Below are 288,358 nucleotides of genomic sequence, written 5' to 3' on the forward strand. Positions count from 1 at the left end.
TATATAAATACACTCTATGCATTACTTAAAATATTTTACAGTATGTATAATTTATAATTAGTTTTTATTATTTTGTTTCATTTTGCTTTCTCCATTGATTTCTATGAGGAGATGTTAATGCGGTTGCGATATTTCTTTAGCGCCCATCGGGTTTCGCTAGAGCACAAACTTTTTATTTTCATCTTGTAATATGAGCACAAGTCGACAGGCGTTAAAAGCCTTTGTCTAGCTAATTAATGCGGGAGCTCTAAATTGCGCTCCACTATTAATCTAGCCCATTGTATCTTATTTGTATAGCTCTGTTTAGTAGCCAGTACAAATGCACATACACAACATACACACACACACTGACATACACAACACGCGCACACACACTGACCTACACAACACACAAATGCACATACGCACAATACATGAGTTTACACACACTGGCACATATATGCCTGAGCAAGCACACTGGCATAAACATACCCACACACACAGATATTCACATAAGTACAGGTAAACCTAACACACCCCAGTATACATACACTCAGACAAGCTTACACATTTTTTTATACACACGTGTAGAAAAGCACATACACGTTGGCAAATCATACACAGATATATAAATAATTATATATAAATATATACTCTCAGACGTGTATTTGCACACACCAGACAGCTATATGCACACACTCCTTCAGGGATATATATATACAGGTGTGCAGGACAATAGGTGAAACACAAACAGACTGGAATAAACTCTTGGGCGAATGTACAATGTAATAGCAATGGCTGCTGCAGATCTGCCTACGCAAACATAAAAACGCTAATGAGTTCTTTATCGCAAATAATAAAACGCAGCAGAGGAGAGAGCAAAACAATCTTTTGTGCATAAAAAAGCAGAAAGTGAATATAATAATGACACAGAAGCTCTGGACAAAACGCAGTTCCACTTCTAGTTAAAGTTCTTTGGTTGTAAATGGAACTGGCTGGGTAGTTGATCAATTGTTTTTTTAATGATTATATATTTATGTATTTCCACAAATGTGTTGTGTTCCCTTTTATTGCCTCTGATATAATCACGTACAGATGCAAATGCACCAACGTATTTAAGATATGCTCACTGATGTATACCGTATTTATATGCAGACACTCCCCCATACATATATACAAGCACACGTACACATGTATATAAATACACACACCTGCAGGCGCACACGGATATATACACGTACTTACATACGTACACATGTATATAAATAAACACACCTGCAGGCGCATATGGATACATACGCATGTATATAAATAAACACACCTGCAGGCGCACACGGATATATAGACGTACTTACATACGTACACATGTATATAAATAAACACACCTGCAGGCGCATATGGATACATACGCATGTATATAAATACACACACCTGCAGGCGCACACGGATATATACACGTACTTACATACGTACACATGTATATAAATAAACACACCTGCAGGCGCACATGTATATAAATACACACACCTGCAGGCGCACACGGATATATACACGTACTTACATACGTACACATGTATATAAATACACACACCTGCAGGCGCACATGTATATAAATACACACACCTGCAGGCGCACACGGATACATACGCATGTATATAAATACACACACCTGCAGGCACACACAGAGATATACATGTACTTACACACAAACGTACACATGTATATAAATACACACACCTGCAGGCACACACAGAGATATACATGTACTTACACACAAACGTACACATGTATATAAATACACACACCTGCAGGCACACACAGAGATATACATGTACTTACACACAAACGTACACATGTATATAAATACACACACCTGCAGGCACACACAGAGATATACATGTACTTACACACAAACGTACACATGTATATAAATACACACACCTGCAGGCGCATATGGATACATACGCATGTATATAAATTCACACACCTGCAGGCGCACACGGATACATACGCATGTATATAAATACACACACCTGCAGGCGCACACGGATACATACGCATGTATATAAATACACACACCTGCAGGCATACACAGATATATACATGTACTTACACACATACATGTGTATATAAATATACACACCGGCAAGTGTACACAGATATATACATGTAATCACATATGTTCAAGTGTATATACACACACCTGCAGGCGTATACACGGATATAAATATGTACACGTGTATTTAAATACACACACCTGTAAGTAAGTGTACACAGATATATACATCTACTTACACAGACGTACACGTGTATATAAATACACACCTCTGCACGCGTACACAGCTATGTACTCACATACGTTCACATGTATATAAAAATACACACACACGTATACGTGTATATAAATACACACACCTGCAGGCATACAGATATATACATGTACTTGCACACGCACACACACACGTACGTACACGTGTATATACACACCCCTGCAGGCGTACACAGATATATACATGTACTTACACACACACACGTACGTACACGTGTATATACACACCCCTGCAGGCGTACACAGATATATACATGTACTTACACACGTACGTACACGTGTATATACACACCCCTGCAGGCGTACACAGATATATACATGTACTTACACACGTACGTACACGTGTATATACACACCCCTGCAGGCGTACACAGATATATACATGTACTTACACACGTACGTACACGTGTATATACACACCCCTGCAGGCGTACACAGATATATACATGTACTGACACACACGTACGTACACGTGTATATACACACCCCTGCAGGCGTACACAGATATATACATGTACTGACACACACGTACGTACACGTGTATATACACACCCCTGCAGGCGTACACAGATATATACATGTACTTACACACACATACGTACACTTGTATATACAGACCTCTGCAGGCGTACACAGATATATACATGTACTGACACACACACACACGTACGTACACATGTATATACACACCCCTGCAGGCGTACACAGATATATACATGTACTGACACACACGTACGTACACTTGTATATACACACCCCTGCAGGCGTACACAGATATATACATGTACTGACACACACGTACGTACACGTGTATATACACACCCCTGCAGGCGTACACAGATATATACATGTAGACACACACGTACGTACACATGTATATACACACCCCTGCAGGCGTACACAGATATATACATGTACTGACACACACGTACGTACACATGTATATACACACCCCTGCAGGCGTACACAGATATATACATGTACTGACACACACGTACGTACACTTGTATATACAGACCTCTGCAGGCGTACACAGATATATACATCTACTTACACAGACGTACACGTGTATATAAATACACACCTCTGCACGCGTACACAGCTATGTACTCACATACGTTCACATGTATATAAAAATACACACACACGTATACGTGTATATAAATACACACACCTGCAGGCATACAGATATATACATGTACTTGCACACGCACACACACACGTACGTACACGTGTATATACACACCCCTGCAGGCGTACACAGATATATACATGTACTTACACACACACACGTACGTACACGTGTATATACACACCCCTGCAGGCGTACACAGATATATACATGTACTTACACACGTACGTACACGTGTATATACACACCCCTGCAGGCGTACACAGATATATACATGTACTTACACACGTACGTACACGTGTATATACACACCCCTGCAGGCGTACACAGATATATACATGTACTTACACACGTACGTACACGTGTATATACACACCCCTGCAGGCGTACACAGATATATACATGTACTGACACACACGTACGTACACGTGTATATACACACCCCTGCAGGCGTACACAGATATATACATGTACTGACACACACGTACGTACACGTGTATATACACACCCCTGCAGGCGTACACAGATATATACATGTACTTACACACACATACGTACACTTGTATATACAGACCTCTGCAGGCGTACACAGATATATACATGTACTGACACACACACACACGTACGTACACATGTATATACACACCCCTGCAGGCGTACACAGATATATACATGTACTGACACACACGTACGTACACTTGTATATACACACCCCTGCAGGCGTACACAGATATATACATGTACTGACACACACGTACGTACACGTGTATATACACACCCCTGCAGGCGTACACAGATATATACATGTAGACACACACGTACGTACACATGTATATACACACCCCTGCAGGCGTACACAGATATATACATGTACTGACACACACGTACGTACACATGTATATACACACCCCTGCAGGCGTACACAGATATATACATGTACTGACACACACGTACGTACACTTGTATATACAGACCTCTGCAGGCGTACACAGATATATACATGTACTGACACACACACACACGTACGTACACATGTATATACACATCCCTGCAGGCGTACACAGATATATACATGTACTGACACACACGTACGTACACGTGTATATACACACCCCTGCAGGCGTACACAGATATATACATGTACTGACACACACGTACGTACACGTGTATATACACACCCCTGCAGGCGTACACAGATATATACATGTACTTACACACACACACGTACGTACACGTGTATATACACACCCCTGCAGGCGTACACAGATATATACATGTACTGACACACACACACACGTACGTACACGTGTATATACACATCCCTGCAGGCGTACACAGATATATACATGTACTGACACACACGTACGTACACGTGTATATACACACCCCTGCAGGCGTACACAGATATATACATGTACTGACACACACGTACGTACACGTGTATATACACACCCCTGCAGGCGTACACAGATATATACATGTACTGACACACACACACACGTACGTACACGTGTATATACACACCCCTGCAGGCGTACACAGATATATACATGTACTGACACACACACACATACGTACACGTGTATATACACACCCCTGCAGGCGTACACAGATATATACATGTACTTACATACTTAAACACGTACGTACACGTGTATATACACACCCCTGCAGGTGTACACAGATATATACATGTACTGACACACACACACCCCTGCAGGCGTACACAGATATATACATGTACTTACATACTTACACACGTACGTACACGTGTATATACACACCCCTGCAGGCGTACACAGATATATACATGTACTTACATACTTACACACGTACGTACACGTGTATATACACACCCCTGCAGGCGTACACAGATATATACATGTACTGACACACACACACACGTACGTACACGTGTATATACACACCCCTGCAGGCGTACACAGATATATACATGTACTTACACACGTACGTACACGTGTATATACACACCCCTGCAGGCGTACACAGATATATACATGTACTTACATACTTACACACATTTGTGCAGGGTTTTCAGAGCCGATGTTACTCACACCAAGATGCACATTTAGTGACACATGACAAAAATATATAAAGTCTAACAGTTGCCAGTTTAGACAGAGGATGGGTCTCTCTCTGTCATTCGTGTCACAGGTTATCTCTGTGAAAAGGCTTAGTTTCACTTCCACCCCCATCACTCTCTCTTTCACATTGGGGGTCTTCTCTCTGTGAGCTGATGATCAGTATAGGAAGCTCCAGTGCCGATCCTGACTTGCTGTGATGGGATACGGTTGTCAAGAGACCAATGGGATTCTAGCAAACAGCTGTAGGCTTTACAGAGATTTATCGGTTTCTTTCTTCAAATGACTGAAAAAAATAAATAATTGTTAGCAGATACAAAGAATGGTAAAGCCAGGGTCAGAGGTCACCAGTATATAAGAAGCCCGGGTCAGATGTCACTAATGTATATAAAGCCAGCCTCGGGGGGTCAAGAAGTGTCAGTAAATATACAGCCAATGTCAGAGATTGTCAAACATATCTGATTGCTTGGAGGACACCAATGTATACATAACCTGGGTCAGAGGTCACCAATAATATAAAACAAAAGGTCAGATGTCATACATTTACATCCATGATGAGAGATTAAACTGGGGCTGTCACCTGTAGTAATCCTCCTGGCCGGGGAGGGTGACACCTTGCAGGGGGTGGTGTGTTTGCAGCCAGTGCTGCTGTTCCAGTGCCAGACGCTGTAATTCAGCTGACTGTGCATGCATTGCCTGCAGCTGGTGGGCAGCGGATAGCGGAGCAGAGAGTGTGGAAGGGAGATCCCTGTACGGGGAACCTACAGCAGAGAGAGAGAGAGAGAGAGTTACCAGCTAGACCCTACTATAATATCCACTAATCGTATTGCCTCATAAACCCCTCCATGTATCTCCTACTGTCCCAAATAGTCCTCTCTATAACTACTCCTACTGCACCATATAACCCTCTCTATAACTCCTCCTATTGCACCATATAACCCTCTCTATAACTCCTCCTATTGCACCATATAACCCTCCCTATAACTCCTCCTATTGCACTTATAATACTCCCTATAACTCCTCCTATTGCACCGTATAACCCTCTCTATAACTCCTCATATTGTACCGTATAACCCTCCCTATAACTCCTCATATTGCACCATATAACCCTCCCTATAACTCCTCCTATTGTACCGTATAACCCTCCCTATAACTGCTCATATTGCACCATATAACCCTCCCTATAACTCCTCCTATTGCACCATATAACCCTCCCTATAACTCCTCCTATTGCACTTATAATACTCCCTATAACTCCTCCTATTGCACCGTATAACCCTCTCTATAACTCCTCATATTGTACCGTATAACCCTCCCTATAACTCCTCCTATTGCACCGTATAACCCTCCCTATAACTCCTCCTATTGTACCGTATAACCCTCCCTATAACTGCTCCTATTGCACCATATAACCCTCCCTATAACTCCTCCTATTGCACCATATAACCCTCCCTATAACTCCTCCTATTGCACCATATAACCCTCCCTATAACTCCTCCTATTGCACCATATAACCCTCCCTATAACTCCTCCTATTGCACCATATAACCCTCCCTATAACTCCTCCTATTGTACCGTATCACCCTCCCTATAACTCCTCCTATTGCACCATATAACCCTCCCTATAACTCCTCCTATTGTACCGTATCACCCTCCCTATAACTCCTCCTATTGTACCATATAACCCTCCCTATAACTCCTCCTATTGTACCATATAACCCTCCCTATAACTCCTCCTATTGTACCATATAACCCTCCCTATAACCCCTCCTATTGTACCATATACCCCTCCCTATAACTCCTCCTATTGTACCATATAACCCTCCCTATAACTCCTCCTATTGCACTATATAACCCTCCCTATAACTCCTCTTATTGCACCATATAACCCTCCCTATAACTCCTCCTATTGTACCATATAACCCTCCCTATAACTCCTCATATTGCACCATATAACCTTCCCTATAACTCCTCCTATTGCACCATATAACCCTCCCTACACTCCTCCTATTGTACCATATAACCCTCCCTATAACTCCTCATATTGCACCATATAACCTTCCCTATAACTCCTCCTATTGCACCATATAACCCTCCCTACACTCCTCCTATTGCACTATATAACCCTCCCTATAACTCCTCTTATTGCACCGTATAACCCTCCCTATAACTCCTCCTATTGTACCATATAACCCTCCCTATAACTCCTCCTATTGTACCATATAACCCTCCCTATAACCCCTCCTATTGTACCATATACCCCTCCCTATAATTCCTCCTATTGCACCGTATCACCCTCCCTATAACTCCTCCTATTGTACCATATAACCCTCCCTATAACTCCTCCTATTGTACCATATAACTCTCCCTATAACTCCTCATATTGCACCATATAACCCTCCCTATAACTCCTCCTATTGCACCATATAACCCTCCCTATAACTCCTCCTATTGCACCATATAACCCTCCCTATAACTCCTCCTACTGCACCATATAACCCTCCCTATAACTCCTCCTATTGCACCGTATAACCCTCCCTATAACTCCTCCTATTGTACCATATAACTCTCCCTATAACTCCTCATATTGCACCATATAACCTTCCCTATAACTCCTCCTATTGCACCGTATAACCCTCCCTATAACTCCCCCTATTGCACCATATAACCCTCCCTACAACTCCCCCTATTGCACCATATAACCCCCCTATAACTCCTCATATTGCACTGTATACCCCTCCCTATAACTCCTCATATTGCACCATATAACCCTCCCTATAACTCCTCCTATTGCACCGTATAACCCTCCCTATAACTCCTCCTATTGTACCATATAACCCTCCCTATAACTCCTCATATTGCACCATATAACTCTCCCTATAACTCCTCATATTGCACCATATAACTCTCCCTATAACTCCTCATATTGCACCATATAACTCTCCCTATAACTCCTCATATTGCACCATATAACCTTCCCTATAACTCCTCCTATTGTACCATATAACCCTCCCTATAACTCCTCCTGTTGTACCGTATAACCCTCCCTATAACTCCTCCTGTTGTACCGTATAACCCTCCCTATAACTCCTCCTGTTGTACCATATAACCCTCCCTATAACTCCTCCTATTGTACCATATAACCCTCCCTATAACTCCTCCTATTGCACCATATAACCCTCCCTATAACTCCTCCTATTGCACCATATAACCCTCCCTATAACTCCTCCTATTGTACCATATAACCCTCCCTATAACTTCTCCTATTTCACCGTATAACCCTCTCTATAACTCCTCCTATTGCACCGTATAACCCTCCCTATAACTCCTCCTATTGCACCATATAACCCTCCCTATAACTCCTATGGCACCATATACCCCTCCCTATAACTCATCCTATGGCACCATATACCCCTCCCTATAACTCATCCTATTGCACCGTATAACCCTCCCTATAACTCCTCCTATTGCACCATATAACCCTCCCTATAACTCCTCCTATTGTACCATATAACCCTCCCTATAACTCCTCCTATTGTACCGTATAACCCTCCCTATAACTCCTCCTATTGCACCATATAACCCTCCCTATAACTCCTCCTATTGCACCATATAACCCTCCTTATAACTCCTCTTATTGCACTATATAACTCTCCCTATAACTCCTCCTATTGCACCATATAACCCTCCCTATAACTCCTCCTATTGCACCATATAACCCTCCCTATAACTCCTCCTATTGCACCATATAACCCTCCCTATAACTCCTCCTATTGCACCATATAACCCTCCCTATAACTCCTCCTATTGCACCATATAACCCTCCCTATAACTCCTCCTATTGTACCATATAACCCTCCCTATAACTCCTATTGCACCATATAACCCTCCCTATAACTCATCCTATGGCACCATATACCCCTCCCTATAACTCATCCTATTGCACTATATAACCCTCTCTATAACTCCTATTGCACCATATACCCCTCCCTATAACTCCTCCTATTACACCATATAACCCTCCCTATAACTCCTCCTATTACACCATATAACCCTCCCTATAACTCCTCCTATTACACCATATAACCCTCCCTATAACTCCTCCTATTGCACCATATAACCCTCCCTATAACTCCTCCTATTGTACCGTATAACCCTCCCTATAACTCCTCTTATTGTACCGTATAACCCTCCCTATAACTCCTCCTATTGTACCATATAACCCTCCCTATAACTCCTCCTATTGTACCATATAACCCACCCTATAACTCCTCTTATTGTGCCATATAACCCTCCCTATAACTCCTATGGCACCATATACCCCTCCCTATAACTCATCCTATGGCACCATATACCCCTCCCTATAACTCCTCCTATTACACCATATAACCCTCCCTATAACTCCTCCTATTGTACCATATAACCCTCCCTATAACTCCTCCTATTGCACCGTATAACCCTCCCTATAACTCCTCCTATTGTACCATATAACCCTCCCTATAACTCCTCCTATGGCACCGTATAACCCTCCCTATAACTCCTCCTATGGCACCATATACCCCTCCCTATAACACCTCCTATTGCACCGTATAATAACAAGTGACAACCACAAGTTATCTATTTGGTTCTACAGTTTGTATTAGCTAATGGTTTAGTATCAGCCATGACTGAACACCCCTAGTGTACGAACCCCAATTGTGCGCAGAGGATCTTCCAGCAGCAGACCTAGTTTCTGGGATATACAACGAATTAAAAATTCACACATCTTCAGAAATACATTATGAAATTAAGTCTTATTGAACTGTATCTTTAGTGCTGAGATATATCACAGCGCTCAGCACTTCAGGGGCACTAACAAATGTAACTGCTACCGTTTCTTACCAAATATCTGCTGGCGGAGCACATCGTTGTCATGCAGAGGGTGAGGGATTAGTGGGTTTTGTAGAGCAGCTGCAGGATAAGGGATCCGTGTGAGATGGGACCCTGATGTTAGTGGATCCATGAGGGGGTGCACAGCAGCAGAAGCTAAGGAATAACAGGATAGTCATTAGAGAGTGGTCATCTACACAATATGTTCCCTTATTTATCGTTCCACACTCACCTGCATGGATGGCATCTTGCTGGTGTAGGTGCAGGTGAGAGTGGATGTGTGAGTGTTGGTGATGATGGGGAGTCACATTTAGCATTTGGAGTCTGGTCAAGGGGTCTCCACTCAATGCTGCCACCCGCTCAGCGTGCTGCCTCTCTGCTGCTAGGCGTTCTGCGTAGGAAAGTTCTCCCCGACTCCCTCCAGCCGGCCCTGTCCCAGCTGGAGTGCCACCAGGTCCTCCAGCAGCTGTGCTTAATGCCAACCTCTCTCTTTCCAAGGCGTGACTATGAGCATGCTGCCCATGGTGATAGGGAAATGCAGGATGAAGGCCCATCTGGGGTGGAACCCCTGCAGCTTGGGGAGGAGGCTGTGGAGGAGGTGGATGATGAGGAGGGGGCGGTAAAGGTAGGGACGACGGATGCAGGGGATCAAGTTCCCCTGGCTTTACTTCATAACCAGGTTTTAACCTCTCCCGGAGCTCTCTCTCCGCTCGGGATGGGTCACTGGCAAACACAGCAGGCAAGTTGTAGGCAAGAAGGGGATCGCCTAGTGGGAGGTAGAAGGGGTGGTTTGTGGGGTGACCAGGAGGCTGTACAGCTCGTCCAGCAGGTGAAAGTACATGAGGACGAGCATACTCACTCAGGGTGCGAAGGGCAGGAGTGTCAGGTCCTAAATAGGGGGGAACGGCAGCAACAGCCCCAGGAGGTTCAAAGTGTGGTGGGCGTGTGGGGGCAGAGGTTGGAGAGGGCAAGGCCAGCGAGGGGTGGTGAGGAGGGGGCTGAGGGCAAAGCTGGGGGCAGTCATGAGAGCGGGAGTCCAGCTTCTGAAATAAAAAAAAAGACAGCAATTAGGAAAGGAATTGAGACTGCACCGTTAAGAGGAAGTCAGAGATGCAGAAATAGAACAGACATTAGAATACATAGCATGGCTACTACTCATTAAGGGACAGATTACAAGTGGAGCAGTAACAGTTACGCTTTAGCGAAAAAGGGGTTTATTGCGGTTGTTTATGTGCATCGAGTTTATCACTCGTATTGCAAGTTGAAAGTAAACGCAAAAGGGAGAGTGCAATTTACGCTAGATCGATTACCACGTCCTCAGAGCACTCGTTAACTGTTTCACAAAAAACAAAAAAGTATCACAAAACACATCAAAAATACATTACACAATACAGTTACACTCATAACACCATCTAATAAATATACATTACACAGTACAGTTACACTCATAATAACACCATCTAATAAATATACATTACACAATACAGTTACACTCATAATAACACCATCTAATAAATATACATTACACAGTACAGATACACACACATAACACCATCTAATAAATATACATTACACAGTACAGTTACACTCATAATAACACCATCTAATAAATATACATTACACAATACAGTTACACTCATAATAACACCATCTAATAAATATACATTACACAGTACAGATACATACATAATAACACCATCTAATAAATATACATTACACAGTACAGTTACACACATAATAACACTGTCTAATATATATACATTACACAGTACAGTTACACACATAATAACACCATCTAATAAATATACATTACACAATACAGTTACACTCATAATAACACCATCTAATAAATATACATTACACAGTACAGATACACACATAACACCATCTAATAAATATACATTACACAGTACAGTTACACACATAATAACACTGTCTAATAAATATACATTACACAGTACAGTTACACACATAATAACACTATCTAATAATATACATTACACAGTACAGTTACACACATAATAACACTATCTAATAAATATACATTACACAGTACAGTTACACACATAACACCATCTAATAAATATACATTACACAGTACAGTTACACACATAACACTATCTAATAAATATACATTACACAATACAGTTACTTATAATAACACTATCTAATAAATATACATTACACAGTACAATTACTCATAATAACACTATCTAATAAATATACATTACACAGTACACTTACTCATAATAACACTATCTAATAAATATACATTACACAGTATAGTTACACTCATAATAACACCATCTAATAAATATACATTACACAGTACAGTTACACTCATAATAACACCATCTAATAAATATACATTACACAGTATAGTTACACTCATAACACCGTCTAATAAAAATACATTACACTGTACAGTTACACACATAACACCATCTAATAAATATACATTACACAGTACAGTTACACTTATAACACCATTTAATATACATTACACAGTACAGTTACACTCATAATAACACCATCTAATAAATATACATTACACAGTACAGTTACACACATAATAACACCATCTAATAAATATACATGACACAGTACAGTTACACTTATAATAACACCATCTAATAAATATACGTTACACAGTACAGTTACAAACATAACACCATCTAATAAATATACATTACACAGTACAGTTACACCTATAACACCATTTAATAAATATACATTACACAGTACAGTTACACTCATAATAACACCATCTAATAAATATACATTACACAGTACAGATACACACAACACCATCTAATAAATATACATTACACAGTACAGTTACACACATAACACTGTCTAATAAAAATACATTACACTGTACAGTTACACACATAATAACACCATCTAATAAATATACATTACACAGTACAGTTACTCATAATAACACCATCTAATAAATATACATTACATAGTACAGTTACACACAACACCATCTAATAAATATACATTACATAGTACAGTTACACACATAATAACACCATCTAATAAATATACATTACACAGTACAGTTACACTCATAATAACACCATCTAATAAATATACATTACACAGTACAGATACACACATAACACCATCTAATAAATATACATTACACAGTACAGTTACACACATAACACTGTCTAATAAAAATACATTACACTGTACAGTTACACACATAATAACACCATCTAATAAATATACATTACACAGTACAGTTACACACATAACACTGTCTAATAAATATACATTACACAGTACAGTTACATACATAATAACACTATCTAATAAATATACATTACAGTTACACACATAATAACACCATCTAATAAATATACATTACATAGTACAGTTACACACATAACACCATCTAATAAATATACATTACACAGTACAGTTACACACATAACACAAGATAATAAAAAACATAATTTATGCTTGCCTGGTAAATTTGTTTCTCTTGTGGTGTATCCAGTCCACAGATCATCCATTACTTGTGGGATATTCTCATTCCCAACAGGAAGTTGCAAGAGGACACCCACAGCAGAGCTGTCTATATAGCTCCTCCCCTAACTGCCATATCCAGTCATTCGACCGAAAACACGCAGAGAAAGGAGAAACCATAGGGTGCAGTGGTGACTGTAGTTTACAAATAAAAAATACCTGCCTTAAAATGACAGGGCGGGCCGTGGACTGGATACACCACAAGAGAAACAAATTTATCAGGCAAGCATAAATTATGTTTTCTCTTGCAAGGTGTATCCAGTCCACGGATCATCCATTACTTGTGGGATACCAATACCAAAGCTAAAGTACACGGATGAAGGGAGGGACAAGGCAGGTACTTAAACGGAAGGTACCACTGCCTGCAAAACCTTTCTCCCAAAAATAGCCTCCAAAGAAGCAAAAGTATCAAATTTGTAGAATTTTGAAAAAGTATGAAGCGAAGACCAAGTCGCCGCCTTGCAATCTGTTCAACAGAAGCCTCATTCTTAAAGGCCCATGTGGAAGCCACAGCTCTAGTAGAATGAGCTGTAATCCTTTCTGGAGGCTGCTGGCCAACAGTCTCATAGGCTAAGGGGATTATGCTTCTTAGCCAAAAAGAAAGAGAGGTTGCCGAAGCCTTTTGACTTCTCCTCTGTCCAGAGTAGACAACAAACAAAGCAGATGTTTGACGAAAATCTTTAGTAGCTTGTAAGTAAAATTTTAAAGCACGAACCACGTCCAGATTGTGTAATAGGCGTTCCTGCTTTGAAGAAGGATTAGGACACAAAGACGGAACAACAATCTCTTGATTGATATTCTTATTAGATACCACCTTAGGTAAAAACCCAGGTTTGGTACGCAGAACTACCTTATCTGCATGGAAGATCAGATAAGGAGAATCACATTGTAAGGCAGATAACTTGGAAACTCTACGAGCCGAGGAAATAGCTACCAAAAAAAGAACTTTCCAAGATAAAAAGTTTGATATCTATGGAATGAAGAGGTTCAAACGGAACCCCCTGAAGAACTTTAAGAACCAAATTTAAGCTCCAAGGTGGAGCAACAGGTTTAAACACAGGCTTGATTCTAACTAAAGCCTGACAAAATGCCTGAACGTCTGGAACATCTGCCAGACGCTTGTGCAAAAGAATAGACAGAGCAGAAATCTGTCCCTTTAAGGAACTAGCTGACAATCCTTTCTCCAATCCTTCTTGGAGAAAAGATAATATCCTGGGAATCCTGACCTTACTCCATGAGTAGCCCTTGGATTCACACCAATAAAGATATTTACGCCATATCTTATGATAGATTTTCCTGGTGACAGGCTTTCGTGCCTGAATTAAGGTATCAATGACTGAATCGGAGAAACCACGCTTTGATAAAATCAAGCGTTCAATCTCCAGGCAGTCAGCCTCAGAGAAATTAGATTTGGATGGTTGAAAGGACCTTGAAGTAGAAGGTCCTGTCTCAGCGGCAGAGTCCATGGTGGAAAGGATGACATGTCCACCAGATCTGCATACCAAGTCCTGCGTGGCCACGCAGGCGCTATAAAGATCACCAATGCTCTCTCCTGCTTGATTTTGGCAATCAGACGAGGGAGCAGAGGAAACGGTGGAAACACATAAGCCAGGTTGAAGGACCAAGGTGCTGCTAGAGCATCTATCAGCGTTGCCTTGAGGTCCCTGGACCTGGATCCGTAACAAGAAAGCTTGGCGTTCTGGCAAGACGCCATGAGATCCAGTTCTGGTTTGCCCCAACGATGAACCAATTGTGCAAACACCTCTGGATGGAGTTCCCACTCCCCCGGATGAAAAGTCTGTCGACTTAGAAAATCCACCTCCCAGTTCTCTACACCTGGGATATGGATAGCTGATAGGTGGCAAGAGTGAATCTCTGCCCAGCAAATTATCTTTGAGACTTCTAACATGGCTAGGGAACTCCTTGTTCCCCCTTGATGGTTTATGTAAGCCACAGTCGTGATGTTGTCCGACTGAAATCTGATGAACCACATTGTCGCTAGCTGAGGCCAAGCCTGAAGAGCATTGAATATTGCTCTTAGTTCCAGAATGTTTATTGGAAGGAGTGACTCCTCCTGAGTCCACGATCCCTGAGCCTTCAGGGAGTTCCAGACTGCAACCCAACCTAGAAGGCTGGCATCTGTCGTTACAATTGTCCAATCTGGCCTGCGAAAGGTCATACCTTTGGACAGATGGACCCGAGATAGCCACCAGAGAAGAGAATCCCTGGTCTCTTGATCCAGATTTAGTAGAGGGGACAAATCTGTGTAATCCCCATTCCACTGACTGAGCATTGCAGATGTAGGCGTGCAAACGGCACTATGTCCATTGCCGCTACCATTAAGCCGATTACTTCCATGCACTGAGCCGCCGAAGGGCGAGGAATGGAATAAAGAACACGGCAGGAATTTAGAAGTTTTGATAACCTGGACTCCTTCAGGTAAATTTTAATTTCTACAGAATCTATCAGAGTCCCTAGGAAGGAAACTCTTGTGAGTGGGGGATAGAGAAATCTTTTCCTCGTTAACCTTCCACCCATGCGACCTCAGAAATGCCAACACTATGTCCGTATGAGACTTGGCAATTTGGAAGTTTGACGCCTGAATCAGGATGTCATCTAAATAAGGGGCCACTGCTATGCCCCGCGGCCTTAAGACCGCCAGAAGCGACCCCAGAACCTTCGTAAAAATTCTTGGGGATGTAGCTAACCCAAAGGGAAGAGCTACAAACTGGTAATGCCTGTCTAGGAAGGCAAACCTGAGAAACTGATGATGATCTTTGTGTATCGGAATGTGAAGATAAGCATCCTTTAAATCCACTGTAGTCATGTATTGACCCTCCTGGATCATAGGTAGGATGGTACGAATAGTCTCCATCTTGAATGATGGAACTCTGAGGAATTTGTTTAAGATCTTTAGATCCAAAATTGGTCTGAAGGTTCCCTCTTTTTTGGGAACCACAAACAGATTTGAGTAAAATCCCTGTCCCTCCTTTGGAACTGGATGGATCACTCTCATAACTAGTAGGTCTTGTACACAGTGTAAGAATGCCTCTCTCTTTATCTGGTTTGCAGATAATTGTGAAAGGTGAAATCTCCCTTTTGGGGGGGAGGCCTTGAAGTCCAGAAGATATCCCAGGGATATAATTTCCAACGCCCAGGGATCCTGGACATCTCTTGCCCACGCCTGGGCGAAGAGCGAAAGTCTACCCCCTACTAGATCCGTTACCGTATAGGGGGCCGTTCCTTCATGCTGTCTTAGAGGCAGCAGCAGGCTTTTTGGCCTGCTTACCCTTGTTCCAGGTCTGGTTAGGTCTCCAGACCGTCTTGGATTGAGCAAAAGTTCCCTCTTGTTTTGCATTAGAGGAAGTTGATGCCGCACTTGCCTTGAAGTTTCGAAAGGCACGAAAATTAGACTGTTTGGCCCTTGATTTGGACCTATCCTGAGGAAGGGCATGACCTTTTCCTCCAGTGATATCAGCAATAATCTCCTTCAAACCAGGCCCGAATAGGGTCTGCCCCTTGAAGGGAATGTTAAGCAGCTTAGACTTTGAAGTAACGTCAGCTGACCATGATTTAAGCCATAGCGCTCTGCGCGCCTGGATAGCAAAACCAGAATTCTTAGCCGTTAGTTTAGTCAAATGAACAATGGCGTCAGAAACAAAAGAATTGGCTAGCTTAAGTGCTCTAAGCTTGTCAAGTATGTCATCCAATGGAGTCGCTACCTGTAAAGCCTCTTCCAGAGACTCAAACCAGAACGCAGCAGCAGCAGTGACAGGAGCAATGCATGCAAGGGGCTGTAGGATAAAACCTTGTTGAATAAACATTTTCTTAAGGTAACCCTCTAACTTTTTATCCATTGGATCTAAGAAAGCACAACTGTCCTCGACAGGGATAGTAGTACGCTATGCTAGAGTAGAAACTGCTCCCTCCACCTTAGGAACTGTCTGCCATAAGTCCCGTGTGGTGGCGTCTATTGGAAACATTTTTCTAAAAATAGGAGGGGGAGAGAACGGCACACCTGGTCTATCCCATTCCTTAGTAATAATTTCTGTAAACCTTTTAGGTATTGGAAAAACATCAGTGCACACCGGCACTGCATAGTATTTATCCAGTCTACACAATTTCTCTGGCACTGCAATTGTATTACAGTCATTCAGAGCAGCTAAAACCTCCCTGAGTAACACGCGGAGGTGTTCAAGCTTAAATTTAAATGTAGAGATATCAGAATCAGGTTGCATCATCTTCCCTGAGTCAGAAACATCACCCACAGAAAGAAACTCTCCTTCTTCAGCTTCTGCATATTGTGAGGCAGTATCAGACATAGACGAAATACAGAGCATACTGACGCTTTAAGAGCTAACTACAGAGCTATCTCGCTTTCCTCTAAATTCAGGTAGTCTGGCTAATACCGCTGACAGTGTATTATCCATGACTGCTGCCATGTCTTGTAAAGTAAACGCTATGGGCGCCCTAGATGTACTTGGCGCCATTTGAGCGTGAGTCCCTTGAGCGGGAGTCAAAGGATGTGACACGTGGGGAGAGTTAGTCGGCATAACTTCCCCCTCGTCAGATTCCTCTGGTGATAAATTTTTTAAAGACAGAATATGATCCTTATTGCTTAAAGTGAAATCAGTACATTTGGTACACATTCTAAGAGGGGGTTCCACAATGGCTTTTAAACATAATGAACAAGGAGTTTCCTCTATGTCAGACATGTTTGTACAGACTAGCAATGAGACTAGCAAGCTTGGAAAACACTTTAAATCAAGTTAACAAGCAAATATAAGAAACGGTGCTGTGCCTTTAAGAGAAACAAATTTTGTCAGAATTTGAAAAACAGTGAAAAAAGGCAGTAAATCAAACGAAATTTTTATAGTGTGTATAATAAGCTAACAGAGCATTGCACCCACTTGCAAATGGATGATTAACCCCTTAGTTCAAAAAACGGATAAAAAAAACGATATAATCGTTTTTTTAACAGTCACACCAAACTGCCACAGCCTTGCTGTGGGCCTACCTTCCCCAACAAACGATTTTGGAAAGCCTAAGAGCCCTTTAGAGATGTCCTATAGCATTCAGGGGACTTCTGGAGGAAGCTGGATGTCTCAGTCTGTAAAATTTACTGCGCAAAAAAAGCGCTAAATTAGGCCCCTCCCACTCATAGTAACACAGTGGAAAGCCTCAGGAAACTGTTTCTAGGCAAATTTAAGCCAGCCATGTGGAAAAAACTAGGCCCCAATAAAGTTTTATCACCAAAGTATATATAAAAACGTTTAAACATGCCAGCAAACGTTTTATATTGTAAATATAAAAGAGTATTACCTCAGAAAGTAAGCATGATACCAGTCGCTATTAAATCACTGTATTGCGGCTTACCTTACATAAATTTGGTATCAGCAGCATTTTCTAGCATTCACATCTTCTAGAAAAATCTTAACTGCACATACCTCATAGCAGGATAACCTGCACGCCATTCCCCCGCTGAAGTTACTTCTCTCTTCAGTCATGTGTGAGAACAGCAATGGATCTTAGTTACAACCTGCTAAGATCATAGAAATCACAGGCAGATTCTTCTATTTTTCTGCCTGTAACAAAATAGTACAACTCCGGTACCATTTAAAAATAATAAACTTTTGATTGAAGCAAAATAACAGCCACATTCACCACTTCTCTCTTACTACCTCCATGTTTGTTGAGAGTTGCAAGAGAATGACTGGATATGGCAGTTAGGGGAGGAGCTATATAGACAGCTCTGCTGTGGGTGTCCTCTTGCAACTTCCTGTTGGGAATGAGAATATCCCACAAGTAATGGATGATCCGTGGACTGGATACACCTTACAAGAGAAATACATTACACAGTACAGTTACACTTATAACACCATTTAATAAATATACATTACACGGTACAGTTACACTCATAATAACACTGTCTAATAAAAATACATTACACTGTACAGTTACACACATAACAACACCATCTAATAAAGATACATTACACAGTACAGTTACACTCATAATAGAACTAATAAATATACATTACACAGTACAGTTACACACATAACAACACTGTAGCGGAGAGCAATATTAAAATACTCCCAATAACTGGACGAAACACAGTTTGGGAGTCATTAACTCACAACCCAGCCAGTTTTCAGGTTTAAAACAGAATGACATTTATTAAAAGGCTATGCCTAGTATTTATGTAGGTCTGACCCCCCAGATGGGGGGTTGAAAGAATGTTGTACATTAGATGGAGGGCCCACACCCTTGGACAGACCACAATAGAATCACATACTTTACTTAGGCAGATAACTTAAACACAAAACACATTTGGCTTGTCTTATCACCTAGGCGTTTGCTCTCTGAGGGTGATTAAACAATGGACTGTTTATCACTAACTTTAATGACAGTACACAATAGCTTCTTAAAGTTGAACAGTTAACTCCTTCAGTACTGGCAGAAGGGTCTGTCACACAGCCTATAGACAACCTTTCTTACATTATAGTCCAGAAGTGGCTAGGTTTGCCACAATGCTCCCCCAGAACCAAGCCGGCATACACAGTCTGATCCCAACGGATCGGCTTGGGGATGTCCGGGGAAGTACTCACAGATCACTTTTCAAGTTCAGTTTGTCTGGACAACCCGTCGGCGTTACCGTTTTGTTTCCCTGGGCGGTAATGGATGGTAAAGTCGAAGGGCTGCAGCGCCAAACTCCAGCGCAGCAGCCTGGCATTGTCCCCGGCCACACGGTTCAGCCACACCAACGGGTTGTGATCTGTGAGTAAGGAAAAAGGTTGTCCATACAGGTACGGCTGCAACTTTTTGAGGGCCCACACCACGACCAGGCATTCTTTTTCGATGGTGGCGTAGCTTACTTCACGGGGCAACAACTTTCGGCTCAAGTAAGCTACGGGGTGTTCTCTGCCATCTGCTCCAACTTGGCTCAGCACTGCCCCCACTCCAAACATCGAAGCGTCTGTGTGAACAAGAAATCTTTTAGTTGGATCGGGTGCAGCAAGTACAGGCGCATTAGTTAGAGCCGTCTTTAGTTGTTGGAATGCCTGCTCACACTCTGGGGCCCAAGTAACCTGTCGGGGAAGGTTCTTACGTGTCAAGTCAGTCAGGGGTTTGGCTAGGGCACTATAATTGGGCACAAACTTTCTGTAGTACCCCGCCGTACCTAGAAATGCCAGTACTTGGGTCTTGGTCCTACGGGTGGGCCACTTGGCAACAGCTTCAATTTTGGCCGGTTCGGGTTTCTGGTGCCCGCTCCCCACCCGGTGACCTAAATAGTGCACCTCTGCCATCCCGATATGGCATTTACTAGGTTTAAGGGTCAGCCCTGCCTCCCCTATACGGTCAATAACCGCTCCTATATGCTGTAGGTGTTCTGCCCAGTTCTGGCTATATATGGCAATATCGTCCAGGTATGCACAGGCATACTCCTGGAACCCGTCCAGTAGCCGATCTACCATCCTTTGAAAGGTCGCCGGAGCGTTCTTCATCCCGAAAGGCATGACCCGAAATTGGTACAGGCCAAACGGGGTGACAAACGCCGACTTGGGGATGGCATCATCGACTAGCGGAATTTGCCAGTATCCCTTGCATAAGTCTATGGTCGTAAGATACTGCCCCCTAGCCATTTTATCAAGCAACTCGTCTATCCGGGGCATCGGATAGGCATCAGACACCGTTTTGTCATTTAGCCTCCGGTAGTCGACGCAGAAGCGTGTGGTGCCGTCTTTCTTGGGTACCAACACTACCGGCGATGCCCAGGGGCTGTCTGAAGGTTCGATAACCCCTAGTTGCAACATCTTGTCAATTTCTGCCTTCATATGTGCCTTGACTGCTTCAGGGACACGATACGGGGTCTGCCGCATAGGTAGCTGTCCTGGGGTTTCAACTCGGTGAGTGGCCAGCGGAGTGTACCCAGGTAAATGGGAGAAGATAGCCCCTTTAGCTACTATCAACTCCTGTACTTGGGCACGCTCCGAAGGGCTTAGCCGCTCCCCCAGCTGAACGCCCCTGGAGGGCTCTATCTGGTCCTCTGATTCTAATAGGTCAGGTAGAGGCAGATTCTCCTGATCCTCAGAGGCCGAGGCGCATATTGCCGCCACGTCCTCTATCCTCTCATGGTAGGGTTTGAGCATGTTCACATGAAGAATGCGTCGCTTCCCTACCCCTGAGCAGGGGCCAATCACATAGGTAGTGTCGCATCGCTGCTCTACTACCCGGTATGGGCCTTGCCAGACGGCCTGCAGCTTGTCGGTGCGTACAGGTTTTAAAGTTAAAACTTTCTGCCCCACTTGAAAGCTGCGGTCCCTGGCTCCCCTATCGTACCAGCGGCGCTGGCGTGTTGAGCCGCTTGGAGGTTGGTGCGTACAGCCTGGGTTAATGCCTCCAGTCGGTCCCTGAACTCCAGCACGTAAGATACAATGGGGTTACCATCGGGGCTACTCTCTCCCTCCCAATGCTCCCTAATGAGCTTTAATGGCCCCCGCACCCTTCTCCCAAATAGCAATTCGAAGGGGGAAAAACCCGTCGACTCTTGGGGTACCTCCCTATATGCGAAAAGCAGATGGGGTAGGTAGCGCTCCCAGTCGCCAAATGTACGGAGCATCTGTTTTAGCGTCCCATTAAATCTCTCACATAACCCATTGGACTGGGGATGGTAGGCTGAGTTAATTATGGGTCTAACACCACATACCCTCCAAAGTTGTTGGGTCACCTCTGCGGTAAACTGGGTGCCCCTATCTGATATTATCTCCTGGGGGAACCCTAACCGGGAAAATATTTTTATTAAGGCTTCAGCTACCGTCTCTGCATGGATGTTGGAGAGAGCAATGGCCTCGGGGTACCTAGTGGCGTAGTCCACTACGGTTAAAATGTACCTCTTCCCGGAGGGACTGGGCTTGGGTAGAGGCCCTACGATATCTACTGCTACCCTGCTAAAGGGTTCCTCAATAATGGGTAACGGGCATAATTTAGCCTTATGGCGGTCACCTCGTTTGCCTACTCGTTGGCACACGTCACAGGAGGTGCAATATTGCCGTACATCTTTAGAGATCCCAGGCCAGAAAAAGGCGTGGGTCAATCTGTAGCGGGTGCGTGTCATTCCCAGGTGGCCTGACAGGGGAATGTCATGAGCTATCCTGAGCAGCTCCTGCCTATATTTCTGGGGAACTACCAGTTGCTTAGTGGTCACGGTGACTGCTCTGCCTACCCCCCGTTCGGCTATGCGGTACAATAACCCTTTCTCCCAGATGTACCGTTCCCCTTCTAACCCAGCCTGATCGGTGTTCCCTTTATCCCGGTATACCTGCAGCGTGGGGTCAGCTTTCACCTCTGCCTCAAATTGGGTGGGGGTATCCCAGGTCATACGTGTCAAGGGGGTGTCATGGTCTCTTACCTGAGCCTCGTTGTGAGCTGGTGGGGCCGTAGTGCGTGCCTGCTGCCGGGTGGTTACTGGGTGGACCTCCTGATGTGGAGCCTGAGGTACAAAAGCAGAGGTCATCTGACCCAGGTCATTCCCTAGTACAACATCCGCTGGTAGGTTTTGCATTAAGTCCACCTCTACCATGCCCTCCCCCGCACCCCAATCCAAATGAATCTTAGCAATGGGCAATCGGTATACTGCTCCCCCTGCCACTCGTACTGCCATGGATCCGCCAGTGTGTGCTGTATCTGGCACCAAATGGGGAGCTATCAGGGTTAAAGTAGCTCCCGAATCCAGAACTCCCTGGACCTCCTTCCCCTCCACGGTCACCAGCTGACGGTGATGTTGCCGGTTATCGGTGGCCCGGACCGACATCACCTCATGCAGAATTCCCAGGGGTTCCCCGGCTGGGGTGCTCAACACCTCATGAGCGGCTGGCTCCATTTGGTAATGGTGAGCAGCCGCCCTTGGGGCCAGGTTCTGTCTGACCTGGTTCCAAGTTTGTCTGCTCCGATTTTGGGTGCACTCACGTGCCATATGTCCCCACTGCTTGCAGGTGTGGCATTGTATATTCGCCCGTCCATTGTATCGTGAAGGGGGTGGTGGATTCCCTGGGGCTGGGCGAAACGGTGCCGCTGTGGGGTTGTTAGGCTGTAGAGGACTGGTTTGTCCCGTGGGTCGAGCGTACGTCTTAGGTAGTAGTTCATGGTGCCTCCTGGCATCAAAATGCTGGTCTGCTAATCTGGCTGCTTCGGTTAAGGTGAGGGGTTTTCGATCTCTCACCCATTCTTGGGCTTCTGGGGACAAGCCGTTAAAGAATTGCTCCAACAGCATCAGTTGTCGCAATTCTTCCATGGTGGTAGCTTGGCTGGCCTGTATCCACCCCTGAGATGCTTGATCCAGCTTGTGGGCCCACTCTGCATGGGAATCTCTTTCTGGCTTGCGCAGGCCTCTAAACTTGCGCCGGTATGCCTCTGGGGTAATGGCATATCTTTTGGAAGTATTGGTATCCTACAGCGCTGCGTTTGGTGACCTCTTGCTCCTGTCTAATGTGGGTTCCCCAAGTGCCCACTGAGTTAGTAGAATATGAAAGAATAAATAGATAGGAGCGCCAAAAAATAGGCAGGGTCTTATGTGATTGATAATTGCAGTTTTGATGCTAGACCCTGGATTAGGGTAGCATATATTGGGTGTTTTAGAAAAAGTTCTTATGTGGAATCATGTGTTATAAGGATAGATTTAGAAGTTAGGTATGATGTATTTAACAAAGAATATTTATTACAATTTGCACAAAATATCATACAATAAAAACAACCGGGTATAATTCGCAGAGTATTATATGGTTAAAACAATTAAGTACATGGATCAATGTTAATAAAACCCTATGACATATAAATGTGTCCTAAAAATTGATTAAAAACGAATATGGCTGTCTGGATGTAGAGTATTGTGAGTCTCACATATACAGTATGATGATATATTTATAGGTCTTGAGGAATTTCCAGAGTATCCTCATCTTCTTTTTCCACCATTTTTTACCATTTCTTATTGTATTTTTTCTATACATCTATCACACTTTTACACATTTTGTATATTTTTTAAATTTTTTTACACTTTTGGATATTTTTACACTTTTGGATCTCCAACATTTTTTAGGACTTCTAATGCTTTTTTAGGATTACAAACAAAGGATCTCAAAAGGATCATTATACCAATGGACTGAAATTCAGGAATCTCCACACCTCCAACAATGACTTTTTAATAACGTTCCAATCACACCAACTAGTTTGAGTACACACCTGTTGTTCACAAAAGTTTTTTTCATCACTTTTTTCCAATATTTTTATATAATAACCTTTTTGGCGATTTGTTTGCGATTTTGTTTTTGATATACACATATATGTTTTTGTGGATCACATCCGATTTTATTCACATGCTAATTATAATTGTTTTTGTAGATCTCTTTTTTGGAGACTGTTTTTTTTATACAATTTTTTTTTTTCACAACGTTCACATCTTCTTGGTATACTAGTATCATTGCACTTTCTTCATCACAATTGTTGTGCTTACGACACGAGGGAGGTCACTCATACGACCTCATCATCATACTGTATATGTGAGACTCACAATACTCTACATCCAGACAGCCATATTCGTTTTTAATCAATTTTTAGGACACATTTATATGTAATAGGGTTTTATTAACATGGATCCATGTACTTAATTGTTTTAACCATATAATACTCTGCGAATTATACCCGGTTGTTTTTATTGTATGATATTTTGTGCAAATTGTAATAAATATTCTTTGTTAAATACATCATACCTAACTTCTAAATCTATCCTTATAACACATGATTCCACATAAGAACTTTTTCTAAAACACCCAATATATGCTACCCTAATCCAGGGTCTAGCATCAAAACTGCAATTATCAATCGCATAAGACCCTGCCTATTTTTGACGCTCCTATCTATTTATTCTTTCATAATGGCATATCTTTCCAAGATCGCTCTCTTCACTTTAGCGTAATCCTTGCTGTCCTCCCTGGGTACAGTGCGATATGCTTCCGCTGCCCTACCGGCTAGCTTGCCTGCTAGCACCGGCACCCATATGGACTGCTCCAAATCATGTAACTCGCACAGTCTCTCAAAATCCTGTAAATACCCATCGATCTCATCCTTCTCCTCACAAAACATTTTAAAGGCATGGTATGGGATTTTGGGTCTTACTGGGTTACTGAGTGCTTCCGAAATGGATTCTGCTCGGGAGGATGCATTCCGCGGACTGTGTGCCATCACGTACTCCTGCACATCTGCCATTACCACGGATAGCATGTCCCGTGGTATAGGTTGGGGTAAAAATTCCAGCCTGGTCCTCATTTCCCTCTGGTATAGGGTCTCCTCCATGGCTGCTGGAGGCGTAGCGCTGCGAGCTCTGTCTCCCTCCATCAGCTCGGCAATTAATATAGCCTTGGGTTTGCTGCTGGCTATCTTTCCCCTGGCTTCTAGCAGTTCCTTTAACGTTTGTCTCTTTAGCTTAGAATAATCCGTCTCCATTCACTTCGGTAGTCGTTCTTTCGCTGTATTCTGCTTGCCATTCCCTTTTCTTATTCGGCAGTTACAATTGCACGAATTGCGCTTTTCGGCTGTAAGGTCGGATCCCAACGCTTGCCACCAATTGTAGCGGAGAGCAATATTAAAATACTCCCAATAACCGGACGAAACACAGTGTGGGAGTCAATAACTCACAACCCAGCCAGTTTTCAGGTTTAAAACAGAATGACATTTATTAAAAGGCTATGCCTAGTATTTATGCAGGTCTGACCCCCCAGATGGGGGGTTGAAAGAATGTTGTACATTAGATGGAGGGCCCACACCCTTGGACAGACCACAATAGAATCACATACTTTACTTAGGCAGATAACTTAAACACAAAACACATTTGGCTTGTCTTATCACCTAGGCGTCTGCTCTCTGAGGGTGATTAAACAATGGACTGTTTATCACTAACATTAATGACAGTACACAATAGCTTCTTAAAGTTGAACACAGTTAACTCCTTCAGTACTGGCAGAAGGGTCTGTCACACAGCCTATAGACAACCTTTCTTACATTATAGTCCAGAAGTGGCTAGGTTTGCCACAAACACCATCTAATAAATATACATTACACAGTAGTTACACTCATAATAACACCATCTAATAAATATACATTACACAGTACAGTTACACTCACAATAACACCATCTAATAAAGATACATTACACAGTACAGTTACATTCATAATAACACCATCTAATAAAGATACATTACATAGTACAGTTACACTCATAATAACACTGTCTAATAAATATACATTACACAGTAGAGTTACACACATTACACCATCTAATAAATATACATTACACAGTACAGTAACACACATAATAACACCATCTAATAAATATACATTACACAGTACAGTTACACACATAATAACACTATCTAATAAATATACATTACACAGTACAGTTACATTCATAATAACACCATCTAATAAATATAAATTACACAGTACAGTTACACTCACAATAACACCATCTAATAAAAATGCATTACACAGTACAATTACACACATAATAACACCATCTAATAAATATACATTACACAGTACAATTACACACATAATAACACCATCTAATAAATATACATTACACAGTACAGTTGCACACATAATAACACCATCTAATAAATATACATTACACAGTACAGTTACACACATAACACCATCTAATAAAGATACATTACATAGTACAGTTACACTCATAATAACACTAATAAATATACATTACACAGTACAGTTACACACATAACACTATCTAATAAATATACATTACACAGTACAGTTACACTCATAATAATACTCTCTAATAAATATACATTACACAGTGCAGTTACACACAACACTACTATCTAATAAATATACATTACACAGTACAGTTACACACATTAACACTGTCTAATAACAATACATTACACAGTACAGTTACTCATAATAACACCATCTAATAAATATACATTACACAGTACAGTTACACACATAATAACACTATCTAATAAATATACATTACACAGTACAGTTACGCATATAATAACACTGTCTAATAAATATACGTTACACAGTACAGTTACACTCATAATAACAGCATCTAATAAATATGCATTACACAGTACAGTTACACTCATAACACTGTCTAATAAATATACATTACACAGTACAGTTACACTCATAATAACACCGTCTAATAAATATACATTACACAGTACAGTTACACTCATAATAACACCATCTAATAAATAGACATTACACAGTACAGATACACACATAATAACACCATCTAATAAATATACATTACACAGTACAGATACACACATAACACCATCTAATAAATATACATTACACAGTACAGTTACACACATAACACCGTCTAATAAATATACATTACACAGTACAGTTACACACATAATAACACTATCTAATAAATATACATTACACAGTACAGTTACACACATAATAACACCATCTAATAAAGATACATTACATAGTACAGTTACATTCATAATAACACCATCTAATAAATATACATTACACAGTACAGTTACACACATAACACCGTCTAATAAATATACATTACACAGTACAGTTACACTCATAATAACACCGTCTAATAAATATACATTACACAGTACAGTTACACACATAACACCATCTAATAAATATACATTACACAGTACAGATACACACACATAACACCATCTAATAAATATACATTACACAGTACAGTTACACACATAACACTGTCTAATAAATATACATTACACAGTACAGTTACACTCATAATAACACCGTCTAATAAATATACATTACACAGTACAGATACACACATAACACCATCTAATAAATATACATTACATAGTACAGTTACACACATAACACCATCTAATAAATATACATTACACAGTACAGTTACACACATAACACTGTCTAATAAATATACATTACACAGTACAGTTACACTCATAACGCTGTCTAATAAATATACATTACACAGTACAGTTACACACATAACACCGACTAATAAATATACATTACACAGTACAGTTACACTCATAATAACACTGTCTAATAAATATATATTACATAGTACAGTTACACTCATAAGACTGTCTAATAAATATACATTACACAGTACAGTTACACTCATAATAACACCGTCTAATAAATATACATTACACAGTACAGATACACACATAACACCATCTAATAAATATACATTACATAGTACAGTTACACACATAACACCATCTAATAAATATACATTACACAGTACAGTTACACACATAACACCGTCTAATAAATATACATTACACAGTACAGTTACACTCATAACACTGTCTAATAAATATACATTACACAGTACAGTTACACTCATAATAACACTGTCTAATAAATATACATTACATAGTACAGTTACACACATAATAACACTATCTAATAAATATACATTACACAGTACAGTTACACACATAATAACACCATCTAATAAAGATACATTACATAGTACAGTTACATTCATAATAACACCATCTAATAAATATACATTACACAGTACAGTTACACACATAACACCGTCTAATAAATATACATTACACAGTACAGTTACACACATAACACAGTCTAATAAATATACATTACACAGTACAGTTACACTCATAATAACACCGTCTAATAAATATACATTACACAGTACAGTTACACACATAACACCATCTAATAAATATACATTACACAGTACAGATACACACATAATAACACCATCTAATAAATATACATTACACAGTACAGATACACACACATAACACCATCTAATAAATATACATTACACAGTACAGATACACACATAATAACACCATCTAATAAATATACATTACACAGTACAGTTACACACATAACACTGTCTAATAAATATACATTACACAGTACAGTTACACTCATAATAACACCGTCTAATAAATATACATTACACAGTACAGATACACACATAACACCATCTAATAAATATACATTACATAGTACAGTTACACACATAACACCATCTAATAAATATACATTACACAGTACAGTTACACACATAACACTGTCTAATAAATATACATTACACAGTACAGTTACACTCATAACGCTGTCTAATAAATATACATTACACAGTACAGTTACACACATAACACCGACTAATAAATATACATTACACAGTACAGTTACACTCATAATAACACTGTCTAATAAATATATATTACATAGTACAGTTACACTCATAAGACTGTCTAATAAATATACATTACACAGTACAGTTACACTCATAATAACACCGTCTAATAAATATACATTACATAGTACAGTTACACACATAACACCATCTAATAAATATACATTACACAGTACAGTTACACACATAACACCGTCTAATAAATATACATTACACAGTACAGTTACACTAATAACACTGTCTAATAAATATACATTACACAGTACAGTTACACTCATAATAACACTGTCTAATAAATATACATTACACAGTACAGTTACACTCATAATAACACTGTCTAATAAATATACATTACACAGTACAGTTACTCATAATAACACTGTCTAATAAATATACATTACACAGTACAGTTACTCATAATAACACTGTCTAATAAATATACATTACACAGTACAGTTACATACATAACACCATCTAATAAAAAACAATAAAAACAATATTGCCCAAAAACGTTATAAGGGCTAACAAATATGAGGTCTCAGGTGTTGATACAAACAAATACATGTCAATGTGTGTATGTATGTACAGTATATATGTTTATATGTGTGTACAGATGTGTATTTATGTATTTACAGATATATATATACACAAATACATATTTCAAAAGACAGCAAACATACAAAGGTTATCAACAGTTCATAGGGTAGGAGGATTGCTTTAAAACGACATCAATTAGCAGGGAGCACATATCTAAGCCACCTAAGCCTTATTAGGGTGAAAATGAATTAAATGCAAACTGATTATAAAAAATAAATATATATCTGCACTATGTAGTATTATTTCTTCTACAGCTCACACAGTGTTATTCCTTATGAAAGAGAGGAACAATAAAATCACTTATACATTACATAGTACAGTTACACACATAACACCATCTAATAAATATACATTACACAGTACAGTTACACACATAACACTGTCTAATAAATATACATTACACAGTACAGTTACACTCATAACGCTGTCTAATAAATATACATTACACAGTACAGTTACACACATAACACCGACTAATAAATATACATTACACAGTACAGTTACACTCATAATAACACTGTCTAATAAATATACATTACACAGTACAGTTACACTCATAATAACACCATCTAATAAATAGACATTACACAGTACAGTTACACATATAATAACACTATCTAATAAATATACATTACACAGTACAGTTACACACATAATAACACCATCTAATAAAGATACATTACATAGTACAGTTAGATTCATAATAACACCATCTAATAAATATACATTACACAGTACAGTTACACACATAACACCGTCTAATAAATATACATTACACAGTACAGTTACACACATAACACCGTCTAATAAATATACATTACACAGTACAGTTACACTCATAATAACACCGTCTAATAAATATACATTACACAGTACAGATACACATATAACACCATCTAATAAATATACATTACATAGTACAGTTACACACATAACACCATCTAATAAATATACATTACACAGTACAGTTACACACATAACACCGTCTAATAAATATACATTACACAGTACAGTTACACTCATAACACTGTCTAATAAATATACATTACACAGTACAGTTACACTCATAATAACACTGTCTAATAAATATACATTACATAGTACAGTTACACACATAATAACACTATCTAATAAATATACATTACACAGTACAGTTACACACATAATAACACCATCTAATAAAGATACATTACATAGTACAGTTACATTCATAATAACACCATCTAATAAATATACATTACACAGTACAGTTACACACATAACACCGTCTAATAAATATACATTACACAGTACAGTTACACACATAACACAGTCTAATAAATATACATTACACAGTACAGTTACACTCATAATAACACAGTCTAATAAATATACATTACACAGTACAGTTACACACATAACACCATCTAATAAATATACATTACACAGTACAGATACACACATAATAACACCATCTAATAAATATACATTACACAGTACAGATACACACACATAACACCATCTAATAAATATACATTACACAGTACAGATACACACATAATAACACCATCTAATAAATATACATTACACAGTACAGTTACACACATAACACTGTCTAATAAATATACATTACACAGTACAGTTACACTCATAATAACACCGTCTAATAAATATACATTACACAGTACAGATACACACATAACACCATCTAATAAATATACATTACATAGTACAGTTACACACATAACACCATCTAATAAATATACATTACACAGTACAGTTACACACATAACGCTGTCTAATAAATATACATTACACAGTACAGTTACACACATAACGCTGTCTAATAAATATACATTACACAGTACAGTTACACTCATAACACTGACTAATAAATATACATTACACAGTACAGTTACACTCATAATAACACTGTCTAATAAATATATATTACATAGTACAGTTACACTCATAAGACTGTCTAATAAATATACATTACACAGTACAGTTACACTCATAATAACACCGTCTAATAAATATACATTACACAGTACAGATACACACATAACACCATCTAATAAATATACATTACATAGTACAGTTACACACATAACACCATCTAATAAATATACATTACACAGTACAGTTACACACATAACACCGTCTAATAAATATACATTACACAGTACAGTTACACTCATAACACTGTCTAATAAATATACATTACACAGTACAGTTACACTCATAATAACACTGTCTAATAAATATACATTACATAGTACAGTTACACTCATAATAACACTGTCTAATAAATATACATTACACAGTACAGTTACTCATAATAACACTGTCTAATAAATATACATTACACAGTACAGTTACATACATAACACCATCTAATAAAAAACAATAAAAACAATATTGCCCAAAAACGTTATAAGGGCTAACAAATATGAGGTCTCAGGTGTTGATACAAACAAATACATGTCAATGTGTGTATGTATGTACAGTATATATGTTTATATGTGTGTACAGATGTGTTTATATGTGTATTTATGTATTTACAGATATATATATACACAAATACATATTTCAAAAGACAGCAAACATACAAAGGTTATCAACAGTTCATAGGGTAGGAGGATTGCTTTAAAACGACATCAATTAGCAGGGAGCACATATCTAAGCCACCTAAGCCTTATTAGGGTGAAAATGAATTAAATGCAAACTGATTATAAAAAATAAATATATATCTGCACTATGTAGTATTATTTCTTCTACAGCTCACACAGTGTTATTCCTTATGAAAGAGAGGAACAATAAAATCACTGCCCCTTATTAGGGAAGAAAAGGAGATGAAGAACTTTTATTACGTTTTTAGCAAAAAGAGGAAATCAGGCAGAAATGCCTCAATCACTTTATTAAGAACAGATATACACCCATATTATATAGAGCAATTTAAAGATCCAGAAGGCTTCTCTGTGAAATAGCCCATCTGTTCTATCGCCTCCTCTCACAGGACGACGTACCTGCTCTATAACCTGCCATTTGAAACTAGTCAAATCTTGTTTATGTACATAGATAAAGTGTCTGACCAATCCATTCTCTAGGTTTTTGAGATGTTCCCTAATTCTATATATATAAAAAATTTGGTTTAGCACACCTTACAAAAAGTTTATATACACATCTTTGGGAGTGCTGCCAATATATACACAAACAAAAAGGTATTGGCGCACATCCATTTTCAAAAGCACAACATATTTTTTCAACTGCTGCAAAAAAATGCCTGCAAAAAACATCAAGAGACAACTATTCTTTTTAAATAAAATTGGGATCTTAGTCACACAATATGGCCATATTCTGCTTAGCCAGTCACCAACTTACAAGGTGCCCCAATATAGACTGGTCCTAACACTACAGTCCTGACCATCTCCCATTGGTTAAAGTCCCCCACACAAGCTCAGGTGTGCTCATGACGGTGTACAAGTTTTATATCACTGTTTTATTTAAACTAATTGTACCCATGGACAGTGCTGCGGAATATGTTAACGCTTCATAAAGTTTAATAATAATATATATGGGCAAAGCTTCGACTACTGCAACTCCACCCTCTCTGGTCTCCCCACCTGCCGCCTAGCTCCTTTACAATCCATAATGAATGCCTCTCCCAGGCTCATCTCCCTTACATGTCGCTCTTCATCTGCCGCACCTCTCTGCCAATTCCTTCACTGGCTTCCTCTTGCCTCCAGGCTTTAACACAAAATTCTCACTCTGACACACAAAGCCCTCAACTGCCCTGCTCCCCCCTACATTTCAGACCTTGTCTCCAGATACTCTCCCACCTGTCCCGTTCACTCTGCTCATGACCTCCTACTCTCCTCCTCTCTTGTTACCTCCTCACATTCTCATTTACAGGACTTCTTCAGACTGACTCCCATCTTATAGAACTCTCTGCCTCACTCCACAAGAATCTCCCCTAGTTTTGAAAGCTTCAAGCTCTCCCTAAAGACTGTACTATTCAGGGATGCATGTAAGCCTATGAGCCCAGCTGTTTGTAGATGATCCTCATAAGAGCCGACTACAACAGCGCAACTCTCGGCAGGGCCCTCTACCCATTTGGGGCGCGATCCGATATAGATCGCAGTTTGCGGCGCAAGCGAGGGAACCGGCGTCACCCGCAGTTTCAGCTCGCAACTCGAGCTATCCCATATAAGTCGCCGTCAGATGCTAACGTGCCGTAAGTCTGACAAACCAGCGATGTCCAGAAATCTGCGCAAGTACAAATTTCTGGCGTCGCCAGTGACTTGCGCCACGTTAGAAACTGGCGGCGCCTATAAAACCTGACTAAAGTCTAAAACACCCGCACTGTCTAACACGCCTCCCTAACATAGCCCGACAAGTCTAACACGCCTCCCTAACATAGCCCGCACTGTCTAACACGCCTCCGTAACAAAGCCCGACACGTCTAACCCTCTATCCGCTATCCCCCCTCACTAGCCTAACAATAAAAAAGCTATTAACCCCTAAACCGCCGCTCCCGTACCCCGCCTCCAGCTATATTATATCTATAACCCCCTAAAGTGAGCCCCTAACACCGCCGCCATCTCTATTAAAATGATTAACCCCTAATTTAATCTACCTACCCCGCCGCCAGCTATATTATCTATATTAACCCTAAGTATATTATAGTTAATATAGTTATTACATTATATATATTAACTATATTAACCCTAATTATATTATGGTTAATATAGTTACTATAGTATTTATATTAACTATATTAACTCTATCTAACCCTAACACCCCTAACTAAATTTATATTAAATTAATCTAATTCATTTATAAACTAAAATATTCCTATTTAAATCTAAATACTTACCTATAAAATAAACCCTAAGATAGCTACAATATAATTAATAATTACATTATAGCTATGTTAGGGTTAATATTTATTTTACAGGTAAATTGTGAATTATTTTAACTAGGTATAATAGATATTAAATAGTTATTAACTATTTAATATCTACCTAGTTAAAATAATTACCCAATTACCTGTAAAATAAATCCTAACCTAAGTTATAAATACACCTACACTATCAATAAATTTAATAAACTACAAACATCTATCTAAAAATACAATTAAATTAACTAAACTAAATTACAAAAAAAAAACCACTAAATGACAAAAAATAAAAAAAAGATTACAAGATTTTTAAGCTAATTACACCTATTCTAAGCCCCCTAATAAAATAATAAACCCCCAAAATAAAAAAAATTCCCTGCCCTATTCTAAATTAAACAAATTTCAAAGCTCTTTACCTTACCAGCCCTTAAAAGGGCCTTTTGTGGGGCATGCCCCAAAGAATTCAGCTCTTTTGCATACAACAAATACAATCCCCCCCCCCATTACAACCCACCACCCACATACCCCTATTCTAAAACCACCCAAACCCCCCTTAAAAAAGCCTAACACTACCCCCCTGAAGATCTCCCTACCTTGTCTTCACCACACCGGGCCGAACTCCTGATCCGATCCGGGCGATGTCTTCCTCCAAGCGGCAAAGAAGAATTCTTCCTCCGGCGATGTCTTCCTCCAAGCGGCAAAGAAGAATTCTTCCTCCGGCGACGTCTTCCTCCAAGCGGCAGCAAAGTCTTCATTCTTCCGGCGGCATCTTCAATCTTCTTTCTTCGCTCCGCCGCTGCGGAGCATCCATCCCGGCCGACTGCTGTACTACGAATGAGGTACCTTTAAATGACGTCATCCAAGATGGCGTCCGCCGAATTCCGATTGGCTGATAGGATTCTATCAGCCAATCGGAATTAAGTTAGAAAAATCTGATTGGCTGATTGAATCAGCCAATCAGATTCAAGTTCAATCCGATTGGCTGAACCAATCAGCCAATCAGATTGAGCTCGCATTCTATTGGCTGTTCCGATCAGCCAATCGGATTGAACTTGAATCTGATTGGCTGATTCAATCAGCCAATCAGATTTTTCTAACTTAATTCCGATTGGCTGATAGAATCCTATCAGCCAATCGGAATTCGGCGGACGCCATCTTGGATGACGTCATTTAAAGGTACCTCATTCGTAGTACAGCAGTCGGCCGGGATGGATGCTCCGCAGCGGCGGAGCGAAGAAAGAAGATTGAAGATGCCGCCGGAAGAATGAAGACTTTGCTGCCGCTTGGAGGAAGACGTCGCCGGAGGAAGAATTCTTCTTTGCCGCTTGGAGGAAGACATCGCCGGAGGAAGAATTCTTCTTTGCCGCTTGGAGGAAGACATCGCCCGGATCGGATCAGGAGTTCGGCCCGGTGTGGTGAAGACAAGGTAGGGAGATCTTCAGGGGGGTAGTGTTAGGCTTTTTTAAGGGGGGTTTGGGTGGTTTTAGAATAGGGGTATGTGGGTGGTGGGTTGTAATGGGGGGGGGGGATTGTATTTGTTGTATGCAAAAGAGCTGAATTCTTTGGGGCATGCCCCACAAAAGGCCCTTTTAAGGGCTGGTAAGGTAAAGAGCTTTGAAATTTGTTTAATTTAGAATAGGGCAGGGAATTTTTTTTATTTTGGGGGTTTATTATTTTATTAGGGGGCTTAGAATAGGTGTAATTAGCTTAAAAATCTTGTAATCTTTTTTTTATTTTTTGTCATTTAGTGTTTTTTTTTTTTTTGTAATTTAGTTTAGTTAATTTAATTGTATTTTTAGATAGATGTTTGTAGTTTATTAAATTTATTGATAGTGTAGGTGTATTTATAACTTAGGTTAGGATTTATTTTACAGGTAATTGGGTAATTATTTTAACTAGATTTACCTGTAAAATAAATATTAACCCTAACATAGCTACAATGTAATTATTAATTATATTGTAGCTATCTTAGGGTTTATTTTATAGGTAAGTATTTAGATTTAAATAGGAATATTTTAGTTTATAAATGAATTAGATTAATTTAATATGAATTTAGTTAGGGGTGTTAGGGTTAGATAGAGTTAATATAGTTAATATAAATACTATAGTAACTATATTAACCATAATATAATTAGGGTTAATATAGTTAATATATATAATGTAATACCTATATTAACTATAATATACTTAGGGTTAATATAGATAATATAGCTGGCGGCGGGGTAGGTAGATTAAATTAGGGGTTAATCATTTTAATAGAGATGGCGGCGGTGTAAGGGGCTTACATTAGGGGTTAATAATATTAATATAGCTGGCGGCGGTATAGGGGGATTAGATTAGGGGTTAATAATTTTTATATAGGTGGCGGCGGTGTAAGGGGTCAGATTAGGGGATAGATAAGGTAGATGGCGGCGGTTTTAGGGGCTCACAGTAGGGGGTTAGTTTATGTAGATGGCGGCGGGGTCCGGGAGCGGCGGTTTAGGGGTTAATAACTTTATTAGGGATTTCGGGGGGGGGGGATCGCGGTTGACAGGTAGATAGACATTGCGCATGCGTTAGGTTTATTTTAGCAGATCGCGGTTGACAGGGAGATAGACATTGCGCATGCGTTAGGTGTTAGGTTTATTTTAGCAGCCAGTTTAGGAAGTTACGGGTCTCCAATAGTCAGCGTAAGGCTTCTTACGGCTGCTTTTTGTGGCGAGGTGAAAATGGAGTAAGTTTTCTCCATTTTTGCCACGTAAGTCCTTACGCTGCATATTGGATACCAAACTGCGCGGGTTTGGTATACCTGCCTATAGCCCAAAAAACTACGGGCGACGGCAGAAATATACGCGCGTAACTTCTAGGTTACGCCGTATATGTGATACCAAACCCGCGCAAATATTGGCGTGGCCGGCTTTTGCGGGCGACGATTTATATCGGATCGACCCCTTGATCCCTATAAATGTTACCTTGTATACCGTATATATATATAACATAATTTATGTAAGAACTTACCTGATAAATTCATTTCTTTCATATTAACAAGAGTCCATGAGCTAGTGACGTATGGGATATACATTCCTACCAGGAGGGGCAAAGTTTCCCAAACCTTAAAATGCCTATAAATACACCCCTCACCACACCCACAAATCAGTTTAACGCATAGCCAAGAAGTGGGGTGATAAGAAAAAAAGTGCGAAGCATATAAAATAAGGAATTGGAATAATTGTGCTTTATACAAAAAAATCATAACCACCACAGAAAAGGGTGGGCCTCATGGACTCTTGTTAATATGAAAGAAATGAATTTATCAGGTAAGTTCTTACATAAATTATGTTTTCTTTCATGTAATTAACAAGAGTCCATGAGCTAGTGACGTATGGGATAATGACTACCCAAGATGTGGATCTTTCCACACAAGAGTCACTAGAGAGGGAGGGATAAAATAAAGACAGCCAATTCCTGCTGAAAATAATCCACACCCAAAATAAAGTTTAACAAAAAAACATAAGCAGAAGAATTAAAACTGAAACCGCTGCCTGAAGAACTTTTCTACCAAAAACTGCTTCAGAAGAAGAAAATACATCAAAATGGTAGAATTTAGTAAAAGTATGCAAAGAGGACCAAGTTGCTGCTTTGCAGATCTGGTCAACCGAAGCTTCATTCCTAAACGCCCAGGAAGTAGATACTGACCTAGTAGAATGAGCTGTAATTCTTTGAGGCGGAATTTTACCCGACTCAACATAGGCAAGATGAATTAAAGATTTCAACCAAGATGCCAAAGAAATGGCAGAAGCTTTCTGGCCTTTCCTAGAACCGGAAAAGATAACAAATAGACTAGAAGTCTTACGGAAAGATTTCGTAGCTTCAACATAATATTTCAAAGCTCTAACAACATCCAAAGAATGCAATGATTTCTCCTTAGAATTCTTAGGATTAGGACATAATGAAGGAACCACAATTTCTCTACTAATGTTGTTGGAATTCACAACCTTAGGTAAAAATTCAAAAGAAGTTCGCAACACCGCCTTATCCTGATGAAAAATCAGAAAAGGAGACTCACACGAAAGAGCAGATAATTCAGAAACTCTTCTAGCAGAAGAAATGGCCAAAAGGAACAAAACTTTCCAAGAAAGTAATTTAATGTCCAATGAATGCATAGGTTCAAACGGAGGAGCTTGAAGAGCTCCCAGAACCAAATTCAAACTCCAAGGAGGAGAAATTGACTTAATGACAGGTTTTATACGAACCAAGGCTTGTACAAAACAATGAATATCAGGAAGAATAGCAATCTTTCTGTGAAAAAGAACAGAAAGAGCGGAGATTTGTCCTTTCAAAGAACTTGTGGACAAACCCTTATCTAAACCATCCTGAAGAAACTGTAAAATTCTCGGTATTCTAAAAGAATGCCAAGAAAAATGATGAGAAAGACACCAAGAAATATAAGTCTTCCAGACTCTATAATATATCTCACGAGATACAGATTTACGAGCCTGTAACATAGTATTAATCACGGAGTCAGAGAAACCTCTATGACCAAGAATCAAGCGTTCAATCTCCATACCTTTAAATTTAAGGATTTCAGATCCGGATGGAAAAAAGGACCTTGTGACAGAAGGTCTGGTCTTAACGGAAGAGTCCATGGCTGGCAAGATGCCATCCGGACAAGATCCGCATACCAAAACCTGTGAGGCCATGCCGGAGCTATTAGCAGAACAAACGAGCATTCCCTCAGAATCTTGGAGATTACTCTTGGAAGAAGAACTAGAGGCGGAAAGATATAGGCAGGATGATACTTCCAAGGAAGTGATAATGCATCCACTACCTCCGCCTGAGGATCCCGGGATCTGGACAGATACCTGGGAAGTTTCTTGTTTAGATGAGAGGCCATCAGATCTATCTCTGGGAGCCCCCACAATTGAACAATCTGAAGAAATACCTCTGGGTGAAGAGACCATTCGCCCGGATGCAACGTTTGGCGACTGAGATAATCCGCTTCCCAATTGTCTACACCTGGGATATGAACCGCAGAGATTAGACAGGAGCTGGATTCTGCCCAAACCAAAATTCGAGATACTTCTTTCATAGCCAGAGGACTGTGAGTCCCTCCTTGATGATTGATGTATGCCACAGTTGTGACATTGTCTGTCTGAAAACAAATGAACGATTCTCTCTCCAGAAGAGGCCAAAACTGAAGAGCTCTGAAAACTGCACGGAGTTCCAAGATATTGATCGGTAATCTCACCTCCTGAGATTCCCAAACTCCTTGTGCCGTCAGAGATCCCCACACAGCTCCCCAACCTGTGAGACTTGCATCTGTTGAAATTACAGTCCAGGTCGGAAGAACAAAAGAAGCCCCCTGAATTAAACGATGGTGATCTGTCCACCACGTTAGAGAGTGCCGAACAATCGGTTTTAAAGATATTAATTGATATATCTTCGTGTAATCCCTGCACCATTGGTTCAGCATACAGAGCTGAAGAGGTCGCATGTGAAAACGAGCAAAGGGGATCGCGTCCGATGCAGCAGTCATAAGACCTAGAATTTCCATGCATAAGGCTACCGAAGGGAATGATTGAGACTGAAGGTTTCGACAGGCTGTAATCAATTTTAGACGTCTCTTGTCTGTTAAAGACAAAGTCATGGACACTGAATCTATCTGGAAACCCAGAAAGGTTACTCTTGTTTGAGGAATCAAAGAACTTTTTGGTAAATTGATCCTCCAACCATGATCTTGAAGAAACAACACAAGTCGATTCGTATGAGACTCTGCTAAATGTAAAGACGGAGCAAGTACCAAGATATCGTCCAAATAAGGAAATACCACAATACCCTGTTCTCTGATTACAGACAGAAGGGCACCGAGAATCTTTGTGAAAATTCTTGGAGCTGTAGCAAGGCCAAACGGTAGAGCCACAAATTGGTAATGCTTGTCTAGAAAAGAGAATCTCAGGAACTGATAATGATCTGGATGAATCGGAATATGCAGATATGCATCCTGTAAATCTATTGTGGACATATAATTCCCTTGCTGAACAAAAGGCAATATAGTCCTTACAGTTACCATCTTGAACGTTGGTATCCTTACATAACGATTCAATAATTTTAGATCCAGAACTGGTCTGAAGGAATTCTCCTTCTTTGGCACAATGAAGAGATTTGAATAAAACCCCATCCCCTGTTCCGGAACTGGAACTGGCATAATTACTCCAGCCAACTCTAGATCTGAAACACAATTCAGAAATGCTTGAGCTTTCACTGGATTTACTGGGACATGGGAAAGAAAAAATCTCTTTGCAGGAGGTCTCATCTTGAAACCAATTCTGTACCCTTCTGAAATAATGTTCTGAATCCAAAGATTGTGAACAGAATTGATCCAAATTTCTTTGAAAAAACGTAACCTGCCCCCTACCAGCTGAACTGGAATGAGGGCCGTACCTTCATGTGAACTTAGAAGCAGGCTTTGCCTTTCTAGCAGGCTTGGATTTATTCCAGACTGGAGATGGTTTCCAAACTGAAACTGCTCCTGAGGATGAAGGATCAGGCTTTTGTTCTTTGTTGAAACGAAAGGAACGAAAACGATTGTTAGCCCTGTTTTTACCTTTAGACTTTTTATCCTGTGGTAAAAAAGTTCCTTTCCCACCAGTAACAGTTGAAATAATAGAATCCAACTGAGAACCAAATAATTTGTTTCCCTGGAAAGAAATGGAAAGTAGAGTTGATTTAGAAACCATATCAGCATTCCAAGTCTTAAGCCATAAAGCTCTTCTGGCTAAGATAGCCAGAGACATAAATCTAACATCAACTCTAATAATATCAAAAATGGCATCACAGATGAAATTATTAGCATGCTGGAGAAGAATAATAATATCATGAGAATCACGATTTGTTACTTGTTGCGCTAGAGTTTCCAACCAAAAAGTTGAAGCTGCAGCAACATCAGCCAATGATATAGCAGGTCTAAGAAGATTACCTGAACATAGATAAGCTTTTCTTAGAAAAGATTCAATTTTTCTATCTAAAGGATCCTTAAACGAGGTACCATCTGACGTAGGAATGGTAGTACGTTTAGCAAGGGTAGAAATAGCCCCATCAACTTTAGGGATTTTGTCCCAAAATTCTAACCTGTCAGGCGGAACAGGATATAATTGCTTAAAACGTTTAGAAGGAGTAAATGAATTACCCAATTTATCCCATTCCTTAGCAATTACTGCAGAAATAGCATTAGGAACAGGAAAGACTTCTGGAATAACCGCAGGAGCTTTAAAAACCTTATCCAAACGTATAGAATTAGTATCAAGAGGACTAGAATCCTCTATTTCTAAAGCAATTAGTACTTCTTTAAGTAAAGAGCGAATAAATTCCATCTTAAATAAATATGAAGATTTATCAGCATCAATCTCTGAGACAGAATCCTCTGAACCAGAAGAGTCAAAAGAATCAGAATGATGGTGTTCATTTAAAAATTCATCTGTAGAGAGAGAAGATTTAAAAGACTTTTTACGTTTACTAGAAGGAGAAATAACAGACAAAGCCTTCTTTATGGATTCAGAAACAAAATCTCTTATGTTATCAGGAACATTCTGCACCTTAGATGTTGAGGGAACTGCAACAGGCAATGGTACATCACTAAAGGAAATATTATCTGCTTTAACAAGTTTGTCATGACAATTATTACAAACAACAGCTGGAGGAATAGCTACCAAAAGTTTACAGCAGATACACTTAGCTTTGGTAGATCCAGCAGGCAGTGGTTTTCCTGTAGTATCTTCTGGCTCAGATGCAACGTGAGACATCTTGCAATATGTAAGAGAAAAAACAACATATAAAGCAAAATAGATCAAATTCCTTATAAGACAGTTTCAGGAATGGGAAAAAAATGCCAAACATCAAGCTTCTAGCAACCAGAAGCAAATGAAAAATGAGACTGAAATAATGTGGAGACAAAAGCGACGCCCATATTTTTTGGCGCCAAATAAGACGCCCACATTATTTGGCGCCTAAATGCTTTTGGCGCCAAAAATGACGCCACATCCGGAACGCCGACATTTTTGGCGCAAAATAACGTCAAAAATGACGCAACTTCCGGCGACACGTATGACGCCGGAAACGGAAAAGAATTTTTGCGCCAAAAAAGTCCGCGCCAAGAATGACGCAATAAAATGAAGCATTTTCAGCCCCCGCGAGCCTAACAGCCCACAGGGAAAAAAGTCAAATTTTTGAGGTAAGAAAAAATATGATAATTTAAAGCATAATCCCAAATATGAAACTGACTGTCTGGAAATAAGGAAAGTTGAACATTCTGAGTCAAGGCAAATAAATGTTTGAATACATATATTTAGAACTTTATAAATAAAGTGCCCAACCATAGCTTAGAGTGTCACAGAAAATAAGACTTACTTACCCCAGGACACTCATCTACATGTTTGTAGAAAGCCAAACCAGTACTGAAACGAGAATCAGTAGAGGAAATGGTAAATATAAGAGTATATCGTCGATCTGAAAAGGGAGGTAAGAGATGAATCTCTACGACCGATAACAGAGAACCTTATGAAATAGACCCCGTAGAAGGAGATCACTGCATTCAATAGGCAATACTCTCCTCACATCCCTCTGACATTCACTGCACGCTGAGAGGAAAACCGGGCTCCAACTTGCTGCGGAGCGCATATCAACGTAGAATCTAGCACAAACTTACTTCACCACCTCCCTTGGAGGCAAAGTTTGTAAAACTGATTTGTGGGTGTGGTGAGGGGTGTATTTATAGGCATTTTAAGGTTTGGGAAACTTTGCCCCTCCTGGTAGGAATGTATATCCCATACGTCACTAGCTCATGGACTCTTGTTAATTACATGAAAGAAATATATATATATATATATACACATATATATATACACATATATACACATACAGTATATACTAGTCCTAAAGCCCGTGTACACGGTCCATTTTTTGCAGTACAGCGGTTCAACCCCTTGCTCGCTCTCTCCCCCCTCTCTTTTGCGCTCTCTCTCCCCCTCTTCTGCTCTCTATCTCCCCCCTCTTTTCCTCCCTATTTTTTGTGCTCTCTCCCCCATCTCTTTTGTGCTATCCTTCCTCTCTTTTGCTCTCGCTCTCTCTCCCTCTCTTTTGCTCTCTCTCTCCCCCCTTTCTTTTGTTCTCTCCCCCCTCTCTTTTGTTCTCTCCCCCTCTCTTTTGCTATCTCTCTCTCTTTTGCTCTCTATCCACCCTCTTTTGCTCTCTCTCTCTCTCTCCCCCCCCTCTCTTTTGCCCTCACTCCCCCCTCTTTTGCCCTCACTCCCCCCTCTTTTGCTCTCTCTCCCCCCTCTCATTTGCTCTCTTTCCCCCTCTCATTTGCTCTCTCTCTCCCCCCCTTTCTTTTGCTCTTTTTCTCCCCCTCTCTTTTGCTCTCTCTCTCTCCCCTCTCTTATGCTCTCTCTCCCTTCTCTTTCCCCACCCTCTCTTTTTCGCTCTCTCTCTACCTCTCTTTTGCTTTATCTCTCTCTCCCTTTCTTTTGCTCTCCCCCCTCTCTTTTGCTCTCTCTATCCCCCCTCTCTTTTGCTCTCTCCCATCTCTTTTACTCTCTCTCCCCCCTCTTTTGTGCTCTCTTTCTCTCACCCTCTCTTTTGCTCTCTCTCTCACCTCTCTTTCCCCTCTCTCTTTTGCACTCTCTCTCCCCTGTCTTTTGTGCTCTCCCCCTCTCTTTTGCTCGCTCTCTCCCCCCCTCTTTTGCTCTCTCTGCCCTTTCTACCCCCTCTCTTATGCTCTCTCTCCTCTTTTTCTCTCCCTCTCTCTCCCCTCTCTTTCCCCCCTCTTTTGCTCTCTCTCTCCTCCCCCCTCTTTTGCGCTCTCACCCCTTTCTCCCCCCTCTCTTATGCTCTCTCTCACTCTCTTTTTCTCTCCCCTCTCTTTTTCTCTCCCTCTCTCTCCCCTCTCTTTTGCACTCTCTCTCCCCTGTCTTTTGTGCTCTCCCCCTCTCTTTTGCTCTCTCTCTCCCCCCATCTCTTTTGCTCGCTCTCTACTCCCTCTCTCCCCCCCTCTTTTGCGCTCTCCCCTATCTTTTGCTCTCTCTCCCCTCTCTTTTTTTCTCTCTCCCCTTTCTCCCCCCTCTCTTTTGCTGTCTCTCTCTCTCTTTTGCTCCCTCCCCCTATCTCTTTTGCTCTCCCTCTATCCCCCCTCTTTTGCTCCCTCTATCCTACCCTTTTTTGAGCTCTCTCTCTATGCCCCCTCTTTTTTTGAGCATCACGTCTGACCCCGCCCATGTCCCGCATGCCCCCGCCCACTTCACACCCGGACACGCCCAGCCCCACCCACGTAACACCCGGCCGGCCCCGCCTCCATCACACACGGTCGTCCCAGATGTCATGCCAGCCAGGTCAGTCTTCTCGAAGGCCAGGTGTGTTTGTCCTCAAGCAGTTTCTACTGCGCATGACAGCTTCTGACAAACACACTTGGCCTTTTATAGAATAGGATATATATATATATATATATATATACACATACATACACACACACACATATATACAGGGCTCAGTGGAAGTTAGTGAGTGAATGTCTACAAATATTATCTAAAAGGATATTATATATCTATGAAAGGGCAAGAATATGTTATTCCTCTAGGGACACCATTTGTGCTTAGACTTCTGAGAGGGTAAACAGGGACAGAGAGAGACTGTAGAGGAAAAGTGAAAGTGGAGAAAAGGAGTGTAAAGAGAAGCTATGGCCTGAGAAAGAAGAAAGAGGTAAAAAGAGAGATTGAAAAGAGAAGGGAGTGGAGAAAGATAGATGAGAGATGATAGTTATAAACAAAATGTATGCTTACCTGAAAAATGTATTTATTTCTTGACATGGTGAGTCCACGGATCATCTATTATTACTATTGGGAATATCACTCCTGCCCAGCAGGAGGAGGCAAAGAGCACCACAGCAAAGCTGTTAAATATCACCTCCCTTCCCTCCAACCCCAGTCATTCGACCAAAGTAAAAGGTGCAGAGGTGCCTGAGGTTTATAATACAATACACTGTCTAAATAAACAGGGTGGCCGTTGACTCATTGTGTCAAAAAATAAATAAATTTATCAGGTTAGCATAAATTTTGTTTTCTTTCTAATGACACGGATCATCTACTATTGGGAATCAATACCCAAGCTAGAGGACACAGATGATAAGGGAGGGACAAGACAGGGAACCTAAACAAAATGGCACCACTGCTTGAAGAACCTTTCTCCCAAAAGAAGCCTCAGCCAAGGCAAAAGTATCAAATTTATAGAAATTTGAAAAAGTGTGTAGAGAAGACCAAGTTGCAGCCTTGCAAATCTGTTCCACAGAAGCTTCATTTTTGAATGCCCAGGAAGAGGAAACAGCCCTCATGGAAAGAGCCATGACCCTCTCAGGAGGCTGCTGTCCAGCAGTTTCATAGGCCAAATGAATTATGCTCTTCAGCCACAAAGAAAGAGAAGTAGCCATAGCTTTCTGACCCTTGCGTTTCCCAGAGAAAACAACAATTGAAGCAGAAGACTTGCCAAAATCCTTAGTCGCCTGTAAATAGTATTTCAACGCACGCACCACATCTAGGTTGTGCAGCAGACGCTCTTTATGATAAGAGGGGTTAGGACACAAAGAAGGAGCAACAATTTCTTGATTAATGTTCCTATCCGAAACCACTTTAGGGAGGAACCCTAACTTAGTACACAGAACTACCTTATCTGAATGAAAAATAAGGTAAGGGGATTCACACTAATGCCGAGAGCTCTGAGACTCTACGAGCAGAAGAAATAATATCTAAGTAATGTATAGGCTCAAATGGAGCCTGCTGAAGAACTCCTTTTGTGTGCTATGTGCTTTGGGTCATTGTCATGTTGGAAGGTAAACCTTCTTCCCATTGACAACTTCCTGGCAGAGGGCAGCAGATTTTCCTCAATAATTTGACGGTATTTTTCTATCCTGACAAGTGCTTGAGTGCCTGCTGCAGAGAAACACCCCATAACAGGATATTACCACCTCCATGCTTTACTGTAGGTATGGTGTTATTTGGATGGTGCGTTGTATTGGATTTCCTCCAGACATATTGTTTGTTGTTGAGGCCAAATAATTCAATTTTGGTCTCATCTGACCATAACACCTTTTTCCATGTGGCATCAGAATCTCCTAGGTGTGTTATGGCAAAGCTCAGTCGGCCTTTCTTGAGGAGTGGCTTTTGTCTTGCAACCCTCCTATACAAGCCACATTTGTGGAGAATTTGTTATATTGTTGTCACATGCACACAATGACCACTCTTTGTCATAAATTCCTGCAAGTGCTTCAGAGTTGTTGTGGGCCTCTTGGTAACCTCTCTGACCAGTTTCCTCCTGGCTCTTTCATCCAGTTTGGAGTGACGTCCTGATCCAGAGAGGTTCTGTGTTGTACCACATACCTTCCACTTCTTAATAATAGACTTCACTGTGCTTGTAGGCATTGATAAAGCCTTTGATATTTTCTTGTATCCATCTCCTGACTTGTGCCTGTCCACAACATTATCCCAAAGATCTTTTGACAGTGCCTTGCCACCCATAGTTGATTGTTCGCTTCAGTTGCACTACCAGGGACTGAGATGCTCCAAGAAAGCTCTTTTCATGCTAAGCTAATCAATATGCCGATCACAGTTAAAGGTCAAATGGCTTTGTGTGTGCAGTTGAGGTGATTACCTACACCTGATTAAGTTTACAAGTAATTTTAGGAGGGGTTATCCTTTTTCCAACTCAGTGATTCTGCTTTTGAATTGTCTTTATTTTTGCCTGACATGTTGGCGTTATATCTTAAATTTGGGTGTTATAAGTTGCACTGAGTAATTACTATGGATAAATAAAAACTGTTTGTCTTTATTTCAGGCTGCAAAACAAAAAATTTGATTATTTTCAAGGGGGGGGGGGTGATTCTTTTTAATACCCACTGTATCCCTCCCACTTACCTCTCTCTCCAGTAATATGAAAAGCCAAGGAAAGAAGTAAGAAAGATAGTAAAGTTATGTAACTAAAACTGCTGCCAAATTTGAAACACGAGCGGGTTCGTGGACTCTCACCACCAAGAAAGAAATTAATTTATCAGGTAAGCATAACTGTTTTCTTTCTAAGGTGGTAAGAGTCCACAAAATTCCTTACTTGTGATAACAAATACCCAAACTGTGGAGTCCATGAAGGGAAACAAGTGGGAAAGAAAGGAAGACAGGCACCTATTTACTAGGAAACAGCGCCTAAAAAAACTGACTTCTAAAAATCTGTTCCCGAGGAAAACACATCCTCAATTGGAAACATGCAAGCAGCAATCATCTAAAGTCTTGAAAAGGATCTCAACGCATGCCTCAATCTTGAGAACAAAGGAAAAAACACAAGACATTTCAGGAGTACATAAAAGGCAAAAACCCATACCGTTGCAAAGATCCTTCGAAAATTAGAATCAGCAAAACAAACCCTGCCCCAACCTTCAGATCTACCATACTCTCCCCGTAGAAAATGTTGAGATAATACTTGAGGAGGGGAATGCACTTTCCTGGGTAAACTGTACGCTAGGCAGGAAACCAGACAAAGACTACTTACTCCATAGAGAAGAAGAGAAATATCAAATACTGGAGAACACGGAAGAGAGACAAAAATTCACAAACTCTCCCATCCGAAGAAAAAGTGGCGAAGTATAGACTAAATAGTCAAACTAACTTCATGACAAAATAGAAAATGCAGAATGCAATCAGAGAGTAGTGCCAAGACAACCCAACATGCATCCTGGAGCCAAGTACTGGAAAGGAACCCAAAAGACCTGTGGTGTGTCATATCAAACTCGTTCGAGAATCACCCAAACGCCAATCAAAGCTGTAAGTTTGTGAAATCTCTAGGTATAGACTGATTACTCCTATAATCTGCATACAGATAATGATCCGGAAACAAGATCTCTGCTAGACAGCGAAGATAGGAAAACTTTGTGCCAAAACACAGTGAAACAACGTGAGAAGATGACTGGGTTGAGAAGAAGGCAAGTCCGAAGCATTTGAATACTACACGAATATCCTAAATAATATTAGAAACCTCACATCATGAGGCGACCAAAAACTTCCCGATACCTTTGAGTACTCCAGATCAACTCCCATGTCGACTGGCTGTCACAAACAGACCCACTGGCTCTATACATAGAAACACAGTAATAGAGATATAAACTAATGAAATAGGCAATAGACTATAGAACCAGCCCATGGATGCCAAACTATCCCAATTCCCAAAGGAAACACCCTTGGAACTAAAGAATAACAAATCCTGTAAAATGTGACCAGAAGGACATACAACATAAGAAACAGGAAGCTGTGGCCAGGAGCAAACTCGCATCCTTTAGTTTGCAAGGTAGCCGACATATCCACTGAACCACAACAGCCCAACAGATCTAGACACGAGCCAGATGCCGTGTATAGGTAAACTATAAAATAAACAGGAGCTAGAAATAAAAAGGACTCCTACAATGAAATAGGGCTATTACCCCCATAACTTCCGAATCCCGCACACACTGAAGGAATGACGCTCTCTACGCAAAATAGGAGAAACACTCTAAAGGCTGCCCAGATAAAAACTGAATCTGATCCTTGAAAACTAATTCCCAGAACCGTGGGAAATGTATCAAGTCCTTCCTTTTCAATTAAGTGTAAAGATAGACTTTTATATTGCTTAATACATATGTCAGAAACTGCATCTTCCGGGGATATCTGACCCTAAAAACGCTAAGATATCAAACTTCCTTAGGAAAGAAGTACTGATCGCTCAATAGGAAGACATCTAGAGAGAGAAAGGACGATAAACTTAGATATCTGAAATTGGAAATAACCAGAAGGCAAAACATGTATCTGAAAAAGGAATGACAGAAGATCTACCCTCTAAAGGGATAATCCAGCAGATAAAATCCTGACCGTCATAGATACATTAGGAAAGTGAAAGAAAAAAACAAACCTAAAGCATGGAAATTGTATGGAGGAAAGAACCACAACAGAACAGGAAGTGAAATAAGGAAGTATCCTCTAATAATCACTCGCCATAAGAACTATACACAGCTATATACAACAAAGTACAAGGAGAGTGAGACTGTAGAATACCATGGCACCGTACTGACGTATTCTTATACCAACAGAGCATAGTAATTAATAACAGTAGTACCAGACATGGAAGTTGCTGCAGATAATTGCACAAATAAAAGTATAGAATTGCACAGCAATAAACGGTAGTGAACAAGATATGGAAAATACGGAGATATTCACAACAAATAAGTAAAACAAAATTTATGCTTACCTGATAAATTTATTTCTCTTGTGGTGTATCCAGTCCACGGATTCATCCATTACTTGTGGGATATTCTCCTTCCCAACAGGAAGTTGCAAGAGGATCACCCACAGCAGAGCAGCTATATAGCTCCTCCCCTAACTGCCACCTCCCAGTCATTCGACCGAAGACAAGCAAGAGAAAGGAGAAACTATAGGGTGCAGTGGTGACTGTAGTTTAAAAATTTAAAAAAACACCTGCCTTAAAATGACAGGGCGGGCCGTGGACTGGATACACCACAAGAGAAATAAATTTATCAGGTAAGCATAAATTTTGTTTTCTCTTGTAAGGTGTATCCAGTCCACGGATTCATCCATTACTTGTGGGATACCAATACCAAAGCTATAGGACACGGATGAAGGGAGGGACAAGGCAGGCGCTTAAACGGAAGGCACCACTGCCTGTAAGACCTTTCTCCCAAAAATAGCCTCTGAAGAAGCAAAAGTATCAAATTTGTAGAATTTAGAAAAAGTATGAAGCGAAGACCAAGTCGCCGCCTTACAAATCTGTTCAACAGAAGCCTCATTTTTAAAGGCCCATGTGGAAGCCACCGTTCTAGTGGAATGAGCTGTAATTCTTACAGGAGGCTGCTGGCCAGCAGTCTCATAAGCTAAGCAGATTATACTTCTTAACCAAAAAGAAAGAGAAGTTGCTGAAGCCTTTTGGCCTCTCCTCTGTCCAGAGTAGACAACAAACAATGCAGATGTTTGACGAAAATCTTTAGTAGCTTGTAAATAAAACTTTAAAGCACGAACCACGTCAAGATTGTGTAATAGACGTTCCTTCTTTGAAGAAGGATTAGGACACAGTGACGGAACAACAATCTCTTGATTGATATTCTTATTGGATACCACCTTAGGAAGAAACCCAGGTTTGGTACGCAAAACTACCTTATCTGCATGGAAGATAAGATAAGGGGAATCACACTGCAAGGCAGATAACTCTGAAACTCTTCTAGCCGAAGAGATAGCTACCAGAAACAGAACTTTCCAAGATAAAAGCTTGATATCTATGGAATGCAGAGGTTCAAACGGAACCCCTTGAAGAACCTTAAGAACTAAATTTAAACTCCATGGCGGAGCAACAGGTTTAAACACAGGCTTGATTCTAACTAAAGCCTGACAAAACGCCTGAACGTCTGGAACATCCGCCAGACGCTCGTGCAAAAGAATAGACAGAGCAGAAATCTGTCCCTTTAAGGAACTAGCTGACAATCCCTTCTCCAATCCTACTTGGAGAAAAGACAATATCCTGGGAATCCTGATTTAACTCCATGAGTAACCCTTGGATTCACACCAATGAAGATATTTACACCATATCTTATGATAGATTTTCCTGGTGACAGGCTTTCGAGCCTGAATTAAGGTATCAATGACCGACTCGGAAAAACCACGTTTTGACAAAATCAAGCGTTCAATCTCCAAGCAGTCAGACGCAGAGAAACAGAATTTATGCTTACCTGATAAATTACTTTCTCCAACGGTGTGTCCGGTCCACAGCGTCATCCATAACTTGTGGGAATATTCTCTTCCCCAACAGGAAATGGCAAAGAGCACAGCAAAAGCTGTCCATATAGTCCCTCCTAGGCTCCGCCCACCCCAGTCATTCGACCGACGGACAGGAGAAAAAAAGGAGAAACCATAGGGTGCCGTGGTGACTGTAGTTAAAGAAAGAAATTTATCAAACCTGATTAAAAAACCAGGGCGGGCCGTGGACCGGACACACCGTTGGAGAAAGTAATTTATCAGGTAAGCATAAATTCTGTTTTCTCCAACATTGGTGTGTCCGGTCCACGGCGTCATCCATAACTTGTGGGAACCAATACCAAAGCTTTAGGACAATCAGGTTACCTAAACAGAAGGCACCACGGCTTGCAAAACCTTTCTCCCAAAAATAGCCTCCGAAGAAGCAAAAGTATCAAATTTGTAGAATTTGGCAAAAGTGTGCAGGGAAGACCAAGTCGCTGCCTTACATATCTGATCAACAGAAGCCTCGTTCTTGAAGGCCCATGTGGAAGCCACAGCCCTAGTAGAGTGAGCTGTGATTCGTTCGGGAGGCTGCCGTCCGGCAGTCTCGTAAGCCAATCGGATGATGCTTTTCAGCCAAAAAGAAAGAGAGGTAGCAGTAGCTTTTTGACCTCTCCTCTTCCCAGAATAAACGACAAACAGAGAAGACGTTTGTCTGAAATCCTTTGTTGCTTCTAAATAGAACTTTAAAGCACGTACTACATCTAAATTATGTAACAAACGTTCCTTCTTTGAAACTGGATTCGGACACAAAGAAGGCACAACTATTTCCTGGTTAATATTCTTGTTGGAAACAACCTTTGGAAGGAAACCAGGTTTAGTACGCAAAACAACCTTATCTGAATGGAACACCAGATAGGGCGGATTACACTGCAGAGCAGATAACTCAGAAACTCTTCTAGCAGAAGAAATAGCAACCAAAAACAAAACTTTCCAAGATAACATTTTGATATCTATGGAATGTAGAGGTTCAAACGGAACCCCTTGAAGAACTGAAAGAACTAAATTCAGACTCCAGGGAGGAGTCAAAGGTCTGTAAACAGGCTTGATCCTGACCAAAGCCTGAACAAAAGCTTGAACATCTGGCACAGCTGCCAGTCGTTTGTGTAACAAGACAGATAAAGCAGAAATCTGTCCTTTTAGAGAACTCGCTGATAATCCCTTATCCAAACCTTCTTGGAGAAAGGAAAGGATCCTAGGAATTTTAAACTTACTCCATGAGAATCCCTTGGATTCACACCAACAGATATATCTTTTCCATATTTTATGGTAAATCTTTCTAGTTACAGGTTTTCTGGCTTGTACCAGAGTATCTATCACAGAATCCGAAAACCCACGCTTAGATAAAATCAAGCGTTCAATTTCCAAGCCGTCAGCTGGAGAGAAACTAGATTTGGATATTCGAATGGACCCTGTACTAGAAGATCCTGTCTCAAAGGTAGCTTCCATGGTGGAGCCGATGACATATTCACCAGGTCTGCATACCAAGTCCTGCGTGGCCACGCAGGAGCTATCAAAATCACTGAGGCCCTCTCCTGTTTGATCCTGGCTACCAGCCTGGGAATGAGAGGAAACGGTGGAAACACATAAGCTAGGTTGAAGGTCCAAGGCGCTACTAATGCATCCACTAGAGTCGCCTTGGGATCCCTGGATCTGGACCCGTAGCAAGGAACCTTGAAGTTCTGACGAGACGCCATCAGATCCGTGTCCGGAATGCCCCATAATTGGGTCAACTGGGCAAAAATCTCCAGGTGGAGTTCCCACTCCCCCGGATGGAATGTCTGACGACTCAGGTAATCCGCCTCCCAGTTTTCCACTCCTGGGATGTGGATCGCAGATAGGTGGCAGGAGTGATCCTCCGCCCATTTTATGATTTTGGTCACTTCTCTCATCGCCAGGGAACTCCATGTTCCCCCCTGATGGTTGATGTAAGCAACAGTCATGTTATCTGATTGGAATCTTATGAATCTGGCCTTTGCTAGTTGAGGCCAAGCCCTGAGAGTATTGAATATCGCTCTCAATTCCAGAATGTTTATCGGGAGAAGAGACTCTTCCCGAGACCATAGACCCTGAGCTTTCAGGGAGTCCCAGACCGCGCCCCAGCCCACTAGACTGGCGTCGGTCGTGACGATGACCCACTCTGGTCTGCGGAAGCTCATTCCCTGGGACAGATGATTCTGGGTTAGCCACCAACGTAGTGAGTCTCTGGTCTTCTGATCTACTTGAATCACTGGAGACAAGTCTGTATAGTCCCCATTCCACTGTTTCAGCATGCACAGTTGTAATGGTCTTAGATGAATTTGCGCAAAAGGAACTATGTCCATTGCTGCAACCATCAACCTTACTACTTCCATGCACTGAGCTATGGAAGGTCGTGGAACAGAGTGAAGAACTTGACAAGCGTTTAGAAGTTTTGACTTTCTGACATCTGTCAGGAAAATCTTCATTTCTAAAGAATCTATTATTGTCCCCAAGAAAGGAGCTCTTGTCGACGGAGACAGGGAACTTTTTTCTATGTTCACCTTCCACCCGTGAGATCTGAGAAAGGCCAGAACGATGTCTGTGTGAGCCTTTGCCTTTGAAAGAGACGACGCTTGTATCAGAATGTTGTCCAAGTAAGGTGCCACTGCAATGCCCCTTGGTCTTAGAACAGCTAGAAGGGACCCAAGCACCTTTGTAAAAATCCTTGGAGCAGTGGCTAGCCCGAATGGGAGAGCCACAAACTGGTAATGTTTGTCCAGAAAGGCGAACCTTAGGAACTGATGATGATCTTTGTGGATAGGAATATGTATTTACGCATCCTTTAGATCCACGGTAGTCATAAATTGACCCTCCTGGATTGTAGGTAAAATCGTTCGAATAGTTTCCATTTTGAACGATGGCACTCTGAGAAATTTGTTTAGAATCTTTAAATCCAGAATTGGTCTGAAGGTTCCCTCTTTTTTGGGAACTACAAACAGATTTGAATAAAACCCCAGTCCTTGTTCCACAGTTGGAACTGGGTGTATCACTCCCATTTTTAACAGGTCTTCTACACAATGTAAGAATGCCTGTCTTTTTATTTGGTTTAAAGATAAGTGAGACATGTGGAACCTTCCCCTTGGGGGTAGTTCCTTGAATTCCAGAAGATAACCCTGAGAAACTATTTCTAGTGCCCAGGGATCCTGAACATCTCTTGCCCAAGCCTGGGCGAAGAGAGAGAGTCTGCCCCCTACTAGATCCGGTCCCGGATCGTGGGCTACTCCTTCATGCTGTTTTGGTAGCAGCAGCAGGCTTCTTGGCCTGCTTACCCTTGTTCCAGCCTTGCATCGGTTTCCAAGCTGGTTTGGTTTGCGAAGCATTACCCTCTTGTCTAGAGGCTGCAGAGTTGGAGGCCGGTCCGTTCCTGAAATTGCAAAAGGAACGAAAATTAGACTTATTCTTGGCCTTGAAAGGCCTATCTTGTGGGAGGGCATGGCCCTTACCCCCAGTGATGTCTGAGATAATCTCTTTCAATTCTGGCCCAAAAAGGGTTTTACCCTTGAAAGGGATATTAAGCAATTTTGTCTTGGAAGATACATCCGCTGACCAAGACTTTAGCCAGAGCGCTCTGCGCCACAATTGCAAACCCTGAATTTTTCGCCGCTAATCTAGCTAACTGCAAAGCGGCATCTAAAATAAAGGAATTAGCTAACTTAAGTGCGTGAATTCTGTCCATAACCTCCTCATACGGAGTCTCTCTACTGAGCGACTTTTCTAGTTCCTCGAACCAGAACCACGCTGCTGTAGTGACAGGAATAATGCACGAAATAGGTTGCAGGAGGTAACCTTGCTGTACAAAAATCTTTTTAAGCAAACCCTCCAATTTTTTATCCATAGGATCTTTGAAAGCACAATTATCCTCGATAGGAATAGTAGTGCGCTTGGCTAGTGTAGAAACTGCCCCCTCGACCTTAGGGACTGTCTGCCATAAGTCCTTTCTGGGGTCGACCATAGGAAATAATTTCTTAAATATAGGAGGGGGGACAAAAGGTATGCCGGGCTTCTCCCACTCCTTATTCACTATGTCCGCCACCCGCTTGGGTATAGGAAAAGCGTTGGGGTGCACCGGAACCTCTAGGAACTTGTCCATCTTGCACAATTTTTCTGGAATGACCAGGTTGTCACAATCATCCAGAGTAGATAGCACCTCCTTAAGCAGTGCGCGGAGATGCTCTAATTTAAATTTAAATGTCACAACATCAGGTTCTGCCTGTTGAGAAATTCTACCTGAATCAGAAATTTCCCCATCTGACAAAACCTCCCTCATGGCCACTTCAGATTGGTGTGAGGGTATGACAGAGCAATTATCATCAGCGCCCTCCTGCTCTACAGTGTTTAAAACAGAGCAATCGCGCTTTCTCTGAAATGCAGGCATCTTGGATAAAATATTTGCTATGGAGTTATCCATTACTGCCGTCAATTGTTGCATAGTAACAAGCATTGGCGCGCTAGAAGTACTAGGGGTCTCCTGCGTGGGCAAAACTGGTGTAGACACAGAAGGAGATGATGTAGAACTATGTCTACTCCCTTCATCTGATGAATCATCTTGGGCAACTTTACTATCTGTGGCAGTACTGTCCTTACTTTGTTTGGACGCTATGGCACAATTATCACACATATTTGAAGGGGGAGACACATTGGCTTCCATACATACAGAACATAGTCTATCTGAAGGCACAGACATGTTAAACAGGCTTAAACTTGTCAATAAAGTACAAAAACCGTTTTAAAACAAAACCGTTACTGTCTCTTTAAATTTTAAACAGGGCACACTTTTTTACTGAATATGTGAAAAACTAAGAAGGAATTGTTCAATTTTAACCAAATTTTCACCACAGTATCTTAAAGCATTCAAAGCATTGCACCCCAAATGTCAGACCTTTAACCCTTAAAATGAGGAAACCGGAGCCGTTTACAGTTTTAACCCCTCTACAGTCCCAGCTCCAGCCTTTGCTGCGACTTTACCAAACCCAGGGGGGTATACGATACCAAATGAAGCCTTCTAGGAACTTTTCCAACTACTTCCAGACCCACACACATGCAGCTGCATCTACTGCTCTCAAAAGTAACTGTGCAGTAATGGCGCGAAAATGAGGCTCTGCCTACTACAGAGAAGGCCCTTCCTGACTGGGAAGGTGTCTAAACCAGTGCCTGACGTAAAAAAACGTTCCCCAAAGTTATAAAGTGTGAATTTCAACATCAAACTGTATAAAATGCCCAAATAAAGCAATCGATCTAGCCCATAAAAGTGTCTACCAGTTTTATAGCCCATATTAAGCCCTTTATTCTGTTTGAGACTAAGAAAATGGCTTACCAGTCCCCATGAGGGGAAAATGACAGCCTTCCAGCATTACACAGTCTTGTTAGAAATATGGCTAGTCATACCTTAAAGGGACAGTCTAGGCCAAAATAAACTTTCATGATTCAGATAGAGCATGTAATTTTAAACAATTTTCCAATTTACTTTTATCACCAATTTTGCTTTGTTCTCTTGGTATTCTTAGTTGAAAGCTTAACCTAGGAGGTTCATATGCTAATTTCTTAGACCTGGAAGCCCACCTCTTTCAGATTGCATTTTAACAGTTTTTCACCACTAGAGGGTGTTAGTTCACGTATTTCATATAGATAACACTGTGCTCGTGCACGAGAAGTTATCTGGGAGCAGGCACTGATTGGCTAGACTGCAAGTCTGTCAAAAGAACTGAAGAAAGGGGCAGTTTGCAGAGGCTTAGATACAAGATAATCACAGAGGTTAAACGTACATTATTATAACTGTGTTAGTTATGCAAAACTGGGGAATGGGTAATAAAGGGATTATCTATCTTTTAAAACAATAAAAATTCTGGTGTAGACTGTCCCTTTAAGCAGAAAAGTCTGCCAACTGTTTCCCCCAACTGAAGTTATCTCATCTCAACAGTCCTGTGTGGGAACAGAAAACGATTTTAGTTACTGCTGCTAAAATCATACTCCTCTCACAAACAGAAATCTTCATCCTTTTCTGGTTCAGAGTAAATAGTACATACCAGCACTATTTTAAAATAACAAACTCTTGATAGTAGAATAAAAAACTACAACTAAACACCACATACTCTTCACCATCTCCGTGGAGATGCTGCTTGTTCAGCGGCAAAGAGAATGACTAGGGTGGGCGGAGCCTAGGAGGGACTATATGGACAGCTTTTGCTGTGCTCTTTGCCATTTCCTGTTGGGGAAGAGAATATTCCCACAAGTTATGGATGACGCCGTGGACCGGACACACCAATGTTGGAGAAATTAGATTTGGATGTTTGAAGGGACCTTGAAGTAGAAGGTCCTGCCTCAGCGGCAGAGTCCAAGGTGGAAAGAATGACATGTCCACCAGATCTGCGTGGCCACGCAGGAGCTATCAAAGTCACCAAAGCTCTCTCCTGCTTGATCTTGGCAATCAGACGAGGGAGCAGAGGAAACGGTGGAAACACATAAACCAGGTTGAAAGACCAAGCGCTGCTAGAGCATCTATCAGCGCTGCCTTGGGATCCCTGGACCTGAAACCATAACAAGGAAGCTTGGCGTTCTGACGAGACGCCATGAGATCCAGTTCTGGTTTGCCCCAAAGTTGAATCAACTGTGCAAACACCTCCGGATGGAGTTCCCACTCCCCCGGATGAAAAGTCTGTCGACTTAGAAAATCCGCCTCCCAGTTCTCTACTCCTGGGATATGGATAGCTGATAGATAGCAAGAGTGAACCTCTGCCCATAGAATTATTTTTGAAACCTCCACCATTGCTAGGGAACTCCTTGTTCCCCCTTGAAGGTTGATGTAAGCTACAGTCGTGAAATTGCTAGCTAGCTGAGGCCAAGCCTGAAGAGCATTGAATATCGCTCTTAGTTCCAGAATGTTTATCGGAAGGAGTGTCTCCTCCTGAGTCCACAAGCCCTGAGCCTTCAGGGAGTTCCAGACTGCACCCCAGCCCAGAAGGCTGGCATCTGTCGTTACTATTGTCCAATCTGGCCTGCGGAAGGTCATACCCTTGGACAGATGGACCCGAGATAACCACCAGAGAAGAGAATCCCTGGTCTCTTGATCCAGATTTAGTAGAGGGGACAAATCTGTGTAATCCCCATTTCACTGACTGAGCATGCAGAGTTGCAGCGGTCTGAGATGTAGGCGGGCAAACGGCACTATGTCCATTGCCGCTACCATTAAGCCGATTACTTCCATACACTGAGCCACTGAAGGGCGAGAAGTAGAATAAAGAACACGGCAGGAATTTAGAAGTTTTGACAACCTCGCCTCTGTCAGGTAAATCTTAATTTCTACAGAATCCTAGGATGGAAACTCTTGTGAGAGGGGATAGAGAACTTTTTTCTTCATTCACTTTCCACCCATGCGACCTCAGAAATGCCAGAACAATGTCTGTGTGAGACCTGGCAACTTGAAAAGTCGACGCCTGTATCAGAATGTCGTCTGAGTAAGGGGCTACTGCTATAGCCCGCGGCCTTAGGACCGCTAGAAGGGACCCTAGAACCTTTGCAAAGATTCTTGGTGCCGTGGCCAACCCGAAGGGAAGAGCCACAAACTGGTAGTGCCTGTATTGACCCTCCTGGATCATAGGAAGGATGGTTCGAATAGTCTCCATCTTGAAGGATAGGACTCTGAGAAATTTGTTTAAGATCTTGAGATCTAAGATTGGTCTGAATGCTCCCTCTTTCTTGGGAACAACAAACAGATTTGAATAAAAGCCCTGTCCCTGTTCCTCCTGCGGAACTGGGTGGATCACTCCCATAACTAGGAGGTCTTGAACACAATGTAAGAATGCTTCTCTCTTTACTGGTTTGCAGATAAAAGTGAGAGAGGAAATCTCCCTTTTGGGGGAGAGGTTTTGAATTCCAGAAGATAACCCTTGGACACAATTTCCAATGCCCAGGGATCCTGGACATCTCTTGCCCAAGCCTGGGCGAAGAGAGAGAGAGAGTCTGCCCCCTACTAGATCCGTTTCCGGATTGGGGGCTGCTCCTTCATGCTGTCTTAGAGGCAGCAGCAGGCTTCTTGGCCTGTTTCCCCTTGTTCCAAGCCTGGTTAGGTCTCCAGACCGGCTTAGACTGGGCAAAAGTTCCCTCTTGTTTTGTGTTAGAGGAAGTTGAAGCTGCGCCACTTTTGAAGTTTCGAAAGGGCCGAAAACTAGACTGTTTGGTCCTTAATTTGTTGGACCTGTCTTGAGGAAGGGCGTGACCTTTTCCTCCAGTGATGTCAGAAATGATCTCCTTCAGTCCAGGCCCGAATAGGATCTGTCCTTTGAAGGGAATGTTGAGAAGTTTAGACTTTGAAGTCACGTCAGCTGACCAGGATTTAAGCCATAGCGCCCTACGCGCCTGAATAGCAAAACCTGAATTTTTAGCCGTTAGCTTGGTTAAATTAACAACGGCGTCAGAAACAAATGAATTGGCTAGCTTAAGGGCCCTAAGCTCGTCAATAATATCTTCCAACGGGGTTTCAACCTGTAGAGCCTCCTCTAGGCACTCAAACAGAAAGCTGCGGCAGCAGTGACTGGGGCAATGCATGCAAGAGGCTGGAGAATAAAACCTTGTTGAATAAAAATTTTCTTAAGGTAACCCTCTAATTTTTTATCCATTGGATCTAGAAAAGCACAACTGTCCTCGACAGGGATAGTGGTACGCTTAGCTAGAGTAGAAACTGCTCCCTCCACCTTAGGGACCGTCTGCCATAAGTCCCGTGTAGCAGCGTCTATAGGAAACATCTTTTTAAAAACAGGAGGGGGGAGAGAACGGTACACCTGGTCTATCCCATTCCTTAGTAATAATTTCAGAAAACCTTTTAGGGATTGGAAAAACATCAGTGTAATTAGGTACTGCATAGTATTAATCCAATCTACATAATGTCTCTGGGACTACAATAGTGTCACAGTCGTCCAGAGTTGCTAAAACCTCCCTGAGCAATACGCGGAGGTGTTCAAGCTTAAATTTAAATGTAGACATATCAGAATCAGATTGAAGTATCTTCCCTGAATCAGAAAAATCACCCACAGATTGAAGCTCCCCTGCTTCAGCTTCATTATATTGTGAGGGTTTATCAGAGATAGCTACTAAAGCGTCAGAGAGCTCTGTATTTATTCTAGTCCCAGAGCTGTCTCGCTTTCCTTGCAAACCTGGCAGTTTAGATAATACCTCTGTAAGGGTATGATTCATAACTGCCGCCATGTCTTGCAAAGTATACGCAATGGGCGCGCTAGATGTACTTGGCGTCCCCTGAGCGGGATTTATAGGATCTGACACGTGGGGAGAGTTAGACGGCATAACTTCCTCCTTGTCAATTTCTTCTGGTGATACATTTTTTAAAGCCAGAATATGGTCTTTGTAATCTATAGTAAAATCAGTGCATTTGGTACACATTCTAAGAGGGGGTTCCACAATGGCTTCTAAACATAATGAACAATGAGTTTCCTCTATGTCAGACATGTTTAAACAGACTAGCAATGAGACCAGCAAGCTTAGAAAACACTTTAATAACTGTGAACAAGCAAAAAATAAAAACGGTACTGTGCCTTTAAGAGAAAAAAACAATCACAGAAACTGCTAAAACAGTGAAAAAAGCAGTAAATCTTACGAAATTTTTACAGTGTGTATAATAGGCTGAAAGAGCATTGCACCCACTTGCAAATGGATGATTAACCCCTTAGTTTCAAAACCGGATCAAAAAACGATATATAAACGTTTTTAAACAGTCACAACAAACTGCCACAGCTCTACTGTTGCCCTACCTGCCCATACAACAACTTTGGAAAGCACAAAAACACCTTAGAGAGGTCCTATATGTTCAGGGGACTCCTTCAGGGAAGCTGGATGTCTCAAGCTGCAAAAACTAATGGAAAATAGGCCCCTCCCAACCTGTACTCACAGTGAGAGGGCCTTAAAAAACTATCCCTAGGCAAAATCTAGTCAGCCATGTGGAAAAACTGGGCCCCAGAATAAAGTTTTATCACCAATATGAAATAAACGTTTATACACCTCAAGCAAACGTTATATCTATTCAGTAATGTATGTGAGTAAATAATAAAAATATTACCCTTTACAGCAAGCATGATACCAGTCGTTATTAAATCACTGTAATCAGGCTAACCTTAAATAAATCCGGTATTGTCAGCATTTTCTAGCCTATCATCTCTCTAGAAAAATTTAAAACTGCACATACCTCATAGCAGGAGACCCTGCACGCTATTCCCACAGCTGAAGTTACCCATCTCTTCAGTTATGTGTGAGAACAGCAATGGATCTTAGTTACAACCTGCTAAGATCATCAAAGACCACAGGCAGACTCTTCTTCAACTTTCTGCCTGAAGCCAAAATAGTACAACTCCGGTACCATTTGAAAATAACAAACTTTTGATTGAAGATAAACTACATTAATGCACCACATCTCTCTAGCTGCTTCCCTTGTCGAGAGCTGCAAGAGAATGACTGCGATGTGGCAGTTAGGGGAGGAGCTATATAGACAGCTCTGCTGTGGGTGATCCTCTTGCAGCTTCCTGTTGGGAAGGAGAATATCCCACAAGTAATGGATGAATCCGTGGACTGGATACACCTTACAAGAGAAAACTATTGCACAGCAATAACGACAGTAGGGCCACGATATGAAATACTGTAGAAGCCACCTACCAGTATTGCACAGCAAAGCAATAAATAACATCATACACAAAAAAGAAAATATGGTAGAATCCACTCCAAGTACCGTATAATATTGAACAACAAGAAATAGCAGCATTACGCTAGAGCAAATATGGAAAAGACGCATCTGCCCAAATGCATAATAATGCAGGGCAAAACTACAAGCCCAATACAAAAACATAAATAAATACTGCAATATATACGCACATATAAATGTGTTATTGCACAACATATCGTACAAGTATAACAAAAACTGTAGTATACACTCACTAATATTGTATGGCAATAGCAACACTGATACACAGTATGGAAATACTATAATATCTACTCACCTAAGTATAATATAGCAGACATAGGGCACACCCAGACATAGGGCGCTCTGAAAAAAAAATAAAAATGAGCATCTACTATGAAGATAGCATAAAAGATGTAGAGTAGTGTATAGATGAAACTACAGGGCCCTCTATGTGCTAAGGGAGAGTAAATAAGTACTGGAACCCCGTAACTATTGTCCTGTATATCTGCTCTCACTGAGGAAAACCCCCTGAGCCCAGCTCAGAATAATGAAAGAAAAAGTCCTACTCACCTTGTGCAAAGTGAGGATCGACTAAGAAACCGAGTGGCATAGGTATAGAAAATTCCTACCCCATTGCAGCCTCCTGCACCCAGCATTCATCGTATAGCAATCCAATAGCAGCGCTAAACTGCCGGCCGCTGTTAATACGTCACAGTAGTGGTGCATCCTCCTTGCACTGATCCTGTATACTTCTATCTAGGAAAGAGGCCCGAAAAATCATAGCCCAATCCACAGGTCAATGTCCTGCGCTCTGTCTCTCTTCTTCCTGGCTCCTGTGCAGATTATAGTCCTAAATATAAACTAAGAAGGCTGCAGCATAATCTATTAGCCACATTTGAGATGCTGGAACACTGTGTGCTAAACTGCTAGAACAGTCACAGAACTACCTAACAAGAGTAGCTATTGGTGCTGTACCGATAAACCAGGCTACAAACAAGTGTAGCCATTGATAGTATGAGGGCTGAGAGACATACATGGGCACTTACCCAACTACTGTCCCTTCCACTGTTCTCACCTCTATGGAGATCCTAGGAGACAGTATGTCACTCATCCTGTGCTGTAACTAACAGTAAAGGATATTGTGAGGGAGAACTCTTAATGGACAAAACAGGAGGAGGCTAAAGAATTATCCCAGTGACACAACTCCAACAAGAAGATGTATCTTGCAAAGCCAGTACTCTTCTAAAACCCTCTCTTTCAAGGAACTATCCATTGAGGGAAATTCTGGGATTAATATCTCTGCTGTAATGCTTGATTAGGCAAAGAACTAGTGGGAGAGAGAGGGAAGTGGGAGGGAAATTTAAATCTATGTTGTAGGGCAGGGGTGTCCAATAGGTAGATCGTGATCTACCAGTAGATCCCGAAGGCGCTGCTGGTAGATAACAGTTGATGTGATCAAAATTATGTGGTCAAGTTACGCAATCTCAACAATGTGGCGGGAGTAGAGTATGGTTGCTAGGGATACCACTTTATCTACCGCAGTATGTGAAGGGGCAGCTCATTAAACAGTCTAATGGTCGGACATGAAAAGTGCTACAGGATTGGATCTTGAGGGACATCAATTTCAACCAATCAATGTAGATTATTTTTGAACACCACCACCATTGGCCTATCAAAAGCATGGTTGAGTGAGTACTCTGCCAATGGATATGGCGGTATAGTATAGTTAGGAGGGTAAACATCAATAGACAGAAAAAGTAAAGGTGGAGGCTATTGTGCTATGCTAAAGGAACAAGCCTGATTGACGTCTGGCAAATGAACATGTTGACCCGGTAAGAAATTGTCTGCATGGCGCACTATTGAAATTTATTTGTGTAAGCCTCACTAGGTCATATCAGGCCAAGCCCGCGGCACAATAATTTGAATGCAGCGTTTTGTAACATGGCACAAGGGGTTGCTCCTGTTAACCTGAATTAAAGTCAGTGCTATTTTTGTCGTCAGGATTAATCTGTTGTATCTTTATGCTTTAGCACATCCATGTGTTGCTAAATCATGCAACCGTAAAGGGATATGAAACACACATTTTATTTTTTCTAATTTACTCCTATTATCATTTTTTCTTAATTCTCTTGATATCTTTATTTGAAAAAGCAGGACTGTAAGCATAGGAGCCGGCCCAATTTTAGTGGGTAGATCTCGTTGAGCAGGTCATTTCAAAAGTAGATCCCAACACAAAAAAAATGTGGGCACCCCTGTTGTAGGGTGTCTGTCTCCTACTGGTGGCCAGGAAGTGAATTCCCACAATTAAGGAATTTCGTGGACTATCACCACCTTAGAAAGAAATTAATATTTTCATGTAGGGTTAGCGCACTTAAGAATATACAATCGGGTTTGCGCGTGAGTAGGGTGTTAGGTCCCCCCCCCTTTTTTTGCTCCAGTGGCTTCTATGTGGGAATATGACAATGCGTTTGCAATATTCTAAGTTTGGCTTTTTGCGTACATCGTGTTAGCGCACACACTAAAACTTTTTTACTTTCAACTTGTAATACGAGCAATACCAGACACGCAAAAAAAAGCTAACTTCTAGTGAAGTTAGCGCACGAGCAAGAGCGTTAAATACTGCTTTACTTGTAATCTGGCTTTTAGTCGCCCAGGGCATTTCCTCTGGCGTATTTTAAGCTCATTGGTATTCTGACTTTTAAGAATGTGCTTGTTGTGAGTGAGCTCGTCTCAGGTGCAGTAATAAAGAGGTCCAGACCAGATATTTATCAAACAAGGGCTCACCTCAGGAGAGGTAATCTTTATTACACTGTTGCAACAGTGTCCCAGCACAAAACACAGCAACGCAAGACTAACACATTTTCATATACATGCATTGTTATACTATTACAGTAACTTACAAAGCAGAGAGCTAATTGGCTGATAATGATTGGCCAATAAATCTCACGTGATTAGTGGTTGCTAAAAAAACAGGTTCTCTATGTTAGAATTAGTAAGATATGCTTTCTTGGAATTTGGCCAGATACTAATTGGGTCGGAAAAATAATACTAGACAAAGAGGCCTTGATTTTAAGACATTTAGAAAACAATCTATGAGAAAAAGCCAAAACAAAGGTATCTGTTTGTGTAACTTATTAGGTTAGAAGCAAGTTGTTAGAAAAATGCAGATACGTAGGTTATTAGGTTATAAGTGAATTGCTGGAAAATACAGGAGTAATATATCTGCAGTTTCAGAGAAGAGTTCAGTAAAAGAAAAGGAAAAGTTTTGTTAAACAAATAAAATAATGAAAATAGAATAAGCAGATCATAACAGCTTGAATGTGGTTTGTGCCCTTGCTGTTTATCCGGTCTCCTGTTCTCACTGTAGCCCTGATATTCAAAACCTCTCTGCTCGGGTGAGATATTCTAAAATGATTCTCCAGCACTGCAAGATCCCTAGTGAAATTCTTAACAGGCAGATTTTGCTTTACCTTCTTCTTTCTGTATGTGAAGGAGAGACAAGTCCAGTGCAGTATAGCTCTGCATGACATGAAAGTTCTGCTGCATTTACACTTTGTGCTTTGCATTTTATATCACTTTACACTTTAGATTAAATTTTATTGCATTTAAACTTTGCACTTTCTATTTTGTATTTTATTTTGTATACAGCAGTGTATTTAAGATTGTGAATTATACTAATTCTAATTATGCTTTCGCAGTTTCTGTGTAACTTTAACAAATTGGTCTCATACTTTGTATATTTATGTGTATCTTTTACCAATTAGATTGTACTTTACATTTCTTATTTAAATTAAAACTGAAAAACGGTCAGCTTCAGTTTCCCAGAGAGTGTCATTATTTTCTGGGCCAGATAATCAAACACTCTTTAGCTTGGAGAAATATTACAGAGCAGACTTCACAGGGGCAGAACTCACTGAATTTTCTAAGAAAAGGGGAAGAACCTGGAAATCCCAGAGAGATGAGAGATGCCTTCCATAGAAAGTAATGAAGCTCTCTGGGATACAACATTTCACATAGGAGAGAAGAGAAGGTAACTGGAGATCCCCTGGGGTTGATATAAAGGCTCCGTTTGCATCAATTCCAAATTAAAATTAAATGTTTTCACTATAATTTAACTTGCTTATGTCTATATTTTAGTATTTATTATTTTTCTTTTTGTTAAAATAAGCGTATTGTGAATGTTGAGCAAACTTCACCTGAATACAGCTGGTGAGAGAAATCAGTGAGACCAGCTTGTTTAAAATGCTTAGAAAATTTCACAAGACTTGTGCGAGAGCTTTAGACATACCCTGGGAACTCCCCTGTTAAGCCCAGGGAAGTGCCCTCTCCCTCCCACTTTCTGAAACTGTCAGTTTACAATAGAGAAAATACAAAGTGCATTCTAATTTGTAAAAGATAGACAGAAATATGCATAGTATGATCCCAATTTGTTAAAGAAACACAGAAACTTTCAAAACAAAATCAGATTTTGTAAAATAACTGCTAGAGCTAAATCTAAAAGGACCCAATTTAAAGTGTAAAGTGATAAAAAAAAGCACAGAGTGTAACAAAAGTCTCATATCACTCAGTATTGCACTGGGGTCGTCTCTGCTTCATATACAGAAATGAGAGAGATCTCGCTGTGCTGGAGAGTTCTGCCCTTTTTCTTCTGAAGATTAAGCGAGTTCAGCCTCTGTGACGTCTGAACTGCAATTTCTCTCCTAGCTGGAGAACCTTTGAATAACAGGGCCTCTGTGATTTTCTCTTCCATGTCTGCCCTTGGGGCTCCTCACTAATGGCCATGTAGTATTTCCCCTCTGTTTTACTACTAAACTCCACCTCATGATGACCTTGCCAGAATTGTATATGTCAGATCCTGTTGTATCTATAGACACAATGTCTGCATGTCAGATCCTGTTGTATCTATAGACACAATGTCTGCATGTCAGATCCTGTTGTATCTATAGACACAATGTCTGCATGTCAGATCCTGTTGTATCTATAGACACAATGTCTGCATGTCAGATCCTGTTGTATCTATAGACACAATGTCTGCATGTCAGATCCTGTTGTATCTATAGACACAATGTCTGCATGCCAGATCCTGTTGTATCTATAGACACAATGTCTGCATGCCAGATCCTGTTGTATCTATAGACACAATGTCTGCATGCCAGATCCTGTTGTATCTATAGACACAATGTCTGCATGTCAGATCCTGTTGTATCTATAGACACAATGTCTGCATGTCAGATCCTGTTGTATCTATAGACACAATGTCTGCATGTCAGATCCTGTTGTATCTATAGACACAATGTCTGCATGTCAGATCCTGTTGTATCTATAGACACAATGTCTGCATGTCAGATCCTGTTGTATCTATAGACACAATGTCTGCATGTCAGATCCTGTTGTATCTATAGACACAATGTCTGCATGCCAGATCCTGTTGTATCTATAGACACAATGTCTGCATGCCAGATCCTGTTGTATCTATAGACACAATGTCTGCATGCCAGATCCTGTTGTATCTATAGACACAATGTCTGCATGTCAGATCCTGTTGTATCTATAGACACAATGTCTGCATGCCAGATCCTGTTGTATCTATAGACACAATGTCTGCATGTCAGATCCTGTTGTATCTATAGACACAATGTCTGCATGTCAGATCCTGTTGTATCTATAGACACAATGTCTGCATGCCAGATCCTGTTGTATCTATAGACACAATGTCTGCATGCCAGATCCTGTTGTATCTATAGACACAATGTCTGCATGCCAGATCCTGTTGTATCTATAGACACAATGTCTGCATGCCAGATCCTGTTGTATCTATAGACACAATGTCTGCATGCCAGATCCTGTTGTATCTATAGACACAATGTCTGCATGTCAGATCCTGTTGTATCTATAGACACAATGTCTGCATGTCAGATCCTGTTGTATCTATAGACACAATGTCTGCATGTCAGATCCTGTTGTATCTATAGACACAATGTCTGCATGTCAGATCCTGTTGTATCTATAGACACAATGTCTGCATGTCAGATCCTGTTGTATCTATAGACACAATGTCTGCATGTCAGATCCTGTTGTATCTATAGACACAATGTCTGCATGTCAGATCCTGTTGTATCTATAGACACAATGTCTGCATGCCAGATCCTGTTGTATCTATAGACACAATGTCTGCATGCCAGATCCTGTTGTATCTATAGACACAATGTCTGCATGCCAGATCCTGTTGTATCTATAGACACAATGTCTGCATGTCAGATCCTGTTGTATCTATAGACACAATGTCTGCATGTCAGATCCTGTTGTATCTATAGACACAATGTCTGCATGTCAGATCCTGTTGTATCTATAGACACAATGTCTGCATGCCAGATCCTGTTGTATCCATAGACACAATGGCCTCTAGTTATCAATGTCTGTCGTGTGGATCAGGTCCGACAGACATCGCTGAATACGGCGAGCAATACGCTCGCCATATTCAGCATTGCACCAGCAGCTTACAAGAGCTGCTGGTGCAACGCCGCCCCCTGCAGACTCGTGGCCAATCGGCCGCCAGCAGGGGGGTGTCAATCAACCCGCTCGTACTCGATTGGGTTGAATTGTGGCGATGTCTTTGTGACTGCTGCTTCATAACTGCTGTTTCTGGCGAGCCTGCAGGCTCGCCAGAAACACGGGGCATCAAGCTCCATTCGGAGCTTGATAAATATGCCCCAATGTCTACATGCCAGATCCTGTTGTACCCATAGATACAATATCTACATGCCAGAGCTCTGACATATCACATATATACACTGTATGGCCACAAGTACATGGACACCTGACCATCACACCTAAATGAGCTTGTTGGACATCCAATTCCAAAACCATGGGCATTTATATGGAGTTGGCTCCCCCTTTGCAACTTTAACAGCCACCACTCTTCCGGGAGGGATTTCATCAAGATTTTGGAGTGTGTTATTGGGACTTTGTGCTCATTCAGCCAAAAAAAAAAAATTTCAATGAGTTTAAGGTTGGGGCACTTTACAGGTCACTCAAGTTCCTCCACACCAACCCATGAAAAACAGCCCCAGACCATTATCACTCCTCCACCAAACTTTAAAGTAGGCACTATGCATTTCGGTAGGTAGTGTTCTCTTGGCATAAGCCACACCCAGATTCTTCCATCAGATTGCCAGATAGTGATTATCACTTCAGAGAACATGTTTTCACTGCTCCAGAGTATAGTGGCGGTTTTCCACCACTTCAGCAGACATTTGGCATTGCAACCACTTCATGAAGTTCCCGACGCCCAATTCTTGTGCTGATGTTGCTTCCAGCTTCATTCTTGGAGCAATTACAATTGACTGTGGCAGATCTTGTAAAACAGAAATTTCACAAACTGGCAAAAGGTGGCATCCTACATTTAAAGTCACTGAGCTCTTCAGTACAGCCCATTGTACTGACATTGTTTGTCTATGGAGATTTCATGGCTATGTGCTAAATTGTGTGCAAATTTTAGCAATAGGTGTAGCTAAAACATCTGAACTCATTAATTGATAGGAGTGTCCACATACTTTTAGCCAAATAGTGTATCCATATCACACCATCCTGACGTACTCACATGATCTATCTACATGCCAGAGCCCTGACGTACCCACATGATCTATCTACATGCCAGCGCTGACGTACACACAGATCTATCTACATGCCAGAGCCCTGACGTACCCACAGATCTATCTACATGCTAGAGCCCTGACGTACCCACATGATCTATCTACATGCCAGAGCCCTGACGTACCCACAGATCTATCTACATGCCAGAGCCCTGACATACCCACATGATCTATCTACATGCCAGCGCTCTGACGTACACACAGATCTATCTACATGCCAGAGCCCTGACGTACCCACATGATCTATCTACATGCCAGCGCTCTGACGTACACACAGATCTATCTACATGCCAGAGCCCTGACGTACCCACATGATCTATCTACATGCCAGAGCCCTGACATACCCACAGATCTATCTACATGCCAGCACCCTGACGTACCCACATGATCTATCTACATGCCAGAGCCCTGACATACCCACAGATCTATCTACATGCCAGCACCCTGACGTACCCACAGATATATCTACATGCCAGAGCCCTGACGTACACACAGATCTATCTACATGCCAGCACCCTGACGTACGTACCCACAGATATATCTACATGCCAGAGCCCTGACGTACACACAGATCTATCTACATGCCAGCACCCTGACGTACGTACCCACAGATATATCTACATGCTAGAGCCCTGACGTACCCACAGATACATCTACATGCCAGAGCCCTGACGTACACACAGATCTATCTACATGCCAGCGCTCTGACGTACCCACAGATATATCTACATGCCAGAGCCCTGACGTAACCATAGATATATCTACATGCCAGAGCCCTGACGTACCCACAGATATATCTACATGCCAGAGCCCTGACGTACCCACAGATATATCTACATGCCAGAGCCCTGACGTACCCACAGATATATCTACATGCCAGAGCCCTGACGTAACCACAGATATATCTACATGCCAGAGCCCTGACGTACCCACAGATATATCTACATGCCAGAGCCCTGACGTACCCACAGATATAGCTACATGCCAGAGCCCTGACATAGATAGCAGGTGTCCCTAGAGTTTTATTCTATTGCCCCCCCCCCCCGTAACTCATCTAATTCTGGTTACCTCAGTGAGGTCTTCACGTGTCAGGTCCTAATAACAGATTTGATTGATCCCCTGAGTGAAGGTAGAGGGAACACTTTCCTTACCGTGCTTCTCTCCAGCTCACGCTCCCTCTCACGCTCTCTCTCACGCACTTCCCGTGCTCGCTGCTCACTCTCTCTCCGAGCTCTCTCCAGCTGCTCAGTGCGCTTTTTAGAAAGTTTGGAGCCTTCCAGGGGCACAAAATACAGGTCAGTTCGACAGCAAGAGTTGTACCCCCGGTCTAGATGCTTATTAAACCTAGAAGACAGCAATAAGGTCAAGATTAAATATATAAAGTAACTTGCTTGTTTTCACAATCTTCCTAAAAAAAACATGCTACCCTGGATTAGTCTATGGAGTATGTCAGTGTATGTGTCATTGTAAGTGTGAGCCTGCGTGTATGCGAGTGTGTGTCAGTGTATGTTATTGTGTGTGTCAGTGTATGTGTGTGTCAGTGTCATTGTGTGCATTTGTATCTGTGCCTTTGTGCGCGTCAGTACGTGTGCCTTTGTGCGCGTCAGTACGTGTGCCTTTGTGCGCGTCAGTACGTGTGCCTTTGTGCGCGTCAGTACGTGTGCCTTTGTGCGCGTCAGTACGTGTGCCTTTGTGCGCGTCAGTACGTGTGCCTTTGTGCGCGTCAGTACGTGTGCCTTTGTGCGCGTCAGTATGTGTGAGTATGTGTGCCTTTGTGCGCGTCAGTATGTGTGAGTATGTGTGCCTTTGTGCGCGTCTGTATGTGTGCCTTTGTGCGCGTCAGTACGTGTGCCTTTGTGCGCGTCAGTATGTGTGCGTTTGTGCGCGTCAGTATGTGTGCGTTTGTGCGCGTCAGTACGTGTGCGTTTGTGCGAGTCAGTACGTGTGCGTTTGTGCGAGTCAGTACGTGTGCGTTTGTGCGCGTCAGTACGTGTGCGTTTGTGCGCGTCTGTATGTGTGCCTTTGTGCGCGTCAGTATGTGTGCCTTTGTGCGCGTCAGTATGTGTGCCTTTGTGCGCGTCAGTACGTGTGCGTTTGTGCGCGTCAGTACGTGTGCGTTTGTGCGCGTCAGTATGTGTGCCTTTGTGCACGTCAGTATGTGTGCGTTCACGTTGAAAGACAATGGAATCCAGCCTCTAATCAAAAGTAATAACATTTCTTTATTGCTTCCACATCATGTGCTAAAAAGCAGACATTAAATGTCAGAAGTTTTATATTGTGATAAGGGAAACGTTCTCCACAACCCCCAAATTCCCATTCTGAGTGTAGGTATCCTCAGCAAAAGCCCAGTGATTGTCACCAATAAATTTACATCTATACAATTATTAGAAGAAAATCTGCTACAAAACTCCAACAGGTTCAACCTGGTACAGACTTTTTTTTACAGAGAAATAAGTGTGGCTCTCATTGTGTATACTGGGATTGGCTCTCATTGGCTCTCATTGTGTATACTGGGATTGGCTCTCATTGTGTATACTGGGATTGGCTCTCATTGTGTATACTGGGATTGGCTCTCATTGGCTCTCATTGTGTATACTGGGATTGGCTCTCATTGTGTATACTGGGATTGGCTCTCATTGGCTCTCATTGTGTATACTGGGATTGGCTCTCATTGGCTCTCATTGTGTATACTGGGATTGGCTCTCATTGTGTATACTGGGATTGGCTCTCATTGTGTATACTGGGATTGGCTCTCATTGTGTATACTGGGATTGGCTCTCATTGGCTCTCATTGTGTATACTGGGATTGGCTCTCATTGGCTCTCATTGTGTATACTGGGATTGGCTCTCATTGGCTCTCATTGTGTATACTGGGATTGGCTCTCATTGGCTCTCATTGTGTATACTGGGATTGGCTCTCATTGGCTCTCATTGTGTATACTGGGATTGGCTCTCATTGTGTATACTGGGATTGGCTCTCATTGTGTATACTGGGATTGGCTCTCATTGGCTCTCATTGTGTATACTGGGATTGGCTCTCATTGTGTATACTGGGATTGGCTCTCATTGTGTATACTGGGATTGGCTCTCATTGGCTCTCATTGTGTATACTGGGATTGGCTCTCATTGGCTCTCATTGTGTATACTGGGATTGGCTCTCATTGTGTATACTGGGATTGGCTCTCATTGTGTATACTGGGATTGGCTCTCATTGGCTCTCATTGTGTATACTGGGATTGGCTCTCATTGTGTATACTGGGATTGGCTCTCATTGGCTCTCATTGTGTATACTGGGATTGGCTCTCATTGTGTATACTGGGATTGGCTCTCATTGTGTATACTGGGATTGGCTCTCATTGGCTCTCATTGTGTATACTGGGATTGGCTCTCATTGTGTATACTGGGATTGGCTCTCATTGTGTATACTGGGATTGGCTCTCATTGGCTCTCATTGTGTATACTGGGATTGGCTCTCATTGTGTATACTGGGATTGGCTCTCATTGTGTATACTGGGATTGGCTCTCATTGGCTCTCATTGTGTATACTGGGATTGGCTCTCATTGGCTCTCATTGTGTATACTGGGATTGGCTCTCATTGGCTCTCATTGTGTATACTGGGATTGGCTCTCATTGGCTCTCATTGTGTATACTGGGATTGGCTCTCATTGTGTATACTGGGATTGGCTCTCATTGGCTCTCATTGTGTATACTGGGATTGGCTCTCATTGTGTATACTGGGATTGGCTCTCATTGTGTATACTGGGATTGGCTCTCATTGTGTATACTGGGATTGGCTCTCATTGTGTATACTGGGATTGGCTCTCATTGGCTCTCATTGTGTATACTGGGATTGGCTCTCATTGGCTCTCATTGTGTATACTGGGATTGGCTCTCATTGGCTCTCATTGTGTATACTGGGATTGGCTCTCATTGTGTATACTGGGATTGGCTCTCATTGGCTCTCATTGTGTATACTGGGATTGGCTCTCATTGGCTCTCATTGTGTATACTGGGATTGGCTCTCATTGTGTATACTGGGATTGGCTCTCATTGTGTATACTGGGATTGGCTCTCATTGTGTATACTGGGATTGGCTCTCATTGGCTCTCATTGTGTATACTGGGATTGGCTCTCATTGTGTATACTGGGATTGGCTCTCATTGTGTATACTGGGATTGGCTCTCATTGTGTATACTGGGATTGGCTCTCATTGTGTATACTGGGATTGGCTCTCATTGTGTATACTGGGATTGGCTCTCATTGTGTATACTGGGATTGGCTCTCATTGGCTCTCATTGTGTATACTGGGATTGGCTCTCATTGTGTATACTGGGATTGGCTCTCATTGGCTCTCATTGTGTATACTGGGATTGGCTCTCATTGTGTATACTGGGATTGGCTCTCATTGTGTATACTGGGATTGGCTCTCATTGGCTCTCATTGTGTATACTGGGATTGGCTCTCATTGGCTCTCATTGTGTATACTGGGATTGGCTCTCATTGTGTATACTGGGATTGGCTCTCATTGGCTCTCATTGTGTATACTGGGATTGGCTCTCATTGGCTCTCATTGTGTATACTGGGATTGGCTCTCATTGTGTATACTGGGATTGGCAGTCCCTGATGAATCCGTGCCCCAGGCGGATGGGTTTTGTCTCCATGGACATTTTAATTTGTTTGCACAGGTGTGCGTGTCACTGCGCATTTGCGTCAGTATATATGTGTGTGTTTGTGCACGAGTATGTGTCACTATGTGTGTGTTTGTGCACGAGTATGTGTCACTATGTGTGTGTTTGTGCACGAGTTTGTGTCACTATGTGTGTGTTTGTGCACGAGTATGTGTCACTATGTGTGTGTTTGTGCACGAGTATGTGTCACTATGTGTGTGCTTGTATTTCCTCTAATTGTGCCCATGATATCTGATTGTGCCCCTAGTTACAGTGCATCTCCTGTCAGACTGCACCAGATACTACACGACAGTGCCTCTAGTTACAGTGCATCTCCTGTCAGACTGTACCAGATACTACACGACAGTGCCTCTAGTTACAGTGCATCTCCTGTCAGACTACACCAGATACTACACGACAGTGCCCCTAGTTACAGTGCATCTCCTGTCAGACTGTACCAGATACTACACGACAGTGCCCCTAGTTACAGTGCATCTCCTGTCAGATTGCACCAGATACTACACGACACTGCCTCTAGTTACAGTGCATCACCTGTCAGACTGTACCAGATACTACACGACAGTGCCTCTAGTTACAGTGCATCACCTGTCAGACTGTACCAGATACTACACGACAGTGCCTCTAGTTACAGTGCATCTCCTGTCAGACTGCACCAGATACTACACGACAGTGCATCTCCTGTCAGACTGTACCAGATACTACACGACAGTGCCCCTAGTTACAGTGCATCTCCTGTCAGACTGTACCAGATACTACACGACAGTGCCCCTAGTTACAGTGCATCTCCTGTCAGACTGCACCAGATACTACACGACAGTGCCCCTAGTTACAGTGCATCTCCTGTCAGACTGCACCAGATACTACACGACAGTGCCCCTAGTTACAGTGCATCTCCTGTCAGACTGCACCAGATACTACACGACAGTGCCTCTAGTTACAGTGCATCTCCTGTCAGACTGCACCAGATACTACACGACAGTGCCTCTAGTTACAGTGCATCTCCTGTCAGATTGCACCAGATACTACACGACACTGCCCCTAGTTACAGTGCATCTCCTGTCAGACTGCACCAGATACTACACGACAGTGCCTCTAGTTACAGTGCATCTCCTGTCAGACTGCACCAGATACTACACGACAGTGCCTCTAGTTACAGTGCATCTCCTGTCAGATTGCACCAGATACTACACGACAGTGCCCCTAGTTACAGTGCATCTCCTGTCAGACTGCACCAGATACTACACGACAGTGCCCCTAGTTACAGTGCATCTCCTGTCAGATTGCACCAGATACTACACAACAGTGCCCCCTAGTTACAGTGCATCTCCTGTCAGATTGCACCAGATACTACACGACAGTGCCCCTAGTTACAGTGCATCTCCTGTCAGATTGCACCAGATACTACACGACAGTGCCTCTAGTTACAGTGCATCTCCTGTCAGATTGCACCAGATACTACACGACAGTGCCCCTAGTTACAGTGCATCTCCTGTCAGATTGCACCAGATACTACACGACAGTGCCCCTAGTTACAGTGCATCTCCTGTCAGATTGCACCAGATACTACACGACAGTGCCCCTAGTTACAGTGCATCTCCTGTCAGACTGCACCAGATACTACACGACAGTGCCCCTAGTTACAGTGCATCTCCTGTCAGATTGCACCAGATACTACACGACAGTGCCTCTAGTTACAGTGCATCTCCTGTCAGACTGCACCAGATACTACACGACAGTGCCCCTAGTTACAGTGCATCTCCTGTCAGACTGCACCAGATACTACACGACAGTGCCTCTAGTTACAGTGCATCTCCTGTCAGACTGTACCAGATACTACACGACAGTGCCCCTAGTTACAGTGCATCTCCTGTCAGACTGTACCAGATACTACACGACAGTGCCCCTAGTTACAGTGCATCTCCTGTCAGATTGCACCAGATACTACACGACAGTGCCCCTAGTTACAGTGCATCTCCTGTCAGACTGTACCAGATACTACACGACAGTGCCCCTAGTTACAGTGCATCTCCTGTCAGACTGCACCAGATACTACACGACAGTGCCCCTAGTTACAGTGCATCTCCTGTCAGACTGCACCAGATACTACACGACAGTGCCCCTAGTTACAGTGCATCTCCTGTCAGATTGTACCAGATACTACACGACAGTGCCTCTAGTTACAGTGCATCTCCTGTCAGACTGTACCAGATACTACACGACAGTGCCCCTAGTTACAGTGCATCTCCTGTCAGATTGCACCAGATACTACACGACAGTGCCCCTAGTTACAGTGCATCTCCTGTCAGATTGCTACCAGATACTACACGACAGTGCCCCTAGTTACAGTGCATCTCCTGTCAGATTGCGCCAGATACTACACGACAGTGCCCCTAGTTACAGTGCATCTCCTGTCAGATTGCACCAGATACTACACGACAGTGCCCCTAGTTACAGTGCATCTCCTGTCAGATACTACACGACAGTGCCCCTAGTTACAGTGCATCTCCTGTCAGATTGCACCAGATACTACACGACAGTGCCCCTAGTTACAGTGCATCTCCTGTCAGACTGCACCAGATACTACACGACAGTGCCCCTAGTTACAGTGCATCTCCTGTCAGACTGCACCAGATACTACACGACAGTGCCTCTAGTTACAGTGCATCTCCTGTCAGACTGTACCAGATACTACACGACAGTGCCTCTAGTTACAGTGCATCTCCTGTCAGACTGCACCAGATACTACACGACAGTGCCCCTAGTTACAGTGCATCTCCTGTCAGACTGCACCAGATACTACACGACAGTGCCCCTAGTTACAGTGCATCTCCTGTCAGATGCACCAGATACTACACGACAGTGCCCCTAGTTACAGTGCATCTCCTGTCAGATTGCACCAGATACTACACGACAGTGCCCCTAGTTACAGTGCATCTCCTGTCAGATTGCACCAGATACTACACGACAGTGCCCCTAGTTACAGTGCATCTCCTGTCAGATTGCACCAGATACTACACGACAGTGCCCCTAGTTACAGTGCATCTCCTGTCAGATTGCACCAGATACTACACGACAGTGCCCCTAGTTACAGTGCATCTCCTGTCAGATTGCACCAGATACTACACGACAGTGCCCCTAGTTACAGTGCATCTCCTGTCAGATTGCACCAGATACTACACGACAGTGCCCCTAGTTACAGTGCATCTCCTGTCAGACTGCACCAGATACTACACGACAGTGCCCCTAGTTACAGTGCATCTCCTGTCAGATTGCACCAGATACTACACGACAGTGCCCCTAGTTACAGTGCATCTCCTGTCAGACTGTACCAGATACTACACGACAGTGCCTCTAGTTACAGTGCATCTCCTGTCAGACTGTACCAGATACTACACGACAGTGCCTCTAGTTACAGTGCATCTCCTGTCAGACTGTACCAGATACTACACGACAGTGCCCCTAGTTACAGTGCATCTCCTGTCAGACTGTACCAGATACTACACGACAGTGCCCCTAGTTACAGTGCATCTCCTGTCAGACTGTACCAGATACTACACGACAGTGCCTCTAGTTACAGTGCATCTCCTGTCAGACTGTACCAGATACTACACGACAGTGCATCTCCTGTCAGACTGTACCAGATACTACACGACAGTGCCCCTAGTTACAGTGCATCTCCTGTCAGACTGTACCAGATACTACACGACAGTGCCTCTAGTTACAGTGCATCTCCTGTCAGACTGTACCAGATACTACACGACAGTGCCCCTAGTTACAGTGCATCTCCTGTCAGACTGTACCAGATACTACACGACAGTGCCCCTAGTTACAGTGCATCTCCTGTCAGACTGTACCAGATACTACACGACAGTGCCCCTAGTTACAGTGCATCTCCTGTCAGATTGCACCAGATACTACACGACAGTGCCCCTAGTTACAGTGCATCTCCTGTCAGACTGCACCAGATACTACACGACAGTGCCTCTAGTTACAGTGCATCTCCTGTCAGATTGCACCAGATACTACACGACCCATAACCCCCCATCTTACTTTGTTTTTGTAGACAATAAATTTATATCCTACAGTTCTCTCAGAACTATTTTATGTACAATTCCTACATCTTCTCTACCACTTAAAACCATTTTACCTGGCAGACTGGCTGGCATGACTCGGAGTGTCCACTATTTTTGGTGGAGGCGAGGGGCTGCTGGTGGGTGGTACAGGGCTTCCTCCGTCTGCTTCACATTCTTCTGGTGGCTCTTGTTTGATTTGCACTGTTGTTGGAACAGGAGGTGGAGGTCCAGGTTGGGTGGCGGGAGCTGGAGTCTCTTTAAACCCTTGACTTACATGTGGTGGTGGGGTAGACACGGGGAAAGGGCCTGACTTATATGGAGGAGGGGGTACAGATTTATAGGGTGAAGTAGGAGGAGCGGCTCCTTTGCACCCCTGAAATGGGTAGTTGGTATAATTCTGTGATCCAGCAGGGTAGTGACATGCATTAGAGGTTGAATGTGGCTGATACACAGGGTGCGTTGATTGTGAATTCTGGGTATCCATCTGAGAGTGGTATCCCAAATTCCCACTTGCAGAAGATGAAGGTGGCATGAGATGGGCATTGTTTGTGGGTGCAGGTGATTGTCTTGATGTATTGCTTCCAACTGCTGCAGTTATCTGAGTGTTGTTTTGAGGGGGTTGGTTTGTAGACAGAAGCCCACCGGAGAGAATGTGAGGTGGGTGATGACCAGACTGTGACGTGCTCCCTACAGGCAGGTTAGACTGTGGGGTTGGAGAGCGGCCTCTGCTGGGCAGGGCATGTGTGTGGTGAGCATTATTTGGAGGTTGAATAGGAGACTGTCCTCTGCCTCCTGATGTCACTCCGTTTGGGTGCAGAATGCTGCTCTGTGATACTGGAGATTGAATCCCACCTGCAGCAGGCAGTGGATGAGGTGGGAGGTTATTGAGAGGGGACTGAACTCCGTTGTTGCTATGGTGAGAGGATGAGAAGCTTCCCGCAGGATTTTGTCCCCCACCCACTTGTCCATTCTGAGGTGCAGGCGGTGGGTATGTAGGACCCCCTCCACTACGCCCATAATTATGCCCACTTTGCCCCCAAGAGGGATGGGAACCAGGCTGTGGCTGACCATACTTGCTTTGTGGAGGATATTGATGGGAGTAACCAGGTGGGTACTGTCCTGGGTATGGAGGAAATCTGAGATTTGCAGGAGTCAGAGACATTCCAGGCTTCTCCGCTACCTGAGAGGGCAGACCCGGGGAGGCATTGAGTGGACGAAGGGCAGGAGGAGGGGGCAGGTTGTGCGACACATGAGGATATGTAGAAGAGGAGCTAGCAGAGGCTGGAGCAGAGGCAGTTGGGGAGCCCAAGGATCGAGGAGAACCAAGCCCCACAATAGGTGTTGTAGGTGGAGGCTTGGCTGGCGCTGTCTGGACAGGTCCACTTTTGTTTATCCCTCCACTGCTAGGATACAGCTGTGGAAGGTGTGAAGCCTGGTAGGGCCGAGACGTCTGGGACTCACTGGAGGGGGCTGTCTGTGGAGCCTGAGACGGAGGTGCTATGATGGAGGTCTCCACAACTGGGGAAGAAGGAGGTTGAGGTGTTGAGCTCCGGTATAGGGATGGGAAAGATTTGGGGGAGGGAGCAGAGGAGGCGTCACTTTCACTGTCACCACTGTGCAGGCTTGGAGATGTGCTGCGGTTGTCCTGGTCAATGTCACGCGGGTCACTCCCCCCATCCTCGTTCCCACTCTGACCATCCAGGCTTTCCTCATCTGGAGGAGGCCGAGGAACCTCAGGAGACTAGAAAGGAAATTTAATAAGACATTTAAAGCATTTCAGAGACGTTAAAGGGAAAGGTTATATGAGGAATAGGGAGAATGTAGGACCTGATATTCAAAACGTCAGACCTCAGGTAAGATGATCTAAAGCAGTCTCGGCAGTACAGCGAGACCCTTAAGCATTTCTCAAGATAAAATTTGTGTTTCTAAATTTTTTTATGTTGCTATATAGTGATCTTTTTGTGAAACAGAGACTACTACATTACAATAGAAGGTCTAAAATAAATCCATAAGATTTTGTGTCATTTGTCTCCATGCCAGCAAGGTTTTGTATATCGTGCCCAGGGTGCGCTGTGCTCCAGAGAGAGGGTTATATGGAGAAATAGGAGGAGTTATAGGGAGGGTTATATGGTGCAATAGGAGGAATTATAGGGAGGGTTATATGGTACAATAGGAGGAGTTATAGGGAGGGTTATATGGTACAATAGGAGGAGTTATAGGGAGGGTTATATGGTGCAATAGGAGGAATTATAGGGAGGGTTATATGGTGCAATAGGAGGAGTAATAGGGAGGGTTATATGGGGCAATAGGAGGAGTTCCAGGGAGGGTTATACAGTGCAATAAGAGGAGTTATAAGGAGGGTTATACGGTGCAATAAGAGGAGTTATAAGGAGGGTTATACGGTGCAATAAGAGGAGTTATAAGGAGGGTTATACGGTGCAATAAGAGGAGTTATAGGGAGGGTTATACAGTGCAATAAGAGGAGTTATAGGGAGGGTTATATGGTGCAGTAGGAGGAGTTATAGGGAGGGTTATATGGTGCAATAGGATGAGTTATAGGGAGGGTTATATGGTGCAGTAGGAGGAGTTATAGGGAGGGTTATATGGTGCAGTAGGATGAGTTATAGGGAGGGTTATGTGGTGCAATAGGATGAGTTATAGGGAGGGTTATATGGTGCAGTAGGATGAGTTATAGGGAGGGTTATGTGGTGCAATAGGATGAGTTATAGGGAGGGTTATACGGTGCAATAAGAGGAGTTATAGGGAGGGTTATATGGTGCAGTAGGAGGAGTTATAGGGAGGGTTATATGGTGCAGTAGGATGAGTTATAGGGAGGGTTATGTGGTGCAATAGGATGAGTTATAGGGAGGGTTATACGGTGCAATAAGAGGAGTTATAGGGAGGGTTATATGGTGCAGTAGGAGGAGTTATAGGGAGGGTTATGTGGTACAATAGGAGGAGTTATAGGGAGGGTTATATGGTGCAGTAGGAGGAGTTATAGGGAGGGTTATGTGGTGCAATAGGATGAGTTATAGGGAGGGTTATATGGTGCAATAGGAGGGGTTATAGGGAGGGTTATATGGTACAATAGGAGGAGTTATAGGGGTTATATGGTGCAATAGGAGGAGTTATAGGGAGGGTTATATGGTGCAATAGGAAGAGTTATAGGGAGGGTTATATGGTGCAATAGGAGGAGTTATAGGGAGGGTTATATGGTGCAATAGGAGGAGTTATAGGGAGGGTTATATGGTACAATAGGAGGAGTTATAGGGAGGGTTATATGGTACAATAGGAGGAGTTATAGGGAGGGTTATACGGTGTAATAGGAGGAGTTATAGGGAGGGTTATACGGTGCAATAGGAGGAGTTATAGGGAGGGTTATATGGTGCAATAGGAGGAGTTATAGGGAGGGTTATATGGTGTAATAGGAGGAGTTATAGGGAGGGTTATACGGTGCAATAGGAGGAGTTATAGGGAGGGTTATACGGTGCAATAGGAGGAGTTATAGGGAGGGTTATATGGTGCAATAGGAGGAGTTATAGGGAGGGTTATATGGTACAATAGGAGGAGTTATAGGGAGGGTTATATGGTGCAATAGGAGGAGTTATAGGGAGGGTTATATGGTGCAATAGGAGGAGTTATAGGGAGGGTTATATGGTACAATAGGAGGAGTTATAGGGAGGGTTATATGGTGCAATAGGAGGAGTTATAGGGAGGGTTATATGGTGTAATAGGAGGAGTTATAGGGAGGGTTATATGGTGCAGTAGGAGGAGTTATAGGGAGGGTTATATGGCACAATAAGAGGAGTTATAGGGAGGGTTATATGGTGCAATAGGAGGAGTTATAGGGAGGGTTATATGGTGCAATAGGAGGAGTTATAGGGAGGGTTATATGGTACAATAGGAGGAGTTATAGGGAGGGTTATATGGTGCAATAGGAGGAGTTATAGGGAGGGTTATATGGTGTAATAGGAGGAGTTATAGGGAGGGTTATACGGTGCAATAGGAGGAGTTATAGGGAGGGTTATATGGTACAATAGGAGGAGTTATAGGGAGGGTTATATGGTGTAATAGGAGGAGTTATAGGGAGGGTTATACGGTGCAATAGGAGGAGTTATAGGGAGGGTTATATGGTACAATAGGAGGAGTTATAGGGAGGGTTATATGGTACAATAGGAGGAGTTATAGGGAGGGTTATACGGTACAATAGGAGGAGTTATAGGGAGGGTTATACGGTGCAAAAGGAGGAGTTATAGGGAGGGTTATACGGTGCAATAGGAGGAGTTATAGGGAGGGTTATATGGTGCAATAGGAGGAGTTATAGGGAGCAGTTATATGGTGCAATAGGAGGAGTTATAGGGAGGGTTATATGGTGCAATAGGAGGAGTTATAGGGAGGGTTATACGGTGCAATAGGAGGAGTTATAGGGAGGGTTATACGGTACAATAGGAGGAGTTATAGGGAGGGTTATATGGTGCAATAGGAGGAGTTATAGGGAGGGTTATATGGTGCAATAGGAGGAGTTATAGGATGGGTTATAAGAAAGAATAAAACTAAATTATAAAATAATGATTCCTTCACCTCCATCTTTGTTTTTTTCTGCGTTTTTGCTGCTTCGCTCTCGCTCTCTGAGGAATCCTTCACACGCTCTCTTTTACTGTTCTTGGGAACAGAATCGTCCAGCCGACCCTTCTGAAGCAGACAACACAGTAACAATGAAGCATTAGTCTACTGTGAGCGCTTTACAATCATCTATCTGTAGCTTCAGCTTTCATTTGTAGCAAAAACAATCCCAGTTCCTCACTCTCTATGGCGTCTGCCTCCTACACACACTCGCTGCCTCCTACACACACTTGCTGCCTCCTACACACACTCGCTGCCTCCTACACACACTCGCTGCCTCCTACACACACTCGCTGCCTCCTACACACACTCGCTGCCTCCTACACACACTCGCTGCCTCCTACACACACTCGCTGCCTCCTGAGATGACTATTTTGTCCCCTATTGCCCTGTGTCTCATCAGTCTCTCCCGCTCTGCCTCCTTCACACACTCGCTGCCTCCTACACACACTCGCTGCCTCCTACACACACTCGCTGCCTCCTACACACACTCGCTGCCTCCTACACACACTCGCTGCCTCCTGAGATTACTATTTTGTCCCCTATTACCCTGTGTCTCATCAGTCTCTCCCGCTCTGCCTCCTACACACACTTGCTGCCTCCTGAGATTACTATTTTGTCCCCTATTGCCCTGTGTCTCATCAGTCTCTCCCGCTCTGCCTCCTACACACACTTGCTGCCTCCTACACACACTTGCTGCCTCCTGAGATTACTATTTTGTCCCCTATTACCCTGTGTCTCATCAGTCTCTCCCGCTCTGCCTCCTACACACACTTGCTGCCTCCTGAGATTACTATTTTGTCCCCTATTGCCCTGTGTCTCATCAGTCTCTCCCGCTCTGCCTCCTACACACACTTGCTGCCTCCTACACACACTTGCTGCCTCCTGAGATTACTATTTTGTCCCCTATTACCCTGTGTCTCATCAGTCTCTCCCGCTCTGCCTCCTACACACACTTGCTGTCTCCTGAGATTACTATTTTGTCCCCTTTGCCCTGTGTCTCATCAGTCTCTCCCGCTCTGCCTCCTACACACACTTGCTGCCTCCTACACACACTTGCTGCCTCCTACACACACTCGCTGCCTCCTACACACACTTGCTGCCTCCTGAGATTACTATTTTGTCCCCTATTACCCTGTGTCTCATCAGTCTCTCCCGCTCTGCCTCCTACACACACTTGCTGCCTCCTGAGATTACTATTTTGTCCCCTATTGCCCTGTGTCTCATCAGTCTCTCCCGCTCTGCCTCCTACACACACTCGCTGCCTCCTACACACACTCGCTGCCTCCTACACACACTCGCTGCCTCCTACACACACTCGCTGCCTCCTACACACACTCGCTGCCTCCTGAGATTACTATTTTGTCCCCTATTGCCCTGTGTCTCATCAGTCTCTTCCGCTCTGCCTCCTACACACACTTGCTGCCTCCTGAGATTACTATTTTGTCCCCTATTGCCCTGTGTCTCATCAGTCTCTCCCGCTCTGCCTCCTACACACACTTGTTGCCTCCTGAGATTACTATTTTGTCCCCTATTACCCTGTGTCTCATCAGTCTCTCCCGCTCTGCCTCCTACACACACTTGCTGCCTCCTGAGATTACTATTTTGTCCCCAATTACCCTGTGTCTCATCAGTCTCTCCCGCTCTGCCTCCTACACACACTTGCTGCCTCCTGAGATTACTATTTTGTCCCCAATTACCCTGTGTCTCATCAGTCTCTCCCGCTCTGCCTCCTACACACACTTGCTGCCTCCTACACACACTTGCTGCCTCCTGAGATTACTATTTTGTCCCCTATTGCCCTGTGTCTCATCAGTCTCTCCCGCTCTGCCTCCTACACACACTTGCTGCCTCCTGAGATTACTATTTTGTCCCCTATTGCCCTGTGTCTCATCAGTCTCTCCCGCTCTGTCTTCTACACACACTCGCTGCCTCCTACACACACTCGCTGCCTCCTACACACACTCGCTGCCTCCTACACACACTTGCTGCCTCCTGAGATTACTATTTTGTCCCCTATTGCCCTGTGTCTCATCAGTCTCTTCCGCTCTGCCTCCTACACACACTTGCTTCCTCCTGAGATTACTATTTTGTCCCCTATTACCCTGTGTCTCATCAGTCTCTCCCGCTCTGCCTCCTACACACACTTGCTGCCTCCTGAGATTACTATTTTGTCCCCTATTACCCTGTGTCTCACCAGTCTCTCCCGCTCTGCCTCCTACACACACTTGTTGCCTCCTGAGATTACTATTTTGTCCCCTATTGCCCTGTGTCTCATCAGTCTCTCCCGCTCTGCCTCCTACACACACTTGCTGCCTCCTGAGATTACTATTTTGTCCCCTATTACCCTGTGTCTCATCAGTCTCTCCCGCTCTGCCTCCTACACACACTTGCTGCCTCCTACACACACTTGCTGCCTCCTGAGATTACTATTTTGTCCCCTATTACCCTGTGTCTCATCAGTCTCTCCCGCTCTGCCTCCTACACACACTCGCTGCCTCCTACACACACTCGCTGCCTCCTACACACACTCGCTGCCTCCTACACACACTCGCTGCCTCCTACACACACTTGCTGCCTCCTGAGATTACTATTTTGTCCCCTATTACCCTGTGTCTCATCAGTCTCTCCTGCTCTGCCTCCACAGTCTCACCTTGCAGCTTGGCCGTCCCTTCTCGCTCTTACTGTCACTGCTGGATGTGCTGATAGCCCCAGGTGATGCTCGCCCTCTAGCCCTCCTCTCCTCTCGGGGGCCAGAACTCTCCTTTTTCCTCCCGCTCCTCATTGACATCTTCCGAGAAAAAAGAAGGAAAATAGTGAGGAAGGAAGGAAAGACATAAAAACTTCAAGATAAAAATAATCTAAAGTGTGGCAGTGTGCATGTCACAGACTGGCTGTTTGTGAGTATAAGTCTGAGTCTGAGCCTGCGTATGACTATGAGCAGGGAGCCCGAGCCTGCGTATGACTATGAGCAGGGAGCCCGAGCCTGCGTATGACTATGAGCAGGGAGCCCGAGCCTGCGTATGACTATGAGCAGGGAGCCCGAGCCTGCGTATGACTATGAAAACAAAAAGAAAGGGCGCGCTTGTGACAAGCTACGGAGTTGAGGTTGCAATAACATCAGGTGTACAATTATATACAAATGCAATGGAAACAATATTGAACAGGAAATAAAACAAATGGTTTATTAAAACACTACAATATAAAAAAAACACCAGTGGTAAAATTATAAGCGAATGCTAAATGGCCATATATCTAAAAGGAGAGATCCAAATGCTAGGTCTATATATGGATCAAACTTTGCAAAAAAGGTTTAGTCCAAAGTGATGAGGACAGTTATTAGTTAGTAAAACAATCTTCATAAAAACAGCGACAGATACTAAATCTTGCGTCTTGTATCTTAGTGGGTGTGGGTATGAAAGGATAAGTGGATCGCTGTGATTCAGTAGGAATGTGCTAATATTCAGAGGAGCTCCTCGATTACAAAACCAGAATATGAAACCTCTAGATGCTGGCTTCTCCGCTTCCTCTCAGCTACAAATTTTACACGTCTAGACCCTCCGGTTTACTCTTACGGCTTGGCGTTTCTCTTAGATCATCCCGCTGTTAGTTCCAGGTCAGGTGGTAATTTTTCAGCCAATCGGGAAGCTGGATTACCGGGAATAGCCAGTGGGAACTTTAAACTTGAGCGATACAATGATGCCAACAAATCACACTGTTAACGTATCCACTAAATTAGACTTCAAAAGTCTTACAGAGCGCTCTGTGATCTTGTGTCTTCATACAAAAGAGACTTAGAAACAATCAATCAACGCGCTTCAGCTGGTACAGCCTTTTTTCAAGATGTCTCTAAGGAGCCCATTCACCCATCTTTTATGTAGATTTACTTCATTGATTGTCCTCCCACTTTTGGAGATTCTGAGAATTTAAAGGTGCAGATCTGGTCCAATCTTGAGTTGAACATTTTATTTTTTTATTTTTTTTTAAATATTTTTTTTTTATTGAGACATTGAGTGGAATCAACACAATAGAGAGTATGTCCAGGCACGGAACAAAAACAACAGAGAAACTAATACATTTCACATATGGAATCTATACAAGGATTAAAACATCGGTGTGCTAATGTAGTATGTGTTATAATAGTATCTAGTCCATAGTAGTTCAATATTAATATAAAAGTAAGAATCAGTGACATGGAGTATATCCAGGTCAATAACAGAAGGATAACAGTTAACATAGACTGTGATGCTACCTTTATAACCTTGAGTATAAGATGCAGAACAGTATATGTAAAAGATGCGTGACTGAAACATATAGAGATGAAACCTCAATTATTTTTTTTCTAAAACAGGTAACAAGTGGTCCCTACTCCAAGATAAGGGATATTACATAAGCTGAAAATAGGGGGAGATAGGGAGCTGGCTTTTGTCAGGCCTCCCGTAGGCCTGAGTGTATGGGGGGGTAGGAAATACAGCGGGCAAGAGCTGCTCATAATGAAGTGGAAAAGGGGGGGGCGGAGCCAGTTAAAATGTTATGAAAGTACAGACTACAGGGCTATTTAAAATGGAATGGGATTGGATCACAGGGCTTTTGGGTACACTCCTATTGGGATTATTCTTAATCTACGTCTCAAGTAAAATGAAACTAGGGCATGTGAAAGAAAGGGTAGCTTCCTAGAAAGGATATAGACAGGGGGGGACATTTATATATATATGTACGAAAGGGAAGGGATTACTACATGAACCCCTCTCCTGGGGAGGTGCCAACTATAGGCGATGCGGGTAAAAGGAGTAGGGATATGACCCGCAGGTAATAAATGCCGGCGGGAAAGGAAGGAGAGGGGTCATATGAAGGTGGTGAATGACAGAGAGCAACGGCCAGAGAAAGCTATGTGTCCCTCACATACAAGCTTAAAGGGAGCTATATATAGAGTGGGATCAGAATTGAAAAAATTTCCCTTAAGGTAGTTTAAGTCATAATAGCAAGCTGCACATGTAAAACCACAGTGTAAGTAAAGGGCATAAGGAACCACCAGCTGCAAAATAACCCACCCTCAACATGTAATAAATGACATTTATGAAGAGGTATTGTAAAGTCTCTAACCACTATACAGTGGGGTAATTTAAGAGAGATAAGGGAGTCGCTTGCATGGGCATTTCTAACCTTCTCATGTTGCAACACGTAAAGGGAAAGGCTTGGACATAAAGGGTAGCCCCACGGGGTATACGCTAGGATAATACTGGCTTGTATCTGTTGAGTTGTACTAGGTCTAAATATGGCAGAGAAAAAAATGTGAGAGTGCAAACCATATACATTAGCTGCTTACAATATCCACATAAGAGAGAAAACACGCTGCAGTTATAACAGGATTGTACAGTTATGACACAATATGGCTGTAGCTTTAGTGGTGTACATATGTAAGTTGCTATTGAAAAAGGCGGTCCATACCAATGTACACACAAGGAGACCTTATCCAAGTTATAAACAGTCATATAAATACAACCTATAAACGCATGGTTAATACAACCTCCTCCACAATATACAGCAGTATTATTCATATAGACAGCTGGTATCTGTGCGTCTCTAATAGGGTGTCATTAACTTAGCAAATGTATATACAGCTTAGGAGTTCAGTCATTTTATGCAGATTGCAGTCTATTATTTAACTTTCTCTGTAGAGCTATCTTTGGTCACACGATGCATAGAGTCCCTCTAGTAACCTGGTATTAACAGAGGTTATGGAGAGATTGGGGCTAAGTATCTTCAAACATAAACTGAGGAACGATCATATGATAATGACATTGTTACTAAAATAACATTAGGGGGATATGAAACGGTTAGGTATAGTGGGTATTTCATGTCTCCAATAACATAAAACAGGTTATCCTGCTCTTCCTGTGGGTTAGTACCTCTCCAGGGTATCAGATATATTGAGAACCTAAAAGAAAACAATAGCAAGATATATCTGAATAACCCATATGAGCTATTATTTAATCTAACTATATGGAAAACCTCCTATGGTGAAAAATAGAGCACAAAAATCTAAGTAAACTTGAAGGTAAACTTTCATAATATTCTCCTATGGCAAGTTAAGATACCAACCAATACATGGAAAGACGCTAAAGGTCCTCCTATCTAGTAATAACACAATATAAAGTGACCCCACACCATTACTTTAAAGGTGGCTTTTGTATAGTATCAGTATATGTGTATCTCTAAGTGTATAGCCCTGAAAGGGTAACTCAAAACAGATTATAAACTAGGTAAGGGTACATCAATAGGTCTTTAGAACACAAATGTGTGATTCCAGTCTAACCACATAGTAGTAATCATCAAGCTCTGTAGTGTGGATACATAGATAAAACAGGTATATCATAACCAACTCTGGAACTTTAAAATAAATATGCTACTGAAGAGTAGGGGTGTGTTAACATTATACGCAGCACATATTAGGGTTAACTAAAACAGATTTTATGATGGGAGGTTCCCTTGTAGCCACTTGTCATTAGCTAAAGATGCCTTACATTAGGACCATTATATAAGTGATACCTCACAGAAAGGAGTGTGAAAAATGACATAGTAATATGGGGTGAGTAGCGTTTATCTGGTATAAATGGAGGAGTTATTGCGAGCCCCAGAGTATGGGACGGTATCAGTAATATGTCTGTAGCCCTGAAGTGATTACCAGCATACATAGTAAGGGAAAAGTTTTATACCCTCTCAACAAAGAAGAGGTGATAAAAAGTATTAAACGTGCTGTAAACGAAGAAAAACGGCAAACATGGTGTAGTATACTTATGAAAAGTTCAGGAGAGCTCTGCAGGGTGTCAAGGATATATGCACAGGCTGCGTTATCAAACCGTTTGGTTTTCATGTACGACAGGGTCTCTGCTATATGAAAAGATAAGTCTCTACCGTTGCTGACAGTCGGTGATCAGCCCAAGAGTGGCTATCTCTGACTTAGCCGACACCTGTCTTGTAGTTCAGCAGGGGACTTGGGTGTGCTTTGAGGATGATGTTCCAAGAGTCCCATAATCCAGCTGATAGTAGAGAGTACTGGACATCGATCATTCTATCTTTAAGAAGTCTCCAAATAGCCGGCAACGGACGGGTCTCAGTCGCATCTCTCTGCTGGTATATGGGAAAGTGGATCACAGTCTCTCCCCACTGTGCTCCCGCCATCGTGTAAGTGGAGTCTTCTGATTCTTCCTGCGGGAGAGCCTCCTGTTGCACAAGCCAGTCCACACCAGTCATAGTTAGCACTGCGGATTCAGGAGGTGGTATAGAAGAAAGTAGAGCACCATCTTGGAGACTGCAAGTGCCGCGAATTTCGGTGAAACAACGTGAAAGCTGGGTGTAGTGGTAATCCAGTTTGTCACCTAATCCTTTTAGAGCTAGAAGTAGTGCAGCCTCCATTTCCCCTCAACAGTCGCTTGTAGCAGTTGGTAGTAATAAAAAGCGGTATAGTGCTTTTGTATGTACCGCGCTGCTTGTATTCTGAGGATCCAGGTGCTTCAGCTCTTAGTTACGGGGAGTGTAGGCCTTAAGTGGAGGTGTTGGTTTCGGGTATTCATACAGCCACTCTGGTTTCTCTATATGTGTTCATGGGACTTAATTATGACCAGAGGAGGATTTTAGGTCATCTTATTCAGTATTCCTGTCGCTTTTCTTAGATTTCTATCACAGAGCTCCCATGCTATGCTGCCATGCTCGTTGACGGTTGAGTTGAACATTTTAATACAGATATGATCATTTTTATACTAAACATGATTTATGAAAATGGTTACATTTAATACTGAACTGATCAAAAACTTCTAGGGGGTCAATATATAACATATAAGTAAATATCGTAATACTAACTAGTATAAATAATAAAGATTACAAAATGAAAGTGACACAAAGGTCCTATTTAGGACATGGTTAAAAGATGTAGATCCTAATATAATGTCATTATGTGTTGATTCTACTTATTTTAAAGTATTAACAGGTGACCTCTTTATACGGTGTCATTTAAAAATATGTGATTCATACTATATGGTGTGAGACAAAACATTCAGAGAAAAAACAATTTATGTAAGAACTTACCTGATAAATTCATTTCTTTCATATTGGCAAGAGTCCATGAGCTAGTGACGTATGGGATATACAATCCTACCAGGAGGGGCAAAGTTTCCCAAACCTCAAATGCCTATAAATACACCCCTCACCACACCCACAATTCAGTTTAACAAATAGCCAAGTAGTGAGGTGATAAAATAAGAAGTAAAAAAAGCATAACAAAAGAGGAACTGGAAATATAATTGTGCTTTTATACAAAAATCATAACCACCATAAAAAGGGTGGGCCTCATGGACTCTTGCCAATATGAAAAAAATGAATTTATCAGGTAAGTTCTTAAATAAATTATGTTTTCTTTCATGTAATTGGCAAGAGTCCATGAGCTAGTGACGTATGGGATAGAAAAACCCAAGATGTGGAACTCCACGCAAGAGTCACTAGAGAGGGAGGGATAAAATAAAAACAGTTTATTTCCGCTGAAAAATTAAATCATACAAAAAATAAGTCTCTCTTATAAATTTCAAGAAAAAAACTTAAATCATAAGCAGAAGAATCAAACTGAGACAGCTGCCTGAAAAACTTTTCTACCAAAGACTGCTTTAGAAGAAGCAAATATATTAAAATGGTAAAATTTAGTAAATGTATGCAAAGAAGACCAAGTTGCTGCTTTGCAAATCTGATCAACCGAAGCTTCATTTTTAAAAGCTCAAGAAGTGGCGACTGATTTAGTAGAAAGAGCTGTAATTCTCTGAGGCAGAGACTGTCCCGCCTCCAAATAAGCCTTGTGAATCCAAAGCGCTAACCAAGATGCCAAAGAAATGGCAGAGGCTTTCTGACCTTTCCTATGACCAGAAAAAAACAACAGACAGACTAGAAGTCTTTCTGAAATATTTAGTAGCTTCGACATAATATTTCAAAGCTCTTACAACACCCAAAGAATGTAAAATTCTTTCAAGAGTATTCTTAGGATTAGGACACAAAGAAGGAACAACAATTTCCCTACTAATGTTGTTAGAATTCAAAACTTTAGGAAAAAATTTAAACGAAGTCCGTAAAACAGCTTTATCCTGATGGAAAATCAGAAAAGGAGACTCGCAAGAGAAAGCAGACAATTAAGAAACTCTTCTAGCTGAAGAGATAGCCAAAAGGAACAATACTTTCCAAGAAAGTAGTCTAATATCCAAAGAATGCAAAGGGTCAAACGGAGGAGCATGCAAAGCCTTAAAAAACAAATTAAGACTCCAAGGAGGAGAGATTGATTTAATGACAGGCTTGATACGAACCAAAGCCTGAACAAAACAGTGAATGTCAGGAAGATTAGCAATCTTTCTATGAAATAAAACAGAAAGAGCAGAGATTTGTTCCTTCAAAGTACTTGCAGACAAACCTTTATCCAAACCATCATGAAGAAACTGTATAATTCTAGACATTGTAAAAGAATGCCAAAAGAATTTATGAGAAGAACACCATAAAATATAGGTTTTCTAAACCGGATAATACATGTTCCTTAAAACAGACTTATAGGCCTGCAACATAGTGATAAAAACTGAGTCAGAGAAACCTCTATGACTAAATACTAAACAATTTCCAAACCTTCAAATTAGTAATTTGAAATCCTGATGGCAACTGGACATCCGAACAAGATCCACATACCAAACCTGAGAGGCCATGCTGCTGATGCTATCAGAAACACGTGAGACTGTTCCAATATGATCTTGGAGATCACCTTTGGAAGAAAAACAGAGGCAGAAAGATGTAGCCAGGATGTAAAACCAAGACACTGCTAATGCATTCATCATTTCCACATGAGGATCCCTGGACCTGAAAAGGTACCTGGGAAATTGAGAGAACACATCTGTATAGAGATACCACTCTCCCGAATGTAAAGACTGAGGCTGAGATAATCCACCTCCCAAATGTCTAAACCTGAGATATAAATCGTAGAAATTAGACAGGAGATGAAATCCACCTAAGAACGTAATCAAGATACTTCTTAATTGCTAAGGAACTGCAAGTCCCAATTTGATGATTGACATATGCCACAGTTGTGATAGTCTGAAAGCAAAATGAAAAGTTCTCTCTTAAAAGAAGCCAAGCCTGAAAGAGCTCTGACATAGCACAGAGTTTCAAAATATCGATTGAAAACCTCGTCTCTTGAAGTTTCCAAACCCCTAGTGCTAACAGACACCCTCAGACAGCTCCCTAACCAGCAAGACTTGCATCCATTAAGAATACAGTCCAGGAAGGACGAAGAAAAGGAGGCCCCTTGAATAAAACGTTGATAGTCTAATCACCAAATCAGAGAGAGTTGAGTGTTGGGATTTAAGAATATCAACTGTGATATCTGAAAACAATCCCAGCACCATTGATTCAGTATGCAAAGCACGCCCGATGCTGCAGTTATGAGACCTAAAATTTCCATGCACATAGCCACTGAAAGGAATGTTCTAGACTGTAAGTTAGACAGGCTAACACCAAACAAATGACTCTTGTCCGATAAAGACAAAGTCATGAACACTGAATCCATCTAAAAACACAAAACAGAAGTGACCCTTGTCTGAGGAATCACAAAACTCTTAGGTAAATTAAATCCTCTAACCATGTCTTGAAGAAACAAAACTAGTCGATTTATGAGAGATTCCAATAAAAGAAAAGATTAAGCTAATATCAAGATACCATCCAAATAAGGAAACACCACAATACCCTACTGTCTTATTACAGAAAGAAGGACACCCAGAACCTTTGAAAATATTCATAAAGCTGTTGCTAAACCAAATGGAAAAGCGACAAATTGGTAAAGCTTATCTAAAAATAGAATCTCAGAAACCACAAGTGGTCTGAATGAAATAAAATATGAGGATAAACATCCTATTAAAATGGAGAGGACATGAAATGACCTTGATGAACAAAAAGGCATTCGCCAACTTGAAAGTTGAGACTCTAACAAAGCAATATAAGTCTTCAGATCCAAAATTGGACTGAATAAACCTTCCTTCTTTGGGACAAAGAATAGAATTGAATAGAAACCCCATTCCTGTTCCTGCTAAAGAACTGGTAAAATCACTCCTGAAAAAAAATCACAGAGTGTACTGAGAAAGAAAGATTCTTCCCATCGAAGGTCTTATTCCAAAACATCTATTCAAACCCTAAGAATAATATAGATTTTGGACTGAATTCATCCAAAAACAATTTAATCTGCCCCCACCAAAAGGACTGGTTTAGAACCACACCTTGATGCAGTCTAATAACTAGTAATTATATAGCGTTTTTCTCCCAGAAAGATAAAAAAAAACGCTTCTTCAGTGCTTACACTCAGAGTTAACAAAATTAGCAGCTGATAAAAACAGTTATTACCCATATAAATGGTACACAATAAATTGACCTCAAAAGGCCAAAGGGCTGTATTAACCCTGCCAGGAAATGAATCTATGACCCTTGGATCTAGAACAAGCGTTTGTAGTCAGGACATTCACCAACTGATCTACATCACCGGACTAAAAGTGGGGCAGAAAAAAACCCCTCTAAACCTCCAGAAATAGTGGAGATAATAGAAATCAAACAAATTATTATCCTAACAAGATAGAGATGATAAAATATATTTGAAATCATAATAATAAATATAGTAAACATAATTAAATGAATACATCTAAAGTAAATAAACAGTTATATACTTAAGAATCTGAAACTGCTTATGCTAACTGTTCAACAAAGGATGGGAGAACAGTAATGTCAGCCACAGATAAAGCTGAGCTAAAAATATAAACAGTACGTGAATATGCTCTACTAAGGTTATATTCAAATTCTAAAGAATCCTGAAAACAAGTACAAATTTCATAGAAATAGTAGTACAGTCCCAAGAGGGAATCAGAATAACCATTCTCTAGGATATAAAATAGATAGTATATTGAACAGGAAAAGACCTCAAGAGCAAAAATCTTAAAATCCAGATTTGAAAAAGATTACGAGTTTTGAGCGCTATAGGGAAATTAACGAACGCAACAAAAGTTACGTTATTTAGTTTTCTATAGCGTTGCCATTACAAGTTTAAAAAACCCCGGCTTGTGTGGGCGATATGGCTGCGTTGAGCTCCATACCGCACACCAAAGCAGCAGTGTTTTGACGTACTCGTGCACGCTTTCCCCATAGACATCAATGGGGAGAGCCGGCGAAAAAAAGGCTAACACCTGCGATCGGGAAACAAAAGCTCTGTAATGTAGCCCCATTGATGTCTATGGGGAAAATAAAACTAACGTATAACCCTAACACCCTGACATAAACCCTGAGTCTAAACACCCCTAATCTGCTGCCCCTGACATCGCCGACGCCTGCCTACAGTTATTAAACCCTAATCTGCCGCTCTCGATATCACCGCTACCTAAATAAAACTATTATCCCCTAAACCGCCAGCCCCCCACATCGTAACAACCTAAATTAAACTATATTAACCCCTAACCCTAACACCCACTAACTTTAACATAATGAAATTAGATCTAAATTAAAGTTACTATTATTAACTAAATATTACCTAGTTAAAACTAAATACTTACCTGTAAAATAAAACCTAGGCTAGCTACAATATAACTGATATATAGTAGCTAGCTTAGGTTTTATTTTTATTTCACAGGTAAGTTTGTATTTATTTTAACTAGGTAGAATAGTTACTAAATAGTTATTAACTATTTACTAACTACCTAGTTAAAATAAATACAAAACTTACCTGTGAAATAAAACCTAACCTGTCATACAATAAAACCTAACATTACAAAAATAAAAAACACTAAAATTACAGAAAATAAAAAAAATCTACCATTACAAAAAATAACAAACAAAATTATCCAAAACAATAAAGATTTTTCCTATTCTAATACCCTTTTTTAAAAAAACCAAAAAACAACAACAAACACCCCAAAATAAAAAAACCCTACTCTAGAATAAACTACCAAGGGCCCTTAAAAGGGCCTTTTGTAGGGCATTGCCCTAAGTTAAACAGCTCTTTTACTCCCAAAAAATACAAACACCCCCTAACACTATACAAACCCCCACCCCCCAAACTACTAGGGGCCCTTAAAAGGGCCTTCTGTAGGGCATTGCCCTGAGATAAAAAGCTATTTTACTAAAAAAAAATAACTATACATTACACAAAATAATCAAAAATAAAAAAAAAATATTCCTATTCTAATACCCATAAAAAAACACCCCAAAATAAAAAACCTAATCTAGAATAAAATACCAATGGCCCTTAAAAAGGGCCTTTTGTAGGGCATTGCCCTAAAGATATTAGTGGGGTTTTTTTAAATGAAATTACTAAGACCCACTAACATTACAACCCCCCCAACCCAAAACCTAAGCTACCCATTGCCCTGAAAAGGGCATTTGTATGGGCATTGCCCTTAAAAGGGCATTTAGCTCTTTTCCTGCCCAGACCCTAAACTAAAACACACCCAATAAACCCTTAAAAAAGCCTAACACTAACCCCCTGACGATCGCTTGAACGATCTTCATCCCGGCTAAGTCTTCATCCAGATGGCCTCTTCAATCTTCATCCCTGCGGTAACGTCCTGATCCAAGCGGCGAGAAGTCTTCATCCAGGCGGCATCTTCTATCTTGATCCCGGAGGCGCGGAGTGGGTCCATCCTAAAGACATCCGGCGCGGAGCATCCTCTAATTCGAATTAGCCAAAACATTGAGAACTGTTTAAATCCTATTGGCTGATATGAATAGCCAATAGGATTTAGGCAGCTCTCATTCTATTGGCTCATTCGAATTAGCCAAAAGAATGAGAGCTGCTTAAATCCTATTGGCTGGTTTGAATAGCCAATAGGATTTTAGCAGCCCTAATTCCTATTGGCAGATTAAAATTTTCAGCCAATAGGAATGCAAGGGACGCCATCTTGAATCGCGTCCCTTGCATTGAAGATGTAGTGTACGGCGTCGACCGTATGAAGAGGATGCTCCGCGACTGATATCTTCACGATGGACCTGCTCTGCACCACTGGGATCAAGATAGAAGATGCCGCCTGGATAAAGATTGAAGAGGCCCCCTGGATGAAGACTTCTCGCCGCTTGGATCAGGACGTCGCCGCCGGGATAAAGTTGAAGAGGCCATCTGGATGAAGACTTCGCCGGGATGAAGATCGTTCAAGCGGGACTTCAAAAACTGTAAGTGGATCATCAGGGGGTTAAGTGTTAGGCTTTTTAAGGGTTTATTGGGTGTTTTTTTTTTTTAGTTTAGGGTCTGGGCAATAAAAGAGCTAAATGCCCTTTTAAGGGCAATGCCCATAAAATGCCCTTTTTAGGGCAATGGGTAGCTTAGGTTTTTGTTATAATTAGGTTTTTTATTTGGGGGGGGGTTGGTTGGGTTGTGGGTTTTACTGGGGTTTTTTACAGGTAAAAGTTGACATCTTTGGGGCAATGTCCCACAAAAGGCCCTTTTAAGGGCCATTGGTAGTTTATTGTAGGCTAGGGTTTTTTATTTTGGGTGTTTTTTTTTATTGTGATAGGGCTATTAGATTAGGTGTAATTCTTTTTCGTTTTTTATTTTTTGTAATTTAGTGATTGTTATTTTTTATAACTTAGTATTTTTTTTTTGTAATTGTAGGATAGTTTGTAATTGTAGGATTTTTTTAATGTATAGTTTAGTTTAATTTAATTAGTAGTTAGTTTAATATTAGTTTAATAATTATATTAGTTTAATTGTTAGTTTAAACTTAGTTTTTTTAATATTACAGGTAAATTAATTTAATTTAAAATAGGGAAATTGTAATTTTAATATAAAGATAGGGTGGCGGTAGGTTTAGGGGTTACTAGTTTAAATTAGTTTATTGCTATGTGGGGGGCTTTCGGTGTAGGAGTTAATAGTTTTATTTAGTATATTTAGTTGTGGGGGGCTTGCGGTTTAGGGCTTAATAACTTTAGTATAGCGGGGGCGATGTGGGCGGACAGCAGATTAGGGGTTAATAATATTTAAATAGTGTTTGTGATGTGGGAGGGCGGCGGTTTAGGGGTTAATAACTTTATTATAGTGGTGACGCTGTCGGGGAGCAGCGAAAAGGAAATTTATGCTTACCTGATAAATTTATTTATTTTACAATATGACGAGGCCACGGATTTCATCCTTACTTATGGGATATCGCCTTCTGGTCAGCAGGAGGAGGCAAAGAGCACCACAGCAGAGCTGTATATATAGCTCCTCCCTTCCCTCCCACTTCAGTCATTCGACCGAAGTTAGGAAGAAAAAGGAAAAGCCAAGGTGCAGAGGTGACTGAAGTTTAATAAAAATACAGACCTTTCTAAAAAACAACAGGGTGGGCCGTGGACTCGTCAAATTTATTTCTTTTACGATATATCAGGTAAGCATAAATTTCCTTTTCTTTTACAAGATATGACGAGTCCACGGATTTCATCCTTACTTATGGGATACAATACCAAAGCTATAGGACACGGATGAAAGGGAGGGACAAGACAGGAACCTAAACGGAAGGCACCACTGCTCGAAGAACCTTTCTCCCAAAAACAGCCTCGGACTAGACAAAATTGTCAAATTTGGAAAATTTGGAAAAAGTGTGAAGAGACGACCAAGTTGCAGCCTTGCAAATCTGTTCAACAGAAGCATCATTTTTAAATGCCCATGAGGAAGTTACAGCCCTAGTAGAATGAGCCGTAATTCTTTCAGGAGGCTGCTGTCCAGCAGTCTCATATGCCAAACGGATGATACTCTTCAGCCAAAAAGAAAGAGGTAGCCGTAGCTTTCTGGCTCCTACGTTTTCCAGAAAAAACAACAAATAATGAAGATGATGAAAACATCAAGGCACAGACCATGTCCAAGTTATGTAACAGACGCTCCTTCTTAAAAGAAGGATTAGGACACAAGGAAGGAACAACAATTTCCTGATTAATATTCTTATTAGAAACAACCTTAGGAAGAAAACCAAGTTTGGTACGTAACACCACCTTATCAGAATGGAAAATAAGATAAGGAGAATCACATTGTAAAGCTGAAAGCTCAGAAACTCTGCAAGCAGAAGAAATAGCAACCAAAGATACAACTTTCCAAGATAACAACTTAATATCTATGGAATGCATGGGTTCAAACGGAACCCCTTGAAGAACATTAAGAATTAAATTCAAACTCCAAGGAGGAGCAATTGGTCTAAACACAGTCCTGATTCTAGTCAGTGCCTGACAAAAAGATTGAACATCTGGAACATCTGCCAGACGTTTGTGTAGCAAAACAGACAAAGCAGAAATCTGTCCCTTTAAGGAACTTGCTGACAACCCTTTCTTCAATCCTTCTTGGAGAAAAGATAAAATCCTGGGAATCCTAACCCTACTCCATGAGTAGCCCTTGGATTCGCACCAATAAAGATATTTACGCCATATCTTATGGTAAATTTTTCTAGTAACAGGCTTACGTGCCTGAATCAAGGTATCAATGACCGAATCAGAGAACCCTCACTTAGATAAAATCAAGCGTTCAATCTCCAAGCAGTCAGCTGCAGAGAAATTAGATTCAGATGATGGAAGGGTCCCTGAATGAGAAGGTCCTGCCTCAATGGAAGCTTCCACGGTGGCAGAGAGGACATGTCCACCAGATCGGCATACCAAGTCCTGCGAGGCCACGCAGGAGCAATGAGAATCACTGAAGCCCTCTCCTGTTTGATCCGAGCAATCACCCGGGGAAGGAGAGCAAATGGTGGAAACACATAAGCTAGGTTGAACGACCAAGGCACTACCATGGCATCTATCAGTTCGGCCTGAGGATCCCTGGATCTGGATCCGTATCTCGGGAGCTTGGCATTCTGACGAGATGCCATAAAATCCAGCTCCGGTCTGCCCCATCTGAGAATCAGGGTGGCAAAGACCTCCGGATGGAATTCCCAATCCCCCGGATGAAACGTCTGTCTGCTCAAAAAATACGCTTCCCAGTTGTCCACTCCTGGGATGTAGATTGCGGACAGATAACAAGAGTGAGCCTCCGCCCACCGAATTATTTTGGAAACTTCTGTCATAACTAAGAAACTCTTTGTTCCTCCCTGATGATTGATGTAAGCCACAGTCGTGATGTTGTCCGACTGAAAGCGGATGAACTTGGCCAAAGCCAACTGAGGCCAAGCCTGAAGCGCATTGAATATTGCTCTCAATTCCAGAATATTGATTGGAAGTAGAGCCCACACACCCTGAGCCTTCAGGGAATTCCAGACTGCACCCCAACCTAGTAGACTGGCGTCCGTTGTCACTATCACCCATGAGGGTCTGCGGAAGCACGTCCCTTGGCGACAACCACCAAAGAAGAGAGTCTCTTGTCTCCTGATCCAGATCTATCTGAGGAGACAAATCTGCATAATCTCCATTCCACTGTCTGAGCATGCTCAGTTGTAGAGGTCTGAGATGAAAACGAGCAAATCGAATGATGTCCATTGCCGCCACCATCAATCCAATTACTTCCATGCACTAAGCCACTGATGGCCGAGGATTGGACTGAAGGGCTCGGCATGTATTCAGAATCTTGAACTTTCTGACTTCCGTCAAGAAGATTTTCATGGATATAGAGTCTGAGTTCCAAGGAAAGGAACCCTTGTCTGTGGAATTAGTGAACTCTTTTCTAGATTCACCTTCCACCCATGAGTCCTTAGAAAGGACAGAACCATGTCGGTATGAGACTTTGTCAGTTGATAAGACGACGCCTGGATCAGAATATCGTCCAGATAAGGCGCCATTGCAATGCCCCATGGTCTGAGAACCGCCAGCAAAGACCCTAGATAGAACCTTTGTGAAGATCCTGGGTGCCGTGGCCAGCCCGAAGGGTAGAGCGACGAACTGAAAATGTTTGTCCAGAAAGGCAAATCTTAGGAACTGGTGATGATCTTTGTGGATAGGAATATGAAGATATGCACCCTTTAAGTCCATGGTAGTCAAATATTGACCCTCCTGGATTAAAGGAAGGATTGTCTGAATAGTCTCCATCTTGAAGGATGGAACTCTGAGAAACTTGTTTAGACTCTTGAGATCTAAAATGGGTCGAAACATTCCCTCTTTTTTGGGAACCACGAAAAGATTTGAGTAAAACCCCTGCCCCTGTGCCTGTATTGGAACGGGACAAATTACTCCCATAGTGGAGAGGTCTTTTACACAACGTAAGAATGCCTCTCTTTTTATCGGGTCTACAGACAATCGTGAAAGCAGGAACCTTCCCCTTGGGAAGGAATGTTTGAACTCCAGCTGATACCCTTGAGACACGATTTCTAGTGTCCATGAATCCTGAACATCTCTTATCCAAGCCTGGACAAAGAGAGAAAGTCTGCTCCCGACTAAATCCGGTCCCGGATCGGGGGCTGCCCCTTCATGCTGTCTTGGGAGCAGCAGCGGGCTTCTTGGATTGTTTACCCTTGTTCCAAGCCTGGTTGGGTCGCCAGACAGACTTGGCTTGAGCAAAATGCCCTTCCTCTTTAACGGAAGAGGAAGCAGGGACTCCCTTGAAGTTTCGAAGGGAACAAAAATTACTTTGTCTGGCCCTCTGCTTAGATGATTTATCCTGAGGTAGAAGGTGACCCTTACCTCCCGTAATGTCAGAAATGATCTCTTTCAAGTCAGGCCCGAATAAGGTCTTCCCCTTGAAAGGAATAGCCAAAAGTTTGGATTTAGAGGACACATCCACAGACCAAGACTTTAACCATAAGGCTTGGCGCGCTAAAATGGCAAATCCTGCATTCTTAGCCGCTACTTTGGCGATCTGGAAAGCGGCATGCGTAACAAAAGAATTTGGCAGCTTAAGGGCCTTTATTCTATCCAGAATTTCCTTTAAGGAAGTATCAGTCTTAAGAGACTCTTTTAAGGCATCAAATCAGAAGGCAGCCGCAGTTGTGACCAGTACAATGCAGGCCGTCGGTTGCAATAGAAACCCTTGATGAATATATAGCTTCTTCAGAAGACCCTCCAACTTTTTTTCCATAGGGTCTTTGAAAGCACAACTGTCCTCAATAGGGATAGTTGTACGTTTAGCCAGGGTAGAAATAGCTCCCTCCACCTTAGGGGACCGTCTGCCAAGAATCCCGAACGGTGTCAGCTATAGGATACATTTTCTTAAAAGTAGGGGAAGGTGAAAATGGAATACCAGGTCTCTCCCATTCCCGTGTAATAATCTCCGAAATTCTCTTAGGAACCGGAAAAACAGAGTAAGAAGGGACCTCTAGGTATTTGTCCATCTTACACAGTGGCACCACAATAGAGTCACAGTCGTCCAGAGTCAGCAAAACCTCCCACAACAACAGACGGAGGTGTTCAAGCTTAAATCTAAATGACATCACGTCTGAATCTGTCTGGGGCAATGCACTTCCTGAGTCAGACAATTCCCCTTCAGATAGAGTCTCCCTACCTCCCACTTCAGAGCCCTGGGAGTGTATGTCGGAGATCGCCATCAGAGAGTCAGAAGTCGCCTGGACCACCTGGTCCTCTCTTCTACCACGCTTGCCTTGCAATGCTGGCAACTTAGACAAAACCTCTGTAAGAGTAGATGACATAACTGCCGCCATATCCTGTAGGGTAAAAGAGGAGGATGCAGTTGATGGCGCCTGAGCGGGTGTTAAAGGCTGTGACGCTTGTGGAGAAATTTGCGGCATACCCTGAGTCTCTATAAATTAGAGGAAGTGTATATTGGCACTGTGAACTAATAGTCAAAAGAAGGCCCTCAATAAATGATTATACTAAGGACCGGTGCTACCCTATAGATTAACATGCAAGAGAAAACTCACTTACAGAAAGCGAGAGAAAGATAGGGTTTGTAGCACTCACCCTCTTACTAATAATGCGATTAAAAAATAACTTTTAATATTAATTCATAAAAATACAGGAACGATTAGCCTGTTGTGACATCCCACCACACAAACAATCATACACACGGCTCAGCACCTCCCTGTTTCCTGGCCGGTAACTGCATACACCGGCATCAGGTGACAGAGGTGCAAGAACCTGTTAAAAATACACACAAACGCGTTTCGGCGTGTAGTACGCCTTTCTCAATGTCTCTGATTTTAACTGAAAGTTGAAAAGCCGAGCCCTTACTGGACTGTCTTTAAATACCCACTACTTAGTATCTTAGCCAATCGCCTAATCAAACGTCATTCCCATGTAATAGCTCCTCCTCAGACCGCACATGGGTACAACCTCCACCTTCCTATTGGTTAGCAGAAGGGAGTGTTCCAATAACGCAATATGATTGGTTCTAACTCGAAGTGCTGCATACAATTCTCGAAGTGCTAATGTTATTATCTTATTAACACACGAAAGTGATATTCGAAGGTGGATTGTATAAACACTCATTGTCTTGTGACCAAATTCAGTCTATCAAGAATTGTATATACCTTGCATAGTAACTCTATGATAACCGCTCCATGGTGACGTCAAAGTTTGCATACTTCGATCTGTAACCACGCCCCTCACAATCTGATAGGCCAGTGGGCTGAATAATAAACATATGTTAAAGATACTCCCTATGTTAACCTGTTGTACACAAAGTACATTTGAGTAAAAACCAAGTGTGCCAGATAAAAACAGTCACTATTAATCATTAATGGTTAATGTTATCTCTATTGTAAAAATCGGCATTAAATTCACAAATAATCATCTTATCACAAATAATCATCAAAATAAAATAAAAAAGCAGGCATATTAGCTTTCAAAATTCATGAAAACAGCGAGCAATAGAGGGAGAGGGGTAAAATAACTAAAATTTGGCGGCAAGAATGACGCATTACGTAAAAGGAAGTTAAAAAAAAATTTGACGCAAAACTAACACCAGGAAATTACACAATTCGCGCCAAAACAAGTAGCGTCAAAGACGCAGGAAATTATGAAATTTGCGCCAAAAGATTTTGGGCCAAGAATGATGCAATAAAAAAACAGCATTTTGCGCCCTTGCGAGCCTATATTTGCCCGCGAAAAAATTGAAAAAGACTGAACCCCAGGTAAGAAAAAAGTTTAAATAAATAAACTTCCCAAACATGATTACTATACTGAAACTGTTTATACTACTAAGGGAAATATACATAGACCTGACTCATGACAAATATAAGTAAAATACTTATATTTAAAACTTTATATTAATACATAAAGCGCCAAACATAGCTGAGAGTGTCTTAAATAATGATACATACTTACCGAAAGACACCCATCCACATATAGCAGATAGCCAAAGCAGTACTGAAAACTATCAGCAGAGGTAATGGTATATAAGAGTATATAGTCGATCGGAAAAGGGAGGTATGAGATGAATCTCTACGACTGATAACAGAGAACCCTTGAAAAGATTTCCCGTGTGAGAAACCATAAAATCAATAGGCGATACTCTCTACACATCCCTCTGACAAACACTGTACTCTGAGAGGAATTGGGCTTCAGAATGCTTAGAAGCGCTTATCATAGAAGAAATCATCAAAATCAAGCACAAACTTACTTCACCACCTTCAGAGGAGGCAAAGTTTGTAAAACTAAGGTGTGTGGTGAGCGGTGTATTTATAGGCATTTTGAGGTTTGGGAAACTTTGCCCCCTCCTGGTAGGATTGTATATCCCATACGTCACTAGCTCATGGACTCTTGCCAATTACATGAAAGAAATCATTTTTACTAAATGAATGTTATATTCAAAATAAAAACTCTAGAAGGGTTTAATATTTAAAGTGCTATTGTAAAAAAACAAAATTTATGCTTACCTGATAAATTTCTTTTTGCGATGTACCGAGTCCACGGATTCATCCTAACTTGTGAGATATTGTCCTTCCTGACAGGAAGTAGCAAAGAGAGCACGACAGCAGAGCTGTCTATATAGCTCCCCCCTTAACTCCACCCCCCAGTCATTCGACCGAAGCCAAGGAAGAAAAGGAGAAACTATAAGGTGCAGAGGTGACTGAAGTTTACATAAAAAAAAAATACTATCTGTCTTGAATAGACAGGGCGCGCCGTGGACTCAGTACATCGCAAAAGAAAGAAATTTATCAGGTAAGCATAAATTTTGTTTTCTTTTGCATGATGTACCGAGTCCACGGATTCATCCTAACTTGTGGGATACCAATACCAAAGCTTTAGGACACGAATGAAGGGAGGGACACGACAGGAACCTAAAACGGAAGGCACCACTGCTTGCAAAACCTTTCTCCCAAAAATAGCCTCCGAAGAAGCAAAAGTATCACATTTATAAAATTTTGAAAAGGTATGAAGCGATGACCAAGTCGCAGCCTTACAAATCTGTTCAACAGAAGCATCATTTTTAAAAGCCCATGTGGAAGCTACCGCTCTAGTAGAATGAGCTGTAATCCTTTCAGGAGGCTGCTGTCCAGCAGTCTCATAAGCCAAACGGATGATGCTTTTCAGCCAAAAGGAAAGAGAAGTCACCGTAGCCATTTGACCCCTACGCTTTCCAGAATAGACAACAAACAAAGAAGATGTTTGACGAAAATCTTTGGTTGCCTGCAAATAAAATTTCAAAGCACGAACCACGTCCAAGTTGTGCAACAGACGTTCCTTCTTACAAGATGGATTAGGACACAGAGAAGGAACAACAATTTCTTGATTGATATTCCTGTCAGTAACAACCTTAGGTAGGAACCCAGGCTTGGTATGCAAAACCACCTTATCAGCATGGAACCCAAGATAAGGAGGGTCACATTGTAATGCAGATAGTTCAGAAACTCTTCGAACTAAATTTAGACTCCATGGCGGAGCAATAGGCTTAAACACAGGCTTAATTCTAACTAAAGCCTGACAAAAGGCCCGAACGTCTGGAACATCTGCCAGACGCTTGTGCAACAAAATAGAGCAGACATCTGTCCCTTTAGGGAACTAGCTGATAATCCTTTCTCCAATCCCTCTTGGAGAAAAGACAAAATCCTAGGAATCCTGATTTTACTCCAGGAGAAGCCTTTGGATTCGCACCAAAAAAGATATTTACGCCATATCTTATGATAAATTTTAATGGTAACAGGCTTTTGAGCCTGAATCAAGGTATTTATGACTGACTCAGAGAAACCCCGCTTTGATAGAATCAAGCGTTCAATGTCCAAGCTGTCAGTTGCAGAGAAATTAGATTTGGATGCTTGAATGGACCTTGAATCAGAAGGTCCTGTCTCAATCGCAGAGACCATGGTGGAAGGGATGACATGTCCAACAGGTCTGCATACCAAGTCCTGCGTGGCCACGCAGGCGCTATCAAAATCACTGATGCTCTCTCCTGTTTGATTCTGGCAATCAGACGTGGAAGGAGAGGGAAAGGTGGAAACACATAAGCCAGGTTGAACGACCAGGGTACTGCTAGAGCATCTATCAGTACAGCCTGAGGATCCCTTGACCTGGAGCCGTAACGAGGAAGTTTGGCGTTCTGACGAGACGCCATCAGATCCAACTCTGGTGTGCCCCATAGCCGAACCAGCTGAGCAAACACCTCCGGATGGAGTTCCTACTCCCCCGGATGAAAAGTCTGACAACTTAGAAAATCTGCCTCCCAGTTCTCTACACCTGGGATATAGATCGCTGACAGATGGCAAGAGTGAGCCTCTGCCCATTGGATTATCCTTGAGACCTCTATCATCGCTAAGGAACTCTTTGTTCCGCCCTGATGATTGATATAAGCCACAGTCGTGATGTTGTCCGACTGAAACCTGATGAATCTGGCCAAAGCCAGCTGAGGCCATGCCTGGAGAGCATTGAATATCGCTCTTAATTCCAGAATATTTATCGGTAGGAGAGCCTCCTCCCGAGTCCACAAACCCTGAGCTTTCAGGGAATTCCAGACTGCACCCCAGCCCAGAAGACTGGCGTCTGTCGTCACTATAACCCATTCTGGCCTGCGGAAACATATTCCCTGGGACAGATGATCCTGTGACAACCACCAAAGAAGAGAGTCTCTGGTCTCTTGATCCAGATTTATCTGAGGAGATAAATCCACATAATCCCCATTCCACTGATTGAGCATGCATAGTTGCAGTGGTCTGAGATGCAAGCGAGCAAACGGAACTATATCCATTGCCGCTACCATTAGCCCGATTAACTCCATACACTGAGCCACTGACGGCCGAGGAATGGAATGAAGAGCTCGGCAGGTGGACAAAATCTTTGATTTCCTGACCTCCGTCAGAAATATTTTCATGTCCACCGAGTCTATCAGAGTCCCTAGAAATGAAACTCTTGTGAGGGGGAAAGAACTCTTTTTTACGTTCACTTTCCACCCGTGAGACCTTAGAAAGGCCAACACTAAGTCCGTGTGAGACTTGGCTAGTTGGAAGGACGACGCTTGAATTAGAATGTTGTCTAGATAAGGCGCCACTGCTATGCCCCGTGGCCTTAGAACCGCCAGAAGGGACCCTAGCACCTTCGTGAAGATTTGCAGCGCTGTAGCCAACCCGAAAGCAAGAGCCACAAACTGATAATGCTTGTCCAGAAAGGCGAACCTGAGGAACTGGTGATGATCTTTGTGGATAGGAATGTGCAGATACGCATCCTTTAAGTCCACGGTGGTCATATATTGACCCTCCTGGATCAATGGTATGATAGTCCGAATGGTCTCCATCTTGAAAGATGGAACTCTTAGGAATTGGTTTAGGATCTTGAGATCCAGAATTGGTCTGAAGGTACAGATTGGAGTAGAACCTCTGCCCCTGTTCTGCTTTTGGAACTGGGCAGATCACTCCCATGGTAAAAAGGTCTTCTACACAGCGTAAGAACACCTCTCTTTTTGTCGGGTTTACAGACAATTGAGAAAGATGGAACCTCCCCCTTGGAGGGGAATCCTTGAAATCTAGAAGGTATCCCTGGGTTACAATTTCTACTGCCCAGGAATCCTGAACGTCACTTGCCCAGGCCTGAGCAAAGAGAGAGAGTCTGCCCCCTACTAGATCCGGTCCCGGATCGGGGGCTACCCCTTCATGTTGACTTAGTGGCAGCAGCAGGCTTTTTGGCCTGTTTACCCTTGTTCCAAGCCTGATTAGGTCTCCAGGTTGGCTTGGATTGAGCAAAGTTCCCCTCTTGCTATGCAGCAGGGGAAGAGGTAGAGGGACCACTCTTTAAGTTTCAAAAGGAACGAAAATTATTTTGTTTGGTCCTTGTCTTATTTGACTTATCCTGAGGAAGGGTATGACCCTTCCCCCTCCAGTAATGTCTGAAATGATCTCATTCAATGCAGGCCCGAATAGGGTCTTACCTTTGAAAGGGATGGACAAAAGCTTAGATTTAGATGACCCATCAGCTGACCAGGACTTAAGCCATAACGCTCTACACGCTAAAATGGCAAAACCTGAATTCTTAGCCGCTAATTTAGCAAGATGAAAAGCGGCGTCTGAAATAAAAGAATTAGCCAACTTAAGAGCCTTAATTCTGTCCAAAATATCATCTAGTGGGGTCTCCATCTGAAGAGCCTCTTCTAGAGCCTCAAACCAAAAGGCAGCTGCAGTGGTTACAGGAACAATGCATGCTATAGGTTGAAGAAGAAAACCTTTATGAACAAAAATTTTCTTTAGGAGACCCTCTAATTTTTTATCCATAGGATCAATGAAAGCACAACTGTCTTCAATAGGTATAGTTGTACGCTTAGCCAGGGTAGAAATAGCTCCCTCCACCTTAGGGACCGTCTGCTATGAGTCCTTTATGGTGTCAGAAATGGGAAACATTTTCTTAAAAACAGGAGGGGGAGAGAACGGAATACCTGGTTTATCCCACTCCTTAGTATCAATGTCCGAAATCCTCTTAGGGACCGGAAACACATCAGTGTAAACAGGAACCTCTAAATATTTGTCCATTTTACACAATTTCTCTGGAACTACAATAGGGTCACAATCATCCAGAGTAGCTAAAACCTCCCTGAGCAAAAAGCAGAGGTGCTCTAGCTTAAATTTAAATGCCGTCATATCTGAATCTGTCTGAGAGAACCTCTTTCCTGAATCAGAAATCTCTCCCTCAGACAGCAAATCCCTCATCCCTACTTCAGAACATTGTGAGGGAATATCGCACTAAAGCGTCAGAAGGCTCAGCATTTGTTCTTAAAGGGACAGTCAAGTATAAATTAAACTTTCATTATTCAGAGAGGACTTTTAATTTTAATCGACTTTCCAATTTACTTTTATCATCAAATTTGCTTTTTTCTCTTGGTATTCTTAGTTTAAACTAAACATAGGTAGGCTCATATGCTAATTTCTAAGCCTTTGAGGGCTGCCTCTTATCACATGTTTTTTAAATCTCTTTTCAACACAAAGAGACAGAAAGTACACGTGGGCCATATAGATAACACTGTGTTCAGGCACAGAAAGTTATTTAAGATCTAGCACACTACAATGCTAAATTTAAGACAATAGATAATAAACAGTCACAGTCATGTGATCAGGGGGCTGGAAGAAGGTTCCTAGATACAAGGTAATCACAGAGGCAAAAAGTATATTAATATAACTGTGTTGGTTATGCAAAACTGGGGAATGAGTAATAAAGGGACTATCTATCTTTTAAAACAATAACAATTCTATGGTAGACTGTCCATTTAACCCAGAGCTACTGCGCTTCCCTTGCAACCCAGGCAGGTTAGATAAAACCTCTGTGAGGGTAGTATTCATAACTGAAGCCATATCTTGCAAGGTGAAAGAATTAGACGCACTAGAAGTACATGGCATCGCTTGTGCGGGCGTTACTGGTTGAGACACTTGGGGAGAACTAGATGGCAAAACCTGATTTCCTTCTGTCTGAGAATCATCTAATGCCAAACTTTTATAAGTCAAAATATGCTGTTTGCAATTTATAGACATATCAGTACAAGTGGGACACATTCTAAGAGGGGGTTCCACAATGGATTCTAAACAAATTGAACAATGAGTTCCCTCAGTGTCAGACATGTTTAGCAGACTAGTAATAAAGCAAGCAAGCTTGGAAAACACTTTATTTAATGAAAAAAACACCATTTGCAAAAACGGTACTGTGCCTTTAAGAGAAAAAAAGGCATACACAAACTGCAAAACAGGTTAAAATTGCTTACATTTTTCTGAAATTTTAACAGTGTACCCACTAAGCTTTAGAAAAATTGCACCACAAGTTAATAAGCAATAAACCCCCAAATGAAAAAAACGGATTGAAATATGTCTAAAACCGGTTAAACACCCCTATAAGCACCTTGCCACAGCTCTGCTGTGGCCCTACCTGCCCTTAGGAAGCAATAATATGGGGTTTAAAGCTTCAATTAGTCCCTCAGAAGACTCTCAGGACCTCAGAAGTTGCTTGCTGCTTGTAAATGCAGGCCCCGCCCACCTCACTCGATGTTGCTGGGGCCTACACAAAACTAACAAACCCTGCCTGAAAGCCATGTGGGTTATAAACAACCCCAAAGAACCCTCAAGCAAATGTCCCATAAAACAGAAAACGTTACTCCCAGACACAAAAACGTTTGTCCCAAATTCACATAACAAACTGAGTGCCCACAAAAAATTAACCCTTTATGCAAGCTAGTAAAGCCTCTTATAACACTAGGATTACTGCTTCCCCTTCCCCTAATGGGGACACTGTCAGCCTTTCTGAGTTAACACAGTCTCTGCAGAAAATATGACTGAACAGCCAATATGATCGGAACAGCCAATAGAATGCGAGCTCAATCTGATTGGCTGATTGGATCAGCCAATCCGATTGAACTTGAATCTGATTGGCTGATTCAATCAGCCAATCAGATTTTTCCTACCTTAATTCCGATTGGCTGATAGAATCCTATCAGCCAATCGGAATTCAAGGGACGCCATCTTGGATGACGTCATTTAAAGGAACCTTCATTCGGTGTTAGGACGGCGGAAGAAGAGGATGGATCCGCACCGGCTGCTTCAAGATGGACTCACTCCGCTCCGGATGGAAGAAGATAGAAGATGCCGCCTGGATGAAAACTTCGGACCCTCTGGAGGACATCTTCAGGCCGGATAGGATGAAGACTTCGGACCCTCTTCTGGACGGATCGGATGGTACCCGACTGGGTGAAGACAAGGTAGGAAGATCTTCAGGGGCTTAGTGTTAGGTTTTTTAAGGGGGTTTGGGTGGGTTAGAGTAGGGGTATGTGGGTGGTGGGTTGTAATGTTGGGGGGTGGTATTGTGTTTTTTTACAGGCAAAAGAACTGATTACTTTGGGGCATGCCCCGCAAAAAGCCCTTTTAAGGGCTGGTAAGATAATAGAGCTGTCAACTTTTTATTTTAGAATAGGGTAGGGCAATTTTTTATTTTGGGGGGCTTTGTTATTTTTTTAGGGGGCTTAGAGTAGGTGTAATTAGTTTAAAATTCTTGTAATCTTTTTTATTTTTTGTAATTTAGTTTAGTTGATTTAATTGTAGGTAATTGTAGGTAGTTTAGTTAAAGGATTACTTTCTGTTATAATTTTTAAGCTAAACAACTAACATATTAAAGTTAATAAACATTAATTAAAACCTACTGACCTATATTTTCTCCAAAACGAAGTTTCATAACGTTCTAAAAGTTATATATCTTTTATTCGCCGATGATGTCACATTATCCTGCCCACTATTTTCAGAACTGAGTGTTCAAAATACTTAAACCAATAACTTTGTGCCATTTTGAAACCTAGGTATTGTAAACGGATTGGTACAGAGCAAAGGATACCCACGGAGTGGGTTTGGAAAACAATTAAATTTGCAGACAAGATTTCTGATATACGGTAGAGATATGTTAATGAAATGCTATTGATAAAAAGCGTATTTGGGGTAGTTAGTAACAGGCATAGAAAATATTTACTTACAGTGGCCCTTTATTGATAGTGTAGTGTTAGGTTTAATTGTAATTTAGGTTAGGATTTATTTTACAGGTAATTTTGTAATTATTTTAACTAGGTAGCTATTAAATAGTTAATAACTATTTAATAGCTATTGTACCTAGTTAAAATAAATACAAAGTTGCCTGTAAAATAAATATTAATCCTAAAATAGCTACAATATAATTATAATTTATATTGTAACTATATTAGGGTTTATTTTACAGGTAAGTATTTAGCTTTAAATAGGATAAATTTTTTTAATAAGAAATAATTTATTTCGTTAGAATAAAATTATATTTAACTTAGGGGGGTGTTAGGGTTAGACTTAGCTTTAGGGGTTAATACATTTATTAGAGTAGCGGCGAGCTCCGGTCGGCAGATTAGGGATTAATACTTGAAGTTAGGTGTCGCAGATGTTAGGGAGGGCAGATTTGGGGTTAATACTATTTATTATAGGGTTTGTGAGGCGGGAGTGAGGCGGTTTAGGGGTTAATACATTTATTATAGTGGCGGCGAGGTCTGGTCGGCAGATTAGGGGTTAATAAGTGTAGGTAAGGTAGCGGCGACGTTGGGGGGGCAGATTAGGGGTTAATAAATATTATGTAGGTACATAGGGATAACGTAGGTGGCGGCGGTGTGCGGTCGGCAGATTAGGGGTTAAAAATTTTTATTATAGTGGCGGCGATGTGGGGGGACCTCGGTTTAGGGGTACATAGGTAGTTTATGGGTGTTAGTGTACTTTAGAGCACAGTAGTTAAGAGCTTTATAAACCGGCGTTAGCCCAGAAAGCTCTTAACTCCTGACTTTTTTCTGCGGCTGGATTCTTGTCGGTAGAGGGTCTACCGCTCACTTCAGCCAAGACTCTAAATACCAGCGTTAGGAAGATCCCATTGAAAAGATAGGATACGCAATTGACGTAAGGGGATCTGCGGTATGGAAAAGTCGCGGCTGGAAAGGGAGCGTTAGACCCTTTCCTGACTGACTCTAAATACCAGCGGGTGGTTAAAAGCAGCGTTAGGACCCCTTAACGCTGGTTTTGACGGCTAAAGCAGAACTCTAAATCTAGGCGATAGTAATCAAACAGGCAGGCAAATTGTTATCCTTAATACAGAAGATTATAGGAAAGAAGCCACGAGACCTCTCGCCCCCTGAAAGATAGGATACGCGAGCATTTACTAATATCGACCATGGCTTTGAGGGGCACCTTTTGTCCCGACATTTTAAAGAAAGCCACAATCAGAACACAAAAGGTTTTAAATACTGGGGCTTTAGAAAGATAGTGTGAGATCGGAGAGGTGGTGATATAAACAAAAACCTTAAGAACAGAGGCAGAACTAATCTTTTGGTTTAAAACAGAGCCATTATGGAATAGATATTGCTAATAAGAGTCAATATATTCGTTATACACTAATATTTCTTTTTTACAATAGCACTTTAAATATTAAACCCTTCTAGAGTTTTTATTTTGAATATAACATTAATTTAGTAAAAAGGATGTTTCTCTGAATGTTTTGTCACACACCATATAGTATAAATGACACTGTATAAAGAGGTCACCTATTAACACTTTAAAATAAGTAGAATCAACACATAATGACATTATATTAGGATCTACATCTTTTAACCATGTCCTAAATAGGACCTTTGTGTCATCTTTATTATTTATACTAGTTAGTATTAAGATATATACTTATATCTTGTATTTTTTATATATTGACCCTAGAAGTTTTTGATCAGTTCAGTATTAAAGGGACACTGAACCCAATTTTTTTCTTTCATAAGCTAGTAAAGACCAGCACAGCTGTATGGTGCTCATGCAGACTAGGGACAGTACTAGGCCCCTAAAATAAAGTCCTTGAACAACGTAATGTCCACAGCACCTCTAATATTCAAAAATCTTTATTCAGACATATAAAAAAGTGACGTTTCGGGGGTAATCCCCTTAGTCATGCTATACATTGCAATACTAGGATACACAGTTTTAAACTATAATTTTGGTGCCAGTCTGCCATCAGTTGTACACTGGCTCCCTCTAGTGAGTATTCTCTGTAATGTTTACTGTGTCACCAATAAAAACATTTTGTAACATATCTAGGCAATATTGAGTGCATGTACACAGTTACTATAAATTCACTATGTTACAACATTATCACGTTACTTAACACTTTACTGAATATTTATACACAAGTTGGTGAATTTTGGACCTCACCATGCAAGGAATACATCTTTAAATGTATAGGTAAAGAATCTGGGCATATTGTCTACATTCTCATTAAAGTTACTGGAGGGTAACAATGTTGTACATTGTGTCACCTAACTCCCCCTTGATTACCAGTACTAAACACTAGCTGAACAACTATCTTTTTTTCTCTCTATAATTTGTGTTTTTATTGAGGTTATAAAACTTAAACACAAGCAAGGTTACAGTATAGTCGTGGAAATATGTCTACCTATTAGCATGACTGTCAATGAAATCCAACATATATACCAAAGATTTAACATGCGGTACAATACAGTATTTTTGGGTTTGAACAACTATCTTTAATAACCGTATCAGAAAAAACAAGCTAGGTCATAGTCTTTATTAAGGCCTTTCGGGGCAAATGTTTCAAGTTTGTGGATCCACCACATTTCTTTTTATTTCAACAATTTTTCTCTGTTCATGACATTCCTAAGAGTTTTTATATGGTCTATGACCTGCCATCTTAATTGGCTTATACCATGTCCTTTCTCAAGGAAATGCTTGGACAGAGGGGCCTCTAGATTTTTGCACCTAATAATAGAACGGTGTGGACTCTTGTGGTCCCTAACTTTGTGTGTGGTCTCCTAAATACACAAGGGAACACGAGCATTTGATAAGGTTCACAACATGAGACGTTTCGCAAGTATAAAACCCCTTGATGTCATATTTTTTACCACTATGTGGGTGGAAGAAATTAGGGCGCTTGATAATTGAACTGCAACTCATGCAGTTCAAGCAAGGGTAACTGCCTGTCTAGTCCCTATCACTGTTTGTTTGTGTTTCTTACCAGGTCCTACATCTGTCTTGATTAGATGGCCCCTAATGCTTTTGACTCTCCTGAATCCCATTAATGGGGGATCCTTAAACAGGGCAACTTGTTGGTTGCATTCACTTAGAATATGCCAATTCTTCTGTATAATTTGAGAAACTTTTTCACTCTGGGGGCTATACTGAGACACGAAGCCCATCCTATTATACTTCTCTTTTTGTTATTTCTCTGAGCCGGATTTTTTATTACCTCTATCTTGCTTCGCATTATCTCTATCTAAGAAGTTTTTTGTCATTTCCTGCATTCTAATCTCACAGTCTGCTGGCTCTTAGGTAGTGAGTTAACTAAATGTCTTGGGTGGAAGCCGTCATATTGTAGGAGGATATTTTTATCTGTGTCTTTTGTATGCAAGTCAAATCTAAGGGTATTCCCATTATTATAGACCTTTGTGTCTAAAAAGGTGACCATCTCCTCCCCATAAGACACTGAACACCAGACCCCTGACCATTGAATTTAGCTCTTTAACAAACTCCATTAGGGTTCCAATGTCGCCCCACCAAACGCGTTTTCTGAATTTTTCATGTTCGAATACTATCCTTTCCTCAAATTCGTTTATAAAGAGGTTGGCGTATGATGGGGCCACGTTGGAACCCATGGCTGTCCCTTTTGTCTGTATATACCATTCATCTTGGAACAAGAAATAATTCCAATAGAGAATAAGTCTAAGTAATTGTTCAATAAAATCACTCTGAATAACAGTATACCCACTGTTCACCATTAGATTCTTTTTAATGACTGCAATACCTTTTTCGTGTTTTATGGAGGTATAAAGGATTTTAACATCCACAGTGTACAGTAGGTATCCGTCAGAGGGAAATTCTAACTGTTTAGCTTTCTCTAAGAAGAGATTGGTATCTTTTAAATAACTAGACATTTTAACCACCTCCGGCTGCAGAATCTTATTGATAAATATAGATATGTTGGTCTACACTGAATCTACGCTTGAGACTATAGGTCTCCCTGGGGGCTTTATGTCTTTATGAACCTTAGGGGCTGTATAGAAAATAGGGTTACGTGGTGCAGATACACATAAAAATTCAGCCAATTTCTGATCTATAACCCCTTTATCCAATGCTGTTTTTAATATGAATTTTATCTCTTTTTGTATCTTGGTTAGTGGGTTGGTGCTGATTTTTCTATATTTATCGAGGTCCCTGAGCTTCATCTGTATTTTATCTACATAGTATGACTTATCCATTATAATAGTAGCGCGCCTTTGTCGGCCCCTTTAAGGATAATATCCTTATTCTTTTTTAATACATTCATAGCTTTGTTATCCTCTTTGGTAAAATTAGTGAGTTTAACTAGGTGACCCCCCTCCCATTTGTGAACCTGGTCTTGGTCTTTTTTACTTTTTTACTAATTGGATGAAAGCATTGATACTAGGATTATTTATAGTTGGATTAAAGGTGCTCTTTTTCCTTAACCCAAGGGCCTGTAATGACCATTCATCTCTGTCAGCATTGGAATCAATTTTATTGCTATTATCATTACTGAACCAGACTTTTAATTTAATGTTCCTATACAGTCTCTGCATATCGTTTTCCAGTTCAAAAAAGTCAGTTCTCTGTATATGACCTGATATATTTACCACAGTCTCATGGTCCGGTGTAACTTCTTGTTTACTTTCGTCTTCCGAATCTTCAAAAGTGGGAGGACAATCAATGAAGTAAATCTACATAAAAGATGGGTGAATGGGCTCCTTAGAGACATCTTGAAAAAGGCTGTACCAGCTGAAGCGCGTCGATGGATTGTATGAAGACACAAGATCACAGAGCGCTCTGTAAGACTTTTGAAGTCTAATTTAGTGGATACGTTAACAGTGTGCTTTGTTGGCATCATTGTATCGCTCAAGTTTAACCCCTTAACGACCGACGACGTATGCCATACGTCCTCAAAAAAAAAAGCACTTAACGACCGAGGACGTATGGCATACGTCGTCGGTTAAACAGAGCACTGGAAGCGATCGAAATCGCTTCCAGCTGCTCTAACAGTATTGCAGGCTTGCCTTGATGTCTAGGCATCCTGCAATACTGTTCCCGAGTGCCGGGACCGGATTGATCACTCCCCCACGAGTGATCACTTCCGGTTTCGCTCCACGTTGTGCCCGGCAGTGTTTCAGAGCATCGGAAGCGATCGGACACGCTTCCGATGCTCTGCTTGTGTGCTAAGTGCCTCGGTGGGTCGAGGCACTTAGTTGGTTATTAAATAATAAATTAAAATGTAAAAAAAAAAAAAAACGGATAAATAAAAAAAAAAAAGCCCAAATAGCCCCCCCCCCCTCCCCCTTCACTAGGCATCCAAGATGGCGATGCCCAGTGCATCATGGGGCCTCTGGGGGTGTCCCTAGCCTGCATCATCATAGGGGCAAGCTAGGGTCACCCAATCTGAGCCTCCCACCCTAAAAAAAAAAATAATAATAAAATACCCCATTTGTCTGATCATGTCAATATTTGTAAATATTGACTCTGATCAGTGTGGATCTCCCTCCCTCTCCTCACTTGCCATTTTGTTGGAGAGAGAGAGAGACCTGTATTTAGCAGAGGGAGAGATTTATTTCTTTTATTTGTTAAAAAATATAGAACCAAAGGCTCTTTTCAGAGCCATTAACCCCTAGCTTGCCAGTGATCACTATATATCACTGGCAGTAGCATAGGTGCACTTTTTTTTTGCTGCATTTTGCCGTCTGTGCATTTTTTTAGGGGTTAATTTTGTTGTTGTAATTTTTTAAAAACCCAAAGGCTCTTTTCAGAAACATTTAGTTAATTTAATTTAATTTTCAGAGCCATTAACCCCTAGCTTGCCAGTGATCGCTATAAATCACTGGCAGTAGCATAGCTGTAATTTTTTGCTAGTTAATTTAGTTAATTTAATTTTTTTTAGTAATTGTTTTCTGTGACAGATACAAAAATGTCACAGAAAATATATAGTGCTGAGGAGGCGTATGCCATCCTTGCGTCAGAGTCAGATGCCTCTTTTTCTGACTCAGACCCCAATTTTGACCCTGCCATGTGCTCAGATACATCACTACATGCAGTCTCAACTGATAGTGATGTATCTGTGGCTGCTAGCCCCCCTGCCAGAAGGAGGCGTGTTGCTGCCATTGCTGCTGAAGAGTGGGTAACGCCTCATCTCCAGAGGCCAGATATCCCACCCTTCACAGCAAATGCTGGCATAAATATAGATGTGGCAGGTTTTAGCCCCCAGCAGTTTCTGAAGGTGTTTCTGGGTGATGATGTATTGGGGAACATTGTCGCCCAAACTAATTTATATGCCCATCAGTTCCGTGCTGCAAAGCCTGGAACATATTTGGCAAAGCAGCAATGGGCCCCCATCAATGTGCCAGAATTCAAAAAATTCTGGGCATTGACTATGCTGATGGGCATCATAAAGAAACCCTCCATTCGCTCCTACTGGAGTAGTAGCCCCATCTGCTCTACCCCCATTTTCTCCCAGACTATGTCGAGGAAGAGGTATGAAATGATTCTGCATTTCATGCACTTCAGCGACAACAGCCTGTGCCCCCCTAGGGAGCATCCCCAATTTGACAGGCTGTATAAAATCCGCCCCCTGATAACCCACTTTTCTGCCAGGTTTGCAGAGGCTTATACACCTGGAAGGAATATATGCGTTGATGAATCCCTAATGAAGTATAAGGGAAGGCTGGGATTCAAGCAGTATATTCCTTCCAAACGCTCCAGATATGGGGTAAAGGTGTATAAGCTCTGTGACAGCGAGACTGGGTATACTCAGGCCTTCCGGGTGTATGAGGGAAAGGATAGCCACCTTGACCCTCCAGGTTGCCCAGAACATATGGGAACCACTGGCAAGATTGTCTGGGACCTGATATTACCCCTAATGAACAAAGGGTATCACTTGTACTTAGACAATTTTTATACAAGTGTCCTTTTGTTCAAGCTACTGTATTGCTTTGATACAGTAGCTTGCAGTACTATTAAAAAGATCCGCACAGGTTTCCCAGGACAACTTGTACGCACCCGGCTACGAAGGGGGGAGACCTCAGCTCTGCACCAAGAGGAGCTGTTGGCACTTAAGTACAGAGACAAGAAGGATGTATACCTTCTTACCACCATCCACACAGAGAGGACGGTGGCGGTTTCTGTATGTGGCAGAGCTGAGATCATAAGGAAGCCAGTGTGCATCAAGTCTTATAACCGGCATATGGGTGGGGTTGATCTGGCTGATCAGCTGCTGCAGCCCTACCTAATTATGCGGAAGACAAGGGCCTGGTACAAAAAGGTTGCAATTTACCTAATGCAGATTGCAACCCACAACGCTTTTTTGTTGTTCAAAAAAGCAAACCCCAGAGTTAAAAAAACTTTTTTACAGTTTCAGCTCCAGATTATTACTGGGATTTTGTACCATGATGCACCTGCTCCCCGGGCGGTGATGGGAGAGAGCAGAGTTGGGGCTACTCATTTTATTTTTAAAATCCCCCCTACTGCCGCAAAGCAGAAACCACAAAAAAAATGCAGAGTCTGTACCAAGAGGGGGAAGAGAAGGGACACCATATATCACTGTCCTGATTGCCCTGGACAGCCTGCACTCTGCATTGGGGACTGCTTCAAGCGGTACCATACAATGGTCAATTTTTAAAAAAATAAATACATTTGGTGTTATATATATATATTTTTTTTTTTGGTTATGTTTACTGTTAGATGGGGTTTTTTTTTTTTTTTTACTTTTACTGTGCCAGATTTTTACATTTCACTACTCTATTTTTTTCTAAAATTGGGCCTGTTTTTTTTTTTTTTAACCAAAACCCCTGTCAAACCTATGCATGGGGGACATAGGTGTTCTCAGGGTGCCTTGCAAAAAACAACCTGAAGTATTCTTTTGCAATAACTTACAACAGTCTCTCCTAAATCATAGTCAAAAAGCAATGTGTCTGTAAAAATGAAAATTGAAAAATTACCACCATACACTTTCTCCAATTTTTTGGGCTAAAACGGTTGCTTCAAAGGCATCAAAGTACACCATATACAATACCTTGGGGTGTCAACATTTAAAAAATATACACTTTCATGGCAATAAATAAAAGTGGGGTATGCGATAGGCCACAAACTAAAGATAGGCCTATCAGAAGAAATACTCTCATTGTTAATAACTAAAATCACAAGTCATAAAATTGTAACATAACCTTCCCAAAATCCTGGCAAACCTATGCATGGGGGGCATAGGTGTACTCAGGGTGCCTTGCAGAAAACAACCTGAAGTATTCTTTTGCAATAACTTACAACAGTCTCTCCTAAATCATAGTCAAAAAGCAATGTGTCTGTAAAAATGAAAATTGAAAAATAACCACCATACACTTTCTCCAATTTTTTGGGCTAAAACGGTTGCTTCAAAGGCATCAAAGCACACCATATACAATACCTTGGGGTGTCAACTTTTCAAATATATGCACATTCATGGAAAACAAATAAATTGGGGTATGTTAAAAGACCCCCCAAAAAGACGATAGGCAAAGAAAATATGTTCAATGTGAAAAAAAATCACAAACGCATGTCAGACATTTGGCATTGCACCCCCCAAACAAGCCACCAAACCTATGCATAGGTGGTATCACTGAACTCAGGAGATGTTGGTGACCACATATTGGTGTCTTCTTTGGTAGTAACACATAACAGGAGCTGTGAATCCATGTCTAAAGTACAATGTATGTGAACAATAACACAAAAATATGAATGCCCAATAGTTTGACAAAGACTAGTGGTTAAATTAGTGCATGGAAAGTGTTAAAATACAAGCATTTGAAATACCCTAGGAAGTCTACTTTTCAAAAATATATGGTTTGATTGAGGTAAATTTCATTGGCCGGCTTCAGAAATATCTTAAATAGGACATGGGTGCATGGGATGTGAAAATTCAAAGTGGAAAAAATGGAATGGGCTTCCTAAAAATAAGGCCTTTTAGCCCCCAGAGAACCCGACACACCTATACATGGGTGGTATCACTGTACTCAGGAGATGTTGTTGAACACATATTGAGGTGCTTTTTGGCAGTAACACATAACAGAGACTGAGAATATATGCCTAAAGTACAATGTGTGTGAAAAATAACACAAAAAAATGACTACCCAAAAGTTTGACAAAGACTAGTGGTTGAATTAGTGCATGGAAAGTGTTAAAATACCAGCATTTGAAATACCCTAGGGTGTCTACTTTTCAAAAATATATGGTTTGATGGGGGTAAATTCCATTGGCCAGCTTCAGAAATGTCCCAAATAGGACATGGGTGCATGATGACCAATGTGAAAATTCCAAGTTGAAAAACTGGAATGTGCTACCTAAAAATAAGGCCATTTAGCCCCCAGAGAACCCGACACACCTATACATAGGTGGTATCACTGTACTCAGGAGATATTGTTGAACACATATTGAGGTGGTTTTTGGCAGTAACACATAACAGGAACTGAAAATCCATGCCTAAAGTACGATGTGTGTGAAAAATAACACAAAAAAATGACTACCCAAAAGTTTGACAAAGACTAGTGGTTGAATTAGTGCATGGAAAGTGTTAAAATACCAGCATTTGAAAAACCCTAGGGTGTCTACTTTTCAAAAATATATGGTTTGATGGGGGTAAATTCCATTGGCCAGCTTCAGAAATGTCCCAAATAGGACATGGGTGCATGATGACCGATGTGAAAATTCCAAGTTGAAAAACTGGAATGCGCTCTCTAAAAATAAGGGCTTTTAGCCCACAGAGAACCCGACACACCTATACATGGGTGGTATCACTGTACCCAGGAGATGCTGCTGAAGACATATTAGGGTGTTATTTGGCAGTAACCCTTACCATTTTATCAGTAAATGTATTCTTAAATTGCTATTTGTCAAAAAATCTAATTATTTTTTTTTCCCCCCAAACTTTGGCATAGATTGGTGGTAAAATGGTTGCATGAAAAAAGTCAAAATACCCCAAGTTTAATACCTTAGGTTGTCTTCTTTTAAAAAATATATACATTTGAAGGGTTATTCAGGGATTCCTGACAGATATTGGTGTTACAATGTAACTATCGCCAATTTTGAAAAAACATGGTTTTGAAATAGCAAAGTGCAACTTGTACTTATTGCCCTATAACTTGCAAAAAAAGCAAAGAACATGTAAACATTGGGTATTTCTAAACTCAAGACAAAATTTAGAAACTGTTTAGCATTGGTATTTTATGGTGGTTGTAGATGTGTTAGAGATTTTGGGGCTCAAAGTTAGAAAAAGTGTGTTTTTTTTTCATTTTTTCCTAATATTTTATAATTTTTTTATAGTAAATTATAAGATATGATGAAAATAATGGTATCTTTAGAAAGTCCATTTAATGGCGAGAAAAACGGTATATAATATGTGTGGGTACAGTAAATGAGTAAGAGGAAAATAACAGTTAAACACAAACATCACAGAAATGCAAAAAAAGCCTTGGTCCCAGATGGTCAACAAATTGAAAAGTGGCCTGGTCACTAAGGGGTTAAAGTTCCCACTGGCTATTCCCGGTAATCCAGCTTCCCGATTGGCTGAAAAATTACCACCTGACCTGGAACTTACAACGGCATGATCTAAGAGAAACGCCAAGCCGTAAGAGTAAACCGGAGGGTCTAGACGTGTAAACTTTGTAGCTGAGAGGAAGCGGAGAAGCCAGCATCTAGAGGTTTCATATTCTGGTTTTGTAATCGAGGAGCTCCTCTGAATATTAGCACATTCCCACTGAATCACAGCGATCCACTTATCCTTTCATACCCACACTCACTAAGATACAGGACGCAAGATTTAGTATCTGTCGCTGTTTTTATGAAGATTGTTTTACTAACGAATAACTGTCCTCATCACTTTGGACTAAACCTTTTTTGTAAAGTTTGATCCATATATAGACCTAGCATTTGGATCTCTCCTTTTAGATATATGGCCATTTAGCATTCGCTTATAATTTTACCACTGGTGTTTTTTTATATTGTAGTGTTTTAATAAACCATCTGTCTGCGGGAGCCAGAGTCTCTCCGCGGGAGCAGGGAGCCAGAGTCTGTCCGCGGGAGCCAGAGTCTGACCGCGGGAGCAGGGAGCCAGAGTCTGACCGCGGGAGCAGGGAGCCAGAGTCTGACCGCGGGAGCCAGAGTCTGTCCGCGGGAGCCAGAGTCTGTCCGCGGGAGCCAGAGTCTGTCCGCGGGAGCCAGAGTCTGTCCGCGGGAGCCAGAGAGCCAGAGTCTGACCGCGGGAGCCAGAGAGCCAGAGTCTGACCGCGGGAGCCAGAGAGCCAGAGTCTGACCGCGGGAGCCAGAGAGCCAGAGTCTGACCGCGGGAGCCAGAGAGCCAGAGTCTGACCGCGGGAGCAGGGAGCCAGAGTCTGACCGCGGGAGCAGGGAGCCAGAGTCTGACCGCGGGAGCAGGGAGCCAGAGTCTGACCGCGGGAGCAGGGAGCCAGAGTCTGACCGCGGGAGCAGCGAGCCAGAGTCTGACCGCGGGAGCAGCGAGCCAGAGTCTGACCGCGGGAGCAGGGAGCCAGAGTCTGACCGCGGGAGCAGGGAGCCAGAGTCTGACCGCGGGAGCAGGGAGCCAGAGTCTGACCGCGGGAGCAGGGAGCCAGAGTCTGACCGCGGGAGCAGGGAGCCAGAGTCTGACCGCGGGAGCAGGGAGCCAGAGTCTGACCGCGGGAGCAGGGAGCCAGAGTCTGACCGCGGGAGCAGGGAGCCAGAGTCTGACCGCGGGAGCAGGGAGCCAGAGTCTGACCGCGGGAGCAGGGAGCCAGAGTCTGACCGCGGGAGCAGGGAGCCAGAGTCTGGTTGTGTGTGACCAGGAGTACGATACACAAGCATGTCTGTGTGTAACTTTGAGTAGGTAGCATGTGACTCAGCTGGGCTGTATGTAAATATAAGCAGGTAGACTCAGCCTGCCTTCGTGTTACCATGAGTACAGAGCCTGACTATGTGTGACCATGAGAAGGAACCCTAAACCTGTGACAATGAGCAGGTAATCTGAACCTTGCTGGCTGTGACAATGAGAAGGGAGCCTGAACTGAACTGAGTGTGATCATGAGTAGAGAGTTTGAGTTGAACTGTTTTGTGAGCATTGAGTAGGGAGCCTGAACTGAGCTGTTTAACCATGAGCAAGAACCTTAGCCTGGTTATGTGTGAAATGAGCCTGGCTGTGATATTGGGCAGGGAGCCTAAGCTGAGATGTGTATGACAATGAGTAGAGAGTCTGAGCTGAGCTACGTTGTGGGTTACCATATATAAAGAGCCTGATTCTGGCCTTGTTGGAGTAGGGATCCTAAGCCTGGGCAGGGAACTTAAGTTGAGCTGTGTGTGACCATTAGTAGGAAGCCTAAGCTGAGCTGTGTATGACAACGAGCAGTGTGCTGTAGTCTGGCCCTGTATGACCATGAGTTGGGAACCTGAATCTGGTTATAGGTAACTAAGAGCCTGAGCTGTGTGTGGCCATGAGTAGGGAGCCTAAGGCTGTGACAATGAGAGCAGGGATTCTGAGCCTGGCCATGTGTGACCATGATTAGAAAACCTTAGCCTGGATACGTATGGCTGTGAGCAGATAGCCTAAGCAAGGTTGTCCGTGAAAATGAGCAGGAAGCCTGAGCTGCTTGTGACCCTGAGCAGGGAGCCTGAGCTGAGATGCGTGTGACCCTGAGCAGGGAGCCTGAGCTGAGATGCGTGTGACCCTGAGCAGGGAGCCTGAGATGAGCTCCGTGTGACCATGAGCAGGGAGCATGAGATGAGCTGCTTGTGGCCATGAGTAAGGAGCATGAGATGAGCTGTGTGTGACCATGAGTAAAGAGCATGAGATGAGCTGCGTGTGACCATGAGTAAAGAGCATGAGATGAGCTGCGTGTGACCATGAGTAAGGAGCATGAGATGAGCTGCGTGTGACCATGAGTAAGGAGCATGAGATGAGCTGCGTGTGACCATGAGTAAGGAGCATGAGATGAGCTGCTTGTGTCCATGAGTAAAGAGCATGAGATGAGCTGTGTGTGACCATGAGTAAGGAGTATGAGATGAGCTGCGTGTGACCACGAGTAAGGAGCATGAGATGAGCTGCGTGTGACCATGAGTAAGGAGCATGAAATGAGCTGTGTGTGACCATAAGCAGGAAGCATGAGATGAGCTGTGTGTGAACATGAGCAGGAAGCATGAGCTGAGCTGCGTGTGACCATGAGTAAGGAGCATGCGTGTAGAAAGCTTGAGCATGATAACTGCTGAGTGATTTTGGTTAAAACTTACTGAATCTTTGTTTTGTCGGGTTTTCATACTGCAGAGTGTACAGGCCCCATTTCCCCCGCCAGTTTTTCAGAACATAAAGTTGTGTATTATGGTCACCAACACTTGAGTTGTCTTCAGGAGGTTGATGAGGAATCAGAGCTACAAAAATGCCCAGTCACGCGAGTCCTGCAAAGAGTGACATTAGATGTATATAAACAGGAAAAAACATAATTTATGTAAGAACTTACCTGATAAATTAATTTCTTTCATATTGGCAAGAGTCCATGAGCTAGTGACATATGGGAAATACAATCCTACCAGGAGGGGCAAAGTTTCCCAAACCTCAAAATGCCTAATAAATACACCCCTCACCACACCCACAATTCAGTTTAACGAATAGCCAAGCAGTGGGGTGATAAAGAAAGGAGTAGAAAGCATCAACAAAGGAAATTTGGAAATAATTGTGCTTTATACAAAAAATCATAACCACCATAAAAAAGGGTGGGCCTCATGGACTCTTGCCAATATGAAAGAAATGAATTTATCAGGTAAGTTCTAACATAAATTATGGTTTCTTTCATGTAATTGGCAAGAGTCCATGAGCTAGTGACATATGGGATATCAATACCCAAGATGTGGAGTCTTCCACTCAAGAGTCACTAGAGAGGGAGGGAAAAAAAAAAAAAAACAGCCATATTCCGCTGAAAAAATTAATCCACAACCCAAAACAAAAATAAGTTTATTTCATCTTTGAAAGAAAAAAAATGAAATCAAAAGCAGAAGAATCAAACTGAAACAGCTGCCTGAAGAACTTTTCTACCAAAAACTGCTTCCGGAGAAGCAAATACATCAAAACGGTAGAATTTAGTAAATGTATGCAAAGAGGACCAAGTCGCCGCTTTGCAAATCTGATCAACTGAAGCTTCATTCTTAAAAGCCCACGAAGTATAAACTGATCTAGTAGAATGAGCTGTAATTCTCTGAGGCGGGGCCTGACCCGACTCCAAATAAGCTTGATGAATCAAAAGTTTCAACAAAGAAGCCAAGGAACTAACAGAAGCCTTCTGATCTTTCCTAGGACCAGAAAATAAAACAAATAGACTGGAAGTCTTCCTGAAATCTTTAGTAGCTTCCACATAATATTTCAAAGCTCTTACCACATCCAAAGAATGTAAGGATCTCTCCAAAGAATTCTTAGGATTAGGACATAAGGAAGGGACAACAATTTCTCTACTAATGTTGTTAGAATTCACAACCTTAGGTAAAAATTGAAAAGAAGTCCGCAAAACTGCCTTATCCTGATGAAAAATAAGAAAAGGAGACTCACAAGAAAGAGCAGATAGCTCAGAAACTCTTCTAGCAGAAGAGATAGCCAAAAGGAACAACACTTTCCAAGAAAGTAGTTTAATGTCCAAAGAATGCATAGGCTCAAATGGAGGAGCCTGTAACGCCTTCAGAACCAAATTAAGACTCCAAGGAGGAGAAATTGATTTAATGACAGGCTTAATACGCCTGTACAAAACAGTGAATATCAGGAAGTATAGCAATCTTTCTGTGAAATAAAACAGAAAGAGCAGAGATTTGTCCTTTCAAGGAACTTGCAGACAAACCCTTATCCAAACCATCCTGGAGGAACTGTAAAATTCTAGGAATTCTAAAAGAATACCAGGAGAATTTATGAGAAGAACACCATGAAATGTAAACCTTCCAAACTCTATAATAAATCTTTCTAGAGACAGATTTACAAGCTTGTAACATAGTATTAATCACTGAGTCAGAGAAACCTCTATGACTTAGAACTAAGCGTTCCATTTCCACACCTTCAAATTTAATGATTTGAGATCCTGATGGAAAAACGGACCTTGAGATAGTAGGTCCGGCCGTAACGGAAGTGGACAAGGCGGGCAACTGGACATCCGCACCAGATCCGCATACCAAAACCTGTGTGGCCATGCTGGAGCCACCAGCAACACAAAAGACTGTTCCATGATGATTTTGGAGATCACTCTTGGAAGGAGAACTAGAGGCGGGAAGATGTAAGCAGGATGATAACACCAAGGAAGTGTCAGTACATCCACTGCTTCTGCCTGAACATCCCTGGATAGATATCTGGGAAGTTTCTTGTTTAGATGAGAGGCCATGAGATCTATCTCTGGAAGACCCCACATCTGAACAATCTGAGAAAACACATCTGGATGGAGAGACCACTCCCCTGGATGTAAAGTCTGGAGGCTGAGATATTCCGCCTCCCAATTGTCTACACCTGGGATATGCACTGCAGAGATTAGACAGGAGCTGGATTCCGCCCAAGCAAGTATCCGAGATACTTCTTTCATAGCTTGGGAACTGTGAGTCCCACCCTGATGATTGACATAAGCCACAGTTGTGATATTGTCTGTCTGAAAACAAATGAACGGTTCTCTCTTTAGCAGAGGCCAAAAATGAAGAGCCCTGAGAATTGCACGGAGTTCTAAAATATTTATTGGTAATCTCGCCTCTTGAGATTTCCAAACCCCTTGTGCTGTCAGAGATCCCCAAACAGCTCCCCAACCTGAAAGACTCGCATATGTTGAGATCACAGTCCAGGTTGGCCGAACAAAAGAGGCCCCTTGAACCAAACGATGGTGATCTATCCACCATGTCAGAGAGTGTCGTACATTGGGATTCAAGGATATTAATTGTGATATCTTTGTATAATCCCTGCACCATTGATTCAGCATGCAAAGCTGTAGAGGTCTCATGTGAAAACGAGCAAAGGGGATCGCGTCCGATGCTGCAGTCATGAGACCTAAAACTTCCATGCACATAGCCACTGAAGGGAATGACTGAGACTGAAGGTGCCGGCATGCTGCGACCAATTTTAAACTTCTCTTGTCTGTTAGAGACAGAGTCATGGACACTGAATCTATCTGGAAACCTAAAAAGGTGACCCTTGTCTGAGGAATCAAGAAACTTTTTGGTAAATTGATCCTCCAACCATGTTTCCGAAGAAACAACACTAGTTGATTCGTGTGAGATTCTGCAGTATGTAAAGACTAGGCTAGTACCAAGATATCGTCCAAATAAGGAAACTCCGCAATACCCTGTTCTCTGATTACAGATAGTAGGGCACCCAGAACCTTTGAAAAGATTCTTGGAGCTGTTGCTAGGCCAAATGGAAGAGCAATAAATTGGTAATGCTTGTCTAGAAAAGAGAATCTCAGAAACTGATAATGTTGTGGATAAATCGGAATATGAAGGTATGCATCCTGCAAGTCTATTGTGGACATATAATGTCCTTGCTGAAGAAAAGGCAGAATAGTCCTTATAGTCACCATCTTGAAAGTTAGTACTCTAACATAACGATTCAAAATTTTCAGATCCAGAACTGGTCTGAACAAATTTTCTTTCTTTGGTACAATGAATAGGTTTGAATAAAACCCCAAACCTTGTTCCTGAGGAGGAACTGGCATGATTACCCCTGAAGACTACAGGTCTGAAACACACTTCAGAAAAGCCTGAGCTTTTACTGGATTTACAGGGATGCGTGAGAGAAAAAATCTTCTCACAGGAGGTTTTACTTTGAATCCTATTTGATACCCTTGAGAGACAATGCTCTGAATCTAATGATTTTGGACAGATTTTATCCAAAAATCCTTGAAAAACCTTAATCTGCCCCCTACCAGCTGAGCTGGAATGAGGGCCGCACCTTCATGTGGACTTAGGGGCAGACTTTGGTTTCCTAAATGGCTTGGATGTATTCCAATTTGAGGAAGGCTTCCAACTGGAAGCAAATTCCATGGGAGGAGGATTGAGTTTTTGTTCCTTATTCTGATGAAAGGAACAAAAACGGTTAGAAGCCTTAGATTTACCCTTAGGTTTTTTATCCTGAGGCAAAAAAACATAATTTATGCTTACCTGATAAATTTATTTCTCTTGTAGTGTATCCAGTCCACGGATCATCCATTACTTGTGGGATATTCTCCTTCCCAACAGGAAGTTGCAAGAGGATCACCCACAGCAGAGCTGCTATATAGCTCCTCCCCTAACTGTCATATCCAGTCATTCGACCGAAAACAAACAGAGAAAGGAGAAACCATAGGGTGCAGTGGTGACTGTAGTTTAATTAAAATTTAGACCTGCCTTAAAAGGACAGGGCGGGCCGTGGACTGGATACACTACAAGAGAAAAAAAATTTATCAGGTAAGCATAAATTATGTTTTCTCTTGTTAAGTGTATCCAGTCCACGGATCATCCATTACTTGTGGGATACCAATACCAAAGCTAAAGTACACGGATGATGGGAGGGACAAGGCAGGATTAAGTGGAAGGAACCACTGGATGATGGGAGGGACAAGGCAGGATTAAGCGGAAGGAACCACTGCCTGAAGAACCTTTCTCCCAAACACAGCCTCCGAAGAAGCAAAAGTATCAAATTTGAAAAATTTTGAAAAAGTGTGAAGCAAAGACCAAGTCGCAGCCTTGCAAATCTGTTCAACAGAGGCCTCATTTTTGAAGGCCCAGGTGGAAGCCACAGCTCTAGTAGAATGAGCTGTAATCCTTTCAGGGGGCTGCTGTCCAGCAGTCTCATAGGCTAGGCTTATTACGCTCCGAAGCCAAAAGGAAAGAGGTCGCAGAAGCTTTTTGACCTCTCCTCTGTCCAGAGTAAACGACAAACAGGAAAGATGTTTGACGAAAATCCTTAGTAGCTTGTAAGTAAAACTTCAAGGCACGGACTACGTCCAGATTATGTAAAAGACGTTCCTTCTTTGAAGAAGGATTAGGGCACAACGATGGAACAACAATCTCTTGATTGATATTCTTGTTAGAAACCACCTTAGGTAAAAACCCAGGTTTGGTACGCAGAACTACCTTATCTGCATGAAAAATCAGATAGGGAGAATCACATTGTAAGGCAGATAGCTCAGAGACTCTCCGAGACGAGGAAATAGCCATCAAAAACAGAACTTTCCAAGATAAAAGTTTAATATCAATGGAATGAAGGGGTTCAAACGGAACTCCTTGAAGAACCTTAAGAACCAAGTTTAAGCTCCACGGGGGAGCAACAGGTTTAAACACAGGCTTAAATCTAACCAAAGCCTGGCAAAATGCCTGGATGTCTGGAACCTCTGCCAGACGCTTGTGCAAAAGAATAGACAGAGCAGAAATCTGTCCCTTTAAGGAACTAGCTGATAATCCTTTGTCCAAGCCCTCTTGGAGAAAAGACAATATTCTAGGAATCCTAACTTTACTCCATGAGTAAGTCTTGGATTCACACCAATAAAGATATTTACTCCATATCTTGTGGTAGATTTTCCTGGTAACAGGCTTTCGTGCCTGTATTAAAGTATCAATGACTGACTCGGAGAAGCCACGCTTTGATAGAATCAAGCGTTCAATCTCCATGCAGTCAGTCTCAGAGAAATTAGATTTGGATGATTGAAAGGACCTTGTATCAGAAGGTCCTGTCTTAGAGGCAGAGTCCATGGTGGAAAGGATGACATGTCCACTAGGTCTGCATACCAAGTCCTGCGTGGCCACGCAGGTGCTATCAGAATCAACAATGCTCTCTCCTGTTTGATTTTGGCAATCAGTCGAGGGAGCAGAGGAAACGGTGGAAACACATAAGCCAGGTTGAAGAACCAAGGCGCTGCTAGCGCATTTATCAGCGTCGCTTCTGGGTCCCTGGACCTGGATCCGTAACAAGGAAGCTTGGCGTTCTGGCGAGACGCCATTAGATCCAACTCTGGTTTGCCCCAACGATGAATCAACTGAGCAAACACCTCCGGATGGAGTTCCCACTCCCCCGGATGGAAAGTCTGACGACTTAGAAAATCCGCCTCCCAGTTCTCCACGCCTGGGATATGGACTGCTGACAGGTGGCAAGATTGGTACTCTGCCCAGCGAATTATTTTTGAGACTTCTAACATCGCTAGGGAACTCCTGGTTCCCCCTTGATGGTTGATGTAAGCCACAGTCGTGATGTTGTCCGACTGAAATCTGATGAACCTCAGTGTTGCTAACTGAGGCCAAGCCAGAAGAGCATTGAATATCGCTCTTAACTCCAGAATATTTATTGGAAGGAGTTTCTCCTCCTGAGTCCACAATCCCTGTGCCTTCAGGGAATTCCAGACTGCAACCCAACCTAGAAGGCTGGCATCTGTTGTTACAATTGTCCAATCTGGCCTGCGAAAGGTCATACCCTTGGACAGGTGTACCCGAGACAACCACCAGAGAAGAGAATCTCTGGTCTCTTGATCCAGATTTAGCAGAGGGGACAAATCCGTGTAATCCCCATTCCACTGACTCAGCATGCATAATTGCAGCGGTCTGAGATGAAGGCGCGCAAATGGCACTATGTCCATTGCCACTACCATTAAGCCGATTACCTCCATACACTGAGCTACCGAAGGGCGCGGAATGGAGTGAAGAACACGGCAAGCATTTAGAAGTTTTGATAACCTGGACTCCGTCAGGTAAATTTTCATTTCTACAGAATCTATAAGAGTCCCTAAGAAGGAGACTCTTGTGAGTGGTGATAGAGAACTCTTTTCCTCGTTCACTTTCCACCCGTGCGACCTCAGAAATGCCAGAACTATCTCTGTATGAGACTTGGCAACTTGAAAGCTTGACGCCTATATCAGGATGTCTAGATACGGAGCCACCGCTATGCCTCGCGGTCTTAGAACCGCCAGAAGTGAGCCCAGAACCTTTGTAAAGATTCTCGGGGCTGTAGCCAACCCGAAGGGAAGAGCTACAAATTAGTAATGCCTGTCTAGAAAGGCAAACCTTAGAAACCGATGATGATCTTTGTGAATCGGTATGTGAAGGTAGGCATCCTTTAAGTCCACTGTGGTCATGTACTGACCCTCTTGGATCATGGGTAGGATGGCCCGAATAGTTTCCATTTTGAAAGATGGAACTCTGAGGAATTTGTTTAAGATCTTTAGATCCAAAATTGGTCTGAAGGTTCCCTCTTTTTTGGGAACCACAAACAGATTTGAATAAAAACCCTGTCCTTGTTCCGTCCGCGGAACTGGATGGATCACTCCCATAACTAGGAGGTCTTGCACACAGCGTAGGAATGCCTCTTTCTTTATCTGATTTGCAGATAGCCTTGAAAGATGAAATCTCCCTTGTGGAGGGGAAGCTTTGAAGTCCAGAAGATATCCCTGAGATATGATCTCCAACGCCCAGGGATCCTGAACATCTCTTGCCCACGCCTGGGCGAAGAGAGAAAGTCTGCCCCCTACTAGATCCGTCGCCGGATAGGGGGCCGTTCCTTCATGCTGTCTTAGAGGCAGCAGCAGGCTTTCTGGCCTGCTTGCCTTTGTTCCAGGACTGGTTAGGTTTCCAGGCCTGCTTAGATTGAGCAAAAGTTCCCTCTTGTTCTGAAGTGGAGGAAGTTGATGCTGCACCTGCCTTGAAATTTCGAAAGGCACGAAAATTAGACTGTTTGGCCTTTGCTTTGGCCCTGTCCTGAGGAAGGGTGTGACCCTTACCTCCAGTAATGTCAGCAATAATTTCCTTCAAACCAGGCTCGAATAAGGTCTGCCCCTTGAAAGGAATGTTGAGTAATTTAGACTTCGAAGTCACGTCAGCTGACCAGGATTTAAGCCATAGCGCCCTACGCGCTTGGATGGCGAATCCGGAATTCTTAGCCGTTAGTTTAGTCAAATGAACAATGGCATCAGAAACAAGTGAGTTAGCTAGCTTAAGTGTTATAAGCTTGTCAATAATTTCAGTCAATGGAGCTGTATGGATGGCCTCTTCCAGGGCCTCAAACCAGAATGCTGCGGCGGCCGTGACAGGCGCAATGCATGCAAGGGGCTGTAAAATAAAACCTTGTTGAATAAACATTTTCTTAAGGTAACCCTCCAATTTTTTATCCATTGGATCTGAAAAAGCACAACTGTCCTCACCCGGGATAGTGGTATGCTTTGCTAAAGTAGAAACTGCTCCCTCCACCTTAGGGACCGTCTGCCATAAGTCCCGTGTAGTGGCGTCTATTGGAAACATTTTTCTAAATATAGGAGGTGGGGAAAAAGGCACCCCCGGTCTATCCCACTCCTTGCTAATAATTTCTGTAAGCCTTTTAGGTATAGGAAAAACATCAGTACACACCGGTACCGCATAGTATTTATCCAGCCTACACAATTTCTCTGGTACTGCAACTGTGTTACAGTCATTCAGAGCAGCTAATACCTCCCCAAGCAACACACGGAGGTTCTCAAGCTTAAATTTAAAATTAGAAATCTCTGAATCAGGTTTCCCGAATCAGAGATGTCACCCACAGACTGAAGCTCTCCGTCCTCATGATCTGCATATTGTGACGCAGTATCAGACATGGCCCTTACAGCATCTGCGCGCTCTGTATTTCTCCTAACCCCAGAGCAATCGCGCTTGCCTCTTAATTCAGTCAACCTGGATAATACCTCTGACAGGGTATTATTCATGATTGCAGCCATGTCCTGCAAGGTAATCGCTATGGGCGTCCCTGATGTAATTGGCGCCATATTAGCGTGCATCCCCTGAGCGGGAGGTGAAGGGTCTGACACGTGGGGAGAGTTAGTCGGCATAACTTCCCCCTCGTCAGAATCTTCTGGTGATATTTCTTTTATAGTTAAAGACTGATCTTTACTGTTTAAGGTGAAATCAATACATTTAGTACACATTCTCCTATGGGGCTCCACCACGGCTTTCAAACATAATGAACAAGTAGTTTCCTCTGTGTCAGACATGTTTAAACAGACTAGCAATGAGACTAGCAAGCTTGGAAAACACTTTAAACAAGTTTACCATCAATATAAAAAACGCACCTTTAAGAAACACAAATTTTGTCAAAATTTGAAATAACAGTGAAAAAAGGCAGTTACACTAACAAAATTTTTACAGTGTATGTAACAAGTTAGCAGAGCATTGCACCCACTTGCAAATGGGTGATTAACCCCTTAATAGCCAAAACTGAATAATAAAAGACAAAAACTTTTTTTTTTTTTTTTTTTCAAACAGTCACAACTGCCACAGCTCTACTGTGGCTTTTTACCTTCCTTTAAAAACGACTTTGAAGCCTTTTGAGCCCTCCAGAGATGTCCTGGATCATGCAGAGGGAAGCTGAATGTCTCTGTCAGTATTTTTATCTGCACAGAAAAGCACTAAAAAAAAGGCCCCTCCCACTCGTATTACAACAGTGGAAAGCCTAAGGAAACTGTTACTAGGCAAAATTCAAGCCAGCCATGTGGAAAAAAACTAGGCCCCAATAAGTTTTATCACCAAATACATATAAAAACGATTAAACATGCCAGCAAACGTTTTATATTACATTTTTATAAGAGTATGTATCTCTATTAATAAGCCTGATACCAGTCGCTATAACTGCATTTAAGGTTTTACTTACATTAGTTCGGTATCAGCAGCATTTTCTAGCAAATTCCATCCCTAGAAATATATTAACTGCACATACCTTATTGCAGGAAAACCTGCACGCCATTCCCTCTCTGAAGTTACCTCACTCCTCAGAATATGTGAGAACAGCCATGGATCTTAGTTACTTCTGCTAAGATCATAGAAAACGCGGGCAGATTCTTCTTCTAAATACTGCCTGAGATAAACAGTACACTCCGGCACCATTTAAAAATAACAACCTTTTGATTGAAGAATAAACTAAGTATGAAACACCACACTCCTCTTACGACCTCCATCTTGGTTGAGGCTTGCAAGAGAATGACTGGATATGACAGTTAGGGGAGGAGCTATATAGCAGCTCTGCTGTGGGTGATCCTCTTGCAACTTCCTGTTGGGAAGGAGAATATCCCACAAGTAATGGATGATCCGTGGACTGCATACACTTAACAAGAGAAAACTCCTTTTCCTCCAGGGATAGTTGAAATAATAGAATCCAACTGAGAACCAAATAAATTATTACCTTGGAAAGAAAGAGATAGTAATCTAGATTTAGATGTCATATCAGCATTCCAAGATTTAAGCCACAAAGCTCTTCTAGCTAATACAACTAAAGACATGGATCTAACATCAATTTTGATAATATCAAAACTGGCATTGCAAATAAAATTATTAGCATGTTGCAGTAAGCAAGTAATGCTAGATATGTCAGGATCCAATTCTCGTTGCACTAAATTCTCTAACCAAAAAGTTGAGGCTGCCGCAACATCAGCCAAAGAAATAGCAGGTCTGAGAAGATGACATGAATATAAATAGGCCTTCCTTAGATAGGATTCAAGCTTCCTATCTAAAGGATCCTTAAAGTAAGTACTATCTTCCATAGGAATAGTGGTACGTTTAGCAAGAGTAGAAATAGCCCCATCAACTTTGGGGATTTTTTCCCAAAACTCTATAGATTTTAGAAACCTTGAAGAAGGAATAAAAGAAGTACCTGGCTTATTCTATTCCCTAGAAATCATATCAGAAATAGCCTCAGGAATAGGAAAAACCCCTGGGGAAACCACAGGAGGTTTAAAAACAGCATTTAAATGTTTATTAGACTGAACGTCAATAGGACTGGTTACCTCAATATCCAAAGTAATTAACACTTCTTTTAATAAAGAACGCATATACTCTATTTTAAATAAATAAGTAGATTTGTCAGTGTCAATGTCTGAGGAAGGATCTTCTGAATCAGATAGATCCTCATCAGAAGAGGATAAATTATTATGTTGCTGGTCATTTGAAAATCCATCAGCTAAATGAGAAGTTTTAAAAGACCTTTTACGTTTATTAGAAGGTGGAAATGCAGACAAAGCCTTCAGAATAGAATCAGAAACAAATTCTTTAAAATTTACAGGTATATCATGTACATTAGAAGTTGAAGGAACTGTAACTGGCAATGTACTATTACTGATGGAAACACTATCTGCATGTAAAAGTTTATCATGACAACTGTTACGGTACCAACAGGATACCAAGGGTTAATACCAGGGAACAACGTCCTGCATAGGGAATCAGCAATTCACAAACCAGCCAGTTTTCAGGTTTAAACAGAATGTCATTTATTAAAGGCTATGCCTAGTATTTATGCAGGTCTGACCCCCCCCCCCCAGATGGGGGTTGAAAGACTGTTGTACATTACATGGAGGGAACAAGCCCTTTGACATGATACAATAGAATTATATTACTTAAACACTTCAACCACAAGACACTCTTGGCTCTTCTTATCACTTAGGCGTTTTCTCTCTGAGGGTGATCAAACAATGGAATTCTTATCACTAACTAAATTATGGTTGGAGCCAGCAACTTGTGTTTAGAAAATAGTTTCTTAAAGCTAAACACAGTTAACTCCTTCAGTCCTGACAGAAGGGTCTGTCACATAGCTCCCCCCTTGTGGAACACTCCGGCAGACCCGGCTTGACCCTTTTGCGGGTCAACCTGGGGATGACCGGACTAGGAGGTGTTAGGCATGTCAGTTTGCTGGGACAATCCATCTGTATTCCCGTTATGAGAGAGAATTCCTGTCCATACAAACAAGGGTTCAAATTCCTCAGTGCCCAGACCAGGGCCAAACAGTCCTTCAAAATCCCATCAGCTTCTTTACGAGTTTTCTGTACCTGCTCTTTATAGGTATCCACAATCCCTTCATACTGGCATAGGGTGCCCTTGAGTTGCTGCACCTCACTATGAGCCAGCGTCGGCTTCTCCTCAAGTGTCGCTAAGTTTGTCTTTAAGGTTTCATGTCCCACTCTCAAGCTGGTGTTTTCTGCAGTCTGTCGGTGCAGCTTGTCTAGCAGAGATGCACGTTCTAAACGTGCTTTTTCCTCTGCGCTCCTCTTCTTCATCAGCGCATTGTAACGGGACCTCCACATATCAATAGCGGATAGAGATTTACTGAGCTCAGCGTCCTGGGGCTTAGCAGCAGGTGGGTCAGTCTCTGCTGCACGGATCTGGGCACGGGTAGTCACAGAGTTAACAGCAGCGGGACCCATAGGAGCGTAGGCAGAAACAAGGGGGGCCAAGTAATTTCCAAGAAGAACATTAGCAGGTAAGTCCTTCTTGACCCCCACATTCACCTGGCAACAGGTAGGCTGAACACATCGCCCCCTGCTACCCTCACAGCCACAGTGTCTCCAGTGTACTGTTTCTCAGACACCAAGTTCTTTTGAAGCAAGGTCATGGTAGCAACAGTATCCCGTAGACCACTGACCTTCTTTCCATTCACTTTAACCAGTTGCCGGTTATTCCGGTGGGCAGCTTGCACAGGGTCTGCCTCATGTAGGATGCTCCAGCATTCTTGCGCCTCTACGTAGCGGGCCGCAGGCTGAGGATTACGTGGGATTCCGCCGGCGGGTCTTCTCCAGGACTGCGCTTGGTTCGCTGCGTTTAGGGGACACTCTGGTCTTTTGTGCCCTAGTTGCTTACATCTAAAGCACCGAATAGGTTGTGAGTAGCACCGCAAATTGAACAGGGCTCTCTGAGGGTAGTTCGTGGCCGGAGGCCGTGTGGTATAGCGGTGCGCCGGGGTTTGGTAACTGGCAGCTGCTGGGGTGACTGGGGGTCTGTACTCCACTCTAGCAGGGGGCTTAGTGGTAGCAGTGTCCAGTTTGCGGGCATCCGTATACTCATCTGCCAAGCGAGCCGCTTCCTGCAGGGTGGAGGGTTTACGGTCCCGAACCCACTCTCAAACTCCTGCGGGTAACTTGTCGAAGCAATGTCACAACAGGAATAGCTGCAGCACCTCTTCCCCAGATATGGCTTGGCACCCCGCTATCCAGTGAGCTGCTGTGCGGTGCACCTTACATGCCCACTCAAGGTAGGAATCTCCAGCTAATTTAACAGTGTCTCTGAACCGCCTCCGGTATGCCTCCGGTGTAACCGCATACCTGGAGAGCAGAGCCTCTTTTACAGTATTATAATCCCTGACTTCCTCATCTGGAATGGCCCGAAAAGCCTCTCTGGCCCGGCCGGATAATTTTCCAGATAATATCGTGACCCAGTCCTCTGCGGGTACCTTGTGTAGTGCACATTGCCTCTCAAAATCCGCAAGGTACCCATCAATCTCTCCTTCTGTTTCCAGGAAGTTTTTAAAAGCTGCAAAATTTACTTTTCTCTTTTCCATCTTAGTCAGTATTGTAATAATCCCCCTCTTCCTGAGGTTACTGGCTTGTGTAGTTGCTCTTCTGGGCGATAAGGTTCATTCCGTCGCTTGCCACCAATTGTTACGGTACCAACAGGATACCAAGGGTTAATACCAGGGAACAACGTCCTGCATAGGGAATCAGCAATTCACAAACCAGCCAGTTTTCAGGTTTAAACAGAATGTCATTTATTAAAGGCTATGCCTAGTATTTATGCAGGTCTGACCCCCCCCCCCAGATGGGGGTTGAAAGACTGTTGTACATTACACGGAGGGAACAAGCCCTTTGACATGATACAATAGAATTATATTACTTAAACACTTCAACCAAAAGACACTCTTGGCTCTTCTTATCACTTAGGCGTTTTCTCTCTGAGGGTGATCAAACAATGGAATTCTTATCACTAACTAAATTATGGTTGGAGCCAGCAACTTGTGTTTAGAAAATAGTTTCTTAAAGCTAAACACAGTTAACTCCTTCAGTCCTGACAGAAGGGTCTGTCACAACAACTATTACAAATGACATTTGGTGGAATAATTTCTACACTTTTACAACAAATGCACTTAGCTTTGGTAGAACCGATGTCAGGCAGCAATGTTCCAGCAGAAACTTCTGAGGCAGGATCAGATTGGGACATCTTGCTCAATGTAAGAGAAAAAACAACATATAAAGCAAAATTATCTATTTCCTTATATGACAGTTTCAGGAATGGGAAAAAATGCAAAAGCATAGGCCTCTGATAGAGAAAAAAGCAAGAGGCAAACATCAATGGGGTATTGAAATAATGAAAAAAATTTGGCGCCAAGTATGACGCATAACGCAACGTAAACTTTTTTGGCGCCAAAAATAACCGGAAATGACACACTCGCGTCACTAATGACGCCGCCGTGTGAAAGGTCTCGGTGACGCCGGAAATTACAAAGTTGCGTCATAAACGTCTTTTTCCCCGCGAAAAAAAATTTTGCACCAAGAATGACGCAATAAAGTTTAGCATTTGACCCACCTCCATAGGAGGCAAATTTTGTAAAACTGAATTGTGGGTGTGGTGAGGGGTGTATTTATAGGCATTTTGAGGTTTGGGAAACTTTGCCCCTCCTGGTAGGATTGTATATCCCATATGTCACTAGCTCATGGACTCTTGCCAATTACATGAAAGAAAACAACACCGAACTGTACAAAACAAAAGTAACTATACTTTGTGGTGAACTATAGTACAATATCTGGGTTTAAATGCTGTACTTTTCTGGTGTAATTAACTGAATATCTGAACTTCATTAACTCCTTCTCAAATCATATATCATTGTGTAATATAAAACATTTAATTATGTAATAAAAAAAATGAAATAAACTAATTATTTTTCACCTAAGAAATGGTGATTTTCCAATGTTGAATGTTGGAAGTAGACAATGCAGACTTCACAAGCCTAACCCTTATACCTACAGTATATATACTGGTCTCAGCAGAGTTGATAAAATACTACAAAACAATGCACGTTATTATAATGACCGTGGCTAGCTGTGTCTACTCCAGTTTCAAGTCAAGATTCAAAAACAATAGCAGCAAACGAGGTGTAAATATATACAGAAAGTGTTCACAATTGTCTGATATGTTTATATTTGCCAAACTATAGAAAAGTCAAATTATTACATGGTGCTTTTAAATTGATTAGAACCGATTAATATAAAACTAAAGTATTTTGTCCCACATCCCTACCCCATGGTGCTACACTGCTGTACTGTGATTTATTAAACAGAAATACAACTGTGTCAGTCGCACCCCTTATACAAGTTACAGGAGTGTTCACTCATATGACAAGGCTGGGACCTGCATATCAGACTTATCACTTTTATGCCAAAATATGTAATTGCAATTACACAGGTGTATTGTATAATTATACAGCACTACAGTAGTACATTATTATACAGCGCTACAGTAGTATATTATTATACAGCACTACAGTAGTACATTATTATACAACACTACAGTAGTACATTATTATACAGTGCTACAGTAGTATATTATTATACAGCGCTACAGTAGTATATTATTATACAGCGCTACAGTAGTACATTATCATACAGCGCTACAGTAGTACATTATCATACAGCGCTACAGTAGTATATTATTATACAGCACTACATTAGTACATTATTATACAGCGCTACAGTAGTACATTATTATACAGCGCTACAGTAGTACATTATTATACAGCACTACAGTAGTACATTATTATACAGCGCTACAGTAGTACATTATTATACAACGCTACAGTAGTATATTATTATACAGCGCTACATTAGTACATTATTATACAGCGCTACAGTAGTACATTATTATACAGCGCTACAGTAGTACATTATTATACAGCGCTACAGTAGTACATTATTATACAGTGCTAAAGTAGTACAATATTATACAGTGCTACAGTAGTACAATACAGTTCTACATAATTATTATTTAAACAGGGCTACAGTAGTACATTATTATACAGCACTACAGTAGTACATTATTATACAGCGCTACAGTAGTACATTATCATACAGCGCTACAGTAGTACATTATTATACAGCGCTACAGTAGTACATTATTATACAGCGCTACAGAAGTACATAATTATACAGCGCTACAGAAGTACATAATTATACAGTGCTACAGAAGTAAATTATCATACAGTGCTACAGTAGAACATTATCATAAAGTGCTACATCATAGTACATTATTATACAGTACTACAGTACTACAAAACAGTTCTACAAAATTATTATACAGTGCTACAGTAGTACATTATTATTATACAGTGCTACAGTAGTACAATATTATACAGCGCTACAGTAGCACATTATTATACAGCGCTACAGTAGAACATTATTATACAGCGCTACAGTAGTACATTATTATACAGCGCTACAGTAGTACATTATCATACAGCGCTACAGTAGTACATTATTATACAGCGATACAGTAGTACATTATCATACAGCACTACAGTAGTACATTATTATATAGTGATACAGTAGTACATTATTATAAAGCGATACAGTAGTACATTATTATACAGCGATACAGTAGTACATTATCGTACAGCACTACAGTAGTGCATTATTATACAGCGCTACAGTAGTACAATGCAGTTCTACATAATTATTATACAGCGCTACAGTAGTGCATTATTATACAGCGCTACAGTAGTACATTATCATACAGCACTACAGTAGTACATTATCATAAAGTGATACAGTAGTACATTATATAAAGCGCTACAGTAGTGCATTATTATACAGCGCTACAGTAGTACAATGCAGTTCTACATAATTATTATACAGCGCTACAGTAGTACAATACAGTTCTACATAATTATTATACAGCGCTACAGTAGTACAATGCAGTTCTACATGATTATTAAATAGCGCTACAGTAGTACAATACAGTTCTACATTATTATTATACAGCGCTACAGTAGTACAATACAGTTCTACATTATTATTATACAGCCCTACAGTAGTACAATACAGTTCTACATCATTATACAGCGCTACAGTAGTACAGTATTATACAGCGCTACAGTAGTACAGTATTATACAGCGCTACAGTAGTACAATACAGTTCTACATTATTTTTATACAGCACTACAGTAGTACATTATTATACAGTGCTACGGTAGTACAATACAGTTCTACATCATTATTATACAGTGTTACAGTAGTACATTATCATACTGCACTACAGTAGTACATTATTATACAGCGCAACAGTAGTACATTATCATACAGCGCTACAGTAGTACATTATTATACAGCACTACAGTAGTGCATTATTATACAGCGCTACAGTAGTACAATGAAGTTCTACATAATTATTATACAGCACTACAGTAGTGCATTATTATACAGCGCTACAGTAGTACATTATTATAAAGTGATACAGTAGTACATTATATAAAGCGCTACAGTAGTGCATTATTATACAGTGCTACAGTAGTGCATTATTATACAGCGCTACAGTAGTACAATGCAGTTCTGCATAATTATTATACAGCGCTACAGTAGTACAATGCAGTTCTACATAATTATTAAACAGCGCTATAGTAGTACAATACAGTTCTACATTATTATTATACAGCGCTACAGTAGTACAATACAGTTCTACATTATTATTATACAGCGCTAAAGTAGTACAATACAGTTCTACATCATTATACAGCGCTACAGTAGTACATTACGATACATCATACCGCGCTACAGAAGTACATTATTATACAGCACTACATTATCATACCGCACTACTGTAGTACATAATTATACAGTGCTACAGAAGTACATAATTATACAGTGCTACATAAGTACATTATCATACAGTGTTACAGTAGTACATTAACATACAGTGCTACATCATAGTACATTATTATACAGTGCTACAGTACTACAATACAGTTCTACATAATTATACAGAGCTATAGTAGTACATTATTATACAGTGCTACAGTACAATACAGTTCTACATAATTATTATACAGAGCTACAGTAGTACATTATTATATAGCGCTACAGTAGTACATTATTATACAGCGCTACAGTAGTACATTATTATACAGCGCTATAGTAGTACAATACAGTTCTACAGCTACAGTAGTACATTATTATAGTGGCCGGATTGTTATCCGATGGACATTTGTCCGACTGGCATTTGTGTGATGGATAATATTCCGACAGACAAATGGCCGTCAGATAACAGTCTGGCCAGGAGATGGATAGATAGATAAGAGACAAATAGTTAAAAGCACTTCGCTGGGAGATGGGAACATGGCTAGGTTCCGAGAGGAGGTTGCGGCGCCCAAGACTCTTTTTAGAACAGAGCACTCTAGTGAGTATATGCCCTCGGCCGACGTCGGAACACAGTCTCTCGGACATACCACAAAAAATGTGCTTCGGCATTCTGTCCGTCTGCATTTTGTCCGAGCACCCATTATTATACAGCGCTACAGTAGTACAATACAGTTCTACATAATTATTATACAGAGCTACAGTAGTACATTATTATACAGTGCTACAGTAGTACAATACAGTTCTACATTATTATACAGCGCTACAGTAGTGCATTATTATACAGCGCTACAGTAGTACAAGGTATTTCTACATAATTTTTATACAGCGCTACAGTAGTACAATACAGTTGTACTACTGTAGCACTGTATAATGATGTACTACTGTAGCACTGTATAATAATAATGTAGAACTGTATTGTACTACTGTAGCACTGTATAATAATAATGTAGAACTGTATAATAATGTACTAATGTAGCACTGTATAATAATAATGTAGAACTGTATTGTACTACTGTAGCACTGTATAATAATAATTATGTAGAACTGTATAATAATGTACTAATGTAGCACTGTATAATAATTATGTAGAACTGTATTGTACTACTGTAGCACTGTATAATAATAATGTAGAACTGTATAATAATGTACTACTGTAGCACTGTATAATAATAATGTAGAACTGTATTGTACTACTGTAGCACTGTATAATAATAATAATTATGTAGAACTGTATAATGTACTACTGTAGCACTGTATAATAATAATGTAGAACTGTATAATGATGTACTACTGTAGTACTGTATAATAATAATTATGTAGAACTGTATTGTACTACTGTAGCACTGTATAATAATAATGTAGAACTGTATAATAATGAACTACTGTAGTACTGTATAATAATGTACTACTGTAGCGCTGTATAATAATGTACTAATGTAGCACTGTATAATAATTATGTAGAACTGTATAATAATGTACTACTGTAGCACTGTATAATAATAATGTAGAACTGTATAATAATGTACTACTGTAGCACTGTATAATAATAATGTAAAACTGTATAATAATATACTAATGTAGCACTGTATAATAATAATGTAGCACTGTATAATAATAATGTAGACCTGTATAATAATGTACTACTGTAGCACTGTAAAATAATGTACTAATGTAGCACTGTGTAATAATAATGTAGAACTGTATTGTACTACTGTAGCACTGTATAATAATAATGTAGAACTGTATAATAATGTACTACTGTAGCACTGTATAATAATAATGTAGAACTGTATAATAATGTACTACTGTAGCACTGTATAATAATAATTATGTAGAACTGTATAATAATGTACTAATGTAGCACTGTATAATAATTATGTAGAACTGTATTGTACTACTGTAGCACTGTATAATAATAATGTAGAACTGTATTGTACTACTGTAGCACTGTATAATAATAATAATGTAGAACTGTATAATGTACTACTGTAGCACTGTATAATAATAATAATTATGTAGCACTGTATAATGTACTACTGTAGCACTGTATAATAATAATGTAGAACTGTATAATGATGTACTACTGTAGTACTGTATAATAATAATTATGTAGAACTGTATTGTACTACTGTAGCACTGTATAATAATAATGTAGAACTGTATAATGATGTACTACTGTAGCACTGTATAATAATAATGTAGAACTGTATAATAATGTACTACTGTAGCACTGTATAATAATAATGTAGAACTGTATAATAATGTACTAATGTAGCACTGTATAATAATAATGTAGAACTGTTTAATGAACTACTGTAGCACTGTATAATAATGTACTACTGTAGCGCTGTATAATAATGTACTAATGTAGCACTGTATAATAATGTACTACTGCAGCACTGTATAATAATAATGTAGAACTGTATAATAATATACTAATGTAGCACTGTATAATAATAATGTAGCACTGTATAATAATAATGTAGCACTGTATAATAATGTACTACTGTAGCACTGTAAAATAATGTACTAATGTAGCACTGTATAATAATAATGTAGAACTGTATTGTACTACTGTAGCACTGTATAATAATAATGTAGAACTGTATAATAATGTACTACTGTATAATAATAATGTAGAACTGTATAATAATGTACTACTGTAGCACTGTATAATAATAATGTAAAACTGTATAATAATATACTAATGTAGCACTGTATAATAATAATGTAGCACTGTATAATAATAATGTAGCACTGTATAATAATAATGTACTACTGTAGCACTGTAAAATAATGTACTAATGTAGCACTGTATAATAATAATGTAGAACTGTATTGTACTACTGTAGCACTGTATAATAATAATGTAGAACTGTATAATAATGTACTACTGTAGCACTGTATAATAATAATGTAGAACTGTATAATAATGTACTACTGTAGCACTGTATAATAATAATGTAGAACTGTATAATAATGTACTAATGTAGCACTGTATAATAATAATGTAGAACTGTTTAATGAACTACTGTAGCACTGTATAATAATGTACTACTGTAGCGCTGTATAATAATGTACTAATGTAGCACTGTATAATAATGTACTACTGTAGCACTGTATAATAATAATGTAGAACTGTATAATAATGTACTACTGTAGCACTGTATAATAATAATGTAAAACTGTATAATAATATACTAATGTAGCACTGTATAATAATAATGTAGCACTGTATAATAATAATGTAGACCTGTATAATAATGTACTACTGTAGCACTGTAAAATAATGTACTAATGTAGCACTGTATAATAATAATGTAGCACTGTATAATAATAATGTAGAACTGTATTGTACTACTGTAGCACTGTATAATAATAATGTACTACTGTAGCACTGTATAATAATAATGTAGAACTGTATAATAATAATGTAGAACTGTATAATAATGTACTACTTTAGCACTGTATAATAATAATGTAGACTTGTATAATAATGTACTACTGTAGCACTGTAAAATAATGTACTACTGTAGCACTGTAAAATAATGTACTAATGTAGCACTGTAAAATAATGTACTAATGTAGCACTGTATAATAATAATGTAGAACTGTATAATAATGTACTACTGTAGCACTGTAAAATAATGTACTACTGTAGCACTGTAAAATAATGTACTAATGTAGCACTGTATAATAATAATGTAGAACTGTATAATAATGTACTACTGTAGCACTGTATAATGTACTACTGTAGCGCTGTGCTACAGAAGTACAATACAGTTCTACATAATTATTATTTAACAGGGCTACAGTAGTACATTATCATACAGCGCTACAGTAGTACAGTATTATTATACAGCGCTACAGTAGTACAGTATTATTATACAGCGCTACAGTAGTACAGTATTATACAGTGCTACATTATTTTTATACAGCGCTACAGTAGTACATTATTATACAGTGCTACAGTAGTACATTATTATACAGCGTTACAGTAGTGCATTGTTATACAGCGCTACAGTAGTACAGTATTATTATACAGCGCTACAGTAGTACATTATTATACAGCGCTACAGTAGTACAGTATTATTATACAGCGCTACAGTAGTACATTATTTTACAGTGCTACAGTAGTACATTATTATACAGCGCTACAGTAGAACATTATCATACAGCGCTACAGTAGTACATTATTATTATACAGCGCTACAGTAGTACATTATACAGTTCTACATTATTTTTATACAGTGCTACAGTAGTACATTATTATTATTATAAAGCGCTACAGTAATACAATGCAGTTCTACATAATTATTATACAACGTTACAGTGGAACAATACAGTTCTACATTATTTTTATACAGCGCTACAGTAGTACATTACTATACAGTGCTACAGTAGTGCATTATTATACAGTGCATCAGTAGTACAATGCAGTTCTACATTATTATTATTATACAGTGCTACAGTAGAACATTATTATACAGCGCTACAGTAGTACAATACAGTTCTACATCATTATACAGCGCTACAGTAGTACAACACAGTTCTACATTATTATTATACAGTACTACAGTAGTACAACACAGTTCTACATTATTATTATACAGCACTACAGTAGTACAACACAGTTCTACATTATTATTATACAGCGCTACAGTAGTACAACACAGTTCTACATTACTATTATACAGTACCACAGTAGTACAACACAGTTCTACATTATTATTATACAGCGCTACAGTAGTACAACACAGTTCTACATTATTATTATACAGCGCTACAGTAGTACAACACAGTTCTACATTATTATTATACAGCGCTACAGTAGTACAACACAGTTCTACATTATTATTATACAGCGCTACAGTAGTACAATACAGTTCTACATCATTATACAGCGCTACAGTAGTACAATACAGTTCTACATCATTATACAGCGCTACAGTAGTATAACACAGTTCTACATTATTATTATACAGCGCTACAGTAGCACATTATTTTACAGCAGTACATTATTATACAGCGCTACAGTAGTACATCATACCACACCACAGTAGTACATTATTATTATACAATGCTACAGTAGTACAATACAGTTCTACATCATGATTATTATACAATGCTGCAAAGTGAGAATACAAATCTCCTTGTGTCTCATACTACTGCACAGCTGTCTCATAATACTGCAGAACTGTCTCCTACTAATGCAGAACTGTCTCATAATACTGCACAGCTGTCTCATAGTACTGCAGAACTGTATCATACTACCGCACAGTTGTCTCATATTACTGCAGAATTGTATCATACTACCGCACAGCTGTCTCATACTGCAGCACTATCTCATACTACTGCACAACTGTATCATAATACTGCACAGCTGTCTCATACCACTGCAGAACTGTCTCATAATACTGCACGGCTGTCTCATACTACAGCAGAACTGTATCATACTACTGCACAGCTGTCTCATACCACTGCAGAACTGTCTCATAATACTGCACAGCTGTCTCACACTAATGCAGAACTGTATCATAATACTGCACAGCTGTTTCATACTACCGCAAAGCTGTCTCACAATACTGCACAGCTGTCTCATCATACTGCAAAACTCTCATAATACTGCACAGCTGTCTCATACTACTGCACAGCTGTCTCATACTACCGCACAGCTGTCTCACACTACCTCATACTGCCACAAAGCTGTAACATACTGCCGCAAAGCTGTAACATACTACTGCACAGCTGTCTCATACTACTGCAGAACTGTCTCATCATACTACACAGCTGTCTCATACTACTGCAAAACACTCATAATATTGCACAGCTGTCTCATTCTACTGCACAACTGTCTCACACTACTGCACAGCTGTCCCATACTACTGCACAACTATCATACTACTGCACAGCTGTCTCATACTACTGCACAACTGTACCATAATACTGCACAACTGTATCATAATACTGCACAACTGTATCATAATACTGCACAACTGTCTCACAACACTGCACAGCTGTCTCACAACACTACTGCCCAACTGTATCATAATACTGCACAGCTGTCTCATACTACTGCAACGCTGTCTCATCATACTGCACAGCTGTCTCATTCTACTGCACAGCTGTCTCATAATACTGCACAGCTGTCTCATTCTACTGCACAGCTGTCCCACAACACTGCCCAACTATCATACTACTGCACAACTATCATACTACTACACAGCTGTCTCATACTACTGCACAGCTGTCTCATACTACTGCACAGCTGTCTCATAACACTGCCCAGCTGTCTCATAACACTGCCCAGCTGTCTCATAATACTGCACAGCTGTCTCATAATACTGCACAGCTGTCTCATACTACTGCAGAACGGTATAATACTGCACAGCTGTCTCCTACTGAAGCACTGTCTCATACTGCTGCACAGCTGTCTCATACTACTGCAGAACTGCATCATAATACTGCCCAGCTGTCTCATACTACCGCTCAGCTGTCTCATACTAACGCTCAGCTGTCTCATACTGTAGAACTGTATCATACTACTGCACAGCTGTATTTTTATTAGACAGTGCTATAATGAGTGCAACTGTACTGTGTAATGTATATTTATTAGATGGTGTTATGAGTGCAACTGTACTGTGTAATGTATATTTATTAGATAGTGTTATGTGTGTAACTGTACTGTGTAATTTATATTTATTAGATGGTGTTATTATAAGTGTAACTGTACTGTGTAATTTATATTTATTAGATGGTGTTATTATAAGTGTAACTGTACTGTGTAATTTATATTTATTAGATGGTGTTATTATAAGTGTAACTGTACTGTGTAATGTATATTTATTAGATAGTGTTGTTATGTGTGTAACTGTACTGTGTAATGTATTTTTATTAGACAGTGTTATGTGTAACTGTACTGTGTAATGTATTTTATTAGATGGTGTTATGTATTTAACTGTACTGTGTAATGTATTTTATTAGACAGTGTTATAATGAGTGTTACTGTATTGTGTAATATATATTTATTAGATAGTGTTACTATGAGTGTAACTGTACTATGTAATGTACATTTATTAGATGGTGTTATGAGTGTAACTGTATTGTATATTTATAAGATAGTGTTACTATGAGGGTAACTGTACTGTGTAATGTATATTTATTAGACAGTGTTATGAGTGTAACTGTACTGTGTAATGTATATTTATTAGATGGTGTTATGTGTGTAACTGTACTGTGTAATGTATTGTTATTAGATGGTGTTCTACATTACACAGTACAGTTACACTCATAATAACACCATCTAATAAAGATACATTACATAGTACAGTTACACTCATAATAACACTGTCTAATAAATACACATTACACAGTACAGTTACACACATAACACGATTTAATAAATATACATTACACAGTACAGTAACACACATAATAACACTGTCTAATAAATATACATTACACAGTACAGTTACCCTCATAGTAACACTATCTTATAAATATACAATACAGTTACACTCATAACACCATCTAATAAATGTACATTACATAGTACAGTTACACTCATAGTAACACTATCTAATATATATTACACAATACAGTAACACTCATTATAACACTGTCTAATAAAATACATTACACAGTACAGTTACACATAATAACACTGTCTAATAAATATACATTACACAGTACAGTTACTCATAATAACACTGTCTAATAAATATACATTACATAGTACAGTTACACACATTTATTAGATGGTGTTATGTGTGTAACTGTACTATGTAATGTATATTTATTAGATATTGTTATGTATGTAACTATACTGTGAAATGTATATTTATTAGATATTGTTATTATGTATGTAACTATACTGTGTAATGTATATTTATTAGACAGTGTTATTATGAGTGTAACTGTACTGTGTAATGTATATTTATTAGACAGTGTTATTATGAGTGTAACTGTACTATGTAATGTATATTTATTAGACAGTGTTATTATGAGTGTAACTGTACTGTGTAATGTATATTTATTAGACAGTGTTATTATGAGTGTAACTGTACTATGTAATGTATATTTATTAGACAGTGTTATTATGAGTGTAACTGTACTGTGTAATGTATATTTATTAGACAGTGTTATGAGTGTAACTGTACTGTGTAATGTATATTTATTAGACGGTGTTATTATGCGTGTAACTGTACTGTGTAATGTATATTTATTAGACAGTGTTATTATGAGTGTAACTGTACTGTCTAATGTATATTTATTAGATGGTGTCATTATGTATGTAACTGTAATGTGTAATGTATATTTATTAGATAGTGTTATTATGAGTGTAACTGTACATTTATTAGATAGTGTTATGTGTGTAACTGTACTGTGTAATGTATATTTATTAGATAGTGTTATGTGTGTAACTGTACTGTGTAATGCCTATTTATTAGACAGTGTTATTCTGAGTAACTGTACCATGTAATGTATTTTTTACGTGTTTTGTGACACTTTTTTGTTTTGCAAAACAGTTAACCAGAGCTCTGAGGGTGCACGTTAACTTCAATTGCACTCAAGCAAATCGCGTTTACTTTCAACTTGTAATACGAGCGGAAAACACACCAACACTGTGATAAACCCCTTCTTGCTTGTGCATAATTTAGCGCTCCATTCCAATCAGCCAATAGGATTTGAGCAGCTCTCATCCTATTGGCTGTTCCAATCAGCCAATAGGATGAGAGCTCAATCGTATTAGCTGATTGGGACAGTTAATATGATTTTGGCAGCTCTAATCCTATTAGCTGATTGAAATCTTTCAGCCAATAGGAATGCAAGGGACGCCATCTTGGATGATGTCACTTGCATTGAAGTTCCAGTTTACGGCGGCGACCATATGAAGAGGATGCTCCGCGCCGGATGTCTTCAGGATGGACCCGCGCCGGAAGGATGAAGATACCGTCTGGATGAAGACTTCTTGCCGCCTGGATGAAGATCAAAGAGGCCGTCTGGATGAAGAATTCTTGCCAGCTGGATGGATCCTTCAAGCGGGACTTCAATAACTGTAAGTGGATCGTCGGGGGTTAGTGTTAGGTTTATTTAAGGTTTATTTGGGTGGGTTTTATTTTTAGATTTGGGTCTGGGCATGTAAAAGAGCCAAATGCCCTTAAGGGCAATGCCCTTTTCAGGGCAATGAGGAGGTTAGGTTATTTTAGATAGGTTGTTTTATTTGGTGGGGGGGTTGGTTGGTTGGGTGGTGGCTTTTACTGTTTGGGGCTGTTTATATATATATTAGTGTTTATTTTTGTAACTTAGTACTTTTAATAATGTTTAATTGCATATTTAATTAATTTGAGTAGGGTTAGGTTTTTTAATATCTATAGCTGTGAGTAGGACTAAGTTTGGTGATAATTAATTATATTATCTATTTGTGTTTCAATTGTGTACCTAGAAAAAAAATCTCTCTTAATTAGTATGAGTGACTGATTAATTCTTTTTTGATTAGAAACCTTCTGTGTGTTTGTGATATTGTAATTATTATTTTGCTAAACCGTACAATGTGTTTGTAACTAAATATTCATTTGTGACAGTGAATTATATTAGTGTCTTGTATATTCTGCTCTGCGTATACACCTTTAAGATCTTAGTTCTTCTGTATACCTCTAGGATAACTATATCAAATGGTGGGTAAATGTTGTAAATTGACACTCCTTAGTATTGATATATAGAAATGACACCAAACTTATATATACTAAAATAATTTATGTAACAAAAATAACATAATAAATTCAAATGTTACACGGATAAAAATGGTTTCAATAACCACCAATTTTTTAAATCATACATATGCATTCATATAAAAACATGTTGAATCTCGAGTAAAAAAAAAGGCTGCTTCAAGTTCTGATATTGTATCAAAAATCCGGTACACACTTTCTCATATATGCATATATTGGACCTTTGGGATTGTGTGTATAATATGTTACGAAGAGTTGTGGCCACAACTGAGTTCCTTAAATTTTTTGGTATCTCCAAATGAGGATAGTGTTATACAATAATATTGTTGCACTCCCCCTAACCGGACCTCCGATTGTTTCTTACCTCGTTGTGTAGGGGTCCTGGGAAGCTGCTCGCTATTAGTTGTACCTTTAATGGAGGATCAGCGTCTCTCCGTTTGAAGTTCCCGGCGGCTTGCTTCCTATCCCTGACGTCGTCTATTCCACGTGATTTGTTGGAGGCCAATCAGGTTACCGGATCGTGGGGGGAGTGTATCTCCTTGAAATCCTGACTCGCTTGGTTCTTTTGCGGCCTTTGTAATCCACACTGGATAGTCTGTCTACGCGTTTCAGCGCTCTCCTGCGCCTTTATCAAGACTTATATGTTTTAGTGTGGTTTTCGGCTGTATTTAAGGTTCCGATCAGCTTTGTAACTCCTCCCATATTGTTTGGAATTAACCTTCATATATTAAAATTGGATGCATTCATACATTTGGAAAAAACTTCTCTAAAACTGTTTAAAATACATTTCTCTATTGCAGATGATATCAATCATTATATATTATAAATAAATATTGAAAATATTTGTGAATCTATAGGTTGGTACTGTGTCATTATTTACAAGTATTTCATTCTTTTTGCGCTACAATATTGATCCCTATATAGACAAAAGATTTTTTTATTTCTCCGATAGGAGAAAATATTTACTCCTAATATTATTGTTACAAAAAGTGTATTATTACCACTTCATAAAGAAATCAATCTATTGAGATTTAAATACTATAGGCATTGTTTGTGCTGTTGCTACTATGTGCTTATCAATACTATTACTATGTGAAAATATTATGTGAAATATTTACTAATAAAATTATTAACTAATAATAATATTATTAACTAATAATATTAACTAATAATAATGTTTTGATCTGTTTAGGTGTGCACTACTTTAACCATGTGCTTAAGGTATGATTATACATAAATCTATGGGAATTTTTTACGCATATCCAGTTATATAAATGGGTTGAGGTCTAATTCGGCATTTAAGCCATTGGGGGTTAGTGTATTAAAATTTGAAGATTAACTCTGCTTCTTTCAGTAGCATGAGTTTCTCTATGTTGCCTCCTCTTTTGTCTGATACTTTTTTTATACCCCAGTATTTGAAGCCCATTGGTTTTTTTTGATGAACCTCTGTAAAATGTTTTGATAGTAAATGTTTGCAATTTCCTATTTTTATATTTGAGAGGTGTTCTCTAATTCGGTCATGTAATGGGCGACTCATTTGACCCAACCTCGTATCAGACAAAAGAGGAGGCAACATAGAGAAACTCATGCTACTGAAAGAAGCAGAGTTAATCTTCAAATTTAATACACTAACACCCAATGGCTTAAATGCCGAATTAGACCTCAACCCATTTATATAACTGGATATGCGTAAAAAATTCCCATAGATTTATGTATAATCATACCTTAAGCACATGGTTAAAGTAGTGCACACCTAAACAGATCAAAACATTATTATTAGTTAATATTATTAGTTAATAATATTATTATTAGTTAATAATTTTATTAGTAAATATTTCACATAATATTTTCACATAGTAATAGTATTGATAAGCACATAGGGGGGTAGTTATCAAGCCGTCTACTTTTCTGGCTTCGCCGGCCCAATACGCCCGCCTAAGCTCGCCTCACATCGCCGCCGCGGACCTTAAAAAATACGCATAAGTTATCAAATAAAGCTGTCAAAAAGCCGATCACTCATCCGATCTCGCTGCCCTTCGGCTTTTTCCCAGCTTTATTGCTAGCCTGTCACTAAGCACTCACACTAAACTACACTGTTCTACCCCCTATACCGGCGCCCCCGGAGCCTCCCGCAACTCAATAAAGTTACTAACCCCTAAACCGCCGCTCCTAGACCCTGCCGCAACTCTTAAAAATGTATTAACCCCTAAACCGCCGCTCCCGGAGCCCACCGCCACCTACATTATACCTAGTAACCCCTATCCTGCCCCCCCTACACCGTTGCCCTCTATTATAAAATTATTAACCCCTATCCTGCTGATCCCGCACCTCTCCGCAACTAAATAAATAGTTTAACCCCTAAACCGCCGCTCCCTGAACCCCTAATCTTCCCCCCACTACACCTCCGCCACTGTAATAAAATTATTAACCCCTAAACCTAAGTCTAACCCTAACCCTAACGCCCCCCTAACTTAAATATTAATTAAATAAATCTAAATAAATTAACTCTTTATTATTTATTTTACAGGTAATTTTGTATTTCTTTTAGCTAGGTAGTTATTAAATAGTTAATAACTATTTAATAACTATTCTAACTAGCTAAAATAAATACAAAGTTACCTGTAAAATAAATATAAATCCTAAGATAGCTACAATATAATTATTAATTACATTGTAGCTATCTTAGGGTTTATTTTACAGGTAAGTATTTAGTTTTAAATAGGAATAATTTATTAAAGTATAGTGTAGTGTTAGGTGTAATTGTAACTTAGGATAGGATTTATTTAACAGGTACATTTCTCTTTATTTTAGCTAGGTAAGCTATTAAATAGTTAATAACTATTTAATAGCTATTGTACCTAGTTAAAATAAATTGAAAGGTACCTGTAAAATAAATATAAATCCTAAGATAGCTAGAATATAATTATTATTTATATTGTAGCTATATTAGGGTTTATTTTAAAGGTAAGTATTTAGTTTTAAATAGGATTCATTTAGTTAATAAGAGTTAATTTATTTAGATTTATTTAATTAATATTTAAGTTAGGGGGGCGTTAGGGTTAGACTTAGGTTTAGGGGTTAATAATTTTATTACAGTGGCGGCGGCGTAGTGGGGGGCAGGATAGGGGTTAATAAATGTATTATAGGTGGCGACGGTGTAGGGGGGGCAGGATAGGGGTTAATACATTTAATATAGGTTGCGGCGGGTTCAGGGAGCGGCAGTTTAGGGGTTAATACATTTATTATAGTTGCGGTGGGCTCCGGGAGCGGCGGTTTAAGGGTTAATATGTATAGAGTACCTTGCGGTGGGCTCCGGGAGCGGCGGTTTAGGGGGTAATTTTATTTAGTTGCGGCGGTGTAGGGGGGACAGATTAGTGGTGTTTAGACTCGGGGTACATGTTAGGGTGTTAGGTGTAGACAGCTCCCATAGAAATCAATGGGATGTCTGTCAGCAGCGAACTTGTACTTTCGCTATGGTCAGACTCCCATTGATTCCTATGGGATCCGCCGCCTCCAGGGGTGGCGGATTGAAAACCAGGTACGCTGGGCCGTAAAAGTGCCGAGCGTACCTGCTAGTTTTTTGATAACTAGCAAAAGTAGTGAGAATGTGCCGCACTTGTGTGCGGAACATCTGGAGTGACGTAAGAATCGATCTGTGTCGGACTGAGTCCGGCGGATCGAAGCTTACGTCACAAAATTCTACTTTTGCCGGTCTCGAGCCTTTGATAACTAAGGCGTATCAGCATTGCCACAAATACGATGCGGAATTCCAGCGTATTTGAGGTTGACGGCTTGATAACTAGGCCCCATAGTAGCAACAGCGCAAACAATGCCTATAGTATTTAAATCTCAATAGATTGATTTCTTTATGAAGTGGTAATAATACACTTTTTGTAACAATAATATTAAGAGTAAATATTTTCTCCTATCGGAGAGAAAAAAATCTTTTGTCTATATAGGGATCAATATTGTAGCGCAAAAAGAATGAAATACTTGTAAATAATGACACAGTACCAACCTATAGATTCACAAATATTTTCAATATTTATTTATAATATATAATGATTGATGTCATCTGCAATAGAGAAATGTATTTTAAACAGTTTTAGAGAAGTTTTTTCCAAATGTATGAATGCATCCAATTTTAATATATGAAGGTTAATTCCAAACAATATGGGAGGAGTTACAAAGCTGATCGGAACCTTAAATACAGCCGAAAACCACACTAAAACATATAAGTCTTGATAAAGGCGCAGGAGAGCGCTGAAACGCGTAGACAGACTATCCAGTGTGGATTACAAAGGCTGCAAAAGAACCAAGCGAGTCAGGATTTCAAGGAGATACACTCCCCCCACGATCCGGTAACCTGATTGGCCTCCAACAAATCACGTGGAATAGACGACGTCAGGGATAGGAAGCAAGCCCCCGGGAACTTCAAACGGAGAGACGCTGATCCTCCATTAAAGGTACAACTAATAGCGAGCAGCTTCCCAGGACCCCTACACAACGAGGTAAGAAACAATCGGAGGTCCGGTTAGGGGGAGTGCAACAATATTATTATATAACACTATCCTCATTTGGAGATACCAAAAAATTTAAGGAACTCAGTTGTGGCCACAACTCTTCGTAACATATTGTATACACAATCCCAAAGGTCCAATATATGTATATATGAGAAAGTGTGTACCGGATTTTTGATACAATATCAGAACTTGAAGCAGCCTTTTTTTTACTCGAGATTCAACATGTTTTTATATGAATGCATATGTATGATTTAAAAAATTGGTGGTTATTGAAACCATTTTTATCCGTGTAACATTTGAATTCATTATATGTTATTTTTGTTATATAAATTATTTTAGTATATATAAGTTTGGTGTCATTTCTATATATCAATACTAAGGAGTGTCAATTTACAACATTTACCCACCATTTGATATAGTTATCCTAGAGGTATACAGAAGAACTAAGATCTTAAAGGTGTATACGCAGAGCACAATATACAAGACACTAATATAGTTCACTGTCACAAATGAATATTTAGTTACAAACACATTGTACGGTTTAGCAAAATAATAATTACAATATCACAAACACACAGAAGGTTTCTAATCAAAAAAGAATTAATCAGTCACTCATACTAATTAAGAGAGATTTTTTTTCTAGGTACACAATTGAAACACAAATAGATAATATAATTAATTATCACCAAACTTAGTCCTACTCACAGCTATAGTAGTTAGCGCTCCCCACACACACCCTGAACCAAAATCTCTGATACTGGGAGAATATCAGAATTGGGGCAGCTTTGTGAGCTGAAAAGGTCTGACACATAGTTCACACCACACACACTCTTTGCACAGATAGGTTTTTTAATATGTAATTTATTTTATTTAATTGGTATTTAATTTAATTGTAGTATAATAGTTAGGGTAGGTTAATTAATAGTTTAATATAGTTTATTTTAATTCTACAGGTAAGTTAATTTATTATAAAGATAGGGATGTTGTAATTTTAATTTAAAGTTAGAGGGATGTTAGGTTTAGGGGTTAATAGCTTAATTTATTTTTTGGCTATGTGGGGAGCTGACGGTATAGGGGTTAATAGGTTTAGTTAGTGGTAGTCATGTGGGAGGCCAGAGGTTTAGGAGTTAATATGTTTATTTAGTGGCTAAATCACTTGAAACTGATGCAGTATAACTGTAAAAAGCTGACAGGAAAATATCACCTGGGCATCTCTATGTAAAAAAGGAAGATATTTTACCTCACAACTTCTTCAGCTCAGCAGAGTAGGTAAAAAGTTATACTCAGCTGCTGCCCAGCTGCAGGAAAAATAAAAATGAGGAAATGAACAGCAGCCAATCAGCATCAGCAGTGCTGAGGTCATAAACTCTTTTACTGTGATCTCATGAGATTTCATAGAAAACTTCCTTAAACTGAATAGGGAAATTACAGGAATGTGCACGAGGCTCACTCCCTTGCCTGTCCCGGGACAGACATACTGATTTGCTGCTTAAAGTCCTTTGCAATGGTATTTGAATACTTAGGGCATTTTGAGGTAAAATATCTTTCTTTTTTACATAGAGATGTTCAGGTAATATCTTCTAGTCAGCTTTTTACAGCTATGCTGCAGTACTTTCAAGTGTTTCAACATTTGGGTATCATGGCCCTTTAATGTGCTGCAGTGATGTGAATATCTACATACAGTGACATTAACCTTTCCTTTAAATATACAGATCCACATTACCCTAAAATACACATCTGCACCCCAAACTACTATACAACACCGCAAATAGAAAAGTGCAAAAATATTCCCCATCACCCCTAAAATATGCATCAGCAACCCAAAATGACTTCACAACACCAAAGCAGAAAAGTGCACCCAAACTACAGACGATTGTGCAACTATGCAGCTTAAACCTAAAATACTGAACCACCACCAAATGTACTCTGCTTAGAAACACCTTAAACTACAGCAGCATCCAAAATATAACCTAACCCCAAACACAACTGCTCCTCAGATAAAGTACTGCATCTCTAGATACTTACTGTCCCTCAAGATAAAGGACTGAGCCTCTAGAAACTGACTGTCCCTCTAGATAAAGCACTGCTCCTCTAGGTACCAACTGCTCCTCTAGGTACCAACTGCTCCTCTAGGTACCAACTGCTCCTCTAGGTACCAACTGCTCCTCTAGGTACCAACTGCTCCTCAGATAAAGCACTGAACCTCTAGATACTGACTGCTCATCAAGTAACTGACTGATCCTCAGACAAATCACTGAACCTCTAGACACTGACTGATCCTCAGACAAAGCACTGAACCTCTAGACACTGACTGATCCTCAGACAAAGCACTGAACCTCTAGACACTGACTGCTCCTCAAGATAAAGCACTGGACCTCTAGATACTAACTGCTCCTCAAGATAAAGCACTGAACCTCTAGATACTAACTGCTCCTCAAGATAAAGCACTGAACCTCTAGACACTGACTGCTCCTCAAGATAAAGCACTGAACGTCTAGATACTAACTACTCCTCTAGATACTGACTGATCCTCAGACAAAGCACTGAACCTCTGGAAACTGACTGCTCCTAAGATAAAGCACTGAACCTCTAGATACTAACTGCTCCTCAAGATAAAGCACTGAACCTCTAGATACTGACGTCTCCTCAAGATAAAGCACTGAACGTCTAGATACTGACTGTTCCTCAAGATAAAGCACTGAACCTCTAGATACTGACTGCTCCTCAAGATAAAGCATTGAACCTCTAGATACTGACTGCTCCTCAAGATAAAGCACTGAACCTCTAGATACTGACTGCTCCTCAAGATAAAGCACTGAACGTCTAGATACTAACTACTCCTCTAGATACTGACTGATCCTCAGACAAAGCACTGAACCTCTGGAAACTGACTGCTCCTCAAGATAAAGCATTGAACCTCTAGATACTGACTGCTCCTCAAGATAAAGCATTGAACCTCTAGATACTGACTGCTCCTCAAGATAAAGCACTGAACCTCTAGATACTGACTGCTCCTCAAGATAAAGCACTGAACCTCTAGATACTGACTGCTCCTCAAGACTGCTCTGCTTTCATGGATATCAAACAATTGCAAACACAACACAGGTTTATCCAAAAAAAAAAATTAAAAATAATCTTTGTTAAATATATGTGTGGCACAATTATTGGCATCATTTTAGTCAATACACTGTGCTACCTCCCTTTACCAAGATAAATCTTCTCCTATAATGCCTGATGAGGTTGGAGAATACATTAAAAAGGGATCCAAGACCATTCCTCCATACAGAATCTCTGCAGATACTTCAAATTTTGAGGTTGGCGCTGGTGGACTCTCCTCTTTAATCCAATCCACAGGTTTTCTATGGGGTACAAGTCAAGGGACTGGGATGGCCATGGCAGGATCTTTATTTTATCGCCAACACTGCGATAAACCCCTTTTTGATTGATTGCAACTTAGCGCTCCACTTGTAATCTGGCCCTTAATGTGCTGCAGTGATGTGAATATCTACAGACAGTGACAATAACGGTTTCATAAAATATACAGATACTCATCACCCTAAAATACACATCTGCACCACAAACTACTACACAATACCCCAAATAGAAAAGTGCAACAAACTTATTCCACATCACCCCCAAAATATAGATCAGCACCCCAAACTACTACATAGCACCCCCAAAATATACATCAGCTACCCAAATTACTTCACAACACCGAAACAGAAAAGTTCACCCAAACTACAGACGATTGTGCAAATATGCAGCTTAAGCCTAAAATACTGAACAACCACCAAATGTACTCTATTAGCAACACCTTAAACTACAGCAGCATCCTAAAATATAACCTACCCCCCAAACACAACTGCTCCTCAGATAAAGCACTGAACCTCTAGACACTGAATGCTCCTCAGATATAGCACTGAACCTCTAGATACTGACTGCTCCTCAAGATAAAGCACTGAACCTCTAGATACTAACTCTCTCAGATAAAGCACTCAACCTCTAGATACGGACTGCTCCTCAAGATAAAACACTGAACATCTAGATACAGATTGTTATATCATATGTGGGGAGTTGTCTATATCAGAAGAATTATTTTATCAAATTATAAAAATAATTAATTTGATACAGGAAAATTATGGTATTTCATATTACAGGAACAACATATTTAAAATAATCTAGGATTTTAAATTAAACAAACTCAAGTGTTAAAAGTAGCATTTGGCTAACATTCACCACACCTCCATGACTCATAAGATAACAATGTAAATTATCTTGGAGCATTTGTCCAAAAGAAGGTAACAAGATTTTTGCCAGGAAGAACCCCTGCTGTTTATCAACAGAACAGAGAGAACTGGTGTTCCAACTCAAGAGTGGAGTCCCATTGTCTAAGATTTTGTTTATGCTCTGGTGGATGGAATTACAAACAAATGGGCCCTCACTCATATGTTAATGAGATGCCTGCTGGTCTAAGTGACCAACTCAGACACTCCCTAACATAAAGTACAACGTTTGTTAGGAAAAGAAATAGAATTTTGAAATATAAGAAATTAAAGGTTAGAATGGTGTATATAAGAATTGGCTCATAAAATTGTGATAATGTCCCACGTATGTAAATGTATAGATATATTAAATGTGTAAGGAAGGACATGCAAAAATGACCAGTATTGCATTGTGTGTGTCTAATGATCATATGTTTTTAAATGTACAAATAACTACTTCAAAAATCTGTATTATGTGTATATAAAATCACGTTTTAAATGCATAAATAAGTCAAATAGGAAGGGAAACACATATGTATATATATATATATATATATATATATATATATATATATATACACACACACACACATATATTTGCATGCATGTAAGTAGACATGGATGTATGTATTGTGTGTATATATATATATATATATATATATATATATATATATATATATATATATATATACATACACACACACATACATACATGCAGTCCCCGGGTTACGTACAAGATAGGGACTTTAGGTTTGTTCTTAAGTTGAATTTGTATGTAAGTTGGAACAGGTACTTTTTTTAGGTGAAACTCTAGCCAAACATTTTTTTTTGTTTTGGATAGCATAGGATAAAGTTTGTTTTGCTATCTGTGCCCCTGTTCAGAAAATTTCACATCACTTTCTGTCCTTGTGACAATTGGATTTTCAGTATTTTGGATTATCCTGGAAAGAAGGATTGTCGATAAAGCTCTATTTTCTCTGTATGTAAGTATGAGTTGTACTTAAGTCGGATGTCTGTAACCCGAGGACTGCCTGTATATATATATATATATATATATATATATATATATATATATATATGTATATATATATGTATATATATATATATATATATATACACATATATATATATATATATATACATATATATATACATATATATATACACACATACATATGTGAGTATATGTAGATGTTTGTATATGCATGCATGTATACAGATAAATGAAAAATATGGAGATTGATGTATATATAAATTATCTCCCTATGTTAAAACCCATATGCCCAACTTTAAAGGACAATGCACAAATGATAAGCCATAAAGACATGATTACTTATTTAAGTATATCTGGTAAATTTATGAAGTCTAGCTCGCAAATTAGATAAATGGCCGGCTGGCTGAAGACGGCTCAAGGTAGGGTGATCTTCAGGGGGATAGTGTTAGGTTTTTTTTAAGGGGGGATCGGGTGGGTTTTAGAGTAGGGGTGTGTGGGTTGTAATGTTGGGGGGGTCTTGTATTTTCTTTTACAGGTAAAAGAGCCGATTACTTTGGGGCAATGCCCCGCAAAAAGCCATTTTAAGGGCTGGTAAAAGAGCTGATTACTTTGTAATTTAGTATAGGGTAGGGCATTTTATTATTTTGGGGGGCTTTTTTATTTTATTAGGGGGTTTAGATTAGGTGTAATTAGATTAAAATTCTTCATATATATATTTTTTTTTATTAAATTTTTTTTTTTTTTATTATATGCATAGGTTATCACAATTCTTTCAAACGTTACAAATATGAAGTAAACACAGAAATCACAAGAATGGTATCTCGCATTACATTGAAATGACATAGATATTGCATAGTATAACCAGGTTTTCACCTCCATTCCTAACAGATCTAAAGGTCAAACTATACCTGAGTGGGAGGTGAAATGAGGAGTGAGTAGGAGCGTTTACAGGTTAGGAGAATCGTTGTCAGTTGGTAGGTTAAGGTTTTGGCGTTTTTTCCGCCTTTTGATCTGCTTTTTAAAAGCGGAATTACGCTAGTAGCCGGTTGTTATGTGGGTATTGCCTGTATAAGCAGTTGAGCGGATGCAAGGGGCCAACAAGGGCCACCGCTCCAAAGAAGTGAAATCAAGATTCAGTCATCCTTGCGCTATCGTGGGCTAAAGTACCCCCTATGGGGGGGAGAGGATATTAGATGAGGGGGGGGGAGGGGGGGTGGAGGGGGGGGGGAAGGGTGGACAGACCGTCCTGGACCCATATCAGGGGCCAGTGACACTAAGGGGCAGGGAATCCTAAGATTTAGCTCTGAGGCTCTGTAGGTAAGCTTCCCAGGGTTCCCAGACAAGACAGAAAGTTTCCGACTTGCACCGGACTCTGTAGACAAAGTCTTCCATGGACTTGACATAATTCAGGTATTCCAATACACTCTGCCATTTTGGAGGGTGCACTTTTTTCCAGTTCCTGGCAATTGCCATTTTAACTGAGGTGAGTATGTATATAAGAAGGGTTCTCTGGTGCGGAGGCACTTTCTCCAAACCCAAGTGTAGAAGAGCCATTCCGGGGTCCTTTATCTCTGGAAGACCCATCAAGCAACAGATCTTACTGGTCTTATCCCAGAGTGTCTTTAGGTTGGGACAAGTCCACCAGGTGTGTAGTGGGGTGCCAATGCCACCACAGTTTCTCCAACAGGAGGGGGGGTGATTAGGATAGAGGGTCTGCAGTCTGGTTGGTACCAGATGCCACCTAGTGAGCATTTTAAAGTAGAGCTCGTACATCGTGGTGCAATGTAAGGCAGCCTTGGTCTTGGCGATGGCCAATGTCCATTTCTTAGGGGAGTATACCGTTTGTAGCTCTGCCTCCCAGGAGAGCATATGTCTCGTCTTAGGAATTGCGGGGGGAACCAGTAGGCATCGATAGTGTGCCGTGAGGGGTAGATTAAAATTCTTGTAAGATTTTTTTATTTTTTGTAATTTAGTGTTTGTTTTTGTATTATAGTTTATTGAATTGTATTTTAGTTTAGATAATTGTAGGTAATTTATTTATTTATTTATTGATAGTGTAGTGTTAGTTGTATTTGCAACTTAGGTTTTGTACATATTTTAACTAGGTAGCTATTAAATAGTTAACTATTTAATAGCTATTGTACCTGTTTAAAATAAATACAAAGTTGCCTGTAAAATAAATATAAATCCTAAAATAACTACAATGTAACTATTAGTTATATTGTAGCTATATTAGGGTTTATTTTATAGGTAAGTATTTAATGATAGTAATTTTATTTCGTTTTATTTAAATTATATTTAAGTTAGGGGGTGTTAGGATTAGGGTTAGACTTAGGTTTAGGGGTTAATAACTTTATTATAGTAGCGGCGACGTTGGGGACGGGAGATTAGGGGTTAATACAATGTATTATAGTGTTTGCGAGGCGGGAGTGCGGCGGTTTAGGGGTTAATACATTTATTATAGTGGCGGCGATGTCCGGTCGGCAGATTAGGGGTTAATAAGTGTAGGTAGGTGGCGATGTTAGGGGCAGCAGATTAGGGGTTCATAGGGATAAAGTAGGTGGCGGCGATGTCCGGTCGGAAGATTAGGGGATAAAAAAATTTGTTATAGGGTTTGCGATGTGGGGGGGCCTCGGTTTAGGGGTTCATAGGTAGTTTATGGGTGTTAGTGTACTTTATAGCACTGTAGTTAAAAGCTTTATGTTCCGGCATTAGCCCATAAAACTCTTAACTACTGACTTTTTTGCGGTTGCAGTCTTGGCGGTAGAGGCTCTACCGCTCACTTCCTCCAAGACTCGTAATACCGGCGTTAGGCAAATCCCATAGAAAAGATAGGATACGCAATTGACGTAAGGGGATTTGCGGTAGCCTCGAGTCGCCGAAAAATAGTGAGCGGTAGACCCTTTCCTGCCTGACTCTAAATACCAGCAGGCGTTAAAAAGCAGCGTTTTAAGGCTAACGCAGAACTCTAAATCTAGCCGTTAGTGTATAATAGCATATTTTATTTCATAGTGTATCAGAGAGTTTGTTTTGTGTATAATTAAATGGTATATCGCTTGTTAGTATCCTGTTTAATGTTTAATAAATTTGTATATATTTTTCCAAACTGAAACCTCTTTACTCCACAAGTATAATTCGCCGTGTTTAAAAAGATATCACCTGATTAGAACTTATAGTAAAATAATATTAAAGATCTAAGATACATAACACGTTGGAGGTTACTGCTGAGTTAGTCATAATTAATCTTGTAATCTAAAATATATATAACACGTTAGAAAAGTGCAACAAACTTATTCCACATCACCCCTAAAATATACATTAGCACCCCAAAAATATACATCAGCAACCCAAATGACTTCACAACACCCAAACAGAAAAATTCACCCACACTACAGACGATTGTGTAAATATGCAGCTTAAGCCTAAAATACTGAACAACCACCAAATGTACTCTATTAGCAACACCTTAAACTACAGCAGCATCCTAAAATATAACCTACCCCCCAAACACAACTGCTCCTCAGATAAAGCACTGAACCTCTAGATACCGACTGCTCCCTCAAGATAAAGCACTGAACCTCTAGATCAGGGCTCGACAAACCCAGGAGCCTGGTAGCCACTGGCTCCTAGAATTTTACCCCTGGCTCCTAACTTTTTGGGTTATTCTCCATATATCTATATACAAATCCAACGGTCTGGCTCCTAAAAATATGCCTGGCTCCTAAATATTCTTAATGGCTCCTAATTTTTAAACACATTTGTCAAGCACTGAACCTCTAGATACTGACTGCTCCCTCAAGATAAAGCACTGAACCTCTAGATACTGACTGCTCCCTCAAGATAAAGCACTGAAACTCTAGATACTGACTGCTCCCTCAAGATAAAGCACTGAACCTCTAGATACTGACTGCTCCCTCAAGATAAAGCACTGAACCTCTAGATACTGACTGCTCCCTCAAGATAAAGCACTGAACCTCTAGATACTGACTGCTCCCTCAAGATAAAGCACTGAACCTCTAGATACTGACTGCTCCCTCAAGATAAAGCACTGAACCTCTAGATACTGACTGCTCCCTCAAGATAAAGCACTGAACCTCTAGATACTGAGTGCTCCCTCAAGATAAAGCACTGAACCTCTAGATACTGAGTGCTCCCTCAAGATAAAGCACTGAACCTCTAGATACTGAGTGCTCCCTCAAGATAAAGCACTGAACCTCTAGATACTGACTGCTCATCACGATAAAACATGACACAAATCACAAAAAGTGACTCAGAATAAATCACTGGAGCTTAAAAATACTGCAATGCAACTCAAAACACTGAACCCCATACTGACCTGTACTTCATAATAAAGCATTGAACCCAAGAATATCAAACACCTCAAGATAAGGCTATGGACCCCAAATTATTGAACTGCACTTAATAATGCCCTGGACGCCAAAATAATGAATTACACATCAAAATAAAACTATGGGACCCAAAAATATTGAACTGCACCTCAAAAAAAAGCAATGGACCTAAAAACATCAGAACAGAACTTCAATATTAAAGCACCACTAAATACGTCAAAATTAAATAATTGCCAAATACACAATAAAACAACAATGCAATAGCAACAACTTTGTATTTTAAATGAGCAGTAAAATATTTTCTGGCAAAAATCAAAGTTAATCCAATTTTCCCTCCACCTGTACCATGTGACAGTCAACAGCCAATCACAAAATGCATATACAGTGCCCTCAACTTATATTGGCACCCTTGGTAAATAGGCGCAAAGAAGGCTGTGAAAAATTGTATTTATTGTTTAACACTGATCTTTTGTTCAAAATAATACACAAAAATGCTCTACTTTCATGGATATCAAACAAATTTCAAACACAACACAGGTTTATCCAAAAAAAGAAAAAATATTTGTTAAATATATGTGTGGCACAATTATTGGCATAATTTTAGTCAATACTTTGTGCTACCTCCCTTTACCAAGATAAATCTTCTCCTATAATGCCCGATCCCAGAGACAGAACTTTTTTTCACTTTCTGCGATGAGATTTTTTTAGTGAAATTTTTTCTGCAGGTCATTTTTAAATAAAATAAAATGGTAAATTTGTCAGTTACACTAAAGCACCAGATCAATTGCAATGTGTTGGTTAACTGGAGAATAAAGCAATATTTAAAGTTGTATAATCTAGTGCAGTAGTTGAAAATTGCATTGCAAATTAGCTGCAGACAAAAAAAGTAATTGTAAAATGTCTCTTGAATTAATTTGTTTCCTTTTCTCTTAGTCTAACATAGACATGTAGTAATAAAAAGGTGCATTGCTCATAAGTACATCTTACATTCAGAGAAAAACAGCTTTGCAGACTGTAAAAAGCTAGGGAACGAACTTGCAAAAATTTCAGAGCCAGACTACAATCAATGCACTGCTGCTTTGCAGAACTACTGCATATTTGATTGTTGTCTTCAAACAGCACTTTGCTCTGGATGCACTGTTAAGGAAAACTTATACAATGCAGCCAGATAACAGCTCTGTTTAAAAAGACCAGTCTAATGTGGAGCAGCGCTGAAAAGTTAAAGTGCTAACAGTTCCTGTTCTTTCTGCAGACATGCTGCATTTTCTGCGATGACATCTCAGATCACTCTATGTTCTGCCTTGGGGTGCCCGATGAGGTTGGAGTATACATGACAAGGGTTTCAAGACCATTCCTCCATACAGAATCTCTTCAGATTCTTTAAATTGTGAGGTTGGCGCTGGTGGACTCTCCTCTTTAATTCAATCCACAGGTTTTCTATGGGGTTCAAGTCATGGGGCTGGGATGGGTATGGTGGGATCTTGATTGTGTGGTCAGTAAACCATTTATGTGATGATTTTAATGTATGTTTTGACTCACTGTCCTGCTGGAAGATCCAATCATGGCCCATTTTAAGATTTCTGGCAGAGGCAGTCAGGTGCTCATTTAAAATTTGATAGAGTACATGATGCCATGTATCCTTACAAAATGTCCAGGTCTTCTGGCAGAAAAACATCCCCAAAACATTAAAGAGCCACCACCATATTTAACTGTGGGCATGAGGTACTTTTCCATATGGCTACCTCTCTGTGAACGCCAAACTTGCCTCTGGTGTTTATTGCCAAAAAGCTCTATTTTGGTTTCATCTGACCATAGAACTCGACCCCGTTTGAAATTCCAGTAGTGTCTGGCAAAGTGAAGTCGCTTGAGATTGTTTTTGGATGAGAGTAGAGGCTTTTTTTATTGAAACCCTTCCAAACAACTTGTGGTGATGTAGGCGACGTCGGATTGTAGTTTTGGAGAGTTACTGAACACAAGACGCAATTAACTTCTGCAATTCTCCAGCTGTGATCCTTGGAGATATTTTTACCACTCAAACCATCCTCTTCACTGTGCGTTGAGACAATATAGACACACGTCCTCTTCCAGGTTGATTCATAACATTTCCAGTTGACTGTAACTTCTTAATTATCGCCCTGATGGTGAAAATGGGCATTTTCAATGCTTTTGCTATTTTCTTATAGCCACTTCCCATTTTGCTCAACAACTTTTTGCCGCACATCGCAGCTATATTCCTTGGTCTTACCAATTGTGATGAATGACTAAGGGAATTTGGCCTATGTGTTACTGCATATTTATACCCCTGTGAAACACAAAATCATGGTTGAATAATTTCATGTTCCTAGTCACCTGCTTCAAATATATTTTTCTTATATGAATTCATAGGGGTGCCAATATCTGTGGCACACATATTTAACAAAGTTTTTCTTTTGGATGAATCTGTGCTCGCAATTGTTTGATATCCATAAGAGCAGAGTATTTTTGTGTATTTTTTTAACAAAAGATCAAAAAGGTTAAACAATAAAGACACATTTTCACAGCCTTCTTTGCTCATATTTACCAAGGGTGCCAATATTAGCGGAGGGCATTGTACGTATATACTGTACAATTTACACACGCTCACTAGGAGCTGGGATTCTAAAAAAGTGTGCGCATAACTGTATCATGTGACAGCCATCAGCCAATCACAAATTCATATACATAAATACTTTGCATTTTGCCCATTAAGAGCTGGGATCTCAGAGCATATAAAATAAATATGCAAGATTTATTAATATAAGTATATTGGAAAGGTTTTTTAATTTGCACCATATATCTTAATCAAGAAACGTTTTAATTTTGACTTTAATAGCCCTTTAAGCACCAGACCCCAAAATACTGACTTGTACCTCATAAAGAAGTGAACTCCAGAATATCAAACAACACCTCAAGATAAGGTAAAGTACCCCAAATTAATGAACTGTACCTCATAATAAACGCAATAGACCCAAAAATAAAGCATGAGACCCCCCAAAAAGTTAAATGCACCTCAAGAAAAACATTGAGCATCAAAATATTGAACAGAACTTCACGATTAAACAATGGACCCTAAAATACTGACTGCACATCAAGATAAAGTACAAGCCCTGTAACCCAGATCCCCCTCTCTCTGGCAGTAGCGGGGTACAAGTCCTGTAACCCAGAGCCCCCTATCTCTGGCAGTGGTGGGGTACAAGCCCTGTAACCCAGAGCCCCCTATCTCTGGCAGTGGTGGGGTACAAGCCCTGTAACCCAGAGCCCCCTATCTCTGGCAGTGGTGGGGTACAAGCCCTGTAACCCAGAGCCCCCTATCTCTGGCAGTGGTGGGGTACAAGCCCTGTAACCCAGAGCCCCCTATCTCTGGCAGTGGTGGGGTACAAGCCTTGTAACCCAGAGCCCCCTATCTCTGGCAGTAGTGGGGTACAAGCCCTGTAACCCAGAGCCCCCTATCTCTGGCAGTGGTGGGGATACAAGCCCTGTAACCCAGAACCCTCTATCTCTGGCAGTGGTGGGGTACAAGCCTTGTAACCCAGAGCCCCCTATCTCTGGCAGTAGTGGGGTACAAGCCCTGTAACCCAGAGCCCCCTATCTCTGGCAGTGGTGGGGCGCAAGCCCTGTAACCCAGAGGCCCCTATCTCTGGCAGTGGTGGGGCACAAGCCTTGTAACCCAGAGCCCCCTATCTCTGGCAGTGGTGGGGCGCAAGCCCTGTAACCCAGAGGCCCCTATCTCTGGCAGTGGTGGGGATACAAGCCTTGTAACCCAGAGCCCCCTATCTCTGGCAGTGGTGGGGCACAAGCCTTGTAACCCAGAGCCCCCTATCTCTGGCAGTAGTGGGGTACAAGCCCTGTAACCCAGAGCCCCCTATCTCTGGCAGTAGTGGGGTACAAGCCCTGTAACCCAGAGCCCCCTATCTCTGGCAGTGGTGGTGTACAAGCCCTGTAACCCAGAGCCCCCTATCTCTGGCAGTGCTGGGGTACAAGCCCTGTAACCCAGAGCCCCCTATCTCTGGCAGTAGTGGGGTACAAGCCCTGTAACCCAGAGCCCCCTATCTCTGGCAGTGGTGGGGTACAAGCCCTGTAACCCAGAGCCCCCTATCTCTGGCAGTGGTGGGGTACAAGCCCTGTAACCCAGAGCCCCCTATCTCTGGCAGTGGTGGGGTACAAGCCCTGTAACCCAGAGCCCCCTATCTCTGGCAGTAGTGGGGTACAAGCCATGTAACCCAGAGCCCCCTATCTCTGGCAGTGGTGGGGTACAAGCCCTGTGGGTCACCTCTTGCTGATGTCCCACAGGAGGGGGTGTGTGCCCATACGTGTGCGTGTACATGTGTGCGTGTTTAGCTGTGTGAGTGTGCACATACGTGTGCATGTACATGTCAGGCGTGTGCACATACGTGTGCGCGCGTCTCCCAGGTCTCACCTAACAAAGAGAGGCCGGCAGACGGCACACAGCTCCGGGGTGTCCTTTACGTTCTACCGCCCAGCACCGCCTGGAAACGGTCAGCGCAGCGGAACATTTTGGGGAGAGCGACAGCATCTGCCGACCGAGGGGACCGGCCTAGGCGACAACAGGAGGACAAGAATGGCCTTTTTTATCCGCTGTGCAGTGAAAATCCCACAAAAGAAGAAAAATTACCTCCTCTCCCCCTGCACTGCTCCCTCCTCCCCTGCTCCCGCCCTCTCTCGTCTGTCAGTCTGTCCTTCCCTCTCTAGCTGCACATTCAGCCCTCCCTGATATCTCCCATTAGGTGAGGCCGGGGGAGGAGAGAGAGGAGGGACAGAGAGACAGGGACAGAGAGAGAGACACACAGGGACAGAGAGACAGGGACAGAGAGAGAGACACACAGGGACAGAGTGAGACACAGGGACAGAGAGAGACACAGGGACAGAGAGAGACACACAGGGACAGAGAGAGACACAGGGACAGAGAGAGACAGAGTGAGAGACACACAGGGACAGAGAGAGACACACAGGGACAGAGAGAGACACAGGGACAGAGTGAGAGACACACAGGGACAGAGAGAGACACACAGGGACAGAGAGAGACACAGGGACAGAGTGAGAGACACAGGGACAGAGTGAGACACAGGGACAGAGAGAGAGACACAGGGACAGAGAGAGAGAGACACAGGGACAGAGAGAGACACAGGGACAGAGAGAGACACAGGGACAGAGAGAGACACAGGGACAGAGTGAGAGACACACAGGGACAGAGAGAGACACACAGGGACAGAGAGAGACACAGGGACAGAGTGAGAGACACACAGGGACAGAGAGAGACACACAGGGACAGAGAGAGACACAGGGACAGAGTGAGAGACACAGGGACAGAGTGAGACACAGGGACAGAGAGAGACACAGGGACAGAGAGAGACACAGGGACAGAGAGAGAGACACAGGGACAGAGAGAGAGAGACAGGGACAGAGAGAGACACAGGGACAGAGAGAGAGAGACAGGGACAGAGAGAGACACAGGGACAGAGAGAGAGACACAGGGACAGAGAGAGACACAGGGACAGAGTGAGAGACACACAGGGACAGAGTGAGACACACAGGGACAGAGAGAGACACAGGGACAGAGAGAGACACAGGGACAGAGTGAGACACACAGGGACAGAGTGAGACACACAGGGACAGAGAGAGACACAGGGACAGAGTGAGAGACACAGGGACAGAGAGAGACACAGGGACAGAGTGAGACACACAGGGACAGAGAGAGACACAGGGACAGAGAGAGACACAGGGACAGAGTGAGACACAGGGACAGAGAGAGACACAGGGACAGAGTGAGAGACACACAGGGACAGAGTGAGACACACAGGGACAGAGAGAGACACAGGGACAGAGTGAGAGACACACAGGGACAGAGTGAGACACACAGGGACAGAGAGAGACACAGGGACAGAGTGAGAGACACAGGGACAGAGTGAGAGACACAGGGACAGAGAGAGACACAGGGACAGAGTGAGAGACACACAGGGACAGAGAGAGACACAGGGACAGAGAGAGACACAGGGACAGAGTGAGAGACACACAGGGACAGAGTGAGACACACAGGGACAGAGAGAGACACAGGGACAGAGTGAGAGACACAGGGACAGAGAGAGACACACAGGGACAGAGAGAGACACAGGGACAGAGAGAGACACAGGGACAGAGTGAGAGACACACAGGGACAGAGTGAGACACACAGGGACAGAGAGAGACACAGGGACAGAGTGAGAGACACAGGGACAGAGAGAGACACAGGGACAGAGTGAGAGACACACAGGGACAGAGAGAGACACACAGGGACAGAGTGAGACACACAGGGACAGAGTGAGACACACAGGGACAGAGAGAGACACAGGGACAGAGTGAGAGACACAGGGACAGAGTGAGACACACAGGGACAGAGTGAGACACACAGGGACAGAGAGAGACACAGGGACAGAGTGAGAGACACACAGGGACAGAGAGAGACACAGGGACAGAGTGAGAGACACAGGGACAGAGAGAGAGACACAGGGTCAGAGAGAGACACACAGGGACAGAGTGAGACACACGGACAGAGAGACACACAGGGACAGAGAGAGACACAGGGACAGAGTGAGAGACACAGGGACAGAGAGAGAGACACAGGGTCAGAGAGAGACACACAGGGACAGAGAGAGAGACACAGGGTCAGAGAGAGACACACAGGGACAGAGTGAGACACACAGGGACAGAGTGAGACACACAGGGACAGATAGAGACACAGGGACAGAGTGAGAGACACAGGGACAGAGAGAGACACAGGGACAGAGTGAGAGACACACAGGGACAGAGTGAGACACACAGGGACAGAGAGAGATACAGGGACAGAGTGAGAGACACACAGGGACAGAGTGAGACACACAGGGACAGAGAGAGACACAGGGACAGAGAGAGACACAGGGACAGAGTGAGACACACAGGGACAGAGTGAGACACACAGGGACAGAGAGAGACACAGGGACAGAGTGAGAGACACAGGGACAGAGAGAGACACAGGGACAGAGTGAGACACACAGGGACAGAGAGAGACACAGGGACAGAGAGAGACACAGGGACAGAGTGAGACACAGGGACAGAGTGAGAGACACACAGGGACAGAGAGAGACACAGGGACAGAGTGAGAGACACAGGGACAGAGAGAGAGACACAGGGTCAGAGAGAGACACACAGGGACAGAGAGAGAGACACAGGGTCAGAGAGAGACACACAGGGACAGAGTGAGACACACAGGGACAGAGTGAGACACACAGGGACAGATAGAGACACAGGGACAGAGTGAGAGACACAGGGACAGAGAGAGACACAGGGACAGAGTGAGAGACACACAGGGACAGAGTGAGACACACAGGGACAGAGAGAGATACAGGGACAGAGTGAGAGACACAGGGACAGAGAGAGAGACACAGGGTCAGAGAGAGACACACAGGGACAGAGTGAGACACACAGGGACAGAGAGACACACAGGGACAGAGAGAGACACACAGGGACAGAGAGAGACACACAGGGACAGAGAGACACACACAGGGACAGAGAGAGACACGCAGGGACAGAGTGAGAGAGACAGAGAGAGACACAGGGACAGAGTGAGAGACACACAGGGACAGAGTGAGAGACACACAGGGACAGAGAGAGACACAGGGACAGAGTGAGAGACACAGGGACAGAGAGAGAGACACAGGGACAGAGAGAGGGACAGAGAGACAGACAGGGACAGAGAGAGAGACACAGACAGGGACAGAGAGAGAGACACACACAGGGACAGAGTGAGAGACACACAGGGACAGAGTGAGACACACAGGGACAGAGTGAGACACACAGGGACAGAGAGAGAGACACAGGGACAGAGAGAGAGACAGGGACAGAGAGAGACACGCAGGGACAGAGAGAGAGACACACACAGGGACAGAGAGAGACACACAGGGACAGAGAGAGACACACAGGGACAGAGTGATACACACAGGGACAGAGAGAGACACACAGGGACAGAGAGAGAGAGACACAGGGACAGAGAGAGAGAGACACAGGGACAGAGAGAGAGACACACAGGGACAGAGAGACAGGGACAGAGAGAGAGACACACAGGGACAGAGTGAGACACAGGGACAGAGAGAGACACAGGGACAGAGAGAGACACACAGGGACAGAGAGAGACACAGGGACAGAGAGAGACAGAGTGAGAGACACACAGGGACAGAGAGAGACACACAGGGACAGAGAGAGACACGGGACAGAGTGAGAGACACACAGGGACAGAGAGAGAGACACAGGGACAGAGAGAGAGAGACACACAGGGACAGAGAGACACACACAGGGACAGAGAGAGACACACAGGGACAGAGAGAGACACACAGGGACAGAGAGAGAGAGACACAGGGACAGAGAGAGACACAGGGACAGAGAGAGACACACAGGGACAGAGAGAGAGACACACAGGGACAGAGAGACACACACAGGGACAGAGAGAGACACACAGGGACAGAGAGAGAGACACACACAGGGACAGAGAGAGACACACAGGGACAGAGAGAGAGAGACACAGGGACAGAGAGAGAGACACACAGGGACAGAGAGACACGCACAGGGACAGAGAGAGACACACAGGGACAGAGAGAGACACAGGGACAGAGAGAGAGAGACACAGGGACAGAGAGAGAGAGACACAGGGACAGAGAGAGAGACACAGGGACAGAGAGAGAGAGACACAGGGACAGAGAGACACACAGGGGCAGAGAGAGACACACGCAGGGACAGAGAGAGAGACACAGGGACAGAGAGAGAGACACAGGGACAGAGTGAGACACACAGGGACAGAGAGAGACACACACAGGGACAGAGAGAGACACACAGGGACAGAGAGAGACACACAGGGACAGAGAGAGAGAGACACAGGGACAGAGAGAGAGACGCACAGGGACAGAGAGAGACACACAGGAACAGAGAGAGAGACACACAGGGACAGAGAGAGAGACGCACAGGGACAGAGAGAGACACACAGGGACAGAGAGAGACACACAGGGACAGAGAGAGATACACAGGGACAGAGAGAGATACACAGGGACAGAGACACACACAGGGACAGAGAGAGACACACAGGGACAGAGAGAGACACACACAGGGACAGAGAGAGACACACAGGGACAGAGTGAGACACACAGGGACAGAGAGAGACACACAGGGACAGAGAGAGAGAGACATAGGGACAGAGAGAGAGACGCACAGGGACAGAGAGAGACACACAGGGACAGAGAGAGACACACAGGGACAGAGAGAGACACACAGGGACAGAGAGAGATACACACAGGGACAGAGAGAGACACACAGGAACAGAGAGAGACACACAGGGACAGAGAGACACACAGGGACAGAGAGAGACACACAGGGACAGAGAGAGAGACACACAGGGACAGAGAGAGAGACACACAGGGACAGAGAGAGACACACAGGGACAGAGTGAGAGACACACAGGGACAGAGTGAGAGACACACAGGGACAGAGAGAGACACATACAGGGACAGAGAGAGACACACAGGGACAGAGAGAGACACACAGGGACAGAGAGAGACACATACAGGGACAGAGAGAGACACACAGGGACAGAGAGAGACACACAGGGTCAGAGAGAGACACACACAGGGACAGAGAGAGACACATACAGGGACAGAGAGAGACACACAGGGACAGAGAGAGACACATACAGGGACAGAGAGAGACAGGGACAGAGAGACACACAGGGATAGAGTGAGAGAGACACACAGGGTCAGAGAGAGACACATACAGGGACAGAGAGAGACACACAGGGTCAGAGAGACACACAGGGTCAGAGAGAGACACATACAGGGACAGAGAGAGACACACAGGGACAGAGAGAGACACACAAGTTCAGAGAGAGACACATACAGGGACAGAGAGAGATACACAGGGACAGAGAGAGACACACACAGGGACAGAGAGAGACAAACAGGGACAGAGAGAGACACACAGGGACAGAGAGAGACAAACAGGGACAGAGAGAGACACACAGGGTCAGAGAGAGACACATACAGGGACAGAGAGAGATACACAGGGACAGAGAGAGACACATACAGGTACAGAGAGAGACACACAGGGACAGAGAGAGACACACAGGGACAGAGAGAGAGAGACACAGGGAAAGAGAGAGAGAGACACAGGGACAGAGAGAGAGAGACACAGGGACAGAGAGACACACACAGGGACAGAGAGAGACACACAGGGACAGAGAGAGAGACAGGGACAGAGAGAGACACACAGGGACAGAGATAGACACACAGGGACAGAGAGAGAGAGACACAGGGACAGAGAGAGAGACACACAGGGACAGAGAGACACACACAGGGACAGAGAGAGACACACAGGGACAGAGAGAGAGACACAGGGACAGAGAGAGACACAGGGACAGAGAGAGACACACAGGGACAGAGAGAGAGACACAGGGACAGAGAGAGAGACACACAGGGACAGAGAGACACACACAGGGACAGAGAGAGACACACAGGGACAGAGAGAGACACACAGGGACAGAGAGAGACACACACAGGGACAGAGAGAGACACACACAGGGACAGAGAGAGAGAGACACAGGGACAGAGAGAGACACAGGGACAGAGAGAGACACAGGGACAGAGAGAGACACACAGGGACAGAGAGAGAGAGACACAGGGACAGAGAGAGAGAGACACAGGGACAGAGAGACACACACAGGGACAGAGGGAGACACACAGGGACAGAGAGAGACACACAGGGACAGAGAGAGACACAGGGACATAGAGAGACCCAGGGACAGAGAGACACACAGGGACAGAGAGAGAGACGCACAGGGACAGAGAGACACACAGGGGCAGAGAGAGACACACACAGGGACAGAGAGAGAGACACAGGGACAGAGTGAGACACACAAGGACAGAGAGAGACACACAGGGACAGAGAGAGACACACAGGGACAGAGAGAGAGAGAGACACAGGGACAGAGAGAGAGACGCACAGGGACAGAGAGAGACACACAGGGACAGAGAGAGACACACAGGGACAGAGAGAGATACACACAGGGACAGAGAGAGACACACAGGAACAGAGAGAGACACACAGGGACAGAGAGAGACACACAGGGACAGAGAGAGAGACACAGGGACAGAGAGAGACACACAGGGACAGAGAGAGAGACACACAGGGACAGAGAGAGACACATTCAGGGACAGAGAGAGACACACAGGGACAGAGTGAGAGACACACAGGGACAGAGTGAGAGACACACAGGGACAGAGAGAGACACACAGGGACAGAGAGAGACACACAGGGACAGAGAGAGACACATACAGGGACAGAGAGAGACACACAGGGACAGAGAGAGACACACAGGGACAGAGAGAAACACACAGGGACAGAGAGAGACACATACAGGGACAGAGAGAGACACACAGGGACAGAGAGAGACACACAGGGTCAGAGAGAGACACACACAGGGACAGAGAGAGATACACAGGGACAGAGAGAGACACATACAGGGACAGAGAGAGACACACAGGGACAGAGAGAGACACACAGGGTCAGAGAGAGACACACACAGGGACAGAGAGAGATACACAGGGACAGAGAGAGACACATACAGGGACAGAGAGAGACACACAGGGACAGAGAGAGACACACAGGGTCAGAGAGAGACACACACAGGGACAGAGAGAGACACATACAGGGACAGAGAGAGATACACAGGGACAAAGAGAGACACATACAGGGACAGAGAGAGACACACACAGGGACAGAGAGAGACACACAGGGTCAGAGAGACATACAGGGACAGAGAGAGACACACAGGGACAGAGAGAGACACACAGGGACAGAGAGAGACACATACAGGGACAGAGAGAGATACACAGGGACAGAGAGAGACACACAGGGACAGAGAGAGACACATACAGGGACAGAGAGAGACACATACAGGGACAGAGAGAGATACACAGGGACAGAGAGAGACACACAGGGACAGAGAGAGACACACAGGGACAGAGAGAGACACATACAGGGACAGAGAGATACACAGGGACAGAGAGAGACACACACAGGGACAGAGAGAGACACATACAGGGACAGAGAGAGATACACAGGGACAGAGAGAGACACACACAGGGACAGAGAGAGACACACACAGGGACAGAGAGAGACACATACAGGGACAGAGAGAGATACACAGGGACAGAGAGAGACACACACAGGGACAGAGAGAGACACACAGGGACAGAGAGAGACACACAGGGACAGAGAGAGAGACACACAGGGACAGAGAGAGACACACAGGGACAGAGAGAGATACACAGGGACAGAGAGAGATACACAGGGACAGAGAGAGACACAGGGACAGAGAGAGACACACAGGGACAGAGAGAGAGACACACAGGGACAGAGAGAGACACACAGGGACAGAGAGAGATACACAGGGACAGAGAGAGACACACAGGGACAGAGAGATACACAGGGACAGAGAGAGACACAGGGACAGAGAGAGACACACAGGGACAGAGAGAGACACACAGGGACAGAGAGAGACACATACAGGGACAGAGAGAGACACACAGGGACAGAGAGAGACACACAGGGACAGAGAGAGACACACACAGGGACAGAGAGAGAGACACAGGGACAGAGAGAGACACACAGGGACAGAGAGAGACACACACAGGGACAGAGAGAGAGACACAGGGACAGAGAGAGACACAGGGACAGAGAGAGACACACAGGGACAGAGAGAGAGACACACAGGGACAGAGAGAGACACACAGGGACAGAGAGAGATACACAGGGACAGAGAGAGACACACAGGGACAGAGAGAGATACACAGGGACAGAGAGAGACACAGGGACAGAGAGAGACACACAGGGACAGAGAGAGACACACACAGGGACAGAGAGAGACACACAGGGACAGAGAGAGACACACACAGGGACAGAGAGAGACACACAGGGACAGAGAGACACACACACAGGGACAGAGAGACACACACACAGGGACAGAGAGAGACACACAGGGACAGAGAGACACACACACAGGGACAGAGAGAGACACACAGGGACAGAGAGAGACACACAGGGACAGAGAGAGACACACAGGGACAGAGTGAGAGACACACAGGGACAGAGTGAGACACACAGGGACAGAGAGAGACACACAGGGACAGAGAGAGACACAGGGACAGAGAGAGAGAGACACACAGGGACAGAGAGAGACACACACAGGGACAGAGAGAGACACACACAGGGACAGAGAGAGACACACAGGGACAGAGAGAGACACATACAGGGACAGAGAGACAGGGACAGAGAGAGAGAGAGAGACACACACAGGGACAGAGAGAGAGACACACACAGAGAGACACACACAGGGACAGAGAGACAGGGACAGAGAGAGACAGCTATAGAGAGAGACACACACAGGGACAGAGAGAGACACACACAGGGACAGAGAGAGAGACAGGGACAGAGAGAGAGACACACAGGGACAGAGAGAGACACACAGGGACAGAGAGAAGCACACAGGGACAGAGAGAGAGACACACACAGGGACAGAGAGAGAGAGAGACACACAGGGACAGAGAGAGAGACACACAGGGACAGAGAAAGAGACACACAGGGAGAGAGAGACACAGGGACAGAGAGACGCAAACAGGGATAGAGAGACACACAGGGACAGAGAGAGACACACAGGGACAGAGAGAGAGACAGGGACAGAGAGAGACACAGGGTCAGAGAGACACACAGGGTCAGAGAGAGACACACAGGGACAAAGAGAGAGACAGGGACAGAGAGAGACACACAGGGTCAGAGAGAGAGACAGGGACAGAGAGAGAGACAGGGTCAGAGAGACACACAGGGTCAGAGAGAGAGAAAGGGACAGAGAAAGAGACACAAAGGGACAGAGAAAGAGACACAAAGGGACAGAGAGAGAGAGACACAGGGACAGAGAGAGACACACATGGACAGAGAGAGACACACAGGGACAGAGAGAGAGACAGGGACAGAGAGAGAGACACACAGGGACAGAGAGAGAGAAAGGGACAGAGAAAGAGACACAAAGGGACAGAGACACACAAGGACAGAGAGAGACACACAGGGACAGAGAGAGAGACAGGGACAGAGAGAGAGACACACAGGGACAGAGAGAGAGAAAGGGACAGAGAAAGAGACACAAAGGGACAGAGACACACAGAGAGAGAGAGACAGGGACAGAGAGAGAGACACAGGGAAAGAGAGAGACAAGCAGGGACAGAGAGAGACACGCAGGGTCAGAGAGACCCACGGACAGAGAGAGAGAGACACACACACAGGGACAGAGAGAGACACACACAGGGACAGAGAGAGACACACACAGGGACAGAGAGAGACACAAACACAGGGACAGAGAGAGACACACACACAGAGACACACACAGGGGCAGAGAGAGACACACATGGACAGAGAGACATACACACACATGGACAGAGCGACACACACACTTAGGGACAGAGACAGGCCAGACACACACAGGGAAATAGACAGACAAGACACACACAAGGACAGAGACAGGCCAGACTTTGAGAGAGACAGACATGAGGGGAGACAGACAGATGGACTTTGGGAGAGACAGACATGAGAGGAGACAGGCCAGACACACACACAGGGATAGAGAGAGAGACAGGGATAGAGAGAGAGACACAGGGACAGAGAGAGAGACACACAGGGACAGAGAGAGAGACACACAGGGACAGGGAGAGACACACAGGGACAGAGAGAGAGAGACACAGGGACAGAGAGAGAGACACACAGGGACAGAGAGACACAGGGACAGAGAGACACACACAGGGATAGAGAGAGAGACACACAGGGATAGAGTGAGAGAGATAGGGACAGAGAGAGAGACACACAGGGACAGATAGAGACACACAGGGACAGAGAGAGACACACAGGGTCAGAGAGAGACACACAGGGACAGAGAGAGACACACAGGGACAGAGAGAGACACACAGGGACAGAGAGACAGGGACAGAGAGAGAGACACACAGGGACAGAGAGAGACACACAGGGACAGAGAGAGAGAGAGAGACAGGGACTGAGTGAGAGAGACACAGGGACAGAGAGATAGGGACAGAGAGACATACAGGGACAGAGTGAGAGAGATAGGGACAGAGAGAAGGACAGGGAGAGAGAGACACACAGGGACAGAGAGAGAGACAGGGACAGAGAGAGACACACAGGGACAGAGAGAGAGAAAGGGACAGAGAAAGGGAGACACACAGGGACAGAGAGAGAGACAGGTACAGAGAGAGAGAGAGAGAGAGAGAGAGAGACAAAGGGACAGAGACACACAGGGACAGAGAGAGAGACACACACACAAGGACAGAGAGAGACACACACACAGGGACAGAGACACACACACAGGGACAGAGAGAGACACACACACAGGGGCAGAGAGAGACACACATGGACAGAGACAGGCCAGACACACACAGACACAGGGAAAGAGACAGGCCAGACAGACACAGGGAAATAGACAGACAAGACACACACAAGGACAGAGACAGGCCAGACTTTGAGAGAGACAGACATGAGGGGAGACAGACAGATGGACTTTGGGAGAGACAGACATGAGAGGAGACAGGCCAGACACACACACAGGGACAGAGACATGCCAGACACACAGGTACCGAGGCCAGGCACACACAGAGAAAGACACGACAGGCACACACACACAGGGAGAAAGACAGACCAGACACACACACACACACACAGAGACAGTGCAGACACACACAAACAGGGACTGAGACAGGCCAGACACACACAGAGACAGGCCAGACACACACAGGGACAGAGACAGGCCAGACACACACACACACAGGGACAAAGACAGCCCAGACACACACAGGGACAGAGACAGCCCAGACACACACACACAGGGACAGAGACAGGCCAGACACACACACACACAGGGACAGAGACAGCCCAGACACACACACACAGGGACAGAGACAGGCCAGACACACACACACAGGGACAGAGACAGGACAGACACACAGAGACAGGCCAGGCCCCCTAATGGGGGTCTGAAACATTGTTTTTTTGTGGACCATGGTACAATAAAGGTCAGTTTATAATATCTGCCCAGGCTGGAATAACTTTTTTCAAGACTTATTGATATGGAGGGGGTGGCTGACTCCTTGCTCCTGTGCCTGATTGTTTGGTTGCTGTTCCCCACTCTCTGAGACAGGCCAGACACACACAGAGACAGGCCACACACAGGGACGGAGACAGGCCACACACACATACATGGACAGAGAAAGGCCAGACAAACACAGGGACAGAGAAAGGCCAGACACACACAGGGACAGAGACAGGCCATACACACACACAGAGAGACAGACCAGACACACACACAGGGAACTAGACAGGCCAGATGCACACGGACAGAGAAAGGCCAAAAACATACAGGGACAGAGAAAGGCCAGACACACACACACAGGGACAGAGACAGGCCACACACACAGGGACCGAGGCAGGCCAGACACACACACAGGGACAGAGACAGGCCACACACACAGGGACAGAGGCAGGCCAGACACACAGATAGGGACTGAGACAAGCCAGACACACACACAGGGAACAAGACATGCCAGACAGACACAGGGAATAAGACATGCCAGACACGCACACAGGGAACAATACAGGCCAGACACACACACAGGGAACAATACAGGCCAGACACACACAGGGACAGCGACAAGCCAGATGCGCACACACAGGCACAGCGACAGGCCACACACACACAGGGACAAAGACAGGCTACAGGCCACACACACACAGAGACAGACCAGACACACACACAGAGAGACAGACCAGACACACAGGGACAGAGACAGACCAAGAGAAAAGCACCGGTATCAGTGCTAAGCGATGAGTCAGTAGTGAAACAGTAGTGATCGTAGATGAAACAAAGCCGGTTAACCCTGTTAGGAAAGGTTGGATGAGTTGCAGAGTAGATATCAGGAATGTAATCCCATAAAGTGATCGAGGAACCCTGCAGAATGTCCGATGGAGTCGTCTGCTGCCCGTACTTGTAAGTGGGTATTTTTAGGCAGGCACCAAGATGGAAGTAAGCTGGAAAAGAGAAAAAACAGGCGCAGCCCGACTCAAGCGTAAAAACATTTATTGCAAAGTAAGTGCACACACAGCTAAATGGCAACTTACTAGAGTTTAAAAAATTCAAAGCACATTGTTACGGTTGCCTCCAGGCTGGCTGGAAGTTGGACCGTAGAAAAGGATGCTCCTAGCGCTCACCAAAGGATCATCAGCACCGTAGACACCATAACTACTGCGTAGCCACCATAAGTAATGCAGACTCTACGAACCACCGCTGCTGGGCTGGTATCTCGCCGTCTGCTCTGCGCCTTGGACCTACGACCAGGCTCCAGTAGGTGAACCTCTTCCTTCTGTAGAGCGAAGCAGGATCAGGAACAAGAGCTCTTACAAGAGCTCAGTAGCTAAGGGAGTATGAAGAGCATAGCAATCCCTGTAGTGATTATAGCTGTCCCCTACAAACATGAGTCAAGGCTGCAAGTTAGAGGGTCAGAAGAGGTCTGAGGTGCTGGAACACCCAGCCTGGTTTTTATTGAGGTTACATGCAAAAAGGACACTCTCAGGGGGAGGCATAAAATCCCCAATCACACATTTGGTACATTTAGATAGAGAGACAACGCCCTTTGACAGGCTACAATAGAATTACATTGCTTCAGCAGATAACAAGTTACACACAAGAAAACAATGCAGTCCATCTTATCAACTAGCAGTCTGACTCTGGAGGTGATTAGACAATGGGAATGTTTATCACTAAACTTAATTAGAGCTGATGCCAGCAAACTTGTATTTAGAAAATAGCTTCTTGAAGCTGAACAAAGTTAACTCTTTCAGTTCTGACCGAAGGGTCTGTCACATAGCACTTAATGGTACACAATGAAAACTAATGCTTTTGTAACAATAGTCTTAAAGGGGCATTGTTCACCAAAGTCACAATATGTCCCCAGACGGTTCTTAAAGGGCCATACACACCCAATAAAAGTTAATACGTTTTCAGGGGCACAATCTTCCAGGGGCCATAGTCATGAGGAAGGAGGTTGGCAAATAGGCTTCTCCACAATCCAGGGAAGCAGGGCAATTTTCCATTTAAAGGGCCAGTTACAAATAGCAGTTTGTAACATATCTCCCCTTTTGGAGGGAGACTAACCAGGCACCTGACCTTCTGTCGGTCAGTGCCTAAGTTAGTCTCGCAACCCACCCACAAATAAACATTAGCAGCAAAGTAGCCCCCCCACAATAAGTAGTACTGGCCTGTAGGTTCCAGGTTGTAGGATGAAAGTGTAGCATCCTCGGCCTTCCTGGCGCAGCTGGGCAAATAGCTGGTGGTACTTGGGGGGCAGAGGCCAGCGGCACTCTGCCCTGGTGCCAGCGCTTCTGCTGGGGTGAGGGGTTTGCAGGCCAGTCCTGTAACAAGGGGGTCTGTAGGGCAGAGGCCATCAGCGCTCTGTCCTGATGCCAGCTCTTCTGCTGGGGGAATTGGGGCATAGTCCTGCCCGGTGGCAAAGGGAACGTGGGGGTTAACATCTCCACTGTTAACCCTGGGCCCAAGTTAGGAGTTAGCTGGGGAGGGGGAGATTGGCTTACCTCCTCCTCCTGATACTCCGGCGGCCGTTGGGAAGGGAGGTTGATGCTCTCCGCTCCCTGTGGAACATGCTGCGGCTGGGGAGAGAGACCGGTTGTCTCCTCTCCCTGGAAGGCACACTCCGGCTGGGGAGGGAGGTCGATGCTCTCCCCTCCCTGTAGCTGGGTCTGTCGCTGGGGATCTGGGCCGCCTTCCCAGCATCCCTGTAGGGCCCATCTCCACCTGCCTGCTGGGGGTCCTCCCAGGACCAGTCTATGAGGCCTGCTGCCTCGGGTATCTCTGGTTGGGGTTGGGGAAGGAGACCGGTTGTCTCTTCCCTCTGCACGGTATACTGCCGCTGGGGAGGGAGGTCGCTGCTCTCCTCTCCCTGTAACTCAGGCTGCCGCTGGGAAGGGAGGTCGTTGCTCTCCGCTCCCTGTAACTCACTTTCTCGCTGGAGACCAGGTGTCCATACCACCAAACTTCACAGTTGGCGCTCAAAGGCTCGTGCCGCTTCGTTCTCAGTATCCAATTCCCGGATGATTCGACTGACTACCTCCTGCGCAGGGTCTGGACCATATCGGACTAGCCGCCTCTTTACCTCTGGAACGAAATCAGCGCCCTCATAGCGACGGATCAGGTTGAGGTGCTCTTCACAGGGTTCTGACCAGTGTCTTGTCAGCTCCATGCTGCTGTAGGTAGGGACGCTGCGCAGTGGCTAGCGTTGCCCTCAATAACTCTCATACGATACCAGTGCTGTTGGGGTGCTGCTCCTTGCGCTAGGACGCCATCCCACCGCTGCCGCCAAATGTTACGGTTGCCTCCAGGCTGGCTGGAAGTTGGACCGTAGAAAAGGATGCTCCTAGCGCTCACCAAAGGATCATCAGCACCGTAGACACCATAACTACTGCGTAGCCACCATAAGTAATGCAGACTCTACGAACCACCGCTGCTGGGCTGGTATCTCGCCGTCTGCTCTGCACCCTGGACCTACGACCAGGCTCCAGTAGGTGAACCTCTTCCTTCTGTAGAGCGAAGCAGGATCAGGAACAAGAGCTCTTACAAGAGCTCAGTAGCTAAGGGAGTATGAAGAGCATAGCAATCCCTGAAGTGATTATAGCTGTCCCCTACAAACATGAGTCAAGGCTGCAAGTTAGAGGGTCAGAAGAGGTCTGAGGTCCTGGAACACCCAGCCTGGTTTTTATTGAGTTTACATGCAAAAATGACACTCTCAGGGGGAGGCATAAAATCCCCAATCACACATTTGGTACATTTAGATAGAGAGACAACGCCCTTTGACAGGCCACAATAGAATTACATTACTTCAGCAGATAACAAGTTACACACAAGAAAACAATGCAGTCCATCTTATCAACTAGCAGTCTGACTCTGGAGGTGATTAGACACTGGGAATGTTTATCACTAAACTTAATTAGAGCTGATGCCAGCAAACTTGTATTTAGAAAATAGCTTCTTGAAGCTGAACAAAGTTAACTCTTTCAGTTCTGACCGAAGGGTCTGTCACATAGCACTTAATGGTACACAATGAAAACTAATGCTTTTGTAACAATAGTCTTAAAGGGGCATTGTTCACCAAAGTCACAATATGTCCCTAGACGGTTCGTAAAAAGGGCCATACACACCCAATAAAAGTTAATACGTTTTCAGGGGCACAATCTTCCAGGGGCCATAGTCATGAGGAAGGAGGCTGGCAAATAGGCTTCTCCACAATCCAGGGAAGCAGGGCAATTTTCCATTTAAAGGGCCAGTTACAAATAGCAGTTTGTAACACACATCAAAGGTAAATGTAACCACACCGGTCTTGTTACGGCCTCAATCGAAAGTCCCCGGCGCTCACACCACCTCAGCCGTATGTAAACCAAGTCTGGAGTAGGGCACCAGAAGTCACTTGAAGCCAGGCCGGAGTGTGCAGGTAGGTAATAGATCCTCTCTACGCGCGTTTCGTCTGAGAACGCTCAGACTTTTTCAAGAGTAAATAAATGTTTGATTAAAATTGGCTCATTTAAAAATTGGCTTTTTAAATGAGCCAATGTATCACCTGCTAATAGAAACTGGCCAATGGCATATGCTATAATGCATCTAACCAATGAAATAAACATCCTGGTTACATAGAGAACGGTAACATTGATTAAAAGCTGCATAAACATATGCTAACAATGTACAAATAGAAATTAAAAGACATGATACAATTACATAAATCCACAATGTAAAATCTATAATCCTTGATAATAAATTCACATGTTCGATCTCAGATCATGTGGCGAAATGGGCTTGGGGGCAAAAGATCCCACAAATGAGGACTGTGTCACAAATACTGACATTATGTATCACATAAGCCCATTAATACTGATGTCAAGCATACAGATACAAAAGATCCCTTAAAATCCTTACATATTAGCAATAACATATTACATATGCTAAAAACCACACATTTTAAATAAAAAACAACAATAATTAATACAGTCTATGCAAAAAATGCACATAATTAAACTACCTAAACTAAGATAATTGGAGTTCTATTAGTCATATTAATAAAACCTCTATTGTGAGACTAAATTTTACATGAATGTCTGAAGATCAAGTTCAATGTTCAATCCCTGTGGATGCATTGAACCCAGTAGGTAAATCCAATAGGATTCCCTACGTCTAAATGTAAGTAATCTGTTTGGAAACTTGTTAAGAGGTATCCAATTTATGACTTTGATCTTCAGGCATGAGGGGTCCATATCATGATGGATTCTAAAGTGTTCGGACACACTGTGAGTTTTGAGTCTAGCCTTAATGTTTTTAACGTGTTCGTTCAGTCTGGTGCGTACATGTCTCTTGGTTCTTCCAATATAAATTAGATTGCAGCTAAGGAAGTAGACTATATAAGTAGTGCTGCAATTGCATTTATACTTCATTTTAAAGACTCTAGATTTATCAAAGTTATGAAAGGTACTGCTTTTTTCTACAAAATTGTGCATCCCACATCTCATGACTCCACATTTGTATGTACCTGGTTTCTGTTTTAACCATGTAGTGATTTTATTACTATCCTTATTGGTACTACGTAATTTAGTGGGAGCTAGCATGTTTTTCAAATCTCTTTTCTTTTTGAAAGTCACCAAAGCTTTCTCAGATAATGCCTTGCCTAAAAAAGGGGTCTGCTTTCAGGACTCCCCAATGTTTTTTGAGGATATTTTGAATGTCCCTACTTCCTTGGCTATAGGTAGTGATGACAGACCAGACACACACGCAAGGCCTGAGACAGGCCAGGCACACACACACAGGAACCGAGACAGGCCAGGCACACACACACAGGGACCAATACAGGCCAGGCACACACACACAGGGACCAAGACAGGCCAGACACACACACAGGGACCAAGACAGGCCAGACACACACACACAGGGACAGAGACAGACCAGACACACAGAAACCAGGACAGACACACACAGGGACCAAGACAGGCCAGATACACAGAGACAGACCAGACACACACACAGGAACCGAGACAGGCCAGGCACACACACACAGGGACCAATACAGGCCAGGCACACACACACAGGGACCAAGACAGGCCAGACACACACACAGGGACCAAGACAGGCCAGACACACACAGGGACAGAGACAGACCAGACACACAGAAACCAGGACAGACACACACAGGGACCAAGACAGGCCAGATACACAGAGACAGACCAGACACACACACAGGGACCAAGACAGGCCAAACACACACAGGTACAGAGACAGGCCAGACATACACAAGGACAGAGACAGGCCAGACACACACAGGGACAGAGACAGGCCAGACACACACAGGGACAGAGACAGGCCAGACACACACAGGGACAGAGACAGGCCAGACACACACAGGGACAGAGACAGGCCACACGCACACACACACACAGGGACAGGCCACACAGATAGACACAAGTCATATACAGAGACTGAGAGACAATGGAAAAGACAGACATACTCTGGGGGAGACAGACAGATGGACTCTGGGAGAGACAGACATGAGGGGAGACTGACTCTGGAAAGACACACATGAGGGAAGACAGACAGACACTGGGAGAGACAGACATGAGGAGAGACAGATATGATGGGAGACAGACTAAAGGACTCTGGGAGACAGACACTGGAAGAGACAGACAAACTCTGGGAGAGACATACATGAGGGGGAACAGACAAATGGACTCTGGGAAAGACAGACATAAGGTGGGAGAGACAGACACAAGGGGAGACAGACAGAAGGACTCTGGGAGACAGACACTGGAAGAGACAGACAGACTCTGGGAGAGACAGACATGAGGGGGGAGAGACAGGCAGACGGATTCTGGGAGAGACACACAGAATCACATATCCTTGTCCTATATACTGAGCACTCTTGGGTTTGTCACCTGCTGCAAGACCTGGATGGGGCAGAAATTATATTTATGCGGCCTATCTGCCCATCGTTAGTGCTCACAGATTAATTATTGTTACTCCACTGGTCTCTCCCCTGACCTTCTAATTAGTGACTGCCCATAATTACTTACACGTCCCACCTATATCTTTATATGCCACCAGGACACAACAACTGATAAATGTACCAGACTCTAAAGAGCAGCATCACACTTACACTAGTGTTCTGTGTCTATATCAGTCTTACACTAGTGCACTGTGTCTATATCACTGTCTTACACTAGTGCACTGTGTCTATATCAGTCTTACACTAGTGCACTGTGTCTATATCACTGTCAAACTAGTGCACTATGTCTATTATCAGTCTTATGCTAGTGCACTGTGTTTATATCACTGTCTTACACTAGTGTACTGTGTCTATCAGTCTTACACTAGTGCACTGTGTCTATATCAGTCTTACACTAGTGCACTGTGTCTATATCACTATCTTAATTAGTGCACTGTATCTATATCAGTCTTACACTAGTGCACTGTGTCTATATCAGTCTAACACTAGTGCACTGTCTATATTAGTGTCTTACACTAGTGCACTGTGTCTATATCACTGTCTTACACTAGTGCACTGTGTCTATTATCAGTCTTACACTAGTGCACTGTGTTTATATCACTATCTTACACTAGTGTACTGTGTCTATCAGTCTTACACTAGTGCACTGTGTCTATATCAGTCTTACACTAGTGCACTGTGTCTATATTATTTTCTTACACTAGTGCACTGTGTTTATATCACTGTCTTACACTAGTGCACTGTATCTTTAACACTGTCTTACACTAGTGCACTGTCTATATCAATGTCTTAAACTAGTGCACTTTGTCTATATCACTATCTTACACTAGTGCACTGTGTCTATATCACTGTTTTACACTAGTGCACTGTATCTATATCACGGTCTTACACTAGTGCACTGTATCTATATCACTGTCTTACACTAGTGCACTGTGTCTATATTATTGTCTTACACTAGTGCACTGTGTCTATATCACTGTTTTATACTAGTGCACTGTATCTATATCATTGTCTTACACTAGTGCACTGTGTTTATTTCACTGTCTTACACTAGTGCACTGTGTCTATATCACTGTCTTACACTAGTGCACTGTGTCTATATTACTGTCTTACACTAGTGCACTGTGTCTATATCAGTCTTACCCTAGCGCACTCTGTCTATATCACTGTCGTACACTAGTGCACTGTGTCTATATTACTTTCTTACACTAGTGCACTGTGATTATATCACTGTCTTACACTAGTTCATTGTGTTTATATCACTGTCTTACACTAGTGCACTTTGTCTATATCAGTCTCACGCTACTACACTGTGTCTATATCACTGTCTTACACTAGTGCACTGTATCTATATCATTGTCTTACACTAGTGCTCTGTGTCTATATCACGGTCTTACAATAGTGCACTGTATTGATATCACTGTCTTACACTAGTGCACTGTGTCGATATCACTGTCTTACACTAGTGCATTGTGTCTATATCAGTCTTACACTAGTGCACTGTGTCTATATCACTGTTTTAAACTAGTGCACTGTATCTATATCATTGTCTTACACTAGTGCTCTGTGTCTATATCACGGTCTTACAATAGTGCACTGTATTGATATCACTGTCTTACACTAGTGCACTGTGTCGATATCACTGTCTTACACTAGTGCATTGTGTCTATATCAGTCTTACACTAGTGCACTGTGTCTATATCACTGTCTTACACTAGTCCACTGTCTATATCAATGTCTTACACTAGTGCACTGTGTCTATATCACTATCTTACACTAGTGCACTGTGTCTTTATCACTGTTTTACACTAGTGCACTGTATCTATATCATTGTCTTACACTAGTGCACTGTGTCTATATCAGTCTTATACTAGTGCACTGTGTCTATATCACTGTCTTAACTAGTGCACTGTATCTATATCACTGTCTTACACTAGTTCACTGTGTCTATTATCAGTCTTACACTAGTGCACTGTGTCTATCAGTCTTACACTAATGCACTGTGTCTATATCAGTGTTACACTAGTGCACTGTGTCTATATCACTGTCTTACCCTAGTGCACTGTGTCTATATCTGTCTTACACTAGTGCACTGTCTATATCAAAGTCTTACACTAGTGCACTGTGTCTATATCACTGTCCTACACTAGTGTGCTGTGCCTATATTACTTTCTTACACTAGTGCACTGTGTCTATATCACTGTCTTACACTAGTGCACTGTCTATATCAATGTCTTACACTAGTGCACTTTGTCTATATCACTATCTTACACTAGTGCACTGTGTCTATATCACTGTTTTACACTAGTGCACTGTATCTAAATCATTTTCTTACACTAGTGCACTGTGTCTATATCACTGTCTTACACTAGTGCACTGTATCTATATCACGGTCTTACACTAGTGCACTGTATCTATATCACTGTCTTACACTAGTGCACTGTGTCTATATTACTGTCTTACACTAGTGCACTGTGTCTATATCACTGTTTTATACTAGTGCACTGTATCTATATCATTGTCTTACACTAGTGCACTGTGTTTATTTCACTGTCTTACACTAGTGCACTGTGTCTATATCACTGTCTTACACTAGTGCACTGTGTCTATATTACTGTCTTACACTAGTGCACTGTGTCTATATCAGTCTTACCCTAGCGCACTCTGTCTATATCACTGTCGTACACTAGTGCACTGTGTCTATATTACTTTCTTACACTAGTGCACTGTGCCTATATCACTGTCTTACACTAGTTCATTGTGTTTATATCACTGTCTTACACTAGTGCACTTTGTCTATATCAGTCTCACGCTATTACACTGTGTCTATATCACTGTCTTACACTAGTGCACTGTGTCTATATCAGTTTTAAACTAGTGCACTGTGTCTATATCACTGTTTTAAACTAGTGCACTGTATCTATATCATTGTCTTACACTAGTGCTCTGTGTCTATATCACGGTCTTACAATAGTGCACTGTATTGATATCACTGTCTTACACTAGTGCATTGTGTCGATATCACTGTCTTACACTAGTGCATTGTGTCTATATCAGTCTTACACTAGTGCACTGTGTCTATATCACTGTCTTACACTAGTCCACTGTCTATATCAATGTCTTACACTAGTGCACTGTGTTTATATCACTATCTTACACTAGTGCACTGTGTCTTTATCACTGTTTTACACTAGTGCACTGTATCTATATCATTGTCTTACACTAGTGCACTGTGTCTATATCAGTCTTATACTAGTGCACTGTGTCTATATCACTGTCTTAAACTAGTGCACTGTATCTATATCACTGTCTTACACTAGTTCACTGTGTCTATTATCAGTCTTACACTAGTGCACTGTGTCTATCAGTCTTACACTAATGCACTGTGTCTATATCAGTGTTACACTAGTGCACTGTGTCTATATCACTGTCTTACACTAGTGCACTGTGTCTATATCTGTCTTACACTAGTGCACTGTCTATATCAAAGTCTTACACTAGTGCACTGTGTCTATATCACTGTCCTACACTAGTGTGCTGTGCCTATATTACTTTCTTACACTAGTGCACTGTGTCTATATCACTGTCTTACACTAGTGCACTGTCTATATCAATGTCTTACACTAGTGCACTTTGTCTATATCACTATCTTACACTACTGCACTGTGTCTATATCACTGTTTTACACTAGTGCACTGTATCTAAATCATTTCCTTACACTAGTGCACTGTGTCTATATCACTGTCTTACACTAGTGCACTGTGTCTATATTACTATCTGACACTAGTGCATTGTGTCTATATCAGTGTTACACTAGTGTACTGTGTCTATCAGTCTTACACTAGTGCACTGTGTCAATATCAGTCTTACACTAGTGCACTGTGTCTATATCACTGTCTTACACTAGTGCACTGTCTATATCACTGTGTCTCTATCACTGTCTTACACTAGTGCACTGTATCTATATCACTGTCTTACACTAGTGCACTGTATCTATATCTTTGTCTTACACTAGTGCACTGTATCTATATCAGTCTCACACTACTACACTATCTATATCAGTCTCACACTAGTGCACTGTGTCTATATCACTGTCTTACACTAGTGCACTGTGTCTATATCAGTCTTAAACTAGTGCACTGTGTCTATATCACTGTTTTAAACTAGTGCACTGTATCTATATCATTGTCTTACACTAGTGCTCTGTGTCTATATCACAGTCTTACACTAGTGCACTGTATTGATATCACTGTCTTACACTAGTGCACTGTGTCGATATCACTGTCTTACACTAGTGCATTGTGTCTATATCAGTCTTACACTAGTGCACTGTGTCAATATCACTGTCTTACACTAGTGCACTGTGTCTATATAACTGTCTTACACTAGTCCACTGTCTATATCAATGTCTTACACTAGTGCACTGTGTCTATATCACTATCTTACACTAGTGCACTGTGTCTTTATCACTGTTTTACACTAGTGCACTGTATCTATATCATTGTCTTACACGAGTGCACTGTGTCTATATTAGTCTTACACTAGTGCACTGTGTCTATATCACTGTCTTAAACTAGTGCACTGTATCTATATCACTGCCTTACACTAGTGCACTTTGTCTATCATCAGTCTTACACTAGTGCACTGTGTTTATATCACTGTCTTACACTAGTGTACTGTGTCTATCAGTCTTAAACTAGTGCACTGTGTCTATCAGTCTTACACTAGTGCACTGTCTATATCAATGTCTTACACTAGTGCACGGTGTCTATATCACTGTCGTACACTAGTGTGCTGTGTCTATATTACTTTCTTACACTACTGCACTGTGTTTATATCACTGTCTTACACTAGTGCGCTGTGTCTATATCACTGTCTTACACTAGTGCACTGCCTATATCAATGTCTTACACTAGTGCACTTTGTCTATATCACTATCTTACACTAGTGCACTGTCTCTATATTACTGTTTTACACTAGTGCACTGTATCTAAATCATTGTCTTTTACTAGTGCACTGTGTCTATATCACGGTCTTACACTAGTGCACTGTGTCTATATCACCGTCAGTGATAGACAGTGTCTATCACTGTCTTACACTAGTGCACTGTGTCTATATCAGTCTTACACTAGTGCACTGTGTCTATATCACTGTCTTACACTAGTGCACTGTGTCTATATCACTGTTTTACACTAGTGCACTGTATCTATATCATTGTCTTACACTAGTGCACTGTGTCTATATCACTATCTTACACTAGTGCACTGTGTCTATATCACTGTTTTACACTAGTGCACTGTATCTATATCATTGTCTTACACTAGTGCACTGTGTCTATATCACTGTCTTACACTAGTGCACTGTGTCTATATCACTGTCTTACACTAGTGCACTGTGTCTATATTACTGTCTTACACTAGTGCACTGTGTCTATATCACTGTCTTACACTAGTGCACTGTGTTTATATCACTGTCTTACACTAGTGCACTGTGTCTATATCATTGTCTTACACTAGTGCACTTTGTCTATATCAGTCTCACACTAGTGCACTGTGTCTATATCAGTCTTAAACTAGTGCTCTGTGTCTATATCACGGTCTTACACTAGTGCACTGTATTGATATCACTATCTTACACTAGTGCACTGTGTCTATATCACTGTCTTACACTAGTGCACTGTGTCTATATCACTATCTTATACCAGTGCACTTTGTCTATATCACTGTCTTACACTAGTGCACTGTGTCTATATCAGTCTTACACTAGTGCACTGTGTCTATATCACTGTCTTGCACTAGTGCACTGTGTCTGTATCACTATCTTACAATAGTGCACTGTGTTTATATCACTGTTTTACTCTAGTGCACTGTATCTATATCATTGTCTTACACTAGTGCACTGTGTCTATATCACAGTCTTACACTAGTGCACTGTGTTTATATCACTTTCTTACACTAGTGCACTGTCTATATCACTATCGTACACTAGTGCACTGTGTCTTTATCACTTTCTTACACTAGTGCACTGTGTCTATATCACTGTCTTACACTAGTGCATTGTGACTATATCAGTCTTACACTAGTGCACTGTGTCTATATCACTGTCTTACACTAGTGCACTGTGTCTATATCACTGTCTTACACTAGTGTACTGTCTATATCAATGTCTTACACTAGTGCACTGTGTCTATATCACTGTCTTACACTAGTGTACTGTCTATATCATTGTCTTACACTAGTGCACTGTGTCTATATCATGGTTTTACACTAGTGCACTGTGTTTATATCATTGTCGTACACTAGTGCACTGTGTCTATATCACTGTCTTACACTAGTGCACTGTGTCTATATCAGTCTTACATTAGTGCACCGTGTCTATATCACTGTTGTATACTAGTGCACTGTGTCTATATTACTTTCTTACACTAGTGCACTGTGTCTATTATCAGTCTTACACTAGTGCACTGTGTTTATATCACTGTCTTACACTAGTGCACTGTAGCTATATCACTGTTTTACACTAGTGCACTGTAGCTATATCACTGTTTTACACTAGTGCACTGTGTCTATATCATTCTTACACTAAAGCACTGTGTCTATATAATTTTTACGCTAGTGCACTGTGTCTATATCACTGCCTTACACTAGTACACTGTCTATATTAATGTCTTACACTAGTGCACTGTGTCTATATCACTGTCTTACACTAGTGCACTGTCTATAGTAATGTCTTACACTAGTGCACTGTGTCTATATCATTGCCTTATACTATACTACTGCTCTGTGTCTATATCACTTTTTTACACTTGTGCACTATGTCTATATCAGTCTTACATTAGTTCACTGTGTCTATATCACAGTCTTACACTAGTGCACTGTGTCTATATCACAGTCTTATACTAGTGCACTGTGTCTACAGTATATCACTTCCTTACACTAGTGCACTGTGACAGACCCCTCTGTCAACCTCCCTACGGATTATGGATTCAGGCATTATGTTAAGTCACCCTGTGCCCATTATAGGTACAGGGTGCAAATCCAACAGTACTGGAGGGGTTAACTTCAGTTTTGAGTAACTGTTGTTGGAGGGGTTAACTTCAGTTTTGAGTAACTGTTTTGTCTAAGACAGTTGGAGTTGTTTTTGAACCAGAAATAAGCAGGAGAAGGACTATAAACAAGTATCTGAGCAAAAGGACCTGATTTTAAAGAAAACACAGAGCTCTGAGAGTTGAAGGAGAGTGTCAACCAGGTGGGAGACCTGCATAAATACCGGGCATATAGCCCTCAATAAAGTAGATTCTGTTTTACCCTCAAGACGGAGCTTGGTCTCATGTTTGTGGGGAAATTAACTGGATTCGTGTGTTGCTGATCCCATATTCATGGCATCTTTCATCTGGTTTTAACCCTTGATAACAGGGTTATACCATAACAATTGGTGGCAAGCGAAGGGATGATCCTCATCGCCCAGAAGAGCAACTACACATCCGGACCTAATGGAATACCGTATGAAAGGCTGAAAAGAGCCACCCTTAAAGACCTGCTAGAACAACGGGGCCGACAGCCCAGTAACCTCAGGAAGAGGGAGATTATTACAATACTGACCGAGATGGACGGAGTACCAGGGCCCGAAGGAACCAATGAGCCCAGCATATCAGACAGAACCCCCGAAGAAGCAAGCTTTGACCGGGCGGTTAAAATAAGACTGGCACATTATGGCCCCAACCCGACTGCAGAAATTATCGACCAGGTCATAGGAGCTGTGGAGGCCAACCTACTTCGCCAAAGCGGCGCTGCAGCAACCCCAGTGGAAAAGAGAAAAGTACATTTTGCAGCTTTAAAAACTTCATTGAAACAGAAGGAGAGATTGGTGGGTACCTTGCGGATTTTGAGAGACAATGTGCACTACACAAGGTACCCGCAGGGGACTGGGTCATGATATTATCCGGAAAATTATCCGGCCGGGCCAGCGAGGCTTTTCAGGCCATTCCAGATGAGGAAGTCAGGGATTATAATGCTGTAAAAGAGGCTCTGCTCTCCAGGTATGCGATTACACCGGAGGCATACAGGAGACGGTTCAGAGACACTGTTAAACTAGCTGGAGATTCCTACGTCGATTGGGCATATAAGGTGCACCGCACAGCAGCTCACTGGATAGCGGGGTGCCAAGCCGTATCTTGGGAAGAGGTGCTGCAGTTAATACAAGGTTAGGGGAATTCAAAGGATTTGTGGCATTGAAGCCAAGTGCTGAATTACACACTAGTAATATTTGATTAAATTAGTAAAAATTAACACTTTATTAAACATATATGCAAAGACAGACAATTTACTTAAATTGGATCACATTAAAGAAATAGGAAATGACCATCAATTTCTATATTTCATCATATGTGATGATCCAACAATAAAATAAAACCAAAAGTTAAAGATGAGGGCAATGTGGTCTAGTAGGTGCTTTCACAGTTCAATGTAAAGTGATGTAAGGAGAAGAGGGTGTGTGATATGGATGGAGGAGTGTTCAAACTTGACACACAAACTATGCGCTCAAAGGCGTCCTCCTACCTGCGTACTGCTGGGATTTAACCCAGTCAGCCAATTTCTAGCTGGTATCCCTATAAACTGAAACACACCATTCATTCAAATGTCCATCTGTTACACAAGTACTCTATGTATAACGTAAAACCGTATCAATGTATCCTTAAAATCACTCACTGTGGCTTGTGTAGGCTGGTTAGATACAAGCTATCATCATAAGTCATAAGCTATCATAAGTGATTAAAATATAGTACTAATACTCATTGTATCAAATTCGCTTGGTGTATATCTAACCGCCTCAGTTTAGCAAACCTGTGAGACTTAAAGGTTTAAATCCAGTAACTTGCCAAGAATATATTCAATTAGATTCGGTGTGCATATCGTCACTATCGAACCTTTCTCTCAATTGTTAGCACTGTTAACTAGTTTGGTATAATTATTAGACCTTGCGCATTGTAACGTTATATCAAAAAGCACACAGTTATTCCAAAAAACAAGCCAGAGCATCAGAGACTGCTATTGCACCACACTAGAACACGCCCACCGCTGCGTTTCATCACTGTACGTGACTTCGTCAGGGCATAGGGCCGGCCAAGCCTCATAGTCCGTCTCTTATAGTCAGTAGTTGCCATAGTAACGGCTTATGTATTGCGGAAGTGTTCCCCGCAATAGCTGGGCGGTCATACGATGTAACATAATTTTACGGTATCAGAAAAGTTTTTGTTACGTAGGCTTAGAAAATGTTATTTGTCCACAATTAATCTATGGGGGGATTATTGATTTAAGTACATACATGATGTTCATGAGTATGGGCTAATCAAATACGTTATATCAGAATAACATAATTTATGTAAGAACTTACCTGATAAATTCATTTCTTTCATATTAGCAAGAATCCATGAGCTAGTGACGTATGGGATATACATTCCTACAAGGAGGGGCAAAGTTTCCCAAACCTCAAAATGCCTATAAATACACCCCTCACCATACCCACAATTCAGTTTAACGAATAGCCAAGAAGTGGGGTGATAAGAAAGGAGCGAAAGCATCAAAAATAAGGAATTGGAATAATTGTGCTTTATACAAAAAAATCATAACCACTACAAAAAGGGTGGGTCTCATGGACTCTTGCTAATATGAAAGAAATGAATTTATCAGGTAATTTCTTACATAAATTATGTTTTCTTTCATGTAATTAGCAAGAGTCCATGAGCTAGTGACGTATGGGATAGCAGATACCCAAGATGTGGAACTTCCACGCAAGAGTCACTAGAGAGGGAGGGATAAAATAAAGACAGCCAATTCCGCTGAAAAAATAATCCACAACCCAAATCAAAAGTTTTAATCTAAAAAATGAAAAAAACTGAAATCATAAGCAGAAGAATCAAACTGAAACAGCTGCCTGAAGTACTTTTCTACCAAAAACTGCTTCAGAAGAAGAGAAAACATCAAAATGGTAGAATTTAGTAAAAGTATGCAAAGAAGACCAAGTTGCTGCTTTGCAAATCTGATCAACAGAAGCTTCATTCCTAAAAGCCCAGGAATTAGAAACTGACCTAGTAGAATGAGCCGTAATCCTTTGAGGCGGGGACTTACCCGACTCCACATAAGCATGATGAATCAAAGACTTTAACCAAGACGCCAAAGAAATGGCAGAAGCTTTCTGACCTTTCCTGGAACCAGAAAAGATAACAAATAGACTAGAAGTCTTTCTAAAATCTTTAGTAGCTTCAACATAATATTTCGAAGCTCTTATTACATCCAAAGAATGTAAAGATCTCTCCTTTGAATTCTTAGGATCAGGGCACAATGAAGGGACAACAATTTCTCTACTAATGTTGTTAGAATTCACAACATTAGGTAAAAATTTAAATGAAGTCCGCAACACCGCCTTATCCTGATGAAAAATCAGAAAAGGAGATTCACAAGAAAGAGCAGATAACTCAGAAACTCTTCTAGCAGAAGAGATAGCCAAAAGGAACAAAACTTTCCAAGAAAGTAATTTAATATCCAGAGAATGCATAGGTTCAAACGGAGGAGCCTGTAAAGCCCTCAGAACCAAATTAAGACTCCAAGGAGGAGAGATTGACTTAATGACAGGCTTGATACGAACCAAAGCCTGTACAAAACAATGAACATCAGGAAGATTAGCAATCTTTCTATGAAAAAGAACAGACAGAGCAGAGATTTGTCCTTTCAAAGAACTTGCAGATAAACCTTTATCCAAACCATCCTGAAGAAACTGTAAAATTCTAGGAATTCTAAAAGAATGCCAGGAGAACTTATGAGAAGAACACCAAGAAATGTAAGTCTTCCAGACTCGATAATAAATCTTCCGAGACACAGATTTACGAGCCTGTAACATAATATTAATTACTGAGTCAGAGAAACCTCTATGACTAAGAATCAAGCGTTCAATTTCCATACCTTCAAATTTAATGAGTTGAGATCCTGATGGAAAAATGGGCCTTGAGATAGAAGGTCTGGTCTTAACGGAAGTGTCCAAGGTTGGCAACTGGCCATCTGAATGAGATCCGCATACCAAAACCTGTGAGGCCATGCTGGAGCCACCAGCAGTACAAACGAACGTTCCATTAGAATTTTGGATATCACTCTTGGAAGAAGAACTAGAGGCGGAAAGATATAGGCAGGATGATAATTCCAAGGAAGCGACAACGCGTCCACTGCTTCCGCCTGAGGATCCCTGGATCTGGACAGATACCTGGGAAGTTTTTTGTTTAGCTGAGAGGCCATCAGATCTATTTCTGGAAGTCCCCAGATTTGAACAATCTGAAGAAATACCTCTGGGTGAAGAGACCATTCGCCCGGATGTAATGTCTGGCGACTGAGATAATCCACTTCCCAATTGTCTACACCTGGGATGTGAACCACAGAAATTAGACAGGAGCTGGATTCCGGCCATACAAGTATCCGAGATACTTCTTTCATAGCTTGATGACTGTGAGTCCCACCTTGATGATTGACATACGCCACGATTGTGACATTGTTCATCTGAAAACAAATAAACGATTCTTTCTTCAGAAGAGGCCAGAACTGGAGAGCTCAGAAAATCGCACGGAGTTCCAAAATGTTGATTGGTAATCTCGCCTCCTGAGATTCCCAAACCCCCTGCGCTGTCAGAGATCCCCATACAGCTCCCCAACCTGAAAGACTCGCATCTGTTGAGATCACAATCCAGGTTGGACAAACAAAAGAGGCCCCTTGAATTAAACGATGGTGATTCATCCACCAAGTTAGAGAAGATCGAACATTGGGATTTAAGGATATTATTTGTGATATCCTTGTATAATCCCTGCACCACTGGTTCAGCATACAAAGCTGAATAGGTCTCATGTGAAAACGAGCAAAGGGGATCGCGTCCGATGCAGCAGTCATGAGACCTAGAATTTCCATGCAAAAAGCTACCGAAGGGAATGACTGAGACTGAAGGTTTCGACAAGCTGAAACCAACTTCAGACGTCTCTTTTCTGTTAGAGACAAAGTCATGGACACTGAATCTATTTGAAAGCCCAAAAAGGTTACTTTTGTTTGAGGAATCAAATAACTCTTTGGTAAATTGATCCTCCAACCATGTCTTTGAAGAAACAACACAAGTTGATTCGTATGAGATTCTGCTGAGCAAGTACCAAGATATCGTCCAAATAAGGAAATACCGCAATACCCTGTTCTCTGATTACAGAGAGAAGGGCACCGAGAACCTTTGAAAAGATCCTTGGAGCTGTTGCTAGGCCAAACGGAAGGGCAACAAACTGGTAATGCTTGTCTAGAAAAGAGAATCTCAGAAACTGATAGTGATCTGGATGAATTGAAAAATCGTAACCTGCCCCCTACCAGCTGTGCTGGAATGAGGGCCGCACCTTCATGCGGATTTGGGAGCTGGTTTTGACTTTCTAAAAGGCTTGGATTTATTCCAGACTGGAGAAGGCTTCCAAACTGAAACCGTTCCTTTAGGGGAAGGGTCAGGCTTCTGTTCCTTATTCTGACGAAAGGAATGAAAACGATTAGCCCTGTATTTACCTTTAGATTTTTTGTCCTGTGGCAAAAAGGTTCCTTTCCCCCCAGTAACAGTTGAAATAATAGAATCCAACTGTGAACCAACTAATTTATTACCTTGGAAAGAAAGAGAAAGCAAAGTTGACTTAGAAGTCATATCTGCATTCCAAGATTTAAGCCACAAAGCTCTTCTAGCTAAAATAGCTAAAGACATATACCTGACATCAATTCTAATGATATCAAAAATGGCATCACAAATAAAGTTATTAGCATGTTGAAGAAGTTTAACAATGCTATAAGCATTATGGTCTGATACTTGTTGTGCTAAAGCCTCCAACCAGAAAGTTGAGGCTGCAGCAACATCAGCCAAAGAAATAGCAGGTCTAAGAAGATTACCTGAACATAAATAAGCTCTCCTTAGAAAGGATTCAATCTTCCTGTCTAAAGGATCCTTAAAGGAAGTACTATCCGCCGTAGGAATAGTAGTACGTTTAGCAAGAGTAGAAATAGCCCCATCAACTTTAGGGATTTTATCCCAAAATTCTAATCTATCAGATGGCACAGGGTACAATTTCTTAAACCTTTGAGAAGGAGTAAATGAAGTACCCAGACTATTCCATTCCCTAGAAATTACTTCTGAAATAGCATCAGGAACTGGAAAAACTTCAGGAATAACTGCATGAGGTTTAAAAACCGAATTTAAACGCTTAGTAGATTTAGTATCAAGAGGACTACACTCTTCCATATATAATGCAATTAACACTTCTTTAAGTAAAGAACGAATAAACTCCATCTTAAATAAATATGAAGATTTATCAGTGTCAATATCTGAGGCAGAATCTTCTGAACCAGATAGATCCTCATCAGAAACAGATAAGTCAGAATGACGGTCACTTAAAAATTCATCTGAAATATGAGAAGTTTTAAAAGACCTTTTACGCTTACTGGAAGGAGGAATAACAGACAGAGCCTTCCTAATAGATTTAGAAACAAATTCTTTTACATTAACAGGGACATCCTGAACATTAGATGTTGAAGGAACAACAACAGGTAATGGATTATTACTAATGGAAATACAATCTGCATTAGAAAGTTTATCATGACAGTTATCACAAACAACAGCCGGAGGAACAGTTACCAAAAGTTTACAACAGATGCACTTAACTTTGGTAGAACCAGCATCAGGCAGCGTCTTTCCAGAAGTAGATTCTGATCCAGGGTCATGTTGAGACATCTTGAAATATGTAATAGAAAAGAGATGGAACCCTTTGTAAGGGTTGAGTTCCTATGGTTGGCTACAGAGGCTATTGTGGTCGTAAGACAATTGAGGAAAAAGAATGTAAAAGTTATAATACAATTTAAAACAAACACAAATTAAATCAATAAACATGGATCCATGGTACATAAAAATATATATGCATAAAAACAATTTAAAATAATAGTACGTAGAATTCCAAGGGGAATATATCCCTCCAAGGACAAAATGTCCCAAATCTAGATCTTTGATTGAGACGATATAGTGATAGTGGCGTTATGTAATTATGGGTGTGAAGTTGGTACACATAAAATGGTAGATGTTATTAGACTTGACTACCCTCTACTCCATAATGGTAATACAAAAACTGGTAAAACAGATTGGTGGAATCGTGTCCACCGAAATGGAAAATACAATCTTATGCAGATAAGAATGCAGCTGAACAATATATCATATGTGAAGAAAAACACAAAAAAGAGACAAAGGTGATCAAAAAATGTGATCAAAAAAATGATGAACTAGTGTGTACACAAACTAGTGTTGAAAAAAGTGATCTTGAAAATGATGGCACAAAAAAGATAATGTAAAAAATACAAGTAACAAATCACACAGTGAGTGATGTGTGAAATGAGAGGTGGAAAAAAATATATATATATCAAAAGGGAGCAAAAAAGTGAAAAAATGACAAATGTAGAAAGTTACAGATAAGTGAACAATTATAGAAAAGTGAACAATATATTTTCATAAAGTGTCACAAACATAAAAAATAAGATACAGAGTAAAATCAAATCAATGTCCATAAAAATCAGATAGTAGTGACGTTATGGCGATCCTGATAAAAAAGTGTATCCAAAAGTTATAATGAAGGTAAGTGATTCCAATAAAACGTTTCTTATCCTCCAATTAATCCTAATAATCCAATAGAAAACAGTTCCAAAGCCTCAGTGTCAAGGCAAAGATAAAAACAAAAATAACAATATAAAAAAGCTGGGAAATCCTCAAAACCTAAGGGTAGAAAAAAATAACATAGTATAATATTGTTTAAGTGTAGATAAATCAAGAAATATAGCTCACCATATAGTTGTCAACGCGTTTCGGCCCACAGCTTGGGCCTTTCTCAAGACCACACACACACACCAGACCTTGACCTAACTGGCGCTCCTCTCTAAACCTTTCTAATAACAGTATTTCCTCTGTGGGTAGTGGGGGCCCACCTTAGATAGGAGCTATAGGTCCTTTAAGCGCTGTGAGTGTAATATTTCTCTGATATGTAATAGAAAAAACAACATAAAAAGCAAAATTATCAAATTCCTTAAATGACAGTATCAGGAATGGGAAAAAAATGCCAAATGAACAAGCCTCTAGCAACCAGAAGCAATGAAAAATGAGACTGAAATAATGTGAAAAAAAGGTGGAGACAAGAATAACGCCCACATTTTTTGGCGCCAAAAATGACGCCCACATTATTGGCGCCAAGTATGACGCCACATCCTGTGACGCCGAAAAAAAAACGACGCCCACAATTTTGGCGCAAAAAAACGTCTGAACGTCAAAACTGACGCAACGATGCACAAACTTCCGGCGTCAATTAGGGCGCCGAAAATGACAAAAAAAAATTTGCGCCAAAAAAGTGCGCCAAGAATGACGCAATAAATTGAAGCATTTTCAGTCCCCGCGAGCCTAACAGCCCACAGGGAAAAAAAGGTCAATTGAAAAAAATTATTTTAGGGTAAGAAAAAAATATTTCATATGCATTATCCCAATAATGAAACTGACTGTCTGAAAATAAGGAATACTGATTATCCTGAATCATGGCAAGTATAAGTTTAAAGACATATATTTAGAACTTTACATATAAAGTGCCCAACCATAGCTTAGAGTGTCATAATAAAATAAGACTTACTTACCCTAAGACACTCATCTACATATAGTAGACAGCCAAACCAGTACTGAAACGAGAATCAGTAGAGGTAATGGTATTGTTACAGAAGCATTAGTTATTTTGTTGTGAAGAGCTTATTTCCCAGCAGCAATGCCTGAACCAGCAAGCCAGCGCCTAAGAAGGGCTCCAAGAAAACCGTAACAAGTATCATTTCATAAAGAGTTAACTCTTTTTTTTCAGCTTTTAGAAACTATTGTCTAATCACCTCTGGAGCCAGACTGCTAATTGATAAGATGAACTTGTAAACTTGTTATCTTAAGTACTGTAATCCTATTGTGGCCTGTCAAAGGACAGTGCTCTCTATCTAAATGTGTGATGGGGGATTTTGTGCTTCCCCCCCTCTCCCCCTGGGAGTGCCCTGTGTGCATGTAACCTTAATAAAAAGCAGGCTGGGCATCCCAGTCCTGAGTTCTTGTTTGACCCTCAATCGCAGCGTTGACTCGTTTTTGTGGGCAGAAGGGTATCCTAGCGGTACTGCAGCTAAGGGAGATTATTCTATATTTGCGAGACTCATATAGAATACTATGGAAAGCAGCTTCTCCCCTCTTTAGCAATAGGGATCCAGGCTACTAAGCGGTCCATCTCTCAGCGAGACTAAGGGTAACCGTAACATTTGGCGGCAGCGGCGGGATTTTCCTGGATTTCCTAGGAGAGGTACAGAACGGATGGAGAGCGCTTACGAAAAATTGAAGCGTACAACCCAAAAGGATTTACTTGAAAGCAGAGGGGGGTACGCCAGCAACCGGCCGAGGAGAGAGCTGATCGCAGAATTGACCAAACTGGATCAGAGCTTCACAATGGCGGAAACACCGACCACGATTAGTGACGAAAAAACCAGGATTGTTCGGGAAAGGCTCTCATTATACGGGCCGAACCCCTCCATGGAATTGGTACAGCAGTTGATGGCAGAGGCGGACGAGGATATACGAGAGACTCGAGCCCACGAACTCAACCTAGCGAATGCACACCGCAATGCTGAAGCCCCGCAGGTAATCATCCCTGTCGAAAATGCTGGGAGGCCCAAGATACCCTATGCGGCATTTCGTCCCTTCCTAGAGAGCGAGACAGGGATTGATGAATATTTGGCGGACTTCGAAAGGCAATGTGCCCTGCACCAGATTCCCAACAGAGAGTGGCCCACGATATTGTCTGGGAAACTATCCGGGCGAGCCCTGGAAGCCTTTCGTACTCTGGGTGCTGAGGAAGTGACACAGTATGAGCTAGTTAAGGAGACACTGTTGCGACGGTACGCTGTAACTCCGGACACGTATCGCCGACAGTTTCGGGGCACGGAAAAGAAGCCTAACGATACCCATATGGAATGGGCGCACCGAATGCGGAGAGCGGCAAATCACTGGCTGAGCGGAAGTAAAGCGGTGACTGGGGAGGAAATTTTACAATTGTTTCTCTTAGAACATTTTTATAATGGCATGGAACAGCAAGGGAAGGAATGGCTGCGAGACAGGCGGCCTTCTACCTTAGAAGAAGCAGCCAAATTGGCCGATGAACATTATGACTCCCGTCTTCACGAACCCATGAACTACCGAGCTCCAGCACGGGTCGAACCCAGAGAGGTTTACCGTGCACCCCCTCGTACTGAATTCCGAGCCCCGGTGCCCACAAGGCCCGTCCGACACTCAGGACCACCCAATAACAGCTCTGAGCGTCCCAGACCGACTTGCCACCGATGCAAGCAACCAGGGCATTTCATGGCTAGCTGCCCCCTTAATACGCACCAGACACCCAGGAATTACAATTACCCCTCTGGGTCCTATCGTCCGGCCCGGGCCCTCTGTGTTAACCAAGAGGCCCCTATGGAGGGATATGTGGGGCCGCTTCACGAGGCAGACCCTGTATATGCTGCCTCAGATAACCGCCAGCACCATCGGCAGAGGGTAAGGCTCGAGGGGCGATCTACCGAGGGATTGCGAGACACAGGGGCTACTATCACGCTGGTACAGAGTCATTTGGTGCCAGAGCACAAGCGATCCGGACAGACTGTGGCCGTTAGAGTGGCGGGGGGGGGGGATGTGTACAAAATTCCAACAGCTAAAGTGCATCTTGATTGGGGAGCGGGAAAGGGGGCTGTGAACGTGGGCCTAATGGATAATTTACCTGCCGAAGTACTACTGGGCAACGATTTGGGCCCCATGACTTCTGCCTATGCTCCAGTATGCAACAACGAGGCGGACCCAGTGACTACACGGGCCCAAGCCCGGACGGAGCGAGAGCTCTCACCAGTGCGGGAGACACAGGTAAGACCTACCCCGACCTTGCCTGACAGGTTAGGCCCCATACCCTGGGACACCCCAGATGCTTTCGAGGCAGAGTCTAAGACTGACCCGACCTTACAAAAGTACCGGGAACGAGCAGAGACCGGAGGGGGCGGGGCAGATAACGAAACATTCTTATGGGAAAAAGGGAAACTATACCGCTGGACAGAGAAAAGGGGACAGCGTAGGCGACAGCTGGTAGTGCCCCACAAATACCGTCAAGAAATCCTCAAAATAGGCCACGACATCCCCTTAGCAGGCCACCTAGCCGTTACCCGTACCCTACACCGCATTACTCACACGTTCTTTTGGCCAGGGGTGCACGCTGACGTTAGAACTTACTGTAACACCTGCGATGTGTGTCAACGAGTAGGAAGGCGAGGCGATCACCCTAAAGCCCAGCTAGTAAATATGCCCATTGTAGAGGAACCCTTCAGCCGGGTTGCTATTGACCTAGTGGGACCACTGGCTACCCCTAGTCCCTCCGGTAAGCGATACATTCTTACCGTAGTGGACTACGCTACCAGGTACCCAGAGGCTGTCGCCCTATCCAACATACAAGCGGATACGGTAGCGAATGCACTAGTACAGGTGTTCTCCCGGGTAGGATTTCCAAAAGAAATCCTATCCGACCGAGGCACCCAATTTACGGCTGAATTGACCCAACAACTCTGGCAGGTTTGCAAAATTAAGTCCCTCCTGAGCTCCCCATACCACCCCCAGACGAACGGGCTGTGTGAGAGGTTCAATGGGACCCTCAAGCAAATGCTCAAGACGTTCACTCAGGAATACCGAGACTGGGAACGCTTCCTGCCGCACCTCCTATTTGCTTATCGGGAGGTGCCCCAGGAAACGACAGGGTTCTCTCCCTTCGAGTTGCTCTACGGAAGAAAGGTACGGGGACCCCTAAACCTGATCCGGGAGCACTGGGAGGGAGAGATGGAGGCTGACGGTGTCCCCATTGTGCCATACGTGCTGGAACTCAGGGACCGAATGGAGCAATTAGCCAAATCCGTGCAGGCTAATCTCCAGTTGGCCCAGAGAAGACAGAAAGTATGGTACGATCGGGGGGCCCGAAAGAGAATCTTCACCATAGGACAAAAGGTGTTAGTACTTAAGCCGGTGAAGACAGACAAATTGCAGGCGTCCTGGCAGGGTCCCTACCAGATCGTAGAGAAAAGGGGAGACACCACTTATGTGATAGCTAGCTGCCACGACAACAATCTTAGAAAGACATTCCATGTAAACATGCTCAAGGAATATTTTGAGCGGCCAGAGAACGTGACGGCCGTATGTTGTTCCCCTCAGGAAGACCCCGACAGTTTACCCATTCCAGACCTATTAGAAAAGAGCATCCCCACAGGTATAGTGGCGCAGGTTCAGATAGGGGACCGACTTAGCCCCACTGAAAGGGAGCAGCTCAACCAACTCCTCCAGTCTAAACACCTCACCTTCTCCCCGAAGCCAGGGTACACTACTTTAACCACCCACCAGGTAGATACTCCGGGACAAGCTCCCTTGCGCCAGGCTCCGTACCGAATCCCCGAAGCAGTTAGGACAGGAATGAAGAAGGAGATCGATGAGATGCTCCAGCTCAGGGTAATTGAGCCCTCCGATAGTCCCTGGGCCTCCCCAGTTGTCTTGGTGCCCAAGAAAGATGGGACCACCCGGTTCTGCGTAGACTATCGGAGGCTCAATGAAAATACCGTGACGGACGCTTACCCTATGCCCAGGGTAGACGAGCTACTCGATCGTATAGCCAGGGGAAATTACCTGACCACTATTGACCTCTGCAAAGGTTACTGGCAGATTCCCCTGGCCCCGGAGGCTATCCCCAAGTCGGCATTCGTCACCCCATTCGGCTTATATCAGTTTAGGGTAATGCCGTTTGGGATGAAGAATGCCCCAGCTACATTCCAGCGCTTGGTGGATAGGCTCCTGGATGGCTTCCAGAGTTTTGCTTGCGCCTACCTGGACGACATAGCGATCCACAGTGAGTCCTGGGAGGACCACTTAGCTCATGTGGGAATGGTTCTGGATCAGATCCGGGCTGCTGGCCTGACTCTGAAGCCAGAAAAATGCCACTTTGGGATGGCCGAGGTACAGTACCTGGGTCACCGGGTGGGGTGTGGAAAGCAGCGACCAGAGCCGGCCAAAATAGAAGCTGTTGCCAATTGGCCCACCCCCATCACTAAGACTCAGGTCCTAGCCTTCCTGGGCACGGCAGGGTACTATAGACGGTTCGTACCAGACGACAGCACACTTGCCAAACCCCTGACTGACTTGACCAAGAAGAACTTACCTCGACAGGTCCTGTGGTCTCCCCACTGTGAAACGGCTTTCCAGGCTCTCAAAAATGCTCTAATTAACGCTCCTGTCTTGGCGGCCCCAGCCCTTAACAAACGTTTTATCGTCCATACAGATGCTTCCATGTTCGGGCTGGGAGCCGTCCTCAGCCAAGTAGGCGAAGATGGAGGGGAGCATCCAGTTGCCTACATCAGCCGGAAGCTCCTGCCCCGCGAAGTCAGCTATGCAGCGGTCGAAAAGGAGTGTTTGGCTTTGGTGTGGGCATTAAAGAAATTGACTCCCTATTTATATGGTCAGGAGTTCACTCTGGTCACCGACCATAACCCGTTGGTGTGGCTGAACCGGGTCTCTGGAGATAACGGCAGGCTATTACGTTGGAGCTTATCGTTGCAACCCTTCAATTTCACCATTACTTACAGACCTGGGAAACAGAATGGCAACGCCGACGGGTTGTCCAGACAAACCGACCTCAGCCCCGCATAATCAGCGGTCTGGACAGCCTTAGTCTGCCCCGAAAAGGGGTCAGACCGTGTCTGCCAGAGTGTTCCACAGAAAGGGAGCACTGTTACAGAAGCATTAGTTATTTTGTTGTGAAGAGCTTATTTCCCAGCAGCAATGCCTGAACCAGCAAGCCAGCGCCTAAGAAGGGCTCCAAGAAAACCGTAACAAGTATCATTTCATAAAGAGTTAACTCTTTTTTTTCAGCTTTTAGAAACTATTGTCTAATCACCTCTGGAGCCAGACTGCTAATTGATAAGATGAACTTGTAAACTTGTTATCTTAAGTACTGTAATCCTATTGTGGCCTGTCAAAGGACAGTGCTCTCTATCTAAATGTGTGATGGGGGATTTTGTGCTTCCCCCCCTCTCCCCCTGGGAGTGCCCTGTGTGCATGTAACCTTAATAAAAAGCAGGCTGGGCATCCCAGTCCTGAGTTCTTGTTTGACCCTCAATCGCAGCGTTGACTCGTTTTTGTGGGCAGAAGGGTATCCTAGCGGTACTGCAGCTAAGGGAGATTATTCTATATTTGCGAGACTCATATAGAATACTATGGAAAGCAGCTTCTCCCCTCTTTAGCAATAGGGATCCAGGCTACTAAGCGGTCCATCTCTCAGCGAGACTAAGGGTAACCGTAACAGGTATATAAGAGGATATCGTCGATCTGAAAAGGGAGGTAAGAGATGAATCTCTACGACCGATAACAGAGAACCTATGAAATAGATCCCGTAGAAGGAGACCATTGTATTCAAATAGGCAATACTCTCTTCACATCCCTCTGACATTCACTGCACTCTGAGAGGAAAAGCGGGCTCCAGCCTGCTGCGAAGCGCATATCAACGTAGAATCTAGCACAAACTTACTTCACCACCTCCATGGGAGGCAAAGTTTGTAAAACTGAATTGTGGGTGTGGTGAGGGGTGTATTTATAGGCATTTTGAGGTTTGGGAAACTTTGCCCCTCCTTGTAGGAATGTATATCCCATACGTCACTAGCTCATGGACTCTTGCTAATTACATGAAAGAAATCTATCTGAAACCTAAAGTGACCCATACTTTAATTACTAACACCGATTATTCAAATTAATCGTGTTGCATCTTCATTTATAAGTATAACATGTCAGTACTTAGTAGGAAACGGCAATACTTTCAATGTGATCATTGTACTTTATCTTTAGTCGGTATGTAGGTTTTTAAGGATTATTTGGTTTATAACGATCTGAATCCATCACACATATACAGTATAGCAATATGCCCAAAAATTACATTATTTTGTGTAAGTAACGCAGGGAGATCAAATATACTCATGTTGATGTCTACATTACCCAAAGAATAAGTAGCATATACTGGCCATTCTATAGGTTGCTATTAATAGAGAGAGTCGCGCTATATTTCTTTAAAATTACATGATTTATTCAGAACATCCCTTTTCTCATTAATAAACAGTTATTAAACCAATAATGATATAGCTGTGTATTCAATAGCATGAACATATTGTATAATTATTTCAGGTTTTCCATACTCTATATTTGTGCAGATGGCCCAAAAACCTATAGTCTATTACGGATGGTATATTGATACTTAGTATGGGAGTGAGGTTCTTTTGGGTGGATACTGTCACTAAAGGAAGCTTTTATATGAAATCGCTTCATTCAGACCTTTTGGTGATGCTGATTTTAATTCATGTATCCATCTGTATTCTTTTTGCAGAAGTAATGTATTAATATCTCCCCTTCTGCCTCTTACTTTAAGTTGTTCAATAGCAAAAAAGTATACTTGATATTTGTCTTGACTATGAACTGTGTTCATATGCTTAGCCACTGGTACATTACGGTTCCATTTAATGTCACCCATGTGTTCTAAGACTCTTGTTCTTAACTCCCTTGAGGTCTCACCTACATAAATTAGGGGGCATTTGCACATGGCAACGTATACTACACCCTTGGTTCTACAATTCATGAACTCATTGATTGGATAATTTTTCCCTGTTCGTGGGTGCACAAAGTTCTTCATGGGGGACATGTTTTTACATGCCTGACAGCGGCCACATTTAAAGAACCCTTTTGTTTCTTGTAGCCATGTCCTCTGTTTGTTTTGGACAAAATGACTTCTGGTCAGAGTATCTTTAAGATTATGTGATCTCCTGTTGGTTATATTTGGTCTCTCCGTATCCTCTGACAGATCAGGGTCATCTTGCAGTACGTGCCAATGTTTTTGAAAGATATTGTGAATGCTGCTATGTTTTTCATCAAAAGTACCTATAATCCTGATTTGCTTGGTAGCAATGTCCACATTGGTATCTCTTTTTTCTTGTAATAGAGAGGTTCTCTCTAGCGCTTTCGCTCGTTGGTATGCTTTTTTGAGGCATCTGTTTGGGTACCCCTTTTCTTTGAACCTTTTCCTCAGTTCCTTAGCTTCTAACTCAAAATCCTCCAGAGTACTACAATTTCGCCTTGCCCTTAAGTATTGGCCAAATGGAATACCCATCCTTTGGCTTTTTGGATGGTAACTCTTCCAATTAAGGAGATTATTAGTTGATGTCTTCTTCCTAAATAGTTTGGTACTTAGGGACCCATCAGACTCTTTCTTAATCTCTAAGTCCAGAAAGGAGATGCTACATTCTTCAATTGTGGAGGTGTAACGCATGCCATGAGTATTATTATTTAGCCAAAACATGAAATTAGTGAAATCATCTTTTGAACCTGTCCACAATATCAGTACATCATCAATATAGCGAATAAACAAATCCATGTATTTCATAAATGGATTTGTATCTTCGTTTAGGATGTATGTATGTTCAATCCTCCCTAAGAACAGATTGGCATATGTCGGGGGACAGCATGTACCCATCGCTGTGCCCTTTTTCTGTAAATATGCTTTGTTGTCAAAAAGAAAATAATTGTGTTGTAACACAAAATCAAGGAGATCAATTACAAAATCATCAGATGCACTACCTTTAGGGTTAGTCATTTTGAGGAAATACTGTATAGCCTGTTTTCCTAGAGAGTGAGAAATGTTTGAATAAAGGCTCTCAACATCGATACTTGCAAGTAACGTATTCTCTTGTACATGAATATTTTCCAAACATTTTAATACATCCTTTGTATCTTGAAGAGGTGCTGCAGCTATTCCTGTTGGAACATTGCTTCGACAAGTTATCCGCAGGAGTTAGAGAGTGGGTTTGGGACCGTAAACCCTCCTTACTGCATGAAGCTGCTCGCCTGGCAGATGAGTATACGGATGCCCGCAAACTGGTCACTGCTACCACTAAGATTCCTGCCAGAGTGGAGTACAGACCCACAGTCAGCCCAGCAGCTACCAGTTACCAACCCCCGGCGCACCGCTCTACCACACTGCCTTCAGCCACGAACTATCCTCAGACAGCCCGGTTCAACTCACGGGATTACTCACAGCCTATTCGGTGCTTTGGATGTAAGCAACTAGGGCACAAAAGACCAGAGTGTCCCCTAAACACAGCAAACCAAGCACAGTCCTGGAGAAGACCTGCCGGCGGAAACCCACGTAATTCTCAGCCTGTTGCCCACTGCGTAGAGGAGGAAGAATGTTGGGGCATCCTACATGAAGCAGACCCAGTGCAAGCTGCCCACCGGGATAACCGGCAACAACACCGGCAACTGGTTAAAGTGAATGGGAAGGAGGTCAGTGGTCTACGTGATACTGGTGCTACCATGACCTTGCTCCAAAAGAACTTGGTGTATGGGAACCAGCACACTGGAGACACTGTGGCTGTGAGGGTAGCAGGGGGCGTTGTGTTCCGCCTACCTGTTGCCCGGGTACATTTGGATTGGGGAGTGGGCTCTAAACATGTGAATGTGGGGGTCATGAAGGACTTACCAGCTGATGTTCTCCTTGGAAATAACTTGGCACCCCTTGTTTCTGCCTACGCTCCCATGGGTCCCGCTGATGTTAACCCTGTGACTACCCGTACCCAGATAACTGCCGCAGAGACTGATCCACCTGCTGCTGAGCCCCAGGACGCTGAGCTCAGTAAATCTCTGTCCGCTATTGATACGTGGAAGTCCCGTTACAATGCGCTGATGAAGGAGAAGAGTCAAGTAGAGGATGAAATGGGCACGTTAAACAATCACGTAACGGTGCTAGCGGGAGAAAAGAGGAGCGCAGAGGAAAAAGCGCGTTTAGAACGGGAATCTCTGCTAGACAAGCTGCACCGACAGACCGCAGAGAACACCAGCTTCAGAGTGGAACATGAAATATTAAAGACAAACTTAGCGACACTGGAGGAGAAGCTGACGCTGGCTCATAGTGAGGTGCAGCAACTCAAGGGCACCCTACATCAGTATCAAGGGCTTGTGGATACCAATAAAGAGCAGGTACAAAAAACTCGTAAAGAAGCCGATGAGATTTGTCTCCAACTGGAAAGAAGCGTCTCTGAAAGCAAAAACTTGAAGGAATATTTAGCCCTGGTCTGGGCACTGAAGAAGTTGAACCCTTATTTATACGGACAGGAATTCTCTCTCATAATGGGAATGCAGATGGATTGTCCTGGCAAACTGACATTCCTACCACCTCCTAGTCCGGTCATCCCCAAGTTGACCTGCCAAAGGGTCAAGCCGGGTCTGCCGGAGTGTCCCACCATGAGGGGGACATGTGACAGACCCCTCTGTCAACCTCCCTACGGATTATGGATTCAAGCATTATGTTAAGTCACCCTGTGCCCATTATAGGTACAGGGTGCAAATCCAACAGTACTGGAGGGGTTAACTTCAGTTTTGAGTAACTGTTGTTGGAGGGGTTAACTTCTGTTTTGAGTAACTGTTTTGTCTAAGACAGTTGGAGTTGTTTTTGAACCAGAAATAAGCAGGAGAAGGACTATAAACAAGTATCTGAGCAAAAGGACCTGATTTTAAAGAAAACACAGAGCTCTGAGAGTTGAAGGAGAGTGTCAACCAGGTGGGAGACCTGCATAAATACCGGGCATATAGCCCTCAATAAAGTAGATTCTGTTTACCCTCAAGACGGAGCTTGGTCTCATGTTTGTGGGGAAATTAACTGGATTCGTGTGTTGCTGATCCCATATTCAGGGCATCTTTCATCTGGTATTAACCCTTGATAACAGGGTTATACCATAACATGCACTGTGTCTATATCACTGTCTTACACTAGGTACTGTGTCTATAACACTGTCCTACACTAGTGCACTGTGTCTATATCACTGCCTTACACTAGGTACTGTGTCTATATCACTGTCTTACACTAGAGGACTGTCTATATTAATGTCTTACACTAGTGCTCTGTGGCTATTTCACTGTCTTATACTAGTGCACTGTGTCTATATATCTGTCTTACACCACTGCACTGTGTCTATATCACTGTGTTACACTAGAGCACTGTGTCTATATCAGTATTACACTAGTACACTGTCTTTGTCACTTTCTTACACTAGTGCACTGTGTCTATATCAGTCTTACACTAGTGAACTATGTTAATATCAGTTTTACACTAGTGAACTATATATCACTGCCTTATACTAGTGCACTGGCATATACCAGCCTAGAGGGGTGATACATTGGTCTAACTCTGGACAGGCTATGGGTTCTCCTTTTTCCCCTCTGCCCTGCCATCTGGGGTTGTGACACTCATGGATACCAGGCTGCAAAAGCGATCCTTTTTCCACTTGGATTATTCTGAATTTTTCCCAGTCACCCTTGTTGTTGGAGTGACTGAACTTTGCCCTGAAAGAGTCGATCGCTACCCCGCTTCACCCCCTTTCCGCCTTACCGGGTCCCAGCCAGTATCTTATGGAACTATTCGCCGGCCGTGACCGCCAGACATACCCACTGGACTTTAACCCTGGTCGCCCCAAAAGCCCATTGCTCCAGAGCTCCGTTCCTTTGGGGACTTGTCATGCATTTGATGGGGCATGGGGTGGGGTGACTACTGAAAGGGAGCTGTTAGAAATGGGGTCTCCAGTAGGCAGTCGGTTTGCACCCTGTCCAAGTAGGGACCCTCACTCTAGTTAGGATAAGGGAGATACCCGCTCGGATAACCCCTGCTCACCCCCTTGGTAGCTTGGCACGAGCAGCAGGCTTATCTCAGAAGCAATATGTAAAGCATTTGCACAGTAACACAGTGAAAACACTACAAAAGGGCACCACACCAGTTTTAGAAAAAAATAGCCAATATTTAACTATTTAAAACAAGATCAAATACGATAAAAATCCAGCATACAGTAATAAAAATATGAATGCTGCAAGATCTATTCAAAAAGACAGTTCCTTGCAGTCGATAGCTCCACCTGGGGCTATCACGGCGTCGTGATACACAAAACCAACAGTTCAGGCCGGCCGCAGCTTCGCTGGCCAGCTACGGTGTCGGGAAGACCCGCAAACAGTACCTTGGATTTGCAAGGCGTTGAGATCCTTGCGGTGAGCTCCGGAGAGCGGCGTCGGTTCCGAAATCGGTGCAGGAGTCGTTGGGCCCTTGGTGTTCACACGCGTTGTGGATCAAACTCTGGGCTGATGAAGTCAGGTGCGCCGGCGTCGGGGCTGCGGTGCGAAGCAGGACAATGCGATGTGCGGTGCCCACAGGTTACGGTGCAGGCAGCGGCTCGTGATGGCGTCCAGCGGCGTCGGTGAGACCAGGGCTGCGGTGTGAAGTGGGGCAGTGTGACGTGCGGTGTCCACAGGTCACGGTGCAGGCAGGGATGCCTGGTGATGACACTAGAGTCGATGGTGCTGGCGTCGGGGGGCCGGGGCTGTGGTGCGGGACAGGACGGTGCTTCGTGTACCTCACGAGCGGTGTCCACAGGCCACGGTGCAGGCAGCGGCGCCAGTGTCAAAAGGAGCGGCGGTGTCGGGGATGCCCAGGCTGCGGTGTGAGCAGGCGATGCCGGAGTGCTGGGCCCACAGGTCGCAGTGCGAGCAGCGGCTCGGTGAAGTCGTCCGATGACGGCATCGGTGAGACCAGGGTCACGGTGCGAATCGGTGCAATGCGGCGACGACAAGTCACGGTGCAGGCAAGCGGCGTCGCAGTGATTTCTCCTCTTGAACAGCACAAAACACACAGTTCCCAGTGCTGCAGGTCGAGGAAACTGAAGTCTTTGGTGTCCCTGAGACTTCCAACAGGAGGCAAGCTCTACTCCAAGCCCTTGGAGAACTTTCTCAAGCAGGACATACAGCAAAGTTTACCCTTTGCACTCTTTTCAAGCAGAAGCAGCAACTGCAGGCCAGTCCAGCAAAGCAACACAGCAAAGGGACAGTACTCCTCCTCCAGTTCTTCAGCGCTTCTCCTTGCAGAGGTTCCTTGTGAGTCCAGCAATATCCTAGAAAGATTCCAGAAAGATTATAAAATCTGTAGTTTTGAGTGCTCTTCTTATACCCATTTTAGCCTTTGAAGTAGGTTTACTTCAAAGAAGATTCTCACTTGCTTGTGAAATCCTGCCTTGCACAGGCAAGGCCTCAGGCACACACCAGGGGGTTGGAGTCTGCATTGTGTGAGGGCAGGCACAGTCCTTTCAGGTGTGAATGACCACTCCTCCCCTCCCTCCTAGCAGAGATGGCTCATCAGGAAATGCGGACTACACCCCAGCTCCCTTTGTGTCACTGTCTAGTGAGAGGTGCAAACAGCCCAACTCAGTGCCCAAACCACAGCAAAAGCTTCCCTTTCAATTGCACTCCACCTTTGTTCCCTGGGGAGTAGTCTCCTGCTAAGGAAGACTACAGGCTGGTCTAGGCCCTCTTCGTTTAGCTGCAAAAGTACTGCTCCCACACCATGCTCAGAAGCATCTGTCTGTACCACAAACTCCTTGGAGAAGTCAGGGGCCAGTAACACGGGGGCCATGCACATGGCTTCCTTTAGAGTGTCAAATGTGGTCTGGCATGCCTCAGTCCAGATCACCTGTCTGGGCTGCTTCTTAGAAGTCAGCTCTGTCAAGGGGGCAACAATGGTGCCATATCCCTTGACAAATCTCCTGTAGTACCCGGTGAGGCCTAAGAAGGCTTTCACCTCTGTCTGGGTCTTGGGGGGTGCCCAAGCCCGAATGGCATCAACTTTGGGTTGTAGGGGTGCCACCCAGCCACTCCCTACCTGGTGTCCTAAGTACACCACTGACCCCTGCCCTATCTGGCACTTACTGGCCTTGATAGTAAGACCTGCAACTTGCAGCGCCTTCAACACTTCCCAGAGGTGGTGCAGGTGGTCCTCCCAACTGAAGCTGAAAACAGCAATGTCGTCAAGGTAAGCGGCACTGAAGTTTTCAAGCCCAGCCAGGACTTGATTGACCAACCTCTGGAAGGCGGCAGGGGCGTTCTTCAACCCGAAGGGCATGACACAGAACTGGAAGTGCCCCTCTGGTGTTGAGAACGCTGACCTATCCTTGGCCCCCTTAGTTAAGGCAATCTGCCAGTACCCCGACGTTAAATCAAACGTGCTGAGGAACTTGGCTGCCCCTAACTGATCTATGAGCTCATCAGCTCTGGGGATGGGGTGGGCGTCTGTTTTGGTGACGGTATTGAGCCCCCGGTAGTCCACACAGAACCGAAGTTCTGGTGTGGCACCAGGTGCAGCAGGCTTGGGTGCCAGAACCACTGGGCTGTACCAAGGGCTGCTGGAGCATTCAATCACCCCTAGAGCCAACATCTTGTAAACCTCCTTCTTGATGCTGGCCTTCACTCTGTCAGCCAACCTGTAAACCTTGTTTTTCACAGGCAAGCTGTCTCCAGTGTCCACATCATGCATGCATAGATGGGTGATCCATGGAGCGAGTGAAAACAGAGTTGCAAAGTGTTCCAGTAACTGGCGACACTCACTCTGTTGTTCTAGAGTCAGAGAAGGGGAGAGGACCACACCTTCTACTGACCCATCCTGCTCCTTGGCAGACAGGAGGTCAGGGAGAGGTTCACTCTCCTCTTCCGTCCCATCATCTGTAGCCAGAAGCATGGTTAACTTGGACCTGTCACGCTCGGCTGCTGGGAAGCTCTGCAGTCCTCTCTGTGTGCTTGATTGACAGGTGTCTGAGCTACCCCTTCCTGATGATGTCACAACCAGGCTTTTTATTCCAGGCTTCCTGTTTCTCCAGTGCCCATTTGTTTGTTTAACTTTGTGGCTTCTGTTAGGAATTCGCTTTGGAATCTCTCTAACTGCTGCTTTTCTGTTGCCAATCTCTTCAAGGACTTACTATGCTGGATTAACCTTCAACCTCCTGATTACCTGTCTCCAAACAATGCAAGTACTGTTTGTTTTGTGAAACTTTCAAACTGCCTGTTTACCTGCTGCAAATTCTGACTACTCTGTGTACTGCCAAACTATTCAAATACTGTTATTTCTGTGAAACCTTCAATCTGCATGTTTACCTGTTTCCAAATTCTGCAAATACAATTATTCAGTGTAAACCTTCAAACTGCTTGATATCCTGTTGCCAATCTCAACAAGTACTGATTAATCTGTGTTAACCTTCAATCTACCAGATTACCTGTTGCTATCTCTGCAAGTTCTGACAACACAGTGTTAACCTTCAAACTACCTGATTACATGTTGTTAACTCTGCAAGTTCTGACTACACAGTGTTAACACTCAAACTGCCTGATTACCTGTTGCATACTCTGCAAAGACTGTCTTCACAGTGTTAACCCTCAAACTGCCTGATTACCTGTTGCATACTCTGCAAAGACTGTCTACACAGTGTTAACCCTCAAACTGCCTGATAACAAATTACCTACTCCTGCATTATTAACTGTTTCCTGTTTTACCCTTCTTCTGTCTGAGTATAAGTGGACTATCCCTGCTCTCCTGATTCTGTGTTAGACATTTCCTGAAACCAGTTCCTTATTCAGAAGTCTATCTGGCTGATATCTTGAATTACTTTGGCACAGGCTAACCCTGCTCCATATCGTGAGTACATTGTTTTTTGGAGGTTGTCGTGGGGTTACGTCCTGGATTAAACTCAGAGTGCAAGGGTGTTGTTTAAGTTCGCCCTAGCATTTGGGTCTTCTTCTGGACATTTCCTAACCTGACAGCACCTCTCGAAGTGGGGTTTGAGGCGGTTTACATGTAGGACCCTCAAGGGGTTCCTAGGAGTCTGCAAGTCCACCAAGTAGGTAAGGTCACTCTTGCACTCCTTCACCTCAAATGGCCCTGACCACCTGTCCTGCAGAGCACAAGCCTCTACGGGGGCCATGACCCACACTTTTTAGCCAGGCTGAAACTCAACCAGAGTGGTATTCTGGTCATACCAGCGTTACATGTCCTCCTGGCTCGCCTCAAGGTTCTCTTGCACGAGCTTCCGGAAGCGGGCGGTTTGGTTCCGGAAGGCCAGCATGTAACTAAATACATCCTGGGGTGGCTTCCTAGGAGCTTGCTCCAAGCTCTCCTTCACCAGACTCAGAGGTCCTCTGACCGGGTGCCCATACAACAGTTCAAAGGGGCTAAAGCCCACCCCCTTCTGTGGTACTTCCCGGTAGGCAAAGAGAAGGCAGGGTAAGAGGACGTCCCACTTACGTCTCATGGAGTCTGAGAAACCCCCAATCATGCCTTTCAGGGTTCGGTTGAATCTCTCAACCAACCCGTTACTTTGGGGGTGGTAAGGAGTGGGGAATTTGTAGTTCACTCCACATTCCTTCCACATGGCTTTTATATACATGGACATAAAATTGGTACCCCGGTCAGATACCACCTAATTGGGGAAACCCACTCGGGTAAAGATCCCCATCAGTGCCCTGGCCATAACGGGCGCGGTCACTGTCCTCAGCGGGATAGCTTCCGGGTACCGGGTGGCATGGTCCACCAAGACCAGGATGGACCTGTTGCCTAGGGCTGTCTTGGGGTCCAGAGGCCCTACTATGTCAATGCCCACCCGCTCAAAAGGGGTGCTCACGACAGGAAAGGGTTGGAGGGGGGCCTTACCTCCACTTTTGCCACTTGCTTGGCAAGTCTGACAGGATCTGCAGAATGCATCAGAATGTTTTCTCATCTGGGGCCAATGAAAGTGGGTGACAAGCCGGTCAGAGGTCTTGCCTTGCCCCAAATGTCATGCCAGAGACACATCATGAGCCAAACCCAATAGGAAGGCTCTGAAGCGCTGGGGTACCACCAGCACACGGGCTGCCCCAGGTTCAGCAACCTTAAGTTCACTGTACAGGAGATCATTCTCCCAGTAAATCAGGTGACCTTTGGGCTCAGCGCCAGCTGCCTGGTCTTCAGCCTGTTGCCTAAGACCCAGGAGAGTAGGGCACACCTTCTGCTCTGTGCAGAACTCCTCCCTGGTGGGACCCCCCTCTTGCTGCCAATGGGTCAGCTCAGGTAGGTCTCCCAGTTCAGCCACTTGCTCCCCGGTAGGTGCCGGGGCTTCCCCCTCAAGGTCAGCCTCCTCCTGGACCGTGGGAACCTCTGGGGCGGGTTTCCCGCACCCCTTGCCCTTTCTCGTGGCAGTCACCTGGGCCACTGTTTCAGGTTCCAGGTCCGTCTGATCACCCTAATTGGCTGCCATGGACCGAGTGGTCACGCATGCCCACTCTGGCAACCCTAACATCCCCAAGTGCGACCTTAGCTCCACCTCCTTCCAGACGGAAGTCTCCAGGTCGTTGCCCAGCAGACAGTCAACTGGCATAGTGGGACTCACAGCTACCCTCAAGGAACCTGAGACTCCTCCCCACTCAAAGGGAACCTGCGCCACCTTACATCGGCGCTCTTAGCTGTCCACTGCAACTACTTGGTGGAATACACCAGGGACTATGTGCTCTTCAGACACCAGGTGACAACGGACCATGGTCACACTGGCTCCAGTATTAGGTTTCTCTGGACCACCTTACCGTCCCCTAGTGAGACAAGGGTCATCTCTGTGGGATCCCCACACCCCCCTGGGACCACCTCCTCCCCAAGCGCTACACTTGTCAACCCCTTGGTCTGCCCACCGCTGGGTGGTGGTGTCCACTTGGGACATTTGGGATCTCCCTTCATGTGACCCTCCTGGTCACAAGCAAAGCACTTACGGTGCCCTGCCTCTGTTTTCTTACTTTGCCTAAACTGATCCCTGTACTTGTCAGGAGTGAGACCATACCGAGTGAGAAGGGCCTCCTTCATGTCAGCGTAGGTGAGGTTGTACCCCTTGCCCAAAGCTAGCAAAGTGTCCCTCCCCTTCTCTGTGAAGTGGTTCCACAATCCTGCCCCCCAATTCTTCTCAGGGATCCCATTCATGTGGATGGATGCTTCATATCCCTGAAACCACCTCCGTATGTCATCTCCCTTCTTGTACTCTCTCCCTACATTTTTAGGAATGTGCACAATTCTGTCTGACTGCACTGAGGAATTTCTGCCACCATCCTGGCTGGACCTGCTCCTCACATCCAGCTCTTTTACTTTAAGCTCATGCTCCAAGAGCATTTTCTTCTCCATTTTCAATCTCTCCAACTCAATCTGGTGTCTCCTGGCTTCCCTCCTGTCCTCCAGCTCCTCTGGAGTCAGGCTCTTAGAACCACCACTGCTGCCTGAACCAGGGCGTACCTCCCTCCCTAGCAGCTCCTGCACCCTTAGTACATCTTCCCTAGGATTTGTGTCAGCAGACTCTCCATTTGGATCCTCAGCCTGCCCACTGGCAGCTCTGGCGGCTACCCAGGCCCTCAGCGCCTTTTGTAGCTCATCCTTCTTGGTGAGGCCTCTGACCTGAACTTTGAGGTTTTTTCAAACTGTCTTCAGTTCCTTCATGGTATAGGTTTCCAGCCTATCCTCCTCAAAAGCCAAATCCTGGGATGCAACTGAAGATGCTCTCGATTGAGACATGATGTCGTTGGAGTTCACTTGAACTCAAGATCAAAAATAGGTCAAAGAAAAAAACAGAAATAGAAATCTGTATGTGGCACGTAATGGTCTGCTATATGGTAGTAGTGTACACCAATCACTGTAAGTCAAGTGCAAATGCAAGTCCTATCCCACCGCTGCCACCAATGTTAAAAATTGGGTCTCCAGTTGGCAGTCGGTTTGCACCCTGTCCAAGTAGGGACCCTCACTCTAGTTAAGATAAGGGAGATACCCGCTCGGATAACCCCTGCTCACCCCCTTGGTAGCTTGGCACGAGCAGCAGGCTTATCTCAGAAGCAATGTGTAAAGCATTTGCACATAACACACAGTAATACAGTGAAAACACTACAAAAGGGCACCACACCAGACCAAATACGATAAAAATCCAGCATACAGTAATAAAAATGAGTGCTGCAAGATGTATTCAAAAACACAGTTCCTTGCAGTCCATAGCTCCACCTGGGGCTATCACGGCGTGATACACAAAACCAACAGTTCAGGCCAGCCGCGGCGTCACGGGCCAGCTACGGTGTCGGGAAGACCCGCAAACAGTACCTTGAATTTGCAGGGCGTCGTGATCCTTGCGGTGAGCTCCGGAGAGCGGCGTCGGTGCAGGAGTCGTCGGGCCCTTGGTGTTCACATGCGTTGGGGATCGAACTCCGGGCTTATGAAGTTAGATGCGCTGGCGTAGGGGATGCGGTGCGAAGTGGGATGATGCGACCTGCGGTGCCCACAGGTTATGGTGCAGGCAGCGGCTCGGTGACGACGTCCAGCGGCGTCGGTGAGACAAGGGCTGCAGTGTGAAGTGGGGTGGTGCGACGTGCGGTATCCACTGGTCACGGTGCAGGCAGGGATGACTGGTGACGACACTGGAGTCGATAGTGCTGGCGTTGGGGGGCCAGGGCTGTGGTGCGGGACGGTGCTTCGTGTACCTCACGAGCGGTGTCCACAGGCCACGGTGCAGGCAGCGGTGCCGGTGTCAGCAGGAGTGGCATCGTCAGGGATGCCCAGGCTGCAGGTCGAGGAAACTGAAGTCTTTGGTATCCCTGAGACTTCCAACAGGAGGCAAGCTCTACTCCAAGCCCTTGGAGAACTTTCTCAAGCAGGACACACAGCAAAGTTTACCCTTTGCACTCTTTTCAGGCAGAAGCAGCAACTGCAGGCCAGTCCAGCAAAGCAACACAGCAAAGGGACAGTACTCCTCCTCCAGCTCTTCAGCTCTTCTCCTTGCAGAGGTTCCTCGTGAGTCCAGCAAGATCCTAGAAAGATTCCAGAAAGATTCTAAAATCTGTAGTTTTGAGTGCTCTTCTTATACCCATTTTGGCCTTTGAAGTAGGTTTACTTCAAAGAAGATTCTTACTTGCTTGTGAAATCCTGCCTTGCCCAGGCAAGGCCACAGGCACACACCAGGGGGTTGGAGTCTGCATTGAGTGAGGGCAGGCACAGTCCTTTCAGGTGTGAATGACCACTCCTCCCCTCCCTCCTAGCAGAGATGGCTCATCAGGAAATGCGGGCTACACCCCAGCTCCCTTTGTGTCACTGTCTAGTGAGAGGTGCAAACAGCCCAACTGTCAAACTGACCCAGACAGGGAATCCACAAACAAGGCAGAGTCACAGAATGGTTTAAGCAAGAAAATTCTCACTTTCTACACACAAACACACAATCTCAAAACCAACTTTACTAAAAGATGTATTTTTAAATTGTGAGCTCAGAGACCCCAAACTCCACCTGTCCATCTGCTCTCAAAGGGAATCTACGCTTTAATCATTAATAAAGCCCCCATGTTAACCTATGAGAGAGATAGGTCTTGCAACAGTGAAAACCGAATTTGGCAGTATTTCACTGTTAGGACATATAAACCATATTGCTATATGTCCTACCTTAACCATACACTGCACCCTGCCCATGGGGCTACCTAGGGGTGTCTTACATGTAAGAAAAGGGAAGGTTTAGGCCTGGCAAGTGGGTACACTTCCCAAGTCGAATTGGCAGTTGAAAACTGCACACACAGACACTGCGGTGGCAGGTCTGAGACATGATTACAGGGCTACTTATGTGGGTGGCACAACCAGTGCTGCAGGCCCACTAGTAGCATTTGATTTACAGGCCCTGGGCACCTCTAGTGCACTTTACTAGGGACTTACCAGTAAATCAAATATGCCAATCATGGATAAGCCAATCAACAGTACAATTTACCTAGGGGGCACTTGCACTTTAGCACTGATTAGCAGTGGTAAAGTGCGCAGAGACAATAAACCAGCAAAAACAGAGTCCAAAACCAGGAGGTCAGAAGGCAAAAAGACAGGGGAGACACGCCAAAAAGCTGCCAGGTCTAACAGGAGCTCACTCAGGAACCTGGGGTTTTGACACCCTTACCTTGGACTATTCCTGAGTACCTTTACCAGGCTGCCACTCCGGTCCCCAGTTATGGATCATGTCGCTTTTTTGGACTGTGACATTTGGGGGACCAGGGGCTCTCCAATGGTACCTTAGAATGGCCGCCGCTCCCTTAGGATCACCCTGAAGAGTACAAACTATAAGCTATTTGGGTATCTCTGTTTCTATGGCTTCTATGAAGGCGCCAGGCTGTCTGAAGGGGGTATTGTTCTCTTAATGGGATTAGGCTCTTATCAGATGTCAATTGTCTGGTTATTAGGGTGGGCTATTTGCTAGTGTCACTTTCTAGCACTATTGCTACAGGTTCCAGGGTTCAAGAAGGTCCTTTTGGCGGAGATACATAGTCGGGGTATCCGGAGTCCATCACATTTGGTTGGCAGCGGTGGAATGTTTCCTTTTACCTGGAACATTCAAACCACCACCAGGACCTCTTCGGATGGAGTAGCGATACTCCGGGCTTAAAAGGAGTACCCTGAAGGACTTGCTGGAAGCTTGTGGACAAGTAGCGAGCAACAAGCTGAAAGCAGGGATCATCGCAGAGCTGATGGAGAGCAACCAAGCCTGCGATCATACCAGTGAGCCAGGCAGCAGCCAGGGCAGTGATCATACTAGCAAGCCATCAACCGGGGGACTGAGATGTCAGAAGTCCAGTGAGAGATCCAGTAGCGGCTGGCACTGTATGGGTTCACCCCACCACAGGAGTTAATAACCCAGATCATTGCCGACACCACTCGTCTTAAAATGTTGGAGGTCGAGAAGACTCTGGGGGGAGCTGTACCTGCGGATCTGGGCACTGCAGCACACCGGAAGAAATTGCCTCATACGGCTTTCCTTGCCTTCAAGGGTGGTGAGGAGGAAATTGACTGGTACCTACAGGTATTCGAGACCCAGTGTGAGCTGCAGGGCCTCGACAAGGCAGACTGGGTCACCCTTCTCATCTGAAAACTGTCGGGGAAGGCTTTGGATGTTTTTGAGGCTATCCCCCTGGAGGACAAGCGGAGTTATGATCGGGTGAAGGAGCGCATCCTGGCCAGGTATGCCATCACTCTAGAGGCTCATCGTTTTAAACAATCTGGAGCCTAAGATTGAGAGAAGGGCAACCCTTTACTGAGTGGGCCCACCAGCTAAGCTGCTACTTGGACTACTGGTTTTCGGGATGCCAAATGATCACTCTGGCTCAGTCATCACAGCTCATCCTCCATGAACACTTCTTCGATCACTCCCCCCCGAAGGTGAGAGAATGGGTCTGGGATCGGAAGCCTCTCACCGTGGATCATGCAGCAGGTTTGGTGGACCAGTTCCTAGATGCCCGATGACCGGTTCGGCCCGAACCTCGTTCGGTGGTCAGCACTCCTACAGCCCCTCTTCATCCTCAAGTGACCAACAGTACCACCGACTCAACCCCGTTCTTCCGGGCCAATCCAACCCTGGAAGACGTGAATCCTGTGCTATGGGTGTGATCAAGTGGGGCATGTTAGGTCCAACTGCCCCTGGAATCCCCCTTCTACCAATTGGACCAGAGCACCAGTCGGAACTTCCTGAGCGGCAGCTCATTGTTTGGAGATGGGGAGCTCCGCTATCTCAGCAGCCTGGAAAGAGAAAAGTTTGGGGTCTTACACGAATTGGACTCGGTAAAAGTCACGGCTGGCGACAACCGTGTGGCTGGCGGTAAGGTGCTCCGAATTCCCACAGCATAGATTCACCAGGATTGGGGTGCTAGTTCCTGTGCTGTGGAAGTGGGTGTTATGGGCCATTTCATGGGAAATGACTTGGGGCATCTTTCATCCTCCTTACTTGTGAATGCCCCCATGGATGTTTGCCCTGTTACCACCCGACAACAAACCAGACTCCACCCTGAATCACTTGAGGACTGGATCCAGGTAAGCCTACTACGCAAAGGGCACGACATTCCCCTGGTAGGACATCTAGGGATTACTCTAAACCGCCACTGACTTACCCAGACCTTCTTTTGGCCAGGGATCACGGGAGATGTTAGGCAGTACTGCCGTACTTGTGACACCTGTCAGCGAGTGGTGAAAAGATGCGATCACTCTAAGGCTTCCCTGCATCCTCTCTCAATCATTGATGAATGGTTCAGCAGGATAACTGTTGACATAGTTGGATTGCTTCCCCGTACCAGTCCCTCAGGAAAGAGCTACATCCACGGTAGTGGATTATCCTACCCAGTACCCGGGGGCAATCCCCCTGGCCAACATCCATGCGGAGACAGTGGCCAATACCCTGCTCCAGATCTTGCCAGGGGGGGTTTCCCCCAGAAATTATCTCGGACCAAGTTACTCAGTTTACAGAGTTCACCATATCACCTCCAGACTAATGGACTGTGCGAGAGGTTTAATGGGACACTGAAGCAGCTGCTTCGTACATTCTCTGCCTCTAGCAAGGACTGGGAGAGGTACGTGCCGCACCTCCTGTTCACTTACTAGGAGGTGGCGCAGGAATCTACCAGATTCTCTCCCTTTGAGTTGGTATATGGCCAGAGAGTGAGGGGGGCCCTAGTTCTACTTAGAGCCCACTGGGAACGGTCAGTTGGGGAAGAGGGACCTTTCATTGGTTATGTCCTAGAGTTCAGGGACCGACTGAAGGAACTCGCCGACACTGTGCAGGAGAACCTTCAGATTGCCCAGGATAAGCAGGAGCGGTGGTATGACCATAGCGCTTGCAACCGCACCCTGGAAGTAGGGCAGAAAGTTTTTGCCCTAAAACCTACCAAGTCGGATAAGCTGCAGGCTGCTTGGCAGGGGCCCTATCAAGAAGTAGAAGAGCGTTGTGATACTACCTACCTGGTAGCCAAATGTTCAGAAGAACTAGTCCGGCAGACCTTTCATGTGAACATGCTGAAGGCATACCAGAATAGGCCAGAAGAGGTAGCCGACATATGTGCTCTGGCCATGAAGAACTCTGAGAGTCTCCCCATGCCAGAGCTACCCGGGTGGAATAGGGCGCAAGCAGGCGTAGGTGATATAAAATGAGATGATAGGGACCCTGCAGCGGGAGTAAGTCAGGCAAGTGTTGGAGAGTAAACAGGACATGTTCTCCATGGACCCTGGGTACACCACTGTAACGGTGCACCGGGTGGAGACCCCGGGACAGGTGCCCTTATGGCAGCTGGTGTACCGGATCCCCGAGTTATGGAAGGAATGCACAGCGAGATTAGGGAGATGCTCGATGCAGGGGTTGTCGAGCCATCCAACAGTCCCTGGGCTTCCCCGGTAGTGCTTATGCCTAAGCGGGATGGCACAACCCGCTTCTGCGTAGACTACCATAGGCTTAACGACAGGACCATGACCGACGCCTATCCTGTACCCCGGGTGGATGAACTATTAGACCGCATCGCCCGTGGTAACTTCCTGACCACGTTAGATCTCTGTAAGTGTTACTGGCAGATTCCTCTGGACCCGGAATCTATTAGAAGTCGGCATTCATCAACCCATTCAGCCTGCACCAGTTTAAGGTAATCCCGTTTGGGAGGAAGAATGCTCCAGCGATGTTCCAGAGGATGGTGTATCGACTCCTTAATTGCCTCCAGGAGTATGCTTGTGCATACCTGGATGATATTGCGATCTACAGCGATACCTGGGAGGAACATTTGGTCCACCCAGGTACCATATTGGACCGCATCAGGGCTGCTGGTCTGACTCTAAAGCCAGATAAGTGCAAGATAGAGATGTCTGAGGTCCAGTACCTTGGACATTGAGTGGGGTGTAGGAAGCAAAGGCAGGAGGCGGCCAAGATTGAGGCAATCACTAACTGGCCTACCCCCAAGACCCAAGTCCTAGCCTTTCTTGACACTGCGGATTACTACCTCAAGTTTGTCCCCAACTACAGTAACCTGGCCAAACCCCTGACCGACCTGACTAGGAAACACCTACCTTGGCAAGTCCTGTGGTCCCCCGAGTGCGAAGCTGCCTTTTCAACACCTGAAAAGTGCATTAGTCTCTTCTCCTATTCTGACTGCTCCTGACCCTTCATGGATCCATGTAATTAATAAACAATGGTTAAAAGACTTCTAAAACATCATTAAATGAATTTAAAAACAATGATAATATCAATACAGGTTTACAAATAAATCAATATTTATATAAATCTGTCTGGTTGTAACTAGATGTTGAAAGTGATGATGCAAAGGGTCCAAGAAACAGTGTCCATAAAAATAATGTCCATTGGATTGTCCAAAATAATGTGGGTCCCATGTGAATAGTATCCAATAAAATAAATAAGATGAGTGACCAATTAAATAAAAGAATTGGATAAAAATAGATGTAAAGTTGACTGTGTCTTACAATGAGAATGAGAACAGATAAAGTTTCTTAAAAAATTAGTATATTATGTAAAAACAGTGTATTTAAAAACAAAAGGTGGATCAGAATGGTGGCGAGCTAGGTGGATCAGAATGGTGGCGAGCACCCCGTCGCCTACATCAGCCGACTCAGGAAGTGGGATACGCGGCAGTAGAAAAGGAATGTTTGGCGCTGGTGTGGGCTTTCCAGAAAATACATCCTTACTTGTACGGGAGATCGTTTTCAGTGCTCACAGACCATAACCCCCTGGTATGGCTTAATAGGGTTTCAGGGGACAATGGTCGTTTGTTGCTGTGGAGCTTAGCCTTGCAGCCTCTCAACTTCACCATTCAGTATTGGCCGGCAAAGAGTAACAGCAATGCAGATGACCTCTCCTGGCAAACTGAATTTGAATAACATCACCAGACAGCCCCAAGCCGATCCGTCAGGATCTAGCCGGGTCTGCCGGTGGTCTAACTCTGGGCAGGCTATGCTGTGGGTTCTCCTTTTTCCCCTCTGCCCTGCCATCAGAGGTTGTGACACTCATGGATACCAGGCTGCAAGAGCGATCCTTTTTCCACTTGGATTATTCAGAATTTCTCCCAGTAACCCTTGTTGTTGCAGTGACTGAACTTTGCCCTGAAAGAGCCGATCGCTACCCCGCTTTACCCCCTTTCCGCCTAAGATTCCTCCAGGTCCCAGCTGGAATCTTATGGAACTATTCACCGTCCAGGACCGCCAGAGATACCCGCTGGACTTTAACCCAGGTTGCTCCAGAAGCCCATTGCTCCAGAGCTCCGCTCTTTTGGGGACTTGTCATGCATTTGATGGGGTAGGGTGACTACTGAAAAGGAGATCACTCAGGAACCTGGGGTTTTTGACACCCCCACCTTGGACTTACATTACTGCACTTTACCAGGCTGCTTCTCCAGGCCCCAGTTATGGATCATGTCACTTTTTGGGCTGTGACATCTGGGGGCCAGGGGTTCTCCAATGAGACCCTGGAATGTCCGCCACTCCCTCGGGATCACCCTGAAAAGTACAAATGATATGCTATGTAAGTATCTCTGTTCATATGGCTTCTATGAAAGCGTCAGGCTGTCTGGAGGGGGCTATTGTTCTCTTAATGGGATTAGGCTCTTATCAGATGACAATTGTATATAAATACTGTGCATTTGTCTAAATAAAACAGTTCTTGTTTCACCTTAAAGGGACACTCAATCAAAACAAAACTTTTATTATTCAGACAGAGCAGCCATTTTAAACAACTTTCCATTTTACTTCTATTAACAAAATGTGCACAGTCTTTTTATATTTAAACTTTTTGAGTCACCAGCTCCTACTGAGCATGTGCAAGCATAAGTGTGTATGCATTTGTGAATGGCTGATGGCTGTCACATGGTACGTGTATGCATTTGTGATTGGCTGATGGCTGTCACATGGTACAGGGGGAGTGGAAATAGATATAACTTTTAAAATTGTCAGGAAAAAAATCTACTACTCATTTGAAGTTCAGACTAAGTGCTATTGCATTGTCTTGTTATCTTGCATTTGCTGATTATGCAAATCTACTGGGTCCTTTAATACTTGTCTTGTCTGGTTATTAGGGTGGGCTATTTGCTAGTGTCACTTTCTAGCACTATTGCTACAGGTTCCAGGGTTTAAGAAGGTCCTTTTGACAGACATACCTAGTTTGAGTATCCAGAGTCTATCACACAGTGTCTATATCACTGTCTTACACTAGTGCATTGTGTCTATATCATTCTTACATTGGTGAACTGTGTGTATATGTAGTTCATTGTGTCTATATCACTCTTACACTAGTACACTGTGTCTATATCACAATATTACACTAGTGCACTCTCTATATCCCTGTCTTACACTACTGCACTATGTTTATTTCACTGTCTTACACTACTGCACTATGTCTATATCACTGTCTTACACTAGTGCACTGTGTCTATATCACTGTCTTACACTAGTGCACTGTGTCTATATCAGTCTTACACTACTACACTGTGTCTATATCACTGTCTTACACTAGAGCACTGTGTCAATATCCCTATCTTACACTAGTGCACTCTATATCCCTGTCTTACAATACTGCACTGTGTCTATATCACTGTCTTACACTAGTGCATTGTGTCTATATCATTCTTACATTAGTGAACTGTGTGTATATGCCTGTCTAACACTAGTTCATTGTGTCTATATCACTGTCTTACACTAGTACACTGTGTCTATATCACAATATTACACTAGTGCACTCTCTATATCCCTGTTTTACACTACTGCACTATGTCTATATCACTGTCTTACACTAGTGCACTGTGTCTATATCACTGTCTTACACTAGTGCACTGTGTCTATATCACTGTCTTACACTAGTGCACTGTGTCTATATCAGTCTTACACTAGTGCACTGTGTCTATATCACTGTCTTACACTAGTGCACTGTGTCTATATCACTGTCTTACACTAGTGCACTGTGTCTATATCACTGTCTTACACTAGTGCACTGTGTCTATATCACTGTCTTACACTAGTGCACTGTGTCTATATCACTGTCTTACACTAGTGCACTGTGTCTATATCACTGTCTTACACTAGTGCACTGTGTCTATATCACTGTCTTACACTAGTGCACTGTGTCTATATCACTGTCTTACACTAGTGCACTGTGTCTATATCAGTATTAAACTACTACACTGTGTCTATATCACTGTCTTACACTAGAGCACTGTGTCAATATCACTATCTTACACTAGTGCACTCTATATCCCTGTCTTACAATACTGCACTGTGTCTATATCACTGTCTTACACTAGTTCACTGTGTCTATATTACACAAAAGCTGTCTCTCACTGGCTATATGTCTCTTACCCACAAGCTGTCTCTCCCTGGCTATATGTCTCACCCACGCGCTGTCTCTCTTGGCTATATGTCTCTCACACATAAGCTGTCTCTCCCTGGCTATATGTGTCTCACACACAATCTGTCTCTCCCTGGCTATATGTGTCTCACACACAATCTGTCTCTCCCTGGCTATATGTCTCTCACACACAAGCTGTCTCTCCCTGGCTATATGTCTCTCACACACAATCTGTCTCTCCCTGGCTATATGTCTCTCACACACAAGCTGTCTCTCCCTGGCTATATGTCTCTCACACACAAGGGGCGATCCGATATAGATCGCAGTTTGCGGCGCAAGCGAGGGAACCCACGTCGCCCGCAGTTTCAGCTCGCAACTCGAGCCATCCAATATGCGGCGCCGTCACTTGCTAAAGTGGCGCAAGTCTCACAAACCAGCGATGTCCAGAAATCTGCGTAAGTACAGATTTTTGGAGTCGCCAGTGACTTGCGCCACGTTAGAAACTGCCGGCGCCTATAAAACCTGACTAAAGTCTAAATCACCTGCACTGTCTAACACGCCTCCTAAACATAGCCCGACACGTCTAACACGCCTCCTAAACATAGCCCGACACGTCTAACACGCCTCCCTAACATAGCCCGACACGTCTAACACGCCTCCCTAACATAGCCCGACACGTCTAACACGCCTCCCTAACATAGCCCGACACGTCTAACACGCCTCCCTAACATAGCCCGACACGTCTAACACGCCTCCCTAACATAGCCCGACACGTCTAACACGCCTCCCTAACATAGCCCGACACGTCTAACCCTCTATCCGCTATCCCCCCTCACTATCCTAACAATAAAAAAGCTATTAACCCCTAAACCGCCGCTCCCGTACCCCGCCGCAACCTAATAAAGTTATTAACCCCTAAACCGTCGCTCCCGTACCCCGCCGCCAGCTATATTATATCTATAACCCCCTAAAGTGAGCCCCTAACACCGCCGCCATCTATATTAAAATTATTAACCCCTAATGTAAGCCCCTTACACCGCCGCCATCTCTATTAAAATGATTAACCCCTAATTTAATCTACCTACCCCGCCGCCAGCTATATTATCTATATTAACCCTAAGTATATTATAGTTAATATAGGTATTACATTATATATATTAACTATATTAACCCTAATTATATTAGGGTTAATATAGTTAATATAGTTACTATAGTATTTATATTAACTATATTAACTCTATCTAACCCTAACACCCCTAACTAAATTTATATTAAATTAATCTAATTCATTTATAAACTAAAATATTCCTATTTAAATCTAAATACTTACCTATAAAATAAACCCTAAGATAGCTACAATATAATTAATAATTACATTGTAGCTATGTTAGGGTTAATATTTATTTTACAGGTAAATTGTTAATTATTTTAACTAGGTATAATAGCTATTAAATAGTTATTAACTATTTAATATCTACCTAGTTAAAATAATTACCCAATTACCTGTAAAATAAATCCTAACCTAAGTTACAAATACACCTACACTATCAATAAATTAAATAAACTACAAACATCTATCTAAAAATACAATTAAATTAACTAAACTAAATTACAAAAAAAAACAAACACTAAATTACAAAAAATAAAAAAAGATTACAAGATTTTTAAGCTAATTACACCTATTCTAAGCCCCCTAATAAAATAATAAACCCCCAAAATAAAAAAAATTCCCTGCCCTATTCTAAATTAAAATAATTTCAAAGCTCTTTACCTTACCAGCCCTTAAAAGGGCCTTTTGTGGGGCATGCCCCAAAGAATTCAGCTCTTTTGCATACAAATACAATACCCCCCCCCCATTACAACCCACCACCCACATACCCCTATTCTAAAACCACCCAAACCCCCCTTAAAAAAGCCTAACACTACCCCCCTGAAGATCTCCCTACCTTGTCTTCACCACACCGGGCCGAACTCCTGATCCGATCCGGGCGATGTCTTCCTCCAAGCGGCAAAGAAGAATTCTTCCTCCGGCGATGTCTTCCTCCAAGCGGCAAAGAAGAATTCTTCCTCCGGCGACGTCTTCCTCCAAGCGGCAGCAAAGTCTTCATTCTTCCGGCGGCATCTTCAATCTTCTTTCTTCGCTCCGCCGCCGCGGAGCATCCATCCCGGACGACGACTGAACGACGAATGAGGTACCTTTAAATGACGTCATCCAAGATGGCGTCCGCCGAATTCCGATTGGCTGATAGGATTCTATCAGCCAATCGGAATTAAGTTAGAAAAATCTGATTGGCTGATTGAATCAGCCAATCAGATTCAAGTTCAATCCGATTGGCTGATCCAATCACAGTAGGGGGTTAGTTTATGTAGATGGCGGCGGGGTCCGGGAGCGGCGGTTTAGGGGTTAATAACTTTATTAGGGATTTCGGGGGGGGGATCGCGGTTGACAGGTAGATAGACATTGCACATGCGTTAGGTGTTAGGTTTATTTTAGAAGATCGCGGTTGACAGGGAGATAGACATTGCGCATGCGTTAGGTATTAGGTTTATTTTAGAAGATCGCGGTTGACAGGGAGATAGACATTGCGCATGCGTTAGGTGTTAGGTTTATTTTAGCAGCCAGTTTAGGGAGTTACGGGGCTCCAATAGTCAGTGTAAGGCTTCTTACGGCTGCTTTTTGTGGCGAGGTGAAAATGGAGTAAGTTTTCTCCATTTTCGCCACATAAGTCCTTACGCTGCATATTGGATACCAAACTGCGCTGGTTTGGTATACCTGCCTATAGCCCAAAAAACTACGGGCGACGGCAGAAATATACGCGCGTAACTTCTAGGTTACGCCGTATATGTGATACCAAACCCGCACAAATATTGGCATCGCCGGCTTTTGCGGGCGACGATTTTTATCGGATGGACCCCAAGCTGTCTCTCCCTGGCTATATGTCTCTCACACAAAAGCTGTCTCTCCCTGGCTATATGCCTCTCACACACTAGCTGTCTCTCCATAGCTATATGTCTCACACACACATTGTCTCTCCCTGGCTATATGTCTCTCACACACAAGCTGTCTCTCCCTGGCTATATGTCTCTAACACACAAGCTGTCTGTCCCTGGCTATATGTCTCTCACACACAAGCTGTCTCTCCCTGGCTATATGTCTTACACACAAGCTGTCTCTCCTGGCTATATGTCTCTCACACACAAGATGCCTCTCCCTGGCTATATGTCTCACACACACACAAGCTGTCTCTCCCTGGCTATATGTCTCTCACACACAAGCTGTCTCTCACTGGCTATATGTCTCTCACACACAAGCTGTCTCTCCCTGGCTATATGTCTCTCACACACAAGCTGTCTCTCACTGGCTATATGTCTCACACACCAGCTGTCTCTCACTGGCTATATGTCTCTCACACACAACCTTCTTTCCCTGGCTGTATGTCTCACACACAAGCTGTCTCTCCTGGCTATATGTCTCTCACACACAAGCTGTCTATCACTGGCTATATGTCTCTCACACACAAGCTGTCTCTCCCTGGCTATATGTCTCTCACACACAACCTGTATCTCACTGGCTATATGACTCACACACCAGCTGTCTCTCACTGGCTATATGCCTCTCACACACTAGCTGTCTCTCACTGACTATATGTCTCACACACAAGCTGTCTCTCCCTGGCTATATGTCTCTCACACACTAGCTGTCTCTCACTGGCTATATGTCTCACACACAAGCTGTCTCTCTTGGCTATATGTCTCACACACACACATGCTGTCTCTCCTGCTATATGTCTCACACACACAAGCTGTCTCTCCTGGCTATATGTCTCTCACACACAAGCTGTCTCTCCCTGGCTATATGTCTCACACACCAACTGTCTCTCACTGGCTATATGTCTCTCACACACAACCTTCTTTCCCTGGCTGTATGTCTCACACACAAGCTGTCTCTCCCTGGCTATATGTCTCTCACACACTAGCTGTCTCTCACTGGCTATATGTCTCACACACAAGCTGTCTCTCCTGGCTATATGTCTCACACACACACACGCTGTCTCTCCTGGCTATATGTCTCACACACACAAGCTGTCTCTCCTGGCTATATGTCTCTCACACACAAGCTGTCTCTCCCTGGCTATATGTCTCTCACACACAAGCTGTCTCTCCCTGACTATATATGTCTCTCACACACAAGCTGTCTCTCCCTGGCTATATGTCTCTCACACACAAGCTGTCTCTCCTGGCTATATGTCCCTCACACACAAGCTGTCTCTCCTGGCTATATGTCTCTAACACACAAGCTGTCTCTCCTGGCTATATGTCTCACGCACACAAGCTGTCTCTCCCTGGCTATATGTCTCACACACAAGCTGTCTCTCCCTGGCTATATATCTCACACACACAATCGGTCTCTCCCTGGCTATATGTCTCACACACACAAGCTGTCTCTCCCTGGCTATATGTCTCACACACACAAGCTGTCTCTCCCTGGCTATATGTCTCTCACACACAAGCTGTCTCTCCCTGGCAATATGTCTCACACACACAAGCTATCTCTCCCTGGCTATATGTCTCACACACACAAGCTGTCTCTCCCTGGCTATATGTCTCACACACAAGCTGTCTCTCCCTGGCTATATATCTCACACACAAGCTGTCTCTCCCTGGCTATATGTCTCTCACACACAAACTGTCTCTCCCTGGCTATATGTCTCTCACACACAAGCTGTCTCTCCCTGGCTATATGTCTCACACACACAAGCTGTCTCTCCCTGGCTATATGTCTCTCACACACAAGCTGTCTCTCCCTAGCTATATGTCTCTCACACACAAGCTGTCTCTCCCTGGCTATATGTCTCTCACACACACGCTGTCTCTCCCTGGCTATATGTCTCTCACACACACGCTGTCTCTCCCTGGCTATATGTCTCTCACACACACGCTGTCTCTCCCTGGCTATATGTCTCACACACAAGCTGTCTCTCCCTGGCTATATGTCTCACACACAAGCTGTCTCTCCCTGGCTATATGTCTCACACACAAGCTGTCTCTCCTGGCTATATGTCTCACACACAAGCTGTCTCTCCCTAGCTATATGTCTCACACACACGCTGTCTCTCCCTGGCTATATGTCTCTCACACACAAGCTGTCTCTCCTGGCTATATGTCTCTCACACACAAGCTGTCTCTCCCTGGCTATATGTCTCTCACACACAAGCTGTCTCTCCCTGGCTATATGTCTCTCACACACAAGCTGTCTCTCCCTGGCTATATATCTCACACACAAGCTGTCTCTCCCTGGCTATATGTCCCTCACACACAAGCTGTCTCTCCCTGGCTATATGTCTCTCACACACAAGCTGTCTCTCCCTGGCTATATGTCTCTCACACACAAGCTGTCTCTCCCTGGCTATATGTCTCTCACACACAAGCTCTCTCTCCCTGGCTATATGTCTCTCACACACAAGCTGTCTCTCCCTGGCTATATGTCTCTCACACACAAGCTGTCTCTCCCTGGCTATATGTCTCTCACACACAAGCTGTCTCTCCCTGGCTATATATCTCACACACACAAGCTGTCTCTCCCTGGCTATATGTCTCTCACACACAAGCTGTCTCTCCCTGGCTATATGTCTCTCACACACAAGCTGTCTCTCCCTGGCTATATGTCTCTCACACACAAGCTGTCTCTCCCTGGCTATATGTCTCTCACACACAAGCTGTCTCTCCCTGGCTATATGTCTCTCACACACAAGCTGTCTCTCCCTGGCTATATATCTCACACACTAGCTGTCCCTCCCTGGCTATATGTCTCACACACACGCTGTCTCTCCCTGGCTATATGTCTCTCACACACAAGCTGTCTCTCCTGGCTATATGTCTCTCACACACAAGCTGTCTCTCCCTGGCTATATGTCTCTCACACACAAGTTGTCTCTCCCTGGCTATATGTCTCACACACACAAGCTGTCTCTCCCTGGCTATATGTCTCACACACACAAGCTGTCTCTCCCTGGCTATATATCTCACACACAAGCTGTCTCTCCCTGGCTATATGTCCCTCACACACAAACTGTCTCTCCCTGGCTATATGTCTCTCACACACAAGCTGTCTCTCTCTGGCTATATGTCTCTCACACACAAGCTGTCTCTCCTGGATATATGTCTCTCACACACAAGCTGTCTCTCCTGGCTATATGTCCCTCACACACAAGCTGTCTCTCCCTGGCTATATGTCTCTCACAAACAAGCTGTCTCTCCTGGCTATATGTCTCTCACACACAAGCTGTCTCTCCTGGCTATATGTCCCTCACACACAAGCTGTCTCTCCCTGGCTATATGTCTCTCACACACAAGCTGTCTCTCCTGGCTATATGTCTCTCACACACAAGCTGTCTCTCTCTGGCTATATATCTCACACACAAGCTGTCTCTCCTGCCTATATGTCTCTCACACACAAGCTGTCTCTCCCTGGCTATATGTCTCTCTCACACAAGCTGTCTCTCCCTGGCTATATGTCTCTCACACACAAGCTGTCTCTCCCTGGCTATATGTCTCTCACACACAAGCTGTCTCTCCCTAGCTATATGTCTCTCACACACAAGCTGTCTCTCCCTGGCTATATGTCTCTCACACACAAGCTGTCTCTCCCTGGCTATATGTCTCTCACACACAAGATGTCTCTCCCTGGCTATATGTCTCACACACAAGCTGTCTCTCCCTGGCTATATGTCTCTCACACACAAGCTGTCTCTCCCTGGCTATATGTCTCTCACACACAAGCTGTCTCTCCCTGGCTATATGTCTCTCACACACAAGCTGTCTCTCCCTGGCTATATGTCTCTCACACACAATCTGTCTCTCCCTGGCTATATGTCTCACACACACAAGCTGTCTCTCCTGGCTATATGTCTCTCACACACAAGCTGTCTCTCACTGACTATATGTCTCTCACACACAAGCTGTCTCTCCCTGGCTATATGTCTCTCACACACAAGCTGTCTCTCCCTGGCTATATGTCTCTCACACAAGCTGTCTCTCACTGACTATATGTCTCTCACACAAGCTGTCTCTCACTGACTATATGTCTCACACACACAAGCTGTCTCTCCCTGGCTATATGTCTCTCACACACAAGCTGCCTCTCCCTGGCTATATGTCTCTCACACACAAGCTGTCTCTCCCTGGCTATATGTCTCTCACACATAAGCTGTCTCTCCCTGGCTATGGCCTAGATTTGGAGTTTGGCGTTAGCCGTGAAAACCAGCGTTAGAGGCTCCTAACGCTGGTTTCTTACGGACTCTAGTATTTCGAGTTCAGTTACCGACACTCAAAAATCACCCAACGCTCAAATTTCTACCGACACCTCAGACCCAGTAGTTAACATATACCGACAAAATAAACATCCACGAATCACAAAACAAATATTACACAAACTACACTTACACTCATACAAACACTACACTATATTTATTTTTAAGATTTAATAATTTTTCATCAAAATACAAAGGATCAAAGTTGCGAGATCTCGGGTGTTAGAAAAAAAACTACACAAATCCATTTTCCCATTGACTTACATTGACACACGGGAAAAGACCCTCATATACCTACATCTAACTAATAACATTATCACAAATATACACTCATCGATGCATACAAACAATATACACCACATGACATACAAAAAATATTTATTTATTACAAAAAGAACACGATTTAGTTACTTTTTCACACAAGCTCATGACGTCACTCACTTTACGAGGAAAACCAGTCTTTGAAAAAAAAAATTACCAAATTTTAGAGCCTCCATTGACTTCTATTGGGAAGACGTGCTCGTGCACGCGAAACCCACATTTCCCTAACGCACGCAAATAGCGTTGACAGAAAAACTCCAAATACCAGCGCTAGAAAATACATGATTTTATGCGTTAGACACAGCTATGATAAATAGATCAAGAAATGACTATTTCCCTATGGTGGATTTATGGATTTTACTTATTGAATATTCACAACACCATTAAATTGTTTCAGACTTTTATATTACATCAACTACAATTCAACATCACTAGTAACAAACTTTTTTTTATCAAAATATTACATTTAAACGGACACCAAAATAATGTAACCTTTTCAGGATTCACAAACACTACACAATGGGAAACAATTCTCATTTACCTTTATTATTGCATTTCAGTTATTCAACTCATATGCTTGCAGCAACAGCATATCTACATAGGCTTAACACATGATCAGTCATGGATGCACATACATTACTTTTAACATTCACTCATACATGTGCATTCAAATGATGGGGGAAAAGCACATTACATTCTCTCGAGGAATCACAAAACACAACATATGGATTTTTCTGTACTTTTAACATCATGATTCCATCACAATAAACCATTAGGAATTACGTACAACAAGAACATCATTACACCAGATTACAGATGTCACTTTATGGGAAGGAACAACAATGCCAGACCGCTATATAGAAGTCAGCATATGTGGGACACAATCACAATATATACGTACATGTACATAACACGCATCACCCATCACGCAACCACAAAGCACACATTTAGATTTTATTCAGCACACAATAACAATGTAGTCAAATACAACAACACAATGAGGATTTCAGAACTACATAGGCAGGTTAATAATATCATGACGTCATTAGAAGATTCAACCATACACATCACAGATTCACGACTGTACCGCCCCTTTCGGAACTTTAACACTCAATACTACAATACAACATATACGTAAAGAACAGTTTGGAACAGCATTATTAAGGCGATTTCAATGGGACAATTAATAAATATTGTCAGATCGCAAATCACTTATATATATAATACTACAGATGACAGCCGGAAGTTATTCAGTATTAGTGCCATTTGAAAGGGATGCATACAATATTGACATCTCGGCAATCACTTATATATACACAATACTACAGATGACAGCCGGAAGTTCTTCAGTATTAGTGCGATTTGAAAGGGACGCATACAATATTGACTGCTCGGCAATCACTTATATATACACAATACTACAGATGACAGCCGGAAGTTATTCAGTATTAGTGCCATTTGAATGGGACGCATACAATATTGACTGCTCGGCAATCACTTATATATACAATACTACAGATGACAGCCGGAAGTTATTCAGTATTAGTGCGATTTGAATGGGACGCATACAATATTGACAGCTCGGCAATCACTTATATATACAATACTACAGATGACAGCCGGAAGTTATTCAGTATTAGTGCCATTTGAAAGGGACGCATACAATATTGACAGCTCGGCAATCACTTATATATACAATACTACAGATGGCAGACGGGAAGTTCTGAATTATTATTGCTATTTTAAAGGGACGCATACAATATTGACAGCTCGGCAATCACTTATATATACAATACTACAGATGACAGCCGGAAGTTATTCAGTATTATTGCGATTTTAAAGGGACGCATACAATATTGACAGCTCGGCAATCACTTACATATACAATACTACAGATGGCAGACGGGAAGTTCGGAATTATTATTGCGATTTTAAAGGGACGCATACAATATTCACATCTCGGCAATCACTTATATATACAATACTACAGATGGCAGACGGGAAGTTCTGAATTATTATTGCTATTTTAAAGGGACGCATACAATATTGACAGCTCGGCAATCACTTATATATACAATACTACAGATGACAGCCGGAAGTTATTCAGTATTATTGCGATTTTAAAGGGACGCATACAATATTCACATCTCGGCAATCACTTATATATACAATACTACAGATGGCAGACGGGAAGTTCGGAATTATTATTGCGATTTTAAAGGGACGCATACAATATTCACATCTAGGCAATCACTTATATATACAATACTACAGATGGCAGACGGGAAGTTCGGAATTATTATTGCGATTTTAAAGGGACGCATACAATATTGACTGCTCGGCAATCACACATATATATACAATACTACAGATGGCAGATGTTAATTTATCGTTTACAAACAATATTGCAGCAACATTGATCGATCACATTCGATGCACATTATACACAACTATGCACTTTCATTCATGTTAGCCTGGACGTGTGCTTGTTACTATACGATATTTAAGAAATATTGATTACGCATATGATCAAACATTACAAACATGCACTGTATGTGTGATATTTGACACTTTCACATTGAGATTCATTGTTGGAAAACAACATTTCAGCAAACAACCAAAAAAAAGCCCACTTTGAAAGCATTCGCGCCGCTCACATACAAACAAGTGAATACAATCAGCAATCATTACAAACTCACTATCATTGGACTAATTGTACTATAAATCCCCCAAACAACATGGCCAAAGCATCACTTGTGATCCACATCAGATCAAGTGCTTACCTTGTTACGCTGTTTTGAAAGATGGATGACGATGACATGGTAGACGCTGCTGGTGCTGCTATTGGCGAACTAGCTGTTGGTCGAATCAGGCAGCCTCGGCGGCTCAGACTGAAACGAAGGGGTCGTCTGGTTCGAGGTCCTCCTGTCTACAGGGTGAGACCCACCTTGGAAAACATGAGCGACTTTGAGGTTTATGATAAGTATCGGCTCAATCGCGAACAGCTCATTGGCCTTTACGATCTTCTTAAACCTCATTTGGAGCCACGTATAAGAATAAGGACTGCTGTTCCCGCCATGAGTAAGATGCTAAGCTGTCTATACGTCCTGGCCTCCGGGAGTTTTCAATCCGGAGAACTGTACATGCATGGCCTGGCTCAAGGTACATTCTCTGTGGTGTTTGATAACTTTCTGGACGCCATGGTACGTATCAGTAAGCAATACATAGGATTCCCACAGAATGATGGTGATTCGAGCCGCCTGAAGCAGGAATTCTTTGATATTGCTCAATTGCCCAATGTCTTGGGAGCCATTGATTGTACCCACATTGCGCTGCGTGCTCCAATTGATGACTTGCCCTTCAGAAATCGCAAACATTTTCATAGCCTCAACGTGCAGTATGTTTGTGACGCACGGATGAGGATTATGCATGTGTGTGCGAATTTTGCAGGAGCTTGTCATGATGCCCGCATCCTCGCTCAGTCGTCCTTGTGGAGACCGTTTGAGGAAAGACAAATGCCCCCTGGTTATCTCGTTGGTGAGTATTTGTGCACAACATGGTTAATTAGTTTGACAATTGCCACTGTATTTTTAAAATGTTAGCGTAATGTTCAGCTATAGGATGCAATTTAACCATTTAGTTTTTTTCCCCGCTAATGTCTACTTTTAGTTCACTGCAGATATGTAGCATGTCTTACCTTAAATGCTCAGATAGAGAATGCAATGTAACCATGTAGTTTGCATTTTACACAAGGTTTGGTTTAGGAGAAATACGCATATGTAGCATGTCTTAGTTGAAATGGCAAGATATTAGCTAATGCAATTTAACCATGTCATTGTCTCTTTCCGCTAATGTCTTTTAGTTCAATGCAGATATGTAGCATGTCTTACCTTAAATGCTCAGATAGAGAATGCAATGTAACCATGTAGTTTGCATTTTACACAAGGTTTGGTTTAGGAGAAATACGCATATGTAGCATGTCTTAGTTGAAATGGCAAGATATTAGCTAATGCAATTTAACCATGTCATTGTCTCTTTCCGCTAATGTCTTTTAGTTCAATGCAGATATGTAGCATGTCTTACCTTAAATGCTCAGATAGAGAATGCAATGTAACCATGTAGTTTGCATTTTACACAAGGTTTGATTTAGGAGAAATACGCATATGTAGCATGTCTTAGTTGAAATGGCAAGATATTAGCTAATGCAATTTAACCATGTCATTGTCTCTTTCCGCTAATGTCTTTTAGTTCAATGCAGATATGTAGCATGTCTTACCTTAAATGCTCAGATAGAGAATGCAATGTAACCATGTAGTTTGCATTTTACACAAGGTTTGGTTTAGGAGAAATACGCATTTGTAGCATGTCTTAGCTGAAATGGGAAGATATTAGCGAATGCAATTTAACCATGTCATTGTCTCTTTCCGCTAATGTCTTTTAGTTCAATGCAGATATGTAGCATGTCTTACCTTAAATGCTCAGATAGAGAATGCAATGTAACCATGTAGTTTGCATTTTACACAAGGTTTGATTTAGGAGAAATACGCATATGTAGCATGTCTTAGATGAAATGAGAAGATAGAGAATAATATTGAACTATTTTTTTTTTTTTTTAAAAATAAACATTTGTTAGTGGATTATCGTGTACAAAACTTTTTATTGGACTCCAAATACTATTTTGAGGATTCTGTTAGAATTATGTTCTGTTCATAATTTATAGGTGATTCTGGGTACATGAGCCGGCCTTGGCTCATTACCCCCTTGCGTAGCCTGACTGATGTGTCTGAGGAGCGCTACAATAGGGCTCATAAGAGAACCAGGGCGGTGGTTGAACGGATGTTCGGGCTCCTGAAGATGAGGTTCAGGTGCCTGGACAGGTCGGGAGGAGCCCTCCAGTACAACCCAAAGAAGGTGGCTAAGATCGTTGTAGCCTGTAGCGTCCTGCATAATATTGCACAGCGGGCTGGGATGCTGCAGGGCGTCCCGGCGGACCGAAACCTCCTCAGAGATGAGGAGGATGATCCTGTTCTAGAGGGGCCATTCCGGGACGAGGGGCTCGATGTCAGAGCAGACATCATCAACCGCCACTTTAGACGGTAAATAATAGAAGTTAGACTGGAGTATTGTCAATAGATGTGAACTCTAGGGAAATGACAAGTAGAGAATTGTGCAAACATGTTAGGATTGTTCATCAAATGCTAAAAATGTGTTTCATTTATTAATATAGGTGATGCTCTGGGCATTGGGTCCTGTAGTGAGTCTTTGCCACCTGGTTTTTAAAGAGGACATCAGATGGTAAGTATAAATGTATGGACTGTTGCTGGCATGAATTGTACACAAATACATCATATGGCATACATTTTCTAAACTAGTATTTAGTTTACACATTACTTAAAATGTAAATACTCAGAAAGGGATCCTCTAGCATAACTATCCTCTAGCATGACTATGGTTCAATGTCACACATTAGAGGTTCGTCCTGCTCAATATGACTCATCTTCACACTTGATAGAACATAACACAAGATGCTACACACGCTTAGTAAGCTAGTGACAGAAATTTATTCTGAAATGGGGGGTGGGAGAGGGGTACTGAACTGATTCACACACTTGAAGTAATTTTTATTAAACTTTTTCTGCCATTAGGGAGCTGACTTAATCTAAAGACTGAAAGGGAAGAATTAGAAGCCTGACAGTGAAGATTGCCCAGACTGACAGTGGAAAAAGCCAAGATTGAAATTGAAGTATACCAATGGGATCATGTCTGGCATTATCTTTCCAATCTGCTGACCTTGAAAACCATACAAAGACATGTTCACATGGTAAGTGCCAACTATTTGATAGAATAAGGCTGTGGAGGCATCCTATTGGAGACACTTAGATTATTTTCTCATTTTTAGATGGTATTTCACAGTCCTCTATTTTTGAAATGATGAATAACATACCTATTGAAGATCAACTGTTTACCCCTGAATTGACTTTCAAAGACCATGCATTATCCAGGTTGGTGTACCAATGCATGCTAGTTAAGAATCACAGGAAGAATGTTGAATATTAGTAGCTTACATACATTAGTCATATTTAGTTCATAATTAGATATTTAGGGATCACAATCAGACACTTAGATGATTTTACTTTTTTAGATGGTATTTCACAGTCCTCTATTTTTGAAATGATGAATAACACACCTATTGAAGATCAACTGTTTACCCCTGAATTGACTTTCAAAGACCATGCATTATCCAGGTTGGTGTACCAATGCATGCTAGTTAAGAATCACAGGAAGAATGTTGAATATTAGTAGCTTACATACATTAGTCATATTTAGTTCATAATTAGATATTTAGGGATCACAATCAGACACTTAGATGATTTTACTTTTTTAGATGGTATTTCACAGTCCTCTATTTTATGAACTGATGAATAAGACACCTATTGAAGATCAACTGTTTACCCCTGAATTGACTTTCAAAGACCATGCATTATCCAGGTTGGTGTACCAATGCATGCTAGTTAAGAATCACAGGAAGAATGTTGAATATTAGTAGCTTACATACATTAGTCATATTTAGTTCATAATTAGATATTTAGGGATCACAATCAGACACTTAGATGATTTTACTTTTTTAGATGGTATTTCACAGTCCTCTATTTTATGAACTGATGAATAAGACACCTATTGAAGATCAACTGTTTACCCCTGAATTGACTTTCAAAGACCATGCATTATCCAGGTTGGTGTACCAATGCATGCTAGTTAAGAATCACAGGAAGAATGTTGAATATTGGTAGCTTACATACATTAGTCATACTTATTTCATAATTAGATATTTAGGGATCACAATCAGAAAAAGGAATACATATTATAGTTGATATAGAGGTATTTGAATGGACATGAAATATTACATTTATGTTCAGCATACATATATATTATTGAAATGTGATATACATTATTATGTAGAATTAGAAATTCAGATATTTAAATTTATTTTTTATTACAAAATAGAATGGTGTATGTTTTTTTGTTTTTTTTTTAAATTGAATTAATAAATATCTTGATAAAATGTTGAACAAAGTTAGAGCATAGACACAAGATGATTGTAAATGTATTTTATGAATATTTGACAACGTGTGTATTAACTTTGTTAAAAAAAAAAAAATTATTTCAGATTGTCATCTGATGACTTCCAGGAATATTTTTTTGTTTTTGTTTCAGAAACTTTTAATTTTTTAAATGGTAATAATAAACATTTTAGTATTAAATACACTCTTTTGAACAGATTATAATAAATATCCAGATAATCTGTCAATAAAAAACAATTTAACTCCCATGACTGGTAGTTGGCTATTTGACAAGCACATGCATAAGATCAAATAATGCATTAATTTTAGAAAATCCACTGATTCAGAGAATATTACATTAAACTATCTTTTTTTAAATTAATTGGGGAGTGAGATCCATCGATGCTTTTCTTTTGAAATTCTTAGATGTTAAAATAATTTCGGATATGTAGTCAAAATTTGACATAAATTATTTGTTTTCACTTTTAAGAAGGGGAAGTGGTTCAATTACATTAAAGTGACAGTGTTGTTGAATGTAAAATTAATTTTATAAGATCTTGTATCTTCCTTAGGTATCTCAAAACATTATTTTCTAAATTCTTTTAATTTTTACATTTATAAATGTTAGGTCATTTAACTTGATATTTTTCACAAGCTAGTTATTGGATGCCAGGTTAATCGATTTAATTTTCTAGTGGAGTCATTTAACTATAGTTATTAATATTATGTAGTTTTTAAAATCTTACCTCTTGGGTTAGACATCACATATCTATATATAATTGTCATTCCCCTTTAGTTTATTTTGACAATGTTAAATCAACATTCCAAATGTTTTGGTCCTTAAAGGGACATTCACAAAGTATATTGTGTATTGATTTTTCAATAATTCATAAAAGAATTTAAACATATTTAGAAAGTAATATAGAATTACATTCAGTCTTTAAATATACTTTGAAAAAGATACATCAATGCACATATCTTAGTCAATTACATAAGGCATCTATGTGCAACCAACAATCAGCATCAAAATAGCCTATGTAGATATGTATTTAATCCAAGAATATATATAATTACAATCTAATGATTGAATACCAAAACATATTAAGTTGTTCAAATATTATAATCTTATCCAAAATGCATACATAACATATAGCTTAATGTCCCTCTAAGCTGAAGACTCCGAAATACCTCCTTTACAATATATATTTCAGTCAGTGTGTAAAACAATCCAGAAGTTAATCTAAATTTGCTTTACTCATATGTTATACTAATTTAGCAAAAGGAAGGTGCCTAGGTTTCTGATATTTCAAGCATTATTGTGAAATGTTTATTTAAAGGGACATGAACTCAAAATATACTTAAAGGGAGACAGTTAAAAAATTAATGATTTATACATTCTGAATGAGTATTCTATTTTAAGCAACTTTAAAAATTGTCTCATATTATGAATGCTCCTTGTGATGTTGCTATCATTACTTTAAAAATAAGGCATTAAATAGATAATTTATTTGCTTCAGTACTCTGGACAGAACTTGGTTTTTTTGGTTGGATTAATTTATCCAATAATCATCAAGGACAACCCAGGTTTTTGGAAACAATTGTCCGTAATCTAAAATATCATTATTGATTTGCAAAGAAAGATAACAAGATAATTCTTAACATTTGAGAATCGGATTAAATTATAAAGTTGTTTAACATTTCATGCTCAATCTGAATCACGAACGCTAAATTTGTTTGGACAGTGTCCCTTTAAGAGATTTAAAGAGTGTATTTACTTCTCTTCTTATCTTGACATACTTTGCTTGAAAAGCATATCGAGATAGGCTCAGTAGATGAAGATTGGTGGATGCACAGAGATGCCTTATGTGATTGGCTCAACCATGTGCATTTAAATTTCTTCTGTTGAGGATATCTAAATACTAAGATAAATTGAGTTACATTTTAAAGTCTAAACAATTTTCTATCTCTACAGATCATTTGATACAATTGTTTGGTTGTAATGTCTATTTAAAAATAAAGACGCCATTGCACAATAACATATATGAGCACTTCAGACAAATACAAGCTCGAGGTTTATTTACTAATAACAAACAAACCTGTAGTTTAACATTTATAAACAGATTATCCAAGTTACTGACATTATAACCTGAATTTGAACATTCAGAAATATTGCGTGGGAAACGCATCTTGAAACACCAGATTAGCATCTTTAAACATTAGAGTCTAATGTCACGCAATAGCACACAATCAATGTGCATTATGAAATACATTTAATAGAGCAATATCAATACTTCACAATAAGTCAAGAAATGGATTTTATGAACAATAAAGACATACAATATTAAATGTGTATTTGTATTAAAGAAACAGACCGTTATTAAACCGAGAAATGTCTACAACATTAATAATGTGACAGTATTAGATGTTAAATAAAATTTAATCATTAATATTTAACGGATCACGGATATTAAATCTGCGTCACACATATCCGCATGACAGGCCCATGAGTTACAAATAAGTCTACATGAAAAATGAAGTTACAGCACCACCAGGAGGTATGTGTAAGGAAGTTACTAAGATATGAAACATTAAGGATCGGCCAATCAGAGTTCATCACACAAACACAACTTGAGTCAGGATGGTCACACAGACATTCTAACAATATTTCAAACTTTTATCCAATCAGATGTACAGATAACTTGTCCCATGGTGCATCTCATGTTTACTTCACCATATAAAAGTCCATTACACGTTGCCATCTTTGTCAGTTCTCTAATGCCTGCAGGCAGTATATAATATTTATAAATAATTATATTCTACAACCCAGCAGGCATGTCAGCTCCCAGGTTCACCAAGGAGGAGAGCGCTGCACTGGTCCACGCCGTCAAGGACTTTTATCCCCAGCTGTTTGGGAACAAGAGGAGGTTGACAGATGCGCCTGTTAAGAAGGCCCTCTGGGAGTCTATCACCAATGCGGTTAAATTGGTGTGTGACGTCCAGAGGAGCCAGGATCAAATCATGAGGAGATTCGGAGATATGAGGTTGCGCTTAACAAAAAAGTCAACCTCATAAGGGACTGGGTACAAGCCCGTAAAAGAGGGGGCCAAAGAAAGGCCCCGCGGAAACTATACCTACTCCCTTATGAGGTGACTTTATGCGAGCTCCTCAATCTCCGGGTCCCCAAAAGATTTAGATCCTCGCCATCCTCGGCCTCCTCTTCTTCCCTCCCAGCTGCGGGATCTGAAAGTCCTGACGCGGGGGCCAGGGCAGCTGCTTCTCCGTCCGGTGGCCTGGGAGGAGACGATGGAGAATCTGAACCAGGTAACTATCCAACTTCATATAATATCTTAATATTTGATTTATTTTTTAAAAAATGTGTATATAGTCAGATACTAAACCTATACAGATCTCACAACATACACTACATATGATGTTTAGATATCTGATTTTAGATTAGTGACACATGAAATAGGAATGATGTTTCTTGCGCTCTACAGAATATGCGTCACAGAGCGAAAATGGAATTGCGCATACACGTTAACATGGGTTAGCTGTAAGTGGCATTGCTTTATACATGTTGGTCAAATGACGGATGCGTAATTCCGCTTGGAATCATTGCACAATGATCGCGAAAATGGAATTGCGCATACACGTTAACATGGGTTTGCTGTAAGTGGCATTGCTTTATACATGTTGGTCAAATGACGGATGCGTAATTCCGCTTGGAATCATTGCGCAATGATCGCGAAAATGGAATTGCGCATACACGTTAACATGGGTTTGCTGTAAGTGGCATTGCTTTATACATGTTGGTCAAATGACGGATGCGTAATTCCGCTTGGAATCATTGCGCAATGATCGCGAAAATGGAATTGCGCATACACGTTAACATGGGTTTGCTGTAAGTGGCATTGCTTTATACATGTTGGTCAAATGATGGATGCGTAATTCCGCTTGGAATCATTGTGCAATGATCGCGAAAATTGAATTGCGCATACACGTTAACATGGGTTTGCTGTAAGTGGCATTGCTTTATACATGTTGGTCAAATGACGGATGCGTAATTCCGCTTGGAATCATTGCGCAATGATCGCGAAAATGGAATTGCGCATACACGTTAACATGGGTTTGCTGTAAGTGGCATTGCTTTATACATGTTGGTCAAATGACGGATGCGTAATTCCGCTTGGAATCATTGCGCAATGATCGCGAAAATGGAATTGCGCATACACGTTAACATGGGTTTGCTGTAAGTGGCATTGCTTGAAACATGTTGGTCAAAATGAAATGTGAAATATTATATATGTGAAGAATACAGTATTCTTATTTTTAATATTATACATAATAAAAAAAGAAGAATCCAAATAAATTATAACATATGCCCATCAATTGATGAGAATGAAATTACACAAAAAAATAATTTAAGCTACAGTAAACAACACAACTGATTGAAAATAAGAGTACAGGATATATTTATCATGAATTTAATTGAGGAAACAATTAACTCATGGGACTACCAAAGGATTAATAGTTTTTAATTGATTTGCTAATAATGTAAAGATTTTAAACATGGCATGATTTGTATTAATGATATCCAATCCTCATTTAACCCCTTAACGACCGAGGACGTGCAGGGTACGTCCTCAGAAAAAAGGCAGTTAATGCCTGAGAACGTACCCTGCACGTCCTCGGTGTGGAAAGCAGCTGGAAGCGATCCTGCTCGCTTCCAGCTGCTTTCCGGTTATTGCAGTGATGCCTCGATATGGAGGCATCCTGCAATAACCTTAAATGGCCATCCGGTGCAGAGAGAGCCACTCTGTGGCCCTCTCTACACCGGACATCGGTGGCCGGTAACGTTGGTGGGTGGGAGCTGACTTGGGAGGCCGGTGGGCGGCCATCGATGGGCCGGGTAATGTAGAGGGGGGCGGGATCGGGGGCGGGGGCGATGGGGGCGCGCACAGGCGCGCGCGCGTGCACGTCGGGCGGCGGGCGGGCGCGTGCACGGGGCGGGAGCGGGTGGGAACCGCTACACTACAGAAAAGACTGTGGTAAAAGTTTGTGTAAAGCTTTTTATTTTTAAAACAAACCCAGTCAAAGGTATCTAGGAGGGGGTGGGGGTTTGTTCTTTGGTGGGTAGGGGAGCTACACTACAGAAAATGGGGGATAATAATAATAATAAATAATAAAGCAACTATTTTTTTTTATAAACTGGGTACTGGCAGACAGCTGCCAGTACCCAAGATGGCGGCCATTAAGGCAGAGGGGGAGGGTTAGACAGCTGTTTGGTGGGGGATCAGCCAGGTTGGGGGCTAAGGGGGGCTCCTACACAGCAGCATATGTAAATATGCTTAAAAAAAAACCAAAAAGCCTAAATATATATTTTATTTTAGTACTGGCAGAGTTGCTGCCAGTACTTAAGATGGCGGGGACAATTGTGGGGTGGGGGAGGGAAGGGAGCTGTTTGGGAGGGATCAGGGGGTCTGATGTGTCAGGTGGGAGGCTGATCTCTACACTAAAGCTAAAATTAACCCTGCAAGCTCCCTACAAACTTCCTAATTAACCCCTTCACTGCTAGCTATAATACACGTGTGATGCGCAGCGGCATTTAGCGGCCTTCTAAGTACCAAAAAGCAACGCCAAAGCCATATATGTCTGCTATTTCTGAACAAAGGGGATCCCAGAGAAGCATTTACAACAATTTGTGCCATAATTGCACAAGCTGTTTGTAAATGATTTCAGTGAGAAACCTAAAATTGTGAAAAATTTAACTTTTTTTTTAATTTGATCGCAATTGGCGGTGAAATGGTGGCATGAAATATACCAAAATGGGCCTAGATCATTACTTGGGGTTGTCTACTACACTACACTAAAGCTAAAATTACCCCAAAAAGCTCCCTACATGCTCCCTAATTAACCCCTTTACTGCTGGGCATAATACCCGTGTGGTGCACAGTGGCATTTAGCATCCTTCTAATTACCAAAAAGCAACACCAAAGCCATATATGTCTGCTATTTCTGAACAAAGGGGATCCCAAAGAAAAATTTACAATCATTTATGCCATAATTGCACAAGCTGTTTGTAAATAATTTCAGTGAGAAACCAAAAGTTTGTGAAAAAATTTGTGAAAAAGTGAACGATTTTTTGTATTTGATCGCATTTGGCGGTGAAATGGTGGCATGAAATATACCAAAATTGGCCTAGATCAATACTTTGGGATGTTTACTAAAAAAAAATATATACATGTCAATAGATATTCAGGGATTCCTGAAAGATATTAGTGTTCTAATGTAACTAGCGCTAATCTTGAAAAAAAAATGGTTTGGAAATAGCAAAGTGCTACTTGTATTTATGGCCCTATAACTTACAAAAAAAGCAAAGAACGTGTAAACATTGGGTATTTCTAAACTCAGGACAAAATTTAGAAACTATTTAGCATGGGTGTTTTTTGGTGGTTGCAGATGTATAACAGATTTTGGGGGTCAAAGTTAGAAAAAGTGTGTTTTTTTCCATTTTTTTCTCATATTTTATAATTTTTTTAAAAGTAAATTATAAGATATGATGAAAATAATGGTATCTTTGGAAAGTCCATTTAATGGCGAGAAAAACGGTATATAATATATGTGGGTACAGTAAATGAGTAAGAGGAAAATTACAGCTAAACACAAACACCGCAAAAATGTAAAAATAGCCTTGGTCCCAAACGGACAGAAAATGGAAAAGTGCTGTGGTCATTAAGGGGTTAATATATTACAGATCTGGATGTTGGTGCTGGATCCTCAAGGCAGGGCTTGTCACAGTATGGTATGTCTCATTTTAATTGACATTTGTCTTAGAAACATGGACAGAACATTACATACTAAATCCACATTGTTCAATATTTATATGTATCTTCAAAATGGATTTTAAAACATTTTGCAAATAAGAATAAATAAAACCAAAAAATAGGATTACATTGTAAGACTACTCTGATTTTGTTTGGAATTTAAGATATCCCATCTATTCTGGATGTCTTAATTTTAATGTAAGATTCTTTGAATGTCCAATTTATATTCTTCCCTTGTGTATTGCTTAATCTTATTTGTATAAATTTTTTAAAAATACACACAATTTAGCATATGTTTAGATTTTAAAAATATAGATTCCATTTTTGAAATTGATCACGTCATTTAAGGGACATGCCAACTAAATTTTACATAGAATTAATTTTAAACGTGATTTTATTGTTTAGTTTAAACATTTTATGAGCTACATTGGTTCAGTCTATTGTTTTAGTTCTTAAAAAAATTAATGGATTTTGGTTTAGGTTAAACAATGCATTACTGGTATTATCCGGCTGTTTTTCTATGCATAAATTGGCATATTTACAAAAGTTAAAATCATGTGTTCAGATAACAGTAGTACATAGTTTAAAAAAGTATACAATTACACATTTAGAGCTTCATGTCCCTTTAATAGATGAAAATTAAATCATTCTTAGGATATCCTTAAATAACATATTAGATTGGAATTGCATGCTCAATCCCATTCATTACATCAACATATGGAGTCGAGAATTCATTAACACCAACATTGTCAAATCAATATAATTTTATATTAAAGGGATACTGAGCTAAAATTATTAATGTTGTCATTCAGATAGAGGGGCCTAGTTATCAAGCCGTCAACCTCAAATACGCTGGAATTCCGCAGCGTATTTGTGGCGCGGCTGATTCGCCTTAGTTATCAAAGGCTCGAGACCGGCAAAAGTAGAATTTTGTGGCGTAAACTTCGATCCGCCGGACTCAGTCCGACACAGATCGATTCTTACGTCACTCCAGATGTTCCGCACACAAGTGCGGCACATTCTCACTACTTTTGCTAGTTATCAAAAAACTAGCAGGTACGCTCGGCACTTTTACGGCCCAGCGTACCTGGTTTTCAAAGCGCCAGCCTGGAGGCGGCGAATCCCATAGGAATCAATGGGAGTCTGACCATAGCGAAAGTACAAGTTCGCTGCTGACAGACATCCCATTGATTCCTATGGGAGCTGTCTACACCTAACACCCTAACATGTACCCCGAGTCTAAACACCGCTAATCTGACCCCCCCTACACCGCCGCAACTAAATAAAGTTATTACCCCCTAAACCGCCGCTCCCGGAGCCCACCGCAACTATAATAAATGTATTAACCCCTAAACCGCCGCTCCCTGAACCCGCCGCAACCTATATTAAATGTATTAACCCCTATCCTGCCCCCCCCTACACCGTCGCCACCTATAATAAATTTATTAACCCCTATCCTGCCCCCCACTACGCCGCCGCCACTGTAATAAAATTATTAACCCCTAAACCTAAGTCTAACCCTAACCCTAACGCCCCCCTAACTTAAATAATTAATTAAATAAATCTAAATAAATTAACTCTTATTAACTAAATGAATCCTATTTAAAACTAAATACTTACCTTTAAAATAAACCCTAATATAGCTACAATATAATTAATAATTATATTATAGCTATCTTAGGATTTATATTTATTTTACAGGTAACTTTGTATTTATTTTAGCTAGTTAGAATAGTTATTAAATAGTTATTAACTATTTAATAACTACCTAGCTAAAAGAAATACAAAATTACCTGTAAAATAAATCCTAACCTAAGTTACAATTAAACCTAATACTACACTATCATTAAATTAACTAAATAAACTACCTACAAATAACTACAATTAAATACAATTACATAAACTAACTAAAGTACAAAAAATAAAAAAAGCTAAGTTACAAAAAATAAAAAAGTAAGTTACAAACACGTTAAAAATATTACAACAATTTTAAGCTACTTACACCTAATCTAAGCCCCCTAATAAAATAACAAACCCCCCAAAATAAGAAAAATCCCTACCCTATTCTAAATTAAATAAATTTCAAAGCTCTTTTACCTTACCAGCCCTTAAAAGGGCCATTTGTGGGGGCATGCCCCAAAAAGTTCAGCTCTTTTGCCTGTAAAAGAAAAATACAACCCCCCCCAACATTAAAACCCACCACCCACATACCCCTAATCTAACCCAAACCCCCCTTACAAAAACCTAACACTAATCCCCTGAAGATCATCCTACCTTGAGTCGTCTTCACTCAGCCGAGCCACCGATGGAACTGAAGAGGACATCCGGAGCGGAAGAAGTTAATCCTCCAAGCGGTGCTGAAGAAATCTTCCATCCGATGAAGTCATCATCCAGGCGGCGCTGAAGAAGTCTTTGATCCGGCCGATGTCATCTTCCAAGCCGGGTCTTGAATCTTCCTTCCGCCGACGCGGAACCACCTTCTTCACCGACGGACTACGACGAATGACGGCTCCTTTAAGGGACGTCATCCAAGATGGCGTCCCCTCAATTCCGATTGGCTGATAGGATTCTATCAGCCAATCGGAATTAAGGTAGGAAAATCTGATTGGCTGATGGAATCAGCCAATCAGATTCAAGTTCAATCCGATTGGCTGATCCAATCAGCCAATCAGATTGAGCTCGCATTCTATTGGCTGATCGGAACAGCCAATAGAATGCGAGCTCAATCTGATTGGCTGATTCCATCAGCCAATCAGATTTTTCCTACCTTAATTCCGATTGGCTGATAGAATCCTATCAGCCAATCGGAATTGAGGGGACGCCATCTTGGATGACGTCCCTTAAAGGAGCCGTCATTCGTCGTAGTCCGTCGGTGAAGAAGGTGGTTCCGCGTCGGCGGAAGGAAGATTCAAGACCCGGCTTGGAAGATGACTTCACCCGGATAGAAGACCTCTTCAGCGCCTCTTGGAAGATGACATTGGCCGGATCAAAGACTTCTTCAGCGCCGCCTGGATGATGACTTCATCGGATGGAAGATTTCTTCAGCGCCGCTTGGAGGATTAACTTCTTCCGCTCCGGATGTCCTCTTCAGTTCCATCGGTGGCTCGGCTGAGTGAAGACGACTCAAGGTAGGATGATCTTCAGGGGATTAGTGTTAGGTTTTTGTAAGGGGGGTTTGGGTTAGATTAGGGGTATGTCGGTGGTGGGTTTTAATGTTGGGGGGGTTGTATTTTTCTTTTACAGGCAAAAGAGCTGAACTTTTTGGGGCATGCCCCCACAAATGGCCCTTTTAAGGGCTGGTAAGGTAAAAGAGCTTTGAAATTTATTTAATTTAGAATAGGGTAGGGATTTTTCTTATTTTGGGGGGTTTGTTATTTTATTAGGGGGCTTAGATTAGGTGTAAGTAGCTTAAAATTGTTGTAATATTTTTAACATGTTTGTAACTTAATTTTTTATTTTTTGTAACTTAGCTTTTTTTATTTTTTGTACTTTAGTTAGTTTATGTAATTGTATTTAATTGTAGTTATTTGTAGGTAGTTTATTTAGTTAATTTAATGATAGTGTAGTATTAGGTTTAATTGTAACTTAGGTTAGGATTTATTTTACAGGTAATTTTGTATTTCTTTTAGCTAGGTAGTTATTAAATAGTTAATAACTATTTAATAACTATTCTAACTAGCTAAAATAAATACAAAGTTACCTGTAAAATAAATATAAATCCTAAGATAGCTATAATATAATTATTAATTACATTGTAGCTATCTTAGGGTTTATTTTACAGGTAAGTATTTAGTTTTAAATAGTAATAATTTATTAAAGTATAGTGTAGTGTTAGGTGTAATTGTAACTTAGGTTAGGATTTATTTCACAGGTACATTTCTCTTTATTTTAGCTAGGTAAGCTATTAAATAGTTAATAACTATTTAATAGTTATTGTACATGGTTAAAATAAATTGAAAGTTACCTGTCAAATAAAAATAAATCCTAAGATAGCTAGAATATAATTCTTATTTATATTGTAGCTATATTAGGGTTTATTTTAAAGGTAAGTATTTAGTTTTAAATAGGATTCATTTAGTTAATAAGAGTTAATTTATTTAGATTTATTTAATTAATATTTAAGTTAGGGGGGCGTTAGGGTTAGACTTAGGTTTAGGGGTTAATAATTTTATTACAGTGGCGGCGGCGTAGTGGGGGGCAGGATAGGGGTTAATAAATTTATTATAGGCGGCGACGGTGTAGGGGGGGCAGGATAGGGGTTAATAGGTTTAATATAGGTTGCGGCGGGTTCATGGAGCGGCGGTTTAGGGGTTAAACTATTTATTTAGTTGCGGAGAGGTGCGGGATCAGCAGGATAGGGGTTAATAATTTTATAATAGAGGGCGACGGTGTAGGGGGGGCAGGATAGGGGTTACTAGGTATACTGTAGGTGGCAGCGGTGTCCGGGAGCGGCGGTTTAGGGGTTAATACATTTATAAGAGTTGCGGCGGGGTCTAGGAGCAGCGGTTTAGGGGTTAGTAACTTTATTTAGTTGCGGGGGGCTCCGGGGGCGCCGGTATAGGGGGTAGAACAGTGCAGTTTAGTGTGAGTGCTTAGTGACAGGCTAGCAATAAAGCTGGGAAAAAGCCGAAGGGCAGCGAGATCGGATGAGTGATAACTGTCACAGTCCGCTGCTCATCGCCCCGCGGCTTTTTGACAGCTTTATTTGATAACTTAGGCGAACGTATTCAAGGTCCGCGGCGGCAAAGGTAGGCGAGCTTAGGCGGACGTATTGGGCCGGCGAAGCCAGAAAAGTAGACGGCTTGATAACTACCCCCCAGAGCATGCAATATTAATCAACATTTAAATATAATACTATAATCATATGTGAAATATTCTATTGCTAAATGTATTTTAAAATCAAGAATGTACGTTTATCTGCAGCTCAATTTTGGTTGACCAACCTGGGTTTTGATTGATGATTGGTGGATACCTTCAACAAACAATATTTATTCAATCCAATATTGCTTATCTGCCTTTAAGATTAAAATGTAGCAACATTCCAATTATAATAGGAGTCAATGTTAAATCATTTGGAACAGTTTGAACAGTGAAATCAATGATTGAAATAAATCATGTCAGTGTCCCTTTAATAAACAATAGATTCATTCATCTTTACATTCTTTGGATTAGACAATATTGATATATAATTCACATATTCACTGTTGGAGTTACTTTATAGATATCAGCATACTCTAACAGCACCATGATTACATATTTGTACTAATCAATTTGGTTTTGTATTGTGATAAATATGTGTTGTGTCCTAAACAAGATTACTGTACATTGCACAAATGGCTCGATGTGCCACATGTCTTTGTTTATATTTGTCAACAGCTGTTATTCAAAATGTGGTTTGTGTGTATTCTTTTAAGAACATTGATCAATGGGTATATTTAGATATGCAATAGCATCGTATGAGATGAGTTTGATGTCTAATATAGTCAGAAATTAAACATATGTTCAATACATCATTTTTAACAGAATCCCCTTGATTCAATCAAGCATTTTTTTGTTTAATGACTGCTCTATTCTTCACATTTTCAAGTTGATTATTCTTAAAATTCGCTACAGATGTGATTTAGTGCTATCCCAAATGTGTTCACTAATATATATCTATATCATTCATAGAGAGAGTTGGTGTGGGGAGCCCAGAGGAATCCAGCACTGACACAGAGCCGCCTTTGCGGTCTCCTGGTAAGTCCATTGACTCATTTATATGTCATTGAAGGTGTATTGGTAATCAATATTATGAGCATGATTCTGATGAAGCATAACATTTGAAACAAACATATAATTTACTCCTCTGATTATATATTAATTTTCTTGGAATATTGAAAGATTAATAATTAAAACTTTCTTAGTCTACACCTTTGTTATTCAGAAGATGTATAGCATATGTTTGTTTCCATGTTCATTTTTGACAACAGTTATCAAGTGATACACACATGTGAAATCTTAAATGTTCTATGTACTATGCTTTTATGATTTTAAAATGAATACAAACAATACATAGAAAATATGAATCATTGAGAATAACAAATCTAATGTCATTTGTATGCTCCATGTTGATGTAAATCATAACTTTGGGTGTGTATATCTTTAATGCAACATTGATGTGTGTCTTTGATCAACAGTAACATATGTTATAATATCTGATCTTAACGTGTACACAACATGTTATGTTTTACAGAGATTGATTTAACATGTGTGACGGAGGAGGAAGAGGCTGCCTTGGAGTCTGATGGTATGTGAAATATATCTATCATGTTTCCAACATGTTGCTTTATTGGAAATCATTTTATTGAAGACATTCAAAGTCTACAGCTTTTGCACTTTAAAAAGGAATATTATTTGTCTGTTCAAATAGACTACTGCCCCCTTTCTATATCAGGCAGCATGAAAATCTGCTTGGATGTTTTGTTTTTTTTTAAATTTATAATTCATGCCATCATTATGTCAAATGCATATTACATGCCAAAACACAATAATAATGTTATAATTGTACAGACAGTCATTGATATTCATCTGAGTGCCTATATGCATACCATATCCTCATTTCATAATTGTTTAGAAATTCAAACACACTTCTAAGTATATTGAAAACATAATCAATTTGAAATGCGTTGATTTGATTTCATGATGTATGAGATGTTAATATATTTGGATTATTTTTTTCAGATGGATCCTCCACCTCTGGTCATCTGGTTTCCGCCCCTGCCCAGTCCCCTGCCCAGTCACAGACCCCTGCCCAGGCCCAGACCCCGACCACTGCCCAGGCCCAGACCCCTGCCCAGGCACAGACTCCTGCCCAGGCCCAGACCCCTGCCCAGGCCCAGACCCAGACCCCTGCCCAGGCCCAGACCCCTGCCGGCCCTTCCCATTTGTCATTTCCTGTCCCTCCCAAAAAACGCCCCTTCCCTGTCCCTCCCAAAACACGCCCCTTCACCCCCCTTCGCCGCTCTCCCCGTATTATGGCCCGTACAGCTGCCCAGACCCCAACTCACCACTCCCCAGCTGTACGGCCTACCCCGGAGCAGCAGCTCATCCCTCCACAACCCAATCCCATCCCTCCCATCCCTCCCCAACCCAATCCCATCCCTCCCCCCTGTCTCAACCTTCATTGTCCTGGGTGTCGGATTGTCCTTCCCAGGCACAGCTGTAAGTATCATTCAAAATCCACATTATAAGATACTTAAAGGTACACTGAAGGCAAATTGTTTTGATTGTGATTCAAATAGAGCATGCAATGTTAATCAAATTTATAATTTACTACTCTTATGAATTATTCTTCATTCTCTTGCTATCTTTATTGAAACAAAGAAATGGCTAGAATTAATTTTAAATAGAAAATAATTGTGGACATCATTTCTTTATTGTTGGATGAATGTATCCATCAACCAGCAGGGACAACCAAAGTTGATAAACAAATATGGCCTGCCCTATAAACCTACATTCTTGCATTCAAAATCTAGCTAGAGAATTCTAACATTTAAAGAATATGTGTAATTTTTTCATATTTGTAATGTCATGCTCTATCTGAATCAGTCAATTAAATATTTAGGTTCAGTGTCCCTTTAATTTGATATCACTACATATACCAATCACCACTACTTGTATCCAACAATTTATGTACAAATGTTGATACATTATCTCTTGTCTAACCCAGTGGGAATGTAATTTCTTCAGGTTGCTATGTTTACACAGCTTGTCCTCAACGCCAAAATGTTTAAGGATAGGTGTGCCTACCACAGTATAATTAAAATATTTAAATTGCTAATGTAAGTACAATGTAAATCCTTTAACAAGATTTGATACACTCAAGCTGTATAAGTGGATCATAGAAAACCAATTAAAGGGGACAACATGTTTGAGTAAACTGTCCCTTTAATGATTTCGGTCTGTCTGAATAACATATTTAATGTGTAAAGAATCAATTTAAACAAATTGATGTAAAGAATGATTTGTCTTTATGATGACAATGTATCTTTGCTTATTTTTTCGTCTATTGTGTAATTATCCTTAATATTTTATTTATTCTTTATTTTAGGCTGTGACTCAGCATGGCTCATGCTAGAAGGTATAGCACGAGTAGAGCAGGCTCTACGCAGCTGTCCTGAGAGTGATGAACGACACCATGCAGGCCCAGCTCCGGGTTCAGGATTTGACTCTGCGGCAGATCATGCTATTGAATTCAAGGCCTGAATCTGGAGCTGGACATGCACAGGACGATGAAGAGGATGACCAGTAAGTGGAGGATCTGGAGATGCTCCAAGGGCGCAGATAAGAATCCTCCGTCCACATGTTGATGTTTTTGTTATTGTTGCCATTTGGCCTTTTTTTAAGTTTATTGTTGTGCCTGTTGCACTCTTTTACCTTGTCATATGGCTCCAATGGGGCTATGCTGGCCCTTGGCAACTCTCTTCATGGACTGTGATGCACTCTGTTACCTTGTCATATGTCTCCAATGGGGCTATGCTGGCCCTTGGCAACTCTCTTCATGGACTGTGATGCACTCTGTTACCTTGTCATATGTCTCCAATGGGGCTATGCTGGCCCTTGGCAACTCTCTTCATGGACTGTGATGCACTCTGTTACCTTGTCATATGTCTCCAATGGGGCTATGCTGGCCCTTGGCAACTCTCTTCATGGACTGTGATGCACTCTGTTACCTTGTCATATATCTACAATGGGGCTATGCTGGCCCTTGGCAACTCTCTTCATGGACTGTGATGCACTCTGTTACCTTGTCATATATCTACAATGGGGCTATGCTGGCCCTTGGCAACTCTCTTCATGGACTGTGATGCACTCTGTTACCTTGTCATATATCTACAATGGGGCTATGCTGGCCCTTGGCAACTCTCTTCATGGACTGTGATGCACTCTGTTACCTTGTCATATGTCTCCAATGGGGCTATGCTGGCCCTTGGCAACTCTCTTCATGGACTGTGATGCACTCTGTTACCTTGTCATATGTCTCCAATGGGGCTATGCTGGCCCTTGGCAACTCTCTTCATGGACTGTGATGCACTCTGTTACCTTGTCATATATCTACAATGGGGCTATGCTGGCCCTTGGCAACTCTCTTCATGGACTGTGATGCACTCTGTTACCTTGTCATATATCTACAATGGGGCTATGCTGGCCCTTGGCAACTCTCTTCATGGACTGTGATGCACTCTGTTACCTTGTCATATATCTACAATGGGGCTATGCTGGCCCTTGGCAACTCTCTTCATGGACTGTGATGCACTCTGTTACCTTGTCATATGTCTCCAATGGGGCTATGCTGGCCCTTGGCAACTCTCTTCATGGACTGTGATGCACTCTGTTACCTTGTCATATGGCTCAAATATTCCTTATTTTTACAAGATTATTTATAAACGTTGTTGATGTTTTCTTACATACTAATAAAAGACATGTCATTGCACGATTCTTTGTCCTCATTATTCATTTTATTGATTGAAAGCTCTAGTTTATCTGGTTGATCCTTAAAGGGACCTACCAAAAATATTGGATTTTCAAGAATCATATATGTAATACAATTGTAAATGACTTTAAGATTAACATCTCCAATGTAATTTTATTATTTGTCTTTATATATTTTTCTCAAAGCTTTATCATTGCATGATTATGATTAGCATAGTAATTCTTTTATATATGTATATATAGATTGTTATTTGTGTATATATGTATATTTCAATTTTCACATCCATGTGTGTATTTAGAAACTCTGCATGAATTGATGCACCTTTAACACATGATCTGAGGATTGATACAATGATATAATCCCTGTGAAGTGTTCATTTTATTGAAATAGTATTGTCTCTGTGTATCCTCTTTTAAAAAAAAAAAATCATGTCCCTTTAAGTGATGGTGAGCACAATTGTTAATGAATGTATTTCCATTTCTAAAGCGTTTTTGTCCTTTTTACATGAACAAGGACATATAATCTTATTAATAAACAATCTTATTGTAATGTTGACAGCACATGTATTTCATTTTCAATTCTATCTTATTGTAAAAGTGTAACCAAATAAATCTCTGTGTGTAATGCGCATATTTTAGATGATGAATATTTTTTACCAAATATGTTAACAAAATACTTCTCCTCCCATATATGGCTATAGGTAGGCTGACCAGATTTCAACTTGAATAAATGACACGTTTAATCAATACATGTGTCATTATTGTTATTCCAAAACAATCTAAACATATCTTAAAACATCAATGGCATATGTATTTCTCATGTGTATCTTTTAAATGTTAAAGATATACACCATAGCTATAGTTCAAGGGACAGTCAAGTCCGAAAAGATGATTCATGATTTCGTGACATTCCTAGATAGCAATCTAGACACATACTAGTTACTAAAATATAAATACGTTTCTTAGTGATATGCCAAGCTGTCAACTGAGTCCTTGTATTGGCTGCGGTTTTTCAGCGATCGCGGATGCGCCATGTTGCTTAAGACGTCACCTGCCAGGCTGTCCAATGATTCCTTGTATTGACTGACGTTCTTAAGTGATCAAGAATGTGCCTTTTATTGGATGGCGTTTTGACGCGATCAAGGATGCGCCTTTTTTTTTTTGGCGTTCTTACGTGATCAAGAATGTGCCTTTTATTGGATGGCGTTCTTACGTGATCAAGGAAGCGCCATGTTAATTAAGACGTCACATGCAAAGGTAAAAAAAGTCTGATTGTATTACGTAGTCCCGCAATATTTGTTTGTGCACGTTAAACACGTTTGTGAATGAAGCCAATTTTAAAAACCTTGCGAATATGTATTTTTTGCATCATGTTACATTGTTGACCCGTAGCTGATAAAGACCACCACATTCTCTTTTGCTGGATGTCTGGTTGAATAAACGAACGAAAGCAAAATGTTTTCATGCATATGATATTTCGAGGCAAGTGCAAATCTCTATAGTCCATGTTGTTTAATATGTTTGTCAACAATATGTTCATTTTTCTGAAAAATGACTGTTGTGTTTAATGTTAAAGATATCTAATTCATAAATATGCGCTATTGTGTTAGAATAAAGTAATCAATATGCATTTATCTTTATCATATGCTAAATATATGATGCCGACTTCTTCTAAATGTAATTTCATCGTATATTTTATTAAAGGTTCATTAGACACTCACATTATAAATCAAAATATTTTATTTTGTCTCTAGTTAGATAGTCCATTGTTTAACAAATACACGTTTCATTTTGCTTCTGTTCAAATAAAATGTAAGTAATTTTCAGACTCCTCGCCAAGCCTCTAAGTTTCATGTGAGTACCATCTCCAGCTTTCTCCTGTTTTGTGTATGATGGTGTATTGTCTTGTTTTACGGTTGTAATGGGGGTTCATCTATATTTTCAATAGAGCTAACCCGATTTTCTTTGAAAGTGTTTAAAGCTTTGTAATATTGATATCAGTATATGTTAATCTTGTTGTTTCTAGTAGTGTCTATTACATACAGTTCTGTTAAAAATATAGTATACTGTCCCTTTAATGCAAATGTTGATTTTTGTATCATGTATGAGTTCCACATTGGTTAATCTACAAATATATTATTGTTAGCATATTTTCACCCCCCACTCCTAAAAGGACTTTAAACCATATTCATTGTTAAAACAAATGTCTTTCTAAAAATAAATTAACACAATAATGTCTCTTTAAGAAAATAGACTTTATTTAACACGTCAATATAAATCTGATTTCAATATTTATTGTTTGAACAAGTACATGTAGATATACCAACAATCTTCAAATATATGTTAGCATATGTAATTTTGTTAAAGGGACAGTTTAGAAAACAAATAATGTTTTGCATTATTCTAAAAGTCAATTTTGTAATATCAATGATATCAAAGGTTTCTCACCAATTAATCATTTGTCTGTGTTTATTTTAATTTGCTAGCTAAACCTATGAGGTTTGTGTGCTCATTTCTTCGAGCTTGAAGAGTGCATGTAATCATTATACAATTTGACCACTAGAGGGCATTTGGATAGCATTTGTATATGTAAAACCTTGTGCTCATACAGCATATTATTTACCATGTATTGATCATTGATATCTAAAATGTTGTTATGTCAGAACAACAAATAAGTGGTCATTTTTCATAGTCATAGATACAAGGGTAAGCACATAAGTCACACGCATTTCTCCATGTTTTGTTGTTTCCAACTTGATAATGCGTAATACAGTGTTTTCTTTGTAATCAATAATTTTCTGACTGTCCCTTTAAGCTGTGTTATTGGCATTCAAACAGTAATATGCCATCATGGATAATTGTAATGGTAATTTTGATTGCGATTCGGGAAACAGTTTGGACATCACATCACAGAAACCAATTAATATCATGAAGAAAGATAGGTATGTGATGATGTGGTTTTCACACACTTATAACCCACACTCTGCAAACAATCTGCCTCCATGGACCCGGTCCCATAGAAGTAGATTATATACAGAGTGTGGTCCACAAGTGTATGAAAACCACATCATCACATACCTATCCATTACACATTAAATAAAAAAAAATTAAACATGAAAATAAATACTTACTTCCTCTTCCTTCCCCTCTTCCCACGGGGCTGAGGCTCTGGGAGGGGCAACTGCCAACTCTGACGAGTTCTCCTTGGAGATGTTGTGGGAAGAGTGGAAGGAAGAGTACTGGGACGACCAAGGTGAGGAGGAGAAGATGGCTGAGGAGGAGAAGATGGCTGAGGAGGAGAAGATGGCTCGGCAGGAGGAGATGGCCCGGCAGGAGAAGATGGGCCGGCAGGAGAAGATGGGCCGGCAGGAGAAGATGGCCCAGCAGCAGGAGGCCCAGCAGCAGGAGGCCCAGCAGCAGGAGGCGGACCAGGAGGCAGACCAGCATGCGCCTCCCGGAAAAAATTAAACATCTCTTGGTGTAGATTAATGATTCTGTTTTGCCCTTGTTCTATTCTATTAAGTATGTTTATTATTTGGTTTTGTCCTTCAATTATTTGGTTTTGTCCATCAAGAATTCGAGTTCGGCCTTCAATATTTTGTATCCGGGAGTTACGCATCTGGTCTAAAGAACATGTTAGTACCTACAGATCTAAAAAAGAAATCAAATATGAAAGACCAAAAAGACCTATGGGGAAGGGACGTGCAAGGATTTTTTCCATGCTGTACTTGCAAGGCCTGCAAATATGCCACAAAAAGAAAGTCTATTAGATCTACAACAACAGGCAAAGAGTTTCACATAAAAGGGACCCATAGATGTACTGACAAACATATTATATATCTACTAGAATGTTGCTGTGGAACCCAGTATGTGGGTGAGTCGGATAGAACAGCTCGGGATCGTATTAGGGAACACATCTCATCCATTGAACACATGAATGATGATAGAAATAAAGAACTCCCAGTACCAAAACATTTTAAACCATGCAATAATGGCAATCTGAAACATTTCAGCTATACTATCATAGACAAACTGAAGAGAAATTGGAGAGGAGGGAATCCAACTCATGCCCTCCTAAGATTAGAGGCCAAATGGATCTTTGATCTAGATACCCTAACCCCTAAAGGCATGAATTTAGAGTTCAATCTAGGGAGTTTTTTGCATGAATAAAGTATTTATATTATTTTCTATATAATAAATAAGACATAGTTTGAACTTCTAGTCCTCTGATGGACGTCTAGGGATTAAATTTGTTCTACACTAACTGTCATTTGAAGACAATATATAATACAGTTCAATATAATGAGTTATATATTTCGAATTTTAAATTTTAAATTATAGATTTTTAATGTGTAGATATAGGCTCAATGAACCGATCTTTTAATCAATGTTTTAAATTTTTTTTTTATAAATTTACAACGATTCATTATTAAATTTACACGTACAAAAATACCCCCTCTATAAACCATTATGTATAACCATCTGTTTTATATACACCAATACAATAGCAGCATGTAATGATTTTTACCTTTTTACCCTATCTATGTTAGTTTTTTAAATTTTCTAGTCTAAATGAAAAAAGCCAAGATTATAATCGGCTTACAAGCAATGTCGCCCTCAAAACAGCGAAAACTTCAAAGGCAAAAAGTATACTTTCTTATACTTTTTTATATGATACTTTTTTATATGTGACTTTCCCCCACCCGTAAAATGTAACATACATGTCAGTGCAAATAATTGCTAACACTTAGTCTTTTAGTTCAAATGTATTCCTCTAACATTCGTTTTTTGTGTTATAAACCATATATGATAGAACGATAACTGCCCATTTCCTACAGATGTAGCGTTTTGACAGCAAACTAAATAAGGAGGTGCTTACACATGTCAAGCCATAAGCTCTGCTATATAAAGAGCAAGACGGACACGGAGCAAATCAGAAGTTTGAGAAAGGTCCACGACCGAAACGCGTTACTTCTTTTTTGGCCAATTTGAGCCACCGTAGTCTGTGACGTCAGACTACCACCATCAGGAAAAAGACCGGACGAGAATTACCCTGCTTCCAGACGCGGGACAAAAGCGCCACATTAACGCCACAGCAGTCCTGTATGCTGCTCGAAATTCCTAATGGTAACCTGGCTTTACCATAAAGGACAAGGAAAGAAATAAGGTATTATATTTACAACCTGACAGATGCTTCCTTGGGAAAAAGCAGTTTAAGGTAACCTGGTATTACCTGCACTTCGGATTACTTCATTTTCGTTTACTATAGGATTGGATAACATAACGGACTTTGAGTCTGATCTCACAAGGTACTTTTAATATAAAAAGGAGACGGCACTAAAATTTACATTTGCCTAACATTTTGCATATGCCAAAACTCTTTATCTGTGCACAGAAAAGAACTTTTAACGAACTTTTGATCCATTTTTCAGTTCAATCATAATCATGTTGGAATATGTATATGGCTATTTCTTACACTAAGGCTTGCTACCAATCTCTAAAATTTTAGCTTTATTAACTTAGCTTTATTAATTTTAGCTTTTTTAACTTAGCTCTATTAACATTGCTTTTTTGCACAACATGCAGATAACTGTCTACTACATGAAATAAGGTGTTATTCATTTAATAGCTGTTTAGCTTACACAATTTTAGTTTACACACATTTTTAGTTTACACACTTTTAGCTGACACAATTTTAGTTGACACTTTAACCCCAATTTTTTCCTATTAATTTTCCATGATTCTCTAATCCACTGCACCAATTACACTTGCTGTATATACTAACCGTATCTGTTGTTATATTAACCACATTAACTATACTAACTATATTAACTATATGTGCTGTGTATACTAACTATATCCTCTGCTCAGTATACTCACTACACCTACTTCTTATCTTTTTATCTTTTTGCCTCTGTCATTTTTGCTGAAAAAAAAGAAAACTTTATTATATCAGCTTTTTAACACAAATTTAATTGTTTTTAAATAAATTTTCAAAGAATAAATTTTCAAAGAATAACTTTAATCACCATTTTTTTATTAAATAATAAATATTAGCTTATATATAATATATTTTATGTCCAGAGTGATTATTTCCATCTATTCCGTTTCACCTCAATAGTTTTAGCTTTAGAACCACTTAGCCTGGCCTTTAGCGCAGGAAGACAATTAACATAGACTTTAACTCATCAATTTCATCTGGGGATTTTTGATATCAACCTGTGTACTTTGAGGTGAATCTTTTCAGCGCTCTCTCTCTCCCTCGATACATTTTAGTCCAGTAGAACCCGCACCTCCGCTATTTCCTCTTGTTGTGCTTGGCGGGGTACCCGTGCACGGCGGGGTACCCGTGCACGGCGGGGTGCGGGTCCTTGAGGGGCCTCTGGTTCCGCGGCCTCCTCCTCTGCTTCCGGGGCCTCTTCATCTGCTTCCGTGCCCTCTTCGTCACGGGGGGCCTCTTCCCTCCAAAGTGGAAATTCCTCCCCACCACTCTCATCCCGGGGAGATGGAGGAGGCTGTATTTGTTGTGCTGCCTCCTCCCCAGACTCTGTATATTTAAAAAAAAAATGTATATATTAGCATATTTCCAAATGAAGCTTGAAATGACTTAGCTTACGATACAATTACAAATGCAGAATCATTAATCCACTTTGAAATCTAACAATCAATACGATTTCCGCATTTTCTAAACCGTGTTTGTGATATCTCTGGTCAATCTGAATGTTTTAGCGTTTGTTTTCAGTCTGTTTAAATGCACACCTAACCTATAGCCTAGATACTGATGTAACCGCAAAGTAATTGTGAATGCGTGTAAACAACGTAATAGCATTAATCTGATCCTTAAAGGGACATGAAACCCAATGTTTTATCTTTCATGATTTAGAAGCATACATTTATAATCAACTTTCTAATGTACTTTTCTTATCTAATTAGCTTCATTCTCTGGATATTTTTTGCTGAAAAGCATATCTAAATATGCTTAGATGCTGATTGTTAGCTGAATATAGCTGCCTCCTGTGATTGGTTCACCGTGTGCATGGCTATTTCTTCATTAAAATATATCTCAAGAATGATTCAAATTAGGTAATATAAGTACATTTGAATGTTTTGTCAAATTGTATTCTCTACCTCAATCATGAAAGTAAAGGTTTGCGTATAGTGTCCTTTGAAATACATTCGTATGTGAATTTATTCTTCAATGAGCTTACCGTCAGATGAGAATGGCAGGTTCCCGGTATCAATTCCTCCGATACCGACTACATCCACCTCGGAGATGCTGGGCCGCAACATTTCCTCCCATCGGCAGTACTCGATTTCCAGGGCAGGGCCGCCACCGGTTCCTGCGGAATGTCGGGCCTCCAGGCTTAACTTTTTCTTGAGATCCATCTTGCAGTCCCGGTAGCGATGTTTAATAGAGTCCATATCTCTGTTCCGGCCACCCACTGCATTGACTGCATTCCTTATCTCATTCCAGAGCCTCCTCTTCTCAGTCAGGGTGGTCTTCTGGTGCTGCAGCCTCCTATACCTGGCCATATAGGCCTCTACGAGGGCCTCCTTCTCCTCCATCGAAAACCTCGCCTCCCTAGTCGCCTTGGCCTTCCCCTGTGACGATGCCCTCTGTTTCCCGGACTGTGAAGCCCTACTCTGTCCGCCACTGGGCCCAGCCACTTGTTCATCTTGAACCAAGTGGCTGGGTCCACCCACCGCTTCCACCCCCGCTTCCTGCCCCCCTTCCTGCCCCCCTTCCTGCCCTGTTCCTCTCCCCCTCCCTCTCCTCCCCCCTCTACCTCTCCCCTGCCTGCCCTCCATCTGTTCCCTAAACTAAACCCCAAATAATCAAACAAAAAGTGAGTGTGATGAAATGAAAGGGGGTCAAAATAAAGAACTAAAAAGACAAAAAAAGTGCTGAAAGTGTGAGAGGGATCTAAAAAAACAAAGATGGTAAGGAGTATTTAAATAAACCAAAAGAAGAAGAAGACTAAAAGGAGGATATGTAAACTAAATGTAACTAGGGGATGGGTATGGGATGGGTATGGGGTATGGGATAAGAGTAAATGGGATGAAAGGGAATGGGACTACAGGGAATGGGGTATGGAGTGTAGTATGAGGGGGTATGGGGTATGGAGTGTATCAGGGTCGGCTCCAAGGGGGGGCTTTGGGGGGCAATGCCCACCCAAATGGAATGCTGTGCCCCCTCAAAACACAGGATTTGTTAAAATTATTTTTTTTAAATTGTTTTACTTAATTTATTTTTATTTTTTTTGCCCCGCAACTTTTCTGGGGGCGGGGCCCTTGTGCATGCTCAAATGTCACAATGTGCAGTCAGTCAGGTCTCAGACTCTCAGCCCATTGCTTCAGCTCATCAAAAAATAGATTCATTGGTGCAGCTCAGCCAGAAGCTTTTCCTATTGGCTGGCTACTTTTGGCGCGCACATTTGCTCTGAGTCTGAGCCCTGACTGCACGCAGACAGCCGTGCTGGAGCAGAGGAATTTTAGGAAACAGGCATCAACAGATGATAAGGTAAGAGCTATTATTAGCCTCCCTCCCCAAGTCCTCTAATACTCCCTCCTGCTTAGCTAGGGTGACCAGACGTGCCCGGATTGAGGATACTGTCCCCTGACAAATTATGTCCCCGGGAAGACAGCCCCCTGAGTGTTGCCACATGTCAGGGTACACAGGACAGGAAACGTAAACTCCCTTACTCCAGAAGCGTGCAGAGAACATTCAGAGTGACTGGTGCTACCTTAAAAAGGGGCGTAGTTAACTGCTACAGAACTAGCTGAGACTATTCCACTCGCTGTGCACTCTGCTTCCCTCCCTGGCTTTCCCCTCACCCAGCAAGATCCGGTGCATCTACACTTAGAAGCACAGAGCAGGTAGATTTGCGATGGCAGCACCCTGGCTAAGACACTGAAGCACACATAAGTATGTTTATGCAAGCAAACAATTCTGAAATGTGCTCAGCTTAGTGAGAACACTGTCACAACTAAAAGTGTTTACTGTTTACATAAGAAAGTGTCACGGGCTTTGCAGCTAGTTATACTGAGCTGACATGGTAATTGCTTGATGTGGTTTTGTAATGAGGGCAATCCCCTCCCCTTTAGCTTGCCTGTTATTGCGGTCATGTGATCCACCCTGCAGTGTGTAGCTTCTGAAAACTGTTTGCTTCACTAAGGTGCGCGGGAACATTGTGCTGGGGGTGAGTAGAATCCCTTTGCAGGGGTTAAGTCTGTTATTCTCTTGCTGCCCTGAAAACGGATACTACAAACTCTGCCTACTTCAGAGTGCACAGGTCATAAGGGTAAAACTTTCTAGTTCTTTACCTGCTACGTGGAAAAACACCCACTTTTAACCCCAATAACCCAATAAAAGACACAGACACCAGTTATGGGAGCAAAAAACCCCTTCCCCCGTCTGGGGAGAGGGGTTGTATTTATTAAACAAATAACTTAATTAAATAACCTAATAAACAAATAACGTTGGCTGGCAAGAAAAAAGGCACCCCTGTCCTACAACTCCAAAGCAAGGGGTGCGACCGCCCTAAGGGAACGGGGGACGCCCCCCAAACCCGACAGCCTAGGGGATTTTTTAGGAGGGATCGTGCAGGGAGCCACCAAGCGTCGGCCCTTGCGGCTTTCGTTATATGTGCTCGCCTGTCCCCCTCCTCTTATTACCCCCCAGGCTGTCCCTACTGGATGTTTGTCGCACCCCTTCTGCCGCCGCAACAGGAACATGACGCCATGTTCCTAACCAACTGAAGTTGAGGGACCCCCGAACTCTGCAGACAACGGTTCCTCAGCCAAAAGACTGTTAGTTCCGAAGGGGGGTCCCTGAAACAGAAAATTAAAGCACTTTGGACTTACAAAGGTCCGAGTGACTATTCAGCCCCCAGCCAAAGTGTTACTATTGCCAGCATCGCCTGCACGCCGTCAACTGGAACACACCCGCCATAACTGGAACCGAAATCTGTAACTTGGGAGGGAAGGGAGGGAAGACAGAAAACAGGTTAGTGACCCTACTTCCTGCCTACAGCCCTTAATATAGGTTGTGCAACAACTCCCTCTAGCTGTCAGACCAGCTACACACACACACATGCATTAATGCACGTAGCAACTAAGTCAAAAGTTAACCCTTAAGTTGCTGCGTGCTTAATCAGCCCTCCACTTTCCTAAGGGTAAAACTTTCTAGTTCTTTACCTGCTACGTGGAAAAACACCCACTTTTAACCCCAATAACCCAATAAAAGACACAGACACCAGTTATGGGAGCAAAAAACCCCTTCCCCCGTCTGGGGAGAGGGGTTGTATTTATTAAACAAATAACTTAATTAAATAACCTAATAAACAAATAACGTTGGCTGGCAAGAAAAAAGGCACCCCTGTCCTACAACTCCAAAGCAAGGGGTGCGACCGCCCTAAGGGAACGGGGGACGCCCCCCAAACCCGACAGCCTAGGGGATTTTTTAGGAGGGATCGTGCAGGGAGCCACCAAGCGTCGGCCCTTGCGGCTTTCGTTATATGTGCTCGCCTGTCCCCCTCCTCTTATTACCCCCCAGGCTGTCCCTACTGGATGTTTGTCGCACCCCTTCTGCCGCCACCCAAAGAGGACACGGAACTCTTGCCGCCACTACAAACTCAGTGAAGCCAGAACCCGTCTGATGTTCCCCAAAAATAAATCATTCCCAACATCCGACAGGTGTATTTCGTCCCTCCGGAAAAGCCCTGGGGTGTCAATTCGGATGTTATCGTGAGTGATGACCTTACCCCCACCTGCTAACACAGCCTTGCTGATGTCCCTATTGAGCTTCCTCTTTACTCTAAAGCCTGCCTTGCGAGAGCTCATATGCCTCCAAACATTCCTGGAGATAATCTGGGACCACACAATCCTGACCTCAGGAAACTGGGTCGCCAACCATTTGATGTCTGCTATCATCATACTCGCCAAATCCCCCATGGGCATGGTCCCAACATCATTTCCCCCCAAATGTAAAACAATCACATGAGGGCGCCCCCAGCGCCTTCTGGCCTCTGCCACTTGTGTCGGCAACTCCGACCACATCATCCCTCGCTTGCCAAGCCACCGGATTCCTATCCTCCTCGCTGGCAACCCCAACTGTAAACCTCCTGCGCCTGCCACTGCACGCAAGGCAGCCCAATGGACATACGAATGCCCCACAATCCACACTCTCATGCACGGGCGCCCTCCACCTGTAACAATAAAGAAATAGAACCAACCTGGCTTCCTCAAACCTAACCAACAATAACAACTGGAACTTATCTAACGTATTAAACAACAACATCACGCTTTATCGGTCTTATATATTTTTTAAACTTGTCTGACGCCCACCGCCCTAAGACCTTGATTTCCTTCTCTGACGACCCCGCCATGGCCGCGTCAGTGGCAGCCCCGATCCTAAACGAATGCGGGGCCACCACCGAGGGGTCCCATCCTAAACTCAAGACTACCTTCCTCAGAACCACTCTAAATTGAAAAACAGATAAGAAGGAACCGTTCGCGTGGACCAACAACGCACCCTCAACCTTTGGCCTGACGTCTGTATACTTTTTACAGCACTGAACCGGGCAAATTAATGGCTCCACCTGCGATAGCAAATTGAGCCATTTTCCTTTCCCCAACTGATCCGTCTTGGATCGAGCCACAAATACCAGGACCACGTCCCTCTCAAGCCTAACATGCTCCATCAGCAGCGCAGACCCCCTAGCGCCCTTGGATGGAGCCACTAATTCGCTGACACGCAGCGCAGCGAAGTAAGCCAGCGAAAATGCAGCTGAAAAGAGGACAACCTCATACTCTGAACTGCAGACAATCGGGAGGACCTGCATCATACTCAACAGCCTATCCCTAGTTACTGGTTCTCTGATATCCTTTTTAACCACTGTAACCCTATGTGCCCCTTTGATGGCTGCCCTGGCCAGAAAAGACTTTGACATATCTGGGACTCCATATAACTTGGAAAAGAAAGAAACGGCCGCTGCCCTGCTGCCTATGGCGCCCGGCGCCACTCCTTTCTCATGTAAACACGCCACCCACTGCAAAAAACTATGCACGCCTGGCGTGCTCCAGGATAAACCCTGCATGGACAGAAAGTCCTCCCATTCGGCCCAATACCTGCGGTATGAATGCCATGTTCTCGCCGCCAGCGACCCTTGCAGCAACTTTAGCGCAGTTCCCCAGAACTCACCACCTGCCAGAGATAAGCAGGACAAACGTCACCCCGCGCCTCAGCTGCAGGCGCAGATTCCCTAAACCTATCCCACTGACCCCTGGACAGCGAATCCGCTATCACGTTGCGGACCCCGGGGACATGTCTCGCCGTGAACATAATGTTATGTCGCAGACAGAGCAGGACAAGCTGACGCAACACGTTAACTACTGGGGGGGAGGAAGCCGATAGCCTGTTGATAGCGTGCACCACGCTCAGGTTATCGCACCAGAAAGTAACCGCCCGGTTCCGTAAGCGCCCGTGCCACAGCTCAACAGCTACTAAGATGGGGAAAAGCTCCAGCAGTGTCAAGTTTTTTAACAACCCTGTGCTGCCCCATGCGGCCGGCCACGGCGCCGCGCACCACGAACCTTCAAAATAGGCACCTAAACCATGACCCCCAGCAGCGTCGGTGTATAGGTGCAGCTGTTGGCTGCTGACAGGTTTGGGTAACCAAATCCTTACGCCATTGAAATCGCGCAGAAATGAGGCCCAGACTGACAGGTCACTCAAGATATCTGCAGAAATCCTAACCGGGGCCCTAGGTAATCTAAGTCCCCTGGTTGCCGCCTCCATTCTGCGATTAAAAATCTTGCCCATAGGGATCACCCTAGACGCGAAATTTAAGAGGCCAAGCAGAGACTGAAAGTCACGCAACGTGGACCTCCCAGCCTCTCTGATGGCTAGAATAGCTGCCAATGCAGCATCAATCTTAGCCCTAGGCAACCTACATTCTCCCTTCGTGGTATCGATTTCGATACCCAGGAAGACAATACGTGTACCAGGTCCTTCCGTCTTTTCCGCTGCCAAAGGAACACCTAGGCGCGAAGAAAGATGAATCATACTAGCAAGCAACCTTGCGCAATCCCCAGATCCTGCCCTACCCATCAACAAGAAGTCATCTAAATAATGCGCTACATGTTCCAGCCCGGACTCGCGAACCACTGCCCAATGCAAAAAGGAACTGAATAATTCAAAGTAAGCGCACGAAATGGCGCAACCCATTGGTAAGCAGCGGTCCACGTAGTACCGATCCTGAAACCTGCACCCCATCAGATAGAAACTCCCCGGATGGATAGGCAGGAGGCGAAAGGCAGATTCAATGTCGACCTTCGCCATCTCCGTCCCTTGCCCCAAACCTTGAATAACCGCCAACGCGGATTCAAAGGATTGGTAAGAAACAGACGTGTCTCCCTCATCGAGCGCGTCGTTCACGGACGCACCCTCAGGGTGAGACAAATGCTGTATCCGCCTGAACTTCCCGGGCTCTTTCTTTGGCACTACGCCTAGAGGGGAGACAACTAAGTTCCCCAAAGGGGGACTTAAATAAGGGCCGGCCATGCGCCCTAACTCTACTTCCTTGGCTATCTTATCCGCCACGGCCTGTGGATGTTGCGCAACAGATTTCAGGTTGCGAACTATAGGGGAGGAGAAAACGGGGCGCTTAACTGGAATGTAAAAACCATATGACAAACCGGATCTAAGGAAGCCAGCCGCTACCTGATCCGGATATTCCCTAAGCAAGCTACAAATTTCCCCTAGCCTCAGGGGTGTATGCGCCCTTTCCCGCAGCTTGCGGTCTAAATGGGGGCCTCCCCCCGCTTGAATCACGACGCCTGGAGCACTCAGAGCCCGCGTGGGCCCCACTGCAGTAGATGCAGATGTGACGAAAGAGACACTGGGTTCCTTTATCACACTGCTTCTCTTGGAACTTCCAACACTCTCTCCCCCCCCCCGCCGTCTAAACTGCCTATTCGGCATGCCAGGCAACGCCGGCCTCGTGGGAGTAACGACTGCGCTGTCTGATAGCTCCAGGCCCGAGAACAAATCCATTTCCTTCATTCCAAAATGAAGAATCGGATTAGATTCCAACCTGCGCCGGAACTCGGCGTCGTATTGACGCCATGCTGTCCCTTTACCTCTTGTATGAATGTCATCGATGACTTCCATATACTTGAGGATATTCAGGTTATGTTGAGGGTTAGCTTCCAAATAACAAGAAGCCAATACTCGGAAGCACCGCATCCATTCCTCGTATGTCTCAGGTCTCTTGGCTTTCTTATCGCCAGACCCCTCCTCAACTCTCTCTTTCAGATCCTGCGCTAGCCTAGACAGCTCAAAGATCTTAACGTACCTCCCTTCCTTAATACGCCTAGCAACGCGCGGTTTGAGATGTGAATGGAGCGAATGCACGATGCACGGATAAGTATCCGACGTGCTGGCCACTAGCGACTTTGATGAGCAAGCCTGACTACCCGGCTGGGAACCCAGGACTGACAGTCCCTGGGATCCACCCGGCGCCCCTAAGCTAACTGAGCCTACAACGCTGGCCCCCTTTGCGCCCGCTATCTTCCTAATGTACCTAAACAGCTTGCGCTGACCTTTGTCCTTGAAACCTGATGAACTATCAGAGTCCCCTGTGGAGAAACCATCCTCCCCCCTACAGTGTGGTGCAATCAAGGACTCACCAGCTCCAGTAGCTGCTTCTGCTCCTGATGACGCAGGAACCGACACCAAAGGCGTAGGTCGAGGTGTCTGTCGTGCTGCGGGGATCACCACTGCAGCTGACGTCCCGGCTTGACTTGGTGTTGCTGCCGCAGCCTCAGCCGCGGTCGATGTAGATGCTGTCGATGCCATCGCAACCTGTAATACAATAGGGCAAGTGGGGGTATCACCGGAATCGACAATAAGGTTCTGTGCCCCCTGTCCCTGACTCTGTGATACACCTACCCCCTGCAAACTGCCTGGGCCCCTGGCTAAAAGTCTCTTTTTTAAGCTGGCCAAAATATTCATGTACCCCCCTGATTTATTTATGCGTTTCCCAGTGGGGGTTAAATCTACTGCTTGATGTCCCTTCTTAACTGCCCCTTGTCTCGTGCGTTGTGGCTTACTGACCCCTGCAGCCTTTTTGAGAGGACCTTTTCCCTTTTTGCCTGCCCCCTGGCCCTTTCTATAACTCCCAGCCTCACCCTGAGCCCTATTGCCAGGACCGGATACCCCACTTACCTGGGAGGGTATCCGATTGCTGCCTGGCCTGTTGATTGCTGTGTGATGCGCAGCCTCCGGTCTCTGCGCGCGGGCTCTCTCTGAGCAAGATGGCGCCGAGACCCGGAGGGCGCGTGACGTCACCGGGGGCGGAGTCGGCGACGTAACGCGCGCGCGCACCTGGGAGGAAGACCGCATGGCTCCTAGACCATGCGGCGCAGACGGCCCTGCACTAGAAGGCCCTGGATCCGCCTCTCCACCACCGACTACCCTCTGACCGGCAGTCAGAGGAGGAGAGTCGGATCCATCGGACAGACCGGTCTCACTCAGAAGCAAGGGGGACATAGGGTCCCCCTCCACCATGTGAGGATCCGGAGCAGAAGGAGCAGCAGGACCGGTCCCCCCATGCATGCAAGATGCAGGGGCTGCAAACGGCAAGCTGCTAGGCAGGATGGATGTTTGAGGGGGGTTGCCCAAGGGGAAATAAGAGGCCCTAGTCAGTGCAGGGAAGAAAGAAGGGGAGGAAGAGAAAATAGGAACAGCAAGAGAAGAAGAAAAAGAAACAACAGGAACAGAAGAAGGGGAGGAAAAAATTACAGAAGAAGAGACAGAAGAAGAAGGAAGAGGTATAGAATAGGCAGGGAGAAAAGAGGGGGAGGGAGGAGGGGGAGCAGGGAGAGAAGAGGACAGGAGAGCATAAGTAGCATGAGGAAAAGGCATAGCTGAGGGAACAGAGGGAGAGGGAGGAATGATATCACCCATAGTATAGGCTAATGTCCTCCTTCTCTTTTCAGGTGAATCCTGCTCTTCACAAAAACGCCTTGGAGGCCTGGAAGTGCGACGAGGCTTCACCATGCTTCCACCTGCAAGACAGAAAACAGGTTAGTGACCCTACTTCCTGCCTACAGCCCTTAATATAGGTTGTGCAACAACTCCCTCTAGCTGTCAGACCAGCTACACACACACACATGTATTAATGCACGTAGCAACTAAGTCAAAAGTTAACCCTTAAGTTGCTGCGTGCTTAATCAGCCCTCCACTTTCCTCATCATTAATCAAGAAGCTGTCTGTGAAGAAAACATTGATGTTGTGCTGCTGCATACTACATTTGTGTGATCTGTCTATGCTGAGGCTAGCTCTATACCTGTGCTCCCTGTTTGTCTTTTGTTTGTTTAAATATATTGTAAAATGAGAAGGGCTATACTCTGGGAGAGGTCCCCTGATGATTCATTGGCTAGCAAGCAGAATTTAATACACATTAGCTGAGGCTACACCAGCTAAGTCTGAATATATTGTGGTATTAATTAGTATTTCCAATAGGTATACATATGACAACAAATACCAAATATAATAAATGTACAAAAAAAAAAAAAAGGAAAAATCAGGCATTAGTATTTTTCTTCTGATGAGAGGAATGTGGGTTCCATAAATGTGAGGATCAGCAAATGAACACCCCTTCCACGTGCCACTCCAATGAAAACAGGGGCTTTTATTTTTTAAAACAGAAACTTTTGCTGACACCAATAAAAGGGGGCTTTTGGCATATAAAATCCCCCCACTAAACTCATAGTGCTCATGAATACTCCCAAAGCCAAGGTTTTCTTCATTCTTTTAAATTGCAGTACTTAGTTTCAATTAATTGAAGATTTGGTATTAAAGTTTAGGTTCTTGCATTATTTTGCATAATCAATTGTTGTCTAGGAAATGTGTGTGAGTTTGTGTGTGTGGGAGAGAGAGAGAGTGTGTGTGTGTGTGGGAGAGTGTGTGGGAGAGTGTGTGTGTGTGGGAGAGTGTGTGTGTGTGTGGGGGAGAGTGTGTGGGGGAGAGTGTGTGGGGGAGAGTGTGTGTGGGGGAGAGTGTGTGTGTGGGAGAGTGTGTGTGTGTGTGTGGGAGAGTGTGTGTGTGTGTGTGGGAGAGTGTGTGTGTGTGTGTGGGAGAGTGTGTGTGTGTGTGTGTGTGGGAGAGTGTGTGTGTGTGTGGGAGAGTGTGTGTGGGAGAGTGTGTGTGTGTGGGAGAGTGTGTGTGTGTGGGGGAGTGTGTGTGTGTGGAGGAGAGAGTGTGTGGTGGAGGGAGAGCGAGTGTGTGCGGGAGAGAGTGTGTGCGTGTGAGAGAGTGTGTTGGAGAGTGTGTGTGGGAGAGTGAAAATGTGTGTGTGGAAGAGAGTGAGAGTGTGTGTGTGTGTGGGGGGGAGTGAGAATGTGTGTGTGTGTTTACATTTAAATAGACAGCAACATACTAGACCATCAACACTCTTGACAAAGTTGTGTATAAAACAATATTAACTATGAGTGTGAGGAAATCCTGGTGAATTTCCACAATTTTTTTCTATGACTTGACCCCTGGTTACAACTCAGTTGTCAGTTTAATAAATAACTTATAAATATGCTAATAAAATAGTTTTTTACCATTTGCCAATTAAAAAAATAAAAATATCCCCGGATTTCATTTTAAAAATCTGGTCACCTTATGCTTAGCTGAATGCGTGCCTGTCAGTGTCATTACTTATTTAGTGCGGGTCACAGCCGGTCACCCTCCCTGCCTGCACTTACTAACAGATCCACGGAAACCAAAGAAAATAAACAAACAGAGGGCGGGGGAGTGGGACAGATACAACAAATATGTGATCGATCACATATTTGTTGTATCTGTCCCACTCCCCCGCCCTCTGTTTGTTTATTTTCTTTAGTTTCTGTACCTGAGTGCCTCTCTATCACTGCTCTCCCAACTCCAGTCCTCTCTGGTATTGCTGGTGGTGTGCCCTGAGCGAGGTGCTGCCTAGAATCATGTGTATTGAGCTCAGCAGGTCTAAGCTTTGGTATGTGGGTCCTGTTTCTTTCCTGTGTATAGCTGTTCTTTTCTCCCATTACTATCAGGGCATAGTTCTCTCTCTCTCTGTGACCATCTGATGTCAGGTAACTGTGTTGCCTTTTACAAGCAGCCCCTGCCTCTGTATAATGTAAATCCACTTATTAATTTCAGTACTAATTGTCTTCAGTAGTTACTTTCACTTCTCTGCAGTCTCCTTTTAATAAGAAATCACTATATGTTATTATGGAGATCTCACATTGCTTTGTCTATGTGCTGTCTGTGCTCAGGGCAGTCTCTTGTTATCACACTATGTGCTGTCTGTGCTCAGGGCAGTCTCTTGTTATCACACTATGTGCTGTCTGTGCTCAGGGCAGTCTCTTGTTATCACACTATGTGCTGTCTGTGCTCAGGGCAGTCTCTTGTTATCACACTATGTGCTGTCTGTGCTCAGGGCAGTCTCTTGTTATCACACTATGTGCTGTCTGTGCTCAGGGCAGTCTCTTGTTATCACACTATGTGCTGTCTGTGCTCAGGGCAGTCTCTTGTTATCACACTATGTGCTGTCTGTGCTCAGGGCAGTCTCTTGTTATCACACTATGTGCTGTCTCTGTTACCCCCAGCCCAGCTATGTAAGGCAAGTTAATGAGTTCCAGCTCTCCCTCTCCTCTGTTGCAAACTTTCCTCCCACATGCAAGGGCTTAGGGCTGATTCAAAAAACAAAATAAAACATTGCAGGCTGACTTCATCCCATATCCCATTTATATGAATTTAATTTTAATGTCTTGTCCTGGTATTTATTGGTTAGAAAGTTGGTTCCTAAATAATAATAATACAAAAAGCATAAGCATTGCTATAGTACATTGTGATCTAATAGGGATGTTACGTGTCAGCTCTAAGGTTTGTTAAAGGTATCAGGAATTTGCCATTTACTGTATGTGCTTGAATACATAACTGTGTGCAGCTTGGCTCATTATATTGCCTGTAGGATGTATGTGCACATACCTGTGTTATTCATGTGTCCTATTGCTTGTGTGTGCTGTCAGCTGATGGATTGGATGCCATTTCATTATTATTGAGAGTCTGAATTGCTTGACATGTTTTGTTAGTGACACTCGGAAATGCTTTTAATGCAGCTGAATAAACACATCCTAACAATTTGTCTTGCAAGGCCATAAACTGTCTTTTTATATAAATATATATATATATATATTTTTTTTTTTTTTCTCATATCTAATCTACAAAATTTCCAGTACCTGAAAACCTAGTATCCTCACTGCTATTGCAAACAAAGGAGTTAATTGCATTGGGGGGTTTGGGGTGCATGGCTGTTTAGGGGACATGATTGAGATTTGAGATCAGGGTGATTAAGGGGTGAATTGTTTTTAAGGAGCTATTGCACTGGGGGTCTCAAGTTTAATGGCTCTGTTTTAGTGCACTGCATAGGATTTAGACTTCATTCTTTTACCTAGGGATTTAGCACATATTCTCCAAATGTTAATAGTGGGGGATAAGCCAGTCAGAAGCTACACTTTCCTGCAGAATATGTAGGTCTGCTCTTATTTTGACTCTCATACATGCTTTGTAAATGTGTGCCCCCTCGTGAAAAAAAAATGCCCCCCCATTTCATTTGTTCTGGAGCCGACCCTGGAGTGTATGTAGTTTTATTGATAAGTGTATGTATGTATTGAATGTGTTTGCGTGTAAATGTGTTAAGTGTACAGAAAAATCACTCGCTCGCTAACTCAGACTACTACTAATTCTCACTAACTCACACTGCTACTAATTCTCACTAACTCCCACTCCCACTAACTCTCAATAACTCACACTACCACTAACTCACGCTCCCACTAACTGACTCACACTACCACTAACTCTCACTAACAACTCCCACTACCACTAACTCACTCACGCTCCCACTAACTGACTCTCTCCCACTACCACTAACTCCCACTCCCACTAACTCACTCACGATAACACTAACAACTGACTCTCTCACGCTAACACTAACTCACTCACAATAATGCACAAACTCTCTAATCTTAAACCTCCAATCTCCAAAGACCCACCAGCAACACAGTCAAAGAAGCCATGCTTGTGTGGTGCTTATATACCCTGTGTAAATGTTTAATGATGTACCGATTTCCGTTGTAAATTGTGTTCAGGTGTGCTTTATTAGCAATTAATATTTGTGCAATGTGTATTAGTTGTGTGAATTTGCGCATGCTCATTTGGAGTTAGTATTTGTGGAATGTGTAGAATGCGATGATGTCATAGTGGTCGTTTTCTATAACATTGTCCAATAGTATTCTTTTTAAATGTGAATTTGCGATGGTGTGTTATTAGTGAAGTGTTGTATATGTATGTTTGTCCTAATATATAGTGATATTGAATGCGATTATTTTTCTATTGTATGTATATATTTTTTATTCCTTGTTGTTATTTTGCGAATTTCCGCATCTTAAAGTATAAAATCCCCCTGCTTGTGAATGTGTAATGCTTGTGTGCTTTGTTGAGTGATTGTTGTTGTGACATTTGCGGCGTGTTATTGTTGTGCATGATGTGGTATGCGTCATATGACCGAGCTGTGCGTATTTCTCGCAAGATCGAGTGTTAGGTGAAAAAAGATTTTTTTTTGCATTTCCATTGATCTCTATGGGAGACTGTCTAACGCGGGCAGGATTCCGCATGTGACATACACGCGTTAGGAGCATCGTTAGATGGTCTTTTTTGTACTCTAAATAACGGAGTCAAACAATGCCGTGCGTTAGACATAAAACACGCAACCCATCTACCGCCAAACTCCAAATCTAGCCGTATATGTCTCACGCACAAGCTGTCTCTCCCTGGCTATATGTCTCTCACAAACAAGCTGTCTCTCCCTGGCTATATATCTCACACACTAGCTGTCTCTCCCTGGCTATATATCTCACACACACAAGCTGTCTCTCCCTGGCTATATATCTCACACACAAGCTGTCTCTCCCTGGCTATATATCTCACACACACAAGCTGTCTCTCCCTGGCTATATATCTCACACACAAGCTGTCTCTCCCTGGCTATATGTCTCTCACACACAAACTGTCTCTCCCTGGCTATATGTCTCTCACACACAATCTGTCTCTCCTGGCTATATGTCTCTCACACACAAGCTGTCTCTCCTGGCTATATGTCCCTCACACACAAGCTGTCTCTCCCTGGCTATATGTCTCTCACACACAAGCTGTCTCTCCCTGGCTATATGTCTCTCACACACAAGCTGTCTCTCCCTGGCTATATGTCTCACACACAATCTGTCTCTCCTGGCTATATGTCTCTCACACACAGGCTGTCTCTCCCTGGCTATATGTCTCTCACACATAGGCTGTCTCTCCCTGGCTATATGTCTCTCACACACACAGGCTGTCTCTCCCTGGCTATATGTCTCTCACACAAGTTGTCTCTCCCTGGCTATATGTGTCTCACACACAATCTGTCTTTCCCTGGCTATATATCTCACACACACAAGCTGTCTCTCCCTGGCTATATGTCTCTCACACACAAGCTGTCTCTCCCTGGCTATATGTCTCTAACACAAGCTGTCTCTCCCTGGCTATATGTCTCTCACACACAATCTGTCTCTCCCTGGCTATATGTCTCACACACACAAGCTGTCTCTCCCTAGCTATATGTCTCTCACACAAAATCTGTCTCTCCCTGGCTATATGTCTCACACACACAAGCTGTCCCTCCTGGCTATATGTCTCACACACACAAGCTGTCTTTCCCTGGCTATATGTCTCACACACAAGCTGTCTCTCCCTGGCTATATGTCTCACACACACAAGCTGTCTCTCCTGGCTATATGTCTCACACACACAAGCTGTCCCTCCTGGCTATATGTCTCACACACACAAGCTGTCTCTCCCTGGCTATATGTCTCACACACAAGCTGTCTCTCCCTGGCTATATGTCTCTCACACACAAGCTGTCTCTCCTGGCTATATGTCTCACACACAAGCTGTCTCTCCCTGGCTATATGTCTCACACACAGGCTGTCTCTCCCTGGCTATATGTCTCACACACACAAGCTGTCTCTCCCTAGCTATATGTCTCACACACACACAAGCTGTCTCTCCCTGGCTATATGTCTCACACACACAAGCTGTCCCTCCTGGCTATATGTCTCACACACACAAGCTGTCTCTCCCTGGCTATATGTCTCACACACAAGCTGTCTCTCACACACAAGCTGTCTCTCCTGGCTATATGTCTAACACACAAGCTGTCTCTCCCTGGCTATATGTCTCACACACAGGCTGTCTCTCCCTGGCTATATGTCTCTCACACACAAGCTGTCTCTCCCTGGCTATATGTCTCTCACACACAAGCTGTCTCTCCTGGCTATATGTCTCACACACAAGCTGTCTTTCCCTGGCTATATGTCTCTCACACACAAGCTGTCCCTCCTGGCTATATGTCTCACACACACAAGCTGTCTCTCCCTGGCTATATGTCTCACACACAGGCTGTCTCTCCCTGGCGATATGTCTCTCACACACAAGCTGTCTCTCCCTGGCTATATGTCTCTCACACACAAGCTGTCTCTCCTGGCTATATGTCTCACACACAAGCTGTCTCTCCCTGGCTATATGTCCCTCACACACAAGCTGTCTCTCCCTGGCTATGTGTCTCTCACACACAAGCTGTCTCTCCCTGGCTATATGTCTCTCACACACAAGCTGTCTCTCCCTGGCTATATGTCTCTCACACACAAGCTGTCTCTCCCTGGCTATATGTCTCTCACACACAAGCTGTCTCTCCCTGGCTATATGTCTCTCACACACAAGCTGTCTCTCCTGGCTATATGTCTCACACACAAGCTGTCTCTCCCTGGCTATATGTCTCTCACACAAGCTGTCTCTCACTGACTATATATCTCTCACACACAAACTGTCTCTCCTGGCTATATGTCTCTCACACACAAGCTGTCTCTCCTGGCTATATGTATCTCACACACAAGCTGTCTCTCCTGGCTATATGTCTCTCACACACAAGCTGTCTCTCTCTGGCTATATGTCTCACACACAAGCTGTCTCTCCTGGCTATATGTCTCTCACACACAAGTTGTCTCTCCCTGGCTATATGTCTCTCACACACAAGCTGTCTTTCCCTGGCTATATGTCTCTCACACACAAGCTGTCTCTCCCTGGCTATATGTCTCTCACACAAGCTGTCTCTCACTGACTATATGTCTCTCACACACAAACTGTCTCTCCTGGCTATATGTCTCTCACACACAAGCTGTCTCTCCTGGCTATATGTATCTCACACACAAGCTGTCTCTCCTGGCTATATGTCTCTCACACACAAGCTGTCTCTCCCTGGCTATATGTCTCACACACAAGCTGTCTCTCCTGGCTATATGTCTCTCA

The 288,358-nt window shown here is 42.4% G+C and overlaps 1 protein-coding gene and 1 long non-coding RNA gene across 5 annotated transcripts; both read right to left on the bottom strand.

Moving 5' to 3' along the window:
* Positions 1-981: 981 nt before the first annotated feature.
* LOC128640339 (uncharacterized) lies at positions 982-1,404 on the bottom strand. The gene is made up of 2 exons (XR_008399332.1): positions 1,301-1,404; positions 982-1,254 (listed from the first exon to the last, which is right to left on the bottom strand). It is a non-coding gene; the product is annotated as an uncharacterized LOC128640339 (long non-coding RNA).
* A 4,016-nt stretch (positions 1,405-5,420) lies between these two features.
* Positions 5,421-172,292, bottom strand: ATN1 (atrophin 1). Of its 4 annotated transcripts, none has more exons than XM_053692835.1 (11): positions 172,252-172,292; positions 126,376-126,540; positions 86,898-87,035; positions 84,203-84,313; positions 79,696-81,362; positions 72,011-72,203; positions 10,644-11,454; positions 10,424-10,567; positions 10,233-10,274; positions 6,123-6,303; positions 5,421-5,828 (listed from the first exon to the last, which is right to left on the bottom strand). In XM_053692835.1, the coding sequence occupies exons 2-11, from the start codon at positions 126,400-126,402 to the stop codon at positions 5,795-5,797; spliced, it is 3,348 nt and encodes a 1,115-aa protein (XP_053548810.1). In that variant the 5' UTR covers positions 126,403-126,540; positions 172,252-172,292; the 3' UTR covers positions 5,421-5,794. The 4 variants fall into 4 exon arrangements, with proteins under 4 accessions (XP_053548810.1, XP_053548809.1, XP_053548811.1 ...); XM_053692834.1 differs by having other exon boundaries at positions 172,036-172,285; XM_053692836.1 differs by having other exon boundaries at positions 6,084-6,303; positions 172,036-172,285.
* Positions 172,293-288,358: the final 116,066 nt, after the last annotated feature.

The sequence above is a fragment of the Bombina bombina genome, chromosome 9 (assembly GCF_027579735.1).
Source record: "Bombina bombina isolate aBomBom1 chromosome 9, aBomBom1.pri, whole genome shotgun sequence".
NCBI classification, from domain to species: domain Eukaryota; kingdom Metazoa; phylum Chordata; class Amphibia; order Anura; family Bombinatoridae; genus Bombina; species Bombina bombina.

Excerpts from the sequence above, each read along its gene's own strand:
- ATN1 (XM_053692835.1), bottom strand. The coding sequence starts at position 126,402 with ATGAAAACCCGACAAAACAAAGATTCA. Across the intron at positions 87,036-126,375 it reads CCCGACAAAACAAAGATTCA|ATGTCAATGAGGAGCGGGAG; the intron begins GTAAGTTTTAAC and ends TTTTCTCGGAAG. Across the intron at positions 81,363-84,202 it reads AGAAAAAAACAAAGATGGAG|TCTCCTGAGGTTCCTCGGCC; the intron begins GTGAAGGAATCA and ends TTTCCTTTCTAG.